The sequence below is a fragment of the Oncorhynchus keta genome, chromosome 26 (assembly GCF_023373465.1).
Source record: "Oncorhynchus keta strain PuntledgeMale-10-30-2019 chromosome 26, Oket_V2, whole genome shotgun sequence".
NCBI classification, from domain to species: Eukaryota; Metazoa; Chordata; class Actinopteri; order Salmoniformes; family Salmonidae; genus Oncorhynchus; species Oncorhynchus keta.
This window is the reverse complement of record NC_068446.1, coordinates 12507669-12734451: the sequence shown is the minus strand read 5'-3', so window position 1 is coordinate 12734451 and position 226783 is coordinate 12507669. Positions and strand designations below refer to the sequence as shown.

Genomic DNA, 226783 nt, shown 5'->3' with positions numbered 1-226783 from the left:
TCAGCATATTTCTTAACCTTCTTGCCTGGCTAAACTATTACAATAATTTAATTCTCAGCTAAGATGTTTCTTATCTTTGAAATGTATTCTAAATGTACATCAGTCGGGTTTTAGACCAGGTCATAACACTATCTCTGCTGCATCCCTAGCTATAAATTATGTGGTTAACTGTATGGATGAAAAGCCACATTGTGCTGACCTCTTCATTGACCTGTCAAAGGCTTTCAAAACTTTTGATCACTCACTGCTAATTCAAAGGTTTTCCTCAACTGGCCTAGACCAGGCTGCATGTAACTGGTTTGAAAATTACTTGACAGAACTCAATGTACTGATGGTGTAAAATCAGGTTTCCTGGATATTACAAAAGGTTTCCCCCAAGGAGTCGATTCTGGGTCCTGTACTGTTTACATGAACAATGTTGATCTGCACTTGTAACCTGCACTTTTATGCCGGTGATACTGATGTGTATGCTATTGCCCCCACTGTTGACCAGACTCTCTGAACTATAGTCTGCCTTTATTGTACTACAGAAACTTTATTGACCTGGAACTAGTACTGAATGCAGGTAAAACAAAGTATATGTTCTCTAGAGTGCATAAAAATAAGTTAGATTTAAGCATATGTACTGGTGTCCAAATTGATTGTGTCCGTGCTTACAAATATCTGGGCATCTGAATAGATGAAAATCTGTCATTTGAAAAGAATATTGATGAGTTAAGATGCTGATAATAAAAATGGGTTTCTTCAATAGAAATAGGTCCTGCCTCTCGCTAATTAGTAGAAAGCAGATTTTTCAGTCAATGTGTGTCGGGTCCTCAACTATGGCGACATCATCTATATGAACACAGCTGCCACTTCATTGAAGCTGGTAGATGCAGGTTATCATAGCGCACTGTGCTTTATTAGGGGCAACAATTTTAGTACTCATCACTGCATTCTCTACCAGAAAGCTGGTTGGCCCTCTTTGATGTCACGTAGGTTGATACATTGCTAGTTTTTCATTCATAAAGCCATTTTACAATAAGTCCCACTGTACCTAACATAATTACTAAACTTTAGACATGAGTTATCACAGGGCTGGTCCTTGCCATTCTGGCTCCCTAGTCAAGACAAGCAATTGATTGGGTGCCATTTAGGTGAGGGTATTTGATTTGAGAAACCTGCATGATGTAGAAAGTGTCTGTCTCATTACACTGATATTCATTTTATCTCCAGTCTGTAGGCTACAAAAAAGGCCACATACTCTTTCTACCATATCCTATATCTGCTACATGATGTATGTTAGGTTACTTTTGGGATGGAAATTTGGTGGAGCGCCGCAGTGATGCGTCTCTCCAACAGCACCCTATAGAGACATGCTGGGAATAGACAAGTCAAATATGTTGCGCCCTTGCCTTTGACAAGGTGAGCACTGTTTATCACACAGTGGCATTAGCACTCACATAAAAAGTCCATATGCCACTGGTTGAGAGACATTGTCATTGTTTTTGGGCAGAATTATGTGAGTTTTTATGTGTTGTTGGAGGTGCGTCTTGGTTAGTTTAGCTCAGAAAATGTAGCTATCGTCAATCTGCCGCCATAAGTGGGCTGGCCGTACCTGGTCTCAGGGTACTCTGGAAGATCCTTTGGTCAAGACGGAGTTAGCTAAATCAGCTTTAAGTTTTATTGCACCTTTTCTTCAAAATGTTCTTAAATGTGATATTCTGGTGCCTCTAGGGAAATTCAGAAAGCTGATTGAGGACCTTGTTACTTATGAATGTGTTTGAATGACCGTTTTTTTCTTTCTGCTTGCATTTTGTATTTATATTTTGATGTGTTTATTTTCTTGAATTTCTGTAATTCCAGGCTCATCTGTAAAAGAGACCTTGGTCTCCCTGATAAAATAAAGGAGAAAAAAAATAACAGTTGAGGAATCATATTTTAACTTGTCTGATTGAGCTTACCATCTTGCACACATCTAAATACATAGGCCTATTAGATTTACTGTATGAGCAAAGGCCTTTTTTGGTTTACACAAAAAAGCCCAACCTATCTGAAGATAATCGACATTTAAATATATAAGCTATACAAATAGGCTATATTGCGTAGGGTATTCAGTTCTAGACAATCATTAAAAAGGTATCTGGTATGCGTGCATGCATGGTTCCTAATGCATTTTAATTGTAGCCTAATGACTCACCACTGTACCTCTTTTTTTCTGTGCTTCACGGTCTATCTGTCTTGATGGGCTGAGCCGATGCAACTCGATAATATTTGTTCCGCATTCGACGTGTCCGCAAAGCGCCAGAGTATAATATCGTCCTTTACGGAAAATACCGACGGGTGTGGTCAATTGAAGTGAAATAGATTTGTTGTCTTCTAATTAGATGCGTGTTGCTGTTCCAGCACTGTGTTGGTGTACAGCTCTTTGCCAAGAGAACCAAGTTCATGCAAATCTGTGAACATCCACCAGGGCGCATCTGTGAGCTATTACTCCCGATTTAAATGCCCTCACACACACCAACGCTTCAACCATACGCGTAGAAACAGCTACCAGCGTTCTACCCACCCGCTCGCCTGCTTCGGGGCCAAGAAATAAGAGAGAGGCGGGATAGACATGCCATCAAGGACAAAGGGGGAGCGGATTCAATAGACAGCGGGATACCTTTCCACATATTTTGGAAAATCAATGGTAGTGATTACGATATTAGATTGGTGTAGTCACAAACCCCCCTGCATACTCACACAAAGAGCAGGGCCGGGTGGAAGTAAATTATAATTTAAACCAATTTAACGCGCAGCGTCAGCGCTGGTATTTTATATAAGGGACTCGAAGGAACGCAGTAAAAAGGAACATAGCTCAACCAACAATAGCCAGATTTTTGACTGAAACGCGAATACCAGTGTGTAAGAGAAAAGGATAATAATAGTGGAGTAGTTCAGGACGTGATTTTCCAGGTATGTATGTTTCCCTCGCTGTTAACTATTACGCATAGGCCTAATAATAAGCGCAGGTCTCTTTTTCTTCTCCATCACCTTGCACAACAAACGCTACCTGCAATGAGATCTTAAACCAAACAAATATACTCTGGTTTTCTCTGACGCAAATACAAATTAGGCCTATTCATGTTTGAATAGTGGTTGTCGGGCAAATATAATGATTTTGTGGATATTTTGAAAACGAAGAGGAATGTGATAGCCTTTTCCTCTTATTTTATGTTGTGAGATAGATTTACATCGTCAGATATTGATGGAAGGCAACACTAAAAACACAAATGATCAACAATACTGCACTGCTGATAATTTCACGTTATGAGCAATTTCACCTAGGCACTTTTATTGTAGATTTAAATATGCGAAATGGTATATAGGGATATGTTCAATGACATTGAAATGCTTGATATACCCATGTATATACTTTATACATCTCTTGAGTTTAGCACAACTGTCATAGCATGAGCTTACCCTACCCTATCATAACCTAAAATAATGTTTAATTACCCCATTGTTTACAAATAACAATAGTGTGAACAAATGTAAATACATGTTTTAAACTATCATGTGGATTACACTAATGACCATTGAACAGATTCCCAGGTCACAGACTGCACCTTTTAATATCTGTCTCTCTAAAGCAGGGGTGTCAAACGCATTTTGCCCTGGGGACCTCATTCGGTCTTCAATGAGGTCCGGAGGGCTGCACTGAAATTGGTTATAATTTCTTGCCTGTTGAAAATAAAAGGTCAATTTAAAATATATATATTTTTTACATTTGTATTTTTTTAGTCCACCACCACTGCGAGCCAGATTGTACCCCCTCCGTATGTTTGACACCTCTGCTCTAAAGCTTAAGCAAACTACAGATTTACTGTAGGTTTTTAATGATCAGTGTAGTTGCTGGTGCTGTTGTTCTGATTGAAGTACAATACTGCAGTAAGGCATGCATTTAGAAATGTACTCAGATTTCGAAGCATTTTCCTTTTGCTCTCTTTCTTTACATTCTTATCATCATTTAGGCTGTATCTGTTCTCCCTTCCTTCCTCAAAATCTCTTTCTCTCCCCACTTCTGTTTTCCTCCACTCTCTGTCAGGCTGTTCTGATACTAAGCCATGGTGTCTACAGTTCTTGCTGTGACACTATCTGTCACCATCCTCCACCTAACTACAGGTAACACGTGTGTGTGTGTGTGTGTGTGTGTGTGTGTGTGTGTGTGTGTGTGTGTGTGTGTGTGTGTGTGTGTGTGTGTGTGTGTGTGTGTGTGTGTGTGTGTGTGTGTGTGTGTGTGTGTGTGTGTGTGTGTGTGTGTGTGTGTGTGTGTGTGTTGGTTAGTGCTGAGCGATTAACTGAAATGTTGGTTATTTTTTGTTTTTTAAATAACAATTTGACTAAAATCAGTTACATTATTTGAATTTCATGTCATTCAGCTTTTTTTCTGTGAACTCAATGCAATGTGCGCTGTAGTTTCTCTAGAGATAAGTCCGATCCTATGCCCGAACTGTGCTTAGTATTAGGGAATTGTAGTTTATTACAACAGTCCAAGTTTATTTATACTGTAGTTCTCCGCAGAAAATTTGATAATTAACTACAATGATCATAATCCATCGTGCGGCTAAACTTGTCCGGTCTTTGTTTCTTTTACGTCTGCTACTTGAGAGAAGAATGCGCAATCAAGAGGGCAGTTTATTTGCGAGGTATCTCTACCTGAAAATACCATACATGATCTAAGTGATTGATAGTTGGCATTCAGCAGTCATAAAAATATGGCTTATTTACTTTGAGAAACTACTAAAAAAGTGTCTTTGTCAGACAGCATAGCCAGCAGCTCTATAGAGATGATAGGATTACTTGGAATTGCATAAGTTGTCAAATAAAACAAATGTAATATACACAACTACTGAAATATTTTATTAAAGTAAATTAATGTGAATAACTGATGGTTAATATATGATAAACAGTCATGGGCAGTCACTACTATCATGGGACATTTATTAATGGATTTATCTGTGTTACAAAATTCAACCCACATATTTAAAACATTTAATGTTTTAAAAAATTATTGAAATTGAAGATTTTATATTTTTTTATAATCAAACTGACCTCAAATAGCTCTAATCGCTCTGCACTGGCGTGTGTGCGGAAGTGATAGAGAAAGAGGCAGCAATGTTTCTTGTGATTGGTGTTTCTTGATTAATTTTTAAAAAATAACGAATTTGCCAATCATAGTTTAAATTCCTCCCTTTGAAGTTTGTTTTCACAAGTCATTATATATATTTATATATATATATATCTCTCTTTCCACTTAGGTGTGAGCTTTGTGACACCTGACCATGAGGCTACTCCCACAGCAAGTCCTGGTCCCCATCCATTGGGTGAGCTGATCCATGCAGCCCTTCTGAGTAAGGAGTACCTGGGCCATGCCCCAATCAATACAGGTAGTATAGCTCACCAATAGCAGTTTTACATTATTCTATCAATACTGATATTAATTAATATCAGTAAAATTTTATTAGTCACATGCGCCAAACACAACCTACAGTGAAATGCTTACTTGCGAGCCCCTAACCAACAATGCATTGGAAAAAATATGGATAAGAATAAGAAATAAAAGTAACAGGTAATTAAAGAACAGCAGTAAAATAACAATTAGCGAGACTATATACAGGGGGGTATCGGTACAGAGTCAATTTGTGGGGACACCGGTTAGTTGAGGTAATATGTACATGTAGGTAGAGTTATTAAAGTGACTATGCATAGATGATAACAACAGAGAGTAGGAGCGGTGTTAAAGAGGTGTGTGTTGGGGGTGGCATTTGATTAGATGTTCAGGAGTCTTATGACTTGGGGGTAGAAGCTGTTTAGAAGCCACTTGGACCTAGACATGGCGCTCCGGTACCGCTTGCCGTGCGGTAAGCAGAGAGAACAGTCTATGACTAGGGTGGCTGGAGTCTTTGACAACTGTTAGGGCCTTCCTCTGACACCGCCTGGTATAGCTGTCCTGGATGGCAGGAAGCTTGGCCCCAGTGATGTACTGGGCCGTTCGTATTACCCTCTGTAGTGCCTTGCAGTCGGAGGCAGAGCAGTTGCCATACCAGGCAGTGATGCATCCTGAGGGGGAGTAGGTTTTGTTGTGCCCTCTTCACGACTGTCTTGGTGTGCTTGGACCATGTTAGTTTGTTGGTAATGTGGATGTGGACAATATGCTACTACTAATTAATAATAACAACAGAAATACTTTTATTTGTAAAGCCCTTTTCAAATGAACCAAAACCAACTGCATATATAGAAGGCTGGGGCCAAGATGCGGACCAATCAACACACTCATGACAAAACTTGGCGTGTTTAAAACAGGGATGGGCAACTTTGATGGGGTTGGGGGCCACAAGAAATCGTAACTTATCACAGGGGACTGTAGTGGCTTGTGGGTCTGCGCACCCAAATCCATATCCACACATTCACTCCTTTTGGGGCCCTAAGCGAAATTAAGTTTTACACATGCAATTCTACTCATTTTGCCATAGGGTGTTGAGAAATGTTTGCATTTTTTATATAATATCTGATAGAGTGACTTGTTATCAACGTGGGCCCCCCATTCGGTATTTCAACCATTATTACTACAAGTTTAGATAGCTGGCCGCAAGGCTAATTTACAATCTAAAAAATGTTAGCTGACTTCAGCTAATTCAGTGACTTTCAGTAACTGACATTACATTTACATTTAAGTCATTTAGCAGACGCTCTTATCCAGAGCGACTTACAAATTGACATCACAAGAGAAAACTGCTGATGCAAAACCATATTTCAAAATTGCACCTTGTGTATACTACTATTGTGGGCTCTCCTTCTCCGTGGCCGACGTGAGTAAAACATTTAAACGTGTTAACCCTCGCAAGACTGCTGGCCCAGACGGCATCCCTAGCCACGTCCTCAGATCATGCGCAAACCAGCTGGCTGGTGTGTTTACGGACATATTCAATCAATCTCTATCCCAGTCTGCCTTCCCCACATGCTTCAAGATGGCCACCATTGTTCCTGTTCCCAAGACAGCTAAGGTAACTGAACTAAATGACTATCCCCCATAGCACTCACTTCTATCATCATGAAGTGCTTTGAGAGACTAGTTAAGGATCATATCACCTCCACCCTACCTGGTACCCTAGACCCACTCCAATATGCTTACTGCCCCAATAGGTCCACAGACAATGCAATCGCCATCACACTACCCTATCCCATCTGGACAAGAGGAATACCTGTTCATTGACAACAGCTCAGCATTCAACACCATGGTACCCTTCAAACTCATCATTAAGCTTGAGACCCTGGGTCTCGACCCCAGCATGTGCAACTGGGTCCTGGACTTCCTGATGGGCCGCACCCAGGTGGTGAAGGTAGGAAACAACATCCCCACTCCGCTTATCCTCAACACTGGGGCCCCACAAGAGTGCGTTCTCAGCCCTCTCCTGTACTCCCTGTTCACCCATGACTGCGTGGTCACTACAGTGGTAGGCTTGATTACCGACAACGACGAGACAGCCTACAGGGAGATGGTGAGGGCCCTCGGAGTGTGGTGTCAGGAAAATAACCTCTCACTCAACGTCAGCAAAACAAAAGAGATGATTATGGACTTCAGGAAACAGCAGAGGGAGCACCCCCCCTATCCACATTGATGGGACAGCAGTGGAGAAGGTGGAAGGTTTTAAGTTCCTCGGTGTACGTATCACCGACAAACTGAAATGGTCCACGCACACAGTAGTGTGGTGAAGAAGGCGCAACAGTGGCTCTTCAACCTCAGGAGGCTGAAACAATTTGGCTTGTCACCGAAAACCCCCACTAACTTTTACAGGTGCACAATTGAGAGCATCTTGTCAGGCTATATCACCGTCTGGTACGGCAACTGCACCCCCCACAACCGCAGGGCTCTCCAGGGGGTGGTGCGGCCTGCATAATGCATCACCGGCGGAAAACTACCTGCCCTCCAGGACACGTACAACACCCGAAGTCACTGGAAGGCCAAAAAGATCATCATGGACAATAACCACCCAAGCCACGACCTGTTCACCCCACTTACATCCAGAAGTCCAATACAGGTGCATCAAAGCTGGGATAGAAGCTATTTTTCAATCTTTCTATCTCAAGGCCATCAGATTATTAAACAGCCCCCACTATAGCACAGAGAAGCGGCTGCCTACCTACAGACTTGATATCATTGGCGACTTTAATAAATGGAACACTAATCACTTTAATAATGTTTACATATCTCACATTACTCATCTCATATGTATATACTGTATACTGTGTCCTTCACTATCTATTCTTTACTATCTATTGCATCTTAGTCGCTCTGTCACTGCTCATCCATATATTTTATACTTATGTATTCTCATCCCATTCCTTTACTAGATTATCTCTATTTGGTTTTGTTGTGGAGTTTGTTAGATATTACCTTTTAGATACTGCTGCACTGTTGGATCTAGAAGCATGAGCATTTCGCTACACTCGCGATAACATCTGCTAGCCATGTGTATGTGACCAATAAGATTTGATTTTTGATTTGATTTGATATTCTAACTCTCAATAGTAAGTTAAGGTGAAATGAAAAATCCCAGAAATGTTCCAAGCGTATTTCTCTCAAATTTTCTGCACAACTGTGTTTACTTCCCTGTTAGTGAGCATTTCTCCTTTGCCAAGATAATCCATTCACGTGACAGGTGTGGTATATCAAGAAGCTGATTAAAGGAGTTTATCACACAACACAATGCCACAGATGTCTCAAGTTTTGAGGGAGCGTGCAATTGGCATGCTGCTGCAGGAATGTCCACCAGAGCTGTTGCCAGAGAATATAATGTTAATTTCTCTAATTTCTACGACCAAAGTCGTTTTAGAGAATTTACATACATGTGGTCTGCGGACTCAGAACCGCAGACCACGTGTATGGCGTCGTGTGGGCGAGCGTTTTGCTGATGTCAACATTGTGAACAGAGTGCCCCATAGCGGGGTTTTGGTATGGGCAGGCATAAGCTATGGACAACGAACACAATTGCGTTTTATCGATTGGCAATTTAAATGCATAGAGATACTGTAACGAGATTCTGAGGCCTATTGTTGTGCCATTCATCCGCCGCCATCATCCCATGTTTCAGCATGATCATGCATGGCCCCACGTCGCAAGGATCTGTACATAATACCTGCAAGCTAAACATTTTCCAGTTTCTTCCATGGCCTGCATACTCACTAGACATGTCACCCATTGCGCATGTTTGGGATACTATGGGTCGATGTGTACGACAGTGTTCCAGTTCCCGCCAATATCCAACAACTTTGCACAACTTTTCCTCCACTCTCTGTCAGGCTGTTCTGATACTAAGCCATGGTGTCTACAGTTCTTGCTGTGACACTATCTGTCACCATCCTCCACCTAACTACAGGTAACACGTGTGTGTGTGTGTGTGTGTGTGTGTGTGTGTGTGTGTGTGTGTGTGTGTGTGTGTGTGTGTGTGTGTGTGTGTGTGTGTGTGTGTGTGTGTGTGTGTGTGTGTGTGTGTGTGTGTGTGACAACATTCTACAGGCCTGATCAACTATGCGAAGGAGATGTGTCGCACTGCATGAGGCAAATGGTGGTCAGATCAAATACTAACTGGTTTTCTGATCTACTCCCCTACCTCCCTACCTTTTCCTCATCAAGCTACACACAATACCCCATAATAACAAAGCAAAAACAGGTTTCAATACATTGTTGCTAATTTATCAAAATAAAAAAATCTGAAATTTCGCATTTACGTAAGTATTCAGACCCTTTACTCAGTAATTTGTTGAAGCACCTTTGGCAGCCGTTACAACTTTGATTATTGTGTATGACGCTACAAGCTTGGCACACCTGTATTTGGGGAGTTTCTCCCATTCTTCTCTGAAGATCCTCTCAAGCTCTGTCAGGTTGGATGGGGAGTATTGCTGCACAGCTATTTTTTAGGTCGGGTTCAAGTCTGGGGTCTGGATGGGCCACTCAAGGACATTCAGAGACTTGTCCCGAAGCCACTCCTGCGTTGTCTTTGCTGTACGCTTAGGGTTGTTGTCCTATTGGAAGGTGAACCTTCGCCCTAGTCTGAGCTCTCTGGAGCAAGTTTTCATCAAGGATCTCTCTGTACTTTGCTCCGTTCATCTTTGCCTCTATCCTGACTAGTCTTCCAGTCCCTGCCGCAGAAAAACATCCCCACAGCATCCCCAGTACCCTTCCCCAGATCTGTGGTTCAATACAATTCTGTCCCCGCACTCTACGGACAATTTCTTTGAGCCCATGGCTTGGTTTTTGCTCTGATATGCGCTGTCAACTGTGGGACCTTATATAGACAGGTGTGTGCCTTTCCAAATGATGTCCAATCATTTGAATTGACCACAGGTGGACTCCAATCAAGTTGTAGAAACTTCTCAAGGATGATCAATGGAAACAGGATGCACCTGAGCTCAAGTTCGAGTCTCATGACATACTTATGTAAATATGGTATTTCTAAAAACCTGTTTTTGCTTTGTCATTATGGGTTATTGTGTATAGATTGCTGAGTGGAAAAAAGTGTTTGTATATATTTTATTCAAGTTTGATCAAATGTACACCAATGTAAGTAGAACGATTTTACCATATCCCAACCACCCTTCCTCCCTCCACACAACACTTCCACCCCCGTCCCTTCCTTACTTCTACGCCCTTCCTCAGTTCACCCACCTCAATTCCCTCACAACCACTCACCCCAACCACCCACCCCATATACCCAACCCACCCCACACCCTCCCACAGTTCGGTCCTAGAAAAACATTCCACAGAGATATCACAACAAATAAACAAGAATACAGGAAAAATGAAATTGTCTCACATACAGATTCAAAATACAAAAAGTGGAGCAACCAAAATAAATAAATAAATGATCAGTAAACAGACAAACTTGCTTGTACTGGATAGCATTATATTGATGACTGCACCTGTAATGACTACTTGGAAACCTTAAAGCATCTCATCATACGGGAACCTCTGCAAGCCATTGAAGTATGATATAAATGGTTGCCATTTTCTAACAGAGAATATAATTATACGTCGAGCCAATAAGGATGTAAAAGGAACAGTATCGGCATGTTTGGGGTCCAAGGAGAACAAGGAGAATACCAAAAACAGCTACCAAAGGTCATGGCTGCAGGTTAATTTCAAGCACCTCAGATAATTTTAAAAAATTATAGAATCCCAGTCATTTTGTAGTTTTGAACATTGAATGAACTAAGATCACATGTTGAGACATGACATCTATCACACTCATCATTTACATTTGCAGATATTTCAGACAATCTTGATTTGGAAAAATGCACTCTATATAAAAACCTTAAATTGTATGTGACCAAGACAAGCACAAGATGTAGTGGAGCATACTCTATCAATCGCCTCATCCCGCCACTCCTGTGTAAATTCAACACCCATTTCCTGTTCCCATGCAGATTTAGTTTTGTTAGTGGAATGTTTGTCCAATGACATAATTCACAGATCTGAGAAATTACTGCTTTCTGTCAAAGTGATAGAGTCAATATGCCATTCCAGGGTTAGCAAGGGGGTGGAGCAGGGAGGCCAGAACATTGTGAGGATACACAATGGCTAATTTGAAGGTAACTGAAAAAGTGAGATGGAGGCAAAGAGACCCAGTTGGGAAAACTAGAAAAAATTCAATCTACATATAAGGACTTAATACTAGACTTTACTTGTCTAGTAAAATAAATCATTATCTATTAGGGAAGCGGAGAATAAGTGATTCTTATCAATAGGATCCATAGTAGATGCAGAGGAGAAATTAAAATGCAGTCGAAACTGATACCAAATCTTAAGTGTGGAAAGCACTACAGGATTTCCAGTATAGCGACTGGGGGATGCTGGGAGAAAAGAGCAGAGTAAAGTAGGAAGAGAAGCAGAAATACAAGAATGTGCCTCTAGGTGGCACCATGGGGTATCTGGAGCATGTAACCAGAATGGCAATTTCTGAAAGTTGTCTGCCCAGTAATAGTATAAAAAGTTGGGTAGTGCAAGCCCTCCACTAAACGTGCATCTCTGAAGTAAAGATCTACTGACTCCGGGTACCTTTCCTCCCCAGATAAATGTGATGCCCAAATGATTGACTTGGTAAAAACAATGGGAGAGATTGAAATAGATAATGGAATTTGGGTAAACTGTTCATTTTTACAGCATTAATCCTTCCTATAAGTGATATTGCTAAGTTACCCCATCTCTGAAAATCTGATTTCATTTGCGTAAGGAGGGGAGCAAAGTTTGCAGAAAAAAGAGAATGTAATTAACGAGTTACGTTCACTCCAAGATATTTGAAACCAGAGCAGCTAAGCTGAAAGTCAAGTCTGTCTGCTGGAGTTGTAGCGCTGATTGGGAAGCACTCACTTTTCTGGAGATTCATCTTATAACCGGAGAAGGAGCCAAAGTTCTCCAGAATGTCAGCAGACGACTTGCCCTGTCTCCATGTTCATAGTAGGTACCACGTGAATGCAATAGTAACTGTTCTGCATCTGTAAAACCAGATCAAATTAGATTTATTTGTCACATACATGGTTAGCAGATGTTAATGCGAGTGTAACGAAATGCTTGTGCTTCTAGTTCCGACCATGCAGTAATATCTAACAAGTATTCTAACAATTTCACAACAACTACCTTATACACACAAGTGTAAAGGAATTAATATGAATATGTACATACAGATATATGAATGAGCGATGGCCAAATGGCAAAGGCAAGATGCAGTAGATGGTACTAGAGTACAGCATATACATATGAGATGAGTAATGTAGGGTAAAGTAGCATTGTTTAAAGTGGCTAGTGATACATTTATTACATACATGTTTTATTATTAAAGTGGCTAGAGATGAGTCTGTATGTTGGCAGCAGCCACTCAATGTTAGTGATGGCTGTTTAACAGTCTGATGGCCTTGAGATAGAATCTGTTTTTCAGTCTCTCAGTCCCCGCTTTGATGCACCTGTACTGACCTCGCCTTCTGGATGATAGCGGGGTGAACAGGCAGTGGCTCAGGTGGTTGTTGTCCTTGATGATCTTTTTGGCCTGCCTGTGACATCGGGTGGTGTAGGTGTCCTGTAGGGCAGGTAGTTTGCCCCCGGTGATGCATTGTGCAGACCTCACTACTCCCTCTGGAGAGCCTTACGGTTGTGGGCGGACCAATTGCCATACCAGGCGGTGATACAGGATGCTCTCGATTGTGCATCTGTAAAAGTTTGTGAGTGTTTTTGGTGACAAGCCAAATGTCTTCAGCCTCCTGAGGTTGAAGAGGAGCTGCTGCACCTTCTTCACCACGCTGTCTGTGTGGGTGGACCATTTCAGTTTGTCCGTGATGTGTACGCCGAGGAACTTAAAACTTTCCACCTCCTACACTAAATGTCCCGTTGATGTGGATAGGGGGCTGCTCTCTCTGCTGTTTCCTGAAGTCCACGATCATCTCCTTTGTTTTGTTGACATTGAGAGTGAGGTTATTTTCCTGACACCACACTCCGAGGGCCCTCACCTCCTCCCTGTAGGCCGTCTCGTTGTTGTTGGTAATCAAGCCTACCACTGTAGTGTTGTCTGCAAACTTGACAATTGAGTTGGAGGCGTGCATGGCCATGCAGTCATGGGTGAACAGGGAGTACAGGAGAGGGCTGAGAAAGCACCCTTGTGGGGCCCAAATGTTGAGGATCAGCGTGGTGGAGATGTTGTTTCCTACTCTCAGCACCTGGGGGCGGCCCGTCAGGAAGTCCAGGACCCAGTTGCACAGGGCAGGGTCAAGACCCAGGGTCTCAATCTTAATGACGAGTTTGGAGGGTACTATGGTGTTAAATGCTGAGCTGTAGCTGATGAACAGCATTCTTACGTAGGTATTCCTCTGTCCAGATGGGATAGGGCAGTGTGCAGTGTGATAGCGATTTCGTTGTCTGTGGACCTATTGGGGCTGTAAGCAAACTGGAGTGGGTCTAGGGTGTCAGGTAGGGTGGGGGTGATATGGTCCTTGACTAGTCTCTCAAAGCACTTCATGATGACGGATGTGAGTGCTACGGTGCCATAGTCATTTAGCTCGGTTACCTTAGCTTTGATGGGAACAAGAACAATGGTGGCCCTCTTGAAGCATGTGGGAACAGCAGAATGGGATAAAGATTGATTGAATATGTCCGTAAACACACCAGCTTGCTGGTCTGCACATGCTCTGAGGACGTGGCTGGGGATGCCGTCTGGGCCGGCAGCATTGCGAGGGTTAGCACGTTTAAATGTTTTACTCACGTTAGCTGCAGTGAAGGAGAGCCCGAAGGTTTTGGTAGCGGGCCGTGTCAGTGGCACTGTATTGTCCTCAAAGCGAGCAAAGAAGTTGTTTAGTTTGTCTGGGCGCAAGACATCGTGGTCCGCGATGGGGCTGGTTTTCCTTTTGTAGTCTGTGATTGACTGTAGACCCTGCCACATACTTCTCGTGTCTGAGCTGTTGAACTCTACTTTGTCTCTACAGTATACTGACGTGTAGCTTGTTTGATCGACTTGCGGATGGAATAGCTACACGGTTTGTATTCGGTCATGTTTCCGGTCACCTTGCCCTGATTAAAAGCAGTGGTTCACGCTTTCAGTTTGTTTTGCGTGAATGCTGCCATCAATCCACGGTTTCTAGTTGGGGAGGGTTTTAATAGACGCTGTGGGTACAACATCACCGATGCACTTGCTAATAAACTCGCTCACCGAATCAGCGTATTCATCAATGTTATTGTCCGAAACTATGTGGACATATCCCAGTCCACGTGATCGAAGCAAACTTGAAGCATGGAATCCGATTATAATACGAGTTGCAACAATTTAAAAAACACAATGGTGTTCTCCGTTTTGCTCTACAGCCCCCACAAGTGTCACAGGACTCATCTGAAGTTAACCCGGTACCGGTTAAAACATTTTATGGATGTATGGAGGTAGTTTTGTGACAACAAAAAACGGGGGTTAAATATGAGTCCAAAAAACTAAAATATTCCCTGAATTTTCTTATGTCCTATATATAGGACAGACATTTCAAAACCTTATTCCTTATGAAGTATTTTTTGACTCTCTGTTTTGCCATTTATGAATGTGCTATTCAATGTGTTCTTATGGGCTATAGTAGATATACTACTATACTATAGTAGAAAAATTCAATATTTTATCAAATACTAAAACAAATATTTTGATTTTTGTGTGACCATCTAAAAAAATTCCATATGTTAGCTTCCCCCGTCCACATTGATATTATGGAGTATTGTGTATAGGCCAGTGAAAATCTCAATTTATTCCTTTTTAAATTCATACTGTTGCACAGCAAAATGTGGAAAAAGTCAAGGGGTGTGAATACTTTTTGGAAATTGATCCGACTGCAAAAGAGGGGGCCCATGGGCCGCCAGTTGCCCATCCCTGGTTTAAACACTCTGCCTTGATTGCAGGCACAACAACCAAACCTATTCAGGCTGTACCACAGCTTCGGCAGACTGAGCCTGCAGCCACTGTAATGCTACCAGGGGTGCTAACCACAGCCCTGACCTCATCGCCCCCAGCCAGCCAATCAGGAGCAGGAAAAACTGTAACATCACCCACAGAGGAGGAGACGACAACCACTTTGATCACCACCACAACCATCACCACAGTGCATATGCCGGGTAAATGAATGGCGGGATTGCATGCCTATCATTATGTAATGCTAGGATGAATGTAGTGTTTCATAGGCATTACTTCCATAGGGTTGAGATATTTGTGCATTTTCAGTCAAGTATCCTGACTTTCTCTCTCCAGTGCAGTGCAATGCCAGTCTCTCTGGGATGGAGGGCATTGTGGAGTCTCCAAATCCTCTCTCGTCATCCCCTTACTCTCCTCTGGAGTGCATCTACAGCATCACAGTGTATCCGGGTTATGGAGTGGAAATTCAGGTAAGGCACCGTTAGTCATCAAATCAAATAAAATGTTTCACATGTGCCAAATACAACAACTTTGTTCAGTTGCTAAAAAATGTTGGAGACCCCTCCAGCAACTTTTGTTGGTAAAAGATTCTAGCAACAAATTCAGCTACTTTTCAGGCTGCCTTTGGGGAGTTTTGATACTGAGGGTTTCTATAGTTTTGATAGTATTTAGCTAGTCTTGCTAACACCAGCCTCTCTACGTCCTTGACGTGAGTCTGGAACAGCTGCTTTGATGTGTCGGCAAGAAGCGACCATAATGAAGGGGCTGTGCCCTCAGACTTCAAAGCAGCATCCTACACTGGTTGGATATCCCGATTTTGAATTGAATCATGATCTATTGTTTTACATAGGACCGCTTCAGCCCTTCCGCTTCCAGGATAAGCAAACACACACAGTAGCTAGCTAACACAAACCTTCGGACATTGTTGGCCACTATTCTTTATTTATTCAGGGAAAACCCATTGAGACCGTCTCATTCACAAGAGGGAACTGATAACAACAATATAACAACACAAAACAGCAATCAATACAAAACTCAACATTTATGAAAAACAGTCACAGTACTCCGCTACAATTAACACCCTAAGCCGCAGAGTGACACCAGAACATCTAATTGTAATGAGTTCTCCAAATTGTTCCCGCAGTGAGGCGCATTAAAACTAAAAGCGGATTTACCTAATTTGGTGGAGACCCGAGGAACCTCAAGTTAACCAACCCTGTGAACGTGTTTGGTAACGCATGTTTTTATACTTAAACAACGAAGTCAGAAGCTTGTGTAGTGGAGCTTTGTAAACAAAAAGGGAATAGTGAAGTGATCTACGGGACTTTAATGAGAACCAGCCAACCTTTTAGTACAAGATGCAGGGATGAGTATTAAAACTGCAAACTGTAATAAAGCGAAGGGCGCTATTGTAGATGGCATCCAAAGGTTAAAAAAATTGACTGTACAATCTGATCCTGCCATTTAAGGAGAGGCAAGATCTTTTTCTAAAAAAGGAGCCCAGGATTCTAGCAGCCGTATTTAGCACTAACTGAAGTTTATTTAGTGATTTATCCAGGTATCCGGAAAGTAGAGCATTGCAGTAGGATAACCTAGAAGTAACAAAAGCATGGATACATTTTTCTGCATAATTCTTTGAACAGAAAGTTTTTGATTTTTGCAATGTTTACGTAGATGGAAAAAAGCTGTCCTTGAAACAGTCTTGAAATGTTCGTCAAAAGAGAGATCGGGGTCCAGAGTAACGCCGAGGTCCTTTATGTATGTCTTTATTTGAGACTACTGTACAACCATTAAGATTAATTGTCAGATTCAACAGAAGATCTCTTGGGACCTAGAACAAGCATATCTGTTTTGTCCGAGTTTAAAAGTAAAACGTTAACAGCCATCCAATTCCTTATGTCTGAAACACAGGCTTACATTTACATTACATTTACATTCTAGCGAGGACAATTTTGGGGCTTCACCATGTTTCACCATGTTTCATTGAAATGTACAGCTGTGTGTCATCTGCATAGCAGTGAAAGTTAACATTATATTTTCGAATGACATCCCCAAGAGGTAAAATATATAGTGAAAACAATAGTGGTCCTAAAACGGAACCTTGAGAAACACCGAAATTTACAGTTGATTTGTCAGAGGACAAACAATTCAGAGACAAACTGATATCTTTCCGACAGATAAGATCTAAACCAGGCCAGAACTTGTACGTGTAGACCAATTTGGGTTTCCAATCTCTCCAAAAGAATGTGGTGATCCATGGTATCACAAGCAGCACTAAGGTCTGGGAGCACGAGGACAGATGCAGAGCCTCTGATGCCATTAAAAGGTAATTTACCACCTTCACAAGTGCAGTCTCAGTGCTATGATGGGGTCTAAAATCAGACTGAAGCATTTCATATACATTGTTTGTCTTCAGGAAGGCAGTGAGTTACTGCGCAACAGCCTTCTCTAAAGTTTTTGAGAGGAATGGAAGATTCGATATAGGCCAATAGTTTTTTATATTTTCTGGGTCAAGGTTTGGCTTTTTCAAGAGAAGCTTTATTACTACCACTTTCTAGTCAGGACCGAGGGACAGATGAACAGAGCAAAGTACAGAGAGATCCTTGATGAAAACCTGCTCCAGAGCTCTCCGGGCCTCAGACTGGGGTGAAGGTTCACCTTCCAACAGGAAAATTACCCTAAACACACAGCTAAAACAACACAGGAGTGGCTACGGGAAAAGTCTCTGAATGTCCTTGAGTGGCCCAGCCAGAGCCCGGACTTGAACCCAATCAAACAGAGAGCTGAAAGAGAGAGAGAGAGCTGAAAAAACCTGTGCGACGACGCTCCCCATCCAACCTGACAGAGCTTGAGAGGATCAGCAGAGAAAAATGGGAGAAACTAAGAGATTACAAAAAAATGTAATTGTAATCCGTTACGTTACCAACAAAAATATTGTAATCTGATTACAGATACTGTTGAAAAACTAAATGATTACTCCTAGGATTACTTATAAATTCAGACGGATGTTTGCAAAAAAATCTTTGTCACTTCTCTGCTTTCTCAAGTACATTCAAATCAGCGTTTTAAAAAGGCACAAGTTTAAGTTTGTTCCACCTGAGCGTGTCTGACCACAAGTCAGAGACCACTATGATAACACACCAATCTGTTTGATGGATTGTGGGAAAAGAGTAGGAATAGGCTTTTTTAGGCTAAAGTCCTAGCTATGTCTTCCAATGGTGTGACTGTTATCCAAAGATTATCCAATTTGAATAAATGTTTGGAGGTAAGGATGACAGCAGTGATGTACTCTATGGTGATACAGATATCACTTATTATTGATATCTACTGTACAAAGTTCATTGATGTGAATCACACTTCTGCTCTCTCATTTAGCTATTTTTGCCTTACGGATTGTGGTTGTTGTGAATGGCTGTTCACAAATATAAATGTGTATTTGAACCCAATAATGGTTGAATTCAAGAAGTTTAAGCTGCCTATCAATCAATTCACTCCTTCCGTGGCCTCCAACTGCTCTTAAACGCGAGTAAAACCAAATGCATGCTTTTCAACCGATCGCTGCCTGCACCCGCATGCCCGACTAGCATCACCACCCTGGATGGTTCCAACCTTGAATATGTGGACATCTATAAGTACCTAGGTGTCTGGCTAGACTGCAAACTCTCCTTCCAGACTCACATCAAACATCTCCAATCAAAAATCAAATCCAGAGTCGGCTTTCTATTCCGCAACAAAGCCTCCTTCACTCACGCTGCCAAGCTTACCCTAGTAAAACTGACTATCCTACCGATCCTCGACTTCGGGGCGATGTCATCTACAAAATGGCTTCCAACACTCTACTCAGCAAACTGGATGCAGTCTATCACAGTGCCATCCGTTTTGTCACTAAAGCACCTTATACCACCCACCACTGCGACTTGTATGCTCTAGTCGGCTGGCCCTCACTACATATTCGTCGCCAGACCCACTGGCTCCAGGTCATTTACAAGTCCATGCTAGGTAAAGCTCCGCCTTATCTCAGTTCACTGGTCACGATGGCAACACCCATCCGTAGCACGCGCTCCAGCAGGTGTATCTCACTGATCATCCCTAAAGCCAACACCTCATTTGGCCGCCTTTCGTTCCAGTACTCTGCTGCCTGTGACTGGAACGAATTGCAAAAATCGCTGAAGTTGGAGACTTTTATCTCCCTCACCAACTTCAAACATCAGCTATCCGAGCAGCTAACCGATCGCTGCAGCTGTACATAGTCTATAGGTAAATAGCTCACCCTTTTTCACCTACCTCATTCCCATACTGTTTTTATACTGTTTTTATTTATTTACTTTTCTGCTCTTTTGCACACCAATATCTCTACCTGTACATGCCCATCTGATCATTTATCACTCCAGTGTTAATCTGCAAAATTGTATTATTCGCCTACCTCCTCATGCCTTTTGCACACATTGTATATAGACTGCCCATTTTTTTCTACTGTGTTATTGACTTGCTAATTGTTTACTCTATGTGTAACTCTGTGTTGTCTGTTCACACTGCTATGCTTTATCTTGGCCAGGTCGCAGTTGCAAATGAGAACTTGTTCTCAACTAGCCTACCTGGTTAAATAAAGGTGAAATAAAAAATAAAATAAAAAAATTGTTTTTGAATCCAGTGGGCAGCCAGTGAAAAATGTGCTCTTGCAACAGCTGCATAGTGTGGATCCAAGCCTATCGAATAAAAGTGGGGCTTTTATTGCTCAATCTAATTCATGCTAATAAATAAAAAATCCATAGGCATAATGGACACATGCTCGAACTTGCACACTTTTGATAGACTTAAAAGGGGCAATCTGTAGTTGCAACATCCATTTTTCGATTTATAAATTATATATACAGTATATACACACTACCGTTCAAAAGTTTGGAGTCACTTAAAAATATACTTGTTTTTGAAAGAAAAGCAAATTGTTTGTCCATTAAAATAACATCAAATGAATCAGGAATACAGTGTAGACATTGTTAATGTGGTAAATAACTATTGTACCTGGAAACGGCTGTTTTTTAATGGAATATATACAGAGGCCCATTATCAGCAACCATCACTCCTGTGTACCAATGTGTTAGCTAATCCAAGTTGATAATTTTAAAAGGCTAATTGATCATTAGAAAACCCTTTTGCAATTATGTTAGCACAGCTGAAAACTGTTGTTCTGCTTAAAGAAGCAATAAATCCGGCCTTCTTTATACTAGTTGAGTATCTGGAGCATCAGCATTTGTGTGTTCGATTATAGGCTCAAAATGGCTAGAAACAAAGTACTTTCTTCTGAAACTCATCAGTCTATTTTTGTTCTGAGAAATGAAGGCTATTCCATGCGAGAAATTGCCAAGAAACTGAGGATCTGGTACAAGACTGGGGCCTGTAGGACCTGCCTTAAGAAGGCAGAGCATCGCTTTATTGTAGACAGACATCTCCCAATCTTAGCTACTACTGCATCAATATGTTTTGACCATGACAGTTTACAATCTAGTGTTACTCCAAGCAGTTTAGTCATCTCAACGTGCTCATTTTCCACATGATTTAGTTGAGGTTTAGGGTTTAGTGAGTGTTTTGTTCCAAATACAATGCTTTTAGTTATAGAAATATTTAGAGCTAACTTATTCCTTGCCACCCACTATGAAACTAACTGCAGCTCTTTGTATTGCAGTCATTTCAGTCGCTGAAGTAGCCGAGGAGTATAGTGTTGAAACTCTGGCTTTACTCAAAGTCAGTGGCATGTTGTTAGTAAACATTGAAAAAAGCAAGGGGCCTAAACAGCTACCCTGGGTAATTCCTGATTCTAACTGGATTATATTTTATAGGCTTCCATTAAAGAACACCCTCTGTGTTATGTTAGACAAGTAACACTTTATCCACACTATAGCAGGTATATCTCACTGGTCACCCCCTAAGCCAATTCCTTCTTTAGTCGCCGTTCCTTCCAGTTCTCTGCTGCCACTGACTGGAACGAACTGCAAAAATCACTGAAGCTGGAGATTCCCATCTCCCTCACTAGCTTTAAGAACCAGCTGTCAGAGCAGCTCACAGATCACTGCAACTGTTCATAGCCCATCTGTATACAGCCCATCTATCTACCTCATCCCCATACTGTATTTATTTATTTTGCTCCCTTTGCACCACAGTATCTCTCCTTGCACATCCATCTTTTGCACATCTACCATTCCAGTGTTTAATTGCCATATTGTAATTACTTAGCCACCATGGCCTATTTATTGCCTTAACTCCCTTATTTGACCTAATTTGCACTCACTGTGTATAAACTTTTTTTTCTCTACTGTATTATTGACTGTATGTTTTGTTCATTCCATGTGTAACTCTGTGTTGTTGTATGTGTCGAACTGCTATGCTTTATCTTGGCCAGGTCGCAGTTGCAAATGAGAACTTGTTCTCAACTAGCTTACTTGGTTAAATAAAAGTGAAATAAATAAAAAATAGCAGGGGGTGTAAAGCTATAACACATATGTTTTTCCAGCAGCAGGCTGTGATCAATAATGTCCAAAACTGCACTAAAGTGTAAACAAGAAAGCCCCCACAATAATTTTATCATCAATTTCTCTCAGTCATTTGAGTCCAGGAACCAAGATTATTTGGATGGACTCATTCCTGTTGAGTATCTTCTGTTTCCAGAAGGTGTCAAAGTGACTCCAGCAGAGCTACAGTAGTCTTTTAGCAAGATGTGAAATGCCAGCAGTCTACTGAATCTTTCACATCCGCGGCCAACGATGGTACTGGGCCTGAAATTATTGGCTGTTTTTTTGAGTCTTTTAATGCTAAAATCAGTTCTTTAAAATCAATTTTCAAATGTTCCGAGCTAGCCTTCCTGATGTCGTTTGACCACACATGGACTACAACAGTGTCAGCTCCCGGCATCTGTGGTAGAATAGTCGGAAGCAGTCTTATTATATCCTGTACTCGTGCTCCTGGTAACAGAGGGTTTTTGGCCTATGATGACAGCCGGTGATGTTGAATGGGCCGGTCTCTCAGGCAGCCTCACAGTCTGGTGAGACTGGGAGTTCCGAGGATCTGAACCTGAGGTAGAAGCCACCGGAGAGGGAGAGAGAGCCGAGGACGAAGACGCAGGTACCTCCAGATCCGATCTTGATTGGGAAACCACCACGGATGATGTCTCCAGAACCTCTGGATCCAGGGCATAAAAGCTGTTTCTGGTCTGTGTCAGTTCCGGTCTCAACATCTCCATGGAGACCTTTGTTGCCAGAGAATGCCTTCTTCGACTTCCACGGTGAGTGACGTACCTCCATGGCTGGTTGGTTGGGTTGAGATCAACTTCGTTCTCCCTTCGGGGATGGAACGCTGCCTAGCGGCGAAACTTCCACCAGACCAGAGTGGCATCCGGCTACTGGGATGGAAGAAAAATAAAAAGTAGGTGGGCGTGAGTTCCCCCAGCTTATGTAGGTTTGCTACTTGCTTGCTAGAAGTACCTACTTCACTCCTGTAGTCCTCCGTAAGCAAGCAGTTGCTACATTGACATTCAACACCGTCCACATTGTCCTGGATCAAAGTGAATTTGATCAAATTGGTGCATTCACCTTATGACATCCAGTGGAACAGTCACTTTACAATAGTGCATCTAAATCTTTTAGGGGGGGGGTGAGAAGGATTACTTATCCTATCCTAAACACCTTCTTCGCCCGCTTTGAGGATAACACAGTGCTACCGACGTGGGCCGCTACCAAGGACTGTAGCTCTCCTTCTCCGTGGCTGACGTGAGTAAGACATTTAAACATGTTAACCATCGCAAGGCTGCCAGCCCAGACGGCATCCCTAGCCACATCTTAAGAGCACGCGCAGACCAGCTGGCTGGAGTATTTATGGACATATTCGATCTCTCCCTTTCTCAGTCTGCTGTCCCCACTTGCTTCAATATGTCCACCATTGTTCCTGTATCCAAGAAAGCAAAGGTCACCGAGCTAAATGACTATCGCCCCGTAGCACTCACTTCTGTCATCATGAAGTGCTTTGAGAGGCTAGTTAACCTACCAGTGAAAATAGAGGGCGCCAAATTCAAACCACAGAAATCTCATAATTACAATTCCTAAAACATACATGTGTCTTACATCATTTTAAAGCTTTTCTCGTTGTTAATCCCACCAAAGTGTCCGATTTCAAATAGGCTTTTCAGCGAAAGCACTACAAACTGTTATGTTAGGTCTCCACCAAACCACAATAAGCACAGCCATATTCCAGCAAAATATAGCCTTCACAAAAACCAGAAATAAAGATAAAATGAATCACTAACCTTGAATTATCTTCATCAGATGACACTCATAGGACTTTATGTTACACAATACATGCATGTTTTGTTTGATAAAGTCCATATTTATATTTTAAAAATCGGAGTTTACATTGGCGAGTTAGATTCACTAGTTCCAAAAATATCAAGTGATTTTGCATAGCCCCATCATTCAACAGAAATACTCATCATAAATGCAAATGATAATACAAGTTATACACATGGAATTATAGATATACCTCTCCTTAATCTGTTAAAAATCGCGCAACATTTCAGCGCCCTGCTACTCATGCCAGGAATATAGTATATGCATATGATTAGTATGTGTGGATAGAAAACACTCAGACGTTTATAAAACTGGTTAAATCACGGCTGTGACTATAACAGAACGTGCGTTTCATCGAAAAGTGCAGGAAAATCTGATCACTGAAAATGGGAAAATATATCCATGCGCCACTTCAACCAATTGTTAAACGTGAACCACATTAAATGGGGCCGAGGTTGCAATACCTACAGCTTCCACACGATGTCAACAGTCTTGTCATTTGCCTACGATTTGTTACTTGGTCAAACAGACACAAGGCAGCGCAGTTCTTCCGGTCTCCGACCGGATATTTTGGTTGAGATTTACCCGGACATTATTTCCAGACGTACAGCTATAGAATATACATCGCCTCGTGATCAATTTGATCGCTTATTAACGTTTACTAATACCTAAAGTTGCATTACAAAAGTATTTCGAAGTGTTTTGTGAAAGTTTATCGACAACTTTTTTAATAAAAAAAAATGACGTTACGTTATAAAACGCTATTTTTTTCATTGATCACACAGCCTTCATAGATCGATATCTAGGCTATATATGGACTGATTTAATCGAAAAAAAGACCCAATAGTGATGTTTATGGGACATCTAGGAGTGCCAACAAAGAAGATGGTCAAAGGTAATGAATGTTTTATATTTTATTTGTGCGTTTTGTGTAGCGCCGACTATGCTAATTATTTTGTTTACGTCCCCTGCGGGTCTTTTGGTGTGTTACATGCTATCAGATAATAGCTTCTCATGCTTTCGCCGAAAAGCATTTTAAAAATCTGACTTGTTACCTGGATTCACAACGAGTGTAGCTTTAATTCAATACCCTGCATGTGTATTTTAATGAACGTTTGAGTTTTAACGAGTGCTATTAGCATTTAGCGTGGTGCATTTGCATTTCCAGATGTCTAGATGGGACGCCTGCGTGTCAGGTAGGAGCAAGAGGTTTCTGGTCAGCGGGGTGGTGGCACCGGGATCCTCATCTCTCCCAAGTGGTCATTCTCTCTTTCTCCCCTTACCCATCTGTCTATCGCCTCCTTTGAATTTCATGCTGTCACAGTTACCAGCCCTTTCAAGCTTAACATCCTTATCATTTATCGCCCTCCAGGTCCCCTCGGAGAGTTCATCAATGAGCTTGATGCCTTGATAAGCTCCTTTCCTGAGGACGGCTCACCTCTCACAGTTCTGGGCGACTTTAACCTCCCCACGTCTACCTTTGACTCATTCCTCTCTGCCTCCTTCTTTCCACTCCTCTCCTCTTTTGACCTCACCCTCTCACCTCCCCCCACTCACAAGGCAGGCAATACGCTCGACCTCATCTTTACTAGATGCTGTTCTTCCACTAACCTCATTGCAACTCCCCTCCAAGTCTCCGACCACTACCTTGTATCCTTTTCCCTCTCGCTCTCATCCAACACTTCCCACACTGCCCCTACTCGGATGGTATCGCGCCGTCCCAACCTTCGCTCTCTCTCCCCCGCTACTCTCTCCTCTTCCATCCTATTATCTCTTCCCTCTGCTCAAACCTTCTCCAACCTATCTCCTGATTCTGCCTCCTCAACCCTCCTCTCCTCCCTTTCTGCATCCTTTGACTCTCTATGTCCCCTATCCTCCAGGCCGGCTCGGTCCTCCCCCTCCCGCTCCGTGGCTCGACGACTCATTGCGAGCTCACAGAACAGGGCTCGGGCAGCCGAGCGGAAATGGAGGAAAACTCGCCTCCTGCGGACCTGGCATCCTTTCACTCCCTCCTCTCTACATTTTCCTCCTCTGTCTCTGCTGCTAAAGCCACTTTCTACCACTCTAAATTCCAAGCATCTGCCTCTAACCCTAGGAAGCTCTTTGCCACCTTCTCCTCCCTCCTGAATCCCCCCTCCTCCCTCTCTGCAGATGACTTCGTCAACCATTTTGAAAAGAAGGTCGACGACATCCGATCCTCGTTTGCTAAGTCAAACGACACCGCTGGTTCTGCTCACACTGCCCTACCCTGTGCTCTGACCTCTTTCTCCCTCTCTCTCCAGATGAAATCTCGCGTCTTGTGACGGCCGGCCGCCCAACAACCTGCCCGCTTGACCCTATCCCTCCTCTCTTCTCCAGACCATTTCCGGAGACCTTCTCCCTTACCTCACCTCGCTCATCAACTCATCTCTGACCGCTGGCTACGTCCCTTCCGTCTTCAAGAGAGCGAGAGTTGCACCCCTTCTGAAAAAACCTACACTCGATCCCTCCGATGTCAACAACTACAGACCAGTATCCCTTCTTTCTTTTCTCTCCAAAACTCTTGAACGTGCCGTCCTTGGCCAGCTCTCCCGCTATCTCTCTCAGAATGACCTTCTTGATCCAAATCAGTCAGGTTTCAAGACTAGTCATTCAACTGAGACTGCTCTTCTCTGTATCACGGAGGCGCTCCGCACTGCTAAAGCTAACTCTCTCTCCTCTGCTCTCATCCTTCTAGACCTATCGGCTGCCTTCGATACTGTGAACCATCCTATCATTGCTATGCAGACGACACACAATTAATCTTCTCCTTTCCCCCTTCTGATGACCAGGTGGCGAATCGCATCTCTGCATGTCTGGCAGACATATCAGTGTGGATGACGGATCACCACCTCAAGCTGAACCTCGGCAAGACGGAGCTGCTCTTCCTCCCGGAGAAGGACTGCCCGTTCCATGATCTCGCCATCACGGTTGACAACTCCATTGTGTCCTCCTCCCAGAGCGCTAAGAACCTTGGCGTGATTCTGGACAACACCCTGTCGTTCTCAACTAACATCAAGGCGGTGGCCCGTTCCTGTAGGTTCATGCTCTACAACATCCGCAGAGTACGACCCTGCCTCACACAGGAAGCGGCGCAGGTCCTAATCCAGGCACTTGTCATCTCCCGTCTGGATTACTGCAACTCGCTGTTGGCTGGGCTCCCTGCCTGTGCCATTAAACCCCTACAACTCATCCAGAACGCCGCAGCCCGTCTGGTGTTCAACCTTCCCAAGTTCTCTCACGTCACCCCGCTCCTCCGCTCTCTCCACTGGCTTCCAGTTGAAGCTCGCATCCGCTACAAGACCATGGTGCTTGCCTACGGAGCTGTGAGGGGAACGGCACCTCAGTACCTCCAGGCTCTGATCAGGCCCTACACCCAAACAAGGGCACTGCGTTCATCCACCTCTGGCCTGCTCGCCTCCCTACCACTGAGGAAGTACAGTTCCCGCTCAGCCCAGTCAAAACTGTTCGCTGCTCTGGCCCCCAATGGTGGAACAAACTCCCTCACGACGCCAGGACAGCGGAGTCAATCACCACCTTCCGGAGACACCTGAAACCCCACCTCTTTAAGGAATACCTAGGATAGGATAAAGTAATCCTTCTCACCCCCCCTAAAAGATTTAGATGCACTATTGTAAAGTGGCTGTTCCACTGGATGTCATAAGGTGAATGCACCAATTTGTAAGTCGCTCTGGATAAGAGCGTCTGCTAAATGACTTAAATGTAAATGTAAATGTTTAATGCAACCGCTGTGTCAGATTTTTTTTTTACTTTACGGAAAAAGAAAAGCATGCAATAATCTGAGACGGCGCTCAAAAGTAAAAATACCACAGCTGCAAAGATTGCATCAACATAAACAGGAAATTACATGATAAATATTCCCTTACCTTTGATGATCTACATCAGAAAGCACTCCAGGAATCCCAGGTTCACAATAAATGTTTGTTTTGTTCGAAAATGTACGTTATTTATGTCCAAATACCTTCTTTTGTTTGGTCTACATATCCAAACGTTAATTCTGGTCAGCGTTATATCGGACGAAAACTTCAAAAAGTGATATTACCGGTCGAAGAAACATTTCAAACTAAGTGCAGAACCAATCATTAGGATGTTTTTAACATATAGCTTCAATAAAGTTCCAACCGGAGTATTCCTTCTTGTCTACGTGAGCAATGGAACGCAACTGGCTACCATGAGGAAAAAGTGCATCACAAAATGGCTGCTTGATGGACATCTGATATATTCTGCTCTCATTCACTCAAACAACAACATAAAAGCCTCATTATAATTTCTATTGATGGTTGACATCTAGCGGAACCCCTAGGCAGTGCAACATCATTCATATCTCAAGGGGATTTCATTGGGGACTCTGGTGAATACATACAAGCTCAGATTTATGACTTCTTGTTTTGAATTCAACTCAGGATTTTGCCTGCCAACATGAGTTCTGTTAAACTCACAGACATCATTCAAACAGTTTTAGAAACTTCAGAGTGTTTTCTACCCAATACTAATAATAATATGCAAATATTATTAATATGTTGTCGAAGAAAGGTTAAAGCTGGGAGCGAGATTAAAAAACAGCTTCTATCTTAAGGCCATCCGACTGTTAAATTAGCCATCACTCGTCGGCTTCCACCCGGTTAAGCAATCCTGCACCTTAGAGGCTGCTGCACTATATACATAGACTTGAAATCACTGGCCACTTTAATAATGCAACACTAGTTACTTTAATAATGTTTACATACTGCTTGACTCATGTCAAATGTATATACTGTATTCTATTCTATTGTATTTTAGTCAATTCCACTCCAACATTGCATGATCTAATATTTATATATTTCTTAATTAGATTATTTTACTTTTAGATGTGTGTTTTGTTGTGACTCGTTTTTAGATACTACTGTACTGTTAGATACTACCAGACAATAATTTTGCCACGCCCGCAATAACATTTGCTAAATATGTGTATGTGACCAATAGAATTGTATTTGATTTGATAGCAGTGGGTGTAAAGCCACTATACAAAGGTTTTTCCATGAACAGACTATGATCGATAATATCAAAGCCGCATTGCAGTCTAACAAAACAGCTCCCACAATCTTTTTATAATCAATTTCTCTCAGCCTATTATCAGCCATTTGTGTAAGTGCTGTGCTTGTTGAATGTCCTTCCCTATGAGCGTGCTGAAAGTCTATGGTCAATTTTTTACAGTAAAATTGCATCGTATTTGGTCAGATATTTTTTTTCTCCAAAACTGTACTAATGGGTTACAGGTTTTACTCTTCTTGGGTAGCAGAATTACTTTTGCTTCCCTCCAGGCCTGAGCAAACCCACTTTCTAGTAGGCTTAGATTGAAGATATGGAAAATACGAGTGGAAATATCGTCCGCTATTATCCTCAATAATTTTCCATCCAAGTTGTCAGACCCCAGTAATTTTTTCACCTCTTCCACACCAACTTAAGAGAATTCAAAATTACAAGGCTTGTCTTTTGTAATTTGATTAGTTATACTTGTCAGCATTTGTTGCTAGCATGCCATGCCTAAGTTTACTAATCTTGCCAATAAAAAATTGTTAAAGTAAATGGCAATATCAGTGGCTGTTGTGATGAGTTTGCCTTTTTTCCCATAACGTCTTTATATAATTTATCTTTGTTTCATACTATAATTTCTTATTTTTATTCCGTTTAGTCACATGATTTCTCAATTTGCAGTTTGCCAATCGGTTGTGCATCCAAACTTATTTTCTATACCTTTTTGCCTCATCCCTCTCAACCATAACATTTGAAATTCCTCACGAATCCAAAAGGAATTTAACAGTCATACAGTAATTTTCTTAATGGGTGCATGCTTATTAGTAACTGGAATAAGTAATTTCATAAATGTGTTAAGTGCAGCATCTGGTTGCTCCTCATTACACACCACATACCATAAAATATTCTTTACATCGTCAACATAGGAATCACTACAAAACTTCTTGTATGACCTCTTATAAGCTATATTAGGCCCAGCCTTTGGAACTTTGGTTTTCCTACCATATTGTGATCACTACATCCAATGTTGTTGGGTACTGCTTTAAATGTCTGCAGCATTAGTAAAGATGTGACCAACACATGTTAATGATTTCATTCCCGTGCTGATTGTAACTACCCTGGTATGTTGACTGATAACCTGAAACAGGTTGCAGGCACTGGTTACAGTTTGAAGCTTTTTCCTGAGTGGGCAACTTGATAAAAGCCAGTTAATATTTAAATCACCCAAAAAATATAACTCTCTGTTGATATCACATACATTATCAAGCATTTCACACATATTATCCAGATACTGATTGTTAGCACTTGGTGGTCTATAGCAGCTTCCCATAAGAATGGGCTTTAGGTGAATCAGATGAACCTGTAGCCATATTACTGCAACAGTGTTTAACATGAGATCCTCTCTAAGCTTTACAGGAATGTGATTCTGAATATAAACAGCAACACCTCCACCATTGGCATATGTTTTTTCTGTTCATTTTATAACCATGTATTGCTGCCACTGTATCATCAAAGGTATTATCTAGGTGAGTTTCAGAGAAGATGAATATGAATGCCGTCTGTTACATGCAAGTTAATTATTTCATGAACTTCTTAGGCTACATATGTTAATATGGGCTATTTTTTCACATTTTTCTGGGGTTCGTGATTGTTTTCAATGCTTCACTGGGAGGCTTAGCAGAAATAGACATGCTCTTGTTATTTATGTTTGAGCTGATAGTGCAGGGTGAGCTGCACACAATGGACTTCCTACTAGGGCACACCGTGTCAGTGCTAACAGTTTAACTCTGGTTCATGTTACTGCATACAATAGCTGTAGGCTTAACAGAGGCATTCAGGGCCGTTAGAGGGACATAAATTATGTTACTTACATTGTGTCTGCCAACGCCCCTGGGATAATGTACATTTTCTGCAGCATTATGATAACTTGGGTCATTGAGTCCAGGAGTAAATATGATTCAGATGGACTCCATCATTTCTACAGGAAATGTAGAAAGTTTCCAGAAGGTGTCAAAGTTATCTATAGAGCTACAGCACTATTTTAGCCAGGTGTGTAATGCCAGTATTCTGCTGAATCTTTCACACCCGCTACCCTATGATGGTACCGGACCTGAATAATTTGGCGCTTTTTCAGTTCGTTAAAATCCATTTTGAGAATTTCCGAGCTAGCCCTCCTAATGTCGTTTGACCCCACATGGAATACAACAGCGTCAGCTCCTGGCAACTGTCGTAGAAATGTCGAAAGCAGCCTTGTAATGTCCTGTACTCATAATCTAGGATAGCACAGAGTTTTTGCCCTGGGAACTATGATTTCTTTTTACCATAAAACTGGCAATGACGACAGCTGGTGCAATAGCTGAGGAGGAACGCCTGTTCTTTCACCTCGAGGACCGAAGGGCCCGATGGACCGGAGCCAACTGTAGTATCCATTGTGGATGATGAATGGACTGGAGTCTCAGACAGCCTCACAGTGGATCTGAACCCGAGGTAGAAGACACCGGAGAGGGAGACCAGACAGAGGCGCAGGTACCTCTGGATCCGATCTCGAATCGGAAGCCCCCAGGGAAGAAGGTGCCGAAACCTCTGGATCCAGGGCGGCGAAGCTGTTTCTAGTCTGTGTCCGGTCCAGGCTTAACATCTCCAAGGAGGCCCCCGTTGCCAGAGGACCCTGCTTTCGAATTCCACTGCAAGTGTTATATCTCCATGGCTGGTTGGTAGGATTGAGAACAGGAACATCCACCAAGTCATCCAGGAGCATCCCACCAACTCCATTCTCCAGGGAAGGGGGAGACCCCTTCTGAGAGGGATCGCTGCAGAGTACCAGCCAGTCAGCTGTGGGGAGCAGACACTTCCACCAGGCTAGAGCAGTGTCCGGCTATTGGGGTAGAAGAGAAAGAAAAAGTAGGCAGGTGTGGATTCCCCAGCTACCTGTTTGCTAAGAGTACCTACTTCACCCATGTAGTCCTCTGCAAGCAAACAGTTGCAGTATACATCATGTGAAATCCATTCGACATTGTGTAGAACCAGTTTTGAATAATGTATACATGTTAGTTAGGCATTTTTACTCCTCAATGATTCCTTAATGGATCACTAGATGTCCACCATCTCCCCTCTCCCCAGGTGAAAAAAGTGAACCTATCCAAGGACGAGTCCCTGACTATCCTTGGCTATGGCGGGACGGGTCCAGAACTCTTAGCCAATGAGACCCTGATGCGTGAGGGTCAGGTGATTCGAAGCTCAACCAATCAGGTGCAGATTTACTACCGCAGTCTCCGGCAGACTGATCATGGTGTGTTCAGCCTACACTATCAAGGTAAATTCAGAGTGGCGTCTTTTCTTTTTCCAAGAAAACATGTTTGAGTCAATACAATGGTTTTATAAGGGTGCTGTCCACAACAAGGAGGGGAAGCACACCAAACTTGAGGTGATTATTTTAGTTTAATAAAAATAAAAAAGTGAAACGACTTACTCAAAGTTCGCATTAATACATTATCAAGATGTATCACATCCGGCCATGATTAAGAGTCCCAGGTTTGGCCGGGGTAGGCCGTTATTGTAAATAAGGATTTGTTCTTAGCTGACTTGCCAAGTTAAAATAAAGGTTAAATATATACATTTTAATCAAATAAGGTATTCCACCCCAGTGAGCGCTTTGAGTGTGATGGTTTGTTCACATGTCATCCTGCCTTGTTTTGTACAATTGATCTGTAGCACTCTCTCTTTCTTCTATCTTTCTCACTCCCTTAATCTGTCCTACACGCAACAGCCTTCGTCCTCTCCTGCTTGTTCCCTCTTTCTCCTGATGGAGGGGGTGTGACAGTAAGGGACATCCACCCCGGAGGCCATGCGCACTTCCACTGTGACCCTGGCTTCCAGGTCAGGGGCCACGAGGTAGCCACCTGCTTGAACATGACTCAACCCCATTGGAGCTCTCCTGAACCTCAGTGTGTGGGTTAGTGTTCACTATCTTCTGACTGTAGAATCTTTGACCATGTCAATAGGATACAATAATTGTTTGGCCTGCACAGAAAATGTGTTTCCTGAAACGCACAATGCAGCTTTGTTTTTGCCAATATGGGTACTGTGAGCTCATTGGAAATTGTTTGTCCACGGAAGGCCCCACATCTCACACAGTTGAGGGACGTTTCTGTGGCTGGCTCCAACGCTAGTGTCCACACACAGTTTACATAACTGATGACACTTGTTCTTCCCAACTGTTAGCTGTGTCATGTGGAGGGTGGATCCGAAACGCGACCGTGGGTAGAATCTTCTCGCCGCCTCCTCCATCGACGAGTAACCATAGCAACGGCAATAATCTGAGCTGCCATTGGCTACTGGAGGCCAAGGAGGGACACAGGCTTCACCTCCACTTTGAGAGGGTTGCGCTGGACGAGGACAATGATAAGTAAGTTAAGATGTTAAAGGGGCAATCTGCAATTGCTACATCCATTGTTTTACTTTTAAAATAATTATATATACCCTTTGATCCTTAACCTCTTTTGGCTGCATCCCTTGTTCTCAATTTCCACCTGAAGACATACCCTAATCTAACTGCCTGTAGCTCAGCCCCATAGGCAAGGATATGCATATTCTTGGTATCATTTGAATGGAAACATTCTGAAGTTTGTGGAAATGTTAATTGAATGTAGGAGAATATAACACAGTAGATATGGTGGAAGGAAAGAGAAAGAAAGAGCATACGTTTTCTGTTTTTTATTGTTGTAGCATCCTCTTTCACATGTACTAGAATAGCAACACAGTCAGATAGGATGCTGGGAGATAATTTTGATGGATAACACAAGAGGGCAACTGTAGGCGTGCAAAGTTTCAGACTGATAACTTCAGGAATGGGTGAGCTACATGACATTTAGCATGAAGTCACCCAGGTGTCCCACACAAGTTGCCCAAATGTACCCAAGTGGCCGAATTGGTGAAATGACCTATAACTATATACAACAGTGCAAATAACTATATACAACATATCAAAAAGCAATTCTAACACACACAAAAAATCAAAAAAAAGTTGAAAAAATATTAGAAAAAAATCAAATAAATTAAAACAGTACTCCCTTTGGAAGTCCTCTACACAATATTTTGGTGCCTGTGCCCTGTCCCATAGCAGTCTCTTTCGGATGTAAAGCAGAGGCAAACTGAACAAGTGGTACAGGTCATGCGACACAGAACACAACGACACCTCCATGCTGTGCCCTTTTGGCCCTGAGGCACAGTTATGCCTGCAGTAATGAACTGTGGCATATGAACACCACTGGAGGCAGGAGTAGAGGGGGCAGAGGTAGAGTGGGCAGCTTGGCACCGGGGGCTCCCAGTCGGAGTCGCTATCACTGTGAAAGAAAACATTTTCAAAAATATTTGTATTGTATGAGCGTTTTATCATCACATAAAATAAACAGATATGTATTGTATAGAGCAGAGGGAACCAGTCACTAAGGTGAAGTGCTGTTTCATTCAACTCCGGCCATTGTTGTGTGCCTGCCCTCCGCCGAGAAGCACCCAATGGCTATTTCATATGGAAATGGAGAGGAGTAGCAGGCGCAGTGGCCATGTGTGTGTTTGTTGTTCTACTCCATTCCATTTGAATAAAACAATTGAAAATATATATATCTGACATGGAATATATATATAATACACACACCTACACACACACACAAACAAACCACACATTTCATTGCAAATTGCTAAATATATATATATATATATATATATATATATATATATATATATATATATATATATATATATATATATTTGCAAATATATATATATATATATATACAGGACGTACTTCTGGACGGATAAGTGCTAATGCCGTTTTATAAAATATATATATATATATATATTTTATAAAACGGCATTAGCACTTACCCGTCCAGAGGTACGTCCTGTCCTTGCAGAAACAGCTCCTCAGCTCATGTTTGAATCATAACACTCAAAGATTCCTCAAACAAAAAAATCTGTCTCACTTTCCAGATCAATCTCTTCTATAATCTGGTGCAAATCTGTATACTTAGACTTTGACTTCGCTTTTCCTGATTTATTCGCCATGATGTCTTCAATCGTTGAAAATACAATTTTCCAAAATACTGCTGTGGGTAACAAGCGTCACAGCAACTCCTCTGATAGTCAAGGCGAGAAAGGAGTTCCTTACGTGTGCATTTACAAACAAGGAATGGTGGTCCAATCCAAAACCATTACATACTGGCGTTTACCTCAGCTAGATTTCAAGAAGATCAGTGGTCATTGGGCAGAAATACAGTCAATCAACGAATCTTCGCTAAAATTATTGGTGCGTAAGGTTGCTCGTTGTCTTCAAATCAGTTCGCTTCTGTCAATACTCCCCGCAAAAAAAACAATGACGTTTGGCTGTGTTGCAAACATCCAGAGGAATGCACTGAAACCAACCATGACTAGATAAATGATGGTTTACCGTGTGTAATTACGTCGAATGCTCCGTAAAAAAATGATAGAGATGGAATTCACGGCACAAACGGGTTACAAAATGTTTCGATTTAGGCTATAAAAATTGATTTTATCAAAGAAAACGGCACTTAATTTGATCACTGGGACCCTCAGGAAGAGAAATAAGAGCAAGATATCAGAATGTAAAGTCATAATTTTACCTTCAGATGTGAATGTGTAAAAACTGTCATGGCGGAAAATGTTTTTGTTGTTGAATGCTCTTCTCAAATAAAAGCATGGTATTTGTTCTCTGTAATAGCTATTTGCAATCAGAAAACGTAGTTTGATTACCAAGATCCTAATCTTTTGAAGGATGTAAGACATTTTCAAGAACTCGTACTCTTTCAAAATGCTGATGTTTATTTAGTTGTGGATCCATAATGAATTACTATGGGAATAAATATCACTGATTTACAGAACTATTGGAATAAAGTCTAATGAAGGTAAACAAAACGTTTAGAAAATACTCTTTCAAACACATGGTCACGTTGTACAGCGCCATTATGGCTATTAGCAGGGCTATATTTTGGCCTTTATAAATATTATTTTGGCCTTTATTCAGATTACAATCGCTCACTGTCATTTAAAAAAAATGAAATAATCTATAACTATTGTTATATATAGCCTTCCCACTGTGGACATCTATTTCAGCACTGTTTCGCACTGATCTGAGACAAGCATGGAGAAACGAAAATGTTCAAATATTCCATGATATTCTTAAAATATATGTGTTAACTGAATACAAGCGAGTGATGTCTGCCAAATAATCAAGTTAGGTTTCTCCAGAAATAAATAATTTTAAATAACAAACTGGCTTTATTTACAAGTTAGTGAAAATGTCTCACCCCATGTTCAACAAATGCCTTTTTCTCGCTCACTCTAGGTTAAATGAAAACAAAATCTCCAAAATATTTTTACTTTTGAACCTCTCTTGGGTAGGGGGCAGTATTTTCACATCCGGATGAAAAGTGTGCCCAAAGTAAACTGCCTGTTACTCAGGCGCAGAAGCTAGGATATGAATATAATTGGTAGATATTGATAGAAAACACTCTAAAGTTTCTAAAACTGTTCAAATTATGTCTGTGAGTATAACAGAACTGATATGGCAGGCGAAACCCCGAGGACAAACCATCCCCCCCCAAAAAATGTTCAGCCTACCACTGTTTTCAATGGCTGTCACTTTTAATATAAGGCAAAATCCTCCCAGATTGCAGTTCCTAGGGCTTCCACTAGATGTCAACAGTCTTTAGAAAGAGTTTCATGCTGGTTTTTGAAAAAAATGGGGTCCCCGTGTTGAGGATTAGCATAGCAGATGTGTTGTTGCTTACCCTTACCACCTGGGACGGCCAGTCCAGGATTCAGTGGCAGGGGAGGTGTTAAGTCCCAGGGTCCTAAGCTTAGTGATGAGCTTTGAGGGCACTATGGTGTTGAACGCTGAGCTGTAGTCAATGAATAGCATTCTCACATGTGGAGTGCATCATCTGTACATCTGTTGGGGTGGTATGCAAATTGGAGTGGGTCTAGGGTTTCTGGGATAATGGTGTTGATGTGAGCCATGACCAGCTTTTCAAAGCACTTCATGGCTACAGGCGTGAGTGATATGGGTCTGTAGTCATTTAGGCAGGTTACCTTAGTGCTCTTGGGTACTATGGTGGTCTGCTTGAAACATGTTGGTATTACAGACTCAGACAGGGAGAGGTTGAAAATGTCAGTGAAGACACTTGCCAGTTGGTCAGCACAAGCTCGGAGCACACTGGTAATCCCGCTGGCCCTGCGGACTTGTGAATGTTGACCTGTTTGAAGGTCTTAACTCACATCGGCTGCGGAGTGTGTGATCACACAGTCATCCGGAATAGCTGATGCTCTCATGCGTGTTTCAGTGTTACTTGCCTCAAAGTGAGCATAAAAGTTATTTAGCTCGTCTGGTAGTTTGCAAGCCCTTCCACATCCGATGAGTGTTAGAGCCGGTGTAGTACGATTCGGTGTAGTTTGATTCGATCTTAATCCTCTATTGACGCTTTGCCTGTTTGATGGTTCGTCGGAGGGCATAGCAGGATTTCTTATATGCTTCCGGATTAAAAGACCCGCTCCTTGAAAGTGGCAGCTCTACCCTTTAGCTCAATGCGAATGTTTTCTGTAATCTATGGCTTCTGGTTGGGGTATGTAAGTACAGTCACTGTGGGGATGATGTCCTCGATGCACTTATTGATAAAACCAGTGGCTGATGTGGTGTACTGCTCAACGCCATCGGAAGAATCCCGGAACATATTCCAGTCTGTGCTAAACTACAGGACTGCTTTGTTAGCATCTGCTTCGTCTGACCACTTTTTTAAAGACCGAGTCACTGGTGATTCCTGCTTTAATTGTTGCTTGTAAGCAGGAATCGGGAGGATAGGTTTTCACCTCCCATATGAGTTCTGTTATACTCACAGACATCATTCAAACAGTTTTTAGAAACGTCAGAGTGTTTTCTATCCAATACTAATAATAATATGCATATATTAGCATCTGGGACAGAGTAAGTTCACTCTGGGCATGCTATTCATCCAAAAATGAAAATGCTGCCCCATATCCCAAAAAGGTTAAGGAGAAGTCTATCTTTAATTCTGTGAATAACACTAGTATATTTTATCAATGTTTATTATGAGTATTTCTGCTAAAATCACAGGATGTTTTGGAATTAAAACATTACTGCACGTAAGGCGCCAATGTAAACTGAGATTGTTGGATATAAATATTATCAAACAAAACATACATGTATTTTGTAACATGGTGTCGTATGAGTGTCATCTGATAAAGATCATCAAAGGTTAGTGATTAATTGTATTTGCTGGAAAAATGGCTGTGTGTTTTTTCGACTTGGCGGTGATCTAACATAATCTTATGTTGTGCTTTAGCTGTAAAGCATTTTTTAAACCGGACACGATGGGTAGATTAACAATATGTTTATCTTTCATTTGCTGTATTGGACTTGTTAATGTGTGAAAGTTACATTCACCTTTTCAGCGGAATATTGTTGAGGTGTTCCGCTAGCGGAACCCCTGCGCTAGAAAGGTAAACAAAGCTTCCAGGACTTCTTTATCAGTGAATTCCCGAAAAGAAAACTCCTGACCAGCATTTTTAGTATCATTCAATAGATTTTCACCATCTACATGTAACGGATGTGAAACGGCTAGCTTAGTTAGCGGTGCGCGCTAAATAGCGTTTCAATCGGTTACGTCACTTGCTCTGAGACCTTGAAGTAGTAGTTCCCCTTGCTCTGCAAGGGCCGCGGCTTTTGTGGAGCGATGGGTAACGATGCTTCAAGGGTGACTGTTGTTGATGTCTGCAGAAGGTCCCTGGTTCGCGCCCGGGTATGGGCGAGGGGACGGTTTAAAATTATACTGTTACATTGATGCTGTTGACCCGGATTACTGGCTGCTGCGGAAAAAGGAGGAAGGTCAAAAGGGGGGTGAGTGTAACGTATGTGAAACGGCTAGCTTAGTTAGCGGTGCGCGCTAAATAGCGTTTCAATCGGTTACGTCACTTGCTCTGAGACCTTGAAGTAGTAGTTCCCCTTGCTCTGCAAGGGCCGCGGCTTTTGTGGAGCGATGGGTAACGATGCTTCAAGGGTGACTGTGTGCAGAAGGTCCCTGGTTCGCGCCCGGGTATGGGCGAGGGGACGGTTTAAAATTATACTGTTACATACATCCAAACTACTCTATTCAAGAGCTGGCTTTGAAATACATTCAAATATTAAGCCTGCAGATAAAAAATGGTGATTCAATTAATTAATTATATCAATTTTGTCAGTAATAGGGCCAGAACCTAAATTATTTAATTTGGGGAGAGAAGAGGAGACACAACCCTTCAGTGATTTAAAAGCTTTCCAGAATTTTGCTGGGTTCCCTGTAGGCTAGTTGAGAACAAGTTCTCATTTGCAACTGCGACCTGGCCGACCTGGCCAAGATAAAGCATAGCAGTGTGAACAGACAACACAGAGTTACACATGGAGTAAACAATTAGCAAGTCAATAACACAGTAGAAAAAAAAATGGGCAGTCTATATACAATGTGTGCAAAAGGCATGAGGAGGTAGGCGAATAATACAATTTTGCAGATTAACACTGGAGTGATAAATGATCAGATGGTCATGTACAGGTAGAGATATTGGTGTGCCTAAGAGCAGGAAAGTAAATAAATAAAAACAGTATAAAAACAGTATGGGAATGAGGTAGGTGAAAATGGGTGGGCTATTTACCTATAGACTATGTACAGCTGCAGCGATCGGTTAGCTGCTCGGATAGCTGATGTTTGAAGTTGGTGAGGGAGATAAAAGTCTCCAACTTCAGCGATTTTTGCAATTCGTTCCAGTCACAGGCAGCAGAGTACTGGAATGAAAGGCGGCCAAATGAGGTGTTGGCTTTAGGGATGATCAGTGAGATACACCTGCTGGAGCGCGTGCTACGGATGGGTGTTGCCATCGTGACCAGTGAACTGAGATAAGGCGGAGCTTTACCTAGCATGGACTTGTAGATGACCTGGAGCCAGTGGGTCTGGCGACGAATATGTAGTGAGGGCCAGCCGACTAGAGCATACAAGTCGCAGTGGTGGGTGGTATAAGGTGCTTTAGTGACAAAACGGATGGCACTGTGATAGACTACATCCAGTTTGCTGAGTAGAGTGTTGGAAGCCATTTTGTAGATGACATCGTCAAGTCGAGGATCGGTAGGATAGTCAGTTTTACTAGGTAAGCTTGGCAGCGTGAGTGAAGGAGGCTTTGTTGCGGAATAGAAAGCCGACTCTTGATTTGATTTTCGATTGGAGATGTTTGATGAGAGTTTGCAGTCTAGCCAGACACCTAGGTACTTATAGATGTCCACATATTCAAGGTCGGAACCATCCAGGGTGGTGATGCTAGTCGGGCATGCGGGTGCAGGCAGCGATCGGTTGAAAAGCATGCATTTGGTTTTACTCGCGTTTAAGAGCAGTTGGAGGCCACGGAAGGAGTGCTGTATGGCATTGAAGCTCGTTTGGAGGTTAGATAGCACAGTGTCCAATGACGGGCCGAAAGTATATAGAATGGTGTCGTCTGCGTAGAGGTGGATCAGGGAATCGCCCGCAGCAAGAGCAACATCATTGATATATACAGAGAAAAGAGTCGGCCCGAGAATTGAACCCTGTGGCACCCCCATAGAGACTGTCAGAGGACCGGAGCAGCATGCCCTCCGATTTGACACACTGTGTCACACTGTGACACATTGTTTATCTTGTTATTAGTCCCACCCTTCTACTTCATTCAACCCCTCCCATCTGTCTCTCAACATCATCCATTTCGGATTTCTACTTGTCATACATTTTTCAACTGTGCTGTGATGCTTCACAAAGGAATTGAACCTTCCTATTCTCATAGCTTCTACAGATTGTAAATTAAAAATAAACATTTTTGCTAAAATAATTATTATATTACTGATTGATTGACTATGGCTTTCAAATCACCCAGTATTGCTATCTGTAGTGTTAGTTCTAGGCAAATGTTGCAATTCTTCAGCCATTCCTGGACCTGTGACCAAAAATGAGCTACATATGGACAATACCAAAAGAAATGATCTAATGACTCTGCCTCCTCACAGCAGAATCTCCAGAGCTGGAAAGATTGTATCCCATATACTGTATATAACATTCTATTAGTTGCAAGAATTTTGTATAGTAATTTATATTGAAACATTTGAAGTTTTGAATCCGGCGTTGTTTTGTGTATCATTTCATAAACCATGTGCCATGGAATGGGTACATCGAAAATCTCTTCCCAACTATTTTGCAATTTATATGGCACAGCTGTCAGTTTTTTGGTCCTTAAATGAAATTGGTATGTTTTTATTTATCACACTTTTCTTTAACCATTTATGATCTTTAACACAGGGCCGACATACAAGTTCCTTACTATTATCATTCACTAAAATTATACCTTTTTTAAAAATTTCTTCGATAAATACCGTTTTTTTATTGATTAGTATATTTGAATTTAACCACAATATTTGTTGTACTATTTGTTCCGTCCTTTCAGGTGGATTAAACTGAAATTGCAACCAACTTTCTAAGGCTTGTTTAAAAAATAAATATATTTTGGAGATTATTTCCTTTTCAAACAACCGAAAGTGAGCAGGTGTAATCTGAATAAAAGGGGGGATTTTTTTATCTGGTTTGCCGTTCCAAATCAAATTGAATATTTTTTGTTCATATAATTTAAAAAGCAGGTCGCTCGGTGTAGGTAAAACCATAAGCAAATAGGTCAACTGTGATATAACTAAGGAGTTATTAATCAGGGTGGACAAACTTGTTTTATTCCTCTAGATAGTTTAAAACTTTCGGAGATGTAGCCATTATTTACTATTTTACACCTAGGGTTACCTGGCCTGGTGTCCCCGATATTTCATAGTTTTCTATTGTTTCCAGTACTTGTCTTATATTATCTCCAATGTATCGTCTATGTACAAAAAAACTGTCTGATTAGGATGAATAATATCTGACAATACTTTTTTAATTCTATGTGCCAAGCATTTTGCTAGGATTTTTGAAATACTACACTGGAGTGTAAGAGGTCTCCAATTTTTTAAACGGACTGGATCTTTATATATACCACTTGGGTCCTGTTTCAGTAATAATGATATCAGACCTTCTTGTTGCGTGTCTGATAATCTACCATTTATATAGGAGTGGTTAAAACAAGCCAATACTGGTCCTTTGAGTAAAAAAAGTTTTGTATATTTCCACTGGTATGCCATCCAGCCCTGGAGTTTTCCCATCCTTAAAGCCCCCAATTGCCTCAAGCAGTTCCTCCTCTGTAATTTGGCCTTCACATGAGTCTTTCTGTACAGATATTAATTTTACATTATTATTAGGAAAAAAATCCATACAATTAGTATCAGTTAGTGAATCATGCGTGACTCCATCATTTGTAACACGTTTTAATACATTTTCTTTGGTAGCATTTCTATATTGAAGATTGAAAAAGAATTTGGTGCATTTTTCCCCATATTCCATCCAGTTTGCTTTATTTTTATAATATATTACACTGGATCTTTCTTGAATAAGTTCTTCCATTTCTTTTTGTTTTTCCTCTAACTTATTCTGTGCCTATATAGTACCGTTTTTATTGCAATCTAACTGTACTGTTAGTCCTTCAATTTCCTTTGTTAATATGGACTCTTTTGATTTAAATTGCTTTTGTTTTATAGATGAGTACTGAATTGCATTGCCAGTAAGGGGATCTGCTGTACCTATGTTATGTCTGAAAAAGTCAGTTATAAATGATTCTGTCCTAGTTCTAAACAATTTATCATCTAGTAGGCTTTGATTAAATTTCCAATATCCTCGCCCACATGGAAATTCTGTAAGAGTAATATATATGCCAATTATGTGATGATCCGACCGCATTCTGTCCCCTATCAACACTTTTTAAACTTTTGGTGCCAGAGAGAATGACATAAGAAAGTAGTCAAGACGACTAGCTTGATTAAGCCTCCGCCACTAGGTCAGGGTATTTAAGTCTCCATATATCCACTAATTCCAATATATCCATGACATTCATGATTTCCTTAAGTGCCTGAGGGTGATAGTTTGTAGTTTGTAGTGTGATTTCATTTCCAGTCCATAGAGGTATTTAAGACCGTATTAAAATCTCCCACCATAATAATAGAGTCTAGTGTTACTTGTAGAGTTGATAGATTCTTATATATATTTTCAAAGAAGCTTGGAACATCATTATTCGGACCGTATAGGTGAATAAGCCATATCTGTTTATTGTCCAGTAATCAATTTACCTTGAGGATCTGTTTGGACAATTTGCACATTTGGATCAAAATTATTGTTCATTAAAACCATCACATCTTTTGAATTTCTTTGCCCATGGGAGAAGTATGTTTCGCCCCCCCCAGTTCTTTTTCCACAAAACTTCATCTAAAACTGTTGAATGGGTTTCCTGTAAACAATATATATTATATTCCTTCTCTTTTAGCCAGGTAAATACTGATTGTCTTTTCTTATTATCTGCTAGGCCATTACAATTGTAACTGGCTTATTTCACCACCTATCATAATGCGACACAACTTTCAATTATTTTTATTAAAATATGTTTGTAAACGTACCATTAAAAAGTAACATGATGATTGAGTGTCTATATAGCTGTACCATGATCTTTGCCTTTCTACTAAGTAAACCTCCAATTGGTCCCTACTATTCCACCCGCTAAAAGCCCTCCTCATCCCGAGTTGGTTTGTCATCCCAATGCCCGGGAGACCACCCTCGACCCCCTGTATCCCATAACCCATAACCGACTGGTATCCATCCTTTGAAAAGAGTACACAGTGCCATTTACCGAATTGAAGTAGATTAACTGCCAAATGCATTTCCATCGCCCTCACCTCGATTTGTATTATATATAGCTGTGGATCATCCTCTATTGTCCCTAACATCTTTTACTTCTTCGCAACAGTTGTGGGATACACACATACACCCACACACACTCAACCAATACCCCCATACAACTCACTAACTCAAAAATTTCACCACCCCAGAGCCTAACTCAAGATAGTTCTTGATTTACAAATGTACTTGCAGTTGCAGCTGCACGAGAAGGCTTGCAAGACCGCACAAAAAAATAGGCAAAAATTAAGAGATTTTATTTACCATTGTCACATCCGAGATGATGGAGGTCAAATGTACACCTTTTCCCTGAAACACCCACCATATTCCCAAGCATCTCCATGCAGTCCAACTTTTATTCTGTGCCACTAGGGTCACAATAATATACCCCCTCTCTGAATGTCCGAGTGTGACCCCCTCCTCATGGGTTACTGCAGCTAGTGTTGCCAGCACTGCCACTGCCTGGGTGGGGGCACCTCACCGGAATCCCCACCGGCTAGGTACAAGGTCATCAAGGTTCTCATTAGCAGCTTTGATAATTTCCTTGTGTAGTATGCTCTCCCTTTAGGGGGCTCTGGCTTTGCAGGACCAACCCTGCCAAGCAGGCTCAGAATATTGAGGGGGCAGTGCTGCTCTTGGTCTCTGACCATCATTTGGCTGCATACAGACCACTTACAGCATGCACATAAAACAGTTAGGGACTTCTCCTGAGTCTCTGGGTCATTCAGGTGGGTGTCTAGGGTATAGGGTCATGGACCGTACCATTAAAATAGGATCATAAATAAATAATTGGATATAATTTATTTTTAAAATTTAGTTCCCCATGATAGGACAATAACAAATCAAATGTATCTTCTATTTTAAAACGGATCCACCACGATAGGACAATTGTAATGAATTTCCTCCTCTTCCGAAGAGGAGAGGCGAAACGGATCAGAGGACCAATACGCGGCGTGGTAATTGTCCATGGTTCTTTTTAATGCGTTAAGGTACACATGAACAACTGACTACAAAAAAACAAGAAATGTGAAAACTCAAAACAGTCCTATCTGGTGCAAAGACAGAGACAGGAACAATCACCCACAAACACACAGTGAAACCCAGGCTACCTAAGTATGATTCTCAATCAAAGACAACTAATGACACCTGCCTCTGATTGAGAACCATACTAGGCCGAAACATAGAAATACCCAAAACATAGAAAAACAAACATAGACTGCCCACCCAACTCACGCCCTGACCATACTAACTAAATACAAAACACAGGAAATAAAGGTCAGAACGTGACAACAATAAATAAATAACATGTATAATTCATTATAAAAGTATATCCATCATCTGAACAACATTGAAGCCCTCTCATACCCCGGCCCACAGCAATACATTGGCTCTGGGATATGCAACCATTTCATTACTCACTCACTCAACTTACAAACATAACAAATCAAAGTAAACATACACCACACCATCCACACATACTGTGCTTTCTGTTTACTTAGTTTTTATCTTCGCTATGTTGAATTAGTGTTTGTGTGTTCAATTAGTTATATGTGAAGATATATAGAAAAGCTATATTTTTTATTGTATTGTTACAATCCATAACCGTGTGTTTATTTTCCTCATCTATGAGAACTTGGAGTAGTCTTTGTGTCTCTGAACAACTGGTTATCAATATATAGTTTATCAACGATGAGAGCTACTCGTTTCCCTTTTAATCTATTTTCTTTGAAAATTGGATACAGAACTTTGCGCCGTTCTGCAATTTCCTTCGGAAACTGATCATTCATGCCAATTTTGGTCCCAGCAAGTCTTTTACCCAGGCTTTTAACCATTCTTTTATCTTTAAATGAAGCAAATTTGGCAACGATTGGGCAAGCGCTGTAAGGAGGAACTCTCTAACTACAGATTCAGGAACCCCTTCTTTCTCCTGGATACCCGTAAGTACCAGATTCTCCCTCATTGATATAGTTTGTATGTCCAGTAAGGCTTCCCTCAGAACGGTCCTTTTTAATTTCGTTCATTTCAGTTTCAATCTTATGGACTGTCCCTTTTAGCTTGTGTGTTTCCTTCTCCAATGTCGCAGCTTTTTCATCACTCATCTCGAGGCTTGCCTTCAACTCTTTTATATCCTTACTAACTAATTCAAGTATACCCAGTTTGTCATTTATTGATTTTAACAGATCGGTTTCGACCTTTACCATTCCCGGTGGTGGCATTATTAAATCGTCTGTCTGTAGAAGAGTCACGTTTACTCTCCGTCATGTTTGGGTGTTGCTTGTTTTCGTAAAATATTTGTTGATAAATGTCTCTAGTCTTACGATTTGTTTTGTGTTATTATCCAGGTTGAAGGTTATCACCCACCAGATTATGTAGTGCTAATATTTTAGTCTAACTTGCCAATATTGAATATTACATTTTATCTTGAGGTGCCCTACATAACTTCGTTCAGTCCGCCATTACCTTTACATCCGCCATGCCCCTGAAACAGCTAATTACTATTGGCTATCTCCCTCAAACCAGTGGGCTGGTTTGAATAAGCAGCAGGTGTTGGATCAATATCCACCCTTATACCTATTAGGGGAAAAAAACTAAGTATGAATAGTAATTACATTTCTCCGGTTAGCACCATCTGGCATGTCACCACTTTCAGATACAACATGTGGAGATGGTATAAACTGACTAACATGTAATGCTAATATTGTCCTCATATCAATTTAGTTGGCCAATAACCTTTCCAATGTTTGATGATAACACCTGGGAGCCATTTTCACCCAGGTGAATTCCGTCTTCCACAAAGTAGCCAGGCCTATTCCAGAAGGACATGCCCAAGTCCTTGGTCAGACATATTAACCACTGGTGAAGAGACAAAAGATGGCCAAAACACTCACAACGGTGAGATGGAATTGGGCCTGAGACAATTATATGTCCTGCTAATTTCTGAGCATTCTCCAAGAGATGTAAGAAATTGTCTCTAAGCTTTACAGATTTCACACGCATAATATCATTAGACCCAATATGGAACACAACAGTTTGAGCAGGAATCTGTTTCTTGATGGTGGGCATGATTTCTAATAAATCCAATATCTTAGCTTCAGGAAAACAGGGTGCGTGGGTATTTCAAACTTCCACTGTTCTAACCATGCTTCCCATAGTAATAGTTGATGGCTGTTGTCCATTTAGAGCCGGAGCCCTCAGGCCAAACCCTAGCCCCATTAGGGGCTTCTCTAACTCACCCCCCACAAATGATAGGAATTAGTAGACTACAGTGAAGCAGAACCTACCTTATTCCCCGGCGATCCCATGAAAATGTTGGCCGATACCGAAGGAACCTCCAACGCTTCATGAGAAGATGCAGCTGTTATCATTAACTTCTAGTGTAGCAAGTATTTCAAGCTAGAATCCAATACTGGTAACCAGCATCAAGCCCTCTTGCTTAGGGCCCTCAAAAAGCTAAGGCCGGCCCTTGCTACTGTTATAATGCATTTAGTTAAGAGAGTTAGGTAGTCTATCTGCACAAATAGATTGATCGTACAAATCAGTTGACAAATCACACAAATCATGTGTGGGTATAGCTCTGGGTACGCCACTTTGTTTTGTGGCCCCCACATCAAAGTTGCCCATCTCTTCTTTCCAGTTCCAAACCTCATTCTATCTCTTCTCTTAACATGTATGGAACCAGAACTTAATCGAGCATCTGACCAAGACTAATTCTGGGTTAATAACCAAGATTATATTCAAGTTAACACTGCAACTATGAGAATGCCACAGTGTATTTAGTGATCTTTGTTGACTGGTGTTTTGGCTCACTGCCCGCAATTTACTGCTTGTTTCTACAGCACCAACTTGCGAGTTGGTCATCTCCCGCTCGTACAGTGTATGTGCAGCCAGGACCTATAGAGAGTGCCTCTGCTTTCTCCCAGTTTGCCGTACTGGTGTGTGCTTGTGTGTTTGCCATTTCACTGGCTGTGCTTGTTTCAGGAGGCAGGGTTAGGGCTGTATTTGCGAACCCACTGAAACTCATAGCAAACTGTTAATAAATTATTTTCAAGAAGAGACCAGCTAGCCTGTAGTTTCAAATGGAGGTTGCTAACAAATGTTTTCAACGCTGCAGGAGCTGTGTTAGTGGGAGTGTTTGCCGCTCTGTCGTCTCTCAGCAGCCGACTGGCTGGTGCTCTGCAGGGATTCCTCCCTGAAGGGGTCTCCACATTCCCTGGAGAATGAAGTTAGTAGGATACTTCTGGATGACTTAGTGGATGTTCTTATTCTTCACCCTACAGATCTACAGTAGTACAGGACATTACAAGACTGCTTCCTACCATTCTCCGACAGCTGTCGGGGACTGACGTTGTCGTAGTCCATGTTGGATAAAATGACACACATTAGGAGGGCTAGCTCGGAACTGCTGAAAATGGATTTTGAAGAACTGATTCTAGCTCTGAAAGATTCCAAAAAGCGGCCAATTATTCCAAGCCCGGTAACACCGCTGGGCCACGGCTGTGAAAGATTCAGGAGACTACTGGCATTTACAAACCTGGCTAAAATACTACTGTAGATCTGTTGCCATAACTTTTATAGATAACTTTGACACCTTTTGGAAACAGAATATGCTCTACAGGAATGACTCTATCCTAATTATCTTGCCTCCTGGACCCTGTCCAAGCATTTCAAGGCTGCGTTGAGACAATGACGTATCAGTGACCCAAGCGCTGCTCAGATAATCCCTACCATTGTGTCACTGAGTTGTTGTAAATGTGCATTGTCCCAGGGGTGTTGGCAGTCATAAGGGAGTAACCTGATTTATGCCCCTCTAACTCCCCTCAATGCCCCTGTCAATCCTACAGCTATGCAGTCCTATGCAGTATTAATGCGCCTATGAACCTGAGATATACTGTTAGCACTGAGGAGGTTTGCCCTAGTAGGAAGTCCAATGTGTGCATTATCAGCTCAAACATATCACCGTCATGTCTACCTCTGATAAGTCTCCCAGTAAAGCAATAAAACTATCAAGAATTCCAGAAAAGTGCTAAAAATAGCCCACATTAAACTGGTCCCCGGCTACCTTCAGACTAGTCTTGTGAGGTTTATGGGCATCCTAGAGCATAACAACCGACAGGTACGTGTGTGTTAAAGACTCACCTTTTCATAGAGAGGTCATATTAGTGTTTGGACGCTACAGACAGATTGGCAGATTGGCTGTACCGACGTCAAACGAGTCCCGTAATGCTTGTGGGGGTCGTAGAGTAAAACTGTGAACAACATCATGTTCATGAGAGTCTCATCTCTCCATAGATTGGGTTGTTGGCCAAGTAGTTTGGACGCTACATCATTTTTTTTAACTATGCGAATTAGCATTCCGCTACCCATGAATAGCAAAGGATCCTTTACTGGCTCAAACAGCCAACCAATCAGCCTGTTAATCACCCTTAGTAAACGTTTGGGGAACAAATGGCGTTTGACCAGATACAATGCTATTTCACAGTAAACAAATTAACAACAGCATGTTTATAGGGGAGGGGCATTCAATATGTATGGCACTTACACAAATCACTGATGATTGGCTGAGATAAATTGATAATAAAAAGTTTGTGGGATCTGTTTTGTTATAATTCAGTGCAGCTTTTGATTATCGATCATAATCTGCAGCTGGAAAAACATATGTGTTATGGCTTTACATCCCCTGCTATATTGTGGATCGAGTGTTACCTGTCTAACAGAACACAGAGGGTGTTCTTTAATGGAAGCCAATCCAACACAATCCAGTCAGTAAGGCATTCCCCAGGGCAGCGGTCTAGGTTTCAGAATATGTGGCAAGAATGAAGTTAGTCCTAAATATTTCAAAAAATTAAAGCATTGTATTTGGAACACATCATTCACTAAACGCTAAACCTTGTTGAAAGATATTGATGCAACAGTAGCTAAAATGGGGAGAGCCCCATAATCTGTCCAAAATAAAGCGCTGCTCTGACTTATTAAGAACACTATCAATAAGGCAGGTCCTACAGGCCCTAGTTTTGTCGCACCTGGATTACTGTCCAGTCGTGTAGTCAGGCACCACGGGAATTAGGAAAATTACAATTGGCCCAGAACAGGGCAGCACGGCTGGCCCTTAAATGTACACAGAGAGCTAACATTAATAATATGTCAATCTCTCCTGGTTCAAAGTAGAGGAGAGATTGTCTTCATCACTACTTGTATTTGTGAGAGGTATTGACATGTTAAATGCACCGAGCTGTCTTTTCAATCTACTAGCACACAGCTCAGACACCCATGCATATCCCACAAGACATGCCACCAGAGGTCTCTCACAGTCTCACAGGTCTCTCACAGTCCCCAAGTCCAGAACAGCTGCACCATCGAGCGCATGCTGACTGGTTGCATCACTGCCTCGTATGGCAACTGCTCGGCCTCCGATCGCAAGGCACTACAGAGGGTAGTGCGCATGGCCCAGTACATCACTGGGGCCAAGCTTCCTGCTATCCAGGACCTCTATACTTGGCTGTGTCAGTGGAAGGCCATAAAAATTGTCAAAGACTCCAGCCACCCTAATCATAAACTGTTCTCTCTGCTACAGCATGGCAAGTGGTTCCGGAGCGACAAGTCTACGTCCAAGAGGCTTCTAAACAGCTTCTACCCACAACGCATAAGACTCCTGAACATGTAATCAAATGGCTACTCAGACTATTTGCCTTGCCCCTCCCCCTTTACACTGCTGCTACTCTCTGTTATTTTAGTCACCTTAAAAACCTCTTAGCTGTCACAACTTCTGCCGAAGTCGGGTCCTCTCCTTGTTCGGGCGGTGCTCGGCGGTCGGCGTCGCCGGTCTTCTAGCCATCATCGATCCACTTTTCATTTTCCATGTGTTTTGTCTTGTTTTTCCTCACACCTGGTTTCAATTCCCTCAATCATTTGTTGTATATGTAACCCTCTGTTTCCCCCATGTCTTTGTGTGGTATTGTTTATTGTAAGTGCTTGTGCACGTGTTGTTTGGTGCGCGACAGGTTTTTGTACCCAATTATTCTTGTTATTTTTATGCCGTGGGTTTTGCTATTAAACTGTTCTGGCTATTACCAAGTTCTGCTCTCCTGCGTCTGACTTCCCTGCCACCGATTACATTAGCGCACGGATCCCGCTAGCGGGATCAAATTCGACACATCCGGTGAAATTGCAGAGTGCCAAATAAAAAAATAAAAATTATAATATTAAACATTCATGGAATAGAAGTGTCTTACATCATTCAAAAGCTTAGAATCTTGGTAATCGAACTACGTTGTCAGATTTCAAAAAGGATATATGGCGAAAGCATAGCATTCGATTATCTGAGGACAGTGTCCCACGTCAACATATTTTTCAAACCAGCACAGGCATCACAAAATCACAAATGGCGATTAAAATAAATCACTTATCTTTGAAGATCTTCCTCTGTTTGCAATCCCAAGGGTCCCAGCTATACAATGAATGGTTGTTTTGTTTGATAAAATCCTTCTTTATATCCAATAAAGTCTGTTTAGTTGGCGCCATTGATTTCAGTAATCCACTCGTTCAACATGCATACAAACAACATGCATACAAAGGAATCCAGGTTCAGACAGGTGGATACTCAGGAAAATAGACCATGCGCTAACCCTACCTATAAAGTACATATTACCTCAATTACCTTGACTAACCGGTGTCCCCGCACATTGACTCTGTACCGATACCACCAGTATATAACCTTGCTATTGTTATTTTACTGCTGCTAATAATTATTTGTTACTTTGATTTATTTTTCTTCTCGTTCTTTTTTGGGGTGGTGTTCAAAAAATAATAATATATACATTTTAACCTGCATTGTTGGTTAGGGCTTGTAATAAGCGTTTCAGTCTCGTATTTGAAGCATGTGACAAATACAATTTTATTTGAGACTATGGGAGGAGCACAGTACTACATAGAGCCATGACCACATGGAACTCTATTCCACATCAAGTAACTCATGCAAGCAGTAAAATCTGATTTGAAAACGGATAGATATACACCTTATGGAACAGCGGAGACTGTGAAAAGACACTCACACAGGCACAGACACATGCATTCACACACACACATGATAACATACGCACAACACACACGCGTACACATGGATTTTCTGTTGTAGATATGTGGTAGTAGAGTAGCGGCCTTGGCAGAAGCTAATGAGAATCCATAATAAAATCAAATACCATGATTAAACGTCTTGACGGAATAACCTCTCTCCCTTCACTCTTCTTTTCTCCCTTCTTTCCTTCCTTTCATCTTTCCTTCCTTTCTACTATCCTTCCTTCCTACCCGCTATTCTTCCTCCCTCTGCACCCCCTTTCTCGCCACCTGCATACAAAGCTCTCCCCCGCCCTCCATTTGGCAAATCTGACCATAAATCTATGCTCCTGATTCCTGCTTACAAGCAAAAACTAAAGCACCAGTGACTTGCTCAATACGGAAGTGGTCAGATGGCGCGAATGCTACACTACAGGACTGTTTTGCTATTATAGACTGGAATATGTTCCGGGATTCATCCAATGGCTTTGAGGAGTACACCACCTCAGTCATCGTCCCCACAGTGACTGTACATACATATCCCAACCAGAGGCCATGGATTACAGGCAACATCCACATTGAGCTAAAACCTAGAGCTGCCACATTCAAGGAGCAGGAGACTAATCCAGACACTTATAAGAAATCCCGCTATGCCCTCAGACGAACCATTAAGCAAGCAAAGCGTCAATACAGGATTAAGATTGAATCCTACCACACCGGCTCTGATGCTTGTCGGATGTGACAGGGCTTGAAAACTATTACGGACTACAAAGGGAAACCCAGATGCGAGCTGCCCAGTGATGTGAGCCTACCAGACAAGCTAAGTGCCTTTTATGCTCGCTTCAAGGCAAGCAACACTGAAGTGAGAATGCTGTTCATTGACTACAGCTCAGCGTTAAACACCGTAATGCCCATGAAGCTCATCACTAAGCTAAGGACTCTGGGACTAAACACCTCCCTCTGCAACTGGATCATGGACTTCCTGACATGCCACCCCAAGGTGGTAAGAGTAGGCAACAACATATCTGCCACGCTGTTCCTTAACACTGGCGCACCTCAGGGGTGTGTGCTTAGTCCCCTCCTGTACTCCCTGTTCACCCACAACTGCGTGGCCAAACACGACTCCAACACCATCATTAAGTTTGCTGATGACACAACAGTGGTAGGCCTGATCAACGACAACGATGAGACGGCCTATAGGGAGGAGGTCAGAGAACTGGCAGTGTGGTGCCAGGACAACAACCTCTCCCTCAATGTAAGAAAGACAAAGAAGCTGATCGTGAACTACAGGAAAAGGCGGGCCGAACAGGCCCCCATTACCATTGATGTGGCTGTAGTGGAGGGGGTTCGAGAGTTTCAAGTTCCTTGCTGTCCACATCACCAAGGAACTATCATGGTCCAAACATACCAAGACAGTTGTGAAGAGGGCAAGACAACACTTTTCCCCCTCAGGAGACTGAAAAGATTTGGCATGGGTCCCCAGAACCTCAAAAGGTTCTACAGCTGCACCATCAAAAGCATCCTGACCGGTTGCATCACCGCCTAGTATGGCAACTGCTTGGCATCTGACCGTAAGGCTCTAAAGAGGGTAGTGCAACTGGCCCAGTACATCACTGGGGCCAAGCTTTCTGCCATCCAGGTCCTATATAATAGCCGGTGTCAGAGGAAAGCCCATAAAATTGTCAGAGACGCCAGTCACCCCATTTATAGACTGTTTTCTCTGCTACCGCATGGCAAGCGGGACCGGAGCGCCAAGTCTCCTCAACAGCTTCTACACCCAAGCCATAAGACTGCTGAACAATTAGTAAAATCGCCACCGGACAATTTACATTGACCCTCGCCCTCCCTTTTGTACACTGTTGCTACTCGCTGTTTATTATCTATCCATTGTCACTTCACTCCAATCTACATGTTCAAATGACTTCAAATAACCTGTACCCCTGCACACTGAATCGGTACCGGTGCCCCCTGTATATAACCTCATTATTCTTATTCTTATTGTGTTACTTTTTTATTATTACTTTTTATTTTAGTCTACTTGGTAAATATTTTCTTAACTCTTCTTGAACAGCACTGTCGGTTAAGGGCTTGTAAAGTAAGCATTTCTCGGTAAAGTCTACACTTGTGACAAATGAAGTTTGATTTGATTTCCGCCTCTCTACTCTTCTTTCTTCCCCTCCATCCTTTATTCTCCCTCTTTGTCAGGCTGATTGTGCGAAGCGGAAACAACTCCATGGCTCCGCTGCTCTTTGACTCAGACCTGGACGATGTTCCAGAGCGTGGCATCGTGAGTGAGGGCTTCATACTCTACCTGGAGCTCACAGCCGACTCCTCTTTCATCCCGCTACTGCTAGCTCTGCGCTATGAAGGTGAGACCTTTAAATGCTCCCAGCATCAGTACACAGTTTCTCTTGTCTCTTTCTCACTCTTAATTGTTAGTTGACTGTGCAGTACAGTCACTGCTGCTTGCTTTAGTTTAGGGCTGTCCCCGTCAAAATAAAATCTTGTTTGACCGAGAGTCGTCTTGTTCTTAAGACCAATCGATTGGTCGAAACTTTTAAACATATTTTTCAATATGTGCTTGAATAAAACCAACTACATATGCACTGAGCTTGTCTGATGGTTTAAGCATACTGTTTGATAAATAATTAAGACACACAAATGACTCAAAGGTCAGACTGTGTTCAAAACATGACAGCAAGTGCCTGTGTGACTGGCGCACATTGTCTCGCTCTCATCGCATGCATATAACCAATAGGGCCTGACCTATAGCTTATCATAATCACATCAATACATTTGTTATAACAAACTCCAAACACAGTAAGGTTGACAGCAAAATGGATGAGAAAGACATGAAAAACGCGAAACGGGCAAATGTTTACTGGTTGCTCAGGAGGGAAAGGGGAAGTCAGATCTGTGGAAGACATTTGACTTAGCTGTGGAAACTACTGGAGATCAAGATAAAGGAGGTATAAGAGTAAGCGTTGTATGAGTATTATATGTGCCAAACAGCTGCTGTTAAATTACAATATTATATTTTTTTCTGACCATTTGGAACTGTGTAAACAACACTAAATAAATAACTGTACCAGAGAGTCTGTTCAAACACAAAATAAATCATACAAAGCCTTTATTACAGCAGACAAAAAATTGTTGCATGCATTCTTGAATTGCAGTTTATTTATTGTGTCGGCAAATTATTCGAAGCTCCCTTTGTTATTTCATTATAAAACTAAAATGCTTGATTGCATTTCAAAGCATAAATGTCTCGCATAGTGTGATGGGATGAACAAATTAATGATTGATTCAGTAGCCTTTATATTGAAATGTTGGCCTAAGTAGTTACGGTATTAAGACTAAACAGGACACCCACCCTCTAATGCCTACAGTTCAATGGTTGTTATACCAGATCTACTAATGATAATGACATGACTTATTATTATAATGATGATCATAATAATAATGGTAATAATAACCATAAAAAGGAGATCAAGAAAAAGGAGTGTATAGGAGCAAGAGATGTGTGCATATTATGTGTGACAAACAGATGCTGTTAGATTACAATATGATTTTTCTGCCTGTTTGGAACAATGTAAACAACCCTAAAAAATTAAGTAATGCCAGTCTGTTCTAACGAAAAAACAATTGTAAAGCCTTTATTACAGCATAGCAAAGATTTAAAAACAGCCAAATCTGCTTTATCCGACATTGTGCCATTGCATGAGACTTGGTGCTCACGGAATCAGTAGGCTATTAAACAAGCACCTGGACTACTGTTCAGTTGTGTGGTCAGGTACGACAAAGAGAGACTTGAGAAAATTGCAGTTGGCTCAGAACAGGGCAGCAAGGCTGGCCCTTAAAAGTACACAGAGAGCTAACATGAATGACATGCATGTCAATCGCTCATGGCTCAAAGTGGAAGAGAGAATGACTTCCTCGTTGCTTTTTAAGAGGTGTTGACATGCTGAAGGTACAGAGCTGTCTGTTTAAAATACTAGCACACAGCTCGGACACTCATGCATACATGACAAGACATGCCACCAGCGGTCTCTTCACAGTCCCCAAGTCCAGAACAGACTATGGGAGGCGCACAGTACTACATAGAGCCATGACTACATGGAACTCTATTCCACAGCAAACAGATTTAAAATGCAGGTAAAATACACCTTATGCAACAGTTGGGACTGTGAAGTAACACAAACATAGGCACACACACGATAACATATGCACTATGCCCACACATGTACAGATGGATTTGACATTGTAGATATGTAGTAGTGGAGTATGGGCCTGAGGGCACACACTTATTGTGTTGCGAATTCTGTAATGAATCTATTTAAAATGTTGTACCTGCCTTAATTTTGCCAGACCCCAGGAAGAGTAGCTGCTGCCTTGGCAGTGTCACGCTGTATAATGATTGGAGGCAAGTGCAGGAATGCGTAATAGGTGGGTTTATTTTCTCCACTCAAACAAACGAGCGAGGTGTTAACCTCTAAATAATACATGGGACGAGACCCGTAAAACAAGTGCAAAATGGAAGCCGATATAATAGCACAGGTACTCACACGACCAACGAACACGGTAACAACAAAACCGACAAGGACAATGGGGAACAGAGGGCACATACTGTATATTGTCACGTTGTTCGTAATATTGGTCGGACCAAGGCGCAGCGTACGTAGAGTTCCACATATTTTAATGAATAAAGTGAAACTAAAGCAAATACTAAAGAATAAACTAAACGTGACGACAATTCAGTGCTTACAGGCAACTAAACATAAACAAGATCCCATAAAGCACAAAAGGGGAAATGGCTGCCTCAATATGATCCCCAATCAGAGACAACGATAAACAGCTGCCTCTGATTTGGAATCATACCAGGCCAACATAGATATATAATTACCTAGATGACCCACCCTAGTCACACCCCAACCTAACCAACATAGAGAATAACAGGCTATCTATGGTCAGGGCGTGACATATATATATATACACATACTAATCAGGGGGAATGAGAACCAGGTGTAGATAATGAGACAAGACAGTCCGGGGTTGGTGGTAATGAATCCAGTTCAGTGACGTAGACCTCCGGAGCTGGTGAACGGAATGAGCAGCATCACCGGGAGGATTTGTGACAGGAGCAGATAATGGGGATCCATAATAATTACAAATACAAACCCTTGGACTAGTATTACTAGAGAACGTTGGTTATGTAATTGTTAACCCAGAATGTCCGTTATTCCAGAGGACGATTCGGACAGGAATAGTTTTCGTCCAAACTTCCCCCTGTAGTTCTTTCTTTTTTCAAGTAAATTGACAGTTATGACAGAAGCCAGGAGGGGTTTTTTTGTAGGCGTGAAGGTATTTCAACAAGTCCAGGCAATAACAGGGTTACACTGATAACTCGAAGCTTGGTTCCCATTTTTCTAAACCATACAAATCCATCTTTGGTATAGTATCGCCATAATATTTGAGTTGAGAAAGTGTGATCATAATCACAGAATATTTTAGCGATCCGCAGTAGACGTCCTAAATGCCCCCCGGCCTTCAGATGTGAGATAAATAGTGCACTTGTTCTTGAGATACGTTTTAAGGCTATGAAATGCGAAAGTGAACTTATCATTTCCAAACATTTAGGTCAGTTGTATGCTCCTTTACGATCTATTAACAGCAAAGGGTTAAATTAAATAGGCATAATATTTTTCACAGACGCATTTGGCAATATTCAATCCATATGCACAAAACATGTGAACAAATGCATTCATTGAAAGTTGATGCATGTAGGCCCTTCACACATTGCATTCGGAAACTATTCAGACTCCTTTTCTTTTTCCTTATTTTAAAATGGATACAATATTTTTTTCCTCATCACTCTACACACAATACCCCAAAGGACAAAGCGAAAACAGGTTTTTATAAATTTTTTCTGATTTATATTTTTTAAAACTAAATACCTTATTTACATAATATAACCACAAATACAATTTCAGTATCACATGTCTTAGAGTGATGGACTGTGCCATTGCCGTGGCCTCCGCAGTGGATTAGTCCAATGATACAGGCGGGAATCAAACAGGTGTCTTGTGCACCATAAAAAAAGAAATCTTGGTCGACCAACAGTCGATAGACCAAACAATCGACCAGTCGACTAAATGGGGTCAGCCCTACTTTAGTTCATTTTATATTATGCTTTATCCTACTCCTCTCTCTTTCTCTCCTCATATTCACATGTGCACACTATTTTATCTCTCTCTCTCGTTCTCTCTCGCTTTCTCTCAGCCTTTGACGGGGAACACTGTTATGAGCCGTACTTGCCCCATGGGAATTTCAGCAGCAGTGACATTACCTTTCCGTTGGGCACCACAGTCACCTTCTCCTGCTCCCCAGGCTTTGTCATGGAGCAGGGCTCCGGGGTCATTGAGTGTGTGGACCCAAGCGATCCACACTGGAATGAGAGTGAGCCTGTGTGTAAAGGTAATACTATTGAATACTACCATTTCATTATGATAATGTGTTTGTAAAGCCCCTTTCATTCACTAAACAAAAAAAATATAATAATACAGTTAATGTTACAGTAACTTTTTCACCCCCCCTTCCCTATCTTGCTTTCTATCTTCCGCCCCTAACTCCCACTCTCTCTCTCAGCTTTGTGTGGGGGAGAGTTGACCGATCCCTCCAGCACTGTTCTGTCCCCTGATTGGCCACAGAGCTACTCCAAGGGGCAGGACTGTGTGTGGCAGATCCATGGTAATGAGGAGAAGCGCATCGAACTGGACATCCAGATGTGAGTTTGGCCTCTCCAACACCCAAAAGGCATTATTTTGGTCTTTGAAGCTGTGGTTGGAGCATTTGGGAGAGGGAATTGTTCTCCTTGAATTTTCCCATGCCTCTTTTGCCTCTGAAACCTCACTGCATGACATGGGCGCTCCCTTTGCATAGTTGTTTTTTTACCACTACACCGGAGGTATATGATGGAGATAGAACTCAAAATAAGTATGTTTGTGCATGTTTTGAAAGGAATATACTTAAAGCATAAAACAAAGGTTGAACAATGTGAACCTTGCATTTCGTCGCTTCACTGATGACTGCTTCCGTGGCTGGTGTAGCGAGTCTCATTGATTATAATGGGTGCGTTTCAACTGTGACTGACACATACATTTAAAAAATGATGTGATGCTTCCAGTGAAGTTTTTATTGTAAGGATTAGAAATTACAATGATTGTGAGAATATATATTTTATGATTCCATTTGAAGTGACATTGTGAAAGTTGTTTTCCTCTCTTCATGTATTTTGTCTCCCTCAAAGTTTGAATATCCGCCACAATGACGTTCTCACCATATTCGATGGTCACGACCTCATGTCCCATGTGATTGGCCAGTACCTGGGGTCACGAGAGCGTTTCCAGGTCGTGTCAGGTGGTTCTGAGGTCACTATTCAGTTCCAGAGTGACCCTGACGATTCCTCCTTTATTCTAAGCCAGGGGTTCCTTATTCACTACCATGGTACGTACACATACAGGACTTTTACATACAGGACATTACATTCACATAAAGGACATGATATGCAGAACATTGATTGCCCATACATAACATCACAAAAATACAATATTTACATTTTCCTGGCGTGTATTCAGTGAGGCAATATGTTAATAACTTTGTAGACATAATATTAACAGACAAGACGATTTACGTATTCTACCTCAATTGTGTGTTCTACACGATTATTTTTCAATCTGAATGTTATGAACACGCACTTGGTTTATCCTACATCTAATGACATCAACTTCTTTCACATCCAGAGGTAGAGCCTAATGACACCTGCCCTGCCCTCCCTCAAATCGAATTTGGCTGGATTAGCTCCTCCCATACCTCTCCTGTGAGGGGAAGTGTGTTGACCTATCAGTGCCAGCCGGGGTATGACATCAGTGGCTCTGACATCATCACTTGCCAATGGGATCTTTCCTGGAGCAACAGCCCACCCAGCTGCATCAAAGGTGAGCTAAAGTGCGTTCCTGCTCGACGACATTGTTGACTCAAAAGAAAGAGAAAATGTAGGCTACATAGAAGTAAAGACACTCAAATTAAAAATCATTAAACAAAATCATGAGAATATTATATATTATTCCAGTGTTCGAACTTGTAAGCAAGGCTATATGGGATTACTCTTAATGCAACTCTGAGCAGCCAATGGCAATGTCTGCGTTAGGCATACGGCCAGGAGACGTTTGTAGATTTGACAGCTCTAACACAGTTCCACCTCCGACGCCGCCCAAACAACCACTATGCAGATGTTGGCTAAATTGAATAGAGCCGTAGGTCCTTTCAGACACTGAAAGTGAAGATTGCAGAAATAGGTTGCTGGTAAACATTCTGATCATGTTTCCAATTAAAAGTCCCAATATGACATATCACTTTACATTTGTATTTTGGGAGAAATTTACATTTATCAGAATTTGACATGTCATGTTGGAAAAGTGATGTCAAGAGAATAACACACGAGTGAATACACAGCAGGAGTGAGCCACTGTCCACATAAGACGGTAAAGACCCATATCATACCGAGTAAAACCAACTTATCATCTGACCATATCCTGTGATTTCTTTATTCTGTATCAACAAAAAATGTATCACTTATACGGTGTGTAGGCTTTTAGCATAGTCCTGCTAACCACTAGCAGCCTTGAAACACATCACTTCTTAGCAGTTCAGCACATCTGCATTTCTTGTGCTATTGCACAAAATCAAGAGACTTTTACCATCATAGTAGACATTGAACATCGATAGCAAAAAAACTCTGTTGTTGGGCAATAGTACAGTTGCACAGCTTGCAGAGTGCTGCATAAATGTATGGCACATTAGAGTGCATGAAGTCATATTATTTTACTGTCAGCCATTGTTGTCATTAATGCTAGTTTGACCACCAGAGGGCATCTTTGAGAAGCAAAGTTATTGAAATGACATGGAGCTCTAGGCCTAAATCCTGTTTACTGTAGCTGTTTTAGCTTAATTTATTTATTGGCATAATGGCCTACTTCAATATACAGTATATCAATCATTCAATCATTCATTCATTTGTGCATGTCATCACACAGCATGCAAGTCATCCAAGTCTTAAAATACAGTCAAGCATTTTAGTTATAAAACCAAATAATTAAACAAAAAATGAACAGCATTTGACTGTTTTTAATTTTGTATTTTTTTTTATTTCACCTTTATTTAACCAGGTAGGCTAGTTGAGAACAGGTTCTCATTTACAACTGCGACCTGGCCAAGATAAAGCATAGCAGTGTGAACAGAAAACAACACAGAGTTACACATGGAGTAAACAATAAACAAACCAATAACACAGTAGGAAAAAAAAGAAAAAAAAATAGTCTATATACATTGTGTGCAAACGGCGTGAGGAGGTAGGCGAATAATTACAATTTAGCAGATTAACACTGAAGTGATAAATGATCAGATGGTCATGTACAAGTAGAGATATTGGTGTGCAAAACAGCAGAAAAGTAAATAAATAAAAACAGTATGGGGATGAGGTAGGTAAATTGGGTGGGCTATTTACCGATGGACTATGTAAAGCTGCAGCGATCGGTTAGCTGCTCAGATAGCAGATGTTTAAAGTTAGTGAGGGAGATAAAAGTCTCCAACTTCAACGATCGGTGCTAAAGTACAGTGCCTTGCGAAAGTATTCGGCCCCCTTGAACTTTGCAACCTTTTGCCACATTTCAGGCTTCAAACATAAAGATATAAAACTGTATTTTTTTGTGAAGAATCAACAACAAGTGGGACACAATCATGAAGTGGAACGACATTTATTGGATATTTCAAACTTTTTTACCAAATCAAAAACCGAAAAATTGGGCATGCAAAATTATTATTATAAACGCGATCACGACACGCAGGTTAAAATATAAAAACAAACTCTGAACCAATGACATTAATTTGGGGACAGGTCAAAAACAATTAAACATGTATGGCAATTTAGCTAGTTAGCTTGCACTTTGCAAGCTAACGTTAATTAGCTCGCCGAATCGTTTCTAGTCATCGCTCCTCCTTCCAGGCTTTTTCATTTTTTAACTTATATGGTGATTGGCATCTAACTTACACGTTTACCACGACCGGCAAAACATTTTGTCTTTCAATCGCTCACGTGGGTATAACCAATGAGGAGATGGCACATGGGTACCTGCTTCTATAAACCAATGAGGAGATGGGAGAGGCAGGACTTTCAGCGTGATCTGCGTCAGAAATAGGAATGACTTATATTTTAGCCCTTGGCAACGCAGACCCTCATTGGTGCACGCGAGCAGTGTGGGTGCAGTAATTGAATAACATGGATTTCTAAATTTATTTTGCGGCGCTCACGCACGCGACGTGTCCGGTCTGGTCAGCATGTTAAGGGATTGAATTCACGAATGCATTTGACTTTTTTAAATAGTGTCTGTACTTGTCACACCCTGATCTGTTGCAATTGTCTTTGTGCTTGTCTCTACCCCCCTCCAGGTGTCACCCATCTTCCCCATTATCCCTAGTGCATTTATACCTGTGTCCTTTGTTTGCCTGTTGCCAGTTCATTTTGTTCGTCAAGCCTACCAGCGGTTTTCCCCTTGCTCCTGTGTGTTTCTAGTTCCTGTTTTCTAGTTTTCCCGGTTTTGACCATTCTGCAAGCCCTGACCCTGAGCCTGCCTGCCGTTCTGTACCTTTTGGCCTCTTATCTGGATTTCTGGATTACTGACCTTTGCCTGCCCTTGATCTGTCATTTTGTGTGCCTCCTGTTCTAGTAATAAACTTTTGTTACTTCGACACTGTCTGCATCTGGGACTTCCCTAAATCATGATAATACGAACTGGCCATGACTGACCCAGCAGACTCAGACCCGCTCCCCAATGCTGTCTCCCTGCAAGAAGCCACTATTGGAAGACACGAAGAGTTACTTCAATGTCTTATGGAGGGACTCCATACCCTGGCAGAACGCCATGATCAGGCGTACGATACATTGCTGGAGCAATTCCGTCACACCCGTAATCTCCCAGCCTACGCCAGTGTGCCGAGAACCCCACTTACCTCCACCAGAGCGCCACGCTGGTGATTCCGGAACCTGCCAGACTTTTTTCTCCCAGTGCTCCCTCATTTTCGAGCTGCAGCCTTCTTTCTGCAGCCTTCTTCCTCAGACATTCACACCTCCATTACTTTACGAAAATATTGTACATTTGTGCCACCGTTTAGACTACAAATAGATCCTTGTTCTAACTCCCCCTTGTGATAGGCCCAAAAATGCTATTTTACAGGAAACAAATTGACAAGATAATGTCAGCATGCTTATAGGGAAGGACACTCAACAAGCACAGCACTTACACAAATGACTGATGATTGGTTGAGAGAAATTGATGATAAAATGAACGTGAGGGCTGTCCTGTTAAATCAAATTTTATTTGTCACATACACATGGTTAGCAGATGTTAATGCAAGTGTAGCGAAATGCTTGTGCTTCTAGTTCCGACAATGCAGTAATAACCAACGAGTAATCTAACTAACAATTCCAAAACTACTACCTTATACACACAAGTGTAAAGGGATAAAGAATATGTACATAAAGATATATGAATGAGTGATGGTACAGAGCGGCATAGGCAAGATGCAGTAGATGGTATCGAGTACAGTATATACATATGAGATGAGTAATGTAGGGTATGTAAACAAAGTGGCATAGTTTAAAGTGGCTAGTGATACATGTATTAGATAAAGATGCAGTAGATGATAGAGTACAGTATATACGTATACATATGAGATGAATAATGTAGAGTATGTAAACATTATATTAAGTAGCATTGTTTAAAGTGGCTAGTGATATATTTTACATAAATTCCCATCAATTCCCATTATTAAAGTGGCTGGAGTTGAGTCAGTGTGTTGGCAGCAGCCACTCAATGTTAGTGGTGGCTATTTAACAGTCTGATGGCCTTGAGATAGAAGCTGTTTTTCAGTCTCTCGGTCCCTGCTTTGATGCACCTGTACTGACCTCGCCTTCTGGATGATAGCGGGGTGAACAGGCAGTGGCTCGGGTGGTTATTGTCCTTGATGATCTTTATGGCCTTCCTGTGACATCGGGTGGTGTAGGTGTCCTGGAGGGCAGGTAGTTTGCCCCCGGTGATGCGTTGTGCAGACCTCACTACCCTCTGGAGAGCCTTACGGTTGTGGGCGGAGCAGTTGCCGTACCAGGCGGTGATACAGCCCGACAGGATGCTCTCGAATGTGCATCTGTAGAAGTTTGTGAGTGCTTTTGGTGACAAGCCAAATTTCTTCAGCCCCCTGAGGTTGAAGAGGCGCTGCTGCACCTTCTTCACAATGCTGTCTGTGTGGGTAGACCAATTCAGTTTGTCTGTGATGTGTACGCCGAGGAACTTAAAACTTACTACCCTCTCCACTACTGTTCCATCGATGTGGATAGGGGGGTGTTCCCTCTGCTGTTTCCTGAAGTCCACAATCATCTCCTTAGTTTTGTTGACGTTGAGTGTGAGGTTATTTGCCTGACACCAGGGCCCTCACTTCCTGCCTGTATGCCGTCTCGTCGTTGTTGGTCATCAAGCCTACCACTGTAGTGTCGTCTGCAAACTTGACGATTGAGTTGGAGGCGTGCATGGCCACGAAGTCGTGGGTGAACAGGGAGTACAGGAGAGGGCTCATGAGTAAGGTTGGGTTTTTTGCAGATCCAAGGTTACGACTGTTCAGAATGACGATATGATAAGAGGTAATGATTAATAAGATTACTGTTTATTGATCTAATAGATATATATCTTATAGAGTTTAATTCTGGAAATGGTAACTCTTTAAACAACCTCTTCTGTGGTGCCCCAAATTCCTAATGAGTTAGTTGTTACATGATTCATTTAATCGAGTAACAATTAAACTGTTACGGTTTTCTTGCGGTGAAGGAGAGGAGGACCAAAATGCAGCGTGGTTAATTTGATACATCTTTAATGAAGATGATACACGAACAATACAAAAACGTACCGTGAAAACCTAAACAGCCTTATCTTTTTTTTATAAAAAATAATGTATTATCTTCAATACCATTCATTCTTTACAACTCATAATTTACATACATACTCAAATAATGGTATTTTAATTTAACTAATTAAACTAAACATAAACCCCAAACAAAACCTCAGGGGAGCATCTTCCCTCCCCGTCACCCTACAAAATACCTTTCCCTATCTATCCCCTTACAAATCTAAATGACACCCAGCCCTAAACCCCCTTCCACCTCTCCCGAGCAGCATGCTGCCCCCACTTCCTCTCCTCCCTCTTCATCCTCCCCCTCAAATCTCCTTCCACCCTCCTCACTATCCCTTCCACCCCCCAATCTCCCTGTCTTCACCATGTTCTGCCTTGCTTCCCACAGCCCCCGTTTAAAGAGACTCATGAGAAGCCAGAGCAGAAACCTGTCCCTATCCGTCCCTCTCGCTCTCCCTACACCTCTCTCTAACCTGGCCCACGTCAATACAAAATCCCCCTTTACCAAACCTAACAACACCCGTGCCCTAGCCCATACTACTCCGGCAAAGGCACAGTCCCAAAAGACATGGCGCACAGTCTCCTCCCTGCCACAAGAGGATCTTGGACAGGTGGGGGATTGCACCAAACTATACCGGTACATGATGGAACGTACCGGCAAGCAGTTATGGAGGCTCAACCAATTCAGGTCCTTAAGCCTGTTGTCCAGACCCCGCGCCTGCACTCCCTCCCAGACCACTTCCGAGATGCCCACTACAGGCGCCGGACTCCCTGGTAACCGGACGGGTGTATCACTGGCTGAGCAAGCTCTGTTAACAAGAAAGAAACAAAAATTGTGTCCAGCTTGAGGGGGAAATGTGGTACCCCCCTACCTCCCTCCCCGATGGGACAGATCATGCGTGCCCTGGTGACCCACTCGCACCTGCCACTCCACATAAACTGAAACACAAGCCTCACTAGAGGCCTCCTCAGGCAAGCCGGCAATGGGTAGATGTATGCCAAATACAAAGGAGACGGCAACACATCCACCTTTAGGACCAGGACTTTGCCCATAAAAGACAAATACCTAGCCTTCCACATTGCTAGCTTCCTCTGTACCACTGCGATACGCATGTTCCAGTTTAGCGTCGCTGAGCCGGAGGTCTCAAAATGGACCCCAAGAATCCTCAGGGCCCCCTCACAGAGAGATAACCCCCCAGGCACATCCGTTCTACCGTGCCAGCTTCCGAAAAACTTGACGGAAGACTTTGCATGGTTCAGAACTGCTCCCGGCGCTCGGGTGAAATCCCCAAAGATGGCAAGGGACCTTGTCAGGCACGAGTCCTTGCACAGCAGCAAGGAAGTGCCGTCCGTGTACTGCGTCATCTTAACACGCAGCCCACCACTTCCAGGGATCAGCAAGCCTTCCACCCCTGTGTCTGCCCTAATGGCAGCCCCCAGAGGCTCCATGTACAGAACGAAGAGGAGAGCCAAGAGTGGGCACCCCTGCCTGACCCCAGACGAGAGGTCAAAAATGTCACCCAAGTGACTATTTACACTAACTCGGCACCCCGCTCCGACATATAATGTACGAATCCATCCTATAAACTTCTCCCCAAATCCTAATCGACCTAACACTCTGAATAAAAAGGATCTATTCACGCGATCAAAGGCTTTCGCCTGATCTAGCGCTGCTACCATTAAAGGCAGTCCTCTATCTTCAACCCAAGCGATGGAGTCCCTGATTAACTGTAGGTTCCATCTAATAGAGCGGCCCTCTACCCCGCACGTCTGATCCTCATGGTCGACGTAGGGAAGGGTTGTGCGCAACCGGTCTGCTAAAACCTTTGCAAGTAGCTTGTAATCTACACACAGCATGGTCAACGGCCGCCAGTTGCCAAGGTCTGTTACTTCCCCCTTCTTATATAAAAGTGACAGCACACCAACAGCCATTGATCCCCCCGGGACCCCCGTCTCAAGGATGGCCTTCAAGACTTCGAGGACCACTGGTCCAAGTATACCCCAAAACTTGAGATAAAACTCAGCCGGCAGCCCATCCATCCCAGGCACCTTCCCTTTTCCCATCCTCCTAAGAGCGCTCTCAACCTCTTCTAGTGAGATCTGGGCCTCCATCACTTCTCTAATGTCCTCCGGCAACCGCCTGGACAAGTGTTCTAAAAACACATTTCCCTGCTCTACATCTATTTCCCTTTCCTTAAATAAACCTTGGAAATGATCAGTTGTCACCCTGACCATATCCTCTGGTTCTCTAACTATACTACCATTTTCTTCCCTAACACCATGCATTACCTTCCTACTCTGTCTGGCCCTATAACCAACTTAAAGAACATAGCAGAACAAGTCTCATTATGTTCTAGAAAGCCACTATGCGCACGCTCCAGGAAAGCTCGAGCCTTCCGCTCCTGCAACTCCCTGAGCTGCGCCTTTAGGGTTGCGGATCTCTCCCAGTCAAACGACCTGCCGAGGTTGCCTGCCTCGTATTCGAGTTCAATTAACCTTTGGATACGATCCACCTCCCTCCTCTCCTCCCTTTTTTCCCTCTTGCAATACCCTATTATAAAAGCCCTAATCCTCACCTTAACTAATTCCCACCACTCTAACACCCCCTCGCACATGGACCGGAGGCCTTCAAGCCTCCAAAAGAAACCATTAAAACCCGTCAACAAAAGCCTGCTCCTCCAGCACATCCCGATCTAACTTCCAGTACCCCCTACCAAAGAGGCAGACTGGCGACCCCACCTGCAGGAGCACCTCGTCGTGATCCGAAAAGAAAACAGGCAACAGCCGCCCAGACAACTTACCCAAAGACCTGGGTACAAAAATATAGTCGAGCCTCCGCTCAACCCCCCTGGAGTTGCGCCATGTAGGACCGGCCATTTTCGGAGTAGTGTGCAGACCACCATCTACCAGACCATGGCAAGCCATTAGCCCGGCAATGGCGCCTGCACTGCTAACCCCCCCTATTCCTAAATCTGTATTAACATTTACATTTACATTTAAGTCATTTAGCAGACGCTCTTATCCAGAGCGACTTACAAATTGGTGCATTCACCTTATGACATCCAGTGGAACAGTCACTTTACAATAGTGCATCTAAATCTTAAAAGGGGGGGGGGTGAGAAGGATTACTTTATCCTATCCTAGGTATTCCTTAAAGAGGTGGGGTTTCAGGTGTCTCCGGAAGGTGGTGATTGACTCCGCTGTCCTGGCGTCGTGAGGGAGTTTGTTCCACCATTGGGGGGCCAGAGCAGCGAACAGTTTTGACTGGGCTGAGCGGGAACTGCACTTCCTCAGTGGTAGGGAGGCGAGCAGGCCAGAGGTGGATGAACGCAGTGCCCTTGTTTGGGTGTAGGGCCTGATCAGAGCCTGGAGGTACTGAGGTGCCGTTCCCCTCACAGCTCCGTAGGCAAGCACCATGGTCTTGTAGCGGATGCGAGCTTCAACTGGAAGCCAGTGGAGAGAGCGGAGGAGCGGGGTGACGTGAGAGAACTTGGGAAGGTTGAACACCAGACGGGCTGCGGCGTTCTGGATGAGTTGTAGGGGTTTAATGGCACAGGCAGGGAGCCCAGCCAACAGCGAGTTGCAGTAATCCAGACGGGAGATGACAAGTGCCTGGATTAGGACCTGCGCCGCTTCCTGTGTGAGGCAGGGTCGTACTCTGCGGATGTTGTAGAGCATGAACCTACAGGAACGGGCCACCACCTTGATGTTAGTTGAGAACGACAGGGTGTTGTCCAGGATCACGCCAAGGTTCTTAGCGCTCTGGGAGGAGGACACAATGGAGTTGTCAACCGTGATGGCGAGATCATGGAACGGGCAGTCCTTCATAATACGGGCAGTATTAAGATCCCCCCTATCACTAATTTCCTATTTGTGACACACAGGGGCGTCAGACAGTCCACCCTCCCACCCGCCCTCCTGTCTGCCACCACCTGTGGCCCATACACCACCACTAATCTAAATGTACAATCCCTTATTGTGACATCCACCCCTATAACCCTCCCCTGCATTACCACAAAAGAATCCTCCACTTTTACCTCCCAAAATCCCTACCCCCGATGAGTGCACCCCCCCCAATACCCCAAACCGACTCCCCCTTGTCCCACTCCCTCTTAAACCTACTAACATCCCCTCCATCCCTCAGGTGAACCTCCTGTAAAAAACAAAAATCAAACCCCACACCCTCCAAATAACTAAAAACCGCCCTCCTCTTAACAAAATCCCTTAAACCCCTTACATTTAAACTAACAAAAGTAAAATTAGACCCCATGAAAAAATAAAAACATGTAATGGGGGCTGACGTGCATAAAACAACGTCCCCCTGTCAGCCCCTAGGGAGAACATAGCAGGAGGATGGAGGTAGCCACCATGTCCCTTTGGGTCCTCTCTGAGGAGGGCCTGGAAGCCTCTCCTCCCATTCCAAAACCCAAGGGAGTCTTTGAGGTGCCTTGCTGAGGAGACGTTATCCATGTATCTCCCCAGAAAAGCCCTCACCTCTTCGTCCTTAACGTAAGGGTTGTAAATGTTGACAGTTACAACCCTAAAGTTATTCTTCGCCAGGCTTGTTATTTCATAGTGGCTCATCGGCCTCTCACCTCCCACTGATCTTGCCCTTCTCAGGATATCATCGTGTTTCTCCTCTGTATATAGTGCCACGTCGTATGCTCCCTCCAACGAGTTGCCTTGGAAACAAAACACGTCCTTCACCGTCAGCTTAAGAATCCCCATCAATATTATCCTTCCAAAAGTTTCCCGTCCTAAAGGCTCCAACTCCTTTTCCTTCCAAGCAAACCGAATCGTGTTGGCCAGCCCAATCCCAGGGACCGACCGTGTTGATGTATTTTGCACCATCTCCGCAAGGAGAATGGCGCTCGTTCTCTTCTCTTCCAAAACAAGTAAAAAGAAAAACCAAAGTGACTGACCCATTCTGGTGCAAACAAAGAGACAGGAACAATCACCCACGAAACACTCAAAGAATATGGCTGCCTAAATATGGTTCCCAATCAGAGACAACGATAAACACCTGCCTCTGATTGAGAACCACTTCAGGCAACCATAGACTTTTCTAGATAACCCCACTATACCACAATCCCAATACCTACAAGAAAAAAACAAGAAAAAGCACACCACATGTCACACCCTGGCCTGACCAAAATAATAAAGAAAACACAAAATACTAAGACCAGGGCGTGACATAAACATAGTCAGTGGATGAAATAAATAACAGTCATCAGATTAATACAAGTAAAGTCACAGCAGGAGTGTCATATGTCTCTTTTCAAAATAATCAAAGCTAATCGTACTATGGTTCATAAGTGGCAGGTTGCCTCAATAGCTGCAGAATTTATTTTCAACTTTTGCATGCAAACCCCACTTTGGGAACGTAATGCCAAGGTACCAGAGGACAATAGACTCAACATTACAATTCAGCATGATACATGTGTCACCAAAATATATTTAATTAACATGTTCTTTTTTATGTTATGATTTGCTCAAGCTATATATTTCATAAATATATTGTGGAAATACAGCATATGTAAATATATATATTTTCCCCCTCATATACTGTATGTACATACACTGAGTGTACAAGACATTAGGAACACCTTTCTAATATTGAGTTGCACCCCTTTTTGCCCTCAGAAGAGCATCAGTTCGTCGGGGCATGGACTCTACAAGGTGTCGAAAGCGTTCCACAGGGATGCTGGCCCATGTTGACCCCAATGCTTCCCACTACAGGAGGCTGCTGAGGGGAGGACGGCTCATAATAATGTCTGGAATGGAGCAAATGGAATTAACGTCAAAACCATGTGTTTGATGTATTTGATACCACTCCACTCATTCCGTTTCAGCCGTTTCCACAAGTCAGCCCTCCCCAATTAAGGTGCCACCAACCTCCTGTGCTTCCCACAGTTGTGTCAAGTTGGCTGGATGTCCTTTGGGTGGAGGACAATTATTCCAAGCAGCGTTGAAGTTCTTGATACACTCAAACCGGTGCGTCTAGTTCATACCCCGTTCAAAGGCACTTAAATCTTTTGTCTTGCACATTCACCCTCTAAATCGCACATGTACACAGTCCATGTCTCCAATGTTTTAACTGGTGACATCAGTAAGGGATCATAACTGGTCATGGAAAGAGCAGGTGTTCCTAATGTTTTTTATACTCAGTGTATATTATAATGCATTCATTTTCTGTATGGGTTTATTCAGGGACAGTGGACAATCATCTCCATATCAGAAAATAAGTGTGCCGGAGTTCACTCATTTAGCTCTGTTTCATCTGTAGTACCAGGGTAGATAAAACAATATATACAAATATTAGATAATGTCTTTTATACCCTTATCGTCCGCAGTCCAGCAGTGTCCTGATCCGGGAGAGGTGGTGAATGGAGCACGTTCGGTACGCCCAGAGTCTGGATTTGCTGTTGGAACGGTGGTGCGCTTCTCCTGTAACCAGGGTTACCAGCTGGAGGGCCCTGGTCAGATCTCCTGCCATGGACGGGATACGGGCACCCCCAAGTGGAGTGACCGCAGCCCCAAATGTGTCTGTGAGTCACTCCCCTGGGTGTTTGTCTGTGTGTGTTGAGATGGATGTCAAACTGTAATCCTATGGGATTATAAAGTGCCTTCAGAAAGTATTCACACACCTTGACTTTTTCCACATTTTGTTGTGTTACAAGGTGGATTAGAATAGATGTAATTGTCTTTTTTTGTCAATGACCAACACATAATACTGTAATGTCAAATTGGAATAAAAATTCTAACATTTGTAAAAATATATATATATACATATATATATATATATATATATGAAAATAAAACACTAATATATTGTATCTGGATTAGATAAATATTCAACCCCCTGAGTTGAATCAGCTTTGGCAGTGATTACAGCTGAGTCTTTCTGGGTGAGTCTCTAAAAGCTTTCCACACCTTGGCTGTGCAACATTTGCCCATTTATTATTTTCCAAATTCTTCAAGCTCAGTCAAATTGGTTGTTGATCAATACTAGACAACTATTTTCAGGTCTTGCCATAGATTTTCAAGCAGATTTCACTCGGCCACTCAGGAACGAACATTCATTGTCTTGGTAATCAACTCCAGTGTAGATTTGGCCTTGTGCTTTAGGTTATTGTCCTGCTGAAATGTGAATTCATCTCCCAGTGTCTGTTTTAAAGTCACCTTCGGCCTCATGGTGAAATCTCTGAGCGGTTTCCTTCCTCTCCAACAAGTGAGTTAGGAAGGACGCCTGTATCTTTGTAGTGACTAGGTGTATTGATACACCATCCAAAGTGTAATTTATAACTTAACCTTGCTCAAAGTAATATTCAATGTCTGCTTTTACATTTTTTACCCATCTACCAATAGATCTTTGTGGTTCAATCTGTGTTTGAAAATCACTGCTCGCTTGAGTGACCTTACAGATAGTTGTATGTGTGGGGTACAGAGACAAGGTAGTCATTGAAAAAATCATGTTAAAAACGTTTATTGCACACAGAGTGAGTCCATGCAATTTATGTGACTTGTTAAACACATTTTTACTCCTGAATTTATTTAGGCTTGCCATAACAAAGGGGTTGAATACTTATTGACTCAATACATTTTAGCTTTTCATTTGAAATTCATTTGTAAACATTTCGAAAAATATAATTCTACTTTCACATTATCCGGTATTGTGTGTAGGCCAGGGAAAAATAATCTCAGTTTAATCCATCTTAAATTATACAACAAAATGTGGAAAAGGGGCTGTTAATACTTTTTGAAGGCATTGCTCTTTCTCTCTCTCTCTCTCTCTCTCTCTCTCTCTCTCTCTCTCTCTCTCATATCTTTATTTCCTTTCCCAAAACAGTGAAGTATGACCCATGCCCAAATCCAGGTGTGCCAGACAATGGTTACCAGACATTGTACAAGCATAGCTACCAGGCAGGAGAGGCGCTACGTTTTTTCTGCTATGAGGGCTATGAACTCATTGGGGAGGTTATTATCAACTGTGTCCCGGGCCACCCATCTCAATGGAACAGTCCACCACCCTTCTGCAAAGGTGATAATCTACATTGGACTGCTGGAAATGAGGATGAGGGGTTAGAGGGGTTTCAAGAAATTCTGCATGAGAATTGAAACATTTGAACATATGGTAGAGTGAATGAGGAATGATGATATTATAATAATAATAATCTGCATTTCTCTATCTATCAGTGGCATACGAGGAGCTGTTGGATGATCATAAATTAGAAGGTGATTTTCGTCTCCCTCTACATCTTCTTTAGGGGAATTTCGACACTTTTCAACCTCATATTCATTCTCCAGTTCCTTACAAAGACTATGAGATTCATGGTGACACAGGGAGAAGGAAAATGCCTCCCCTTGGCTAGTAACTCATAGTAGGTTTTTTATTTGTATTTTGTTTTTACTTTTTTAAAGCTTTTAATGCAACTTGATGATGTCATGACATTTCTTCTTACCTCTAACGACAGAACATTGAAACGTCATGGTTAACCAATTTTCAACAAAGACAAACCTTGTATGATGAATTTGTCATTTTGAAACAATGTCATATCTTCACTTTATCTCCACTATGAGATATTTTTAAATCCAGTTTACCAACAAGTTAATACTTGTTATTTTGGATTCACGTCTCCATCTCAACCAAAAATCAACGTTGAAGAATTAATGCAGGGATTCAATCTGATCACGGGTTGTGGAAAATGTGGATTTTAAGGTCAATGTTCCTGCGTTCATGGACATCAGCTTCACAGTAAATGCTGCAGATTCCGGCTCAATCATGGGAACACATTGGGAATTCTACAAACATTTGGCTGTCTTTTTGATTGGGTGAATATAGGTTGTAATCTCATTGGATCAATGTCTCAACCAAATATTACCCTATTGCCCACGTTGAAATTATGTGGTGTGCTCAGTGGGATAGTGCTGGAAATAATGAAAATGAGGTTGACATTTGGTGGAATTCCCCTTTAATCGTCTTGATTTAACTTCTTCTTTCATTTATTATTTTGGATTACTTCCCTAGTATCCCAGTCATTGGAGCCCTCCCACCAGATGCTAAGTGAGAACATTGCCTTGGCAATCATCCTGCCAATCATCCTGGTCATCCTTCTGATTGGTGGAATCTACATGTATTACACAAAGTACGTACTGCGCAGTTCAGCAGTCACAATTAAAATGCATTCTTCTTACTTTCACCAAATATTGGCATGGTTTGACCGAACAGACACACACATACATTCATACAAGAGTACTGAGCCATTGCATAGATCAGATATCAGAAGTTGACTGTATGCTTTATTCTCTCCCTTTTATTTCCCTCTCCCTCAGTGTATGTAGACTGCAGTGGAAGCCACTTTTCTGGAAGTCTCTCTCTCACACCCACTCATACAGCCCAATTACTGTGGAGTCTGACTTCAACAACCCTCTATACGAGGCAGGGGTGAGTATTTTCTCTATTTTTGCCTAGTGTGTAAGTATTGCTCAAGCGCTCTCACTTTGGGGCTAGATTCTATCAGATCCGCGCTAGCCAACATAGCGGTTGTTTTGGAAGTCTCTGAGGTGGAACTCCGTTAGAGCTGTCAAATCTACAAGTGGTTCCTTGCGTTACCCTATCACAGACTCTGCCATTGGATGCAACGAAACCACACCCAACTTTATACCCGACAAGTCATGCAGTCGCATGACACGTTCAAACACTCTAATGTGTGATGTTCTATTGTCTACAACTCGATTAAACTGATAGGCTAAAAATCCCCCCATCCAAATGAACTTGAAAACCTGTATTAGCCTGTCATTATTGTTTTATCATGGATAGCCCTGTCTGTGTAACCAACTGGGAATCAAACCCAGGTTATTGGTATAACTAAACCACCAAGTAAAATTGTTCTATCTATGTCACTAAGCTAGAGTTTAATGTAGAGCTCATGTACAGGTATATTGTATCAACTTTAATAAATTGACTATTTTTTTTTTAACTTTTCACCTTTTGGCTAGTATTTAGGAAAATATTCTCTGTAACTTTACTTTTTATTTGTCTGGAAGTTGAAATGCTATTGACTGTAGGTTAACGAGAAGTGAATACTCTAGTCCATTGCTTATGAATCCTGGAGGTTGCATGTCCTAAACTGCTGAGGATATTTTGCTGTAGCATTTAAAACCAACTATTTTCTTCTTCAAATTAATTGTTATTCGGGTCTGTTGTATTGCTACCTGGTTCCTAGGACACACGGGAGTATGAGGTGTCCATTTGAAGAAGAAACGTCTTGAGAAGAATTAAAACCCACAGATAGAGAGATCTGGAGGAAGAGGAACAACTTTCTTTTTCTTTCAGATGACTTCTTTCACTCCCCTCATCTCCCATCTCGCTATTTCCTATTCCCTGCCTCTCTTTCATTCTCTCTCTTTGAGTTTGTGTCTTTACACCTCACTTTTCTTTTGTGTGTCTCTCTAATTTCTCAGTCGCTCTTTCTGTCAGTGATTGTACGTTTTCGTCTCCTTGGGCCAGATTCAATCCGATCGTGTTTAAGCCGCTAAGCAATGTTCTAGCGCTAGTGGAGACGGCATTCACGGTAAATGCTGCATATGTCGGTTCAATTGGAATTTTCCTTTAAATGTCAATCGCACTTTAACGTGGATTTTCCATGGCCCAGATTGAATCTAGGCCCTTGTCTTCATCTGTTCATAGTGTGCAGCGATGACTGTCTCCCAGTGGTGTGCTGTTTTCCACAGTCCAACTTTTTGTCTAAAATTAGGATTGGTGCCTTACAGAGGTTAAGTGGTGGATAATATGGAAGGAGAGACATAAAGAGGGAGAGCCAGAGAGGGAGAAAGAGGGAGTGCCGAGATATATTTATGAGGTAAATAATGAAAAGGGAAAGACAGGAATGCAGACACACCCTCTCTCATGCTCAGTTGCACACAGAGAGAGAGAGAGAGAGAGAGAGAGAGAGAGAGAGAGAGAGAGAGAGAGAGAGAGAGAGAGAGAGAGAGAGAGAGAGAGAGAGAGAGAGAGAGAGAGAGAGAGAGAGAGAGATGCATACACACATTGAATGTAAATTTGGTGGAATATTGAGGCTCATATATACAGAAAATTCAGTGGCAAAATATGACATTGCATAATGTATCTTCATGTTTCAACTCTCGTTGCCATAGTAAAATGTAAAATTACAGAGCCAGCATTTCATATTGTTCTTTGCCATTTTTTAAGTGTATTTCCACTTGATGTTGAATGACATTGAGAAAAAGGTGAGGACCTGAATGTTGTCACGCTTATAGCACGCAATGATTGTATATTTTACCGCTTCTGCTGAATCATGTTATGATTATCAACGATTATCATTGTTATCAGTGCAAATTTGAAGTTGTTGTATATGCACAATGTTGAAGAAAATAAGCTAACTTGGCTGCTTGCTGTGATGCAGTATTTAACTGATATGTTTTTTGAATTTCTTACCAGTTTATTGTCTGAACAGTAAATCTACTTTAATTCATTGTGCCAATATGGGGGTCCAGGGGACTCTTTTGCATTGTAAAGGTATTATTTGCATTATATTTTGTCATGAAGGCATTATTTATTTGCTGAAATTTAAGATTAAATCAAAGTCTGAATGGTGAAAAGAGGTCTTGTCTTCATTAAATACCAAATGTTTGTAGTCCTTGTGTGGCTCAGTTGGTAGAGCATGGTCCTTGCAATGCCAAGGTTGTAGGTTTGATTCCCATGGGGGACCAGTATGAAAATGTATGCACACAACTGTAAACCGCTCTGTATAAAAGCATCTGCTATATTCTTTAAAAAATTGTTATAGCTTTTAAAGTCTATTGTGCATGTACAGAAGACTGAATGCCCAAGACAAAATATCAGATGTGTACATTGTTTAAGTTTGATCTGTTATACTCTATGGAGGAACTGCTCTTTGAAGGAACAATCACACCAATTTAATCTGTTAATCAGATTGAGGAACAAATTGAGTTGACCAACCCTTTAAGCCTGTCAACCATATTTAATGACACAGGAGATAAGGGTGACAGCACATACTAATTGATACAAAAACACCAATCAAACACAGAGTGGGAAGGAGAAATGCAGTGACACATAAATACGGTGAGGAATGGGTCACACAGGAAAATAAGCCCAAAACAGTGTTGTGGTTCTGTAAGTGACCAAATAACAGTAAATGAGCAATTCGAGCATGTGATGTCTGTGCAAATTGGTATCACTTTCATTGTGTTGGCCTATTTCCAGATAGTCAAAAGGATGTGGAATGTACAGCAATTGCTAAATGGATTTAGTCTTAAAGGGGACTGTGACACATTTACTGTATACATGCATTGCTAGTGACAACAAGGTGAAATTAAACAAGATAGTTCAAACAGAGAATGTAAATGAGGCTATGGTTCGAAACCTATTGCCCGTGGAGTGTTTAAAAGAGGGAACGTCAACTGCTCAGAGAAGACACTCAGACTGCCAGCATTTCTGTACCCCCCTATTGTTCTCTCTTGCCTGACCTTCAGCTAGCGAGGTATGTTGTCCTTGGCTCTGCAATTTTTCAATCTAAAACCGTGGTGCCTGAGAGCTGTGACTGCGCCATGGGCTAACATATTGTGCGTTGTCTCTTCGTGCGCAGGGCAAATAAAAATCCAACAAGCAGACCTCCAGTTGTGGCAGTGTCCTCATTAAATTACACAACGCAGAACGAACCACGCTACACAGACAATAGACTTTACAAATGACATGCCTTTAAAAACATTAACATGTAGTGTGCGTACGTGCAGCTCAATCAAATCTCAGACACCCAATATATTGGGAATTAATACTACCACTTAAGAGACAGAAAGTTGTGGTAGAGGTTTATCAGATGAGGAAATCATAAGCTTTATGAAAACTGAATCAGATGAACAGTGTGTAACTGGAGATGTTGACGTCAAAATAAGCGAGGATACACTGAAATTGGTTTTGTCAGATGAGGCACATTTTGGAGGTTTCGGCATATTTTTATTTAACTAGGCAAGTCGGTTAAGAACAAATTCTTATCTTCAATGACGGCCTAGGAACAGTGGGTTAACTGCCTTGTTCAGGGGCAGAAAGACAGATTTGTACCTTGTCAGCTCGGGGATTCGAACTTGCAACCTTTCAGTTACTAGCCCAACGCTAACCACTAGGCTAGCCCTGGAGGGTTCAGGAATGTGGAGGGTTCAGGCACCTCTGTTGCTATAAATGTGTATTTTCCTTAATATGTTTTGTAATTTTGTATATTGTATGTGTTTGATGTATTTATACAGGGCTCATCTGTAAAAGAGACAGTAGTCTCAGACTTATTCAAAATAAAAAAATAACACTCCAAATAATGGTGTGTTTACATTGACTCGTGATGAATGGGAGATTCATCACGAGTGCATTGAGGACATCGTCCCCACAGTGACTGTACGTACATATCCCAACCAGAAGCCATGGATTACAGGCAACATTCGCACTGAGCTAAAGGGTAGAGCTGCCGCTTTCAAGGTGTGGGACTCTAACCCGGAAGCTTACAAGAAATCCAGCTATGCCCTGCAACAAACCATCAAACAGGCAAAGCGTCAATACAGGGCCAAGATTGAATCATACTACACCGGCTCCGACGCTCGTCGAATATGGCAGGGCTTGCAAACTATTGCAGACTACAAAGGGAAGCACAGCCGCGAGCTGCCCAGTAACACGAGCCTACCAGACGAGCTAAATCACTTCTATGCTTGCTTCGAGGCAAGCAACACTGAGGCATGCATGAGAACATTAGCTGTTCTGGACGACTGTGATCACGCTCTCCGTAGCCGACATGAGTAAGACCTTTAAACAGGTCATCATACACACAGCTGCGGGGCCAGACGGATTACCAGGACGTGTGCTCCGGGCATGTGCTGACCAACTGGCAGGTGTCTTCACTGACATTTTCCTGATTGTGTCTGTAATACCAACATGCTTCAAGCAGACCACCATAGTCCCTGTGCCCAAGAACACAAAGGCAACCTGCCTAAATGACTACAGACCCGTAGCACTCACGTCCGTAGCCATGAAGTGCTTTGAAAGGCTGGTAATGGCTCACATCAACACCATTATCCCAGAAACCCTAGACCCACTCCAATCTGCATACCGCCCAAACAGATCCACAGAGGACGCAATCTCTATTGCACTCCACACTGCCCTTTCCCACCTGGACAAAAGGAACACCTATGTGAGAATGCTGTTCATTGACTACAGCTCAGCGTTCAACACCATAGTACCCTCAAAGCTCATCACCAAGCTAAGGATCCTGGGACTAAACACCTCCCTCTGCAACTGGATCCTGGACTTCCTGACAGGCCGCCCCCAGGTGGTGAGGGTAGGTAGCAAAACATCTGCCACGCTGATCCTCAACATTGGAGCTCTCCAGGGGTGTGTGCTCAGTCCCCTGCTGAACTCCCTGTTCACCCACAACTGCATGGCCAGGCACGACTCCAACACCATCATTAAGTTTGCTGACGACACAATAGTGGTAGGCCTGATCACCGACAATGATGAGACAGCCTATAGGGAGGAGGTCAGAGACCTGGCCGGGTGATGCCAGAATAACAACCTATCCCTCAATGTAACCAAGACTAAGGAGATGATTGTGGACTACAGGAAAAGGAGCACCGAGCACATCCCCATTCTCATTGACGGGGCTGTAGTGGAGCAGGTTGAGAACTTTTCCTTGGTGTCCACATCAACAAAAAACTAGATTGGTTCAAACATACCAAGACAGTTGTGAATAGGGCACGACAAAGCCTATTCCCCCTCAGGAAACTAAAAAGATTTGGCATAGGTCCTGAGATCCTCAAAAGGTTCTACAGCTGCAACATCGAGAGCATCCTGACCGGTTGCATCACTGCCTGGTACGGCAATTGCTCGGGCTCCGCCCGCAAGGCACTTCAGTCCATCACTGGGGCAAAGCTGCCTGCCCTCTAGGACCTCTACACCAGGCGGTGTCAGAGGAAGGCCCTAAAAATTGTCAATGACCCCAGCCACCCCAGTCATAGACTGCTCTCTCTACTACATGGCAAGCGATTACGGAGTGCCAAGTCTCGGACAAAAAGGCTTCTCAACAGTTTTTACCCCCAAGCCATAAGACTCCTGAACAGGTTGGTTACCCGGACTATTTGCATTGTGTTCCCCCCCCCTCAAACCCTCTTTTACGCTGCTGCTACTCTCTGTTTATCTTATATGCTTAGTCACTTTAACTATACATTCATGTACATACTGCCTAAATTGGCCCGACCAACCAGTGCTCCCGCACATTGGCTAACCGGGCTATCTGCACTGTGTCCCACCACCCGCCAACCCCTCTTTTTACGCTTCTGCTACTCTCTGTTCATCATAAATGCACAGTCACGTTATGTACATACTACCTCAGTAAGCCTGACTAATAGGTGTCTGTATATAGCCTTGCTACTCTTTTTTCAAATGTCTTTCTACTGTTGTTTTATTACATTTTAGATACAGTTGAATTCGGACGTTTACATACACTTCGGTTGGAGTCATTAAAATGTATTTTTCAAGCACTCCACATGTTTCTTGTTAACAAACTATAGTTTTGGCAAGTTGGTGAGGACATCTATTTTGTTCATGACAAGTAATTTTTCCAACAATTGTTTACAAATATTTAAATTAATCACAAATCCAGTGGGTCAGAAGTTTACAAAAAAGTTGACTGTGCTTTTAAACAGCTTGGAAAATTCCAGAAAATTATGCCATGGCTTTAGAAGCTTCTGATAGGCAATTATGCCATCATTCTACTCAATTGGAGGTGTACCTGTGGATGTATTTCAAGGCCTACCTTCAAACTCAGTGCCTCTTTGCTTGACATCATGGGCAAATAAAAAGAAATCAGCCAAGACCCCAGAAAAAAAATTGTAGACCTCCACAAGCCTGGTTCATCTTTGGGAGCAATTTCCAAATGCCTGAAGGTACCACGTTCATCTGTACAAACATTAGAATGCAAGTATAAACACCATGGGACCACGCAGCCGTCATACCGCTCAGGAAGAAGATGTCTCCTAGAGATGAACGTAAAAGTGAAAATCAACAGCAAAGGACCTTGTGAAGATGCTGGAGGAAACCGGTACAAAAGTATCTATATCCACAGTAAAACGAGTCCTATATCGATATAACCTGAAAGTCTGCTCAGCAAGGAAGAAGCCACTACTCCAAAACCTCCATAAAAAAGCCAGACTACGGTTTGCAACTGCACTTGTAGATAACGATCAAACTTTTTGAAAATATGTCCTGTGGTCTGATGAAACAAAAATAGAACTGTTTGGCCGTAATGACCATCGTTATGTTTGGAGGGAAAAGGGAGAGGCTTGCAAGCCAAAGAAGTGTATGTAAGCTTCCGATTTCAACTGTATACAGTACCATTCAAAAGTTTGGACTCATTCCAGAGTTTTTCTTTATTTTTATTTTTACTATTTTCACCATTTTTACCATTTACATACTGTATTTTACGGCTCTGACAACTACAAATACCTAGGTGTCTGGTTAGACTGTAAACTCTCCTTACAGACTCACATCAAACATCTCCAATCCAAAGTTAAATCTAGAATTGGCATCCTATTTCGCAACAAAGGATCCTTCACTGCTGCCAAACATACCCTTGTAAAACTGACCATCCTTCCAATCCTCAACTTCGGCGATGTCATTTACAAAATAGCCTCCAATACCTACTCAATAAATTGGATGCAGTCTATCACAGTACCATCCGTTTTGTCACCAAAGCCCCATATACCTGTACGCTCTTGTTGGCTGGCCCTCGCTTCATACTCGTCCCCAAACACACTGGCTCCAGGTCATCTACAAGAACCCCTTTTTCTCAGCTCGCTGGTCACCATTGCAGCACCCACCTGTAGCACGCTCTCCAGAAGGTATATCTCTCTGGTCACCCCCAAAACCAATTCTTCCTTTGGGCGCCTCTCCTTCCAGTTCTCTGCTGCCAATGACAGGAACGAACTCCAAAAATCTCTGAAACTGGAAACACATCTCCCTCACTAGCTTTAAGCACCAGCTGCCAATTTAGCCCAAACAACTACCTCTTTCCCTACTGTATTTATTTATTTTGGTCCTTTGCACCCCATTATTTCTATCTCTACCTTGCACACTATTCCACTGCACACATGCACACATCCATAATACCACTTCTCTACATTTCTACCCTGCAGGTATCCTGGACACAATTTGGGATAAGCACAGTGTTAGGCTGCCACCCAGCCCCTCCCTCTCCCACCTCAGGAGAAAGTGGTGAGAATGTGGGCTGTAAATCAGGCGGAACATGTGCTGGCCAATGACATGCATCAACGAGCTGGTGTCCAAGAACTGTGTGCCGCTGGACTTTGAGGAGTATCTGCTGAGGATGTTTCAGCAGACTTTCTTCCTGCTACAGAGGCTGACAAGGGAGAACAATGCATACACCGTCAAGAGCTGGCTGAAGGAGCTGGACGAGAGGTAGGCCCACACATGGAATTAAATAGAACCTTCAGAAAGTATTCACACCCTTTGACTTTTTCTACATTTTGTTGTTACAAAGTGGGATTAAAATTGATTTAATTGTCTTCTTTTTTCCCCCAATGATCAACAGAAAATACTCTTTAAAAAAAGAAAAACAATTCAAAAATCTGTAATAAAAAAAACATGGAAAATAAAACGTTAATATATCTTCATTAAAAAAAGTATTAAACACCCTGAGTCAATACATGTTAGGATCACTTGGCAGTGATTACAGCTGAGTCTTTCTGAGTAACTCTGTAAGAGCTTTCCACACCTGAATTCAAATCAAATTTTATTTGTCACATGCGCCGAATACAACAGGTGTAGACCTCACAGAATTGTGCAACATTTGCCCATTATTCTTTTCAACATTCGTCAAGCTCTGTCAAATTGGTTGTTGATCATTGCTAGACAACCATTTTCAGGTCTTGACATAGATGTAAGCAGATTTAAGTCAAAACTGTAGCTCGGCCACTCATGAACATTCACGGTTTTCTTGGTAAACAACTCCAGTGTAGATTTGGCCTTGTGTTTTAGGTTATTTTCCTGATGAAAGGTGAATCAATCTTCCGGTGTCTGGTGGAAAGCAGACTGAACCAGGTTTTCATCTAGTGTGCTTAGCCCCATTCCATAAATATTTTATACTGAAAAACTCCCCAGTTCTTAACGATTACAAGCATACCCATAACCCATGATGCAGACAGCACCATGCTTGAAAATATAGAGAGTGGCAGGTACTCAGGACAAAATGCTAATTGCTTTTCCACATTTTTTGCAGTATTGTTGCAAACAGGATGCATGTTTTGAAATATATTTATTCTGTACAGTCTTCCTCAATTTCACTCTGTCAATTAGGTATTGTGGAGTAAATTAACTACAATGTTGTCGATCCACCCTCAACTTTGTCCTATCACAGCCATTAAACTCTTAACTGTTTTAAAGTCGCCATTGGCCTCATGGTGAAATCCCTGAGCAGTTTCTTTCCTTTCTGACAACTGAGTTAAAGGCGTCCTTCTTATCTTTGTAGTGACTGGTGTATTGATTAGGGCAGACCCCATTTAGTCAACTGGTCGATTGTTTGGTCGATAGGCTGTTGGTCGACCGAGATTTCTTTCGTCGAGCAGTCACAAAGTTTTTTTGTTTTTTTTTCATGGTGCACAGGACACCTGTCTGATTCGTTGCGGAGGCCACGGGGATTGCACAGTCCATCACTCTAAGATCTGATGCAGAAATTGTATATGGTTGCCTCATGCATCCACAATATGTCAGATAAAGCAATTTCACAGATTTGGACAGGAAGCACCTGAGCTCAATTTCGAGTCTCATAGCAAAGGGTCTGGATACAAATAAGGTATGTGTTTTATTTTTTTATTAATTAGTCAATGTTCTAAACCTGTTTTCGCTTTGTCATTATGGGTGTACACATTGTGTGTAGATTGAGGAAATAAAATAATGTAATACATTTTAGAATAAGGCTGTCATGTAATGAAATGTGGTAAAGTCAACAGGTCTGAATACACTGACCATGGCCATATTCAATCATTTTTTAAATGTTAAATAGCAGGCTACACCAAATGATCATTGCTTTTAGGGGTGGAATCGATTATCCTGATTGGATAAGAAGTACTTTAGTTACAACATACTTCCACAAAATACTACACTGAACAGAAATATAAACGCAACATGTAAAGTATTGGTCCCATGTTTCATGAGCTGAAATAAAAGATCAGAACTACTCACAAAAAGTGTATTTCTCCCAAATGTTGGGCACAAAAAAATCCAGGAGGAGTATTAATGTCTGTAATAAAGCTCATTCCGATTTTCTCGGCTTGGCTCCCCATTGGGTGGGCCTAGCTCCCAAGTGGGTGGGCCTATGCCCTTCCAGGCCCACCCATGGCTGTGCCCCTGCCCAGACATGTGAAATCCATAGATTAGGGCCTAATTAGTTAATTTCAATTGAATTATTTCCTTATATGAACTGTAACTCAGCAAAATCTTTGAAATTGATTAATGTTGCATTTATACGTTTGCTCAGTATAATACCACAGTAACACACTGCTTAAATATACCAGGTTAGAATGGTCGGGATTCTGTGACTTTCTCCCCTGGGAATCTGAGAGGACTGCAGATATTATGCATGTATGAGCCATACATTGACACATCAAATCCAAAACGTAAGGTCTAAAAAATATTTTAAAAATAGCAATGTAGTTTTCAAGATCCTGTCTAGCATCTTTAGTTTAATCAAAGTTAGTTTTTCAAATTATAGGATTTGAATGCTGATTCCATCTTTGTGGGGCTGTATTTTCTTTGAACCTCAATACATGCAGAAAACTGTTCCACAGCTGAAAATCCTTGTAATTGGTGCATTTCTACATTTTATTCATTTGGCCGGCTCTAGGCCTCAGACAGATTTTTGACCTAGTTGCCTCAGGGATTCGAACCAGCAACCTTTGGGTTACTGGTCCAAACCTAATAACCACTATGCTACCTGCCCCCATAGAGGTCATGCTCTACATTGCATTGAAGTCTCAAGCTATATTTCTGAACCCATAACCAAATCTTGAATACACTGGCCAGCTACTTGATTTGATTCTAGGGTATTCAAATTCTGCACTGAACAGAAATAGCAGACTTGAAGTGGACTGAAATAGGTACGGTTACACTTTATATCCAAGTCATGCCCTGACCACTCCTCTCAAAGCCTGTCCACAGCCTGCTCCCCCTCTACCTGTGCTTACAACCCATGCAATCCGATGCACTTAATGACAATAAGGAGGTATCTGATATTTTACCTTAATTTAACTAGGCAAGTCAGTTAAGAACAAATTCTTATTTTCAATGACGGCCTAGGAACAGTGGGTTAACTGCCTGTTCAGGGGCAGAAAAACAGATTTGTACCTTGTCAGCTCAGGGGTTTGAACTTGCAACCTTCCAGTTACTAGTCCAACGCTCTAACCACTAGGCTACCCTGCCAATAAGCTACCCTGCCAATAGGCTACCCTGCCGCCCCACTTATTAATAAGGAAAGCATGTCACACCACACACACAAGTGCGTGATTTGAGTGCTCTGCAATAACGATGGCTGGTCGCCGAACCACCCTTCAGATGATTCGTTGAATGCCCCGACACAAAGGATACAAAGATCTTCTTCAGCAAAAATACACCCCTTTAGTCTATAATGCAAACAACAGATGTGTGGAATGGGTCACATGGTTAGGATTCGTGTAAAATAAATGAATAATTCACAGCAGACAGTATCTGCTGTGAAGACTGTTCTCATTGTGTGGAAACCAAGGTCTGGTCACTAAAACAAGGTTCCTCTCATAATTATCCAAACCCGAGCCATCTCAACCCAGGTATTTCCCAATACACAAACACTAGCTCATGCTATGGAATGGTTTCTTTAGGTTTTATCACCAAAGGCATCGTAAATCCACTGTCAGTATCATTAAGCCAAAGAGGCCCAATTCAGAAGACCACGCACAGATGAGTGTCTTAATTTTTGTAACTTAAAAAAAAATTGAACCTTTATGTAAAAAAGGTCTCAACTTACCCTGCTCTCCCCTACCTACTTTCACTTCACCCATAAACATTTATCCCTCGGAAGGGTCTTTTCATTGAAGCCTTCACCCTGTGCATGCGTCTGGCCACTGAGCTGGCAACAGGCTACGACAAGCTCAACGTGTGGAGAAAGGCTGACGGCACCTAAGGCCTGTGTACTTGTTGGTTATTACTGCATTGTCGGAACTAGAAGCACAAGCATTTCGCTACACTCGCACTAACATCTGCTAACCATGTGTATGTGACAAATAAACATTTGATTTGATTTGATTTGAGAGGGTACGGGGTCTTCTCCACCTGCCTGAGCTCAGCACATTCCAGACCCACCTGTGTCTCCCCTGGGAGTCTATGTCAGGCATGGTCATGTTCTACAGTGGGGCAAAAAAGTATTTAGTCAGCCACCAATTGTGCAAGTTCTCCCACTTAAAAAGATGAGAGAGGCCTGTAATTTTCAACATAGGCACACTTCAACTATGACAGACAAAATGAGAAAAAAAAATACAGAAAATCACATTGTAGGATTTTTAATGAATTTATTTGCAAATTATGGTGGAAAATAAGTATTTGGTCAATAACAAAAGTTTATCTCAATACTTTGTTATATACCCTTTTTTGTTGGCAGTGACAGAGGTCAAACGTTTTCTGTAAGTCTTCACTTGGTTTTTACACACTGTTGCTGGTATTTTGGCCCATTCCTCCATGCAGATCTCCTTTAGAGCAGTGATGTTTTGGGGCTGGGCAACATGGACTTTCAACTCCCACCAAGGATTTTCTATGGGGTTGAGATCTGGAGACTGGCTAGGCCACTCCAGGACCTTGAAATGGTTCTTACGAAGCCACTCCTTCATTGCCCGGGCGGTGTGTTTGGGATCATTGTCATGCTGAAAGACCCAGCCACGTTTCATCTTCAATGCCCTTGCTGATGGAATGAGGTTTCAGGGATGTTTATCCCCGTTCCGTTTAAGAAACGTTTTTCAAACAGAATCGGCAGAATGAATACATCCCTGGTAACATGCAAACACAGTTCACTTTCATAGCAGCCAGATCATATAATTCCTTCTCGCATCTACACGCTTTTCTCTTCTCAACTTTTCCCTTTGCCTGTGTGCTTCAGTGCGCAACACTGAAAAAAACATTTTCAAGCCAAACCTTCATATCATAACTGCTACACACAGCCTACATCGTTGTCACCATATTAGCTAATGTCAAGTCAACAACATAGCTACTAGAACTAACGCATTAGTAGACCCACTACAATCGGGCAGTACAGTGTACAGTTAGCAAGCAGTTTAGAAGTTACACGGGCCGACCACGGTGGTAATACATTTATAAAACCAAAAGCTTACCTTGACTTGGAAGAGTTCTAGTGTTGGATAGCCATAGCCAGCTAGATAACATAGCATCCGTCTCTGTTTGAACTGGGTGTTTGAGTAGGCTAAACTATCTAGCTAGCTTCATTTGCTAGCTAAGTAATTGAAAGTGAAAAATGTGTGTGTGTGCAACATTGCAGCACAGGTTTGAGCACTGATGTAATCTCATAGATGAACAGTAGGGGGAAATCCATTATTCATTTTGACAGACATAGAGCCCCACAGCGGAGGTGTCATAATACCCATAAAACCTAGCAGTCAAACAGGGAAATGGTTACAATCACCTTGTCCAAGATATTTACACTGCTTTCAAAACGTCACATGCCTACACGAAACACATCCCTTATTTTAAGTGTTTCTAAAAAAAACTTTGGGAAAAATGATTGGAACCATTTCCCTGTTTGACTGCTAGGTTGTATGGGTATTATGACTCTATTGACTCTATTGCAGCCGACATAAACGGCAAGTCCAGACTGACTGTTCTACCAATCACCTTGCATCACACCTTGCTTTACAGACGAGCTTACGGTCGAGTTCCTACCCAACTACATTGCAGACTCATACCAGATCTTACAACACCTGAATATGTATTTAACATATCAGCTAATCACATCATATGACATAGCATATGACGCCACACCTCACATTCAGTGATAGTGGATTTATCAGTGGTGACGGTGTTTCCTATCCTCAGTGTAGTGGGCAGCTGGGAGGAGGTGTTCTTATTCTCCATGGACTTTAGTGTCCCAGAACTTTTTTGAGTTTGTGTTGCAGGAAGCAAATTTCTGCTTGAAAAAGCTAGCCTTGGCTTTTCTAACTGCCTGTGTATATTGGTTTCTAGCTTCCCTGAAAAGTTGCATATCAAGGGGGCTGTTTGATACTAATGCAAAATGCCATAGCATGTTTTGGTGTTGGTTAAGGGCAGTCAGGTCTGGAGAGAACCAAGGGCTATATCTGTTCCTGGTTCTACATTTCTTGAATGGGGCATGCTTATTTAAGATGATGACATACTTTTATTTTGACGGCTAACTGCAAAGTCCACTATTGTTTCTAGCTTCACATAAAGTGGTCCGACCACCATTAATCAAATAAGAACTGCTTTATAAATTAGCGTTATTTTAGTTGATGACATGGATCATGCTAAACGAGGTTGAAATGTTGTTATATAAAATCAACAAAAGACAATCATTTGTTCATTTGACAAAAAGCTGTTGAAATCACACTAGATGTATTAGACTTTAGAATTGCATTGGGGGCATACTTATTTCACTGTACAGCCTTACCTATGGATTGTGGATCAATGACATAGGGTATCAGTCTACTCAATAACACCCAGAGAACCAATAGCGTCATAGCTCTTATTGCAGGACTCTGAAACAACTGTGAATTGAGACACATTTATTGTCAACCCATGTGTATTGAACACCATTCTTGAGGAAAAACAATACAGCGTGGATGTTTTTGGAGTCTGATAACTCTGAGGAGGACGTTGGGTAAAAATATATTGGGTATTGAGTAGACAGATACCCCATTTCATTGATCCCCAATCCTTAGGTAAAGCTGTACAGTGCAATATGAATGTCAATACACACAATAGGCTGAGGGAGGTGATTTCACAGTTACAGTCCCGCGATAAGAGTTACAACACTAATATTTGTGTAAACTCTTCACAGTTGTGTTCTGTCTGGTAACCCATTTAATTGCTTCACATTCCAACCTTGTTTAACATTATCTAGACTAAACATGACATAATTCCACCAATTGTAACCTTCTGCATCACTTTCATATCTTTTTTTGACACGCAAAGACCCAAACGGTGTTCCACAGTAACCTATGGTTGCGGCACATCCCCTCCCACAACCAGGCAAGCATGAATAGACAGCCTTCAGCGGACCATACCATTATGACTACAAAATTATGGATATCATCTAATTTATTTGATTAAATTATATACAAACGAGTTATACCTTTCTTGGCAACACATCATATTATTTGTATTCTTACGCGAACGAAATGGACATGACACGCAGGATATTTTGCACACCCCTACATCGACATAATGGGACATGGCCAGTGGACTGATCATGTGACATCCTGTTTCGCCATTTTCTACCGCTACACCAGTGTTCCTGTGAAGAGGTGGCTTTGTCGGGTGTCGTCCCTGTGCTATTGAGAATCGACAGAAACGTTGACGTTTTTATAAAAAGGACGTTTGTGCGCTTTTCCCTGAACGCGTAAGAATGTCGTCAGAAAGTCCCGAATACTCCCCTTTCTTCGCAGTGATGGGAGCCTCTGCGGCTATGGTCTTCAGCGGTAACGTTAACTATCACAACACCCTCGTTCAGTCATATGTCTCATGCCTCGTTCAATCTTAAGGGGTGTGTGGGTCGTATTTCACTCGGCCGAAATGTCTACTACTAAGGAATGTTGTGTTGAATATGGAGCGGGCAAGTCAAAAAGCCAAGAGGATACGGTTGCTTGTTAGATAACTGGCTATCATTCCTGTCATGTGAGGGGGTAGGTATTCGGAATGGAGATTTCCATCGTAACAGATGACGATGCCATTGACGTAATAAGCTGGCCAATTTATGTTGATACAGTTTGACGTAGGTATTTCTGTGTTAACCGGAGACATCCAATTCGATACTTTAAATAACGATGGGTGGTAATTGTGTTGACCAGCAACAAGATGCCTATCTGCTAATCAGCTTGCTCACCTGGGCTGCTCAACCACAGAACAATGAGCCAGATGTTTCTGAAGCATCCGGTTGCATTTCCACTCACCACCAAATATGGTTATTTTTATTTATTTTATTTAACCTTTATTTTACAGATGAGCCCAGAATTGCATAACTTACACACATCGATGTAAATACAAAATGCAAGCAGAAAGGACATGGTCGTAAAAGAAACACATTGATCAATAATAAGGTCCTCAATCAGCCTTCTGAATTGCACCAAACATTTTGAACATTTTCACAAATAAGGTCAAATCAAATTTCATTTGTCACATGCGCCGAATACAACAGGTGTAGTAGACCTTACAGTGAAATGCTTACAAGCGCTTAAATTGTTGAGGATAGGGGGCAGTATTTTCACTTTGGATTAATTGCGTGCCCATAGTGAACTGCATCCTACTCTGTCCTAGATTGCTAATATATGCATATTAGTATTACTATTGGATAGAAAACACTGAAGTTTCTAAAACTGTTTGAATTATGTCTGTGAGTATAACAGAACTCATAGGGTAGGCAATCTTCCAAACAAGAAGTGAAATTCTGAATGTGGGGCAACTTTGACGTCATCGCCCCTCCTTTCCCAACAAGATATGGATCTGGTAGCACTTCCTACGCCTTCCACTAGATGTCCTCATTCAGTAGAAAGTGGAATGGAGCATTTGCTGTGAACTTTGACCGAATGGGAGGGGAAATAGTCAGTGTCCTGACAGAATGCCATTTCTCTGTGGTGCATTTCTCCCCAACAATGTAGTTTTAAGAAAAGGGGGGGAATAAAACTAATAACAGTAGTGAGGCTATATAAAGGGGGTTCTGGTACAGAGTCAATGTGCAGGGGCACCGGTTTATTGAGGTAATATAAACATGTATGTAGAGGTAAGGTGACATGGATAATAAACAGATTAGCAGCAGTGTGAAACTCGGGGGTAGGTTTGGAACAATGCAAATAGTCCGGGTAGCCATTTGATTAACTGTTCAAGAGTCTTTTTGACTTGGGGGTAGAAGCTGCTATGACTTTTTGACCAAGACTTGGTGCTCTAGTACCGCTTGCCATGCAGCAGAGAGAACAGTCTATGACTATGGTGGTTGGAGTCCTTGGCATTTTTTGGGGTCTTCCTCTGACACCGCCTGGTATATAGAGGTCCTGGATGGCAGTAAGCTTGACCCCGGTGATATACTACAGTTTGCGGTCGGAGGCCGAGCAGTTGCCATACCAGGCAGTGATGCAACCAATCAGAATGCTCTCGATGGTGCAGCTGTAGAACCTTTTGAGGATCTGAGGACCCATGCCAAATCTTTTCAGTCTCCTGAGGTGGAATAGGTTTTTCCGTGCCCTCTTCACGACTGTGTTGGGTGTGCTTGGACCATGTTTGTTAGTTTGATGTGGACACCATGGAACATAAAGCTCTCAACCTGCTCCAGTACAGCCCCGTCGATGAGAATGGGGGCGTGCTCGGTCCTTCTTTTCCTGTAGTCCACAATCATCTCTTGATTACGTTGAGGGAGAGGTTGTTGTCCTGGCACCACACGGCCAGGTCTCTGACCTCCTCCCTATAGGCTGTCTCTCGTTGTCAGTGATCAGGCTTACCACTGTTGTGTCACCTGCAAACATAATGACGGTATTGGAGTCTTGCTTGACCAATTGTAACACAAACTGTATCTCCCGTCATATGCTGAACTAGTTTCATGGTGGATATTGCCTAATGCATTATTTCAAACCATGTTCATGGAAATTAACTTAAGTTTATTTCAGGTAACACACAGACTGTCTCCCGTTGCATGCAGCACTCGTTGCATGGTTGATATTGACTAAAACATGATTTTAGACCATGTTCATGGAAAATGTTTTAAGAATGTTTATTTGCAACTCAGTGTCTCCCTTCAAATACTAAACTAGTGGAATTGTGGGTGTTGCCTAACAATTGATTTTAGACCATGTTCATGGAAATCGGCTTAAGTTATTTCAGGATAGGCAAACAATTGTAATACAAACTGTCTCCCGACATGCTGAATGAGTTGCATTGTGGGTATTGCCTTACACGTGATTTTAGACAATGTTCATTGTTTCCCTATTACACCAAGGGGTTATCAAAAGGAAGAGAGCTGGAAAGATTTTAAAAATCCATTGAACTATTGTCATTCTCAATGGATGTTAAAACAGACTTTGTTTGAGGTGAAGAAAACATTACTTTGAGAAGCTCCACAGCTCATTAGTGGTGGTTGGTGCATTAAGTCAATCAGAAATACTATCAGATGCCCAAAGGCTGTTGATCCAGGAGGGGATTCTCTGCTGTTATGTTGTGGAAGAAGTTAACCATTTAGCTAGATAGCTAACTAGCTACTAAATTTGCAAACCAAATGCACAACTGCAGAGCATTTAGCACATTTTAGACAGCTAACTTGATATAAGATATCTAGCTGGCAAACATTTAGTTGTGAATTCCATACTGTAACTCGATCATCTGCCGCGTGCTGCACAACAGTGAGTGACTCACAAGGCTCCGGTCTCTCGTCATTGTGTGCTTGTAAACAACCACCACGTGACTACCGGTAAAGCTTCATAATGAAAAATTATGTGATGGATGAAATGAAGAATGCAATGTTCTTCATCTCCTAATGTTTTACAAAAGTTGACTGCGGTATTTACTTAAAAAGTAGCTATAAATATTTAAATGTATAAATAGTTTCAATGGTGTTGTCACAGTAAGACTGAGTGACTGACAAGCCATCTTCTAATGCAGCTCCTGACTAGCCATATTCAATCAATAGCCTAGATGGTGCTAAATTAATTTGAGTTAGGGTCCCCTCTTCATTTGATCATATCTGTGTCATTCATTTCCTCCGTTGGTAGAGCATGGCGCTTGCAATGGGTTCGCTTCCCACGGGTGGCCAGTACGAAAAAGTATGAAAATGTATCTACTCACTAGTGTAAGTCGATCTGGATAATGTATATGTCAACTACAATGCTTTATTTGCCACGATTTTAAATATTGTAGCATTAACTGAAAAATGGCCTCTATAAGACTACACCAGAGATGTTGTATAACTTTGCCCTTCTGTCACGTTCAAAACAACTGGGAACTCTGAAATCTCTGACTTCCAAGCGTTTTGGAACGGTCATCCAACTCGGAATTCCAAGTCGGAAACTCTGGCATCTTTCTAGAGGTTTTTATAACTAACCCAAGATAAGACCACATCCTGTCGTTTCCAATGGGAGAAAATTCATCAGTGGGTAGAACAAGCAAGGAGGTGGGCAGAGCCAAGCACGAGCTAGGGAGATTCTATTGGCACGTTCTAGCATGTATTTGCATATTTCTGTTAGTGCCTTAGACCGCTGCTCCACTCGGGAGGCCACTGAGGAGTATTTATGTCTGTAGTAAATAACTTTTTGTGGGGAAAAACTCATCCTGACAGGCTGGGCCTGGCTCTCCAGTGGGTGGGCCTATGCCCTCCGAGGCTTCCCTGCCCAGTCATGTGAAATTCATAAATTAGGACCGATTTCCTTCTATGAACTGTAACTCAGTAAAATGTTTGAAATTGTTGCAGTTTTATATTTTGTTCAGTATACGTCTTTCCCATGCCACCATCAAGACAGTGCTTTTTTTTTAGGTTTGTGGGAAGTAATGAACAAGTGTACACTTCATGAGAAAGGAGATATTGGGACACACACCATGTCTTTCTCTGGCTACATCCTGGAGTCTTTCTCTCCGTGGCTCTTTTTTAAAATAGTTATTCCTTAAATCCTTGCATCCTCTCTCCTAACTGAAAGACCTGACCAAGGGAAAGCTATCCTAATGTTTTCACCGTGTTTATACCTGTCAAGTCTTTGCCAATCAGTGCAGTTGACAGGGAGAAGAGGACACTCTTTTTTTTTTTTTTTAAAGGCAATTAAGGCTCATGAATTTGGGAACCTTTGCAATCACAGAAAGGTGTGAGCCTCAAGCGCTAAAGGGACAGTTCGGGATGTTGGCAATGAAGCCCTTTGTCTACTTCCCCAGAGACAGATGAACTCGTGGATACCATTTTTTTTATGTCTCTGTGTTCAGTTTGAAGGGAAGGGAGTTGTTAACTAGCTTTAACACAATTGGTAACTAGCATTAGTGCAACGACTGGAATGACTGTTCCCATAGACTTCCAGTCATTGCACTAACACTAGTTAGCATTGGCTCATGAATGTACCTTTAACTAACTTCTTATTGGACGCAGAGACATTCAAATGGTATCCACAAGTTTATCTACTTCCCCAGAGTCAGATGACGGGCTTCGTTGCCAAAATCACAAACTATCCCATTAAACACACACAAACTCCCCTACCTCTTTCTCCACCTTGCACAAACTCCTGAAACCATTGTGATGGGCATTACCATTGTGCTAATGCGTTTGCTGATCTATTGAGTGTTCTTCATAGATGTAAAGATTTAAGATGGTTTTTCCTAGAGCTACAAAGTGTGGAAAGGGAAGCTTATCTGTGATGAAAACGGGCTTTGATCAACAGGCGCAGACTCTACTGTCAAACTCCATTGGTTTTAATACCCACACGCTCTATAACAATCTAATCTCTCGTTCTCGTGTTTTTTTTACTTAACAATTGTGTTCTGTTGACAAAATTGGATGGTCTTGGATTTCTGTCTTTTTGAAATTCTAAATTCTCCTTCTTCTCCTTCTCCTCCAGCGTTGGGGGCAGCCTATGGCACGGCTAAGAGCGGCACGGGCATCGCTGCCATGTCGGTGATGCGGCCGGAGCTCATCATGAAGTCCATCATTCCTGTGGTCATGGCAGGTATCATCGCCATCTACGGGCTGGTGGTGGCGGTGCTCATCGCCAACAACATTTCAGAGAAAGTCACCCTCTACAAGTAAGAGCTCAGAAATTGCAGACGCTAGTTACCCATTCTCAAGTCTACCGCTAGGCACTGCATGTCTGAAGCGATCTGATTGGTAGTAATATGGTATTGACTCCACTTGATAGGATTGGTGGATTTTTCACCATTGTTTTTCAGAAGTGTTAGCGATGTACTACATCTGTAAACTGAAGGTCTGCAATCTCTTTGGGATGCCCCATCTTTCTCCCTCTCTCCAACCCATCTCCATCCCTCCTCTCTTTCTACCCTCTCTTCATCTCGCTCTATCCCTCACCTCTCTCTCATGTAGGAGTTTCCTCCACCTGGGTGCTGGGCTGAGCGTGGGGCTGAGTGGGTTGGCGGCTGGTTTTGCCATCGGCATTGTGGGTGACGCAGGCGTTCGAGGCACAGCTCAGCAGCCCAGGCTCTTCGTGGGCATGATCCTCATCCTGATCTTTGCAGAGGTCCTAGGGCTCTACGGTCTTATTGTGGCTCTCATCCTCTCCACGAAATAGAAAGAAAAGAACAGTCCTTCTGTCCATCCATCCGTGTACGTTGAGTTAACGCTGTGTCATCCATATATAAACAACTAAGAAATAAAGAACAAATTGTAGAGCATGCCTTTACGCCCGGTTCCAAATCAACTCCCTTTAACCACTTCTTTCCTAGTGGCACTACTTGATGGTCCTTTGTAGATCTAATATGTTTGAATAAGTGTTAGCAATATGGTAATAGTAAAGCCACATATCTACCTATATTGCTTATTCATGCCTGTCAGATCTACGAGGGAGGTGTTATGGGCTGTGTCCCAAATGGCACCATATTCTCTACATAGTGGTCTGGTCAAAAGTAGTGCACTCAATAGGGAATAGGGTGTGATTTGGGACACGACATGGGGTTGCTTTGCGATTGGGCGGGAAGCGAAAAGCGTCCTCTTCCTGTACAGTCGTCCTTGAGTCCAGTAGTCAACCCCTTGTAAATGTAGTGACGCGTTCATCCTGTCTGTGCTTGAGTATCAGTTTACCTCATTCCTCACAATTTCCTTTAATTTGTGTCTGATAAATGGCTTTTATTATTATTCCTTCATTTTTTTCTGACGAACTGACTGTTTGGACAAATCATTTAAATTTTATCTGGGGACAATTTTCACATTAAAGGACCAAACTAATACGAGGACATGGATAACTATTTTTTTGGTTTGTTTTTTTCACAAATTATTTATGAAGATTTTGAAATGTTAATAAAACTGTTTAAATGGAACAAAGTCATTATTGCGTTCCCAATGAGAGAGAGAGATATAGCTAGATGAATTGCACTGTGGGTAATTGTTTGAAGTTCTTGGAGATCCTCTGGATGCATGTATCCAGTTGTTACTATGGAGACTGTCCAGATGTGGGAGTTAACTGTGTTTGTTTATGGCAGTGGGCATGTAAAAGTGTGGGGCATGTGAACGTGTGTGTTTTAACTCGAATACATCATTCTCAACACTCATTCGCACCGTTGACCTGTAGTACTGGGGTGTAATCATTACTCCAAATAAAAACTAAACGGAAACCGTTGGGTTCGTAAACAGTTTCCGTTGCAAGACTTAATGAATAAACCCCAGCCGTGTGGTTGCAGATGCTCACTGTCAGGCCACGGCTAATTTCCAATTAAATCTCAACCTCCAAATGTATTTTTTTGCATTATTTAATGATTTTCTGCAGCATTATTAGAATAGCTTGCTCTTTATCCATTTGCACTGAAATTGTATATTAACTTCTGTTCTAGTTCTCAACCCAGAAGCAGCACATGGTCAATTGTGTAGCAGTACCTCTGGAGCAGTTTTTCTTTTGGGGGGTTTGGATATTGATGCTGGTGCCACTTTTGCACATGTGAAGACACACGGCTTAACATTCCTACACTACAGCCCATATAGAATCAATTTCATAGAGATTACCACTTGCTTGTTGCTGGAACTATTCACACAAGGCTGACGGGAGAATTCAGGTGTGACTAAGCAGGCATCTGTAGTGCTGGCAAAGTGGCACCAGCATCAATATCCAAATCCCCCCCCCCCTACAGATGCCTGCTTTGTCACACCTGAATTCTCCCGTCAGCCTTATGTGAATAGTTCCAGCAACAGGCAAGTGGTGATGTCTATGAAATTGATCCTATATGGGGCTGTAGTGTAGAAATGTTAAGCCGTGTGTATGTTTATATAGCAGCACTATAAATAACAGCATTCACAATCTTCACATGTGCAACTTCGCAATTAGTTGGAGGGAAGAAAAATCCCACATGGCAGCAGTTGGTTTGACAAAGTATTGTTTTTCTGTTGCCGGAAAGTAGGTCATGATAGTCAGACAGTACAGTATGAACATAGAACAATGAGTCAGATATTTCACCAGATGTATTAATGTGAAGCATCCAGTTGGCGTTTCCTCACTACCAAATATAATGAGGAAGCCCAGTAGGAGAAGGTGGAGCGAGATGGATTTTGGCCGAAATTCTGCAAATGTTGTCATTGATGAAACATTTGATTCCCATACAGTTTTCTGTTTCCAAACTAAAATCTGTAGCAAAAAACTTTGTTTTGCTATGTGTTTTTTAGGAGTGTTTGGCGAATTGAGTTACTGCACACGCGCAGTGGGCGTTCCCTTATGGAAATAAATGCTAGAACACGCCAATAGGATTTCCGTAGCCGTTTGCTTTGCTCTGCCCACTTTTATTTTTTCATTTTACTAGGCAAGTCAGTTAATAACAAATTCTTATTTTCAACGAGGGCCTAGGAACAGTGGGTTAAGCCCTTTGTTCGGGGCAGAACGACAGATTTGTACCCTGTCAGTTTGGGGATTCGATCTTGCAACCTTTCTGTTCCTAGTCCAACGCTCTTAACCACTAGGCTACACTGCCGCACACTCTGATTAATTTATCCCCATTGGAAACGACAGGCTCTGGCCTATCTTGGGTTAGTTATAAAAAATCTTTGGATTGAAGTTGGGCAGAAACTGCTTCTCCGATAGAAATCCCGCTTCAGGCGATGTCGGTGGCGAGCTAAAGAAATGCGTAGAAACACCGCATCGGGTTAACGGACGTCTCGCGCCAAACTGCGCACGGGCAAGCCTTCAAATCAAAGGCGCTCCTTATTAACTATAAAGTCATTTGTGACGAAAATGAACACGTGTCAGTTTCGCACTTTCACGATGTTGGAATAATAACGTGTTGAACTACTTAAAACATTGTTAGAATCCAGGTTGTGCCTTTAGATTTTGAGAAAAGTAAAAACTAAGGAATACTTTTTGACGTATGTCATTGAAGTCTCAAATCCGGCCTGGTCTGTTTGGCAAGCGTTTCCGGAAGTCTCGCGATGTTGCGCCTCGGTTTAGAAATTCTGTCATAGAGAGTGACTTAAGCTAGTTGGCCGACTAGCATGTTAGCAAAGAAAGTACTTCGCTGCAAATGTTTCAAAAAGATATTGGCCTATATAGTCCTGTGGCATTTAACGAAGACTTAAGGGTTTATTTTTAAGTGTCGGACAGGAAACGGACGGCTGGTAACGTTACAATACAGGTACATTAGCAATCGCTGTCTAGCCAGCCAACTGTAACTAACTAGGTACTTGCAAGCTAGCTAACGTCAACAACAATAACATATTGTCGGAGAAAGGTTAAACTGTAGATATGTAACTAGTTATGATGCATATTATTTATTACATTTTTGCCATGATGTAAATGTTTAGGCCTTGACCATGTAGGCACAGCTAGCCCGTTGACGTTAGTTAAATTGAAAACGTGTTGCAGCACTGTTGGGGCTGTTCGCGAGCCAGCTAGGCCCAAAACGTACCAGACGAGATGATTGATTGTATGATCTAGTCAGTAGCCTGTATTTGCGTTGCTTGGTCACTTAGTTTAAACGGATGGATGGTTATTTTATGCACAGCAACTAGGTAAGTCAAATGTAGAATCAAACCTAAAATCTGATGAAGTGTACAGAGAGACGCAGGGTTGCCAGGTGAAGTTAAAATGTCGAGCCCATTTGTTTTACCTTTATTTAACCAGGCAAGTCAGTTAAGAACAAATTGTTATTTTCAATGACGGCCTGGGAACAGTGGGTTAACTGCCTGTTCAGGGGCAGAACGACAGATTTGTACCTTGTCAGCTCGGGGGTTTGAACTTGCAACTTGCGGTTACGAGTCCAACGCTCTAACCACTAGGCTACCCTGAGCCCATGACCACTCAAAGCCAACCCAAAAGGCTCGGAAAAACTAGTACACACCTTTTTTTTGGACAGCATGGGAGGAGTTGTCATATCTACAATAAACCACTTTCACGTAACGTTGAGTATCATAGTATCTTGTAACGTAGTAACTTGTTAGAAGCAAAATTCTGGTTTCCTCTAAATAATAATAATAATTGCAAGTTATGACATTGCAACCTCTTAAGGATTGGACCCTATAAAAAAAAAAGACATACCCAAATCTAACTGCCTGTAGCTCAGGACCTGAAGCAAGAATATGCATATTCTTGATACTATTTGAAAGGAATATAACACATTGGGAGAATATAACATATTAGATCTGGTAAAAGATAATGCAAACGAAAAAACATGATGTCCCCCCCATCTTTGAAATGCAAGAGAGAGGTCACAATGTATTATTCCAGGTTAGGCGTAATTCTGTATTTGCCAAATAACCATTGCATTTCTGTTCAAAATGTTGTATCAAGATTGCCCAAATGTGCCTAATTGGTTTATTAATACATTTAAGTTCATAACTGTGCACTCTCCTCAAACAATAGCATGGTATTTTTTCACTTTAATAGCAACTGTAAAGTGGATAGTGCAGTTAGATTAACAAGAATTTAATGTTTCTGCCCGTATCAGATATGTCTATGTCCTGGGAAATGTTCTTGTTACTTAAAATGGCATGCTAATCACATTAGCTCACGCTAGCTCAATCGTCCCAAGGTGTATGGTATATGGCCAATATACCACTGCTGAGGGCTGTTCTTAACATGACACAATGCCTGGGTACAGCTGTCAGCCATGGTATATTGGCCATATACCCCAAACCCCCGGGGTGCATTATTGCTATTATAAACTGGTTACCACTGTGATTATAACAGTAAAAAGTAATGTTTTGTAATACCTGTGGTATATGGTGTGATGTAGCACAGTTTTCAGACAATCAGCATTCAGGGCTCGAACAAGGTTTAGAAATTTATATAAATCCCCTTTACGCGTGTGCATAGCTGTAGATAAATCCGACAGTAAAGCTCTGAGCAAGAAATACTTGGATGAACATAAAAAAAACTGTTAGGCTATTTTCTGGCAATTATGTGCCAGATATTAAGACTACAAACCATTATAATTGGCCCATTTGCAAGATTGACTTGTAATTTCAATAGGCATAGGCTACAGACTAAAATCTGGGTTTATGAATGCAATTACATTTTGCCGTAGTTTGCTTAGCTTAAGCCCCTGATAGCCCCTGATAGGCCTACATCTCATTTCAGATAGCCTACATCTTGTCTAGGATACTGTAGACAAGATATAAACTGAACGATTTAGCAGCTTGCTTAGTTCAAATTAAGACTAATTTATTAATGAAGAGGTGAGGCGATTTCGCAATTAGAGGTGCTTGTTTCCCAACAGCCTGCTTGAATAGGCTGCTGAGGATGGGGTCATAATTTCAATAATATGTATATGAACTGAATATGCTTGTCAACAACAGCCAGTGTTTATTAAAAAAAAAAAGTTTTACCTGTAGCCTAATCTGACAACTGTTACGTCAATCTAATGCGTTCATAATAATACAAGGCAACAAACTGTCGTAGGCTATTTATAAAATTGCTTTGCCAGGTCCAGGTAGGCTACACAAGTGACACACATTGATTTGCAATGACTCCAGTGATGTTGTCATTTCAACATATTTATTGTATGAAATGGCATATACAATGGCATATACATTTAATAGGCTACTTGATTGCCAGCAGAGGCAAATGTATAGTTCTACACATTTAGCCTAATGTCAGTTACATTGAGGACTTTTCTCCATAAGAAGAACCACTTCCATTTCAAATTTCCACTCGGGTAGCCCCGGAGACCCAAGCATACATAAAGCATGCTTGATACCTTTTTCTTTAAGCAGTCAACATTAGAATGCAGTTTAAACCACCTCTGAGCAAATTTATGTAATGCACTCTAGTGCGCCCAAAGCCGTTTTCAGGTGCTTTTGGAACCGGTTCTATACTGGTACCTTTTTGCGTTGTGTTCTGGGGAGTTTTAGGTGGAAGGGAAGGGAAAGCTCTGGACACAATTCTGCTGGTTGTCTCTTTTACCCCCTTTTTCTCACAATTTTTGTGGTATCCAATTGTAAGTAGTTACTATCTTGTCTCATCGCTACAACTCCTGTACCGGCTTGGGAGAAACAAAGGTCGAAAGCCATGCGTCCTCCGAAACACAACCCAACCAAGTCACACTGCTTCTTAACACAGCGCGCATCCCAGAGGCTAGCCGCACCAATGTGTCGGAGGAAACACCGTGCACCTGGCGACCTGGTTAGCGTGCACTGCGCACGGCCCGCCACAGGAGTCGTTATTGCGTGATGAGACAAGGATATCCCTACCGGCCAAACCCTCCCTAACCAAGACGATGCTAGGCCAATGGTGCCTCGCCCCATGGTCCTCCCGGTCTCGGCCGGCTGTGGCAGAGCCTGGGCTCGAACCCAGAGTCTCTGGTGGCACAGCTAGCACTGTGTCACCCGGGAGGCCCCGGTTGTCTCTCTTTTTTTAAATGACTGCATGGAATGGATACAAATGCAAGGCAAATGTTAATGCGGCTGTCTGGACTCATGCACAAGTATATTTGCCTATTCCTCACTATGCTTTGAGCAAACTGACAACAAAAAAATGTATCGTACAAAATGTACATGTTCATATTTTCAAAAGACTCAAATGTCATTTTTATTAAAGTTGTACACCAATATACTAGTAATTTGCTAATAAGAAGTATGTATTTGAATGTTCTATTATACTGCAGGCATACTAATGAGGCAACAACACCCTTCCCGACATGACCAGACAGTTAACAAAATGAACGACCGCTAACTAGGCACATCAAACATGAAATACAAAAATGTCACATTTTAACAACATACCTGCATGGAATGGCTACAAATCCAAGGCAAACAATGCTGCCATCTGGACCCTCATAACTCAAGTATATTTGTCTGACAAAAGATAGTAAAGAAAGATTGATGAGGGGGGAAAAAACATAATACATTTTAGAATAAGGCTGTAACGTAACCAAATGTGGAAAAAGTCAAGGGGTCTGAATACTTTCCGAATGCACTGTATATCACATTTTTGCCTACATTGTAAAATTGTCAACTTCTGGAGCTCATAGGGCTCTGATCAAAAAGTAATGCACTGAATAGGGTGCCATTTTGGATGCAACCTAACTCTGACTCTCCTGACTCCTCCCTCCCCCAGGTGTCCTGCTGCAATGTCAAGACGGAGCAGAAACAGCCGGGCATGGCGTTACGTGTGGAGTGGACTACGGCGAGATGCTGATTCCCGGGCGCTGGTACTGTCCTCAGAAAGTGAAGAGTGGGGCTACGAACGCTTACAGGTAAGGGTCGGTTTGTGACGGACGTAGTCCAGGGGTGTGAAACTCATTCCATAGAGAGAAGATTGCCTTCTGTTTTTTGTTATTTCCTTTCAGTTTGTGTCCAATTAAGACCTAGACAACCAGGTGAGGGGAGTTCCTAACTAATGAGGGACCTAAGGCAAGTTGATCAATCAAGTACAAGGGAGGAGCAAAAATCCGCAGACAATTGGCCTTCCGTGGAATGAGTTTGGCACCTGTGACATAGACAGTTCCATTGTGCCAGAAAAGTGGAGTCAAGTACAGCTGACATATTTGAGCACTGTTATGTACTGTTTGGCCTCTGCAGTACAGTGACTCAGACTCTGAGCCAGACTACCGTCCCGTGGTGCCACCGGTCCCCAGTGCCGTGCCCGTTACCGGAGAGTCGTACTGCACCTGCGACTCCCAGGCCGAGCCCAGCTACAACCCACATCTCCGGGGCTTCCACCGCATCAAAGACTGCCACTGTGGAGAGGAAGACCAGGGTGAGGACTGGAGGGGCAGGGTGGGGAACTAGGGTTGTGTTCAGAAGGGCACACCGTAGCAAAACATTTTGAAGTGGAAAAGTGAGCAAATTTTTATAGGTCAAGTTCAGGTATTCCCTTCAGGTATTTCACACTGTTTCTGAGGGTTTTCTTATGTTTCATGCCCATGCTGTATCAGGAAGTTCCCAAAAGTGAAGCTCTCACCATTATTTGCTTATTCAAATATCTTAAGTGTCTGAAATGTTGGAAGTCAACTGTCATTTGATCCACTGACCTCTTGACATTGCAGACTTTGACTGGGTGTGGGACGATAGTAACCGCTCCACGGCCACGTTGATGACCTGCGACAACCGCAAAGTCAACTTCCACACAGAGTACAGCTGCGGCACAGCAGCCATAAGAGGTTCCAAGGAGCTGGCAGATGGACAGCACTTCTGGGAGATCAAGATGACATCACCAGTGTACGGGACAGATATGGTGAGGCTCTGCCCATCATTACTTAGGAGACAGCATTATGAGGATCAGTAGAGACAGGTGTCACTTTAAATCGGAGGCTGGCACATTGTATTGGAATAGTTTTCATTCATTCATTTATTCAATTCCAGCCATTACTATGAGCCTGTCCTCTGATTTCTCTCTTTTACCAGCCTCCTCTGCTGGGGGTTGGTGCTTAGTCTTGTAAGACCTTAGGAAGTTTAGTGGTTTCCCTTTCCTAAAGCTTATTTTGTGAACCTTTTGCATATTGTATAATGGTGAGCATGTTGATTACTGTTCTATTTTAATGTTATGTGGTTAAGGTGAACATGTTGAATGAAGACTATTCGATGTTGTGTAGATGGTAGGCATCGGAACCTGTGACGTGAACCTGGATAAGTACAGACATACCTTCTGCAGCCTGTTGGGGAAAGATGACGACAGCTGGGGTCTCTCCTACACTGGTAAAACCATATAATCCATCAGATAGTCCTTATCACAAACAGACCTGGGTTCATATCGTATTCAGGTTTTTTTTTCAAATTACTTTCAGTGTTTGATTGAGCCTGCCTGTAGTGGTGCCTGCTCTGCTGGACAGGGTTTTCACTTTTGGAGCTGTTAGCAGTTGATGTTATTCTTTAATAATACAAACCCTATAGCAAATCAGGGGGAGGAAAATAGGTTTATTCAAAGATGATAAATCATAGATTTTATGCTGAGAGGTAGATGTTAGATGGTCGTTCCTTCCCTATCCTCAGTGATTCTCTCCACAGAACAAAGGTACAGGATGTAGTTTTATAACCCAGCCCTAGCCTGTTGTTGGCCAATTAGAATTCCTTGCAATAAAACTGGATCAATGGCCAAATAACAAGTATCCTATTTCAGGTTGGACCAATGAGAACGTGCCACACATAGCTATGAGTTCAGGACTGACATTCCTAACAGATGTTGAACTGAAAACCATCTATTTCCATTGATAATTCCATATTGACCATTAGTACTCTATTGACTTTTAGTACTCTTGACCTCTCGTCCTCTGTGTTGTGTATTTATCTTCAAAATATTCTTACACTCCCCCTAGACCATTTTAAAAAGAAATATACTTAATGTCTTTTTAGAAAATATTTTTTTTAAAACATGAAAAAATATATAGTATAAAACACATTAGCAGTATGCATAAAATCATTCACATTAAACACCTTGCATTTCTATAACACAAAGGGCATATTTTACTTGCTGTTACAAAAATAAATAGATTTCAAACAAAGTTAGAAAAAACAAATATTAACTGGTGTAATGATGGATGTCCCTTACGATTCCTACCACATCCTGTATTAGGAGGAAACTCCAAAAAATAAAATTGTCTACAAGACCAGAATATTAAATCGTCCCATTGGCAAGGTAATCATTTACCAAGTCCTTTAAAAGTGATCCGCTCTTCCACACTGGTATCAGTCCCACATAGATACAGTGCCTTGCGAAAGTATTCGGCCCCCTTGAACTTTGCGACCTTTTGCCACATTTCAGGCTTCAAACATAAAGATATAAAACTGTATTTTTTTGTGAAGAATCAACAACAAGTGGGACACAATCATGAAGTGGAATGACATTTATTGGATATTTCAAACTTTTTTAACAAATCAAAAACTGAAAAATTGGTTGTGTAAAAAAAGTTTTAAATATCCAATAAATGTCGTTCCACTTCATGATTGTGTCCCACTTGTTGATTCTTCACAAAAAAATACAGTTTTATATCTTTATGTTTGAAGCCTGAAATGTGGCAAAAGGTCGCAAAAAGTTCAAGGGGGCCGAATACTTTCGCAAGGCACTGTAACTATTAGAAATTATGTTCTGAACGTCTGCCGGTAGTGAGGAAATCTTCCTTTCTAATTCTTCTTCCGTTCCACTGGTTGATAACGACTTCTCTAGTGAACACTTCACCAGTGATCTTGTATAATTTCAAGTTCAGTCCTTGGGTCAAGGGATATTGCTTTAGACTGTAGATTGTAGTAACCTGTAATGAAGGAAACAAAAAAGTGAAAGTAACATGTCTTGGTTTCAAGAGAAATTGATATTTCACATAGATTTCCCTAAGTAAGCATGTCCCGATTTCAGGAAGATTTTGGCCATTTTTTAAACATTTTTTTATTAGATAGCCCTAATATGATGACTGCGGTGTACAACATAGAAGCATATCAGGTTCTGATCATCTTACTATGCTTCTTCACCTGAGATTGGCCCCCGATTGCTAATCAATCCGTTCTTTATTCTCCAGGCTCCGCTTTGTCATCAACATGGACAACCTTGCAATGAGTGACATAATATCCATTGTGATTTTCCATGGACTTTTACTGCTGACCTCGTTATGAGCAGAACGTGATAAGGACCTTCCCATTTTGGCCCTAATGTCTCTGTTAAATATTTTTTTACCATCGCTCACTGTCCTGGTACTACGTCATGTCCCCCCTCGGGACTTATTCCCCACGCCTCTTATACTTGTCTGTCTGCTTCCGCTACTGCATTAGAGAGTTGTATGCAATAGTTAAACATTGTGCCACTCATAAAGTGAACTGATTTTCTTAAATCTAACGTGCCTGTCACTATCACATTGTCCATTGTAGTGTTAGGTTCTAATTCTCAGGATAAAAAAAATCAACAGACACTATGAAAGCTTAACCAAGTTTAATTCTTCCCAGAGGATCAATACAGCTGCATTAGACAACGACATTTCACACAAGCACTGATATTTAACCCTCCTGAGTCTCCTCCTACACATCTGAACAGCCAATGCATCTCTGTTGCTAGACAGAACCTTAGTGATATCTGTTCTTCCTCACTTCATCTGACCTGACCTCTACCCCAAGTGCTCACTCCTCTCCAACTCATGGCTGTCATGGTGCCTGGTACCAGACTGTGTCCTCCCAGTGGATCCCTCCCATAGGATCCCTGATGGCTAACAATAACATATCCTGACATAATGTAAATGTTATACATTATCCTCTCTCCCTCAGTGACATGAATAAGTATATTTCATATCCTCAGAACCCAACAGTAGTAACTGCCCAGCCTGCCTTCCTCACCCCCCTCCACAATGCTTGAACCGTCTGTGTATAAGATCAACTCTGGGTTTTCCAACGGATTACTCTTAATAAACCCATCAGAGAGTTGATCCAAAACCAACTCACAAAAGTCGTGTTCAAGTAATGTGGTTTATGGAGGAAGCATCAGAGTAGCTGGATTACATGGTGTGCCACATTGTATGATGATGTTAAGAGCCTCCACTACTTTAGTAGCGGCCATAGCTTTCTTTGCTAATGGGATATTGTTTTGTACAAGGTGGTGCAACACCTGTCAAGCACACTGGTTCCATATCCAAAGTTCCACACTCTTTTCTTCGTAGTTCCAATAGAATGGTTCTGAACTGTAGAGCCCTGCAGTTGTCTAATTTGCCACGTCACCTTCCCTTCAGAAATGTTCAATGTAGAGTCAAGTTGCATAATAACATCAAGGCCTAAAATAAGGTTGTTCAAATGAGCCTATCCACACCACTGCATCCATCTTCAATGGACCAATAGAAATTGATAATGGTTTAGTCTGTTTGGTATCTGTCTCTGTCCCCCATTTATGATTTTTCAATGCCGATACTGATTATTGGAGGACCAAAAAAAGCCGTTACCGATTAATCGGCCAATTTTATATATCACACAAATAAATATACATACAGTTGAAGTCGGAAGTTTAGGTTGGAGTCATTAAAACTCGTTTTTCAACCACTCCACAGATTTGTTAACAAACTATAGTTTTGGCAAGTCTGTTAGGACATCTACTTTGTCCATGACACAAGTCATTTTTCCAACAATTGTTTAGACAGATTATTTCACTTATAATTCACTATATCACAATTCCAGTGGGTCAGAAGTTTACATACACTAAGTTGACTGTGCCTTTAAACAGCTTGGAAAATTATCTTATGGCTTTAGAAGCTTCTGATTGACATAATTTGAGTCAATTGGAGGTGTACCTGTGGATGTATCAAGGACTACCTTCAAACTCAGTGTCTCTTTGCTTGACATCATGGGCAAATAAAAAGTAATCAGCCAAGACCTCAGAAAAAATATTGTAGACCTCCACAAGTCTGGTTCATCCTTGGGAGCAATTTCCAAACGCCTGAAGGTACCACGTTCATCTATACAAGCAATAGTACGCAAGTATAAACGCCATGGGACCACGCAGCCGTCATACCGCTCAGGAAGGAGATGCGTTCTGTCTCCTAGAGATGAACGTACTTTGTTCAAAAAGTGCAAATCAATCCCAGAACAGCAGCAAAGGACCTTGTAAAGATGCTGTTGTTTACAACGTCGTTCTAGTCACATTATGCATATTACATAACAACTGTCCCGATCCCATAGAGTTTGAAGGGATAATTCGGGATTTTGGCAATGAAGACCTTTTATCTACTTGCCCAGTGTCCGATTAACTCGTGGATATCATTTTTATGTCTCTTCGTCGAGTATGGTTTTGACTAGAAATAATACAGCTTTTGTCAGATTTGACTTTTCGTAGCAGTTTAGGAGAATTGGGTTAAGGTTATGAAAAGGGTTAGGGTTAGCTAAAATGAAAAATAATAACTTTTGATGTCAATTTGACAAAAGCTGTTTAGCCATGACCATGCAGTATGAAGGTAGGTAGTTTCGCTAGCCAATGCTGACAGGAAGTCTACAGGTATACCAGCTGTTCCCATAGACTACAAGTTATTGTGCCAACACTAGTTGGCATTTGATGATGAGCTAACTGTGGAGTGGAAAATTCCCAAATGGAGCAAAGATATCAATGTACCATTTCCAAATAATGTTGGGCAAAAAGAATAGATTTTGAGGTGGTTGAGAATGGACTGTTTCTCTATGTAACCCACATACAAATTAGCATAATTAGGAGCCATAGGGGATCCCTTAACAGTACCCTTCATCTGGATAAAGAAATTGTTTTGAAACATGAAATAATTGTGTGTGTGTGTGTGAGCCTGTCCCCCCCCCCTTATAATAATAATAATAATAATGCTAATATGGTCATATTCTAGGTCTGTTACATCATAAAGGAGACAAGGTGAACTTCTCCTCACGTTTCGGCCAGGGCTCAATCATCGGAGTGCACCTGGACACATGGCATGGAACACTCACCTTCTTTAAGAACCGCAAGTGCATAGGTAATTACAGGGGTCACAGGTCAAGGGGACCAGGTGGGGTGAGTAGTGATCTACATATAGTAATTTAACTACGTTTTGCATTAGCTTGGTGGTAGTTGAACTAAATTCAAATCTTGGTAGCAATTTCAGTAGTTAACCTCTCTGGGATATGTGTACTAGCGTTCCACCTGGCCAAAAGCCAGGGAAAATGCAGAGCGCCAAATTCAAATAAATTCCTAACTTTCGTTAAATCACACATGCAAGATAGCAAATTAAAGCTACATTTGTTGTGAATCCAGCCAACATGTCAGATTTCAAAAAGGCTATTCGGCGAAAGCAAACGATGCTATTATCTGAGGATAGCACCTCCGTAAACAAAGACAGAAAGCGTATTTCAAACCTGCAGGCTCGACACAAAACGTAGAAATAAAAATATAATTCATGCCTTGCCTTTGACGAGCTTCTTTTGTTGGCACTCCAATATGTCCCATAAACATCACAAATGGTCATTTTATTCGATTCATTCCGTCGATATATATCCAAAATATCAATTTATTTGGCGTGTTTGATCCAGAAAAAACAACCTGCGCAACATGACTACAAAATATCTCAAAAGTTACCTGTAAACTTTGCCAAAACATTTCACATGTAATACAACTTTAAGTATTTTTTTACATAAATAATAGATACAATTGCAGATGGGATGATCTGTGTTCAATACAGGAGGAAAACAAACTGTAGCTAGCTTTCTGGTCACGCGCCTCTATCTAACAGTATACTTGAAGTGACCCTCGTTCAAGGTGGCCGTACTTATTCATTACACAAAGGAATAACTAAGACTGTTGACATCCAGTGGAAGCGATAGGTACTGCAGAAGGCCCCTTTAGAAATCTGGATTCCCAATGAAAACCCATTGAAAAGAGAGTGACTTCAAAAAAACAAATCTGAATGGTTTGTCCTCAGGGTTTCGCCTGCTAAATAAGTTATGTTATACTCACAGACATGATTCAAACAGTTTTCAAAACTTCAGAGTGTTTCCTATCCAAATCTACTAATAATATGCATATCTTGAGTAGCAGGCAGTTGAATTTGGGCATGCATTTCATCTGGATGTGAAAATACTGCCCCCTGTCATCAAGAAGTGAATTACTTTTTTGCCATGTAGCGTTGTAGTTAACTACTGGAACTACACACTACTTTTTGGGGCAAAAAGATAAGAAAATATGGGTGAAAGAGGCAAGAATTTCCTTTATTTTACTGCATCAAACGTGCCTAATTCTCACTTGAAACAGTTGTTGTTATTAATAGGCTAAATTACACATTCTGTTTACATTTGACTGTTCTTGCAATTTGTAGTCTGACATTTCAGATTTAGAAATAATATATCACAAAGTAGTTTGAACTACTTTTTCAAATTAACTTTAGTTCAGTAAACTATATTTTTTCTTAAAGGAAAATTACACCCCAAAATATATATTTTGGTATTTGTTTGATTAGTCCATTGTTGATACAGTCCCGAAATGTTTTGTGTGCAGTAATCAAGTTACAGAAATACTGCCGGTAAGATTGTTTTGGGGTGTTTTCCTTTAAGTGTAGCTTAACTTCCTCCAGTGTGAAGTAATGGATAACTTGGTAAACTATATTTTCAGGGTAGCTTCCCCAACACTGCATGATAGATGGGTGGTTGGGCAGTATGTAACTAGATGGGAATTAGGGGCCAGTTTCTCAGACACTGATTAAGCTAAGTCCTAGGCTACAATGCATGCATTATGTCAAATCTCCATTAAAAGTGATTTCTAGTCCAGGACTAGACTTGATCTGGGATGGGAAAATCGGCCCTATAAATCACTTCAAGACCTAATTAACATGGAACCTACCTAGGATTTCTCATATTCCCCCTCTGCATGTACCCAGCTAGTTACCCCTGTGCTGCGCCTAGCCTTTTGCTTGTGTGTGACGTTGGGTAATGTGACAGAAAATGGATACATTTCCATTCTAAACTGGACAATAAAATGTATATTCTATTCTGCAGGGGTGGCGGCTACGGAGCTACAGAACAAGCATTTCTACCCCATGGCGTGTTCCACAGCAGCCAAGAGCAGCATGAAGGTGATCCGCTCCTGCTTCACGCCCACTTCCCTGCAGTACCTGTGCTGTGCTCGCCTACGCAAGCTCCTCCCTGAGTGCCCAGACACCCTGAGCGTACTGCCGCTGCCACCTGGCCTGCGCCACCTTCTGCACAATAAGCTGGGCTGGGTCCTCCGCCTCAACAACGGCCTCCTGGGGGCTCCAGGGAGGGGGGGCTTGGGGTCTCACTTGCCCCCTACGCTCCCCTTGGCTGGGGCCTTGTCCTCTGAAAGCGATGACTCTGAGGGGTGTTCGTCGGACCCTGAGGCATGTCAGAGGAAGAGATGTCGTTGGACGTGACGGGAATCCGATGTGACCCCCAATGTAAACACATGGGGTGTTTCCTAAATTACACCCTATTCCCTATAAATAGTGCACCACTGGTCAAAGACCCATAGAACTCTGGTCAATAGGGTGCCATTTGGATGCAGCCATGAACTGGACTGGATCCCTGCCCCCTCCCTGAGACACACTTGCGTTATAACCCCTTCCACACACACACATGTTACCATTAATGGTGATCCCAGGACCTAGGGACAGTGTTGTGGGAACATTTTAATCAAGATCAAACGAATGTGGCACTAAGACCTATGGCCAAACTTCAGTGTACATTAACAGTATATGCAACAACAATGATGACATGAAATCAATGAAAAGAGACCAAGTGCAGCATTATGTGGATTGTCACCATGCTTTCTCCTTGTACATAAAATGCTGGTTGGATTGCTATAAGAGTGGCCCGTAGTATAAGGCCCTATTTTAAATTTCTGTTTAAGCTGACCGAAGAACGAAGTTGAGTCCAGAGAGTAGTCGCAATTTGTTGCGCTTTCACATCTCCATGACAACATTTATTTGTTACCTTTTTCCTCCCTCTTTGTTGTGCCTTTGTCTGGTCCTGGCACGAAAATCCAAACAATCCATGTTACTTTATTAATGCAAGGTGTAAATAAGACAAGACTTGCACTCACAATTTGACATTTTCTAAATAGGAGAAAAGGACTGCTTTGAAGGTAGTCCTGGTCAGATTTATTACATGTAAAACATGACCTTCAACAACTATCCTATCTAGAAGACCGTCCCTAGATCAATGTTGATGGAGTCTGTCTGACCAATGGTTAAAATGATGCAATTTGGCGAGAGCCAAATTAGCTGTTCTCTAATGAAATCATAACTTCATTAGGCTGGCATTAACACTGGAATTTAATCAAAGTTTTGGAAAATCTATGGGAAAATGTCTGTTCTTGCTCTGCAAGAATACATAGATCAAGTAATCCGTTATTTTGTTGTTAATCAGCACATTTGTTTCGGAGCAGGAACAATCTTTATTATTTTGTTTAGATCAGCTTGACAATATATATATATATATATTTTTGTCATATCGACACCAGACATGGCATCAACTTGTATTTTTAATTTATTTATATTTATTTTTTAACTAGATGTTTAGGGGGGGTTCTGATGTATTTTTCACTCAATACTGCCGTCGTATTAAATATGGGTTGGACTGTTACACATACACACGCCATCTATGTTGAACTGTGAGTTGTCACTCACCATTCTTATACTGACCTCCCTGTTATGCTCTCCTTCCGCTTGATGGTTGACTCGTTTTGTCTGTTAGTTATTTGATTTTGTTGTCACATGCATTTGATTGGAACCCCTGTGCGTCCAATGGTTGGGTTTCAGACATTGTACTGAATAAAGAAGGCAAAGGGGGTAGAAAAGGGGTGTCCACATATAGCATATAAATATATCTGTGTGTTTTATTATTTTTCAGTGTACAATGTTGTTTATTTTATGCATCAAAGCACTTGTGTATATACAGTGCATTCGCAAAGTATTCAGACCCCTTGACTTTTCCCACATTTTATTTCCTAGACTTGGCCGGACGAGTCTTGGTGGTTCCAAACTTCTTACATTTAAGAATGATGGCGGCCACTGTGTTCTTTAATGCTGCAGACATTTTTTGGTACTCTTCCCCAGATCTGTGCCTCGACACAATCCTGTCTCGGAACTCTATGGAAAATTCCTTCGACCTCATGGCTTGGTTTTTGATATGCATTGTCAACTGTGGGACCTTTAAATATACAGGTGTGTGACTTCCAAATCATGTCCAATCAATTGGATTGACCAATTTTCGGGGCTCCCGGGTGGCGCAGCGGTCTAAGGCACTGCATCTCAGTGATAGTGGCGTCACTACAGACGCCCTGGTTCGAATCCAGGCTTTATCACAATCGGCTGTGATTGGGAGTCCCATAGGACGACGCACAATTTGCCAGCGTTGTCTGGGTTTGGCCGGTGTAGGCCGTCATAAGAATTTGTTCTTAACTGACTTGCTTAGTTAAATAACATTTAAAAATTACCACAGGTGGACTCTAATCAAGTTGTAGAAACATCTCAAAGATGATAAATTGAAACAGGATGCACCTGAGCTCAATTTTTAAGTCTCATAGCAAAGGGTCTGAATACTTATAAGGCATTTGTTTTTAATTTTAAATACATTTGCACAAAAAAAAAACTTTTTCACATTGTCATTATGGGGTATTGTGGTTTTTAAACCCATTTTAGAATAAGGCTGTCATGTTGCAAAATGTGGAAAAAGTGAAGGGGTCTAAATACTTTCTGAATTCACTGTATAAACGGGATATATAAATGGATCTTCTATGTAATGTTCATATTGTATAGGCCTTTATTCTTCTCTTTCTCTCTGTCTTTCTCTACAATAATCTATATCTAAAGCATGGCCTTTAACTGAAAACTAAGATGAATATGTGAAATATGCACAGAAATGTTTTTCTTATTCTAAAAAATAGTCAAGAGGCTCATGGTGCTTTTTGCTTTTTTTCCCCCCCTGGTTCAAGCAAATGTTTAATCTTTAATAATCTGTAACCTTTACATTCAGTGTTCTCTTCTCTGTTAAGATTTATATTGTTATGGCAACCTTTGTTTGCACACCAATGTTCCTCCAGGAAATAACGATTAAGTAAGCAATGTTTGTGCATGTCTGTTGGTCTAAAGAACCTACAATGGCACAAAATGCATCAACATCAAATAAAATACAAATGAAAACCTTCCTTTGCAAATCAAACTAAATGCCACTTTCAGTGTACAGACAGACGGTGGCATCAGCTGAGGCAGCTCTGGCAAAAACAAAAACGAAACATTTTTGTGATCTGAAAATCATATTGACGACAACATTCTACTGGTATTCACCTTCATAGTCTGAGCAGAGGTCACTTCCCAACCTAGTAGGTGACATCACAACAGAGATGGCCACGCAGAACGTTCCATTGCCCAGATTGGCGCACATTCAGCAAGTGAATATTCTTTAAATCCATTGTGATTTCTGTATTGTAAATAGGCCCAAAATGTGGTTACTTAAGTCAGATGTTTATACATTTGTCTGTTTTCGCAGCGTAACATTTAGAAGTTGTCCCTTTTCAGGTTTAGAAGAAGTGACCTCTAAATACAAACTCCCCGAAATATCAGACATCTCATTTACACAAGTATTCACACCCCTGAGTCAGTACTTTGTAGAAGGCACCTATAGGATTTCGCAGCGATTACAGCTCTGAGTCTTCTTGGGTAAGCTCAGAAGCACGTTCCACACCTGGATTGTGCAATATTCGCCCATTTATTATTTTCAAAGTTCTCCAAGCTCTGTCAAGATGTTGGGGGGAATGGCAAGATGGCAATATTCAAGTCTTGCCATACATTTTCAAGCAGATTTAAGTCAAAACTGAAACATTCACTCTCTTCTTGGTAAACAACTCCAGTGTAGATTTGGCCTTGTGTTGTTGGTCATTGTCCTGCTGAAAGGTGAATTCCTCTCCCAGTCTGGTGTAAAGCAGACTGAAGCAGGTTTTCCTCTAGGATTTTGCCTGTGCTTCGCCTCATCCCGTTTCTTTTTATCCCGAAAAACTCCCCACTATTTGCCTATGTAGAGCATACCCATACCATGATGCAGCCACCACCACGCTTGAAAATAAGGAGGCAGTTACTCAGTGATGTGTGAGATTTGTCCCAAACACAAGGCTTTGCATTTAGGCCAAAACGTGTATTCCGATGCTGGTTTTTTTATTTTTGCAGTATTACTTTAAGTGCCTTGTTGCAAACAAGATTTATGTTTTGGAATATTTTTATTCTGCATATTTCTGTGTTTTCTATTCACCCTGTCATTTAGGTCATTATTTTGGTGTCACTACTATGTTGTCGAGTCATCCTCAGTTTTCTACCATCACAGACATTGAACTCAATAACTGTTTTAAAATCACCAATGGCCTCAGGTTAACATCCCTGTGCAGTTTCATTCCTGTCCTACAGCTCAGTTCAGAAGGACAACTGTATATATGTGTCCTGGTCATTTAATATATAATGCACAGCATAAGTATTAACTTGCTCATTAAGATATTCAATATTTGATTTGTTATTTTTAACTATCAACCAATCACTGCCCTTCTTTGAGGCTTTTGAAAAGTTCCCTGGTCTTTGTAGTTGAATCTGTGCTTGAAATTCAATACCTGAATGAGGGACCTTACATACAATGCATTTGGAAAGTATTCAGACCCCTTGACCTTTTCCAAATGTTACATTACAGCCTTATTCTAAAATGTATTAAATAAAATGTTTTCTTCATCAATCTTCACACAATACCCCATAATGACAAAGTGAAAACAAGTTCTTATAAATGTATGCACATGTATTAAAAATTAAAAACAGAATGTAAGTATTCAAAGACTTTACTATGAGACCTGAAATGAAGCTCAGGTGCTTCCTGTTTCCATTGATCATCCTTGAGATGTTTCTACAACTTGGAGATCACCGGTAAATTCAATTAATTGGACATGATTTGGAAAGGCACACACCTGTCTATCAAAGGTCCCACAGTTGACAGTGCATGTCAGAGCAAAACCCAAGCCATGAGATCAAAGGAATTTGTTGAGTGCTGAGACATGATTGTGTCGAGGCACAGCTCTGGGAAGGGTACTAAAACATTTCTGCAGCATTGAAGGTCCCCAAGGGAACAGTGGCCTCCATCATATTTAAATGGAAGAAGTTTGTAACCACCAAGACTCTTCATAGAGCTGGCCAAACTGAGCAATCAGGGAAGAAGGGCCTTGGTCAGGGAGGTGGGAGAACCTTCCAGAAGAACAACCATCTCTGCAGCACTCCACCAGTCAAGTTGTTATGGTAGAGTGGCCAGATGGAAGCCACTAAGTAAAAGGCACATGACAGTCCGGTTGGAGTTTGCCAAAAGGCACCGAAAGAATTCAGACCATAATAAACCATATTCTCTGGTCTGTTGAAAACAAGATTGAACTCTTTGGCCTGAATGCCAAGTGTCACACCTGGAAGAAACCTGTCACCATCCCTGTGGTGGCAGCATCATGCTGTGGGGATGCTTTTCAGAGGTAGTTATTGAGAGACTTGTCAGGATCGAGGGAAAGATGAACGGAGCAAAATACAGAGAGATCCTTGATGAAAACCTGCTCCAGAGCGCTCAAGACCTCAGACTGGGGTGACAGTTCACCTTCCAACAGGATAACGACCCTAAGCACACTGCCAAGAAAATGCAGGAGTGGCTTCGGGGCAAGTCTCGGAATGTCCTTGAGTGGCCCAGCCAGAGCCCAGACTTGAAACCGATCGAACATCTCTGGAGAGACCTAAAAATAGCTGTGCAGCAACGCTCCCCAACCAACCTGACAGAGCTTGCGAGGATCTGCAGAGAATAATGGGAGAAACTCCCCAAATACAGCTGAGTCAGGGCTTGTAGCTCATAACATACTCTAGGTTAGAATTGCTGGCAAAGGTGCTTCAACGAAGTACTGAGTAAAGGGTTTGAATACTTATGTAAATTTCTGTTTTTATTTGTAATAAATTAGCAAAAATTTCTAAAAACCTGTTTTGGCTTTGTCAATATGGGGTATAATGTGTAGATTGATGAGGGATTTTTTTTTAAAATCAAGGCTGGAATGTAACAATGTAGAAAATTTCAAGGGGCCTGAATACTTTCCGAATGCACTGTATTATTAAAACAATTTTTAAAATTTGTGTTCCAATATTTTTTTCCTGTATAGGTTACAGAAGCTGTGGCCACCACACAGTATCAAAGACAAGTACAGTATGTTTAGAAACTGTGACCGTATGATAGGATCCTTGGCACAGCACACAGGACAGTGCACTGGGAGAGATGATCTTAGAAGCCATCTTCTCCTTCCCAGTCAAATTCCATGTTAGCTAGCTAGCTACCTGTGTGGCAAACCCATAGACTTCGCATCATTGTATCTGTCCCATTATGGCGTCTTTGAGGGAATGGGCAGCCCCACAGATTATCCATTATGTCACGTGTCAAACTCATCTCATGGAAGGTCGAGTGTCTGCGGGTTTTCAAACCACCCTTGTACTTGATTGACTAATTAAGGCCACTAATTAGTAAGGAACTCCCCTTACCTGGTTGTCTTAAGTCTTAATTGAAAGGAAAAAACAGAAACATGCAAACACTCTGCCTTTCGTGGAATGAGTTTGTCAGTCCTGCATTATAGTGACCAGATACTCAAGTGGCCGCTGTCGTGGAACTTCAGTACTGAGAGAGACTTGGTCATTTCTTCAAACAATCATCTCTATTTCGTATAGATTAATTATTGCAATAATGAAACCAGTCAACTCAACAGTATTGACTGTTGTACTGAGCAGCCTAACTGAAAATGAAAAAACAGACACGAGAGGTATGTGGCAGGGTCTATGGTCAATCACGGACTACAAAAGGAAAACCAGCCCCGTCATGGACCACTATGTCTTGCTCCCAGACTAACTAAATAACTTCTTTGCTTGCTTTGAGGACAATACAGTGCCACCGACACGGCCCGCTACCCAAACCTGCGGGCTCTCCTTCACTGCAGCCAACATGAGTAAAACATTTAAACGTGTTAACCCTCGCAAGGCTGCCGGCCCAGATGGCATCCCTAGCCTCGTCCCCAGAGCATGCGCAGACCAGCTGGCTGGTGCGTTTACGGACATATTCAATCAATCCTTATCCCAGTGTGCTGTTCCCACACGCTTCAAGAGGGCCACCATTGTTCCTGTTCCCAAGAAAGCTAAGGTAACTGAGCTAAATGATTATCGCCCCGTAGCACTCACTTTCGTCATCATAAAGTGCTTTGAGAGACTAATCAAGGACCATATCACTTCCACCCTACCTGACACCCTAGACCCACTCCAAATTGCTTTCCGTCCTAATAGGTCCACAGACGATGCAAATCGCAATCACACTGCACACTACCCAAAAACCCAACTGGACAAGAGGAATACCTATGTAAGAATGCTGTTCATCGACTGCAGCTCAGCATTTAACACCATAGTACCCTTCACTTGTCATTAAGCTTGAGACCCTGGGTCTCGACCCCGCCCTGTGCAACTGGGTCCTGGACTTCCTGACGGGCCGCCCCCAGGTGGTGAGAGCAGGAAACAACATCTCCACCCCGCTGATCCTCAACACTGGGGCCCCACAAGGGTGCGTTCTCAGCCCTCTCCTGTACTCCCTGTTCACCCATGACTGCGTGGCCATGCACGCCTCCAACTCAATCATCAAGTTTGCAGATGACACAACAGTGGTAGGCTTGATTACCAACAACGACGAGACGGCCTACAGGGAGGAGGTGAGGGCCCTCACACTCAATGTCAACAAAACAAAGGAGATGATCGTGGACTTCAGGAAACGGCAGAGGGAGAAGCACCCTATCCACATCAACGGAGAAAGTGGAACGTTAAGTTCCTCGGCGTACACATCACGGACAAACTGAAATGGTCCACCCACACAGATGCACAATCGAGAGCATCTTGTCGGGCTGTATCACCGCCTGGTACGGCAACTGCTCCGCCCACAACCGTAAGGCTCTCCAGAGGGTATTGAGGTCTGCACAACGCATCACCAGGGGCAATCTACCTACCCTCCAGGACACCTACACCACCCGATGCCACAGGAAGGCCAAAAAGATCATCAAGGACAACAACCACCCGAGCCACTGCCTGTTCACCCCGCTTTCATCCAGAAGGCGAGGTCAGTACAGGTGCATCAAAGCGGGGACCGAGAGACTGAAAAACAGCTTCTATCTCAAGGACTAGGCTAGTTGAGAACAAGTTCTCATTTACAACTGCAACCTGGCCAAGATAAAGCATAGCAGTGTGAACAGACAACACATGGAGTAAACAATTAACAGGTCAATAACACAATAGAAAAAAGGAAAAAAAAGAGAGTCTATATACATTGTGTGCAAAAGGAGGTAGGCAAATAATTACAATTTTGCAGCTTAACACTGGAGTGATAAATTATCAGATGGTTATGTACAGGTAGAGATACTGGTGTGCAAAAGAGCAGAAAAATAAATAAATATAAACAGTATGGGGATGAGGTAGGTAAATTGGGTGGGCTATTTACCGATAGACTATGTACAGCTGCAGCGATCGGTTAGCTGCTCAGATAGCAGATGTTTGAAGTTGGTGAGGGAGATAAAAGTCTCCAACTTCAGCAATTTCTGCAATTCGTTCCAGTCACAGGCAGCAGAGAATTGGAACGAAAGGCGGCCAAATGAGGTGTTGGCTTTAGGGATGATCAGTGAGATACACCTGCTGGAGCGCGTGCTACGGGTGGGTGTTGCCATCGTGACCAGTGAACTGAGATAAGGCGGAGCTTTACCTACTATAGACTTGTAGATGACCTGGAGCCAGTGGTTCTGGCAACGAATATGTCATGAGGGCCAGCCGACTAGAGCATACAGGTCGCAGTGGTGGGTGGTATAAGGTGCTTTAGTAACAAAACGGATGGCACTATGATAAACTGCATCCAGTTTTCTGAGTAGAGTATTGGAAGCTATTTTGTAGATGACATCGCCGAAGTCGAGGATCGGTAGGATAGTCAGTTTTACTAGGGTAAGTTTGGCGGCATGAGTGAAGGAGGCTTTGTTGTGGAATAAAAAGCCGACTCTAGATTTGATTTTAGATTGGAGATGTTTGATATGAGTCTGGAAGGAGAGTTTACAGTCTAGCCAGACACCTAGGTAGAAAAACCGAGGCTACTGAGTCTGCCGATAAGAATATGGTGATTGACAGAGTCGAAAGCCTTGGCCAGGTCGATGAAGACGGCTGCACAGTACTGTCTTTTATCGATGGCGGTTATGATATCGTTTAGTACCTTGAGCGTGGCTGAGGTGCACCCGTGACCGTCTCGGAAACCAGATTGCACAGCGGAGAAGGTACGGTGGGATTCGAGATGGTCAGTGACCTGTTTGTTGACTTGGCTTTCTGAAGACCTTAGATAGGCAGGGCAGGATGGATTTAGGTCTGTAACAGTTTGGGTCCAGGGTGCCTCCCCCTTTGAAGAGGGGGATGACTGCGGCAGCTTTCCAATCCTTGGGGATCTCAGACGATATGAAAGAGAGGTTGAACGGGCTGGTAATAGGAGTTGCGACAATGGCGGCGGATAGTTTCAGAAATAGAGGGTCCAGATTGTCAAGCCCAGCTGATTTGTACGGGTCCAGGTTTTGCAGCTAACACAGACATATGGAAATGTCTGCTCTACCCCAAAAGAAGAAGCAAGTAGAAGAAAGTAAGGAACTTGTCTGTTGGCCCTACATTAAAGAACATAAATGGTTAAAGAAAATTGTGATGTATAAAAACATGAACCAAAAAATTGACAGCTGTGCCATATAAATTGCGAAATAGTTGGGAAGAGATTTGCGATGTACACATGGCACATGGTTTATGAATTGACACGCAAAACATCACTAGATTCAAAACTTAGAATTTTTCACTTTAAATTATCATACAAAATTCTTGCAACCAACAGAATGTTATATATATGGGGGATACAATCTTCCCAGCTCTGCAGATTTGGCTGTGAGGAGGCAGAGTCATTAGATAATTTATTTTGGTACTGTAGCTCGTTTTTGGTCACAGGTCCAGGAAGAATGGCTGAAGAATTGCAACATTTACCTAGAACTAACGCTGCAGATAGCAATACTGGGTGATTTGAAAAGTCATAGTCATTCAATCAATAATATAATAATTATTTTTGCAAAAATGTTTCTGTCGAAGCCAGCAAAATATAACTATTCAGGATGCTCTTGATTAGACAGCTGTAGGACCTTTTGAGGATCCATGCAAAATCTTTTCAGTTTTGTTGTTTTTGTTGTGTCCTCTTCACAACTGTCTTGGTGTGCTTGGACCATGTTAGTTTGTTGAAGTTCTCAACCTGCTCCACTATAGTCCAGTTGATGAGAATGGGGGGTGTGCTCAGTCCACCTTTTCCTGTCGTTCACAATCCTCTCCTTTGCCTTGATCACATTGAGAGAGAGGTTGTTGTCCTGGCACCACACGGCCAGGTCTCTGACTTCCTCCCTATAGGCTGTCTCACTGTTGTGTCATTGGCAAACTTGATGATGTTGTTGTGCCTGGCCATGTAGTCATGACTGCTACAGTGTGGCAGGATCAGGATCAGTGTGGCAGCTGTGTTGTTACCTACCCTTACCGCTTGGGGGCAACCCGTCAGGAAGTCCAGGTCTAGTCTAGTTGCTGAGAGAGGTGTTTATTATTTATTATTTAACTAAGCGAATCAGTTAAGAACAAATTCGTATTTACAATGACAGCCTACCGGAGAACAGTGCCTTGTCCAACTGCCTTGTTCAGGAGCAGAACGACAGATTTTTACCTTAGCTCGGGGATTCGATCCAGCAACATTTTGGTTACTGGCCCAACGATCTAACCACGAGGCTACCTGCTAGATCCTTAGCTTAGTTATGAGCTTTTTGAGGGCACTTTGGTGTTGAACGCTGAGCTGTAGTCAATGAGTATCATTCTCACATAGGTGTTCCTTTTGTCCAGGTGGGACAGGGCAGTGTGGAGTGCAATAGAGATGGCATAATATGTGGATCTGTTGGGGCGGTATGCAAATTGGAATGGGTCTAGGGTTTCTGGGATAATGGTGTTGATGTGAGCCATGACCAGACTTTCAAAGCACTTCAATGCTACAGACGTGAGTGCTATGGGTCGGTAGTCATTTAGGCAGGTTACCTTAGTGTTCTTGGGTACAGGGACTATGGTGGTCTGCTTGAAACATTGGTATTACAGACTCAGACAGGGAGAGGTTGAAAATGTCAGTGAAGACACCAGTTGGTCAGCACATCCTCGGAGTACATGTCCTGGTAAACCGTCTTGCCTCTTGGCCTTGTGAATGTTGACCTGCTTAAAGGTCTTACTCACATCGGCTGCAGAGATTGTGATCACACAGTCGTCCGGAACAGCTTATGCTCTCATTCATGCTTCAGTGTTACTTGCCTCGAAGCGAACGTAGAAGTAATTTAGCTTGGCTTGTAGGCTCGTGTCACTGGGTATCTCACGGCTGTGCTTCCCTTTGTAGTCTGTAATAGTTTGCATGCCCTGCCACATCTGACGAGCGTCGGAGCCGTTGTAGTACGATTCAATCTTAGTCCTGTATTGAAGCTTTGCCTGTTTGATGGTTTGTCATAGGGCATAGCGGGATTTCTTATAAGCTTGTCATAAGGCATCTGTGGTATTGTGTTGTGTGACAAAACTGCACATTTTAGAGTGGCCTTTTATTGTCCCCAGCACAAGGTGAATCTGTGTCATGATCATGCTGTTTAATCAGCTTTTTTATATGCCACACCTGTCAGGTGGATGGATTATCATGGCAAATGAGAAATTCTCACAAACAGGGATGTAAATAAATGTGTGTACAAAATATGAGAGAAATAAGCTTTTTGTGCATATGGAAAATGTTGGGGTCTTTTATTTCAGTTCATGAAATATGGGACCAACACTTTACATATGTACATATATTTGTGTATAATGTGTGAAATTATGTTCTATTATACAGGGCAGATTTGAAAAATAGACCTAGGTCTCAGTGTCTTCTCTATTAAAATTAAGGCAAAATAAAACGTAGCAAATAAGCCATTCATTTTCTTGTTGACCAATTCCATACTCATTGAACGCCATACAAAAATGCCTTGCTATAGGGGGCGAAACCACCCAGAAAAAGCGACCTGCTGGAGGGAGACAGATTTTCTACTGATTTGGGCCTCTCTCTTCCTCTCAGACAAGGCATACAGCACTACATAGAGCCTTGACTACATTGAACTCTATTCCACATCAACTAACACATGCAAGCATAAAAATTAGATAATAAAAACAGATAAAAAAATCAATATTAAGGAACAGCGGGGACTGAAGCAACACAAACATTAGCACAGACACATGCATATACACACACGTACACATGGATTTTTTGTTGTAGATATGTGGTAGTAGAGTAGAGGCCTGAGTGCACACACTTATGTTGTGAAATCTGTTGTGAATGTATTGTAATGTTTAAAAAAAATGTATAAATGTAACGGCAGATTTCCTCCTCTTCGTCTGAACAGGAGGTGTAGCAGGGATCGGACCAAAACGCAGCGTGGTAAGTGTCCATATCGTTTATTATAAAACATAAACTGAACACTAAGAAGTACAAAACAATAAATGTGAACATGAACGAAAACCAAACCGAGTGGTCACAGACACAGAAACGGAAACAGACACGGAAACAAACACCCACCACCCACAGTGAAACCCAGGCTACCTAAGTATGATTCTCAATCAGAGACAACTAAGGACACCTACCTCTGATTGAGAACCATACTAGGCCAAAACAGAAACCTAAACATAGAAACACAAAACATAGACTGCCCACCCCAACTCACGCCCTGACCATACTAAATAAAGACAAAACAAAGGAAAATAAAGGTCAGAACGTGACAATAACTGCCTTAATTTTGCTGGACCCAAAGAAAGAGCAGTTGCTGCCTCGGCAGCAGCTAATGGGGATCCATAATGAATACAAATATAAAACCTGTTGTAGAAAAGGCCCATGGAGTTGGTGGAATAATCCTTTAATTCATTGCCATTTACATTTACTTAATTAGGTCAGGTGGAAATGTCCGACAGATCTCAACTCCATAAAAGGAGGAAATTGCCATCGCCTGATCTCGCTGCTTTCTCTTCCTTAACTCCATCTGATCCAGAAGTTCTGTGCCTCCATGAATCCACACTACTCAGTAAATATACCACTTTATGGTTAAAGGAATTCCTGCCTCAGTCTCATCCATTCCTCTGTCACCTGACACCTTCACTGTCAGTCATCCCACCTGTCCAGCTACCCACACAGATTCCACTAATCTTTCACCTGTAGTGCGCTAGGGGAGTGATTCGTGCCAAAATTAAGCCTAGGCAATAGCACCACCATGCGGCTGTCTCTATGTTTGAACATCTGACTGACATGAAGTGATATCAACGCCTTACTAACATCTGTGGGACGTCTGCATGTTAATAAAAGTCATAAGGTGCATTGTTTATATTTCTATTAATTAAATATCAACCACAAATGTTAGAAATGTTGTCATGTTCTGACCTTAATTTCCTTTGTTTTGTCATTATTTAGTATGGTCAGGGCGTGAGTTGGGGTGGGCAGTCTATGTTTGTTTTTCTATGATTTGGGTATTTCTATGTTTCGGCCTAGTATGGTTCTCAATCAGAGGCAGGTGTCATTAGTTGTCTCTGATTGAGAATCATACTTAGGTAGCCTGGGTTTCACTGTGTGTTTGTGGGTGATTGTTCCTGTCTCTGTGTTTTCACCAGATAGGACTGTTTAGGTTTTCACACATGTATTTATTTCATTTCTAGTTCCTTTACTAAAGAACATGAATAACCACCACGCTGCATTTTGGTCCGCTTCTCCTTCACCACAGGAAAACCCTGACATTCCAATATAGCTTGCCACATTGAGCTAACGTAAACTCATGTAAACTCGTACATCGACTTGGTCCGTACAATTGCCCTTATTTTAGCGCACCAAAAACATAATACTTCCAGATCAACTGTAATGTCAATGCCATTGTAAAGCACAATTTCCCCCCTTTCCAACAAAAAACGCTGCCTGTTTCTGCATAATTCAAGCAGGCAATGAGCCCCGTCGGGTCTTTTTAAAAATGGCGGGTGGGGAAGCAAAACTAATTCGTGATAGTGAGAAGGAGAGATGTTGTGTGGGAAAATTGCTTTCTTTCACTCGATCTGTCCAACTTATCACCTTATCGCCTTTAAAATTTAAATAAAACACTATAAAGAGTTTATATAATGTGTCATTACATACCTATTTGAAGGTTTGTGTCAAATTTGAATCAGGTTTTTAGGACGGTGCTAAAGTGATCTTAGAAGTAAACAGCGGCTTTGAGAATGATGATCGCATGCAATGATGACGCAAAAAATGACTAGATCCCCCCCCCCTTATGGAGAAAACCCCTGTCTCCGGATTACATCTGACGGGGGCGTCACTGTCCATTTCTTGTTTTTAAAGGATGAGAGTAGTGCTACACCTGGTGGAGAGAGATTGTAAGACAGAAATAGTTGCTTTATGCGTGCTGTACGTTACGACATGACACGTCAAAGTGTAACGGTTGCCCTTAGGTGGAGATGTAATCCGGAGACAGGGGTTTTCTCCATCTCTTTCGCTATCATACTCTATTTCCACTGATTTCAAAACTTGATCCTCCAGAAAGTGCAAGAAGAATAGTACGTTCAAAGTCGTGTCTTGCGGCATACACCTAGTTTCCTGAATCGGGTCACATTTCTGGTTATTATGGCCTAGAAAAGATGACGTCCAATCTATAGGTAATCTTGCTTTCCCTCAACACCTGATGATACGTTATCTTATCTCGCTGTATATAGATCTAAACATTGTTAGCCAATCACAGACTGTGTTGTTACAAGTTCCCAGTATATCAATAGGAGTTGTGTCCATGACTTTCAGCAGAGTAGAGGAGTTTAGGATAGGATTTCCCAGAGGGTGCATGCTATCTGGGATCCTTATATGTCCCTACCTCAATCAAGTAGAAATGTAAAATGGTTAAGGTAAGGGTTAAGTTTAGTGTTTGTCGCGTTAGGGGATTTTTCTAGAAGACGGTTAAGGTACCCCCCTCGAGAGTGATTACAAGTCGTCTCACTCAAGTTCTTATGTCACCCGGTTAACAGGTGACTCACAGGCCCGCCGGACTGGCCTGGATATGTATCCTGCCCTTTTATTCAGAGATTAGCCTTTGTGGTGCCATGTTTCGGGATCTTAGATAATATCAATCATACTTAGAGTACCTCTGGGTTTTACTTTCGCTTTCCCCTTGTATGCTCTTATATCTAGACTCACACAAGCTATACCTTAGTTACGATTTACAGTATATGTCCGTCGACTAATACTACTTGAGTATTAATATAGAGGATACATGTTGCAATAAAATGATTATTCTGTCCAAACCATCATATTGTCTTTAGTGTAGAAACTGGACTTGTTCCCCTAGAACTGGAGTGTCAGAGGCGTTCTCTCCCCTAGGGTTTTGGGTCTAGTTTCTACTTTTTATTCAATGTTTGCAAGTCACACAGTTGTACACATTATTACAGTTTCCTCTTTGTCCTTAATCTATAACATCAACAATCATCAAAACACTTACTAGTATTAATGCCTTATATATGTATTACAACAAGCGGTTAATTACCTTAGGTTGACCTGGTTGGTCCCCAAGGAGTATGTTCTTCCACTCACAATTTCTCCAGATGCTTATCCAATCACTTAGTATCTGTTTCTCCTACTAGAAGGTTGTACTATGATTTACTGATTAGTGAAGAGAACGGTTTGAGACAAAAAAAACTTATAACACCACCTTTGCTACTCACCCACCTTGGTTAGGAGGTGGATTTATTCAGCACGAGGAGTGTGGAGGGTAGTTGTCTCAGTATGTCTCGTTCAGAAATCAGAAGTCAAGAGATACACTTGTTCTCGAGTATGAAAGTCAGATATGTATCCGTTTCTCCTACTAGAAGTTGTACTATGATTTACTGATTAGTGAAGAGAACGGTTCGAGATCAAGCCCCAACACCACTGATGCTATTTATCCACTCCGGTTAGGAAGTGGATGTATTCAGCACAAGGAGCGTAGAGGGTATTTGTCTCAGCATGTCTCGTTCAGAAGTCAAGAGATACAATTGTTCTAGAGTATGAAAGTCAGATATTACCTTTTAGGTTGATGATAGTTGAAGTATCAAGCTGTCTGTCGGTGATAAGTCAAGTAGCACTATCATACCCTCTTAAGGAAGGCACTCTCCTCTATATACTATTTTCGGGACGAGGTCGGCTCTGTTCAGCCAAATTAGCATTGATGCTGAATCATATTCTCAAACCTTGTGGCAAAAAAAGGAGCTATTTCTGTAAAAAGTGTGGTTAGTTTGACATGTCGTCATTTCTGACATTGCCCAGTTAGTGAATTTTTACTGTGAAACATTACTAATGACAGATGCATCCTCTATCCCCAACTCTTGCATCAGTTTAACCCATTCAATTTCTACTGCTAGTCTAGCTCTTCTACAATAATATTATATTATTATTTATCTAATTGATTAAAATGTGGATGGATACCCTACTTTAATGATTACAGTATTGTACAAGGTAGATGCAGGAGTAGCCTATAGTCTACAATAATAATCATGAGTCATTGAATGTCTTGCTGTCTTTGGGAGCATGTTAATGAATGCTTTAAGCTGTTGAACCATGGCAATGCTGAACTAATTCCTAAATCTGTGCCGCTCTCCCGCCACAAGAAATCACATCCTCTTCTCCCTTTCAACTAATTTTCCACCACACAGAAAATAACTGTACATACATCTGAGCCCATGTCAGTGGATGCCTAATTTTGAGAAATGTAACAAGATGCTACGTGTGTGCGTGCATGAGTGTGATGTTCCCAAAGGAGATAGTGATGTGAGTGAGAGCATATGGCAGTGCTTATTTTGTAAATTGGGAGGTGCTGGAACAAAAAGTGAGCCAGATAGGGGGGTGACCCGTGGTACACTGAGGTACCAGAACAGGAGAAAAAAAACGTTATAATAAAACACTGCATGCATTATAACTTATTTTGCAAACCGACATAGATCAGTAAGAAGTTGCTTACAGAAAGAAGTTGCACACATGGGGAGTTGTTTGTAGCCTAGGGGTTCTGGAAAAAAATGTGACCTTCATAAATGCATTTCATGCAATTTTATATAATTTTAGATGACTGGAGACTTTTACTACCTCACAAATGATCGCAATGACAAAGCTACTTTGACACTGACAAACAGAATCTGAGATCAATAAAAACGACCTTGTCCTCAATCCATCAATAGCTCAGCCCTAGACCTACTGTAGGTGTGTGGACACACACATATTGTACAGTATGAGGAAATTATACCCATTGATGCTCAGTTTACTCACCCGCGATGGCCAATGTGCTCGTGCCAAAAGCTTATCTCTCTTGTTTTACTTGGTAAAAGCCTGTTTTAGCTGCATGCTGTTCACTGACAGACTTGCCGCGCGTGTTCCCGACTTTAGGCATGCCTCATGAGTGGGCTACACACAATCCACAGCTAAGGCAATTGAAATAAAAAATAAAAAAAAGATAATCTGTGGCTAAATTATATGCCTACTCCTGGTGCACTATTCTAATGCATTTAATTTGTTTCTGAACAGACAGCAGTAATTATATAACTTGTATGTATTATTTTTGTTATGGTACACCTGTTGTATTCGGCGCATGTGACAAATAACATGTGATTTGATTAAAATTTATCAAGAGTGCTGCTGCCGCACCTCCAGAACCTGTTGGATCCTGTGTTTTACATTATTATTTACCATATATATGATTAAATATTATCTGATGTTGGTTGTGTGAGGTGTCTGCATTTGTGCACTGGAGCATCATTATGAGATTAAACAACTGCTTGCTACTTGCCTGTTTGTGTGTGTGACAAGAACTGAGTAACATGGTGTGACCTGCATGTTGCAAAACTGTAGATAACAGCCCAGCAGATGCTTTGTCCTTGTGTTTGTATGTAACAATATTGAGCACATGGTGTGACTTGCTGTATCTTACAAAGTTGTAAAATATTCTGTAAATTCTGTAAAATACAGAAGACGCAATGAGTTGGGGGGCACATTCAGAGCGGGGTGTTGCGAGAACAAGCCGTCTTTTGTTAGATAACAGGAGCCAGGTGCGAGATAACGGTATGGAGCATGAGAGCCTGGATGTTCTTCACAAGCAACAGTTACATCTATCAACAGAAGCGCCAAGAGGCGGGGACCCGCCTGAGCGCCTGCAATAGGCTGAGCAAGTTTAAACCACGCCCATTCTCTACTGTGATAGGCCAACAGACGGGTTGGAACTGTCTATCACAGTATAAAGAATACTGTTTTACATACGTCTTGTCAGTTCCCTGTTCTGCCCCAAGTGGTATTACAGTGAGCCCGTATATACGAAAGTTGCATTTGCCATTTATTACTTAGCTAATAAAAAATACAAAGTATAAAATCGGTGGCTCATTGTTATATTTATCCTGATACCAGATTCGAATTTACGCAACTCTAACAAACCCTTTGCGCGGCTATGATCATATTAGGAAATAAATGATGAGAGTTGCAGGCTCATGTCTATCAGAGTAGAGAGTGGGAGAAATATAGAAAGTGAATCTCATTCTAGTTCTGTGCGAGATACAGGCGCGCTTCTTTCTCAACACAGCAATGGCCATGCGTTGGTCTATACAGGCTACAATGTTGGGCAAAACATTAAACGGTCCAGCCCAACACGAATCAATTATTCACATTATGTTTTTTTAGGGGGCAACCATGAGAATTACAAAGCAGTCAACTTGAATTAGCCTAACGCTGATTGCTTTTATTTTTTACATTGCAAACAGTGAAACGTATTTTTCATGCCGCGAGAGGTACCGGATCTTGGCAAATGGGTTCCGCAACGAAACAAGTCCAAAACTGAGAGGTGCCGGACGGATCCTGTTCCGGCAGGATCTGGCTGAAATCATGCACTCCGGTGTCTCCTTTTTGTTTGTTTGAGGATGCTACAGTCTCCCCTAGTGGAGGTTCTTTGAACTGCTATTTAAGTCTGGGCAGAGGTTGATGAAAACCTTCAAAGGTGGTGGTGCTATGTTGTATCCCAGGCAGAGAGTATTCATCCACCTGAGTCAATACATGTTAGAATCAACTTTGGCAGCGAGTACAGCAGTGAGTCTTTGTGGTGAACCTCCCTGGCAGTGAACCTCCCTGGTCTTTGTGGTGAATCTGTGTTTGAAATGCACTGCTCGACTCAGGGACCTTACAGATATGTGTGTGTGTGTGTGTGTGGTCATTCAAAAATCATGTTAAACACTATTATATCACAGAGGGAGTCCATGCAACTTATGTGATTTGTTAAGCACATGTTTACTCCTGAACTTATTTTGGCTTGCAATAACAAAGGGGTTGAATACTTATTGACTCAAGACATGACAGTTTATTTTATTTTAATTAATTTGTAAAAATATCTAAAAACCTAATTCCACTTTGAAATTATGGGGTATTGTATGTAGACCAGTGACACAAAATCTAAATAGAATCCATTTTAAATTCAAGCTGTAACACAACATGTGGAAAAAGTCAAGCGCTTATCAACGTAGGTCTACTTTTATGGCCACTGATCATACCCACTCACCCTCTTCACAGACACTTAAAAGCACACACTGATACAAAATCGCTTTGCGGCTTTCTGTCGCAGGCAGCTGTACTGTAGGTGATAGGAGTGATGTTGCTGCTTTGATTAAATATTTATTGAATGAATGAATGACAACGCACATCTTCTCTGCTACAGTTACTTACACAAGATGACATTGGGATTAAATTGCAAGGTGCAAGATTCACAGCGAGTTAACCTAAAGATTGAACTCACACTGCAAGAAGAATCCTTGTACTGTAGGTTCTTTAGTATTATATCTGCTGCTGCTCTCTGTATGTACTGGGCGGTCATAGATGTAGGATGCAATTGTGCTCTCTCTGAAACTTAGCAATAACCCCTGACAAAGAGAGAAAGGCGAACATAGGGCACATTTCTCTAATCTCATGAATGAATTGGGATTTATTTTGTTTTAACCTGAAGGCACACATTCACAGTTCGGTCAGTGTAGTTATTTAATTCATTTGAGCAATTTTAAAGATGTCGTCTGTAACATAACACCTCTTGGTTTTTGAAGAATAGGTCTTAAAATGCATGAAGCTGTGTACTGCTTTCTTACCTCATCATAATCCAAAAACACTCTTCAACTTCCAAGGAGAACCAACAGTGAAGAAGGAAGGCGCTGCAGTTTGTAAACACTGAATGTGGTTGGACAGCCAGCTTCAAATAAATTTGGATGAATTTGCATTTATTTTATTTTTTCTCAATGAATTTCATTCCTTTATTTTTACAGGTATATCATAGGCATTAAGGGTGGTTGTATGTGTGATAGACTTTGTACTGTACTCAACGCACCTTTAACCAGGATATAAAATGTAACGTAATGTCCGCTGTGCAACAGTACCTAAAGTTGACAGGGTATGATCCAAATCAAATTGAGCTGACTCTTCCGAATCTGAACCACTGTCCTTGTTACTTAAAGTGGGTTTGGTTTTACAGGATGCCATTTCATACATTCTTTATATACCTTCAATTCAATCCGTATCGTGGAAGTTCCACACTACAGCAGGATTGAAATTTAAAGGCAATGTTCCCGCATTAGTGGAGATTGCATTCACAGTAAACGCTGCATACTGTATGTTGGCTCAATCGGAAATTACCTTTAAATTTCAATCACACAATCTATGATACAGATTAAATCGAGTCCTTAATCCGATCACATTTTGTCGGCTATGCATCTTTTAAAGGTAATGTTTGCGGAGACCGGATTCATGGCAAACGCAAATCGGAAATGACCTTTAAATGGGGCATAGGTTGGCCTTGAAATCAGATAGAATCCTGGTCCTAATTCAAAAAATAAAAAAGTACATAAAACACTAAAAAAGGTTGAAAATAAGTCAACCAACAGAGAAGAGAACGACAGACAACATGGCCTCTGGTTTTCAGCGCACACTAGGTTTAATAATTAATTCACAAAGATAAAGAGATATGAGTTACATACTGAACAAGAGGGGGAGGGGCCTTGGGCATGGCTGGAGAGTTACAGAATCCTTAATGACAGCTGTCACTCAAAACAGGCGACCAAGCACAAACCTCACTGTCCAACTGTCAGTCTGGGAACAGCGAATTAGAGCAGTGGGTAGTTGGTGAATCAGTTATGAACCAATCAGCTCACAGCTCGAGGATATGCCTGGCTCTCTCTCTCTCTCTCCTTCTACTATTTGGCACACTTACATTTCGGCACGGTTACTTTCCCCTACGCCCTTACCCATTTGGTGTTCACAGACCTGAGAGGATTTAGGTTTTTACAAAGGCCGAAATAGAACTGAGACTCTTTATCTGTCCATTTTCTCTACAGGAGAGTTTGGGTTTGATCGACAGTGCAGCCGACTGATTGATCTACAAATCACCTTGCATCATAAATAAATACTCATTATTATTTGTAGATCAATCAGTCAGTCCCAACTTACCCACAATGCATCACATATTTGATGTGCTCAAACACAGACAATCTATGTCCATAAGGCTGTCTGGAAACTTGCTTCTAACGTGGAACAATTACAATCCCTGTTCATCCTCTGATGCCAAATCAAGAGATTCTCTTTACTCCACTACACCTGTTTTTCTGGATCAGTCATCCCCCATGAATTTTACTACATCTGTATCCCAAATGGCACCCTATTCCCTATATAGTACACTACTTTTGACAAAGAACTAGTCAAAAATAGTGCATTATAAAGGGAGGGCGTAGGGTGCCATCCTGAGTCTGCACACCTCCTGATCAAATTTCACTGTATTTACAGGCCAATGCATTCAAGACTGATCTGTTTTTTTCCCACGTACATTCAACAACGTCTCCTCACCTTCTAACAGCTGGCTGAGGTAAAATCACCTTGAACCAACCAATCAACTGTCAGTCTCTCTCTCTCTCTACATTCAACTCAGCAATGAGTGACTAGTGATTGTGTTACTCACTCCGACCAATAGCTGCCTGTCCCTGAATGCCTCTTGACCAATCAGCTGTCTCTGTTTCGATCGTGGTTCAGTGAGCTGAGAGCTGATTGGAGGTGGGGGTTTTTAGTAAGTCATACCATAAATAGTTTTTGGATTACTGGTTGGCTGTTGCTGCAAATCTTGGGTAATTCCTGGAGAGGCGTTATATTACGCAGTAGTCTTTAATGTTCCTGTACTTGTGATGTTGGTAAGAGGTGGGCAAAGTGAGAAAGGGAGGAGTTAGGGGTGATTGTAGGTATCAGGGAGTAGCTTGGGGGCAGATGCAGGCCATTACAAGTCAAAGGTCAATACAGATGTCCTTACAGGGGAAATAAATACAAGTATGTCTGAAACGGCACCCTATTCCCTATATAGTGCATTAGTTTTGTCCAGCACCATATGGGCCCTAATCAAAAGTAATGCACCATATATGGACTAGGGTGCCATTTAAGACACACTCCAGGCTTTAGGGAGTAGATACAGGGTAGCGGAGGTAGTTAGGAGGCAGGGGTAATTACAAGGCTCATGGTGGGGGGAAATAATTACATTGGTAGAAGCGGCAAAAAAACAAGGCGAGGGAGGGGAAGGGGGTAGTCATAGTCAAGCTATTTGGAAAGTTACTGGACTGGGGGAGTGATACTTACAAGGCAATAGGTTTTTGGGGGGATATCAATAGTTAAAATGGGTGTAATAGTACATACAGGGGCTGAGGGGTCATTCCCAAGCCATCATGACCAGGGGTAGATACAGGGGCAGGGAGGGGTGGGTTAGTTTTAGGATGGGGGAAGGGGGTGATAATCTGGGCGCAAGAAGTGGGACAGGGGGATGCAAGGTAACCCTTGAGGGTGGGAGTGTCACACAGGAATGTAGGACACCTGCCATACAATGATATGGCTCCGCTCGGCTTTGCACACAGCAGGCTTCATCTGCGGGGCACCCCCCGGCACCTCCCCTTCCTCTGTCTCGTCGTCCTCGCCATCACCTGACACACAGATGAAGTGATAGAGCCAGTTAGCATGACCAGACACGCCCGGTGTCTGTCACCTTTGTACTGAAGTGTTTCTGCACATCCACACATATAAAAGCATTGGATTGGTATTTTAAATCCATAAAGTGAAATGAACAAGTGCACAACTAGAGCAGAAGGGTAGAGAATCTGGAGACGAATTCGATTAGGAATTCAAAAGAGCACCACATGAACTTGGGTGTATGGCAGTGTGTGTGTGCATGCGTGAGTGAGTGTGTGATTTTCCTCACCGATGCGGAAGTCGATGTAGCCCTCCCCTCCACTCAGCACCAGAACGTTCTGTATGCTTTGAGCCTCAGCCTCCGGCTGTGCCGAGGACCCCTGACCCTCTGATGGGCTGTCCAGCACACTACCATTTAGGGTGGCCAACACGTTGCCTGACAGAAAAACAGAAAAATGTAATATTATACATATATATATGTGTGTATGTGTACACACACACACACACACACACACACACACACACACACACACACACACACACACACACACACACACACACACACACACACACACACACACACACACACACACACACACACACACACACACACACACACACAGTTGTGGCCAAAAGTTTTGAGCACGACACAAATATTAATTTTCGCAAAGTCTGCTGCCTCAGTTTGTATGATGGTAATTTGCATATACTCCAGAATGTTATGAAGAGTGATCAGATGAATTGCAATTAATTGCAAAGTCCCTTTTTACCATGCAAATGAATTGAATCCCCCAAAAACACTTCCACTGCATTTCAGCCCTGCCACAAAAGGACCAGCTGACATCATGTCAGTGATTCTCTTGTTAACACAGGTGTGAGTGTTGACGAGGACAAGGCTGGAGATAACTCTGTCATGCTGATTGAGTTCGAACAACAGACTGGAGGTTTCAAAAGGAGGGTGGTGCTTGGAATCATTGTTTTTCCTGATCATGATTACCTGCAAGGAAACACGTGCCACCATCATTGCTTTGCACAAAAAAGGCTTCACAGGCAAGGATATTGCTGCCAGTAAGATTGCATCTAAATCAACCATTTATCGGATCATCAAGAACTTCAAGGAGAGCGGTTCAAATGTTGTGAAGAAGGCTTCAGGGCGCCCAAAAGTCGAGCAAGCTCCAGGACCATCTCCTAAAGTTGATTCAGCTGCGGGATCGGGGCATCACCAGTACAGAGCTTGGTCAGGAATGGCAGCAGGCAGGTGAGTGCATCTGCACGCACAGTGAGGCAAAGACTTTTGGAGGATGGCCTGGTGTCAAGAAGGGCAGCAAAGAAGCCACTTCTCTCCAGGAAAAACATCAGGGACAGACTGATATTCTGCAAAAGGTACAGGGATTGGACTTCTGAGGACTGGGGTAAAGTCATTTTCTCTGATGAATCCCCTTTCCGATTGTTTGGGGAATCGGGAAAAAAGTTTGTCTGGAAAAGACAAGGTGAGTGCTACCCTCAGTCCTGTGTCATGCCAATAGTAAAGCATCCTGAGACCATTCATGTGTGGGGTTGCTTCTCAGCCAAGGGAGTGGGCTCACTCACAATTTTGCCTAAGAACACAGCCATGAATAAAGAATGGTACCAACACATCCTCCGAGAGCAACTTCTCCCAACCATCCAGGAACAGTTTGGTGACGAACAATGCCGTTTCCAGCATGATGGAGCACCTTGCCATAAGGCAAAAGTGAAAACTAAGTGGCTCTGGGAACAAAACATCAATATTTTGGGTCCATGGCCAGGAAACTCCCCAGACCTTAATCCCATTGAGAACTTGTGGTCAATCCTCAAAAGGCGGGTGGACAAACAAAACCCCACAAATTCTGACAATCTCCAAGCATTGATTATGCGAGAATGGGCTGCCATCAGTCAGGATGTGGCCCAGAAATTAATTGACAGCATGCCAGGGAGGATTGCAGAGGTCTTGAAAAAAAGGGTCAACACTGCAAATATTGACTCTTTGCATCAACTTCATGTCATTTTCAATAAAAGCCTTTGACACTTATGATATGCTTGTAATTGTTCTTCAGTGTCCCATAGTAACATCTGACAAAAATATCTAAAGACACTAAAGCAGCTAACTTTGTGAAAATTAATATTTGTGTCATTCTCAAAACTTTTGGCCACTACCGTACACAGTACCAGTCAAACATTTGGACACACCTACTCATTCAAGGATTTGTTTTTACTATTTTCTACACGTAGAATAATAGTGAAGACATCAAAATATGAAATAGCACATATGGAATCATGCAGTAACCGAAAAAGTGTTAAACAAATTATAAGAATATTTAGAAGATAAATGCACAATGCAGAGGTTGAGAGGACGAGTTTACTAAAAACTAAATAGAGTACTGATGGTCAATAGGGAAGTGTTAATGTAAATAGGAGTTGTTTTTCAGTTCAACAGTTGTTTAGAATCTGTGGAATGTCAGTCCTGAACTCAGAGCTACATGTGCTTTGTGTGCTACGTTCTGTACATTGAGTCTGGAGCAGGATACTTGTTATTTGGCCATTGTCCCAGTTGTACTGCAAGGACTTCTAATTGGTCAACCCCAGGCTAGGGTGGGGGGTGATAAATTACATCCTGTTTCTTTATTATGTGAAGAAAAGCTGAGGACAGGGGAGTCTGAACATCTACCTCCCAGCATAAAATCAATGATTTGTCCTTTGCTTTGGGGTTTGTGTTATTGAAGAATAACATCAACTGCTAACAAAATCAAAATATTTTTTATATTTGAGATTCTTCAAAGTAGCCACCATTTGCCTTGATGACAGCTTTGCACACTCTTGGCATTCTCCCAACCAGCTTCATGAGCTAGTCACTTGGAAAGCATTTCAATTAGCAGGTGTGCCTTGTTAAAAGTTCATTTGTGGAATTTCTTTCCTTTCCTTCTTAATGCGTTTGAGACAATCAGTTGCGCTGTGACAAGGTAGGGGTGGTATACAGAAGATAACCTTATTGAATAAAAGACCAAGTCTATATTATGCTAAGAACAGCTCAAATAAGCAAAGAGAAATGACAGTCCATCATTACATTAAGACATGAAGGTCAGTCAATCCGAAATATTTCAAAAACTTTGAAAGTTTCTAGAAGTGCAGTCGCAAAAAAACATAAAGTGCTATGATGAAACTGTCTCTCATGAGGACCGCCACAGGAAAGGAAGACCCAGAGGATAAGTTCATTAGAGTTAACTGCACCTCAGATTGCAGCCCAAATAAATGCTTCACAGATTTAAAGTAACAGACACATCACAACAGCAACTGTTCAAAGGAGACTGCGGGAATCAAGCCTTCATGGTCGAATTGCTGCAAAGAAACCACTACTAAAGGACACCAATAAGAATAAGAGACTTGCTTGGGCCAAGAAACACGAGCAATGGATATTAGATTGATGGAAATCTGTCCTTTGGTTTGATGAGTCCAAATTTTATATTTTTGGTTCCAACCGCCGTGTCTTTCTGAGACGCAGAGTAGATGAACGGATGATCTCCGCATGTGTGGTTCCCACCGTGAAGCATGGAGGAGGAGGTGTGATGGTGCTTTGCTGGTGACACTGTCAGTGATTTATTTAGAATTCAAGGCACATTTAACCAGCATGGCTACCACAGCATTCTGCAGCGATACACCATCCCATCTGGTTTGCGCTTAGTGGAACTATCATTTGTTTTCAAAAGGACAATGACCCAAAACACACCTCCAGGCTGTGTCAGGGCTATTTGACCAAGGAGAGTGATGGAGTGATGCATCAGATGACCTGGCCTCCACAATCCCTCAACCTCAAACCAATTAAGATGGTTTGGGATGAGTTGGACCGCAGAGTGAAGGAAAAGCAGCCAACAATTGCTCAACATATGTGGGAACTCTTTCAAGACTGTTGGAAAAGCATTCCTCTTACACTTTTTTGGTTACTACATTAATCCATATGTGTTATTTCATAGTTTTGCTGTCTTCACTATTATTCTACAATGTAGAAAATAGTAATAAAGAAAGAAAGACCCTTGAATGTGTAGGTGTATCCAAACTTTTGACTGGTACTGTATATATATATATATATATAGTATATATATATATATTTGTTAAACAGGCAACGAGAAACAGATCAGTCAATCAATTGCATTTACAATTCCCTTTTTACAGCTGTTGTCACATAGTACTAAAGAACCTTACCAATAGATACCCACAAATTAAACACTGTGAACCACTTTTGCATTTTAGTGCCCTGTTGACAATCTGGTCCATCCTCACAGAGTATTGACAGTAGGTATAATACTTTTTTAGTTAGTCAAGAACTACACATTTGATTTAATGCATTTAAGGGGATAATTAACTTTATCAAATCAAATTCTGATTACTAACTGACCTGGAACAGAGACAAAGAACTTGACGGCATCTCGGTGTCCATGGAAACAGAGCTGAGCCTGGGCCATGGAGCAGTATGGAATGAAGCTGCCGCTGCTTTTCTCTGGGTTGTCGTCCGCATACACATGAATCACACCCCCGGCCACGCCGCCGGACGATGTTGGAGACACCTTATTGGCTATCGGGATGGGAGTGGAGTCAATTGCCAATCAGAACAGCTAACATCTGACAGACCAGCGTATAGGACAAGGACATTGATGCATGAGACCATCCAATCACAATAGTACACACAGAGCAGGCTTGCCAATAAGACTCATCAATTGGGCATGCTACATCGTTACAGAGCATTTAAAATAGAAATGTGCAAAATAGTACAGACATCCCTCTCAGTCATGCAGAATAGGAAACTGTGGCTCTATACATAACATTTCCACCTGCAATTCTCTGTACGTGGCAATCCATTGAATAAGCCTGTGGTCATTCACTTATGAATTTGCAGATGGTGAAAAAAAATAAAAAATCTGAATACTGAAATAGGAGCAATACTAAAAACATGCCATCAACATGCAATAATGAAGAGACAAGGCATCTCCAAAACCCCATACCTAATATATTGACTACGTCACTGAAATGATCAATATTCATCACAACAATAGCATACAGATATGACTCATACATATTAGAGGTCGACCGATTATGATTTTTCAACGCCGATACTGATACCGATTATTGGAGGACCAAAAAAGAGCCGATACTGATTAATCGGCCAATTTAAAAAAAAATATTTGTAATATTGACAATTACAACAATACTGAATGAACACTTATTTTAACTTAATAAAATACATAAATAAAATACATTTAGCCTCAAATAAAATGAAACATGTAAAATTTGGTTTAAATAATGCAAAAACAAAGTGTTGGAGAAGAAAGTAAAAGTGCAATATGTGCCATGTAAAAAAAGCTAACGTTTAAGTTCAAATCAAATCAAATTTATTTGTCACATACACATGGTTAGCAGATGTTAATGCGAGTGTAGCAAAATGCTTGTGCTTCTAGTTCCGACAATGCAGTAATAACCAACGAGTAATCTAACTAACAATTCCAAAACTACTACCTTATACACACAAGTGTAAAGGGATAAAGAATATGTACATAAAGATATATGAATGAGTGATGGTACAGAGCGGCATAGGCAAGATGCAGTAGATGGTATCGAGTACAGTATATACATATGAGATGAGTAATGTAGGGTATGTAAACAAAGTGTCATAGTTTAAAGTGGCTAGTGATACATGTATTACATAAAGATGCAGTAGATGACATAGAGTACAGTATATACGTATACATATGAGATGAATAATGTAGGGTATGTAAACATTATATTAAGTAGCATTGTTTAAAGTGGCTAGTGATATATTTTACATCAATTACCATCAATTCCCATTATTAAAGTGGCTGGAGTTGAGTCAGTGTGTGGCAGCAGCCACTCAATGTTAGTGGTGGCTGTTTAACAATCTGATGGCCTTGAGATAGAAGCTGTTTTTCAGTCTCTCGGTCCTAGCTTTGATGCACCTGTACTGACCTCGCCTTCTGGATGATAGCGGGGTGAACAGGCAGTGGCTCGGGTGGTTGTTGTCCTTGATGATCTTTATGGCCTTCCTGTGACATCGGGTGGTGTAGGTGTCCTGGAGGGCAGGTAGTTTGCCCCCGGTGATGCGTTGTGCAGACCTCACTACCCTCTGGAGAGCCTTACGGTTGTGGGCGGAGCAGTTGCCGTACCAGGCGGTGATACAGCCCTACAGGATGCTCTCGATTGTGCATCTGTAGAAGTTTGTGAGTGCTTTTGGTGACAAGCCAAATTTCTTCAGCCTCCTGAGGTTGAAGAGGCGCTGCTGTGCCTTCTTCACGATGCTGTCTGTGTGGGTTGACCAATTCAGTTTGTCTGTGACGTGTACGCCGAGGAACTTAAAACTTACTACCCTCTCCACTACTGTCCCATCGATGTGGATAGGGGGGTGTTCCCTCTGCTGTTTCCTGAAGTCCACAATCATCTCCTTAGTTTTGTTGACGTTGAGTGTGAGGTTATTTTCCTGACACCACACTCCGAGGGCCCTCACCTCCTCCCTGTAGGCCGTTTCGTCGTTGTTGGTAATCAAGCCTACCACTGTAGTGTCATCCGCAAACTTGATGATTGAGTTGGAGTCGTGGGTGAACAGGGAGTACAGGAGAGGGCTCAGAACGCACCCTTGTGGGGCCCCAGTGTGGAGGATCAGTGGGGTGGAGATGTTGTTACCTACCCTCACCACCTGGGGGCAGCCCGTCAGGAAGTCCAGTACCCAGTTGCACAGGGCGGGGTCGAGACCCAGGGTCTCGAGCTTGATGACGAGCTTGGAGGGTACTATGGTGTAAGTTCCTTGCTCCGAACATATGAAAGCTGGTGGTTCCTTTTAACATGAGTCTTCAATATTCCCAGGTAAGAAGTTTTAGGTTGTAGTCATTATAGGAATTATAGGACAATTTCTCTCTATACGATTTGTATTTCATATACCTTTGACTATTGGATGTTCTTATAGGTACTTTAGTATTGCCAGTGTAACAGTATAGCTTTCGTCCCTCTCCTTACCCCTACCTGGGCTCGAACCAGGAACAGTCACCCTCGAAGCAGCGTTACCCATCGCTCCACAAAAGCTGCGGGGAACAACCAGGGGAACAACCAAGGGGAACAACAAACAAGGGGAACAACCACTCCAAGTCTTAGAGCGAGTGACGTTTGAAACGCTATTAGTGCGCACTCCGCTAACTAGCTAATCTCGGGAGTTGATAGGATTGAAGTCATAAACAGCTCAATGCTTTAGCACAGCGACGAGCTGCTGGCAAAACGCACTAAAGTGCTGTTTGAATGAATGCTTTTACGAGCCTGCTGGTGCCTACCATCGCTCAGTCAGACTTCTCTATGAAATCATAGACTTAATTATAACATAATAACAACACACAGAAATGCGAGCCTTAGGTCATTAATATGGTCGAATCCGGAAACTATCATCTCGAAAGCAAGACGCTTATTCTTTCAGTGAAATACGGAATCGTTCCGTATTTTATCTAACGGGTGGCATCCATAAGTCTAAATATTCCTGTTACATTGCACAACCTCCAATGTTATGTCATAATTACATAAAATTCTGGCAAATTAGGCGACCCAAACTGTTGCATATACACTAACTCTGCGTGCAATAAACGCAAGAGAAGTGACACAACTTCACCTGGTTAATATTGCCTGCTAACCTGGATTTCTTTTTAGTAAAATATGCAGGTTTAAAAATATATACTTCTGTGTATTGATTTTAAGAAAGGCATTGATGTTTATGGTTATGTACAGTCGTGCAACGATTGTGCTTTTTTTGCAAATGCGCTTTTGTTAAATCATCCCCCGTTTGGCGATGTTGGCTGTTATTAGGAAGAAATAGTCTTCACAGAGTTCGAAACAAGCCAGGTTGGCAGGCAATATTAACTAAATATTCAGGTTTAAAAATATATACACTGCACAAAAAAATAAAGGGAACACTAAAGTAACACATCCTAGATCTGAATGAATGAAATATTCATATTAAATACTTTTTTCTTTACATAGTTGAATGTGCTGACAACAAAATCACACAAAATTATCAATGGAAATCAAATTTATCAACCCATGGAGGTCTGGATTTGGAGTCACACTCAAAATTAGAGTGGAAAACCACACTAAAGGCTGATCCAACTTTGATGTAATGTCCTTAAAACAAGTCAAAATGAGGCTCAGTAGTATGTGTGGCCTCCACGTGCCTGTATGACCTCCCTACAACGCCTGGGCATCCTCCTGATGAGGTGGCGGATTGTCTCCTGAGGAATCTTTTCCCAGACCTGGACTAAAGTATCCGCCAACTCGTGCCGTTGGTGGATGGAGCAAGACATGATGTCCCAGATGTGCTCAATTGGATTCAGGTCTGGGGAACGGGCCGGCCAGTCCATAGCATCAATGCCTTCCTCTTGCAGGAACTGCTGATACACTACAGCCACATGAGGTCTAGCATTGTCTTGCATTAGGAGGAACCCAGGGCCAACCGCACCAGCATATGGTCTCACAAGGGGTCTGAGGATTTCATCTCGGTACCTAATGGCAGTCAGGCTACCTCTGGCGAGCACATGGTGGGCTGTGCAGCCCCCCAAAGAAATGCCACACCACATCATGACTGACCCACCGCCAAACCGGTCATGCTGGAGGATGTTGCAGGCAGCAGAACGTTCTCCACGGCATCTCCAGACTCTGTCACGTCTGTCACATGTGCTCAGTGTGAACCTGCTTTCATCTGTGAAGAGCACAGGGCGTCAGTGGCGAATTTGCCAATCTTGGTGGTCTCTGGCAAATGCCAAACGTCCTGCACGGTGTTGGGCTGTAAGCACAACCCCCACCTGTGGACGTCGGGCCCTCATACCACCCTCATGGAGTCTGTTTCTGACCGTTTGAGCAGACACATGCACATTTGTGGCCTGCTGGAGGTAATTTTGCAGGGCTCTGACAGTGCTCCTCCTCCTCCTCGTTGCACAAAGGCGGAGGTAGCGGTCCTGCTGCAGGGTTGTTGCCCTCCTACGGCCTCCTCCACGTCTCCTGGTGTACAGGCCTGTCTCCTGGTAGCGCCTCCATGCTCTGGACACTACGCTGACAGACACAGCAAACCTTCTTGCCACAGCTCACATTGATGTGCCATCCTGGATGAGCTGCACTACCTGAGCCACTTGTGTGGGTTGTAGACTCCGTCTCATGCTACCACTAGAGTGAAAGCACCGCCAGCATTCAAAAGTGACCAAAACATCAGTCAAGAAGCATAGGAATTGAGAAGTGGTCTGTGGTCACCACCTGCAGAACCACTCCTTTATTGGGGTTGTCTTGCTAATTGCCTATAATTTGCCTATAATTTGCCTATAATTTCCACCTGTATTCCATTTGCACAACAGCATGTGAAATGTATTGTCAATCAGTGTTGCTTCCTAAGTGGACGGTTTGATTTTACTGAAGTGTGATTGACTTGGAGTTACATTGTGTTGTTTAAGTGTTCCCTTTATTTTTTTTGAGCAGTGTACTTGTGTATTGATTTTAAGAAAGGCATTGATGTTTATGGTTAGGTACACATTGGACCAAGACAGTCCTTTTTCGCAAATACGCACAGCATCGATTATATGCAGCGCAGGACACGCTAGATAAACTAGTAATATTATCAACCATGTGCAGTTAACTAGTGATTAGGATTGATTGATTTTTATAAGATAAGTTTAATACTAGCTCGCAACTTACCTTGGCTTCTTACTGCATTCGCGTAACAGTCTCCTTGTGGAGTGCAATGTAATCAGGTGGTTAGAGCGTTGGACTAGTTAACGGTAAGGTTGCAAGATTGAATCACCGAGCTGACAAGGTAAAAATCTGTCATTCTGCCCCTGAACAAGGCAGTCAACCCACCGTACCTAGGCCGTCATTAAAAATATGATTGTGTTCTTAACTGACTTGCCTAGTTAAATAAAGGATATATAAAGGTGTAAAAAATAAAAAAATTAAAAAAATCATTGGCCAAATTGGTGTCCAAAAATACAGATTTCCGATTGTTATGAAAACTTGAAATCGGCCCTAATTAATCCGCCATTCCGATTAATCGGTCGACCTCTAATACATATACAGTACATACATTAACACCATACTCTACATATATGTGTGCCAATGGATTATATACAGTACTTTACAACACCTGAAGATAGCATGAACAAAAGTGATTTCCCTGAATCAAATCCAGACCACCGGACCACTGTTTCTGTCTCTGTTCCATTTCGATTCCTAGCCCCTCGTCCCCTTTGTGGTTGACACATCTGAAATGACTGGATAGGTCTCAGGGACCTTTATGAAATTGTCCTGTTGCTTATCCTGTTGGTGGGCTATCTAATCCTCTCAGATCTCCACAAGTGCTATATACTGTAACTTACTCCGGTCCAATCACTACATTGCTCGCACCTATCCAGTCTATCAAATATGTGAACATTAGGGGAATAAGGGTGCTTAGGACTGAAACTGAACCAGGCTTATGTTGGAGACCGATAAAGGGGAGATGGAGGTAAGACAGGCAGAGAGCGGTATGTGACATCATCCCTGTGGGACAGAGGGAGTCCTAACTTACCCCTCAGACCTAGGAGCTGTCCCCGATGAAGGACTACCGCTAAGGAAGGGAAGGAGGGAGGAGGAGAAGGAGGAGTGGAGAAAGTGATGAGAGAGGGAGGGAGGAGAGGAGAGAGTGGACAAGAGTGATATCAGGACAGGGAGGACAAGTACAGGGATGCCAGCCATAAAATAGAGAGACAGCAAGAGAGAAAGAGAAAAAACAAAGAGAAACAATTAAGGAATAAGAGAAGACAGAAAAATAGACTGATATACACTGAACAAAAATATAAACGCAACATGTAAAGTGTTGGTCCCATGTTTCATGAGCTGAAAAAAAGATCCCAGAAATGTCCATATGCACAAAAACTTTATTTCTCTCAAATTTTGTGCACAAATGTGTTTATATCCCTGTTAGTGAGCAGGGTAGCCTAGTGGTTTGAGCGTTGGACTAGTAACCGAAAGGTTGCATGTTCGAATCCCCGAGCTGACAAGGTACAAATCTGTCGTTCTGCCCCTGAACAGGCAGTTAACCCACTGTTCCTAGGCAGTCATTAAAAATAAGAATTTGTTCATAACTGACTCGCCTAGTAAAATAAAGGGATTTTTTTTTTTTTAATAAAAAATAATCCTTTGCCAAGATAATCCATCCACCTGACAGGTGTGTCATATCAAGAAATGAATTAAACAGCATGATCATTACACAGGTGCATCTTGTGCTAGGGACAATAAAAGCCCACTCTAAAATGAGCAGTTTTGTCACAGAACATAATGCCACAGATGTCACAAGTTTTGAGGGAGCGTGCAATTGGCATGCCACAATCAACAGCCTGATCAACTCTATGAGAATGAGATGTGTCGCGCTGCATGAGGCAAATGTTGGTCACACCAGATACTGACTGGTTTTCTGACCCACAGCCCCAACTTATTTTTTAACGTATCTGTGACCAACAGATGCATATCTGTATTACCAGTCATGTGAAATCCATAGATTAGGGCCTAACAAATTTATTTAAATTGACTGACTTCCTAATTTGAACTGTAACTCAGTAAAAACATTGAAATTGTTGCATGTTGCGAAATATTTTTGTTCAGTATAGAAAGGGAAAGTAAAAGACAGAAGCACAGAATAGTGAAATCAAAGAGGTAGGGTTAAAGCGCGTGTGCGCGCCACTCAAACTCACTCTCTGTCAGTGGTATGGAGATGACCACACCATTCCCAGTCCCCACCCACAGGCGGTTTCCACCAATAAGAAGGGCTGTTATTCGCACAAAGGAGAAGCCCAGCTTGCCAGTACCTGTCAATCAGAGCGAGAGAGAAGAGAGAGAACACAGGTCAATCCATACATTGGATGCATCTCAATAGACTAAAGAGGGGTCAAATAATATGGTCCTATCAAGGAGTCGGCCAAAGCTTAGCTTGCTGGTCCCCAGATCTGTCTTGCCAACTCCTACAGTCATGGTCTTGATATGACAAGAAACAAATTGTCTATACAACAAACAGATCTTGGACAACCAGCTTCGCCAGAGCTGGATAGCATGGTTGGGGTCAATTCCATTTCAATTCAGTCAATTCAGGAAGTAAACTGCAATTCCATTTCCACATCTTTCTCTTCGAGGATAACGCTAAGAATGTTTCATTTCTAAATTGACTGAATTTAAATGGAAATAGACTCCATTCCTGCTGTTTAGCTTAGGTTTTTCCTACCCAGCATCTTGCTGACGTATGGTTCGATGTCGACGTCCTGTAGGTGCTGGTGTGTGAGGGCGTGGTAGAGACGCAGCGTGGAGTCCAGACGGATTGACACCCACACCCCATCCCCGATCCACGCCAGCTGCCTCACCTGGCTCTCCCTGCGAGGGTGGGCGTCAAAGGACTTCTGATGTGGGAGAGGTGGTAGGGGGGGGATGAAGGGTGGAAAAGGGAGGATTGGTTGATTGATAATATTCTGAAATAAATTAAAGTAAATCAATGTGGAGCGACATTACATGACCTCTCCCCAACCCATCTCAATCAATCGACATAACTGGGGATAGACTCAAGACTGCTAGTCCACTGAGCTAATGTCTTGACATTATGTCTGGAAGCTAACGTGAGTCTCCAGGTCTGAGAAAAGGTTACTTTGCAACTTCCTCTAGTATACAAACAGTCCCTTCCCTCCTGTGACCAACCTCTATCTGCATGCTCTTGGGCTGGATGACATGGATCTTGTTCTTGTAGCCACACCAAACTTTGTCATGGACCATGGCCATGCAGCGGATAGAGTGGTGCGGTCTACCCAGGTCCATCAGGTGGTAGTTTGACAGGTCCCACTGCCCATCTGGAGATAAAGAGAGACCCACACACACACGCACACACGCATGCACACGCACGCACAAACAATTTATGTAAAGCTTTAAATCATGATTAGAAAAAGTAATGTTGCTCATGAAATGTCATTTTTTGAGCACAACAGACAGTTAATGGTTAAGGCTCATAGGTGAGAGCTCAGAATAATTAGGTAGGTTAGGGAAGTTTACGTTACCGTCAGATCTGTGGAAGATAGCCAATGTCCCGTCTGCCAGAGCCACCAGCACACGACCCTTCACATGCCTGAAACAGAAACAGTCAAGCCAACATTACACAATAAAAAATTTGATCATATTACTCCAGTGCTAGCCTCCCTACACTGGCTTCCTGTCAAAGCAAGGGCTGATTTAAAGGTTTTACTGCTAACCTACAAAGCATTACATGGGCTTGCTCCTACCTATCTCTCTGATTTGGTCCTGCCGTACATACCTACACGTACGCTACGGTCATAAGACGCAGGCCTCCTAATTGTCCCTAGAATTTCTAAGCAAACAGCTGGGGGCAGGGCTTTCTCCTATAGAGCTCCATTTTTATGGAACGGTCTGCCTACCCATGTCAGAGACGCAAACTCGGTCTCAACCTTTAAGTCTTTACTGAAGACTCATCTCTTCAGTGGGTCATATGATTGAGTGTAGTCTGGCCCAGGAGTGGGAAGGTGAACGGAAAGGTTCTGGAGCAACGAACCGCCCTTGCTGTCTCAGCCTGGCCGGTTCCCCTTTTTCCACTGGGATTCTCTGCCTCTAACCCTATTACAGGGGCTGAGTCACTGGCTTACTGGGGCTCTCTCATGCCGTCCCTGGAAGGGGTGTGTCACCTGAGATTCACTGATGTGGTCATCCTGTCTGGGTTGGCGCCCCCCCTTGGGTTGTGCCATGGCGGAGATCTTTGTGGGCTATACTCAGCCTTGTCTCAGGATGGTAAGTTGGTGGTTGAAGATATCCCTCTAGTGGTGTGGGGGCTATGCTTTGGCAAAGTGGGTGGGGTTATATCCTTCCTGTTTGGCCCTGTCCGGGGGTGTCCTCGGATGGGGCCACAGTGTCTCCTGACCCCTACTGTCTCAGCCTCCAGTATTTATGCTGCAGTAGTTTATGTGTCGGTGGGCTAGAGTCAGTTTGTTATATCTGGAGTACTTCTCCTGTCCTATTCGGTGTCCTGTGTGAATTTAAGTGTGCGTTCTCTAATTCTCTCTTTCTCTCTTTCTTTCTCTCTCTCGGAGGACCTGAGCCCTAGGACCATGCCCCAGGACTACCTGACATGATGACTCCTTGCTGTCCCCAGTCCACCTGGCCGTGCTGCTGCTCCAGTTTCAACTGTTCTGCCTTGTTATTATTTGACCATGCTGGTCATTTATGAACATTTGAACATCTTGGCCATGTTCTGTTATAATCTCCACCCGGCACAGCCAGAAGAGGACTGGCCAACCCACAAAGCCTGGTTCCTCTCTAGGTTTCTTCCTAGGTTTTGGCCTTTCTAGGGAGTTTTTCCTAGCCACCGTGCTTCTATACCTGCATTGCTTGCTGTTTGGGGTTTCTGTACAGCACTTTGAGATATCAGCTGATGTACGAAAGTCTATATAAATACATTTGATTTGAACATGCACCCATTTTTACTACAACATAAATCAAGGACTGGTAAAAATGGCCATTCTAAAAGAAGACAGTGGTCAGTAGTGGGGGACTTACACTAGACTGAGCACAGAGTCCTTCAGTTTGATGGAGTGGAGACACTTCTTCCAGTTGGTCACTGCAGAATGGACGTAAAGCCTCAAGAAAGGATGTAAAGCTTATTTAGGACATAGACATATATAGGGTTTTATGGGTTAGGGTTATGGGTTGGGAGACATATGCAGGCAAAACTGGTTGGCAAAAAAATGACGTTTTTTGTGACATCATGGTCAATTAAATGTTTTCCACCTTTTTAGAAAACCAGAAAACAACCAGAAAACAACATCACTATGATACATTCCTGCCACTAGCTAGGCATATAGTGATTAGTTACCCACCAGCCATTTTGTGCTCCCAGCCACATGGTGGGGACAACGCTGGTGCCAGCTTTGGGGTCGTCGTTTCCATCCTCCGTCTCCTGGGGTGGGGAGTTAGACTCCTCTTTTAACTGACCTGCACACCTGACAGGGGACACAGAGAGTAGTCTTGAAGTCCACTATAGACTACCACAGTCCACACGGTGGCAAATCCAACTACTGTAGCATGTTAGTAGTATTGTCTCTGCAGAATTTTTTTGACTAAAACTAAATTAAATCAAACTAAAGTGTATGTAAATACACTTTCAGTAAAATTTTGAAAACTGAACATTTTTTAAAGTTTCAATGACGACTTTTCAAACATGTCCTGGCAATACTTCCTCTCTTTACAACTACTAGCAATTCAAATCTGGTCAAATCGTGTGTCTTACCGGTCGTATTTGCCAGTATCAACCACCGGAGGCTGGGGGTCTGTGAAGACATGCTCCATGAAGGGCCCTGGAGGTCCCAAGGTGCCGTCTGTCTCGCTGGCGGCCGGCTCAGCTACCTCTGTAGCCTCTGTGGCCTCCTCTGCTGACTGGGCCAGGTGCAGCTTCCCACTGAGTGGTGGAGCCATGGGGGCTGAGGTGACTGGGACACAAGGAGAGACATTATACACTATTTACTACTATAACTATACCATCTATACCTATTAACTTGAGATGGGCACTAATATAAAAAGTCCCTATCAATATCATTTGAAATGTATTTGATTTGCTATCGATATCATATCGTTATTTTAAAAACATGTGAAGGCCTATTAACTATACTTATAACTCTTCAACTGACTGGGCTGGGTGCAGCTTCCCAATGAGAAGGGTAGCTACCAGGGCTGGGGGGGACAGGGACACAGGGAGAGACATATCAGCACTTCGTGTCATCTTCGAAACAACGCTTAGTAGTGGTAGTATGTTTGCTGGGATATATACACCACCATATATAGCAGAGGTCCCCAACTAGATTCAGCTGAAATCAGCCTCCCACAGAGAGGGGGAGCCAGGTCAGCGACAAAGGGATGAGGGACAAGAAGAAGAATTGTGCCGCAGTTAAAGCCTATTATTTTTGCGAGTCCGATGATAAATACAGTTTAATGTACAGTGCCTTCAGAAAGTATTCACACCCCTTTGTTAAGGCAAGCCTACATAAGTTCATAAGTAATTTGCTTAACAAGTCACATAATAAGTCGCATGGACTCACTCTATGTGCAATAATAGTTTAACATGATTTTTGAATGACTACCTCATCTCTGTACCCCACACATATAATTACAATATGTGAGGTCCCTGAGCATTGAATATCAAACACAGATTCAACCACAAAGACCAGGGAGGTTTTCCCATGCCTCACAAAGAAGGGCACGTATTGGTAGATAAAACATTTTTAAAAAGCAGACATTGAATATCCCTTTGAGCATGGAGAAGTTATTAGTTACAACATGCTCAAAGGGATATTCAATGTCTGCTTTTTAAAAATGTCACTACAAAGGACTTCTTCCTAACTCAGTTGCTGGAGATAAAAAGGAAATCGCTCAGGGATTTCACAATGAAGCCAATGTTGACCTTAAAACAGTTAAAGAGTTTAATATAATAATGATAGGAGAAAACTGAGGATGGATCAACAACATTGTCGTTACTCCACAATTACTAACCTAATTGAGGAACAAGATGTAAGCCTGTACAGCAGGGATCATCAACTAGATTTAGCCGCGGGACGATTTTTTCTTGAGTGGATGGTCAAGGGGCCAGAACATAATTATGAATAATTTGTAGACCACAAATTGACTGCAAAAAGACCAAAAAGATATAATATTTGATTCTTGCTTACATTTTTACAGTGACAATAAAAAGTATGTGAACCTTTTGGAATTACCTGTATTTCTGCATGAATTGGTCATCAAATTTCATCTGCTCTTCATCTAAGTCACAACAATAGACAAACATAACATGCTTCAACTAACAACACACAAATTATTGTATTTCACGTGTCTATACTGAATACATAATTTAAACATGGAAAATGCAAGTCAACCCCTAGGCTAGTAACTTCTCCAAACACTAATTGGAGCAGGAGTCAGCTAACCTGGAGTCCAATCAATGAGACGAGATTGGAGATGTTGGTTAGAGGTGCCTTGCCCTATTAAAAAAACACTGACAAAATTTGAGTTTGCTATTCACAAGAAGCATTGCCTGACGTGACATGCCTTGAACAAAATATATCTCAGAAGATAGATTAAGAACTGTTGAAAGCTGGAAAGAGTTACAAAAGTATCTCTAAAAGCCTTGATGTTCATCAGTCCACGGTAAGACAAATTGTCTATAAATGAAGAAAGTTCAGCACTGTTGCTACTCTCCCTAGGAGTGGCTGTCCTGCAAAAATGACTGCAAGAGCACAGCGCAGAATGCTCAATGAGGTTAAGAAGAATCCTAGAGTGTCAGCTAAAGACTTACAGAAATCTCTGGAACATGCTAACATCTCTGTTGACGAGTCTACAATACGTAAAACACTAAACAAGAATGGTTTCATTGGAGGACACCATGGAAGAAGTCACTGCTGTCCAAAAAAAAAAACATTGCTGCATGTCTGAAGTTTGCAAAAGCGCACCTGGATGTTCCACAGCGCAACTGGCAAAATATTCTGTGGACAGATGAAACTACAGTTGAGTTGTTTGGAAGGAACACACAACACTACGTGTGGAGAGAAAAAAAGGCACAGTACACCGACATAAAATCCTCATCCCAACTGTAAAGTATGGTGGAGGGAGCATTATGGTTTAGGGCTGATTTGCTACCTCAGGGCCTGGACAGCTTGCTATCATCGACGGAAAAATGAATTCCCAAGTTTATCAAAACATTTTGCAGGAGAATGTTAGGCTATCTGTCCGCCATTTGAAGCTCAACAGAAGTTGGGTGATGCAACAGGACAACGATCCAAAACACAGTAGTAAATCAACAGCAGAATGGCTTCAACAGAAGAAAATCCACCTTCTGGAGTGGCTCAGTCAGAGTCCTGACCTAAACCCGATATGAGACGCTGTGGCATGACCGTAAGAGCGTTTCACACCAGACAGCCCTAGAATATTGCTGAACAGAAAAAGTTTTTAAAAGAGGAATTGTCCAAAATTCCTCCTGACTGTTGTGCAGCTCTGATCCGCAACTACAGAAAACATTTGGTTGAGGTTATTGCTGCCAAAGGAGGGTCAACCAGTTATGAATCCAAGGGTTCACATACTTTTCCCACCCTGCACTGTGAATGTTTACGTGGTGATTTCAATAAAGAAATGAAAATGTATTTTGTATGTTATTAGTTTAAGCAGACTGTGTTTGTCTATTGTTGTGACCTATATGAAGATCAGACACAATTTTATGACCAATTTTTGCAGAAATCCAGATATTTCCAAAGGGTTCACACATACTTGTTCTTGCCACTGTATACAATCACATATACTGATTTGATTAATTTGATTTGACAAAGTCACAAAAACAATGTGAACACTTCCATGGAGCAGAAGTCAGTGTGTTGTTGTGATTCTGGATGGCCAGATTGCTAGCATGAATGACAAGAAACTGCCATGTGGGAAATCATAAGTGGCTCGTTTCATCTTGTTCTTGATACCAGGTCTTGTTTTGAGGTGTTTTAACTGATTTTATGTCAATGCTTATATGGCAAAAAAAATGCTAGCTAGCTAACCAACAACTGTAACTATGTATTTGAGAGACAACAAGTGCTCATTCTACAAATGTTTTTATGTTTTCAATAAACATTGGAGACAAAATATAGTTTACATGTTATCAACAATCTAAGCCAACCCCATCTGTTTTGCCCCAAAGATGCGCATGCGGCGGGTTTCGTTGCTAAAAAAAAAAAGTCACTTGGAGCTGATTTGCTGGCGTTTTAACAGTCTTACGTCCAACAAAAAAAAAGACAAAATGAAATGCTCAGAAAACTTGGGGGGCCAAATAAAATCACCCGTGGGTCAAAATCAGCCCATGGGCCACCAGTTGGGGAACCCTGCTGTACAGAATAAAAATACGTAAAAACTTGCATCCTGTTTGCAACAAGGCACTAAAGTAATACTGCAAAAAATGTGGCAATGTAATTAACTTTTTGTCCAGAAAACAAAGTGTTACATGTTTGGGGCAAATCCAATACAACCCATTCTGAATACCACTCTCCATAAGCATAGTGGTGGCTGCATCATGTTATGGATATGCTTGTAATAGTTAAGGACTGGGAAGTTTTTCAGGTTAAAAAGAAACAGAATGGAGCTAAGCACAGGCAAAATCCTACTTGAAAACCTGGTTCAGTCTGCTTTCCACCAGACACTGGGAGATAAATGAATCTTTCAGCAAGAAAATAACCTAAAACACAAGGACAATCTACACTGGAGTTCCTTACCAAGAAAACAGTGAATGTTTCTGAGAGGCCGAGTTACAGTTTTGACTTAAATGCTAATGAAAATCTATGGCAAGACCTGAAAATAGTTGTCTAGCAACGATCAACAACTAATTTGACAGAGCTTTAAGAATTTTGAATGGGCAAATGTTGCACAAACCAGATGTGGAAAGCTCATAGTGACTTACCCAGAAAGACTCACAGCTGTTATATATAGCTGCCAAAGGATCTTCTACCAAGTATTGACCCAGGGGTGTGAATACTTATGTAAAGGAGACATTTCTGTAAAATTGCTAACATTTCTAAAAACATGTTTTCACTTTCTCATTTTGGGTTATTGTGTGGGTGAGAAAAAAAATCTACTTAATCAATTTTGAAATTAGGATGTAACAACAAAGTTACGGGGTATGAATACTTTTTGAAGGCACTGTAAATAAATCTCTGGGGTTCTCACCTTGTCCCCGGTCCAGTACGGGTGTGTCGGTGCGCGAGGAGCAGTTGCTGCGGGCCACGCTACAGTTGGTGGCACAGCCCACCAGGGTGATGCCTGCTAGCATGCCCTCCATCCCGCCTGTCTCCTCACCACCACCCTCCCCAGGGTCCAGCATGATCTCACCCGCCGGGTAGTCACTCTCACTGGCCGCTGCAGACAGACACACAGAAACGCACACACAGACAAGCACATATGTAAACACAGAAACAAGCACGCACACACAGAAATACACACCCATACACACAGAGACACATGTACACGCACACACAGAAAAATCACAAACAGAGGTGATTCTAGTTCAGTAGACGTGGAATAACAGTGCATCAGGAAAGTATTCATCAGACCCTTTCCCTTTTCCCACATTTTGATTTTGTTACGCTACAGCCTTATTCTAAAATGTATGGAATTACCCCCATTAATCTATACACAAAATTCTCCATAATGACAAAGCACATTTTTTTTTTTAGAAATGATTGCAAATTTCTATTTAAAAAAACAACAGAAATACCTTATTTATGTAAGTATTCAGACCCTTTGCTATGAGATACGAAATTGAGCTCAGATGCATCCTTTTTCAATTGATCATCCTTGAGATGTTTTTACAACTTGATTGGAGTCCACTTGTGGAAAATTCAGTTGATTGGACATGATTTGGAAAGGCACACACCTGCCTATATAAGGTCCCACAGTTGACAGTGCATGTCAGAGCAAAAACCAAGACATGAGGTCAAAGGAATTGTCCGTAGAGCTCCGAGGCAGGATTGTGTAGAGGCACAGATCTGGGGAAGGGCACTATAAAAGATTTCTGCAGCATTGAAGGTCCCAAGAGCACAGTGAACTCCATCAGTCTTAACTGGAAGAAGTTTGGAACCACCAAGAAAGACTCTTCCTAGAGCTGGCCGCCTGGCCAAACTGAGCAATCAAAGGAGAATGGCCTTGGTCAGGAAGGTGCCCAAGAACCGGATGGTCACTCTGACAGAGCTCCAGAGTTCCTCTGTGGAGATGGGAGAACCTTCCAGAAGGAAGGACTTTATGGTAGAGTAGCCAGATGGAAGACACTCCTATTGCCAACTACTTTAATTACTTTTTCATTGGCAAGATTAGCAAACTTAGGGATGACATGCAAGCAACAAATGCTGGCACAACACATCCAAGCTTATCGGCCCAAATTATGAAAGACAAAAATTGTACTTTTGAATTATGTAATGTCCGTGTGGGAGAGGTGAAAAAAATATTGTTGTCGATCAACAACGACAAACCACTGGGGTCTGACAATCTGGATGGAAAATTACTGAGGATAATAGCGGATGATATTGCCACATCTTCAATTTAAGCTTAATAGAAATTGTGCCCTCAAGCCTGGAGGGAATTTAAAGTCCCAAGAATAGTAAAGCCCCCTTTGCTGGCTCAAATAGCTGACCAATCAGCCTGTTACCAACCCTTAGTAAACTTCTGGAAAAAGTTGTGTTCGACCAGATACAATGCTATTTCACAATAAACAAATTGACAACAGACTTTCAGCACGCACATAGAGAAGGACACTCAACAACCACAGCACTTACACAAATGACTGATGATTGGCTGAGAGAAATGTATGATAAAATGATTGCAGGGGCTGTCTTGTTAGACATCAGTGCAGCTTTTGACATTATCGATCATATTCTGCTGCTGGAAAAACTGATGTGTTATGGCTTTACACCCCCTGCTATAATGTGGATAAAGAGTTACTTGTCTAACAGAACACAGAAGTTGTACTTTAATGGAAGCCTCTCAAACATAATCCAGGTAGAAGCAGACATTCCCCAGGGTAGCTATTTTGGCCCCTTGCTTTTTTCAATCTTTACTAACGACATGCCACTGGCTTTGAGTAAGGCCAGTGTGTCTATGCATGCGGATGACTCAACACTAAACACATCAGCTACTACAGCGACTGAAATGACTGCAACACTTTAACAAATAGCTGCAGTTAGTTTTGGAATGGGTAGCAAATGAATAAGTTTGTCCTAAATATATCCAAAACTAAAAGCATTGTATTTGGGACAAATCATTCACTAAACCCTAAACCTCAACTACATCTCGTAATTATTAATGTGGAAATTGAGCAAGTTGAGGTGACTAAACTGCTTGGAGTAATCCTGGATTGTAAACTGTCATGGTCAAAACATATTGATACAACAGTAGCTAAGATGGGGAGAAGTCTGTCCATAATAAAGCGCTGCTCTGCATTCTTAACAACACTATCAACAAGGCAGGTCCTTCAGGCCCTGGTTTTGTCGCACCTGGACTACTGTTCAGTAGTGTGGTCAGGTGCCACAAAGAGGGACTTGGGAAAATGCAGTTGGCTCAGAACAGATCAGCACCGCTGGCCCTTGAAAATACACGGAGAGCTAACATTAATGACATGCATGTCAATGACAAGCTGAAGGTACATGCATACACACACATGATAACATACGCACTATACACACCACACGTACACATGGATTTTGTGTTGTAGATGTGTGGTAGTGGAGAATGGGCCCTGAGGGTACACACTTACTGTGTTGTGAATTCTGTAATAAATATGTTATAACGTTTTTAAAATTGTGTAACTTCCTTAATTTTGCTGAACCCCAGAAAGAGTAGCTGCTGCCTTACTCCTCAGTAAAAGGCACATGACAGCCCCCTTGGAGTTTGCCAAAAGGTACTTAAAGAACTCTCAGGCCATGAGGAACAAGATTCTCTGGTCTGATGAAACCAAGATTGAGCTCTTTGGCCTGACTGCCAAGCGTCACATCTGGAGGAAACCAGGCACTGCTCATCACCTGGCCAATACCATCCCTAAGGTGAAGCATGGTGGTGGCAGCATCATGCTGTGGGGATTTTTCAGCAGTAGAGACTGGGAGACTAGTCAGGCTCGAAGGAAAGAGGAACGGAGCATAGTACAAAGGGATCCTTGATGAAAACCTGCTCCAGAGCGCTCAGGACTTCAGAGTGGAGCGAAGGTTCACCTTCCAACAGGACAACGACCCCAAGCACACAGCCAAGCCAATGCAGGAGTGGCTTAGGAACAAGCCTCTTAATTTCCTTGAGTGGCCCAGCCCAAGCCCGGACTTGACCCCGATCGAACACCTCTGGAGAGACTTGTAAATAGCTGTGCAGCGACACCCCCCATCTAACCTGACAAAGCTTGAAAGCATCTGCAGAGAAGAATGGGAGAAACTCCCCAAATACAGGTGTGCCAAGCTTGTAGAATCATACCAAAGAAGACTCGAAGCTGTAATTGCTGCCAAAGGTGCTTCAACAAAGTACCAAGTAAAGGGTCTGAATACTTATGTAAATGTGATCTAGATTGATGAGGAAAAAAAACAATTGAATCAATTTTAGAATAAGGCTGTAACATACTTTCCAAATGTTGCTTTGATCTGAATACTATGGTCATGTTTATGGTAGTCGATTTGGTTCAGGTGGAGGGTGCTATATGGTCGTGTTGCATTAATAGATAGGATGTAGGATAGGTGGTCGGTAGTCATGTTATTATGGCAGTAGATTCCTTAGTGGTCAAGTTGCACTATATTTGGTCCAGATGGTGAGTGCTACTGTATGTGGTCATGTTGTGGTAGTAGATCTGGTTGTGTTAATGGTTTGTGATATGGTTTGTGATATGGTTTGACCCCTAACCTGGCACACTGGAGATGCAGAGCACGTGAGCATTGCAAACGTTGAACTGGTCGACCAACGAGCCGGGCTGGTTGGCATCAATGATGACCACCTTGATGATGATAACGATAATGGTTTTTCATTATTTGACAAATTGTACAAATGGCAGCAACAAACTGAATTACAAGTACAACTTACAATGAAATGACTTGATACAAAAAACTACTATTAAACACCTTGCTGGCCGAGTGGGTACTGGTCAGGATCCAGACTCTGCTACTCATAGTGTCTGTTTCATGGAGCTCCTTAAACTAGGGGAGGGAAGGGGGGGCGCGGAAAAGGAGGGAGAGGTGGGGGTGAGAAAAGGAAGAAGGGACTAAATAAGTATGTTTTCAAATGAAAACAAATAGCTTAATTAACTGACAAATCAACCCAGATCAAGAGACAGTACCTTTCTCTTCTCTGGTGAGCTGTGGTTGCTCTTGCAGTCTCCTCCCTCTCCCTCCTCTATGGCTAGAGGATTCGTAACGCTGTTGCCGGGGCCAGCCTTAACTGTCATCACTTCCTGAGTGCACGTCTTCCATCCCGTCAGGTCCACGCCCGCCGCACACCACAACTACACAGAGTTCGTTTACACACATCGTTAACACCACTCTCGAGCGACTAGATGTTCTTTCCCATTCGGCCATCAGATTTGAAACCAGTGTTCCTTATTGCAAAAAACACTCAAACTGGACTGTTTTATCTCAATCTCTTCATTCAAAGACCCAATCATGGACACTCTTACTGACAGTTGTGGCTGCTTCGTGTGATGTATTGTTGTCTACCTTCTTGCCCTTGTGCTGTTGTCTGTGCCCAATAATGTTTGTTCCAATGTTTTGTGCTGTTGTGCTGCTACCATGTTGTGTTGCTGTCTTGGGTCACTCTTTATATAGTGTTGTGGTGTCTTTCTTGTCGTGATGTGTGTTTTGTCCTATATTTGTATTTAATTTTTTTAATCCCAGCCCCCGTCCCCACAGGAGGCCTTTTGCCTTTTGGTAGGCCGTCATTGTAAATACAAATGTGTTCTTAACTGACTTGCCTAGTTAAATAAAGGTAAAAAATAATAATAAAAAAAACATTGGAGTAAAACAACTTTTTGGTTATGATGGGCTAAGTTCTCGAAGCAGTTATAAGTAATATTCTTCAATAATCAATGGGTATATATAATTAATTAACATGACGATTGATTGAACAGCGGTACAAATGGCAGATTGTGGCTTTAACCAAGTACATATTTGTTTGTTCGTTTACCTTCCTGTTGGGGTCCTTCTCTACTAGGGGGCGACAGTAGACAGGAACAGGGACATTCTTCATGCGGTTGTCCTCCTTCTCATTGGCCTGGGAGAAGACGGACAGACAAACCCTCCAATCACAAAACTGCTCTAAGAACTCCAATAGAAGATACTACTACAACTAAATTCAATCAAACCACCATTGCTATATTCATATAGCCGTATAACCACACTTTCGACATATCTGATGTGTCAAGGGGAAGAGCTTTGAGATTGGGGGAAAGTTGATATAGCAGTGAAAGTGTCAGCAGGTTGTGGGGTGTCTGTTAACATGACTGAGGGACAGGGGCATTGTGTCAATAGATATGTCAGATTGTGTGGCATCTAGTGATGTGTGTTGGGTTAGAGGTAAGTGTTGTGTGTATTGTGGGGGCAGAGCGTTTGCGTTTTAGGTAGATGTTGTATCAGTAGGTTGAGTGGCATCATTGACAGGATCATTGAGTCAGTTAGCTGTGTCAGACCGTGTGGTGTCTGTTGATGTGTGTCTTGGGGACAAGGCTTAGGGGCTGAAAGACGCACTCAAGCTATTTTTTTTACTTTTCCTTTGGAAAACAATATCCCAGGTCTTAATACAGTAATGTACACACACTGAAGGTTAAAAAAATAATGTTTTGAGCAAAATTGTGTTTTCTAGATAAAAATGCAAACTTCATGGAGTAGACCATTTAAGAAGTTGGCCTGATGGTGCCCTCAGATGTCATTGGCCTCCCCCTTTCTTGCGGGAACAATGAAATTCCACCATACCTAACGTCATTATTTAACTTTCAATGTAGGAATGACCAAACCCTGTCTCAGGGATGGCTAACTCTGGAGATCCCTTCGGTCTCCACAGAGTTGGGTTAAATCTGCTTTTAGTTTCTTTGCACCCCATGTATGGAACAAATCTAAAGAGCTCCCTGCAACTAGAGGTACTGGTGCCTCTCAGGCAGTTGAAATTGTTGATTGGGGACCTCTATGCTGAGGAATGTGAACGTTCCTCTTGAGTATGTTTTGTAATTTTGTATTATGTTGTATTTATAAATTGTGTATATACAAGTGTCGTGGAATTATTCTAATCAAAGGAGTGACTTAGATTTCCTCAAAACAATCCCTCTTTATTAGTAATTACTGCATTAGTAATGGAAGATGTATTAGTAATGGAACATTTAACAATCACCCAATGGTGTAGAGTTAAAAGCCAAAATAAACAGGATTCGGACTCTTTATAGTCTTCCTGAGACCTTGTGATGAATAATAGATATGTTGAAATTATACAAAAAGGTACATTGTGCTCTCATGCAACAGACATCAAGATTTACATGGCGGCAGGATAACCTAGTGGTTAGATCGTTGGACTAGTAACCGGCAGGTTGCAAGTTCAAACCCCCAAGCTGACAAGGTACAAATCTATCGTTCTGCCCCTGAACAGCCAGTTAAACCCACTATTCCTAGGCCGTCATTGAAAATAAGAATTTGTTCTTAACTGACTTGCCTAGTTAAATAAAGGTAAAAAAAATATATATATATCTGTCTCTAGTTCATTTACTGCTTGCTTATAAAAAAAATACTAATGTAACCTAGAATACTAAATCCTTTCCTTACATAAACTGGTGGTTGGTTCTCCCTGTTGCCGACAGACACTAATCACGGATTGGAATGCAATGCAGTCTTTAGGTTATCACCAGGCCATCGTAAATCTACTTGTCAGCGTTAAATCTCAGGCTTCTCTCTCTTCACACAGACACATGAAAGTTCTAACAATCCTATTCTGTTGCCTCTAAGAAAAACAGACAGTGTGAGTACTAATATAGGATTACATTCTAATTTAAGAGTCATGTGATTAACATAATGTTGTGATTCTACGACACAAGGCTCCCTTGTAAGAGAGATCTAAATCTCAATGGGACTCTGGCTACAAAATAAAGGTGAAATAAAAATAGAGAAGAAAAGAGGAAAGCCCCCTGTGCCTCGACACAATCTTGTCTTGGGAGCTCTATGGACAATTCCTTCGACCTCATGGCTTAGTTTTTTTTTTTAATCTAAATTTGCTAAAATGGGGTATTGTGTGTAGATTGATGAGGAAAGATATTTTGTTTAATCCATTTTAGAATAAGGCTGTAACGTAACGACATGTGGAAAAAGTGAAGGGGTCTGAATACTTTCCGAATGCACTGTAGGTGTTGTGTCAGACTGTGGTTGGCTCATGCTAGGTTAGGGAAGGACTCTGTGGGTGTCATTTACCTGTTGTTTCTTCAGTGGGCCTTCCAGTGCACTGTCCAGCTGAGCACCAGTCTATGGGAGAAATAGAGAGACACCACCCTATATGCTGTATTTTCACTGCTAAATGGATGGCATTTTTATTTATATATCTTTTTATTTATTTGGGGGTAGATCCACTTTAATATTGCAGATAGATTGTAGATTCCATCAATGTAATTGTCTGCATCATTTCCAATCCCTGTCACATCTACTCCCGCTCCTCCTCTCTGGCGCTCATTGTCGCCAGTTTATTCATTATAACGCACATGCGCACACCTGCGCCTCATGAGACTCACCTGGACTACATCACCTTCCTGATTACCTCCACTATATATGTCACTCCCTTTTGGTTCTTCCCCCAGGCGCTATTGTTTCTGTTTATACATTTCATGTCTGTGCGCTACTCATGTTTCTTGTTTTGTTCCATGTACGTTTATTTATTGAATTCACTCCCTGTACATGCTTCCTGACTATTCGAGTACATGTTACAATCCCACATATATTTTTTGTAAATATGATATTTTAAAAATAAATAATCCTTTATTATTTCCCCTAAACCTACCACTCCTCCCCTAACTGGAGAAAACTAATAGACAACAAGATTTAGGCTTCTACTTCCAGCGCATTCAGAAAGTATTCAGACCCCTTCACTTTTTCCACATTTTGTTATGTTACAGCTAAAATGGATCCAATTGTTTGTTTTTTCATTAATCTACACAATACCCCATAATGACAAAGCAAAATCAGGTTTTTTGATTGTATAAATGTATAAAAAAACACAGAAACATCACATTTACACAAGTGTTCAGACACTTTACTCAGTACTTTGCTGAAGCACCGTTGGCAGCGATTACAGCCTTGAGTCTTCTCGGTTGTGACGCAACAAGATAGGCACACCTGTATTTGGGGAGTTTTTCCCATTCTATGCGGATCAGGTTGGATGCACAGCTATTATCAGGTCTTTCCAGAGGTGTTCGATCAGGTTCAATTCCGGGCTCTGGCTTGGCCACTCAAGGACATTCAGAGACTTGTTCCGAAGCCACTCCTGCTTCTCTTGGCTGTATGCTTAGAGTTGTTGTCCTTTTGCAAGGTGAACCTTCACCCCAGTCTGAGGTCCTGAGGGCTCTGGAGCAGGTTTTCATCAAGGATCTCTCTGTACTTTGCTCCGTTCATCTTTGCCTCGATCCTGACTAATCTCTCAGTCCCTGCTGCTGAAAAACATCCCCAGAGCATGATGCTGCCACCACCATATATCACCGTAGGGATGGTATTGGCCAGGTGATGATCGGTGCATAGTTTCCTCCAGTTCAATCAGTTCAACAGACCAGATAATCTTGTTTCCCATATTCTGAGAGTCCCTGTGCCTTTTACTGAGGAGTGGCTTCCGTCTGGCCACTTTACCATTTAAGGCCTGATTGGTGGAGTGCTGCAGAGATGGTTGTCCTTCTGAAAGGTTCTCCCATTTCCACAGAGGAACTCTGGAGCTCTGTCAGAGTGACCATCAGGTTCTTGGTCACCTCATTGAACAAGGCCCTTCCTCCCCCGATTGCTCAGTTTGGCCGGGAAGCCAGCTCTAGGAAGAGTCTTGGTTGTTCAAAACATCTTCCATTTATGAATGATGGAGGCCACTGTGTTTTTGGGGACCTTCAATGCTACAGAAACGTTTTGGTACCCTACCACAGATCTGTGCCTCAACACAATCCTGATCAATGGAAACAGTATGCATCTGAGTTCAATTTAGAGTCTCATAGCAAAGGGCCTGCATACTTATGTACAGTTGAAGTCAGAAGGTTACATACACTTAGGTTGTAGTCATTAAAACTCATTTTTCAACCACTCCAAACATTTCTTGTTAATTAACAAACCATCGTTTTGGCAAGTCGTTTAGGACATCTACTTTGTGCATGACAAGTAATTTTTCCACAAATTGTTTACAGACAGATTATTTCACTTAATTCACTGTATCACAATTCCAGTGGGTCAGAAGTTTACATACACTAAGTTGACTGTGCCTTTAAACAGCTTGGAAAATTCCAGAAAATTATGTCATGGCTGTAGAAGCTTCTGAAAGGCTAATTGACATCATTTGAGTCAATTGGAGTTGTACCTGTGGATGTATTTCAAGACATACCTTCAAACTCAGTGTATATTTGTTTGACATCATGGGAAAATCAAAAGAAATCAGCCAAGACCTTGGAAAAACAATTGTAGACCTCCACAAGTCTGGTTCATCCTTGGGAGCAATTTCCAAACGCCTGAAGGTACCATGTTCATCTGTACAAACAATAGTATGCAAGGATAAACACCATGGGACCACGCAGCCGTCTCTCTCAGGAAGGAGACACGTTCTGTCTCCTAGAGATTAGTGTACTTTGGAGCGAAAAGTGCAAATCAATCCCAGAAAAACAGCAAAGGACCTTGTGAAGATGCTGGAGGAAACAGGTACAAAAGTATCTATATTCACAGTAAAAACGAGTCCTATATCGACAAACTGAAAGCCCGCTCAGCAAGGAAGAAGCCACTGCTCCAAAACTGCCATAAAAAAGCCAGACTACGGTTTGCAACTGCACATAGGGACAAAGATCATACTTTTTGGAGAAATGTCCTCTGGTCTGATGAAACAAAAATATAACTGTTTGGCCATAATGACCATCGTTATGTTTGGAGGAAAAAGGCGGAGGCTTGCAAACCGAAGAACACCATCACAACCGTGAAGCACGGGGGTGGCAGCATCATGTTGTGGGGTTGCTTTGCTGCAGGATGAACTGGTGCACTTCACAAAATAGATGGCTACATGAGAAAGGAAAATTATGTGGATATATTGAAGCAACATCTCAAGACATCAGTCAGGAAGTTAAAGCTTGGTCGCAAATGGGTCTTCCAAATGGACAATGACCCCAAGCATATTTCCAAAGTTGTGGCAAAATGGCTTAAGGACAACAAAGTCAAGGTATTGGAGGGGCCATCACAAAGCCCTGACCTCAATCCTATAGAAAATGTGTGTGCAGAACTGAAAAGGCGTGTGTGAGCAAGGAGGCATACAAACCTGACTCTGTTACACCAGCTCTGTCAGGGGGAATGGGCCACAATTCACCCAACTTATTGTGGGAAGCTTGTGGAAGGCTACCCAAAAGGTCTGACCCAAGTTAAACAATTTAAAGGCAATGCTACCAAATACTAATTGAGTGTATGTAAACTTCTGACCCACTGGGAATGTGATGAAAGAAATAAAAGCTGAAATAAATAATTCTCTCTACTATTATTCTGACATTTCACATTCTTAAAATAAAGTGGTGATCCTATCCTAACTGACATGTATTTTTTTTCAGGAATTGGGAAAAACTGAGTTTAAATGTATTTGGCTAAGGTGTATGTAAACTTCCATCTTCAACTGTAGATTGAGGGGAACAAATAATTTAATCAATTTTAGAATAAGGCTGTAACATAAAATGTGGAAAAAGTGAAGGGGTCTGAATACTTTCCGAATGCACTGTATACATACTATACACATTTTACAGACAAAATGTAATTTACAAATAGTTATTTATTTGTTTTTAATCCCATCCTTCAGCTATGAGAGACGGTACCTGTTTGAAGCGTGGTGGTACGCTCCAGCCGCAGGCCTGCATAATGCCGTCATCGCGGCGCATGTGCTCTCGGACTTGCCGGTACTGTTCCCGGCGCTGCTCACGGCGAGCTGACAGCGCAGAGTCGCTAATGAGAGACGCAACACCATTACTGGCCAGTCTAGAACAGAGGGTGGAGAGAAAGAAAGAAATGCGCAGAGAGAGAGGCAGAGAGAGAAGCGAAGCGTTAGCAAGCACAGCCAGGCTGCTGCAAAGAAAGAGAGAAGCTACAGCAGCATTGTGTGTTTTTAAGCAGTTAAGCTACAGCCAGCTCAACAGCCATGCGAAAATGAATGGAAAACAAAAGAACAGGAGTAGAGCGCAAAATAAGAAGCAATCACAATATGTGATCTGCACTTAACACTAATCATTAAGAACAATGCACAAAGCAGTAATATGAACTAGCAACCATACATCCTTTGCACTTTAACATGAAGGCACATGCAAGGACACTACTAACTGATTCAAAATGTTTGTTTTTCTGCTTATTATCATTTCACTCAAAAATATGAGGAAAAAAATGACATCACACGTACACATACTGTAGGATTACGCTTACGACAGTGCAACCCCAACCTCTCCCCTACACGTGCATAAACAACTAACTCTACAATGTTAGAGGGTGGACAAGGGAGGGATGGAGGGAGGAAGGGAAAGAGGGATGGAGAGATAAGATGGATGGATGGAGGGAGAGGGATGGGAAGGAGGGAGGGACAGAGATGGAGGACGATCAGAGAAATAGAGGGATGAAGGTATGGACGGAGACAGAGTGAGGGAAGAATGTAAATAAATAGGTTGGTGTGTGTTTTTCTCTCACTCTTCTGGGAAAAACTCCAGGGTTCGGTTTGAGGTGGAGATCTGACACATGGTGTGGTTGCGTCTCTGGGGGAAGCCTGCAGGGGACGGGGACTTGTAGTGGATGTTGACGCTGTAGTACGGACGCTTGACTGGCGGAGGACTGGCCGAGGAACTGAACAGACGGGCGAAACTGGAAGGAGAGAGGAGAGAGGGACTTACAGTCAAAGTTTAGTAACAATTTCAATAACTGAACATTACAAAGCATACAGTACACAGCCTTAAGGTGTCCGCATGCTTCCCAGCCGAAACATTTCGGAAGAGTTTGTGCATATATTTTGACAACATTTTGTGACGTTTTTGTTTGTTTTGGACTTCGGGTAACGGTTTTTCTAAGATCTCCTCTGCAAAAACGTCAAAATAAATGACAGATTTCTTGAGTTATCTTAGATTAATTTGGACTATTTTGAGTCGTCTCAAAATTTACAAACAGTACTATTGCCGCTTTTTTCTCGTTTTTCAAGCGAACATCTTTTAAGGGAGTAAGCGAGCACACTCATTCGGTTCCACCGAACTAGGTACTAGCAGAACTGAAGCATAATGACACCTTTATGCTACATGGCACTGATAACAACTCACAACTGCCAGATGGTGGATTTCTTCTTCTCCTGCATCTGAGGACTCTCCCTGGATGCCCTGAGGAGACAGAGATTTTGATTTAAATTGATTTGGATCCATTTTAGTCCTCATTTGGTCTAATCTTCCAAAAGTCCTTAAATAGAGAGAGGCATGTTTGAGCCTGGTCACAAATCTGATTGTCTTGCCAATTTCTATGGTCATTGTCATGCTTAACATAGGAGATAAGGCCTGACTCTCCTGATCATCTCTGTCCACCAGACAGCCTACAGCATCTCCATCAGCCTCTCCTTGTACTGGTTCCTCTCCCCTTCACCCCTTCCTTCCCCAAATCCTCTTGTCACCTGATCATCTCTGTCCACCGGACGGCCTCCTGTAGTTCCATTAGTCTCTCCTTGTACTGGTTCCTCTCCATCAGGACCCTGGCCATCTCCACCCGTGTGAAACGCCGACGCTGCGTCATGGTCACATCCCCATCCACCATCGGAGACGAGTACTGAGAAAGAAAAGGAGGAGGCGAGAAGGGAGGGGAGGAGGAGAGAAGAAGAAGAGAAAGGGAAGGATGAGAAAGGAAGAAGAGAGAAGGGGGGGAAGAGAGAGGGCACAAGTTGCATTCATACCCTTTTACACTGTCGTGCCTGCTGACCCCAAACTGTTCTTTGCTGGCTATCAGATATTTTATTTTTCACAACATTTTCAGAAGGCTAAAAGCAAACTATTCACTGCCAAAACGAGAGGCATAGTTAGCTGAACATGCTCTCAACAAGCGTTTCCCAAAATAGGGGTCACCTGATTTGAAAATGGGGTAACGAGAGAATTTCCGGGAGCCGTTAGATTTGGTTGTAATAAATAGAGTGGTTTCTGTTTTCTTCCTACAAATGTCTTTTGAACTATTTAAATGACAAAATATTTTGACCCCATCACTTAAAGATAAGACTAAGGAACACATACAGTGCATTCGGAAATTATTCAGACCCTTATTCTAAATTTGATGAAGTTATTTATTTTGTGGTCACTCTGACAGAGCTCCAGAGTTCCTCTGTGGAGATGAGGGAACCTTCCAGAAGGGCAACTATCTCTGCAGCACTCCGCCAATCAGGCCTTTATGGTATTGTGGCCAGATGGAAGCCAATCCTCAGTAAAAGGCACATGACAGCCAGCTTGACAAACAAGATTCTCTGGTCTGATGAAACCAAGATTGAAATCTTTGTCCTGAAGGCCAAGAGTCACGTCTGGAGGAAACCATGCACAGCTTATCACCTGGCCAATACCCTCCCTACGGTGAAGCATGGTGGTGGCAGCATCATGCTGTGGGGATATTTTTCAACGGCAGGGACTGGGAGATTAGTCAGGATCGAGGGAAACATGAACAGAGAAAAGTATAGTGAGATCCTTGAAGAAAACCTGCTCCAGAGCATTCAGGTAGGTAGCCTAGTGGTTAGAGCGTTGGGACAGAAACCGAAAGATTGCTAGATTGAATCCCCGAGCTGACAAGGTAAAAATCTGTCCTACTGCCCCTGAACAAGGCAGTTAACCCACCGTTTCCTGGCTGTCATTGTAAATAAGAATTTGATCTTAACGGACTAATAAAAAAATATAAAATAACAGGAAAACGGGACAATGACCCTAAACATACAGCCAAGTCAACACAGGAGTGGCTTCGGGACAAGTCTCTGAATGTCCTTGAGTGGCCCAGCCAGAGCCCGGACCTAACTCGATTGAACATTTCTGGAGAGACCTAAAAATAGCTGTGCAGTGACGCTCCCCATCCAACATGACAGAACTTGAGAAGTTCTGCAATAAGAACTCCCCAAATACAGGTCTGCTAAGCTTATAGCATCATATCCAAGAAGGCTTTAATTGCTGCCAAATATGCTTCAACAAAGTACTGAGTAAAGGATCTGAATACTTGTGTAAATGTGATATAATTATTATTTTTTTTTTATATATTTGCAAAATATTCTGAAATCCTGTTTTTACTTTGTCATTATAGAAAAAAAACATGAAAAATAACTCTTTTTAAATTAAATGTTTTATATATATTGACTTTGACTGATCGATAGATCAGCACTGAGCACTGCCTGGACTGCAAAAAAATGCAAATGCTTTCCGTTTGAGTTATATTAGGTTTTATTTTCATCGTTGATGAGGGGGAAAAAAACTGTTGAATCCATTTTAGAATAAGGCTGTAACATAAGTAGGGCTGTTACAGTGACCGTATTACCGCCACACTGGCGGTCACGAGTTGTGATGGCAGTCAAATTCCATGTGACAGTTTAGTCATGGTAATTAGGCTTCTCCAAGCTCTGTTGCTGCTGATGGTAGCCTACCAAACGTACTAACTGAGCTCAGGCCTTTCCTGCAACTTTTTTCAAATCATCATCCGAGTTGCATCATGCAGCCTTAGGATGTATTAAAAATCAAAACCTATAGTTCAACATTTCTATCACAACTAAAGTTACATAAATAACTTAAGCATAACTTTTTCTTTGTTAACCGCTCAACACAGAATAGCAGCATGTGCGTACTCCCTCAAACAGTTTGGAGAAAATATACTTTTCTCTATTTTATTCAGCTATGTTCAATTGTATTCTTCATACTATAAAACAATATAAATAATGCTATGGAATTCTAAGCAAAACTTGTCTGTTAAAAATGAACTAGTGTAGCCCACAGCCATACGGCATAGCCAGATCAGGGCCTAACAAAAGGAAAATGCAGAGTATGCTAGCTACTATGTTCTTCTGAAACAGACTACATTTTCTTAATATCATGTTTCTTTAGACCTGTCTAAAATAAATAATGGATTTATTGTGATGGTGTATATTACATGTTCCAAAGGTCTGCATCAGTGACTTGTAGGCTATGCGTGGAAAAAGGAGATGCTAAATGTGTTTATGTCAATTAACGTGAAACCGGCAGTAATTTGCCTGACAATCACTGGCTGACAAAGTGTCATGACCGTGTGGCACCCCTAAACGTAACAAAATGTGGAAAAAGTGAAGGGGTCTGAATACTTTCCGAATGCACTCTATGTGTCTTCTGTTTCCTTCTACAATGGTCAGAAACCACATAGGACCCATCAGAACAGAGTGGATAAGACCAGGCACTAAATCAGACTGGCGGAAAAAGAACAATCAAGATCATACAAAATTATAGCCTGATGATCGTCTGAACTTCCCAATACCTTTCTGATGCATTTCAGTCACTTCAAACCATACTTCCTTCAGATTTAAATACTGTCAAATGTATAATCAGACTGATTTGTAATAGACTGTCATAACCACAATTAAAAAAGTAAACTGACTGTTAATTACATGACTTTGTTTACATGGTGGGGTTGCAAAACATTTTTTATATCAAAATGAGGTCGTGGGCCAAAAAAGTTTGGGAACCCCTGACCTAGCCAATTTTAGTTGATTAGGTATGTGAAATGCAGTTGTGAATGGCACATGAGCTCAATTAGGATTGAGGGCTCCTGCAAAGGCATTTCTGTCAAACTAGCAAGAAAGCTGGAGAAAGCTGGCACAAGAATCTCAATAGTAATTTGGCAGGTGGCATTCTCCCAGGATTAACCCATATACAACAAATCTACCAATTACAACAAATTACAACAAATCTAATTCGACATTTGAAAAAAACACTTTTGTACTTGCCTTTATTGCACTACCAGTTGCACTTTTTCCGTCTGTAAAATTAATTATGCAATAAAAGGTGCCTTTAATTAAGCGCAAATATTGATATATAGTGAACAAAAATATACAGTGGGGAGAACAAGTATTTGATACACTGCTGACTTTGCAGGTTTTCCTACTTACAAAGCATGTAGAGGTCTGTAATTTGTTTTATCATAGGTACACTTCAACTGTGAAAGACGGAATCAAAAACAAAAATCCAGAAAATCCCATTGTATGATTTTTAAGTAATTAATTAGCATTTTATTGCATGACATAAGTATTTGATACATCAGAAAATCAGAACTTAATATTTGGTACAGAAACCTTTGTTTGCAATTAGAGATTATACGTTTCCTGTAGTTCTTGACCAGGTTTGCACACACTGCAGCAGGGATTTTGGCCCACTCCTCCATACAGACCTTCTCCAGATGCTTCAGGTTTCGGGGCTGTCGCTGGGCAATACGGACTTTCAGCTCCCTCCAAAGATTTTCTATTGGGTTCAGGTCTGGAGACTGGCTAGGCCACTCCAGGACCTTGAGATGCTTCTTACGGAGCCTACTCCTTAGTTGCCCTGGCTGTGTGTTTCGGGTCGTTGTCATGCTGGAAGACCCAGCCACGACCCATCTTCAATGCTCTTACTGAGGGAAGGAAGTTGTTGGCCAAGATCTCGCGATACATGGCCCCATCCATCCTCCCCTCAATATGGTGTAGTCGTCCTGTCCCCTTTGCAGAAAAGCATCCACAAAGAATGATGTTTCCACCTCCATGCTTCACGGTCGGGATGGTGTTCTTGGGGTTGTACTCATCCATCTTCTTCCTCCAAACACAGCGAGTGGAGTTTTGACCAAAAAGCTCTATTTTTGTCTCATCAGACCACATGACCTTCTCCCATTCCTCCTCTGGATCATCCAGATGGTCATTGGCAAACTTCAGACGGGCCTGGACATGCGCTGGCTTGAGCAGGGGGACCTTGCGTGCGCTGCAGGATTTTAATCCATGACGGCATAGTGTGTTACTAATGAGACTGTGGTCCCAGCTCTCTTCAGGTCATTGACCAGGTCCTGTCGTGTAGTTCTGGGCTGATCCCTCACCTTCCTCATGATCATTGATGCCCTACGAGGTGAGATCTTGCATGGAGCCCCAGACCGAGGGTGATTGACCGTCATCTTGAACTTCTTCCATTTTCTAATAATTGCTCCAACAGTTGTTGCCTTCTCACCAAGCTGCTTGCCTATTGTCCTGTAGCCCAGCCTTGTGCAGGTCTACAATTTCATCCCTGATGTCCTTACACAGCTCTCTGGTATTGGCCATTGTGGAGAGGTTGGAGTCTGTTTGATTGAGTGTGTGGACAGGTGTCTTTTATACAGGTAACAAGTTCAAACAGGTGCAGTTAATACAGGTAATGAGTGGAGAACAGGAGGGATTCTTAAAGATAAACTAACAGGTCTGTGAGAGCCGGAATTCTTACTGGTTGGTAGGTGATCAAATACTTATGTCATGCAATAAAATGCAAATTAATTACTTAAAAATCATACAATGTGATTTTCTGGATTTTTGTTTCAGATTCCGTCTCTCACAGTTGAAGTGTACCTATGATAAAAATGACAGACCTCTACATGCTTTGTAAGTAGGAAAACCTGCGAAATCAGCAGTGTATCAAATACTTGTTTTCCCCAACTGCAACATGTAAAGCTTATTTCTCTCAAGTTCTATGCAAAAATGTGGTTATATCCCTGTTAGTTAGCATTTCTCCTTTGCCAAAATAATCCATCCAACTGACAGGTGTGGAATATCAAAAAGCTGATAAAACAGCATGATCATTACACAGGTGCACCTTGTACTGAGGACTGGGGACAATAAAAGGCCAATCTAAAATGTGCAGTTTTGTCACACAACACAATGCCACAGATGTCTCAAGTTTTGAGGGAGCGTGCAATTGGCATGTTGACTGCAGGAATGTCCACTAGAGCTGTTGCCAGAGGATTGAATGTTAATTTCTCTATCATAAGCTGCCTCCAAAGTTGTTTGCTGATGTAAATGTTGTGAACAGAGTGCCGCATGGTGGCAGTGGGGTTATGGTATGGGCAGGCATAAACTAAGGACAATGAACACAATTGCATTTTATCGTTTGCAATTTGAATGCAGAGATACCCTTCCGAGATCCTGAGGCCCATTGTCATGCCATTCATCCGCCGACATCACCTCATGTTTCAGCATGACAATGCATGTCGCAAGGATCTGTACACAATTTCTGGAAGCTAAAAAGGTCCCAGTTCTTCCTTGGCCTGCATACTCACCAGACGTGTCACTCATTTAGCATGTTTGGGACAGCGTGTTCCAGCTCCCGTCAATATCCAGCCACTTCGCACAGACATTAAAGAGGAGGTGAAGAACATTCCACAAGCCACAATCAACAGCCTGATCAACTCTATGCGAAGAAGATGTGTCACGCTGCATGAGGCAAATGGTGGTCACACCAGATTCTGACTGGTTTTCTGATCCACACCCCTACTTTTTTTTAAGGTATCTGTGACCAACATATGCATATCTGTATTCCCAGTCATGTGAAATCCATAGATTAGGGCCTAATGAATTTATTTCAATCGACTGATTTCCTTATATGAACTGTAACTCAGTAAAATCGTTGAAATTGTTGCATTTTGCGTTTATATTTGTTCAGTATATTAACCATCATATCAAAGTAAACTTGGAGTCCCACGGGGACTGCAAGTTTGGCCCTCCCACTACGACTTGGTTAAGCATGCAGTTTGTTAGAATACAAATGAAATAAATTATGAACTTCAGAGACTTTCACGTGATTTCAAGTGATGAGCTTAATGCTCCGTTCCAATAAATATCTCGTCTTATTCTGGTGACATGATGATCGATGCTTGGCTGCTGTTTGACAAGTAAAAATAATCTCACTATTTTGTCCATAATAATCTCATCATGTAGTAGGCTATTCCCGAACTGTGTCTGTGAGGTATTGGCCAGACTGCATATGCCAAGACCAGAGTGGGCACATTCGCTATATAACAGAAAATGTTTCGTGACAAAACCATCAGTCGAGTTGAAAATGCGATGGAAACCCATTTATATTGTATTTTTATTCATTACATAGAAATTTAACCGCAAACATTTTTTTTAATGTGCACTAAGTCACCAAGCGCAGCCTTTTATCAGAAACAAGTCAATTTGATGGAAACAAATCTCAGATGGAAATACATTTTAGAATATTTGCATGAAAATCTGTTGTCAATTGGATGGAAACCTAGATTATGACTCTATGACTGTGATATGTGGTTGTTGTATCTAGTTACTAATGCACTAACTGTAAGTCGCTCTGGATAAGTGTGTCTGCTATATATGACTCAATGTAAATGTAAAATGTTTATTTGTTTGTTTGTTTGTTTGACTCACATCTTCCCCTCCTTCATCCTTGGAGTCCTGAGATGCTCCCAGAGTCAGAGCCTCTGCTCTCAACCTGAGGAGGCAAAGAGTCATAAGAGTCACAAGTCACACACACTATGCACGCACGCATACCCTCCCACAACCCCTCACCTCTTCAGCTCTTCTTCCAGTTCTTTAACCTTTATGTGCACTTTGTTCTTGGCGGTCCTAAGGGCCTCCAGTTCCTCTCTCAGCACCTCATGCTCCCCAGAGAGCTCGTCCACTTTGGCTATCAGGTCGTTCTTCACAATGTTCAGAGCATTTCTGCATGGGGAGAAATGGGAATCAATAATTGTACTGCTTTACTCAATAATCCTTAAACAAGCCTTTGGGTGCCAACCAAAAGGCATTTACACTGGAAAAGGAAAACCTGTTGTGGGGGGGGGGGACTGATGGGGGTAATGGGTTGGGGTTATCATGGATTCATTTCTTTGATTGTTTTTTTTGTACCTGTCACCTGGCCTCAAAAGAAAACTGACAAAAATAAATAAAAACAAAATAAAAAAACCACTTTCTCTCTGTGTCTTATACCATCACTCTCAACACACACACTCACACAAACGCATGTTTGTGTGCTCTCTCTATTAAAAAAAACAACATTTTTTTACTCAACCCTTGCAAAAGAACAGACCCCGCTAGTAAATCTATCTTGTACCAAACCATCTTTAATGTGGAGCAGCACAACAAACAAGTGTAAGTTTACAACACACACACTTACTTGGTCTCCAGAAGATGTTTGTTCTCTGTCAGCAGATTCTCCACCTCCTTGCCCATCCCTGTGACATATTAACATTAGTGTTAGCATTGATTAGCACTAACAACACTCCTTCTAGCCTGGTCCCAGATCTGTCTGAGAGCACAAACAGACCTGGGACCAGGCTACACTCATTCTATAGCTCTATAAACACTTCATGAACTCTACAACTGTTCATTAACTATACATTTAGTTTACTTTTTTTCATGAACAGATTAATTGTCTTTGAATGTGAATTCTGGGGCTATTCATGGGTTAATTCTATGCATGAACATTTGGAGGTTTTGGGGAGAATCATGGTGTTTAAGCCAACTCCCGCAAGCTGAAATGAAACCAAGAAAAGACCAAAAGATTTCCGAAAATAAATACATATACAATAATGATGTGTTTGCTGTGACATGCTCAAATAAAAGGGGAATGGATCTCTGAAATTAAGTAATTCAACTGAAGGTTTTTTTCATCCGCTTTGTGACGGAGGTGAATTTGTCTGAAGTGTATCCGTGATTCTTCTGCTAATAGGGCGATTCCCCTTTAATTCTCTATTAAATAGCCAGGATTAGCTGCGCAAAAAGTAGGTTGTGACAGTGAGAGAGGAAGTGTTCTACCCTCAGTTTGGAAGCTCGTTGAGACCCAGTTTGTTTTGTTTGTAGTAAAAAAGTGTGTACTGTAACCTTGTGGCAGGATCAATCAGTATTGGCTCTACTTAGGTCTATTGTTCGACTACCGATCTATGTTGGTCTCCGCTGTTTCTTCGTGGCCTTTCCATGCCGGAGATCTGTTGGTGGATTGGATTGTCTGACTGACCGATTGACTACAACTTTTTGCATTCGGTATTTCATTTGTTTTGGTGTGATGTGATGATTTATGTGTTCAGTTCAGGGCCGGCCCTCCCATTAGGCAAGATTAGGCCGCCGCCTATGGCGGCATTTTGACAATTGGCTGGCGCCCTCCATCACCCCTAATCGGCTACTACACCGCCCGCGGCACCACAGCCACCAGCTCATAGTTTTGTTGCAATCCATTCCCGCTTCTTCCGAAGTTCACTCCCACTATCATTGGTAGCTATGGTGATGTGTGTGTTTATATGCGATTTTCCAATTGTGAAACATTAATAAAAATGTATCTGCCAATTCAATTATTGTATTTTTTTATGTTGGTGTGTGACGAAGACGATTAGTGACTAAAAGTAATTAGTGAAAAACTATCAGGATGAGATTTTTTTTTTTAAACAATGAGAAAATAGGCACAATCTTTGAACCAAAGTAATTCTCTGGTGAAATGTATCAGCATGCAGCACTGTCCATCAGCTGGTGTGGACAATGACAAGCCTACTTGGACAGGTCACTCATTCGCCGACAACGACGAGCCCCCGTTCGCTGAGCGAAGAAGGCAAACCGGAGGAGCCCGAGCCATGCAATTCCACCGATGATAAAAGCTCTCTGGCTGGACAAGAACAGGTGTTCGCACCAGGCCTAGCCACACCTCCAAACAATGCCAGAGAAGACCCTACTATCTTGGACCCAGACTCAGAATCGTCGCTCCCCGTCCCGGATGACAGTGGTGCTGCTGATTAAATCCGACTCACACACAAAAAACATAAAATATCCCAGTGAGTGGCCAAAATATAGGAATGAGATCTTTACGAGTTATGTTAAGTGCAGCCTGGGCCACATCATGATAAGGATGGGAATTTCCCAAGAGATGAGGGGCAACGAAACAGTTCGGTGACCCACGGGGAGAGAGTAAAGAGACCAATTTTTTTGCTGCAAATATTTTTCACACAAGTGCAAATCTGTGCTGGTCAGGATGGAACCAGGGACTGGAAGAATCTGTGCCACCTCCTTAGCTCACACGAGAAGTCGCATGACCACCAAGATAGTTCCCAAAGGTGGAAGGAGCTGGAGATCAGACTGGTGTCCAAGCAAACTCAGATTATTTGATTTCAGGACCATGGACAGCAGAGGAAAGAGGCCACTCTAGGTGGAGACAAAATCAATAAATTGTTTAAACTGATGTTAGACAATCAAATTATTTTACCCTGCTCCAAGCGAAACAGGGCCCACCATGTATTTATGACAGCAGTTGTTTCCAAAGCTCAAATGATCTTACTCTGTTTTACAGTTCTACAGAAATATTAAAATATATGTTAAATATGTTATCAGTGTTATTTTTATTGTAATTATAACAATTATGGGGTCGTGCCATGTGTGATAACAGGTGGGATATTATTAATAAGTAACTTGTTTTCCTACTATAGGTAGCTGGTTGCATAGTGATAGCAACATTGTAACTCTCCAAAGCAGGGGTAAAATATAATTGGAGCTTATTTCTTCATCCTACAAAAAATAAGTGGTAAGCCTACCTGTTTGACAGACACAATTATCCTATTCATTGATGACGGTATAGTCAAATACTCCAACACTGCCGCATGCACTGATTAAATACCTCCGTGTCTGAAGAAGGGCTTGGTATGTTTGACTAAAACAAAGGCTCGAATTGAGTGATGGTATCACATACCATTTGTTAAAGAAGAGGGCACAAATTATATCTATTGTTTGCTTTATATTTTGAAATAAATACATAAAACGTATCCAGATTATATCAAGATTATAACAATGCTTAACTCCGTGACGCCTTATGGTAGAAACAAGGTCTAAAATGTCCGCGAAAGACGTGACTCTGATGCATATGGGGATATATTAATTCCTGTATATGACAACCTGAAGCTAAACTGCAGCCTATAATATTTGAGGAGATAAAAAAAATTACTGCTATTCTGTCCCTATTAATTGATCTTTTCTCTTTCTGAAAAGAGAAGATGTTTGTTTAAACCCAGGCAGCTTTTAGGGAAGCACTTCTGTTGTTGGGTTATACCACGGACTAGTAGCCAGCAGTTGAAGCTTACAGTTTTCTGTGTCAGTAGAGCCTCTGTCTGGGTGGAAAGGTAACTTGTGAAAGTGCCATGCTTAGATTCATGACTGAGATGTAATTATTTTTATCTCCCCCCAAGGCAGCAAAATGTCCCGGGCATTGGTGATTTTATCAATGTAATCAGATTGAAAATATTAGGCTATGTTATTGACATTTAACTGATTATATAGCCTACTAACCAGATGTGATAAAAATTGTGTTTAATTTGCAGCATAGGCCTTTTAATTGGGCTGCTATTATGTTCTGTTCCTCTGATTTTTGTCTTGCCTAGGGCAGCAGAACGTCCAGGACCGGCCCTGATTCAGTTGTAGTGAAGACTACAGAGATGTGACACTTTATAGTTGTGTGGTAAAACTGTTTCTTGCAATCTGAGTGTATTAATGAGACAGGATTTATGCATCACTTTATGAAAAGACAATTGCGTGACCGATGTCACTTGGGTTAACTGAACTCATTTACTGCGCTGGACCCTTTTAGGCACAGGACTTTTCTTGAGGAACCAGAGCTCATTGTTTGCTATATTTATAACGTGTGTCATCATGTGTGTAATCATTTATTTTGGTAATACATCCAACACAAAAGAACACCATTGTTTTGAAGTTATTTCCAATGTTTTAAAGGTTTATGAAAAGTGTATGTCTTGACGGACAGGACGGGACTCATTCCCTCTCAACCAAAAAGGAGAAATCAATATTTTCTCTGGTAGGCACAACCTACCTGGCAACCCTACAAACAATAACCTCATGTCAAAACCGTTAGAGCTTTCGCAGTGTCAAACATGAGGACGAAGCAATGAATTACAAATCTAAACAAAAGGTGAAAAACAAATACAAAAAGAAAAGGCTTGCCAGACTCAAATAACAGCCAACAGGAAACGGGGTGGAAGTGACATCACAGCAGGGGAACAGGTAGGAAATGGCATCACAACATGGAACGCAGAAAAGACAAGACATCACAGACAGACACAATGACATGAGCAACAGCTAGAGATGCTGAATAAGGCTAGAGGAAGCCTTACCGAAAAAATCATCACGGACTGGGGGAGAGGAAGAGAAACGGGGAGAGAGAAAGGAGAGGGAGGGGGGGCACACACCAGAGAGAAAGAGAGAAGGAGGGATGGGGTGAGACAAAAAAGAGAGAGAATGCTGATAAGCACTTGTTATATACAAAAGCTTCAGAGAGTAAAAAGAGAGCTTGGATCTGTCCAAGACCAGAGAACACTGTCAGTTTAGACTCTAATCTCTTTAGAGAGATTCACCTTCATTGACCACAGGGTTCAGTTGAGCTTTGTAACGTTATGACCAACCGATCAAAGAAAGCATTATCTGGACAATATCTGGACTAGATCAACATTTAAAACAACTGCTGTAGCATGTAATGCCAGCATCATGTCATTGGGAGGTGTGAGTGTATGAGTGTATGAGTGTATGAGTGTGTGTGTGTGTGTGTGTGTGTGTGTGTGTGTGTGTGTGTGTGTGTGTGTGTGTGTGAGAGAGAGAGAGAGGAGAAAGAGGGTTCAGATACACACCTGAGAACTCCCCTAGAGGTGTATCCAGCATACACAGGAAGGGAGAGAGGAAGCACAGAGAAGGGTCATGGGTCAATAAACTAATATGATCGCAATTAAATAAACCACTCATAAAGCTCTGTCAACTATACCTGGTAAAAGGAAGTAAACCAAGACTAAATCAAGAATAATTTAGCTTGCCCTGTAAAATCAACCACTCAAATATATCAAATAAATGGGGACTGCAGCCATGGCGCGAGTGATATCCTCGGGTGCTTTGCGGTGCAGTGGAGGATGGGGGAGCTGCCGGGAATGTGAGGTGGTGATGAACATTTCGCTGTGTGCATAGCCAAAGTTCAGAGCTAGCCAGTGCTATGGCAACGATGACACAGCTGGTGACACAGCTGGTGCACTAAGCACCGCAGCTTACATTCCCAATGACTCTTTGCTTAGTGCAGACAGAGGTCGGGTTCCAGGGTGACCACATTTCAGACGCATGCCAGAACTCACAATGCTCGATAGGTGTTTAACATATCAGCTAAACACATTATTTGAAATAGCAATCTGATACCCGACTGTGCAGTCGATGACATGACACACAACCATTGGTTAATGCAATGCAACGTTTGCAATGTAGACAGCCTGGAACATGACCAGAGACTTTCCTCGGCTGCCTTCCAATAGCTAATTTGCATATATCCCACCCAATAGTCCTCTGATTGGCTTACCTAAAAGCTCAGCCCCGGCGTCAACATCCCCGATGATGTCAGACTTGGCATCCTTGATCTCATGGTAGAGAGAGTCAGTGTTGATACCGAACGCCTCATTCACAATGCCCTGGGAAGGACTGACACACACACTGATATTTAATCATTGCTCTGTGTGTGTGTGTGTGTGTGTGTGTGTGTGTGTGTGTGTGTGTGTGTGTGTGTGTGTGTGTGTGTGTGTGTGTGTGTGTGTGTGTGTGTGTTACCTGTTTCCTCCACCATAGAGACGGGAGTCCACACACATATCCAGCTCTGGTGTAGAATCGATGATCTCTTGGAATTCTGACCCCTCGTCACTGCTACCCATACCTGAGTACAGATAGAATATCAAACACACTCAAAACCATATTCACAAAGCATCTCAGAATAGGAGTGATGATCTAGGATCAGTTTTGCATTTTAGATCATAATGAATAAGATTACATGGACAGGGGGGGGACCTGATCCTAGATCAGTACTCCTTCTCTGAGGGACCTTATCAATACATGCATGGGTGTGTGTAACAACACGTTACACTCACCGATGCTGACATTCCTGGTTTCCTGGGAGACCTGCACCTCCATGTTTTTGCTGAGGTGTTTAGCACTCTTCATGCCGCGGCTTACAGCATGCATTGGGTCGAACTCGCCGGGTGGGAGGAAGCCCTCGTTGAGGGGCGTGACGGTGGCGGAAGGGACGGAGGAAGTTGGCGTGTTGGACTTACTTCCTGTGCTACTGGGCGTGGCCGCCACCGAGTCCGACTCGGAACCATCCTCCTGGGGCATCAGAGGTCAGTGGTTAAAGAGGTTGAGGGGTTGTATTGTTCAAGAGGGGCTGCATCCCGATTATCCACCCTTCTCCCAAAGTGTCCACGTGCACACTTCCCTTCATGGATTTAACAATGTTGGAAACTCCCTCCAGACAATGTTTGCATCAAGCCAATGGTTTTAAATTAATGACGGAGAGTGTGCAATGCACATTTAGGCTGAAGGGTGGAGAATAGGGAAGCCATGGTTCTTCTCTTGCAAGGCTTGTTGGAATGTTCACAATCTTGCGCGTACACATAGTAACAAAGCATCACACTTCCATGTGGACACATGCAGGCGTGAGGGATGCGTCTGGATGATTCTGATTGATGGTGGTAGTGGTGGGGGTGTGGCATGACGTGTTTTGCAGACGTGAGGTGTCATCCTATATAGTGCACTACTTTTAACCAGGGCCCATAGTGCTCTGGTCAAAAGTAGTGCACTATAAAAAGAATAGGGTGCCATTTGGGATGGAGCCGCTATCACACCTGGTAGCCAGAGGTGTAGCGGGATTGGCTGAGCTCGTTGACCTGCCAGAAGTCGGTCCCAGACACATGCATTATCATCTTAGCCCCCCCCAAGACCCCCACGTACCATCCCCATTCCCTCTCCACTGGGGTACAGGCTCAACGACGGGGGACGCTCCACTTTGCTGCTGGGGGAAAAGAGAGGGGGCAGAAGAGGATAGGAGAGTGGAGCACGAAACAAAGGGGGGAAGAATAAAGGTTTGAGAGAAGAAAAAGGAAACGGGGACGGGGAGATAGAGGGAGGGGCAGAGAGAGGAGCAGAGGCAGAGAGAGAGGCAGAGGGGCAGAGAGAGAGAGAGAGAGAGGCAGGGCAGAGAGAGAGAGAGGAGAGAGAGAGGGAGAGAGAGAGAGAGAGAGAGAGAGAGAGAGAGAGAGAGAGAGGCAGAGAGAGAGAGAGAGAGAGAGGCAGAGAGAGAGAGAGAGAGAGAGAGAGAGAGAGAGACAGAGAGACAGAGAGACAGAGAGAGACAGAGAGAGAGAGACAGAGAGAGAGAGAGAGAGAGAGAGAGAGAGAGAGAGAGAGAGAGAGAGAGAGAGAGAGACAGAGAGAGAGAGACAAGAGAGAGTACTGAGACAGAGAGACAGAGAGACAGAGAGACAGAGAGACAGAGAGAGAGAGAGAGAGAGAGAGAGAGAGAGAGAGAGAGAGACAGAGAGACAGAGAGACAGAGAGACAGAGAGACAGAGAGAGAGAGAGAGAGAGAGAGAGAGAGAGAGAGAGAGAGAGAGAGAGAGAGAGAGAGAGAGAGAGAGAGAGAGAGAGTGAGAGAGAGAGTTAGGGAGAGAGAGAGAGAGAGAGAGAGAGAGAGAGAGAGAGAGAGAGAGAGAGAGAGAGCAGGAGATAATGTACTGTACACGTTAGGTATCTGGAGAGAGGTGAAAGCTAACTTTGGGGTTGCATAACATAAAACTGAAAATCCCCTGAATTAAGTACAACACACAAAGCCAGCTACATGACAGACTGACACTAAACCAGACCGACATAATATGACACGAGATATCCATGTTATGGAGAAACGAGAGAGGCTATAAGGACATGCCTGTTGCCCAAATTGATGACGTACTGTATGTCGCGTTGCTGAGAGTAAAAGCGGAGGCGAGCGGATTGGTTGGGTTCAGTCAAGCTGGTGCGAATGAAAAATTGAACTGTGTTGTATCGAGGCTTGTCGACTGGAGTTGCTTCCCACTGCGCAGCTGTATTACATGGTCAATTTCTTCCATCCCAATTTATTTGTTTTTAAGTAGGATAACAGCCTACACGAAAAAGAATGTGTCAAATTGGTAGTAACCATATGGATGTCACCATGATACAGTCTACTGCTTGCCAGCAACAACGTTCATTCAAATCTTTTTTTTTTTATTGCACCAAAGAAAACTCTGTATACATCAATGATGTCGCTCTTGGGCCTCCCGGGTGGCGCAATGGTTAAGGGCGCTGTACTGCAGTGCCAGCTGTGCCATCAGAGTCCCTGGGTTCGCGCCCAGGCTCTGTCGTAACCGGCCGCGACCGGGAGGTCCGTGGGGCGACGCACAATTGGCCTAGCGTCGTCCGGGTTAGGGAGGGCTTGGTCGGTAGGGATGTCCTTGTCTCCGTGCAGCCCGCCAGGTGCACGGTGTTTCCTCCGACACATTGGTGCGGCTGCCTTCCGGGTTAGATGCGCGCTGTGTTAAGAAGCAGTACGGCTGGTTGGGTTGTGTATCGGAGGACGCATGACTTTCAACCTTCGTCTCTCCCGAGCCCGTACGGGAGTTATAGCGATGAGACAAGATAGTAGCTACTACAACAATTGGATACCACGAAATTGGGGAGAAAAAGGGGTAAAATTCACACACAAAAAAAAACACAAAAAAAAATGATGTCGCTCTTTCTGCTGGTGATTCTCTGATCCACCTCTATCCAGGCGACACCATTCTATATACTTCTGGCCCTTCTGTGCTAACGCTGTGCTAACTAACCTCCAGACGAGCTTCATGGCCATACAACTCTCCTCCCGTGGCCTCCAACTGCTCTTAAATGCAAGTAAAACTAAATGCATGCTATTCAACCGATCGCTGACCGCACCCGCCAATGACTGGAACGAACGGCTAAAATCACTGAAGCTGGAGACTCACATCTCCCTCACTAACTTTAAGCACCAGCTGTCAGAGAAGCTCACAGATCATTGCACCTTAAATAGGCCATCCAACTACCTCATCCCCATACTGTATTTATTTATTTTGCTCCTTCGCACCCCATTCATCTTCTGCACATCAATCACTCCAGTGTTTAATTGCTATATTGTAATTACCTCGCCACTATGGCCTATTTATTGCCTTTTACCTCCCTTATCTTACCTCATTTGCACACATCGTATATAGACTTTTTTTTCCTATTGTATGTTTGTTTATTCCATGTGTAACTCTGTGTTGTTTGTGTCGAACTGCTTTGCTTTATCTTGGCCAGGTCGCAGTTGTAAATGAGAACTTGTTCTCAACTAGCCTACCTGGTTAAATAAAGGTGAAATAAATAAAAAATAACTTTAAAAAATAAAAAAGTGATAGACAACAATACAGATTAAAAACAAAACAACAAAAAAAGGTGTGCAGGTGTAGTTGGAAGCCTAAGGGCTTATATGAAAACCACACCACAAAAAAAAACTATATGCAATACATAAGTACAAAAATAAAAAAGGTTTGTTAAAACAGATAACAAAACCTACTAAATATAAATGACTTGAACATGGAGCACAGTGTCCTTTGCTTCTGCTTGCCGAGCACTGCTGTCCCGCAGTAAGGAGTGGGAAGTAGCTAGCTAGTGTAGCCAATATCAAGCCTGGGTGACAGCGAAAGCACATTTATTGTAGTGAATTTCACATAAAATACTCTGATAAAAACGTAATTATTCTAAATACTCTACCAAGTCCTGACTTCGGCAGACAAGTTTCAAATCCTCGCTGAAGTTTCTAGCCACAAGCATAAACTAGCTAGCTCGGAAGGGCTCAGCATGAACAAACTGAACCGAATCCATTTGTCTCCACTCGACTCAGCTGTGCTGAGACACAGTGGAGACCATAAACAGTGGGTGATATAGGAGAAGGTAAAGGACAAAGGCACAAACTCTGGGCCCATTCCATATTGGGACATACTGGGGGCAGGGGAACTTCTAGTCCAAGGAGAGGCTGGTTGGTCAATGGAGCCAGGGCAGTGATTGTCAGTCCTTGTCCTGGGAACCACAGGGTCTGCAGGCCTGATTCAACTAATCAACAAGCCCCCCATTAGTTGAATCAGGTGTGTTAGTGCTGGGCTGGAGCAAAAGCCTGTATACTCAGCAGACCTGGGTTTTTAAATACCTGAACATTTGTGCTGAGCGATTAACCAAAGTTTAGTTTTTTGTTGTTGTTATTATAATCAACTAATTGACCTGCTTCAATTACTTGAATTCCACTTAGTTTTGAGTTTTTTTGGTAGCCCAACACCCCGTTTCTCTAGAGAGAAATCTAATCATGCACGAGATAAATTAAGTCCAGCGCTATATGGGATGCTGAGCTGACGGGAGTTGTAGTTTTCATTAAGCAAATATTAAAGTTCAGCTCAGAAACATGGTAATTAACTACAATGGCCATAATCCATTGCGCCTGTTCTTTTCTGGTTTGGATATATTTTTACACCTGCTATGCTAGGTTAGATACACACAGACCGCATACGCCACAGCATGAGAGAGAAGATAGTAGACAACACAATAACGAGAGAGAGGGATCGAGTTTGTGAAAGTATGCCTTATCTACTTCAAAGAACTAGTAAAAAGATTTTGTCAGTCAGCTCTGCAGCATACTTAGGCATGCTAGCCTAGCTAGATAGTACAGTATGTACTAGTACAGTACAGTACAGTATGGGGAGAACAGAGATAACGGTAAATGGTTGTCTGGCTGGCTGTTACTGCCTGAGCAGGGTTGAGATGCTGATTTTAAGGAATTAATACTTATGAAGTCGTCAAATAAAACTAAGTAATATACACAACTGAAATATTTTAATATTTAATAGCAATTATCTATTTTTCTATGTGGACCTGACAGAGACAATGGAATATTTCCAATGTTTTGACAATTGAATGTTCACTATTTTTGAAAAAGCTCTAATCATTTTAATGTCATAATAATCGTTCAGCACTACTGAAATAAATACTGTATCTGAGCCTGGTTCAGCTTGCCTGGCTTAATAAACCAATAGAAAAGTCCCAAAAAGACTCAGCAAAAAGCTCTGAATATTTAAAATTATTTTCCAAGTATTTGAACCCGGGTCCTATACTCAGGACCAAGACTGACAAACACTGAATGAGATTGAGGGGACAGGGATGGAGGGGAAGAGGTTTTTGGGGGTAGTGATTTACCTTTTCCTCCACATGTGGCGTTGACTGTGCAACACAGCAGCACGAGCACAGAGTGAGACAACGAGACAGACATATATTGATTAGAGTGAAGCCAAACCATGATACAACAGGTCACAAGTGGTGTAGTGGAGGGTAAAACACACGTAAATGTTGTTTACTGACATATTTTATTTTGCACAAGCTTTTACCCACCTTTTGTGGAAAAAAGGCATTGAAAGTATAGGGAGCGTTACTTTACTCACCACAAACAGCGATCAGCTTTTACCCACCTTTTTTTTAACCACTACATCACTGGTCACAAGACAAGCTACCACAGGCTAACACACAGCAGCACAACAGAAGGCATTACACACAACACAACTACAGCACACTAAACACAGAACATTAAACCCTAGCACACTTATTACAAGCACAACAAAGCACAGACCATTACCTCAGCATAGTTGCTACTACTAAGCTATTCCAGGATCCATTTCTATACTCTTCCCCCTGCACACACACACACACCAACACACCCACCTACCCACATTTTCCAGAAAGGTCACAACTAACTATATTATTTTATGTCTATGTTGTTATATGAATTGTAGAGCTTTGTCTGTATGCTGCTCAACGGATGTCCTCACTTGGGGATAATAACATTTTATGATGAAAATGTTTTTAAGAAGTCGGCCACTCACGTTCGTCCACTGCCTGGCCCTTCTGTCTGGCTGTTGTTCCCTGCCTGTTGCATCTTGGACCTCTCAATATGCTCCACGTATGTTTGAATCATCTGACAGGAAGAGAGAGGATGAGTGAGGAAGATGGACGTAATTCCACTGACTTGGTTCTATTGCACCAGGCGAACAACATCATGATACAAACCTAGCAGCTTGTATGGAGTCAGATACTAAACTCTCTCATGCACGCACACACACACGGCTGTTCCTACCTCCGTGTGTCGCTGGTGCAATGCATTGTACTCCTTCTTCATGTCTGACTCACGCTCCTCCAGACGAGTGACTGAAACCCAGATAAACAGAATCAGAGTCAACCAGCCACCCATTGTAACAGCACTGTTGGTTATACACTTTGGGCTGGTGAGATTCTCCATTGAAAGTGACTATTAGTCCAGGACTTTCAGGAAATGGCTCCATATTGAACAGTGGATAGTGTGATGGTGCTCTCCATTTAAAGCTGCTTTGAAACACTAAATGGTTGCAGGCCCGTTTTCTCATTGATGTGAGTCTTTTTGCTGTCAGAGGCACTTAAAACCCTATTAAGCCATATTAACCACAGAACATGCACTGGCTCATCCGGACATGGTGGGTTAGTGTGTAAAACGGGCTATATTGTGTCTTTGAATACTACATGCAAAGCTCTTCATGGTGCAAAACCAATGTGTGCTAGTAGGCTATGTTTAGTCCTCCACATCGTAGGTAGACAATCACTATGTGCTAGGCTATACACTTTGTGCTTGGCTGTCAATAGTGTATCATCACATTGTGCTAGTTATGAGTAATGCAGACTCACGGGGTAGTTCTGAGTCGTGAAGACTCACAGTGTGCTAGTTCTGATTAGTGCACACTTGCAGTGTGCTAGTTTTGAGAAGTACACACTCACTCTGGTCGAAGCAGTTCTAGCTCTGAGTAATATTACACAGTGTTTTAGTACTGAGGTACTACTCACTCTGGTTGGAGTAGTTCAGGCTATTATAGTTCTATACTCACTCTGGTCAGAGTAGTTCTAGTTTTTAAACATTGATGAGCAACAGAAAAACACATACAGAATCGATGTGTTGTTTTATGTAAACAAAGTCTGATCCACCGCACTCCTGGGCATATCTGTCTCACTGTAAATGCCATGAGATACAGTGCAATCACCTGCAGCTGTTTATCCCATGTAATGGGCAAATGGCATTGTCAACATCAAATTGTCAGAGTACTTCTAGTTATTAAGTCTATACTCACTCTTGATGAAGTAATTCTAGTTATTAATAGTCTATACTCACTCTGGTCGGAGAAGTTCTAGTTATTATAGTTCTATACTCACTCTGGTCGGCGTCGTTCTAGTTATTATAGTTCTATACTCACTCTGATCGAAGTAGTTCCGGTTATTATAATTTTATACTCACTCTATTTGGAGTAGTTCTAGTTATTAAGTTTAAGGGTGTTTTCACAAATAGTCATCTTTAAAATAACCGATCTCAGTCCTCTTTAGTGAACTCTGGGGTAAAAAAAAAGAAGCTAAAGAACTCAGTTCCCTTTGTATTCACACTGCCTGTCACGCCTGCTCCCGCTTCCCCTCTCTGGCGCTCGAGGGTGCCAGGCTGCCCTTCATTACCCCACACCTGTCACCATCATCACGTGCATCAGCGCTCATTGGACTCACCTGGACTCCTTTACTTTGTTGATTACCCCTCTATATCTGTCTGCTCCTCAGTTTGTTCCCTGTGTCATCATTGATGTTAGGTTTTCCCCTGTCCAGACAATGTCCTTGTTTGTTTCTTGTATATTATCCATTAAATGTACCCTCCCTGTACTTGCTTCTCATCTCCCAGCGTCGGTCCTTACACTGCCATTGACTTAGAATGAGGACTCAACTATTTTGCCTGTTCACTTAACCTATTTTGTGGTCCGAGTCTTCTTTGATTTCACATTGCAATGTTTTAAAAGGAACCAAGGTCTTTTTCCAACATTTAATCAATGTACTCTGCGTTTTTACAGGACAAGCCATTCAATCAGAACATGTTATCATACTACAGATATTTATTAATACTTATATCTTGGAAGATAATAGATTGCATTTAGTTAAAAGATGAGACATAATAATTCTAATTTCTATGAACATGTAAATATTATTGGTAACAGAATAAATAGCAGAAGAATAACTGCAGACAAATAATGCTATAATTGAAAATTCTACACCCAATGTAGTCTACTGCCCCTTTAAGAGCTAAAATAGATTTTGTACCCTATGTCGTGATTCTCACCAAGGATATTGTTGTCATCACACATATTGTTGTCATTCAAACCCCACATGGAGATAAACAGGTTAGAATATATCTCTTTATAGATCACATATTGCAAACAAATAATATTTTTCTGCGAACCGGCAGATAATCATCTTCTCTCTTTTGTGGCACCAACGTGAGGGGTTATGGGAGGGGAAACAGTGTTGCAGTATTCTAGTATGTGGTGTGGGAATAATAACAAGCGAACCTGTGTAGCTTTGTGTTCACATTGCCCTAAAAAAGTGAACCGGACCGAGGAATTCAACTGACCACCTCTCAAGTTCGGTTCGCTTCGGGGTCCCTTTTGAGGGGTCTGAGTTCCTTTGGAGTGTTCACACTGGACAAAAAAATTAAGCAAACCACGCTGAGTTCACAAAAATTGTCAGAAAGGGACCAAGTGTGAAAACACAATAATACTCACTCTGGTCAGAGTAGTTCTTGGTCTTGAGCTCCAGTTGTTTCCCCTGCAGTTCCAAGCTCTCCACATGAGTCTGCAAGTCCTTCTTCTCCCCCTCCAATGCATCCTCAAACTCTATGAATTTCTGTGGGAGAGAACAACCATACACAGTCAGTCAAAACGCTATGGGCTGGTTTCCCAGACACAGATTAATCCTAGTCCTAGACTAAAACGCTGACTCAAGGGAGAATCTCCACTGAAATGGGTTTTTTTAGCCCAAGACTAGATTTACTCTGTGTCCGGGAAACCGGCCCTAAACATTTTTATGGGAGAGAACATCCACACAGTCCTCAAACTCTAGGAATTTCTTTGGGATAAAACAACCAATAATTAATTCAGGAAGTGAACTGAAATTGCAAATCAAGAATGGAAAAATCTTAATCAAAAATAAAATAGATAGGAATTACAGCGCACTCGGAAAGTATTCAGACCCAGTGACTTCTTCCACAATTTGTTACAGCATTATTCTAAAAATGGATTACATTTTTTTTTAAATCTTCATCCATGTCCACACAATAATGACAAAGCGAAAACAGGTTTTTAGAAATGTTAGCATATGTATTCAAAATGTAAAAAACAGAAATATCTTATTTACATAAGTATTCAGACCCTTTGCTATGAGACTCGAAATTGAGCTCAAATGCATCCTGTTTCCATTGATAATCCTTGAGATGTTTCTACAACTTGATTGGAGTCCACCTGTGGTAAATTCTATTGATTAGACATGACTTGGAAAGGCACACGCCTGTCTATATAAGGTCCCACAGTTGACAGTGCATGTCAGAGCCATGAGGTCGAAGGAATTGTCCTTAGAGCTCCTAGACACGATTGTGTCGAGGCACAGATCTGGGGAAGGGTACCAAAACATCTCTTCAGAATTGAAGGTCCCCAAGAACACAGTGGCCTCCATCATTCTTAATTGGAAGAAATTTGGAACCACCAAGAATCTTCCTAGAGCTGGCCGCCCGGCCAAACTGAGCAATCCGGGGAAAAGGGCCTTGGTCAGGGAGGTGACCAAGAACCCGATGTTCACTCTGATAGATCTACGGAGTTCCTCTGTGGAGATCTGAGAACCTTCCAGAAGGACAACCATTTCTGCAGCACTCCACCAATCAAGCCTTTATGGTAGATGGTAGAGTGGCCAGACGGAAGCCACTCCTCAGTAAAAAAGCATATGACAGGCCGCTTGGACTTTGCCAAAAGGCACCTAAAGGACCCTCAGACCATGAGAAACCAGATTCTCTGGTTTGATGAAACCAAGATTTAACTCTTTGGCCTGAATGCCAAGCGTCACATCTGGAGGAAACCTGGCATCATCTCTACGGTGAAGCATGGTGGTGGCAGCATCATGCTGTAGAGATGTATTTCAGTGCCAGGGACTAGGAGACTAGTCAGGATCGAGAGAAAGATGAACGGAGCAAAGTACAGAGATATCCTTGATGAAAACCTGCTCCAGAGACCTCAGGACCTTAGACTGGGGCAACATTTCACCTTCCAACAGGACAACGACCCTAACCACACAGTCAAGACAACTTCAAGACAAATCTCTGAATGTCATTGAATGGCCCAGCCAGAGCCCGGACTTGAACCCAATCGAACATCTCTGGAGAGAACTGAAAATAGCTGTGCAGCGAAGCTCCCGATCCAACCTGACAGAACTTGAGAGGATCTGCAGAGAAGAATGGGAGAAACTCTTCAAATATAGGTGTGCCAAGCATGTAGCGTCATACTCAAGAAGACTCGAGGCTGTAATCTCTGCCAAAGGTGCTTCAACAAAGTACTGAGTAAAGGATCTGAATACCTACAGTGGCAAGAAAAAGTATGTGAACCCTTTGGAATTACCTGGACTTCTGCATAAATTGGGTCATCAAATGTGATCTTATCTTCATCTAAGTCACAACAATAGACACACAGTGTGCTTAAACTAATAACACACAAATTATTGTATTTTTCTTATCTATATTGAATACATCATTTAAACATTCACAGTGTAGGTTGGAAAAAGTACATGAACCCCTAAGCAAATGACTTCTCCAAAAGCTAATTGGGGTCAGGAGTTATCTAACCTGGAGTCCAATGAATGAGACGAGATCTAAGATGTTGGTTAGAGCTGCCCTGTCCCACAAAAACACTCACAAAGAGTTTTCTATTCACAAGCAGCTTTGCCTGATGTGAACCATGCCTCGAACAAAAGAGATCTCAGAAGAATTGTTGACTTGCATAAAGCTGGAAAGGGTTACAAAAGTATCTCTAAAAGCCTTGATGTTCATCAGTCCAGTGCCTTTAAATTGAGAAAGTTCAGCACTGTTCCTACTCTCCCTAGGAGTGAAAATAAGAATTTGTTCTTAACTGACTTTCCTAGTAAAATAAAGGTAAAATAAAAAAAATAAAAAAAGGAGTGGCTGTTCTGCAAAGATGACTGCAAGAGCACAGTGCAGAATGCTCAATGAGGTTAATAAGAATCCTAGAGTGTCAGCTAAAGACTTACAGAAATCTCTGGAACACGCTAACATCTCTGTTGACGAGTCCACGATACGTAAAACACTAAACAAGAATGGTGTTCATGGGAGGACACCACGGAAGAAGCCAGTGCTGTCCAAAAACACATTTCTGCAACATCTGAAGTTCGTGAAAGAGCACCTGGATGTTCCACAGCGGTACTGGCAAAATATTCAGAGTTGATTGGAAAGAACACACAACACTATGTGTGGAGAAAAAATGCACAGAACACCAACATAGAAACCTCATCCCAACTGTAAAGTATGGTGGAGGGAGCATCATGGTTTGGGGCTGCTTTACTGCCTCAGGGCCTGGACATGCTATCATCGACAGAAAAATGAATTCCCAAGTTTATCAAGACATTTTGCAGGAGAATGTAAGGCTCTCTGCCCTCCAATTGAAGAAGCAAATCAACAGCAGAATGGCTTCAACAGAAGAAAATACACCTTCTGGAGTGGCTCAGTCAGAGTCCTGACCTAAACCCGATATGAGATGCTGTGGCATGACCTTGAGAGCGGTTCACACCAGACAGCCCTAGAATATTGATGAACAGCAACCGTTTAGTAAAGAGGAATTGTCCAAAATTCCTCCTGACTGTTGTGCAGCTCTGATCCGCAACTACACAAAACATTTGGTTGAGGTTATTGCTGCCAAAGGAGGGTCAACCAGTTATGAATCCAAGGGTTCACATACTTCTCCCACCCTGCACTGTGACCTATTCATGCAGAAATCCAGGTAATTCCAAAGGGTTCACATACTTTTTCTTGCCACTGTATGTAAATGGGATATCAATTTTAAATTTGCATAAATATCCCAAAAGCTGTTTTTGCTTTGTCATTATGGGGTATTATGTGCATATTGATGACTTTTTAATTTTTAAAATTTTAAATCAATTTTAGAATAAGGCTGAAACGAATCAAAATGTGTAAAAAGTCAAGGGGTCTGAATACTTTCCGAATGCACTGTACATAGGAAAAAGTAAATTATTTTCAACCCTATTGTATGCAGCATAACAATTTATCAATTCCATGAATGCATGATGTGTGGTAAACGGCTCACATTGTAAAATATATATTATATTGATACACTTTTAGAAAAAGGGGTTCCAAAAGTTTTTAAAAATCTAGATTAGAATCTAAAAAGGTTATTCTACTGCCGTCCCCAGGTAAGAACCATTTGAATTAACCGTTTTGAGTTCCAAATAGAACCCTGTATGAAAAGTGTATGAAAAGTGTTCTACATGGAACCCAAAATGGTTCTCCCACGGGGACAACAGTAGAATAACCCTTTTAGATCAAAATGTTAAACGTTCATGTATCAGCATATCTCCTCCATTTCAAAGTGTTTTGTCCCATGTCATACTAACTGAACCAGACCCTGCTCTCCTGTCTCTCTGTGTACAGGAATCAGAAAACAAACAGAAACTAACATAGCTGTCTGGCCTGCCTGCCTTCCTTCCAAGGGCTCTCTCTGCAGTCTGCAGAGTTTTATAAAGCCTTGCACAATGGGCCGGCCGGGCTGCAGTCTTACGACTGTAATCCCCCGACTGTAGCGAGACCCTGCCTGCTGCTAGAGATATGCTCTACCATCGTCTGGCTGACCTCAAATAACAAGAACCGGGAACATAGGGAGGCAAAACTGCCAAAGTTAGGGACAGGGACATATGTCCATTTTCTCACCCAGTACGCCCCTAAAAATGCTCCTGTTAAAAGTCTATGGCACTCCTATTCATGGGGCCTGTGAATTGCCATTTTCCTACAAATGCCCGGCGTTGCTCCCTGACCTCAACGAATAGACAACCCCACCCCATCTCCCTATTCCCTACACATTGCGCTACTTTTGACCGGGGCCCATGGTGCACTATAGGGTACATGGGTCAACTCCAGTTTCACCAGTTGACCAAAGCAAAGCAGCACCATGAGAAAACAATAGCAACGCGCTGCAGTCTCTCACTCACTCACTCACCCCCCCGCCCTTCAAATCCCCTCCCCAGGACACTGCTTGCCCCTGGGCCCCCCCTCCTCCCCAGCCAGACCCAGCAACCCAGCGAGCTCCCAGCAGCATCCACAGTAGGCGGTGGTCTGGTGAGAAGATGGCCTCACGCTAGATGCAGCCAAAACAATAACAGGCTCTCTTTTTAATCACAGGAAATGAATTGAAGCGCCACGCAGTGGAATGTGGCATTTCTATTCTGATAGTACATACGGTATTTCAATCAATAAATCAGATTGCATATTGCTATTTAAAAACATCATATGTCAAAGTGCTTTATAGCATATAGGGATCAACATGTTGAGGTCTCAAATCTTCAGGAATCAAACAATATTCATTAATGGTCCTTTGAACAAATGTATCTACATTTCAGCCTTAGCGTGACTGTGGTTGTCAATTACTCTGTTTCGTGGATAAAATAGAGACTTAGGGAGGAATCATAGAACATGATGTTGCATTTATGTACCAGTGGGTACCCTAACCTCTATATAGTGCACTACCTTTGACTACCTATGGGCCCTGGTCAAAACTAGTGCACTATAAAGGGAACAGGGCACCATTTAGGTCTGTCTAAAAGTCTTGTAATCTGAGCCTTGACAATTACTCCCAAAGGAAGCACATGGCACAGGGAGGAGATTCCAGCCAGGGTGTGGGCTGTCTTCTCTCTGGACTTGGGAAGATGTTCCCTCTGTCTCTCTCTCCATCTCGGTCTCTCGTTCTTTCACTCTGTCTGCCTCTTTCTCTCTCACTGGGAAGAATTTCTCTCTCCCTCCCTTTGTATCTCTCCATCTCGGTCTTGTTCTTTCGTTCTTTGTCTACCTTTCTCTAACTCCCTCTGTGTTTCATACTTAGGCTGACTGGCTCTCACTCAGGCAAATGAGAAAAAAGTGCACTCAGAATATCCGGAAGACCAAAGAGTTACTTTAAGGAGCAGCTCTCTCTGTGGGTCGAACCCCAAGAAGTTCTGGAAAACAGTTAAAGACCTGGAGAATAAACCCTCCTCCTCACAGCTGCCCATGTCCCTTAAAGATGATGTGGTTGTTACTGACAAGAAGCACATGGCTGAGCTTTTTAATCACCACTTCATTAAGTCTGGATTCCTATTTGACTCAGCCATACCTCCTTGCCCGTCCAACATTTCCTCATCTCCCACCGCTTCTAATGTGTCTAGCCAGAATGCTCCTCCCTCTTTTTTCCCCTGCCCCACTACAAAGTTTCTCCTTGCGGGCGGTCACTGAGTTCCGAGGTGCTAAAGGAGCTCCTTAAACTTGACCCCCAAAAACCATGGTTTAGACCCTTTCTTCTTTAAGGTTGCTGCCCCTACAATCACCAAGCCTATATCTGACCTTTTTAACCTGTCTCTCCTCTCTGGGGAGGTTCCCATTGATTGAAAAGGCAGCCACAATTCATCCTTTATTTAAAGGGGGAGATCAAGCTGATCCTAACTGTGATAGACAGGGCAAATAGAAATAGGCCTATCAAAAGTGTTGGAAAAACTTCTCAACAATCAACTCACTGGCTTTCTTGATGTCTATAGTATTCTCTCAGGTATACAATCTGGTTTCCACTCAGGTTATGGATGTCACTGCAACCTTAAAGGTCTTCAATGATGTCACCATTGCCCTTGATTCTAAGCAATATTGTGCTGCTATTTTTATTGACTTGGCAAAAGCTTTTGATATGGTAGACCATTCCATTCTTGTGGGCCGGCTAAGGGGTATTGGTGTCTCTGAGTGGTCTTTGGCCTGGTTTGATAACTACCTCTCTCAAAGAGTGTAGTGTATAAAGTCAGAACAGATGCTGTCTCAGCCACTGCCTATCACCAAGGGTGTATCACAAGGCTCGATCCTAGGCCCCAAGCTCTTCACAATTTACATCAACAACATAGCTCAGGCAGTAGGAAACTCTCTCATCCATGTATATGCAGATGATACAATCTTATACTCAGCTGGCCCCTCCCTGGAGTTTGTGTTAAACGCTCTACAACAAAGCAGTCTTAATGTCCAACAAGCTTTCTCTGCCCTTAACCTTGTTCTGAATACCTCCAAAACAAAGGTAATTTGGTTTGGTAAGAAGAATGCCCCCTCCCTCTCTCCCTCTCTTTCTGCCATAAGCACAAAATCAGGTTACAGTGCCAACCTCCCTCAGTGTACAATTGATTTCCCATAATGCACCCTGCCCCATCCCCCCACAACTCACCATGTCACTGTCTCAGGCAGTGCCTTAAACCAATCCCTGGGTCGCATCTAAAACATTTGTTTGAAATGGCATCTGTGCACTCGTATGTTCACTGCTGCATTCAAAGTTCGAAACCACCACAGCAAATATAGTGCACTATGGTCTCATTGTAAATTGAGCTCTGTTGTAAAGGTTATTATAACTCTGACCCCAACTCGTACCTTTATAACATTACCTGCACAATGTAATGTGATAATTACTGTTACTTTAATGTATAGTACACTATTCTTCAGTTCATCATGAAGTCTTTAATTCATATAATACAGTTATAAAACAGTACCTGAGTTACTCCAAAGAACTTTCACTATATCTTTACAGGTTGTCATTATCATTATTTATGTTTGTTGGAGCAAGCACTATTTCATCCAAATACTTATCACATTTTCTGACCAGCACACTTACTAATGTAATGAATACGATGGGAGACAGAGAGCTGGTTTCAAGCGCAGGGTGCAGCAGGTGTTTATTTGTAAAGGACCACAGGAGGAGGCAGGTAGCTGGGTCCAGGGGCAGGCAGAAGGTCATACACAGGGGTCCAAAAAGGCAACAGTACAGGCAGGGAGAAGGCTAATGACACAGTCCGTGATATCAGGCAAGAGGTTGATGACAGGAAATTCGATAGGCAAAAAGCCATCGTTAGTGAGGATAGCCAAAACTACGGTGCACAGGAGGATTAATACAGGAAAAAAACAGAGCTCCGAATAGAAGTGTATCAAAACAAACAATACCTCACAATGATTGTGTGCCAAGAACTGAACTAATTAGTGTGTGTAAATGACATACAGGTGTGTGAACAGGTGATCAGAATTCAGATTATTGGGATCTGGAGAGTGAGCTATGTTCAGGGGATCTTCGTGCTTGAGAGAGTGAGTTGGAAGCAGACCTTAGAACTAATTCTTGCACATGCTATTTTTGTGTCACTTGCTTCAAAAAGCATTTAAAACATATCCTCTTTACACTTTCATGATAATCTATTTTAAATGTATGCATTTAATCATGTTCTCTTCCCTCAAACGTAGCAAACAATGAGACAGAGAAAACCATTCTGTCCCAAATGGCACCTTATTCCCTATATAGCCCCATGGGCCCTAATAAAAAGTAGTGCACTAGGCCAGGATTAGGGTGCTAATTGGGACGCAGTCGATGTGACATGGTATATAACTTTACACACATGTGACTAAGCATCATGTGGCATTGGACCTTTATTTTGGGTAAAACCCTGCACAGCTGTCTGCTTATACTATACTAGAATGTGTCTAGGAGAACACTAGCAACGGTCATTAAAATTGTTAAAAGGTTTTTAAAAACAATTCTAATAAATTCAAACAGTTGGACAATGGATGAAGATACCCTAAACGTTTTGAATTTATAGCACATAAAACATTTTACTGGAATGGAAACATAATGGAGTTCAGGGATTTTGGTGGGATATTCAATTTATTGTCAAATGTCACTTTTTTTCTTAGAATCCACTTATGTTCTAATGGTATACGGTATTTATTTTATTTTGTGTTAAAAGTATGTGCCTCATTTCCATAAATGTCCATACAGTGTCTTTGGACAGTATTCACACCCCTTGACCTTTTCCACATTTTGTTACGTTCCAGCCTTATTCTAAACTGTAAAACAAAATCCTCAGCAATCTACACCCAATACTCCATAATGACAAATCGTAAACAGGTTTTTATAAATGTTTGCAAATGTATTAAATATAAAAAACAGAAATACCTTATTTACATAAGTATTCAGACCTTTTGCTATGAGATTCAAAATTGCGCTCATGTGCATCCTGTTTCAATTGATAATCCTTGAGATGTTTCTACAGCTTGATTGGAGAACCCGATGGTCACTCTGACAGAGCTCCAGAGTTGCTCTGTCGAGATGGGAGAACCTTCCAGAAGGACAACCATCTCTGCAGCACTCCACCAATCAGGCCTTTAATGACCCGACAGATGTAAGCCACTCGTCAGTAAAAGGCACGAGAGCCCGTTTGGATTTAGCCAAAAGGCACCTAAAGACTCTCAGACCACGAGAAACAAGATTCTCTGGTCTGATGAAGCCAAAATTGAACTTTCCGCACGGTGAAGCATGGTGGTGGCAGCATCATGCTGTGGGGAGGTTTTTCAGGGACTGGGAGACTAGTCAGGATCGAGGCAAAGATGAACGGAGAAAAGTACAGGAGAGATACTTGATGAAAACCTGCTCCAGAGCGCTCAGGACCTCAGACTGGGGTGAAGGTTCACCTTCCAACAGGACAACGACCTTAAGCAAGATGGCGCTGATAGAGATGACAGCATCGCTTTTAGTCCTTAGGAAACTGTGCAGTATTTTGTTTTTTTTATGTATTATTTCTTACATCGTTACCCAGAAAAAGTATTATTACATACAACCGGGAAGAACTATTGGATATCAGAGAGACGTCTACGACCAGGAATACGACTTTCCAAAAAGCAGATCCTTTGTCTGCACCTCCCAAGGTGTTTGAATTGGTTCCAGAGGTTGACCCAAAACGACGCCGCCGGAGGAGAGGGTGCCAGAGTGGTCTTCTAGGGAGGCTTCGGATGTGCACACACCACCCACCGCTTCAGAGTATATTACTCGCTAATGTCCAGTCCCTAGTTGACAAAATCAGGGCAAGAGTTGCTTTCCAAAGAGATATCCGGGTTTGTAACGTTCTCTGTTTCAGGGAAACATGGCTAGCTGGGGATATGCTGTCGGAGTCCATACAGCCAACGAGATTCAGTGCATCGCGCCGACAGGAATAAACCTCTCTCCGGTAAGAAGAAGCGTGGGGGTGTATGTTTCATGATTAACGACTCATGGTGTAATTGTAACAACATACAGGAAATCAAGTCCTTTTGTTCACCTGACCTAGACTACCTCACAATCAAATGCCAACCGGATTATCTCCCAAGAGAACTCCCCTCGGTTATCATCACAGCCGTGTATATCACCCCGCAAGCAGATACCAAGACGACCATCAAGGAACTTCACTGGACTTTATGCAAACTGGAAACCATATATCCTGAGGCTGCATTTATTGTAGCTGGAGATTTTAAACAAAGCTAATTTGAGAACAAGGCTACCTAAATTCTAGCAGCATATCAATTGCTGTACACGAGCGAGTAACACGCTCGACCATTGCTACTCTAACTTCTGCGATGCATACAAGGCCCTCCCCCGCCCTTCTTTTGTCAAATCTGACCATGACTCCATCTTGTTGCTGGCCTCCTATAGGCAGAAACCAAAACAGGAAGCGCCCGTGCTTAGGTCTATCCAACGCTGATCTGACCAATCCGATTCCACGCTTCAAGATTGTTTCGATCACGTGGACTGGGATATGTTCTGGGTAGCCTCAGATAATAACATTGACAAATACGCTGACTCAGTGGGTGAGTTTATAAGGAAGTGTATAGGAGATGTTGTACCCGCTGTGACTATTAAAACCTTCCCTAACCAGAAAACGTGGATTGATTGCAGCGTTTGCGCAAAACTGAAAGCACATACCAACGCATTTAATAATGGCAAGGCGACTAGAAATATGTCTGAATACAAACAGTGTCGTTATTCCCTCCGTAAGGCAATCAAACAAGCAAAGTGTCAGTATAGAGACATAGTGGAGTCGCAATTCAACGGCTCAAACATGAGACGTATGTGGCAGGGTCTAAAATTACAACAATACTGAATGAACACTTTTATTTTAATAATACATCAATCAAATCAATTTAGCCTCAAATAAATAATGAAACATGTTCAATTTAGTTTAAATAATGCAAAAAAAAATTTGTTGGAGAAGAAAGTAAAAGTGCAATATGTGCCATGTAAAAAAGCTAACGTTTAAGTTCCTTGCTCAGAACATGAGAACATATGAAAGCTGGTGGTTCCTTTTAACATGAGTCTTCAATATTCCCAGGTAAGACGTTTTAGGTTGAGGTTATTATAGGACTATTTCTCTCTATACCATTTGTATTTCAAATACCTTTGACTATTGGCACGTTAGTATTGCCAGTAACAGAATAGCTTCCATCCCTCTCCTCGCCCCTACCTGGGCTCGAACCAGGAACACATCGACAAAAGCCACCCCCGAAGCAGCGTTACCCATCACTCCACAAAAGCCGCAGCCCTTGCAGGGCAAGGGGAACAACTACTCCAAATCTAAAAGCGAGTCCAAATCTAAAAGCGAGTGACGTTTGAAATGCTATTAGCGCACACCCCGCTAACTAGCTAGCGATTTCACATCGGTTACACCAGCCTAATCTCGGGAGTTAATAGGCTGCTGGCAAACACACAAAAGTGCTGTTTGAATGAATGCTTATGAGTCTGCTGCTGCCTACCACCGCTCAGTCAGACTGCTCTATCAAATATCAAATCATAGACTTAATTATAACATAATACACATAATAGATCATTCATATGGTCAAATCCGGAAACTATCATTTCGAAAGTAAAATGTTTATTCTTTCAGTGAAATACAGAACCGTTCCGTATTTTATCTAACAGGTGGCATCCATAACTCTAAATATTCCTGTTACATTGCACAACCTTCAATGTTATGTCATAATTCTGGCAAATTAGTTCGCAACGAGCCAAGCGGGCCAAACTGTTGCAATGAACGCAAGAGAAGTGACACAATTTTCCTAGTTTAATATTGCCTGCTGACATGAATTTCTTTTAACTAAATATGCAGGTTTAAAAATATATATACTGTGTATTGATTTTAAGAAAGGCATTGATGTTTATGGTTAGGTACATTCGTGCAACAATTATGCTTTTTTCGCAAATGCGCTTTTGTTAAATCATCCCCCATTTGGCGAAGTTGGCTGTCTTTGTTAGGAAAAAAATTGTCTTCACAGTTCGCAACGAGCCAGGCGGCCCAAACTGCTGCATATGCCCTGACTCTGTTGCACAGAACGCAAGAGAAGTGACACAATTTCCATAGTTAAAAGAAATTCATGTTAGCAGGCAATATTAACTAAAAATGAAGGTTTAAAAATATATAAAATATATGATTTTAAGAAAGGCATCGATGTTTATGGTTAGGCACACATTGGTGCAACGACAGTGCTTTTTTCGCGAATACACTTGTTAAATCACCCGTTTGGCGAAGTAGGCTATGATTCAATGATAAATTAGCAGGCACCGCATCGATTATATGAAACGCAGGACAAGCTAGATAAAATCAACAACCATGTGTAGTTAACTAGTGATTATGTTAAGATTGATTGTTTTTTATAAGATATATTTAATGCTCGCTAGCACCTTACCGTGGCTCCCTTGCTGCACTCGCATAACAGGTAGTCAGGTGGCTGCAGGTAGTCAAGTGTACCTATGATGAAAATTACAGGCCTCTCTCATCTTTTTAAGTGGGAGAACTTGCACAATTGGTGGCTGACTAAATACTTTTTCCCCCACTGTAGGTATCACAGACTCGGTCAGGGAGAAGTTGAAAATGTCAGTTAAGACTCTTGCCAGTTGGTCCGCGCATGCTCTGAGTACATGTCCTGGTAATCCGTCTGGCCCCGTGGCCTGGTGAATGTTGACCCGTTTAAAGGTCTTGCTCATATCGGCTACGGAGAGTATGATCTCACAGTTGTCTGGAACAGCTGGTGCTCTCATGCATGCTTCAGTGTTGCTTGCCTCAAAGCCAGCAAAAAAAGACATTTAGCCCATCTGGCAGACTCACGTCACTGGGCAGCTCGTGGGATTTCCCTTTGTAGTCCATAATAGTTTACAAGACAACTTGTAATTGTGAAAAGGCTGGTTTCATTGTAGGCATATTTTTGTCCATAAAAGTCTGTGTCAAATACAATTATTGTATTGAATAAAATGTAATGAAATACAGTACATTCACATCAGAATCACAACTTTGGCAGAATCCTTCTGCAAACACACAAGCACACTGAACTGATCACCAACCTGGCCCAGGCACAATCCAGGCAGGCACTATAAGCAGGCCCCTATACTCATTGAACCACCACTGATGATGTTACATAGATAGGCCTTTCCACGGTCTCTGATCTGCTGTGTTGATAGGGATGGGCCATTAGGCCAGATATGAGTACTCACTGCATGCAATTGAAGGTGACAGACTGACCAGGTGAATACAGGTGTAAGCTATAATCCCTTACTGATGTGACTTGTTAAATCTACTTCAATCAGTATAGATGAAGGGGAGGAGAAAGGTTTAAATATGATTTTTTAGCCTTAATACAATTGAGACATCAAATCAAATGTATTTATAAAGCCCTTCTTACATCAGCTGATCTCAAAGTGCTGTACAAAAACCCTGCCTAAAACCTCAAACAGCAAGCAATGCAGGTGTAGAAGCATGGATTGTGTGGACATGGATTGTGTATGTGTAAATGTCACATTCAGAGCATGGGCAAGACAAAATATTTAAAGTTCATTTGAATGGGGTATGTGCCAGGTGCACCGGTTTGTGTCATGAACTGCAATGCTGCTGTTTTTTTCCACAATCAACAGTTTCCCGTGTGTATCAAGAATGGTCCACCACCCAAAGGACATCCAGTCAACTTGACACAACTGTGGAAAGCATTTAGAGTCAACATGGGCCAGCATCCCTGTGGAATGTTTCTGACACCTTGTCGAGTGGAAGCCCTGACAAATTGAGGCTGTTCTGAGGGTAAAAGGGGAGGGGGGGCTGCGCAACTCAATATTAGGAAGGTGTTCTTGATGTTTGGTATACTCAGTGTATATTACATTAGGCCCTATGAGCTCTGGTCAAAAGTAGTGCACTATATAGGGTATAGGGTGCCATTTGAGACGTAACCCTTGTTACTTAGGCCTAAAAATAAATGGCCTACAGAAGGAATGTGAATGGGATGTGGGTATAGCTTATAAATGGTTCGTTTTGGGGTTTATTTTTTGTAAAACTGGCATACAGTGGCAATGAAAACTGAACTGCTATTGAAGGTGAATGTATGTGCTGTGATTATTAGTAATGGATATGGCTAGTGATAAAGACACTGGTCGAGTCTTTATAAACAAAACAGCCATGGATGGAGTAAATGCACCCTCACCTCCTCTGCCTGCTTGCGCAGCGCCTTCTCGCGCTCGTACTGGGTGATGAGCTGCTCGTTGTCCTCCTTCAGCAGCTCGAGCTCCACCTCGTGCTCCTGGTTCTCCGTTAAAACCGAATCCAGATTCTCCAGAACGTTCACCACCAGCGGCATGAGCTCTTTGACCACTTCCTCGTCGTAGCTGCTGATGAGGCGCTCAAACTCCCGGTAGATGCTGTTGGCCAGGCCCGACACCCGCTCCGACATAACGGACACCGAGCCATAGTCGTCCTGATAGACAACCTCATCGATTTCCATCATCTTGGCAAAATGAGGCCTGGGTCCGATACCAGATGTGAGATGATGTTGCTTAGATAGGCCTACCGTTATAAAACACGCTTACCAAGACGAAAGAGAAAATACTAATCATTGAAATTATAATCCATTCGGATTAATTATCAATAAAACATCACCTGTGTCATTCCATATCCCGAACGATTTCAAAGATTGCTATCATTTGGGTGGTATCCATGTTTGCAGTTAGAATTTCTAACCTTGAACTACTAAATTATACTGAGACATTTTAATTCACAAAAAAATATATAGGCTATTTACAGGGAGTTAGAGACACCGCCCTCCTCGAGCCAACAACCACTGCTGCACCGCAGCCTCGAGGACGGAACGACGCACCCAGCTACAGCCTTCCTCGCGACAGCAACATCCAATTCCGGTAGCAGTCGGTTCCGTCCTTACCTACCAGTGTATCGACCGTGGTTGAATACATAACGATTGAGAAATATGTCCTCAACAATACACCTGCCGCTCAGCAGCCGGAGCCATGGACCCCAGCCATTACTGTGAGGATTCGAAATCGGTAAAAAAAAATAAAGAGGATAACGGTGTTCCCTTTTGCCGCCAACACCCAAGCCGCCCCTTAAATCATATTTGACCCGGTTTTTGCTACTGTTGTTGTTCTCGGCTCTGGGACGATGCTGTTCGGTGTCGGTGGCGCTGTCGGCTCTGGACTAGTAATTCTGACAGCAGCACAAACGATGACGTCACTTTCGTATGGTAATGTCAAGACCTTCTAAATAAAAGCCCGTGGATAACTCATTCAAATTATATTCCATTTTAATGAATGGACACTTGTATTGTGCCAACAACAAAATGCAAAAAGCTATTTATAAAAACAAAAAATATGGTAAAAACATACACATTTTGACCAAAAATGTTGATAAAACGTCTCGGTGCTCCTTAGGCCATTAGACATAAACATTACACAAGTTGGAAATCGCAAATTCAACAACGAGTGGTTTGTAATAAATAGTGTCTAACTACAAGCATTGCAACAATCACTAGCCTGCTATTCAGTGGATTGGCTGTGTGGTCCAAAGTCTGGATTTAAGGGGCTATTTTCCAAGTTTAAAAGGATAAACATTCAACATTGACCATGGTGTCAATCCAGCATGATTTCTGCAGCACTCAAAACAACTGGAATCTCAGAACTGGGAAATCTGATTTCAGTGAGTTCAAGCAAACTGGGAACACTGACTGAAAAATAACATTTTCAACTGCCATCCAAGTCAGAATTGCAAGTCAGGAACTCTGGCCTCTTTCTAGAGCTCCAACCTGAAGATCACTGAAGTCATAATTTTTCAACCTTGTTCCCAGTTGTCTTGAAAGCACAATAAATCCAGAGAATGGCAGACTTTGATGTTATTTTATTTATTTAACTAGGCAAGTCAGTTAAGAACAAATTATTGTTTACAATGACGGTCTACCCCGGCTGAACCCTAACCAGGACGACGCTGGGCCAATTGGGAGTCCCATGGGGCGGCGCACAATCACAGCTGGTTGCGATACAGCCTGGAATTGAAACGGGGTCTGTAGTGACACCTCTAGCACTGTTAGGATCACCACTTTATTTTAAGAATGTGAAATTTCAGAATAGTAGTAGAGTGGTTTATTTCAGCTTTTTTCTTTCATCACATTCCCAGTGGGTCAGAAGTTTACATACACTCAATTTGTATTTGGTAGCATTGCCTTTAAATTGTTTAACTTGGGTCAAACTGTTATATAGGGTTGAGGTCGGGGCTTTGTGATGGCCACTCTAACACCTTGACTTTGTTGTCCTTAAGCCATTTTGCCACAACTTTGCAAGTGTGCTTTGGGGTCATTGTCCATTTGGAAGACCCATTTGCGACCAAGCTTAAACTTCCTGACTGATGTCTTGAGATGTTGCTTCAATATATCCACATAACTTTTATTCCTCATGAAGCCATCTATTTTGTGAAATGCACCAGTCCCTCCTGCAGCAAAGCACCCCCACAACATGATGCTGCCACCCCCGTGCTTCACGGTTGGGATGGAGTTCTTCGGCTTGCAAGCCTCCCCCTTTTCCCTCCAAACATAATGATGGATATTATGGCCAAACAGTCCTCCTTGTTTCATCAGACCAGAGGACATTTCTCCAAAAAGTGTGATCTTTGTCCCCATGTGCAGTTGCAAACCGTAGTCTGGCTTTTTTTAATGGCGGTTTTGGAGCAGTGGCTTCTTCCATGCTAAGCGGCCTTTCAGGTTATGTCGATATAGGACTCATTTTACAATGGATATAAAATCTTTTATACCTGTTTCCTCCAGCATCTTCACAAGGTCCTTTGCTGTTGTTCTGGGATTGATTTGCACTTTTCGCACCTAAGTACGTTCATCTCTAGGAGACAGAACGTGTCTCTTCCTGAGTGGTATGACTGCTACGTGGTCCCATGGTGTTTATACTTGCGTAATGTTGTTTTTACAAATGGAAGTGGTACCTTCAGGCGTTTGGAAATTGCTCCCAAATATGAACCAGACTTGTGGTGGTCTACAATTGTTTTCTGAGGTCTTGGCTGATTTTTTATTTATTTTCCCATGATGTCAAGCAAAGAGGCACTGAGTTTGAAGGTAGGCCTTGAAATACATCCACATGTACACCTCCAATTGACTCAAATGATGTCAAGTAGCCTATCAGAATCCTCTAAAGCCATGACATCATTTTCTGGAATTTTCCAAGCTGTTTAAAGGCACAGTCAACGAAGTGCATGTAAACTTCTGACCCACTGGAATTGTGATAAGTGAAATAATCTGCCTGTAAACAATTGTTGGAAAAATTACTTGTGTCATGCACAAAGTAGATGTCCTAACCGACTTGCCAAAACTATAGTTTGTGAACAAGAAATTTGTCGAGTGGTTGAAAAACAAGTTTTAATGACTCCAATCTAAGTGTATGTAAACTTCTGACTTCAACTGTATAACAAGATTTTTTTATTAGCTAGAGAAGAATATTTTCAATAATAGCTAAGGCCTAGTTATCACGTTTCACATTGGATTTATTAACTACAAAGGTAAGGCGTATTTTTAATTCTGGTGCCGCTCTGCACACACAAGCTTGTTAGCTTGCTAGCTCAAGCTTGTTAGATAGCTCAAAGTTCCTTCATAGAACCAATCCTCCTAGGTATAACTCTGTGGACTTAATTCAGATAATGCATGTCATAACAAGATCAGTAGCTCTTCAAGCCTGCTCCTCAACTCGCACTAGCTCTCTACACCCATAAAATGTTGTACCATAGGCTACACTTGTCTGTCCATCATGCATGTAAAGAACTAGCTTACCTGCCTTTCTTAATACCTTTTATTTAACTAGGCAAGTCAGTTAACACATTCTTATTTTCAATGACTGCCTAGCAACTGTGGGTTAACTGCTTTGTTCAGGGGCAGAACGATAGATTTTCACCTTGTCAGCTCAGGGGTTTCAATCTTGCAACCGCACAGTTAACTAGTCCAACGCTCTAACCATTGCACTCCACGAGTAGCCTGCCAGTTACGCGAATAGAGTAGAAGCCAAGGTAAATTGCTAGCTAGCATTAAACTTATCTTATAAAAAACAATCAATCATAATCACTAGTTATAACTACTAATCCAGTTTAGCAGGCAATATTAACCAGGTGAAATTGTGTCATTTCTCTTGCGTTCATTGCAAGTGCCAACACCACATTCATTGTTCTGAGCAAGAAACTTAAACGTTAGCTTTTTTACATGGCACACATTTTTACATGGCACATATTGCCTTCTTCTCCAACACTTTGTTTTTGCATTATTTAAACCAAATTGAACATGTTTCACTATTTATTTGAGGCTAAATTGATTTTGATGTTTTACATTAAGTTAAAAATAAGTGTTAATTCAGTATTGTTGTAATTGTCATTATTACAAATAAAAAAAATTGTCTGATTAATCGGCATTGGCTTTTTTGGTCCTCCAATAATCGGTATCACCATTGAAAAATCATAATCGGTCGACCTCTACTCCTGACCCCCTTTATGCAGGTCAGGTGCTTCTTTTCATTATGCTACACATTTCACCAATACTCAGCAGCTTATGGTGGTGTTGAATTTGGAGTCATGTTATGGATTGGCCATGTGGCAGAATGGGGTTCCCTCCCTCTGGGAGTTTCTGCCCAGGATCATAAGTCATCGCAACTGCACGAGTACGAACCGGGCATCTATGATCCAATCCGGGACTAACATTTCTGGATTGATGATACCTCCCTCTGCTGCCTCTCTCAACCCATAACACTCTTTTTCCTCTATATGAGAGGGATATAGCGGGGACATGACCTGTTTAGCCTGGGATACATGATATCCCGGGGCGAACCGTGGGGAAGTGGCAAGACTATATACCCCCAATTGTGTTCTGATACTGCTGGAGGACAGCTGTAAATTGTTGGACTTTATTTTGATTATTATTATTCCAGAGCCCTCGCGAGGTCCTGGTGCTTTTCATCTAACTCATGAGCCTGCTATTTCACCTTTTTTTTGTAGTTGCATCATACTTGTCAGTCCCCCGGACAAGATGAGCCTGCAAAGTTCATTCACCCACTGGATCACAGAGCTGCATAAGACAAAGAATAGTTCCCATCAGCACAAGTATTTATACCCCCATTTAGGTGGAGTCTCCTCCTTTTCTCTAAACATTACATCTTTGTTGCTAGGCAGGAAGTTAAGGGATGTGGGTAATAAACGGTTCCTTCTCCCTTCGTGTGACCTGACCTCAGCCTCCACTGCTCACTAATGCACAGCTATCCACCCTTATCAGTGACCTCAACCATGCAATTACCTTTTCCCTAACTTAGTAACTCTCCAAGCCCAAGGCTCATATCCACCCTACCATATTCTTTCCTCCTATATATAAACATGAACTTCTGGTGTAGCAACTATTTCAAATTACAATCCAACATGTTTTTCCAACAGAATTGGCAGAATGAACACACCCCTGATCACACACAAGCAGTTCACTTCATAGCAGCCATATAAAAACAGCATGATCATGATTACTTTGCTTCTTCAAGTCCTTCTTGCAACTATCTATGCACTCTCTTCCTCTCACCTTTTCCCGCCACTTGTGGACTTCAGTGCACAACACCTCGGCTGTCTGTGACCAGGCGAAAAAATCTTTCCATGTCAAACCTTCATATCAAGACTGCTAACTGCTACACACAACCTACATCGTTGTCAACTCATAGTCAACATAGCTACTAGAACTAACGTGTTAGTAAAGATGCTACAATCATGCAGTACAGTGTACAGTCAGCAAGCAGTTTAGCAGTTACACTGACGGACCCCGATGGCAACAACTTAATAAAAACCAAAAGCCTACCTTGACTTGGAGTTCCAGTATTGGATAGCCATAGTCAGCTAGCTAAAATAACACCCCTCTCTGTTTGAGACAGGTGTTTGAGTAGGCTACACTAGCTAGCTGCATTCAGCTAGCGAAGGGAAAGTAAAAGTAAAAAAATAAATGATATATATATATACACTGCTCCAAAAAATAAAAGGGAACACTTAAACAACACAATGTAACTCCAAGTCAATCACACTTCTGTGAAATCAAACTGTCCACTTAGGAAGCAACATTGATTGACAATCAATTTCACATGCTGTTGTGCAAATGGACCGTTACCTCCGCCTTTTTGCAAGGAGGAGCCCTGCCAGAGCCCTGCAAAATGACCTCCAGCAGGCCACAAATGTGCATGTGTCTGCTCAAACGGTCAGAAACAGACTCCATGAGGGTGGTACGAGGGCCCGACGTCCACAGGTGGAGGTTGTGCTTTTACAGCCCAACACCGTGCAGGACGTTTGGCATTTGCCAGAGAACACCAAGATTGGCAAATTCGCCACTGGCGCCCTGTGCTCTTCACAGATGAAAGCAGGTTCACACTGAGCACGTGACAGACGTGACAGAGTCTGGAGACGCCGTGGAGAACGTTCTGCTGCCTGCAACATCCTCCAGCATGACCGGTTTGGCGGTGGGCCAGTCATGGTGTGGGGTGGCATTTCTTTGGGGGGCCGCACAGCCCTCCATGTGCTCGCCAGAGGTAGCCTGACTGCCATTAGGTACCGATGGTATCGATGCAAGTGGCTGTTCCACTGGTTGTCATAAGGTGTATGCACCAATTTGTAAGTCGCTCTGGATAAGAGCGTCTGCTAAATGACTTAAATGTAAATGTACCGAGATGAGATCCTCAGACCCCTTGTGAGACCATATGCTGGTGCGGTTGGCCCTGGGTTGCTCCTAATGCAAGACAATGCTAGACCTCATGTGGCTGGAATGTGTCAGCAGTTCCTGCAAGAAGAAGGCATTGATGCTATGGACTGGGCCGCCCGTTCCCCAGACCTGAATCCAATTGAGCACATCTGGGACATCATGTCTCGCTCCATCCACCACAGACTGTCCAAGAGTTGGCGGATGCTTTAGTCCAGGTCTGGGAGGAGATCCCTCAGGAGACCATCCGCCACCACATCAGGAGCATGCCCAGGCGTTGTAGGGAGGTCATACAGGCACGTGGAGGCCACACACACTACTGAGCCTCATTTTGACTTGTTTTAAGGACATCACATCAAAGTTGGATAAGCCTGTAGTGTGGTTTTCCACTTTCATTTTGAGTGTGACTCCAAATCCAGATCTCCATGGGTTGATAAATTTGATTTCCATTGATCATTTGTGTGATTTTGTTGTCAGCACATTCAACAATGTAAAGAAAAAAGTATTTAATAAGAATATATTTATAGATAGCTATTTCTCTCGCTCGCACTTCTCCTTAAAGCCAACACCTCATTTGGCAGCCTTTCTTTCCAGTTCTCTGCTGCCAATGACTGGAACGAATTGCAAAAATTGCTGAAGTTGAGACTTATATTTCCCTCACTAACTTTAAACATCAGCTATCTGAGCACCTAACCGATCGCTGCAGCTGTACATAGCCCATCCAATCTACCTCTCATATCACCATATTGTTTTTATTTACTTTTCTGCTCTTTTGCACACCAGTATTTCTACTTGCACATCATCACCTGCACATCTATCATTTGTGTTAATTTGCTAAATTGCAATTACTTCGCGACTATGGCCTATTTATTTCCTTACCTCATGCCATTTGCACACAATGTATATAGACTCTTTTTTTCTATTGTATTGTATTCTATTCTTTACACTTGTTTATTCTGTGTGTACTAGTTTCATTCTGATGTTTTGATTGGGTCCCCAACATGTCAGTTCATACTGCAAGAGCTCTGATAGGTTAGAGGACGTCCTCCAGAAGTTGTCATACTTACTGTGTAAGTCTGTGGAAGGGGGTGAGAACCAAGAGCGTCCTAGGTTTTGTATTGAAGTCAATGTACCCAGAGGAAGACAGGAGCTAGCTGTCCGCCAGCTACACCATGGTGCTACCCTACAGATTGCTATTTTAGACTATTGCAAAACAGTGTGTTTTAATCAATTATTTGGTGACGTGATTATAGTTTTATTTAAAAAGGATAACTTTTAACGTTTCACTTGTCATGCCTCTGACAAGGATCAAAGGCCCTGGTAAATCAATTACCTTGGTAAATAGCTGACCAACCAGACCTGGTTTTGACACCTTAACACTCGGTCGTAAATTAGGCAGGAGAGGAAATCTTTCCCTTTTGCTCCTCTGTATTGGGAAAGAAAAGTGCTTTGTCTCCAGCAGACATTTGCTGCCAAAACCTTTTGTCCAAAAAGTGAACATTGGAACATTATTTCTAACATCCGATTGTTTGGAATGGTCAGTGGGGATCTAATGAATAATAATGTCGTATGGCTTTTCATTTTGTGATGTTATTAAAAACTGTATGAACCAATGCTGTAAATTAGGAAGGAAACCCCCTTCAGCTGTTAAGAGATTATAGTTTGTGTCCCTTGCACATTAAAGCCACGCCACGAATTAGGTCAGAAGAATGTGTCACTGTGATGGAACCACCCTTTTCGACCAGAGTGCTAAAAATAACTCGCTAAAAATTAACACGTAAACGTGAAGCATGAGCTAAATGTTACAAATGGTTGGAAACTCAAACTCAACGAGTTGAAGATGATGAACTCACTAGACCAAAACATTGACAGTCTGCAGCTGTGCATGTAAAGGGATTAGAACTTTGACTATCTACCCGAGAAAGGAAGGAGAAGATCCCATCTCAGACAATCATGGGTACATCTGAAGATCTGTTCTGAAGAAACCACTCCAAAGCCAGGACAACAAAGGACCATGTGACCTCTGGTGGACAATCAGAGCCATTCCCCATAGAAGGATTGATGGTCATCTCTCTGTTGAAACAAACAAAAGACATCTACACGTAAATGTAGTAATTACATTTATCTAGACGAGCGGTGGTTCATGTGCAAGGTATATGATTAATGTGAGAATAGTTATAGAATGTATCCACGATAAATGTCCCTTTCTATCGCTCTTTCCCAACCATTGTATAACAAGCCATCATATCTTGTCAGTCCACTAAGGACTTTTGTCTCATGTAAGTAAGTATGTGTATTCTGTGTTATTTAGTTAGTAAATAAATAATTAAATGTGTGTAGAACTGAACTGAATGATCAGAAAAGGCTGGGGTTCTTGCAGATTCAAGAACGGGGATGCAAAACTGGTGAGGGCCCCAAAAGTTGCTTTTTTTTGCACTGAAACATGCAACAAAAAAATCCCTGCTGGGGGGAAATGCAGGTTAACTAAATAAACACAGAATATGATCTACATGATCAGTCTCTGTGTATAAAATAAAAAGTGGTTAATGTGAACCTAACTCACAACTAAAAAAATGTAAAGAAAGCAATCCAAATGTTATTTGTTGCCTAGACGTTACTGTAAATGACAAGTCTTGAGAAAAAAACAATACATTAATATTGCAGTTAGCCATGACAACCTTTATATTAGAACACTTGTGACCACACACAATCTAAATATTGCACTTGGGGACAAAACTGCTTAAAGTAGAAATAGAATTAAACAAACAAGCTTTCTATTTTTGCTCTATTATAGTGGCCCCTATAGACGACATGGATCGAGCGCTACATGTGTGCAAAAATAACATTCACTGAGTAACATATTTTATAATCCTCCTCCTCTCACACACAAGTTACTGTCAAGTTCAACACAACAAAAACTATATATTTGGGCTACACTGCACATTTTACATTGTACACTTTCTGCCTGTGGACATCTGTTCTACAATGTGTCAGCCGAGAGGGATACCCTTTGTTGGCATAATTGATCTCTTTCATGCAGAGTACACCTGGCATACCCCCTTTCATCTACTGTATTGAAAAAGTAAAAAGAGGGAAAGTGTGTAGTGTTCCTTCCAACTCTATAGTGGCTTCCAGCTTAGGCCAAAGCCAGGTCCAGCTACACTTGATCCCTGAATACACTTGTTTAAAAAGCAATGCCTCATTTTTCACCGAATTCTCTCATTCTAAAAATTAACCACAAACTGTAGAGGGAAAACATTAATTAATTTCGTTAGCTAGTTAACATTTCACAGATTGCCAGGGTCCAGTAAGCAACTAACGCGTTAACTTGAATGGCAAGGAGTCGTATACCAGTTAATACTATAGCGAATTGGTTAGATTACTAATGTTAGCTCATCTGATGTTATAACTTAAGCTACGTTAGCTGTCTGACTTCATTAGCCAACTAATTCTCACACACCAAACTCAATTATTTGATCAGTTATTTTGGCTAATGTTCCTCACATTTCTCTGGTTAGCTAACGGAGAATTCGATCCAGCTTGCAAGATACTTGACAATACTAACAGTACTTGTTCCACCAGTTTCTCCCCCACCTCAAACTTTCCAAGTGCCAGCTGTTTTTCCAGTTACAGCTCATAAAGTACGCTTCATCACCACAGTCTCCGTGGTCAGGCTTCTCACCTACCTCTTCGTTATCGTTCAAGGGACACGCTGCTGTTAACTGGCAAACTGCCTTTCCACTCTTTCCAGAGTGCACACTGAGGCTTTAACGAGCAAAATTGTTGTCTCGTCAGTGCGGTGCTGCATTGTTATGTGAACGATTGGCTGAGCTTTGGATACAGCCAGTATTGGTCCAATACGTGCATCACTCGTTTGCACACAAAGCCAGTCAGCCCCAAAAAAAAAAAAAAACCTCTCAACGGACCTAGGTCACCTATTTTGGATTCAAAACGGCAAATTTCGCTGACAGGTACTTGTTTGCATTCCTGCAAGAAGTCTGCAACCTTCAGAATGAGACTGATATGAGAACGGTTGATGTGACTTATTGATACAAGTTATATCATCAGATGAGCTAGTAATCTAACCAATTCCTATAGTATTAACTGGTATACGACTCCTTGCAGTTCAAGTGATATATGTAATCTTGAGTTTAATTCAGGAGATGGTAACTCATTAAAACAACTTATTCCATGGTGCCACAAATTCCTCATGAGTTATGATAAATTTGATAACCATTAAACAGTTGATTCGATAAATACGTAATCACATTAGTCACATCACACTATTTTTTAAATTCACTGAGGATGGTCCTTCCCTTCCTCCTACACTGGTTCAGCCTTATTCGTCAAAGTCCTTGTATTGTAAAGCAGCACCCTCTTGTGGTCCAAGATGGAACTATATCCTCCTTGTGGCGAGTCTGGATACGAGTATGTTTGTGCCATCATGAAACTCCATGTCATGTCATAATGCCAAACATGTACAATGGTACTGACAGTGGATGGAAATAAGTTGTAAACTCTCAATTGATCTCAAAAGCAGCCTAAATTCCCAAGACCTATCAGACGTGTTAGACTGCATCTATTCACGTGAGGGTGGCCAGCGTAACTCCATGAGACATGTGTCATGTGAGAGGAACTGTCTTACTCCAACAGAAGTCAAAGGTCATGAGCAGAGCCACAAAGGCATCACTAAGTGTGGGGCAAAAATACATGTGATTATATTATAGTGATAAAGGCCTAGTTTGTGTTTAGAATATTCAAGCATGCCTTGACATTACACAAGGGTAAATTAGCATACAGCAGCAATAAATGGCAATAAAAACAATCACATGTAAACTCAAAGTACTTTCATTTTATAGTTGTTCAAGGTTGATTGAACAGAAACTAAAGAATCAGTGACTGGAATTTCCATCATGACATTTCTTGCATTCAGAATATTGACAACACCTACAATATATGGGGTGTGCCAGATTTGCCATTTCAAAAAGCTAACAGAGGATGAACCCTCCCAATGTATTAATCTGGTTTGTATTCACTAAACACTAAAATGGAAAAAAAAAATGGGCCAAAATGAAGGAACTGACTACCTGAACTAAAAATAACTAGTTTTTCGCTGCAAAACCTTTGCTACAGTGTGCATGAATAAATACAACCCTTAGGCTGAAATTGCAAAGATTCCATTATTTAATCAATATATTGATACCACCAATACCTAAGCCCTGAAAACAGCAAAATAGACAAAAGATAGTCTGAAAATAAGTTTTATTGCAACACAGGTTATTTTTGCTTTTCCTCTGCTGTGAACTTTGCCTGCCAGGCACTCCAACACTCAGGGGTTAAGATGGCACCAGGAGACCTTGAACCAGGGTGCGTTCCAGACTGCCTACAAACCGGCCAGTTTGGGGAATTTAATGGCAAAATACATCTTTATTTGCACTAAGTCATCACGCACCTTTAATATACGCTGAACTCAGATTTACACCAAAGTCTTAAAAGGTTTATATGTTGACGAGAAACTAGCCATACTGGTTACTGACATGCTAAAATGCTTCTCCAGGCATTGTAAGAAATGGTGCACGACAGGCAGTCTGGAACGTGGTGCGGTGTATGGGTGGCTAGGGGTTCCTTAGGGTCTCCCAAGTCCCCATCCGTATTTTGACCAGTCATTTACTATTCCAAAGTTCAATTGTGTACAGCAGACGTTTTAATTTAAAACAGAGGCCTCCCCGAGTGGATACAAACCTCTGATAACAGCAAGCAATGGTAACAGAGCAGGGAACAACCACAACACATTCAGCCATTTGCATGGGAGATAAATCATAGTGGAATTTCTTCCACAGAACAAGAACTTTGGGGGTGGGCAGTGCATCATGGGTACTGCCCATAACTCGTTGCTTTGCATTCATTAGTTAGTCGATTTTTTGCTCTTTTTTTTCCCTGAACAGGAGTTTGTTTCTGGCTGCAGACAGAAACTCAAGATAGGTTTGATTATTAGTGGAGAGAAAAGGAGTGTGATGAAATGGAAAACAGAATGAGCATGATAGGGATACCTGTTACTGTTAACAGAGTAAAGAGGGATTTTGATCACTTAAGGGCTTACTATGACAACCGTTTGCATGGGCAACAAACAGATCTCAATCCCGACAAAGATACACTGCTGAGTCACTCGGAATTACAAATAGATGCCAGTGATTCTGACTAAATTAACCTTTGTAATCAACACAATAACATTTAAAACCATGTAATACAAAAAATAACATTTACAGCAAGAAATAGAACCCGTGCAATGAATCGGGAATTTTGAATGATTGGACAGGAATTTAGCCTGTAAAAATGATTGAGATTATTTTCTTCCTGCTTGATAGCAACATAATCTAAATAATCTAAAATGAACAGGGGGAGGTTAGGTCAAGAATGGGTTAGATTAGAAAGTGCAAAACATGGAAGGACAGAGTGAAAAGGGAAAATGAACAGAACAGAGAATAGTGGTGTGCATGGTTTATATCCCAAATGGCTCCCTGTTTCCTATACAGTCAACTAATTTTGACCAGGGACCATAAACTTGTCCTGTCCAGGGGGTGTACTTGTACATCAAGCAGCCTCACGCTACAGAAACAAGAGATGGGCCCCTGCCCTACGTGCCATTCTGGCTCGGACAAGGATTACTTACTTATATTGGGAATAAGGTGCCATTTGGGATGCATACATGAATAGAGACGGGATGGAGGAGCTGGCTCAGTAGAACACCACACTAGACTTCCCTCCTGGGGGGTTAAGGACCTTGTTGTGGGAGCGGGGGCGGGGGCCGAGGTGGGGCTCGTGGTCCTTCAGTGAGAGCTCACTAAGGCAGGCCTCTGGCTTCTTGGCTGAGGGAGCAGGCGCAGTCTCCACCACTGCTTTGGTGGGAGTGGGGGGAGGGGAGGCAAAGTTTTCTTCCTTCACCTCCTTGGCCAGGCTCTCCTTCGGAAGAGGAGCTGAGATCGAAAGGGAGAGAGGGATAAGAGAGAAAAAAATATGAGAAACAGAGTTAGATTTACCTGGTACCAAATGGTACATAAGACTTGGTGTCGAAACCGATTAGTAATGAATAATTACGCAATTATTAAGTCATTATTATTATCTTGGTCAACAAGTCATTTCTAGTAACTGCCTGGCAGACAGCAGGCTGTAAAGTGGTAGCCAGAATCCATTATCCTTGTCAAACTCACCTGGGGGCTCAGGTATGGGCATGGGACTTTCACCCACAGAAATGTTGTCCTAGGAATAATAGGGAGAACACGTCAATATAGCCTATACATCATGCAAATTAGAAAGCCATAACCATTAGTGATTTGGAATGGGAGAGACTGGGGGACAAGGATGGTCTGGGATACCTTTGGCTTGTTGGAATGGGCTTTGTCAGAGGGAGGGGCGCTCTCTAGCCCCCAGATGATGTTGCTGGTGTTGCCGCCTGGGGGTACGGGTCTCCGTTGCTCGGCTGGGGCATCTGGAGAACCAAATATCCCACTGCTTTTACCCCCTACATTGAAGGACAGGGAATCAAATGTTTTTTTTTTACATGCACCAGGAATTTGACCTGGTAAAATGGTGGTCAAACGCCTTAGAATAGAATACAGAAATAACAAACTAATTTACACAAGGCATTAAAGGTAAACATTATTGAAGGCATTGAGGAAAAGACAGACAAGTCAAATCTCCACACCCCAACCACTTTTTTGTGATTAACATTTCTATAGAATTTTCACTTAAACTTTTTAACTGACCAATTACTGGCAACATGAAGACTGTACCCACTCCAACCAAATTGAACCAGGCCACAAACCTCCACACACAAAGCCCAGTCCTACCCTCATTATTCTATAGTTATGGTGAAGAGCTTGTTGCACAGCCTGGACTGACATGAGGCATTACATTTCAGTTAGATAACATTTCAATATCTGGGCGTGTGCAGTCATAATTCCTTCTAGAACATTCTACAGGAGGCAGAAGGGCTGAAAACTGGAAGACAAACCAGCTCGATGTGCAGAGAGACAATAGAAACTCATAACACATTTTCATCTAACCATCTGACCCTTGGCCTCAATATAGACATATTGATCCAGTCATGTGATGTCACTAGATTACATGTGGCCCAAACTTAATTTAACTAATGAAAATCTTGGTCACCATTAGGAAAATTTGGCTGCAGAGGTTTTAATTTACCGGACATCCATATGCATCGTGTGTGTACCACATTAGGGCGTCCACCTACGGTATTCAAAATCACATTTAGATTATTGTAATTAATCTTAACAATAGAAATTAGCATGTACATTTGTAAAAAAAAATTATGACATTCTTATACCAACATCAATGTTTTGCTTTTCAGTAAAACCTGTGCCCGTTGCGTCTTCATCCCTGCTATAAATCATAAATGGAACAGCTGAAAAAAGAAAACATTTAGTCTAGAAGAACAAGTCACCTCCATAGTAATAAAACTTCAAAATATAATATCAGTATAATATACATTGAACACAAATATAAAACACAAGCCTGCTTAAAGTTGAAAGCTTTGACTGAGTTATAGTTCATTAACTCAGCAAAACAAGAAAGGCCCTTTTTCAGGACCCTGTCTTTCAAAGATAAACATTTAAAAAAACAAGTAAAAAAAAATAAAAAATAAAAAAACTTCACAGATATTAATTGTAAAGGGTTTAAACACTGTTTCCCATGCTTGTTCAATGAACCATAAACAATTACTGAACGTGCACCCGTGGAATGGTCATTAACACACTAACAGCTTACAGTAGGCAATTAAAGTCAGTTATGAGAACTTAAGACACGAGAGGCATTTCTACTGACACTGAAAAACACCAAAAGAAAGCTGCCTGCTCATGTTCGTGAACGTGCCTTAGGCATCTGCAAGGAGGCACGAGGACTGCAGATGTGGCCAGGGCAATAAATTACCATGTCCGTACTGTGAGACTCCCAAGACCGCGCTACAGGACGGACAGCTGATCGTCCTCGCAGTGGCAGACCACGTGTAACAACGTCTCCGCACAGGATCGGTACACTTGAACATCACACCTGCAGGACAGGTACAGTATGGCAACAACTGCCCAAGTTACACCAGGAACACACAATCCCTCCATCGGTGCTCAGACTCAGGCTTGTAGGCCTGTTGTAAGGCAGGTCCTCACCAGACATCACCGGCAACAACATCGCCTATGGTCATAAAGCCACCGTCGCTGGACCAGACAGGACTGGCAAAAAGTGCTCTTCACTGACGAGTTGCGATTAAGTCTCACCAGGGGTGATGGTCGGATTCGCTTTAATCGTCGAAGGAATGAGCGTTACACCGAGGCCTGTACTCTGGAGCGGGATCGATTTGGAGGTGGAGGCCCAATCTATGGATTTCACAAGACTGGGAATACAGATATCGGTTGGTCACAGATTCAGATTCAATGGATAAAAAATACCAATCACATTTATTTATAAAAGCCGTTTTTACATCAGCTGATGTCACAAAGTGCTATACAGAAACCCAACCTAAAACCCGAAACGGCAAGCAATGTAGATGTAGAAGCACAATGGCTAGGAACACCTCCCAAGAAAGGCAGGAACATAGGAAGAAACCTGGAGAGGAATCAGGCTCTGAGGGGTGGCCAGTCCAGTTTCTGGCTGTGCCGGGTGAATATTATAACAGTACATGGCCAAGATGTTCAAACCTTCACAGATGACCAGCAGGGTCAAATAATAATAATCACAGTGGTTGTAGAGGGTGCAGCAGGTCAGCACCTCAGGAGTAAATGTCAGTTGGCTTTCAAAGCCGATCATTCAGAGTTAGACAGCAGGTGCGGTAGGTAGAGAGAGAGTCGAAAACAGCAGGTTAGCACGTCTGGTGAACAGGTCAGGGTTCCATAGCCGCAGGCAGAACAGTTGAAACTGGAGCAGCAGCACGACCAGGTGGACTGGGGACAGCAAGGGGTTATCAGGCCAGGTAGTCCTGAGGCATGGTCCTAGGGCTCAGGTCCTCCAAAAGAAGAGAACGAGAGAGAATTAGAGGGAGCACACTTAAATTCACACAGGACACCGGATAAGACAGGATAAATATTCCAGATATAACAGACTGACCCTAGCCCACAACAAACTATTGCAGCATAATTACTGGAGACTGAGACAGGAGGGGTCGGGAGACACCTCCGTACGACTATACCCCTGGACAGGGCCAACCAGGCAGGTTATGACCCCACCCACTTTGCCAAAGCACAGCACCCACAACCACCAACGTACTACCCTGAGACAAAGCCAAGTATAGCCCACGAAGATCTCCCCCACGGCACGAACACCAAGGGAGGAGCCAACCCAGACAGGAAAATCACGTCAGAGACTCACTCAACCCACTCAAGTGACGCACCCCTCCTAGGGACAGAATGGAAGAGCACCAGTAAGCCAGTGACTCAGCCCGCATAATAGGGTTAGAGGCAGAGAATGCCAGTGGCGAGAGGGAACCGGCCAGGCAGAGGGTGGATCGTCGCTCCAGTGCCTTTCCGTTCATCTTCACACCCCTGGGCCAGACTACACTCAATCATGGGACCTACTGAAGAGTTGAGTCTTCAATAAGGACTTAAAGGTAGAGACCGAATCTGCGTGTCTCACGTGGATAGGCAGACCATTCTATAAAAATTGAGCTCTTCAGGAGAAATGAGGGTCCGATAGTCCAGGATTCTGAGGAAAAACATTAAGATCCACAATATTTATTCCACGGGACAAAACTAGTCAGTATCTGGTGTTACCACCATTTGCCTCATGCAGCATGACATCTTCACATAGAATTGATCAGGCTGTTGATTGTGGCCTGTGGAATGTTGTCCCATGTTGGGTGAGTATGTAGGCCAAGGAAGAACTGGGCCATATTCAGCTTCCAGGAATTGTGAACAGATCCTTGATGCTGAAGGGTGATGTCAGCGGATAAATGTCACAACAATGGGCCTCAAGATCTCATTACAGAATCTCAGTGCATTCAAATTGCCATTGATTACATTTACATTACATTGATAAAATGCAATTGTGTTTGTTGTCAGTAGCTTACACCTAACCATACCATAACCCCACCGCCACCATGGGGAACTCCCCTCAAAGTTGACATCAGCAGCACACACGACTCCATAAAAATGCGGTCTGCCATCTGCCTGATACAGTTGAAAACGGGATTATTCCGTGAAAAGCACACTTCTCCAGCATGCCAGTGGATATCAAAGGTTAGCATTTGCCCACTGAAATAAGTTACAACAACAAACTGCATACCAGGTCAAGACCCTGGTGAGGACCACGAGCACACAGATGAGCTTCCCTGAGATGGTTTCCATTTGTGCAGAAATGCTGCATTTGTGCAAACCCACAGTTTCATCAGCTGTCCAGGGGCTGGTGCCAGACGATCCTGCAGGTGAGGAAGCCGGATGTTGAGGTCCTGGGCTGGCGTGGTTACACGTGGTCTTCGGTTGAGAGGCCGGTTGGACGACAATGGAGTCGGCTTGTGGTAGGAAAATGATTAAATTCTCTGGCAACAGCTCTGGTGGTCATTCCTGCGGTCAGCATGCCAATTGCACGCTACCTCAAAACATCTGTGGCAGTGTTGTGACAAAACTTCACATTTTAGAGCAGCCTTACATTGTCCCCAGAACAGAGTACACCGGTTTTATTTCACCTTTATTTAACCAGGTAGGCCAGTTGAGAACAAGTTCACATTTACAACTGCGACCTGCCCAAGATAAAGCAAAGCAGTGCGACAACTACAGAGTTACACATGGGATAACAACTCAATAGGAAAAAAATCAATGTACAGTGTGTGGAAATGTAGTAAGATTAGGGAGGTATCAATCTGGGGATGAGGTAATTGGGTGGGCTATTTACAGATGGTCTGTGTGCAGGTACAGTGATCAGTAAGCTGCTCTGACAGCTGATGCTTCAAGTTAATGAGGGAGATATGAGTCTCCAGCTTCAGTGATTTTTGCCGTTCGTTCCAGTCATTGGCAGCAGAGAAGTGGAAGGAAAGGCAGACAAAGGAGGTGTTGGCTTTGGGGATGACCAGTGATATATACCTGCTGGAGAGTGTGCTACGGTGACCAGTGAGCTGAGATAAGGTAGGGCTTTACCTAGCAAAGACTTGTAGATGACCTGGAGCCAGTGGGTTTGGTGACGAATATGTAGCGAGGACCAGCCAACAAGAGCATACAGGTGGTGGGTAGTATATGGGGCTTGGGTGACGAAACAGATGGCACAGTGATAGACTACATCCAATTTGTTGTAGTTGGGGGTAGACATTTTGGGTGGCCTTCCTAAGCCAGGATTCAGACACGGCTATGTAATGATCACACTGTTTAGTCAGCGTGTTGATATGCCACACCTGTCAGGTGGATGTATTATTTTAGCAAAGATGAAATGCTCACCGACAGGGAAGGAAACAAATTTGTGCACAACATTTTAGAGAAAATCTTTGTGCATATGGAACATTTCTGGAATCTTATTTCAGCTCATGAAACATGGGACCAACACTTTACATCTTGCGTTTATATTTTTAATCAGTGTAATTTGCAAATTGCCTGTCCTATAGGTAAGAACACTTTAAAAAATAACAAAACTGCTGTTTTCAAATACAATTTGGGCCTCTTATTTGAATTTCTTTTATGCCCAATTTAAAATGTTCATGCCTAATTAATAACAAAACATCGCTGTACACGAACATGACTGTATATTTACAATGCTCCTGTGAAACAAGGCCCGCGCCAAGCATTTATGAAAGCACTTTTTCCAAAGCTCCAATGATATCGCACTCTTCACAGTTCTACTGGAAGATGTTAATAAATGTTGTGTTTATTGTAATTTGGGGGGGGGTATACAGTGCATTCGGAAGGAATTCAGACCAGCTGCCCTCTCCCACATTTTGTTATGTTAGTCTTATTCAAAAATGTAATCAATCCCCCCAATACCCCATAAGGACAAAGCAAAGTTTTTTTAAATAAGTTTTTGCAAATGTATTTATAAAATAAAAAACAGAAATACCTTATTTACATAAGTATTCAGACTAGGGCTGGGCAGTACACTGTATTCTACTATATACACACAGGCATTTATACACAAGTATTTATGCACGGACCGATTTGGGTTTTTACTTTCTCTAACGGTATTTGAATGTTTGGTTTGTTAAATGTGATATGCCGTGTGTAACGTCCATTTTTATAGTTACCCTACTTGAGTCATCCCTCTCTCCATGCCGCTTTCAACACGGACCTAGTCCCACCTCCTGTCACTCAAGGAGCACATTTGTTGTTGCTTGACCATGACACTTTCGTTCAATCTGCATGGTCAATGCAGCACATGCAAAAATGTTGATGACAACGATGTTGTTTCCACTTTGATCTTAATATAAATCCACAAGAGTTCTATAATTACAAAATTAGCCTGCTAGCTAAGTAAAAGTACTGAGTCGGAGAAAACATAGCTAGCTAAAACAACCTGATACTAGTTAGTATTGGTGGAGGCTTAAATCAGCATGTTTGTGCAACAGTATCTCCGAAATCAAAGGCATAGGCAAAGCATGAATATGTTGGCTATATGAATAAAGACTTAATGTAGCAAAAGATAAGATCCCATATAAAAACACTGAACATCACTTTGGTTCCTACCCTGTCACAAGAACTAGTCCATGGCATTTTCATTCATTGTCATGGCAGACAATGTATTTAAAGTGCTCACTATTATTGATATTCTAACTATAAAATGATTAAAAAACATTCAATTTCCACAATTCCAAAAGTTCACCCAAGTGCTTTAATCTAAATAAATCTAAATAAACATGATTTCTAACCTAAGGCCAATTACTTTTGCCCATATCATGGCAGTGTGGAAATGATCTCAAATGAGTGCAGGAAATTATTTTGGGTTGAAGTTGAACAGTATAAAACAATCTGAACGGAGAAAGAGCGATTGAAATGTATCTCTGTGTGTGTGGTATATATACAGTGGGGCAAAAAAGTATTTAGTCAGCCAGTCAGTTCTCCCACTTAAAAAGATGTGAGAGGCCTGTAATTTTCATCATAGGTACACTTCAACTATGACAGACAAAATTAGAAGAAAAAAAAAAAATCAAGAAAATCATATTGTAGGATTTTTAATGACTTCAAAAATTCCGGACAATTTGGCCAGCAACCAATTAATTTATCGGCTTGTCACTTTTTTTTTGTTGCCAAAAGACAGCATTTACCGGCTAACGGAAAGCCTGGCCAGGGTGTAATCCTACACTGGACTCAACAATGAAGAGGCTGGGCTGTGGCTCTTGAGCACTCAGTTATTTCACTGCATGGAACGACAACGGCCTACTACTGATTGTTACTAGGCTAGTATAGAAGCTTCAAGTTCCTCTGCATACACATCACTGACAATCTGAAATGGTCCACCCAGACAGAGTGTGGTGAAAAAGGCGCAATAGCGCCACTTCAACCCCAGGAGGCTGAAGAAATTTGGCTAGTCACCCAAAACCCTAACAAACTTTTACAGATGCACAATTGAGAGCATCCTGTCAGGCTGCATCACCGCCTGGTACAGCAACTGCAACGACCATAACCGCAAGGCTCTCCAGAGGGTGGTGCGTTCTGCCCAACGCATTACCGGGGGAAAACTACCCACCCTCCAGGACACCTACAGGATGTCACAGGAAGGCCAAAAAGATAATCAAGGTTAACAACCAGCCGAGCCACTACACGTTCACCCTGCTATCATCCAGAAGGCGAGGTCAGTCCAGGTGCAACGCTGGGACAGAGAGACCACCAGACTGTTAAAAAGCGATCACTAGCACATTAGAGGTTACTGCCCTATCTACAAAGACTTGAAATCACTAGTCACTTTAATAATATTTACATCAATTTGCTTTACTCATCTCATATGTATATACTCTATTCTATTCTAATGTATTTTAAATCAATGCCACTGACATTACGCGTCCTAATATTTATATATTCCTTAATTCCATTATTTTACTTTAAGGTTGTGTGTATTGTGTTTTGTTGTGAATTGTTAGACATTACTGCACTGTTGGAGCTAGAAACACAAGCATTTCGCTACACCAGCAATAACATCTGCTAAACATGTGTATGTGACAAAATACATTTGATTTGGCTGGTTGAGTCTTGTGACACTTTAGTCAGCAGATAAAATAAGTGACCTGTTGCCCTTATCAAACACACACACTGCAGCATGTCAACACAATCCAAACATGATTTGGGGAAGAAACGGTGAGTAAGTTAACACTTATCAATGGCTCATTTTTTAACCTTAAATGCTAACGTAGCACCTTAGTGGCAGTTTTCACACCACAGACCTGAAAAGGCTCTGACAGCTCCAAAACCAGGGAGGGCAGCCGTTGCCTGTCCAGTCAGGGGCCCTCTCACCTTGTAGGAAGACATAGGAAGCATATTCCCTTTCCACACCAACCTGAACTTTCCTGGCTCTGATATTTTCCTTTCAGTCTTTTCTATCATAGTTCCAACATCTATGGTGGATGCGTAACCTTTAATTCTGTATTAAGGACTAAAAGAACACAGACTGCCACCCAATGTTTGGATGCATAACCAGGCCAGAGCAAAAAAGCTTTGATCAATTCAGCCCAGCAGTGTGAAAAGGGAATTTGTATGCCCAGTAAAGGTCCTTCTCTCTCTCACCTGGGGGGTTGGTTCGCCTGATGACACCCTGGGGCTCTGGTGGGGCGAAAAGGTTGGAGGCCATCTTGTGGGGCCGTCTTGAAGCAGCTGCTTCTCCCTCATAGCCACCGAACAGGTCGCTGGAGACACCTCCGGGGGGACGCAGGACTCTGAAAAGGAAACATCAGAATCATGTTGGTTCACGTAGTGGTTGCCAACCTTTTTTGGTTACTGTACCACCAAATTAAATTTGTTCTGCCTGGAGTATTCCTGGAGTACACCCTCATGTGCTTTACCAGCAGGCCTATGGTCTCATGAGTCTTCTCAAGTACCCCCTGTGGATAGGCAAAACACACTGTGGCTTCCTTGTACACCTGTTTGGGAACCACTGATGTAGAGTATATATCCTGTAGGCCAAACTCTACTGTCAGCATTCATCATACACAAAGGCAGGCAGCGCCTGGGATATGATTAGAGAATGTTCCATAATGAAAACATGTATATAGCGAAATCTAGGAATAGAATATGCATCATGCACAACTTATTATATAAAGGCAGGCCACAAATGGTGGCTGTGGCCACATTAGCTGCTACATGTTCTACAGTATGACTGTAGGCTACATAGGCCTACTGACCTAAATAAACTGTTTAAAAGTCACATTTCGTTGTGTAACGTTAGCTGATCACAACTCAACACAGAACACATATTTAGCCAGTTAACGTTAGCTGACTGTTCTTGGGATGTTCGCAGGGTGGTTAGACAACCATAGTTGACCGCGCAAAAAAAAAGTTAAATATGCCCAATTACCCTTACTTTTTAGAAATAGGTTGTTGTAAACGGGGTGTGGGTGACTGTGTCTGTTTGGAAAATGCAATGAGCGTCAGTCATATCGCTGGCTACACCGTAAAAAAAAAAAAAAAAGAATTCCACGAGCTTCCATTTCCGCAGCGCAGAAAAACCCCAAAGCCCATAGAAGCTACCTAGCTGTTACCAAACGAAAAGTTTACTACTGACAAAACGGAATAAACATTTTACAACTAAATTCTCTTATAACTAGTTAACGTTAGTATCACCAAAGTGCCATCTAGCTAGCTAACTGTTTACAGGCCAATGAGCATAAGGGGTAGCTTTCAGGAACATAGCCAGCTAGTTGCTTGAATTTTGCCTGCTGCAAATAAAACCTGTGGATGAAATTTCGTGTTACCTTGAACTTGGCTTTGCGCCATTATCGAGTCCTGAAAACATGTTCGTCGAAGTCATTGTGATGACTGTCTTCGTGAGAGAGGAAATTAATGTCGTAGCTAGCTCAATCTTTTAAAAAGTTTTGTTGGTTGGTTGCGTGTTGCCCTTCCGAAACCGGGAAAAGCCCCGCCCACTCGATAGGACGAGCCAGCAATGGGAAGAGCCTCAATGGTCAAAAGCGTTATCAGTCGAAAGGTGTGACTAATTTCATTGGTTAAAATTACTAAAGATTAACGCCTTCTTTCCATTGTGATTTGGCTTTCCGCCTGTCTGTCATATTGGGTGCAGGCGGTTTACTCGCCCGGACTTTGAGCGGTATTTCCATAACTGGAAAATGAACTAACATTTTAACTTGAAACGGTTCCAGGTAATGTAGCAGTATTTCATGGTAGTAAAGTTAAAATACTGGGAACTTTTGCGAGTGTAAGGTTTACTGATATTTTTTTGTTTATTTCACTTTTGTTTTATCTCTTCCATTTGCTAAGGTAAACCTGCGTTTCCCATGCCAATAACGCCCCTTGTTTTGAATTGAGTACATTGGTGGCGCGTGTGATGTTGGTTCTAGGCGGGGAACATACCATAGAAATCGATTTAAACTAACTTATAATTAATTATATGTCCCATTGCTACACCCAACTTTGCAGATGAAGGGGTTCGATTAATCTCATCCGGGCGCCCGTGTCGGCGTGTTTTTGGTACTGGCTAAAAGTTGATTGCAAGTTCCCGGCTCTGGACGACGAGTCGGCTCAAAACAAAAATTACATAATTAAACACACGTCTCAAAGTAGCGCTTTCAAACAACAAAACATTTCAGTGAGCCCATTGACATTTATGTCTGGACGATCTTCCATGGTCATCCACAGAGCAGAGGCAGGTGGAAGTCCACCAGGTCACATCCTGTGTCCAATCCACTATCCATGCGCACCATCCTCACCCACTAGGTCCACGTCTCTTCTGACTGAGGCCCAGATAAAGTGTTGATCAGGGGGGAAACAAATCAGAAACCAGGACACCTCTTGCCATCCCCAGTCGTAGACTCCTTGGTAAATCCTCCAAAATTACACACCTGGGTGAAGCCATACAGCCACGAGTTTAGGGTGCTTGAAGCTCACTATAGTTAGCTGGAATAGCCCTTGAAATAAACCATTGTGGGAACATTTTTGTGATCCTCTGCTATATTCAACAGTCTACAGGCCTCTGCCATCTCTTTGTTTCAAATAAAAACTCAAACAGCTATAGTAGCTAACTAGCTAAACAGCTAGCTTCTCAGTTCAGTTAGTAAAATAACTGACTTGACAGTTTTGCACTGATGTGGGTCAATATATATAAAATCAAAACTTAATTAGCTAACAAAATAAAAGTTGATTTAAAAAGAGTGAAAAAAACCACCTAAAACTATTCAATTATATATCATATTTAGAGCATTCTGCCTGGGCGACCTCCACGGCAACCACGGATTCTAGGTTTTCCAATGCGAAAG

The 226783-nt window shown here is 42.2% G+C and overlaps 5 protein-coding genes across 23 annotated transcripts; 3 read left to right on the top strand and 2 right to left on the bottom strand.

Annotated features, from left to right (window-relative positions):
* The first annotated feature begins 2493 nt into the window (after nt 1-2493).
* On the top strand, nt 2494-75814 carry LOC118358966 (seizure protein 6 homolog). Of its 2 annotated transcripts, none has more exons than XM_035737040.2 (19): nt 2494-2937; nt 4070-4146; nt 5283-5348; nt 15440-15652; nt 15786-15919; nt 31955-32147; nt 32601-32786; nt 33056-33239; nt 53968-54131; nt 58042-58236; nt 58408-58546; nt 59069-59265; nt 59562-59756; nt 71130-71324; nt 72626-72817; nt 72973-73011; nt 73805-73922; nt 74110-74221; nt 75003-75814. In XM_035737040.2, the coding sequence occupies exons 2-19, from the start codon at nt 4089-4091 to the stop codon at nt 75030-75032; spliced, it is 2610 nt and encodes an 869-aa protein (XP_035592933.1). In that variant the 5' UTR covers nt 2494-2937; nt 4070-4088; the 3' UTR covers nt 75033-75814. The 2 variants fall into 2 exon arrangements, with proteins under 2 accessions (XP_035592933.1, XP_035592932.1); XM_035737039.2 differs by having other exon boundaries at nt 2495-2937; nt 5283-5411.
* Nucleotides 75815-89328: 13514 nt separating this feature from the next.
* LOC118358965 (V-type proton ATPase 16 kDa proteolipid subunit c) lies at nt 89329-96497 on the top strand. The gene is made up of 3 exons (XM_035737038.2): nt 89329-89559; nt 94654-94837; nt 95133-96497. Exons 1-3 carry the CDS (start codon nt 89487-89489, stop codon nt 95335-95337), a joined length of 462 nt encoding a protein of 153 aa, XP_035592931.1. The 5' UTR covers nt 89329-89486; the 3' UTR covers nt 95338-96497.
* Nucleotides 96498-97600: 1103 nt separating this feature from the next.
* LOC118358964 (SPRY domain-containing SOCS box protein 3-like) lies at nt 97601-113793 on the top strand. 4 transcript variants are annotated; one of them, XM_035737036.2, is made up of 7 exons: nt 97601-97772; nt 102295-102433; nt 102759-102936; nt 103226-103413; nt 103772-103874; nt 108488-108613; nt 110625-113793. In XM_035737036.2, the coding sequence occupies exons 2-7, from the start codon at nt 102308-102310 to the stop codon at nt 111017-111019; spliced, it is 1116 nt and encodes a 371-aa protein (XP_035592929.1). In that variant the 5' UTR covers nt 97601-97772; nt 102295-102307; the 3' UTR covers nt 111020-113793. The 4 variants fall into 4 exon arrangements, with proteins under 4 accessions (XP_035592929.1, XP_035592928.1, XP_035592930.1 ...); XM_035737035.2 differs by lacking the exon at nt 97601-97772 and adding an exon at nt 97862-98374; XM_035737034.2 differs by lacking the exon at nt 97601-97772 and adding an exon at nt 98593-98750.
* Nucleotides 113794-131718: 17925 nt separating this feature from the next.
* Nucleotides 131719-202851, bottom strand: LOC118358962 (C-Jun-amino-terminal kinase-interacting protein 3-like). 15 transcript variants are annotated; one of them, XM_035737018.2, is made up of 36 exons: nt 202284-202851; nt 201832-202147; nt 188027-188147; nt 185545-185615; nt 185294-185385; nt 184614-184637; nt 180315-180375; nt 179456-179690; nt 179142-179244; nt 178897-179015; nt 178190-178201; nt 177680-177697; nt 173695-173752; nt 173088-173240; nt 172947-173010; nt 166194-166345; nt 165853-165909; nt 165236-165406; nt 164380-164539; nt 160775-160825; nt 158514-158600; nt 157672-157836; nt 157457-157531; nt 157242-157332; nt 153543-153731; nt 149089-149287; nt 148679-148801; nt 148359-148439; nt 146852-146919; nt 146499-146647; nt 146035-146206; nt 145511-145624; nt 144349-144387; nt 138154-138330; nt 134035-134181; nt 131719-133759 (listed from the first exon to the last, which is right to left on the bottom strand). In XM_035737018.2, exons 2-36 carry the CDS (start codon nt 202129-202131, stop codon nt 133632-133634), a joined length of 4026 nt encoding a protein of 1341 aa, XP_035592911.1. In that variant the 5' UTR covers nt 202132-202147; nt 202284-202851; the 3' UTR covers nt 131719-133631. The 15 variants fall into 15 exon arrangements, with proteins under 15 accessions (XP_035592911.1, XP_035592910.1, XP_035592918.1 ...); XM_035737017.2 differs by having other exon boundaries at nt 201832-202851; XM_035737025.2 differs by having other exon boundaries at nt 164380-164506; nt 201832-202851.
* Nucleotides 202852-213631: 10780 nt separating this feature from the next.
* On the bottom strand, nt 213632-225443 carry LOC118358961 (jupiter microtubule associated homolog 2-like). The gene is made up of 5 exons (XM_035737016.2): nt 225266-225443; nt 224082-224230; nt 215760-215905; nt 215595-215643; nt 213632-215360 (listed from the first exon to the last, which is right to left on the bottom strand). The coding sequence occupies exons 1-5, from the start codon at nt 225319-225321 to the stop codon at nt 215122-215124; spliced, it is 639 nt and encodes a 212-aa protein (XP_035592909.1). The 5' UTR covers nt 225322-225443; the 3' UTR covers nt 213632-215121.
* Nucleotides 225444-226783: the final 1340 nt, after the last annotated feature.

Coding starts and splice junctions, on each gene's coding strand:
- LOC118358966 (XM_035737039.2), top strand. CDS start 4,089: ATGGTGTCTACAGTTCTTGCTGTGACACTATCTGTCACCATCCTCCAC. Junction 32,148..32,600: donor GTTCAGCCTACACTATCAAG/GTAAATTCAGAG, acceptor TACACGCAACAG/CCTTCGTCCTCTCCTGCTTG. Junction 74,222..75,002: donor ACCCTCTATACGAGGCAGGG/GTGAGTATTTTC, acceptor CCTGGTTCCTAG/GACACACGGGAGTATGAGGT.
- LOC118358962 (XM_035737017.2), bottom strand. CDS start 202,131: ATGATGGAAATCGATGAGGTTGTCTATCAGGACGACTATGGCTCGGTG. Junction 157,837..158,513: donor AGAAGGACCCCAACAGGAAG/GTAAACGAACAA, acceptor AACTCTGTGTAG/TTGTGGTGTGCGGCGGGCGT. Junction 133,760..134,034: donor CTACATCGACTTCCGCATCG/GTGAGGAAAATC, acceptor TCTGTGTGTCAG/GTGATGGCGAGGACGACGAG.
- LOC118358965 (XM_035737038.2), top strand. CDS start 89,487: ATGTCGTCAGAAAGTCCCGAATACTCCCCTTTCTTCGCAGTGATGGGA. Junction 89,560..94,653: donor TGCGGCTATGGTCTTCAGCG/GTAACGTTAACT, acceptor CTTCTCCTCCAG/CGTTGGGGGCAGCCTATGGC. Junction 94,838..95,132: donor GAGAAAGTCACCCTCTACAA/GTAAGAGCTCAG, acceptor TCTCTCATGTAG/GAGTTTCCTCCACCTGGGTG.
- LOC118358961 (XM_035737016.2), bottom strand. CDS start 225,321: ATGACTTCGACGAACATGTTTTCAGGACTCGATAATGGCGCAAAGCCA. Junction 215,906..224,081: donor CAGGCGAACCAACCCCCCAG/GTGAGAGAGAGA, acceptor CCTTCAATGTAG/GGGGTAAAAGCAGTGGGATA. Junction 215,361..215,594: donor GCCCATACCTGAGCCCCCAG/GTGAGTTTGACA, acceptor TTTCGATCTCAG/CTCCTCTTCCGAAGGAGAGC.
- LOC118358964 (XM_035737034.2), top strand. CDS start 98,725: ATGGTTATTTTATGCACAGCAACTAG. Junction 98,751..102,294: donor ATTTTATGCACAGCAACTAG/GTAAGTCAAATG, acceptor TCCCTCCCCCAG/GTGTCCTGCTGCAATGTCAA. Junction 102,937..103,225: donor CTGTGGAGAGGAAGACCAGG/GTGAGGACTGGA, acceptor TTGACATTGCAG/ACTTTGACTGGGTGTGGGAC.